At 43.1% G+C, this 285,354-nt stretch overlaps 4 protein-coding genes, 1 non-coding gene and 1 pseudogene across 10 annotated transcripts; 5 read left to right on the top strand and 1 right to left on the bottom strand.

The window, feature by feature from the left end:
• The first annotated feature begins 12,911 nt into the window (after nt 1-12,911).
• Nucleotides 12,912-13,543, top strand: LOC123950576 (actin-related protein 2/3 complex subunit 3-like). Its single transcript, XM_046018550.1, has one exon. It carries the CDS (start codon nt 12,963-12,965, stop codon nt 13,497-13,499), a length of 537 nt encoding a protein of 178 aa, XP_045874506.1. The 5' UTR covers nt 12,912-12,962; the 3' UTR covers nt 13,500-13,543.
• A 14,717-nt stretch (nt 13,544-28,260) lies between these two features.
• On the top strand, nt 28,261-43,660 carry CHRNA1 (cholinergic receptor nicotinic alpha 1 subunit). The gene is made up of 9 exons (XM_046018549.1): nt 28,261-28,318; nt 33,834-33,979; nt 34,080-34,124; nt 35,378-35,487; nt 37,771-37,966; nt 38,439-38,676; nt 41,599-41,822; nt 42,965-43,204; nt 43,529-43,660. The coding sequence occupies exons 1-9, from the start codon at nt 28,276-28,278 to the stop codon at nt 43,658-43,660; spliced, it is 1,374 nt and encodes a 457-aa protein (XP_045874505.1). The 5' UTR covers nt 28,261-28,275.
• A 23,977-nt stretch (nt 43,661-67,637) lies between these two features.
• Nucleotides 67,638-182,263, top strand: WIPF1 (WAS/WASL interacting protein family member 1). Of its 5 annotated transcripts, XM_046018547.1 has the most exons (9): nt 67,638-67,883; nt 100,361-100,395; nt 155,661-155,749; nt 160,284-160,413; nt 165,657-165,815; nt 168,617-169,387; nt 174,364-174,576; nt 175,309-175,422; nt 179,197-182,263. In XM_046018547.1, the coding sequence occupies exons 3-9, from the start codon at nt 155,699-155,701 to the stop codon at nt 179,250-179,252; spliced, it is 1,494 nt and encodes a 497-aa protein (XP_045874503.1). In that variant the 5' UTR covers nt 67,638-67,883; nt 100,361-100,395; nt 155,661-155,698; the 3' UTR covers nt 179,253-182,263. The 5 variants fall into 5 exon arrangements, with proteins under 5 accessions (XP_045874503.1, XP_045874499.1, XP_045874502.1 ...); XM_046018543.1 differs by lacking the exon at nt 100,361-100,395; XM_046018546.1 differs by lacking the exons at nt 67,638-67,883; nt 100,361-100,395 and adding an exon at nt 106,381-106,498.
• Nucleotides 182,264-189,710: 7,447 nt separating this feature from the next.
• LOC123951268 lies at nt 189,711-189,816 on the bottom strand. Its single transcript, XR_006820413.1, has one exon. It is a non-coding gene; the product is annotated as a U6 spliceosomal RNA (small nuclear RNA).
• Nucleotides 189,817-215,721: 25,905 nt separating this feature from the next.
• LOC123950425 lies at nt 215,722-216,574 on the top strand (annotated as a pseudogene).
• A 22,118-nt stretch (nt 216,575-238,692) lies between these two features.
• Nucleotides 238,693-280,635, top strand: GPR155 (G protein-coupled receptor 155). Of its 2 annotated transcripts, none has more exons than XM_046019189.1 (16): nt 238,693-238,907; nt 243,327-243,823; nt 251,700-252,099; nt 254,060-254,225; nt 255,317-255,472; nt 256,472-256,555; nt 257,333-257,450; nt 261,465-261,549; nt 261,638-261,728; nt 262,960-263,170; nt 265,205-265,309; nt 270,606-270,742; nt 272,181-272,276; nt 274,361-274,425; nt 275,906-276,043; nt 278,642-278,776. In XM_046019189.1, the coding sequence occupies exons 2-16, from the start codon at nt 243,358-243,360 to the stop codon at nt 278,685-278,687; spliced, it is 2,364 nt and encodes a 787-aa protein (XP_045875145.1). In that variant the 5' UTR covers nt 238,693-238,907; nt 243,327-243,357; the 3' UTR covers nt 278,688-278,776. The 2 variants fall into 2 exon arrangements, with proteins under 2 accessions (XP_045875145.1, XP_045875144.1); XM_046019188.1 differs by having other exon boundaries at nt 238,694-238,907; nt 278,695-280,635.
• The last annotated feature ends 4,719 nt before the right edge of the window (nt 280,636-285,354 follow it).

The following is a 285,354-nucleotide window of genomic DNA, read 5'->3' as shown; positions in this document are numbered from 1 at the left end:
ACAGAGCCCAGGTGTCACCTGCAAGCTCCTTCTTTGCCCCCCGCTGAGCTGTGCACCTGCCCTGACCAGGACTGCCACCAGTGGGCTCCACGGGACCAGGGGAGCCGGGGCGGCAGGTCAAGATCTCACTTGGCCTGACCAGCTGGGAGCGCTCACTTGAGCTCTGTGGCTGGGGCTCACCCCAGGAGTGAAGCAGAGAGGCTGCACTGTTGTTAAAAAGTACCAGTTTCAAGCAATGGAGCTAAGTACAAAGAAGAAAACAAACGAAGGCTTTTGTAAATCTCACCAACCAGAAATAAGTATCACAAACAGTCGGTCAGCATCATTCTACATAGTCTCCTGTACAGACATACAGATGGAAGGATGGATGGAGGGGTGGACAGGTAGACGTGCACAGATTTTTACGTATAATGTTAGGGAAAAAAATCCTACGGTATGTGTTATTTGAAAATAGAAATTTGTTCTCTTTACGAACGAATATTTGTGGCCTTCTTCCTCTAACTGCAAGGGTAGATATTCTCAATGCAGAAACCTAGAAATCACAGAAAATAAAGAAAAAAAAATCATCCGCTTCCCATCACCAGGTCACTATGAACATATCTGCAGATGTGTCCGTACCTATAATGTGATACTCGTTTGTGTGTAATTCTTCATCAAGAGAGGATAGCAAAAACACAAAAATACCAAAATAAGGCCTCTTGAAAGGGACCCTCCCATCCACCCAGGACTCAAAGAATAACCAAATCTCACACTTCCCAAGAAGGAGCCGAAATTAGGGACCAGCCCTCACTTGTCAAATGGTAGGTGGAGGATTTCGTTTCGTGGGAAGCAAAACCAAGCCAAGCCTGACCTTCACCGTGATAACTAGTATGGCTCAAACCACAGCAAGACCAAGGGCAGAAATTTTTGAGCAGTAACTGACCCTGTAACTAGAATTTTACCATCGGGGCAAGAAGCCGCATTAAGGCTCTCACAGCACAGACCTTGAAGCTCAAAGTGACCGTCTCCGAAGCAAGCCCGGGGACTGTCCCCCCAGGCCAGGGGTGACAGCCCCTTGTATGGTTCCTAAAATGCACAGGCGAAACACAAGTCGAGACAGAGCATCTCGTCTCCATAGCTACAAGGCCTTGAACCAAATGCTACAGCAAACCACTGGTAATGGAAACAATTGCTATGGTTCTGCCCAACTGCCCCTGGAGCACCAGCTTCATGTCCACGGCCAACATGCAGCCCAGGAGGCATCTGCTGCTGAGGTCCAGGCTCTTGTGAGAGCTGTTAACAGGAGAGCTGGGTCCAACGCTTTCCAGCTTCTTCCCTGTGCTACAGAGGCGTGGGGTCAGGACGCCTGCTGCTGATTCTCCCAGTGGCCAGTCCCTCACTCCCCACTCAGTCTAACCCTCCTGGTCACCCAGGAGCCTTTTGCAACCCCTACATGCGGAGCACGCACCCCTGCACGCCCTCCATACACCCCCTCACTAGTATCTATCTCTCAGATACCTATCCTTAGAACTGCCCCACGGCCCAGCCCTGGGCGATCTGATGACCAGCCCTGTTCACACGTACTGTTCTCAGGCAACACAACTGCGTTTCAATGGGGCCCTTCTGAAAGCAAGGTTGTCTTCCCCAAATGCAGCCCCCACAAGAGGCTGCATGTCTTGAGCCGGGTTTGTGGGGCGCTGTGTGGGGTGTACCGCCTATGGGGACCCTTGGATCATACCATGTGGGGGGCTATCTAGTCCCCCCATGCCTGAGACCACCTAAATTCCAAGGAGTTGGGGACAAGGATAAAAGAGAGGGGGCCCCACACTGTGGGGGTGCAGTCAGCTCCCTCTGTTTAGCCCAGCACAGCACCAGCTGGCGAGCACACCAGAGCTTTCTCTATCCCCCATGCCACCTCCTCCTCGCACCTAAAATGGGAGGAGAGAGGGGGAGGAAATGCTGCCTTTTCCTCTGTGCTGAATTTATCCTAACTGCAGACCGGCTGCAGAGCTAGGGAGAAGATAAACAGAGAAGTCTAGTTATAATCTTTCCAAATCTCCCAGTGTCCTCCAGCCCACTCCGTTTGCTTCCTACCTTGCTGGAGGAGGAACTCTGCTGGGCTTCCAGAGCTCCATCCTGCCTCTGAGACCGTCTCCTGGACTGGGGAGTTTCTCCTGCTCCTCCTGGGAGCTCCAGACCCCAGCTGAAGCTGTTTGACATGCTGGGCCTGAGAATCTTGACAGATGCTTAGCATTTTCTAACCAGTTCTCACCTTGGCCTTGGCCACCTAGTTAACTGCTAGTTCACCCTGACCCCCTCTAAGCTTTCTGCAGAGCAATGGCACGTATGATATTGCCTCACACCCCCTCTGAGGAGAAACATATAAATGTCAACAGTCTGGATATCCACCAAGTAGAATGTCAGGTTTGGACCAAAGCCAACGGGGTATAGGACAGGAGGGGAAACCTCTGAGGATAGGGACATCGTCTCCTTTCATCTTCATTAGAGCCCGTGGACAGTTAACTAAAAAACAAACAAACAAAAAAAAAAAACAAATAAAAAGCTGTCAGTAATTTCCCTTCTGGAAGCTGGAAGAATCTGCATCGAACTCAGGTGTGTGGCTGTGTATTACCCCCAGGCTTGAGTGAGGGGCCAGAGCTGTGAGGGGGCAGGACCGTGGAGCACTGTGGAGGGTAGGGGGTGGGAGGGGAGTCCTGGGCCTGCACGGGCTCAAAGGCAGCTGTTCCAGGCCCTGTGACCAGGTCCAGTCCCAGTGGTCCCTGGAGGGCCTGTGATGTCCCGCTGTCCCCGATGGAGGTGCCCAGTCCCCACAGGACTGGGCTTATGGTGTCGCCGGTGGGCCTGGCTGGGCAGAACCTCATGCCTCTGTCTTCTTCGGCTCACTCTGCAGACCTTCTCTAATCCTGAGCCACCCCATCGCCATTCAACACACCCGCTTTTGCTTAAATCAGCCAGAGTTGGTTTCTGCCGCTTACAGGTGAGAACTTGGGCTGATTCCCCAGGCCTCTGGGGCTCTATTTCCAGAGACTTCCATCCTACTTCTTTCCAAATGCTCTCTGCCTGCCCCAGGCCAGAGTAGACCCCTCCCACAAGACCAACCGAGCACAGCACATGGCAAAGGGGAAGGAGAAAAGCCTCCACATGGAACAGAATGAAAGTATGACGCTCCCACACGCAGAGAACTCGAACAGACAGAAGCCAGGCTCTGATTGTTAGTCCCCCAAGGCTGTGCGTTCCATGAACATGAGGGCTCTGTGTGAGTGCAGCCCCCTGGGGTCCCCAGGATCCCAGCTTCCTGGCAACATCCCAACGTGTCAGCATTCCAGGGGTCTGATTAGCTGTAGAACGTGCGAGTTCCTTGTTCCCAGGATTCATCTGAGTTAACTCTGCTGCTAATTGGGTTTGTATCTGGCAGTGGTGACATCGAAAAAAGGTTTTGTAGTCAATTATGTTCCCCTGGAACGCACAGGCAGGGGTTGCCCTGTCAGTGCTGAGGTGGTCTCTACCTTAACGAGCTGGCCCAGACAAAGGCACCAGAGGACATTATCGTCCCTGAGCACCTGTCTTCAGTGGCTGCTGTTGAACACGAAGTGGAAGGTCTATCTGGGCACCACATGAGCCGGCTTTACTGTACTTTCCAGTTGCCTCTTTCCCGTGGAACACAGCTGAATGCGATCAGGTGCATTCCAGCCACTTAAAAAAATCGTCCCTGAGGACGTGGAACACGCACATGCTCTTCCTACCGCCAAACGATGGAGGGTTTGGCTCAACTGCACCAAAGCCAGGAAACGGACACTTCCGGCCCCCACTACCTCCCAGAACACAGCCACGTGGCACACACCTGGAGGAAGAGAAATGGAATTCTTCCTGCAAGTTCTTTTTTTGGTCCAGAACAAATCATTCTTCCAATGTTCTAACATCCTGAGCGTGGGTGGAAGCGAAGCTTACTTATGTCTTGTGGGAAAGATGGTGTGTTTATAGAAGAATCCTCTAGTCGACTGGGGTGACTGTTGGAAGGGCCACTGGTCACTCAGAGAACACAGTGAGGCCTTGTGTTTTTTTGTTGTTGTTGTTTGTTTTCCTCCTCTTGCTTTGGGTCTTAGTGGGTCAATCTCTCAATTTTTATTTATTTATTTATTTATTTATTTATTTATTTTTGAATACTGGGGGTTTCCAGTCCCCTGCCTGGAAGAGCTGGAGGCACTTTCCTGTTCACAGAGAAATGGAAAAGCACGGAAAGTTCCACTTAATGGCTCAGAAACAGGCCACCAGGGCCTGGGAGTGGCCGAGGCGGAAGTGGGGTCTCTCTGAGACAGGGCCCTCTGGGCAGTAGGGGGTCCCTGGGGGGAGCGACCTTCTGAGGAGATGGATTCAGTTGTAGGCGGTGTCGAGAGTGGGCAAGGCGGCGGTCGGCCGGTGGTGAGGAGGGGCTCCACGGAGGGCGAGCAGCACCCTGGCCTGAGGTCAGCCTCCAAGAGCCCATGACAGGACTGCAAATGCCATACGGTGTGGCCAAACCACTCCTCTGTGGGAACTGGAACTGCACATTTCCTGCCTTTCATCTTGCCTGTCAGAGAGGAATCTGTCAGAAGCGGCAAACCACAGCCCTGTCACTGGGGCAAGGGGCAAGGCTGTGGCTCCGGGGCCGCGGGCGGGGGTGCGGGGGGCTGGGAGTGGGCTGGGCCGCCGAGCAGCCGGCCAGCGACAATGGAGAAGTGCCTGGGCGGCATGGCGGACCGGGCACCATCTGCCTGCGCCAGGCCAAGCCAGTCCTTCTGCTGGCCGGGGACAGAGCTGTTGCTCAGACAAGGTGCGCGGCCTGTGTGGGGACATATGCTGCCGTTGTCAGAGCCAGACGGCCAGTTCTGGGTTCTTTCTGGGTGATGCTGGGAGAGCTGCACTTCGGAATTTCATCACTAGCTGGGGGAGCGTTGGGCCCTCCCTTGGTCTCCTGCCAGAGTGGATTTTTGGAGAAGAGCCTGGCTTTGGAAGGGCCAATTCGGAGAGCACAAAGGCACGCCATGAACACGCCACGTGTAATATGGGGGTGAGGAAACTGAGCTTTAAAACTCAAACATGAGAATCCGTGCCTGCAAGCCAGTTGTCCTCACCTCCTTCTCCCAGGGGGTGGCCCAGAGAGCAGTAGTGCATGCACACGTCCCGTTCCCCTCCAGGGGGAAAAGTTACTTTATTTGAAGTGGGAGAAAATGCAGGACACGACAGACATGGGATGTCACAGGTCTTTGGAGAGCCAGCACTGCCTGGCTCTCTGAGCTTTCTCCTCAGTCTCCATTTGCTTGGTCCCTCCAGCCCCCTACCCTCACACAGCTTCAGCCCCCACACCACACCCAAATGCACCCACCCCCACCCCTAGGCAGCCAACTCTTTCTTTCAGCCTCTCCTTCTTAAAGGCATGGGTTATTTTCCCTGATACCAGGTCCCATGTTAGTCATTCACATCATATTCCCAGGAAACTCCCTGATGTGTCCCTTAGAATTAACCCAACTGGATTCCCTTGTTCTCGTTTTCTTAGCTTACTTCCTCTGAATCTTTCTTTGCCCTCCCTAAGCCATCTGGGAGGTGGCAGACGGTCTCTCTTCATGTCAGGGATGAATTTACATCTGCAAGGTATCAGGGCTCACACATACGGTACGAGAGAAGGCTCTGGTTTAGGGCAAAAGGGACACGTAAGTCCTGTGCAACTGGGAGGCCTCAGAGCCAGGACCCCACAAACGCGCTCTCAAGGTGACAGTTCTAACAAACGCACAGGAGCCTCCTAACCAACACACTAATTAGCTGCCAGAATAGAAACAGATACAGAACAAGCCTCCAAACTTGCCAGTTATTCTCTAGGGAACACACGCCAAAGACTGGTCTCTGGGAAATTTTCTTTTTAAGAGGCAGAGCTTGAGGGACTATCTGGGAAGGGTCAGATCCTTCAAACTGAACTCAGAATTCATTGAATTAGACCTAGAAGTGGCCTGGCTGGAACCAGGCTGTCACAATCAGCTCTCAAATTAGGGACCCCTTACAGTACATTTCTTCCCACTCAAGATGTATCCTGAAAGCTCTCGGGGCAGGAGTAAAGAAGAAAAGGCCAGGTATTGTGACAGCTGTTGTTTGTCTAGGACAAGGATGGGACTCCTCCCTATCATCCACAGACCCCTCCAGAGTGAGGGCGTCATGCTCAGAAAGGCCAGGAGGAGCGTGGAGCCGAGGGCGCGGGGGCAGCGGTACAAGCATGACTTCGAAGGTGGGAGGTCCCCGGACCCCACCTCATGCCCTCTGAGCTCAGGATCCCCAGCATCTTTCTTGAAGTGAAAAACAGGCAACACAAAGGTGAATTTCGCAAATCATTTTAAATGCTTCTGAAAACAATTTTGCAAACAAATAGAGAAAAGCAGTCTGTACAAAATTGGCACATTGTATGAGCCCATTAAGAAACAAAATTGGTTTTATTCCTCTGACATTTTGCACGGATTAGGAAGGGGGGATAAAGGCATTGCATCCCGATCAGTTAGGAGGCCAGGTGTCTGGAACTGTATGGAATTTCCACGTGCCCTCTGAAGAGTACTGTCTCCGATTCTGAGGGAGGACTTCACATGTGGGCTGTCTTCTTCACCCCGTAGTGACGTTTCTCAGAGCAGGGCTTCTCCAACCTGTCTCCTGGTGACACTCCAATGGCAGAGGAGGGTGAACACATCCCCAAGGGGCCGAGGAACTGCTCAAAGGCACGATGACAGCACCTATCACAGCTGAGCTCTTGTAGCTTAAGACACCGACGTGAATTTTGCATTTGTATTTATTTTCACAGAAAAATCCAGCTTTAAATTCTTCATTGGTTGGACCCAGTCCGCAGTCCTGGGAGAGGGCCACGTGAAGACAGACACTCAAATCCTGGACCTGTCCAAAGGCAGGAGCTCGCTCATGGCTAGGATTGGACCTGAGCAAGGCTGCATTGCTCGCAGTAGGCAGGCTGGGGAGGAGCAGGAGACCCAATGATGGGGTGCTGAAGCGTGGTCTTCATTAAAGGTAAAGGCTCAGGCGCTGGGAGGTGGGAGGTGCCATGGCCAGATCTCTGTACCTCAGAGAGCTCCTGCCCAGTGCAGTCTTTGCTGAGGGAGGAGGAAACTTCCTTAATGGCTCTGCCCACATTCAGCTGGTGTAGGTGTTTTAGGACCTCACCTAACAGGATAGGTCCCGTTCCCTCGAATTAGAGGTTTCCTTTTCCTTCTTCCCATAGTCCTTGGAGTTCCTGTCTAACCACAGAGGACATAGACAGGAGATGGGAGCAGTAGGCTTTGTCCTGCCTCAGCTGGTGGCCCGGTGGGGTCACGTCCCATCACCCTCCCAGGACGAATATTAACCTATTTTTTCCTCAGCATCACAAGCTGGCTTCTGGCTGGAATTCTGACTGCTAAACAGACACACTTCTTGGTTTACAAGTTGTTATTCTATCACTGTAAGTATTAGTCAACATTTGGGTTTTAGTCATAACATAACTAATGCATAATTTTGTTTGCTTCACAGCAAATTAAATAAAGAATTGGCAACGCATTAAATAAATGGTTAAATTAATTTTTTTTCTCCAAGTCCTCAAGTAAAATCGAAGTTCCAGACAGATGCACATATCTATCTGGGAGCTCCAGCTACCCCCCTGAAGTCCCTCCAATGTGCCCAGAATTGTGACAAATGAGGGAGAACCACTCACGCCTTAGGTCGGCACACAGAACGAACACATAGATGTTGGCAATTTAAACAGTACCGGTCATGGCCATGCAACAGGCTCATGTCCTTAAAATTAGTATGACAAATAAAACAGTGCTTGAATAGAAGTCAGTCTTGGCTAGCCAATCTTTAAAAGTCTAGCTAGCTAGCAATGAAGCTGACCGATGCTTTAATTTGTCCCAAGGCCTCTATAACAAAAAGATAAGGTAAGACTCCTGAAACGTTCAAGTGCATCCCAACTGTCTGTCACTGAACTACAGAATACTAAATAATTCCGTCCGTTGTGCAGGAACACACACGGCCCATGCTGCTCATGTCTAATTAGCTAAATGGTCCCAAAACCAAATTAAGAAGTACTTAAGAAGATGATGAAAATGAGTCTGGAAACAAGATAACCATCGGTCACTACACGTGGAGATTTAGCGTCCATATCATAAGCCTGCTTTCACTAAAGAAACCTGCTCCTTCATATCTTTATCAGTTTTTGAACTAGACCAGAAGATGCTTGGATTAGTGTCACAGGCAGGAGCCTCGTGGTGTATTTCACTGGTGTATCAGAAATTCTCTTTGATTTTTGCCATATTTTTACCCTGCAGGACTCAGAAGGTTTTACTCACTTTGGAAAAGACAAAGGACTGACCCCAAGATTACTAGCTCTTTGATAGTGGGCCACTTTTTAGACAAAGGGATGTCTGAGGCTTTGTTAGAATCGTGCCCCAATGATTAGAGGACAATTGGGGGAAGATGGGGGATCTGATTGAAAAACTCCAACGCTATTTTTGAACTCCTTATATTGTCTGCCTTACAATATTCTGAGAGGCATGGCAAACTTCTCTTTGGCAATTTTTATTTTGTTTTATAAAAGATTGATTTATTTGACAGAGAGAGTGCACAAGCAGGGGGAGGAGCAGAGGGAGGAGAGAGAGAGAGAGAGAATCTCAAGCAGATTCCCTGTTGAGTGTCAAGCCTGACACGGGGCTCCATCTCAAGACCCTGAGATCACAACTGGAACCAAAACCAAGATTCAGACACTTAATTCACTGTGCCACCCAGGCGTCCCTTCTTAGGCAATTTTTAAGGTGAAAGGATTATTGCTCCCCATTTTTCACTGTGTAATAAATATAGTCAAAATCCAGCAAAACACAAGATTTCAAAGGCTACATACAGTTACTGATCTGATCACATTTCTTGCACCAGGGCATTCATTCCACTGAAAAACAACAGAAAAATTCCATGGTGTAAAATGCACACAAATGCAAGGTGAAAAATAATGTTTAGGTAAACTTTTTTACCAATATGATCGTGGCTTTGAGGAAAATCATCAAAAAATGAAATTTAAAAATATAAAGCCATGTCTCTGCTGAGATAAACATTATAAAATACTGTAGTATTAGTGCATGTTTTTTCTGAAGTGAATTCTTTATTAGTTTTATTTTTGATAATTCCTGTCACTGTGTCAACAGCAGAACATTCTTGGTCCCAATTAAAACTAATTAAAAGTTATTTAGGGAACACAAGTGAATAACAATGTTTAACAGTTAGCACCTCTCAGAATAGAAACTCAAGCAGCTGACAAAATGGAAGCTGAAAAACATTCATGGTTTTGACTCTCCCAGATCACAGCAAAAACTGGTTTGCTTACATAACCGATGTAAACCCAGGATACTATGGGGTCTAGTCTTGGCACTGGTTCAGACCTGCAGAAAAATATAACTGAAAACAATTCAAATTTTTCTGTCTCTTGAGAAAATGCCAAAGGTAGGAGTGTGTTTTAAATATCCAGCAAACTCCTTAAAGATATTGTTTGCCCCTGTCTCTTGGTGTCTGGTTCTCCGACAGGCTCTCCCGCTTCTGTTTCCCCTTATGCTCCGGAGAGCCAGCCTGAGCCTTCTCTTCCACTCCCTCTTTTCTCTGCCTCTTTTCTTCATCTGTCATTCAGCCTGGCCTCCCAGGCTTCTTTAGTTTTCCTTCCAATTGTTATTATCCAGTAGCTGTGTGACAAAATTCAAAACACGCCCCTCATTCCAGGCAGGGCAGGGGTATACGTTAGAATCTGTATCCCACCCGTTGTTCTTGTGTCTCAGAACGAGAAGCCGGCTGCAGAAGAATTTTGCCACGGAAGCAGTCAAGAGGCTAGACCCCGGAACTTCAGGGGCCAAGGCCCTGCTTCAGTTCCCGCAAGCTTTGCTTTGTCTCACGGCCATAGCTCACGCTTGGCCGTGACTCTGCGGTGTCAGAATGTCCCAAGATGACGTGTGCTGCGAGAGGATTCTCAGATGTTTATTTCTTCTTATACTCTGTATGTTTATAAAATCTTTCACTTAAGCTTTCCTTTTGCTTTCTTAAGCTTTTCTTTTATTTATTTTTAAAGATTTTATTTATTCATTTGACAGAGAGACCACAAGCAAGATGAGCTGTAGGCAGAGGGAGAGGGAGAAGCAGGCTTTGCGCTGAGCAAGGAGCCCGATGTGGGCCTCGATCTGAGGACTCTGGAATCATGACCTGAGCCGAAGGCAGCTGCTTAACTGACTGAGCCTCCCACCTTCTCCCTTCCTTCCCTTCTCTTGTGGCCACCTCCGAGGGGCTTCTTGGAGCATACTTTGGACTATAAGTGTGCAGACGGAGCAACGTGATTAGAATCAGAAACAGCAGACTCTTGTTCTGGAAAGCTCCAATACTTATGAACTAAGTGGGCTTGGCCATCATGACAAGACACCCACTGGGTTGCTGTGCCAGGGAACTGGTACACACTGGGTTCTCCACAAATGGGATTTCCTTCCTATCATTAACCTCAAGGGAACCAAGGAGAGAGTAAAGGTGGATGAGGGCAAATCCATCCCTTCCACTGGAAAAAAGCAGCAGCAAGATGGGGGGGACCCATGGTGAGTGGGCCGCAGACCGGTAGGTCCTCAGAAGCATTTACGTAATCTGATGATCCAACACGAGTGGATGAAAGCATCAGCCCCGGGCGCCTGGGTGGCTCAGTCGGTTTGGTGTCTGCCTTTGGCTCAGGTCATGGTTCTGGGGTCCTGGGATTGAGCCCTGTGTTGGGGGCTCCCTGCTCATTGGGGAGCCTCCTTCTCCCACTCCCTCTGCCCTGCTCTCCCTGCTTGTGTGCTCTGCCTGTCAAATAAATAAATCTTAAAAAAAAAAAAAAAATCAGCCTGTGCGCGTGGCACTGAATTGGGCTGGGAAAAAAAAAAAGAATTAACATAAACTGATAATTTCAGACAGACTAAGATAATGACAGAAGCAGGCCTCTTGATGCGAACTGGATAAAATCTGGGAGCCTGAAGAAGTCTGGATTTTCAAATGCAGCTTTTTGGCTCTTGAGCTGTCCAGCACAGAGTTCCTTGGAAATGCAAATCCTGTAACATGGAAACACAGAGTTGGACTCTCTTAGCGGCTGAGAACTGACCCCTCTTTCTTGACACTCCTGAGGGGAGACCACTGTCTAGGGTCCCTGAGAATGTACCCAAGCAGCCTGCCTCCAGGGAAGGAGCCCGCCAGCCTGGTCTGCAGGGCATTTCCGGGTGATGGTCCCCACAGAGCCCAGGGACAGCAGGCAGGACTCCAGCCCAGGCAGTGGTCCCAGCCAGAGGGCCTCGGTTGCTCGGCGGCCACTTAAATAGCCTGCTGTTGCCACCTGCTGGCCACTGCAAGAACTGCTCAGCATTGGAAAAGGGAGGATTTGTTTGGCGGCTGGGTGGCCAGGTTCCTGAGAGCTGCACCAAAATATAGATATGCAGACTCAGTGTTTTCTCCAAAGATGACCTGGGGAGGATCTATTACCATTCCACTTATTAACCCACATAAGAAGGTGTACTTTTATAATAAGTGAGAGCCTCATCCATGCATGATTTAGTCGATGACAAACACGTTTATTGCTATAAACCAGGTACCCTGCAAGGTACTCAGGGTGACTGGAAGTCACACCTCACTCTACCCCCACATGACATTATCCAGGGCGACCTTCTACCCTAATCACTGAATTAGACTTTACATTTCGTCATTCACTCATGAGCCCCCACCAACTGAATGACTACTATAATGGCAGGTTCCGGGCCAGAAGCTGAGCATGCAGCGGTGAGCAGAAACAGGTACTGACTCCCCACTCATGCGTCTGCTGTCTAGAGGAGAGACAGACACGAATCAGATCATCACACAAATAAATGTAACAGTATGCAATAGGTATAATACAAAGTAACTGCGATAAAGGGTTAGTCTAAATGACTTCAATCCATTCTGGTATGGAAGTTTAGGCTATTTGATATGCTTTAAAATTATCTAAAATGTTTCATTCAGGATGCCTGGGTGCTCATTTGGGTGAGCATCTGCCTTCAACTCAGGTCATGATCCCGGGGTCCTGGAATCGAGTTCTACATCAGGTTCCTTGTTCAGCAGGGAGTCTGCTTCTCCTTCTCCCCCTGCCTGTTGTTCCCCCTGCTTGTGCTCTCTCTCTCTCTCACTCTCTCTCTCTCTCTCTGGCAAACAAAGAAATAAAATCTTAAAAATTATATTAAATCAAATACAATGTTTCATTCTTTGACCCAGCACGTCCACTTTCAGAGATTATCCCAAGGCAACAATCAGAAAATTGGATTTATTTATAAGGATGTTCCCTGTATGATGTTTACAAAAGTGAAAAAGTAAAAATAAAAAAGGCAACCATCCAAAGAGCCAATGAGAAGGGGTCGGTTAAACAAATTATGGTACCCTCAAAACCCAGAATATTCTGGAGCCATTAAAAATAAAAGGTAGAGGGGCTCCTGGGTGGCTCAGTTGGTTAAGCATCTGCCTTTGGCTCAGGTCATGATCTCAGGGTCCTGGGATTGAGCTGGTTCTCTGCTCAGCAAGAGCCTGCTTCTCCCTCTCCCTGCCACCCTCCCTACTTGTGCATGCTCTCTCTGTGTCAAATAAATAAAATCTTTAAAAAAATACCAAAACAATGTAGAGCCACACTATTTGACTAAGAACATGTTTATTATATACATTGTAAGTTATGAAAAGGTATGTATGGTAAACCCCAATTTTGAAAACATTTTTGTGGGTGTTTTCTTCGAGCTCCCTACTACATAATCAATTTATTTGATTGTTACTGTTGGAGCATTATGATCATAATGCAAATATGCTGTTATTTTCCCCATCCCCCCCATCCCACAAAAAGGGCATACAAGAGCTCCGCGCTCGAACCCCATCCTCCTCGTCTAGCTTGAAACCGGGGCGCCGTCAAGATGCCGGCTTACCACTCATCTCTCATGGATCCGGACACCAAACTCATTGGAAACATGGCACTGTTGCCTATCAGAAGTCAGTTCAAAGGACCTGCCCCTAGAGAGACAAAAGATACAGATATTGTGGATGAAGCCATCTATTACTTCAAGGCCAATGTCTTCTTCAAAAACTATGAGATTAAGAATGAAGCTGATAGAACCTTGATGTATATAACTCTCTACATTTCCGAGTGTCTAAAGAAACTCCAAAAGTGCAATTCCAAAAGCCAAGGTGAAAAAGAAATGTATACGCTGGGAATCACTAATTTTCCCATTCCTGGAGAGCCTGGTTTTCCACTTAATGCGATTTATGCCAAACCAGCAAACAAACAGGAAGATGAGGTGATGAGGGCCTACTTACAGCAGTTGAGACAAGAGACTGGACTGAGACTTTGTGAGAAAGTTTTTGACCCTCAGAATGATAAACCTAGCAAGTGGTGGACTTGCTTGGTGAAGAGACAGTTCATGAACAAGAGTCTTTCAGGACCTGGACAGTGAAAAGAGCCTTGGCAGACACTTTCCACAGCTGTGAGCAGCATTTTACAGCAAGATGTACCCAGTTCTTTGCCTTTATTTGATAAAATTTTATACAGAAGAGAGAAGAGAGCGAAGTGAAGAGAAGTGTCTTCACTTGAAGAGCTCTTTATCAAGAGTTTGGGTGGGGGAGGGAAGAATGGATTGTTGAAGAGTGATTTGAACTTTCTGTAGTATTAAGCTGGTGCTTAATAAAAATTAAGTAAGAATAAAGAAATTTCTAACCAAAAAAAAAAAAAGGGGGGGGCATACAACACAGATACTTCTGTTGGCTCTATTTCTTCCCACCTCGTTTGTTACTCTTTCAGTAAGGTCACTCTAACTGCTCCCCTCATAACCCTACTCTAGTCAAGTTTTGTATGTGTCAAGGTCACCAGAGGCCTCCATGTTGCTAAACCCAGAGGCGTTTCTGTCCTCCTGTCATGGGCTTCCCCAACAGCATTTAACAGAGCAGCCCTTCCCTCCTCCTTGTGTGAGTTCTTCCTCTGGCTTCCAGGACCCCACCCTCTGGGATCTCCTGCCTCATTGGTTCTGCTTTCTCAGGCTTTTCTGCCTTCCTCCTCTTCTTCCCAGCTTTTAAAAAAGATTTTATTTATTTATTTGAGAGACACAGAGAGAGCATAACTAGAGGGGAGGGGTCGAGGGAGAGGAAGAGCAGACTCCAGGTTGAGCAGGGAGCCCGATGCAGGGCTGAGATCATGACCCAGAACCCTGAGATCATGAGCCAAAGGCAGATGCTTAACTGACTGAGTCACCCAGGCACCCCTCTTCCTGTTTTTAATGTTAGTTCTTTTCTCTTCCCTGCCTATACTCACTGCTTTGACAGTATCCAGTCATGACTTTAAGCACCATCTGCCTTCGCCTAGACCTCTCCCCTAATCACCTGACTCATAAATCTGACTGCCTACTCAGGTTTCTCATAGACATTTCAAACTCAATGTGTCCCTAAAGCAACTTATGACCCTCCTCCCCATTTAACCTGCTCCAGCCACAGCCTTCCTAATTAATCCACTTGTTGGCGCCTAAATCCTTCCCAGTGCTCAAGCCAGAACCCTGCAAATCATCTGCAATCATCATCCTCTCTTTCTTTCGTATCCAGATCTAATCCTTTGGGAAATCCTTTTAGCCCCGGGTCAAAATATATTTCCCAAATCCAATGACTTCCCATCACCCTCCCTGCAACCACTGTGGTCCCGTCTGCCCCCACTCACCCCCTGGATTATGGCAGTAGGACCTTCCTTGTCTCCCCTATAGCCTCTTACCACCACAGCAGCCAGAGCGATCCTTTAATGATGTACGTCCGATCACGTCACTCCTGCTCACAACCCTGCAGAGGCTCCCAGTCTTGCACGAGCAGAAGTCTACAAGACACGCTGTGTTCTCTCTTTCCCGGCTGCTCTCCAACATCATCTCCTAGGCGTCTAAAGGGCTATTATCTACAAATTACAGCATCATGAAAGACGTGCAAATTATTAGCACTTTGGGGTGGGGGGACTGTCTTTATGTTCAAGCAACAAACAGTTTGTTCTTCAAGAGACAAATGTTCGCCTTCTCCGGCCTGGCTGGCCTCCTTGCAATGTCAGGAGTACACTGGTCCACTCCCCTTAGGGACTTCTGTTGCTGTTTGCTCTTGCTGGAGTGTTCAACCCACAGATATCTGAACCTCCTTCAAGTCTTTGCTCAAATGCCTCACCTTGTGCTTCCATGCTGCACCCCTCGCTAGCCATCCCGATGCCCCTCACCTTGCTCTACCTTTCTTTATTCCATTGCATTTTCACGGTAAGATATGAAACAATTTATGTGTAAATTATGTATATATATATACACACATATATCTGTAATTGTTTATTGTTTATTTTCTCTAACTTAGAATGCATTTTTCTTGAGGAACAGAAATCTCCATCTGTTTAATGATGTGTCTCAAATGCCTAGAACTGTGCTTGGTACATAGCAATGCCCACGGAAAAAAAAATTTAACTTTAAAAAAAATTTTTATGTATTTATTTGAGAGAGAGAGCACTAGCACAGGGGGGTACAGAAGGAGAGGGAGAAACGAACTCCCCGCTGAACAGGCAGCCCAATCTTAGGCTCCCAGGATCATGACCTGAGCCAAAGGCAGAAGCTTAACTGATTGAACCACGCAGGCACCCCAGCTTTTTTTTTTTTAAAGTAATCCCTATACCTGAAGTGGGGCTTGAACTCACAACCCTGAGATCTAGAGTCGCATACTCCACTGACTGAGCCAGCCAGGTGCCCCAGAACATATCTATAATAAATGAATTTCACGAAGTATATGTATATCAAAATCATCACATTGTATATTTAAAATATCTTATAATTTTATTTGTCAATTATATGTCAATAAAGGTGAAAAAAAGATTAATATTCTCCTGAAAGTAGCATTTCTTTAGCAGTAGTTAATTCATGAAAGCCTATAAATTAAATAAACTCTTGACTTTAAGTAACATAAAGTAAGGATTTGGGATAGTGAAAAACAAGTAGATAAATGAATGCAGGTAAAGGGTCCGAACAGATAAAAACTAACCTACTAACCAGGAAAATTTCTAGTTAGAAGGATAATGGATAAACATTGTTCTTGTTGTTCATTTGTTTTTAATTTTTCTACAATAAATTTGAATTACTTAAATTGACATTTTGGAAAAAAAATAAGTTTACTACTGAGGGTAACAAGTTTTAATTAATTATTTTTTAGTCTATAGTTTCCACTGTTCATCTATAGAAGAGAACTGGTAAGATGGTAGAAATGTGGGAAAGGCACCCATTTACATTATTGTGAAGATATTACGAAGCTCCTGCCCAGATAGCGGGAGAAGTTCTGTCTTGATTTGAGTTCCCCCAGAAGCAGAGCCTGTAAGGGGGTCTATCGGGAGGTACAAGGTGAACAAAGTGAGACAGAGAAGACAAGGAAGCCAATAAAGGGAGGGCTGTCCAGTCATTTCCACCACGGGCAGTGGGGAGTCCATCCCACAGATGAACTCTGAGTCAAGCACAGAGTGTGCCTCAGTTGCCCCATCTGATGGATGAGGAAACTGGGGTACCTGTCCACCTACCGCAATGGAGGGCTGTTTCTGGAGCCATTAATGCTCTTACATTTCTAGCTTGTCCCATGTATTCCTGCAGCCAGAAAAACAATCCCTTGGGCAGCTGTTGGCAGTAGGCAGAGTTTTCAGAGTAGAAGTGAAAGGCAAGAGGAGGAGTGCCTGGGTAGCTCAGAGGGTTAAAGCCTCTGCCTTTGGCTCAGGTCATGATCTCAGGGTTCTGGGATCAAGCCCCACATCGGGCTCTCTGCTCAGCAGGGAGCCTGCTTCCCCCTCGCTCTCTTCCTGCCTTTCTGCCTGCTTGTGATCTCTGTCTCTCTCTCTCTGTCAAATAAATAAATAAATCTTAAAAAAAAAAAAAAAAGACAAGAGGATATGGGGCAGGGGAGGGAGGGCCTTAAGAGGGTCTGCTATGGGTCCTTGATTAGACCCTGACTTTGCTCTGGGGAGGGGCTCCCTTGTCTGTTGTTCTCTGTGGCTCCTCGCAGGGCCCCTGCAGGTCTTGCTTGTGCATTCATGTCCATGACCACATCTGAAGTGGGCAGCCAGGATAGTGCCCTCTCTGGGAGCCTGTGTAGCTGTTGCAGCATGTTTGGGCACCCAAGGACTGTTTAAAGGTCTGAACAACACACTAATTTTTCTAGTCTGGATTCAAGAACTCTTTGGCAATATTATTCCTCCCAACACTTAGTGAGCTTCTAAATATTTGTCTTCAGTCATTTCCATGTGCCAGTATGCACACATAAGGTCCTTCATTAGACCTAACTCTCAAGCCAGATTTACTTCTTTGCATCCTAACCCCCATGCCTCTCTCCTTCAACTCAATGGCAACCATCTTGAAGCTATCTGGGAAAAACAAAGAAAAAAAAATCTTGAGTGTGAAGAAAGCATCCTTAAACTGCAATCGTAAAACTACCTGCTTAAAAATAAGTTGGTTTTTTTATTATTATTATTTGACAGAGAGAGAGATCACAAGTAGACAGAGAGGCAGGCAGAGAGAGAGAGAGAGAGGGAAGCAGGTTCGCTGCTGAGCAAAGAGCCTGATGCGGGACTTGATCCCAGGACCCTGAGATCATGACCTGAGCTGAAGGCAGCGGCTTAACCCACTGAGCCACCCAGGCGCCCTAAAAATAAGTTTTAATGGGCTTTTGTTGGTCAAAGGCTTTTTTCTATGTTATCCACTTATATTTTGGGTATCAAAGCAAAAGCCTCCAAATTTCTGGACTCATTCTATTCATTCTATTTCCTTTCATGTTTCCTCTTAAAGCAGCTGATTCTTGCCTGAGCTTGACTCTTATGCGACACACTAAGCAAAGCAAATAAGAACCAATGTGCACGATTTTTGGGTTTTCCAACTTCTTTTAGAACCATGGCTCAATAGACATTTTGCTCACCAAGTAACTGAGGACAACAGTTTTATTAAATAATTTGCTGTTACATAACATGGGTTTTCATCTTGTCAGCCTCTAATACCAATTTTCTTACCTTCCTCTACAGTGCTATATATTTTAGGGTTTATTCTTAGCCCCAGGACCCCAACGAAGGGAGTAAATTTTGTACTAATACAAATAACACTAGCCACTGTATTAAACAAACAAACAAAACAAGAATTTCAATGACTTAACCCAATGAAAGTTTTGTTTTCACTCACGAAATAGAGCTGGGTGGTGAACAGAGTACCAACACTTCCACCTAGCTTGCTAATAGTTCACCCTACACCTATGCTCTCCTACAGACTTGTCCCCTCCATCCCAGCCTGGGCAGTTTTCCCAGGCAGATGCAGTTCGCCTCCCACCGGGCACCAGGGTAGACCTTCTGGCACTGCACGTCCTGCCCCCGAGTTCTCCTGTGGACCTGCATCCTCCAATGCGCCTTTGGTCAAAGCCTATCTGAAGCAGGGTCACAAGGCTTGCAGTGTGCAAGCGGCCCTTGCAGGGGCCAGCACCACTGCATAGTGACTCCTGCCCTGGGCAGAGGGGAACATAACCACACACACCAGTCAGACTGTAGCCCCAGCAATGGGCTGGGAAACAACAGTTGGTCTGTTTGCAGACCTGGCCCACCCACAAAAGTGGCTCAAGGGCAACACAGGGAGAGTTCCTTGCATTTTGGGGCTACTACATCTCTGGCAAACACCTGGTCCGACTTGACTAATGCCCAAAATGGCCCCAGACTGGCCCACTAAAAACACAGGGACCAAACCCTATCCACAACAGTCAGAGAGTCATCACAGACAACTGGACTGAAGGCAAATGCAACTCAACCACATGGTAAGATGCACACAACACACATGGGAGAAACCCCTGAAGTGCCAGGTTCACTAGACGTTGTACTGCAGGGCACCACAGGACCTCTTTTTCATAAGGCCACTACTTTCAAGAGCAGGAGACACAGCTGACTTTCCAAACACAGAAACAGACACAGAAAGTTAGACAAAATGAGGAAACAGAGGAATATGTCCCAAATGAAAGAATAGGACAAAATCACAGCAAGAGAGCTAAAGCAAATGGAGACAAGTAATATTCCTGATCATTTATTTTTAAGATTTTATTTTTAAGTAGTCTCTACACCCAACATGGGGCTTGAACTTACAACCCTGAGATCAAGAGTTGCATGCTTTTCCAACTGATCCAGGCTGGTGCCCCAGAGAGATAATTTAAATTAATGATCATAAAGATACTTACTGGACTTGAGAAAAGAATGGAAGACCTCAGTGAGACCTTCAACAAAGAGACAGAAAACATAAAAAAGAACCAATCAGAGATCAATAACTCAATAACTGAAATTAAAAATACAGTAGAAAGGGCGCCTGGGTGGCTCAGTGGGTTAAGCCGCTGCCTTCGGCTCAGGTCATGATCTCAGGGTCCTGGGATCGAGTCCCGCATCGGGCTCTCTGCTTAGCAGGGAGCCTGCTTCCCTCTCTCTCTCTCTCTGCCTGCCTCTCTGTCTACTTGTGATCTCTCTCTGTCAAATAAATAAATAATCTTTAAAAAAAAATACACTAGAAAGAATAGCAGACTAGAGGAAGCAGAAGACCAGATCAATGACCTGGAGAACAGAGTAATAGAAAGCAATCAAGCTGAACAGGAGAGAGAAAAATGAATAATATTAATAAAAATAGATTAAGAGTACTCAGTGATATCATCAAACATAGTAACATTCACATTACAGGGATCCCAGAAAAAGAGAGAGAAAAGAGGGCAGAAAATTTATTTGAAGAAATAACAGTTGAAAACTTCTCAAATCTGGGGAAGAAAAAAGGAATCTAGAGACAGGAGACAACAAAATCAACCCAAGGAGATCCACACCAAAACAAATAAAAGTTAAAATGGCAAAAAGTACTAGTAAAGAGAGAATCTTAAAAGCAGTAAGAGAGGGGCACCTGGGTGGCCCCGTTGCTAAATGGCTGCTTTTGGCTCAGGTCATGATCTCATCATCTTGGGATTGAGCCCCACGTCAGGCTCCCTGCTCAACAGAGAGCCTACTTCTCCCTCTCCCTCTGCCTGCCACTCTGCCTACTTGTGCTCTCTCTGTCTCTCTGTCAAATAAATAAATAAGGGCACCTGGGTGGCTCAGTGGATTAAAGCCTCTGCCTTCGGCTCAGGTCGTGGTCCCAGGGTCCTGGGATCGAGCCCCGCATCGGGCTCTCTGCTCAGCGGGGAGCCTGCTTCCCTTCCTCTCTCTCTCTGCCTGCCTCTCTGCCTACTTGTGATCTGTGTCTGTCAAATAAATAAATAAAATCTTAGAAAAAATTCTTAAAAAAATAAAATATATATATTTTTTAAAAAGTAGTAAGAGAAAAGAAAACAGTCACATAAGGGAAAATCCAATAATGTTATCAGCTGATTTTTCAGTAGAAATTTTGCAGGTCAGAAGAGAGTAGCATGACAAACAAACAAACAAAACAAAACACCAAAAAACCCTGCAGCCAAGAATACTCTATCCAGCAAGGCTATCATTCAGGGTAGAGGTAGAGATAAAGAGTTTCCCAGGTAAACAAAAGTTAAAGGAATTCACAAGCACTAAATTAGCCTTACAAGAAATGTTAAAGAGGACTCTGTGAGTAGAAAGGAAAGACCATAAGCAGGAGTAGGAAAAGTAGGAAGCACAAAAGTATATCTATAAAATTAAGTATATCTATAAAAAATCAGTCAAGGGAATCACAAAATAAAAGAATGAAAAGTATGACACCATATATCTAAAATGGTGGGGAGAAAAATAAAAACTCAGTGCTTTTAGAATGGGTTCAAACTTAAACAACCATCAACTTAATATAGACTGCTATAGGCACAAGATGTTACAAATAAACCTGATGGTAGCCCAAATCAAAAACCAGTAATAGATATGCAAAAAATAGAAAGGAAACCAAGTATATCACTAATGAAAGCCAGCAAACTACGAGAGAAGAGAACAAGAGAAGAAAGGAGCAGAGAAGACCTATAAAAACAACCATAAAACAAGTAACACAATGGCAATAAGTACATACCTATCAATCATCACTTTAAATGTAAATGGACTAACTGCTCCAGTCAAAAAACATATAAATGGATTAAAAAAACAAGACGCATCTATATGGTGCCTACAAGAAACTCATTTCAAACCTAAAGATACATGCAGACTGCAAGTGAAGAAATGGGCTAAATGGGTGAAGGGTATTAAGGAGGGCACTTTTGTGTTGAGCCCTGGGTGTTGTATCTAAGTGATGAATCACTAAGTTCTACTCCTGAAACCAATGTTACACTATATGTCAACTAACTAGAATTTAAATAAAAATTTGGAAGAATGAATGAATGAATGAATACAAAGAAAGAAAAAAAAGTGAAGGAATGGAAAAAGCATTTATCATGCAAATAGAAGTGAAAAAGAAGCCAGGGTAGGAATACTTATATTGGACAAAATAGAGTTTAAAACAAAGACTGTAACAAGAGACAAAGAAGAACACTACATAGTCATAGTCATAAAATAAAATTGTTATACCCAATAAGGAGGTATAACAATTGTAAATATTTATGCACCAAACGTGGGAACACCCAAATACATAAAGCAGCTAAAAACAAACATACAGGAAGTAATTGACAGTAACGGAATAACAGTGCAGGACTTTACCACCCCACTTAAACCAATCATCCAGACAGAAAATCAATTAAAAAAACAGTAGCTTTGGGGGCGCCTGGGTGGCTCAGCGGGTTAAAGCCTCTGCCTTCGGCTCAGGTCATGATCCCGGGGTCCTGGGATCGAGCCCCGCATCGGGCTCTCTGCTTGGCTGGGAGCCTGCTTCCTCCTCTCTCTCTCTCTGCCTGCCTTTCTGCCTACTTGCCTACTTGTAATCTCTATCTGTCAAATAAATAAATCTTTAAAAAAAAAAAAAAAACCAGTAGCTTTGGACCAGGAGGATTTAACAGATATATTCAGAATATTCCATCATAAAACAGTGGGACACACATTCTTTTCAAGTGTACATGGAATATTCTCCAGAATAGATCATATCTTAGGTGACAAAACCAATACAAACAAGCTCAAAAAGATTGAAGTCATACCATACATTTTTCTGACCACAACACTATGAAACTAGAAATCAACCACAAGAAAAAATCTGCAAAGAACACAAATACACGGAGGTTAAATAACATGCTACCAAACAATGAATGGGTCAACCAAGAAATAAGAGGAAATCGAAAAATATGTGGAGACAAATAAAAATGAAAACACAACAGTCCAAAATCTTTGGGATACAATAAAAGCTGTTCTAAGAGGGAAGTTTGCAGCAATGCAAACCTATCTCAAGAAGCAAGAAAAATCTCAAATAAATAACTGAAACTTATACCTAAAGAAGATGGAGAAAGAAGAACAAACAAAACTCCAAACCAGTAGAAGGAAGGAAATTAGATTAGAGCAGAAATAAATGAAATAGAAACTAAAAAGAGAGAGAAAGAGAGAGAAGAGTGATAAAACCAGGAGCTGGTTCTTTAAAAAGATCAACAAAATTGATAAACCTGTAAACAGACTCATCAGGAAGGAAGAAAGGAAGCAAGCACGGAAGGAAGCAAGTCAGCCAGTCCACCCAAGTAAACAACATCAGAAATGAGAGAGGAGAAATAACAACTGACACCACAGAGATACAAAAGGGTTATAAGAAAATGTTATGAAAAATTATATAAAAAAATTGGCCAACCTAGAAGAAATGGATAAATTCCTAGAAACATATAACCTCCCAAAACTGATTCAGGAATAAACAGAAAATTTGAACAGACAGATTACTATCAATGAAATTGAATCAGTAATCAAAAAACTCCCAAGAAACAAAAGTTCAGGACCAGGTAGCTTCATTGGTGAATTCTACCAAACATGTATTTATTTATTTATTTATTTGGGTGGAGCGGTTTGGGGAAGAGGGAGAGGGAGACAGAGAATCTTAAGCAGGCTCACCCCAGTACAGAGCCTGAGGCAGGGCTTGATCTCACAACTCTGAGATCATGACCTGAGCCAAAATCAAGAGTTGGACGCTTAACCAACTGAGGCACTCAGGAACCCCTCTACCAAACACTTAAAGAATTTTATTCTTTTTTTTTCTAAGATTTTATTTATTTTTTTTGACAGAGAAATCACAAATAGGCAGAGAGGCAGGCAGAACGAGAGGAGGGAAGCAGGCTCCCTGCTGAGCAGAGAGCCTGATATGGGGCTCAATCCCAGGCCCTAAGATCATGACCTGAGCTGAAGGCAGAGGCTTAACCCACTGAGCCACCCACACACCCCAAGAATTTTATTCTTTAAAGAAAATTCGAGAATTCTACTCTTCTGAAACTATTTGAAAAAAATAGAAGAGAAAGGAAAGCGGCCAAAATCATTCCATGAGGCCCTGATACCAAAACCAGATAGACACCACAAAAAAAGAGAAATACAGGCCAATAACTCTGATGAACATAGATGTAAAAATCCTTGCAAAATATTAGCAAATTGAATCGAACAATACATTTAAAAAGTCATTCATCACCATCAGTTGGGATTTATTCTCAGTATACAAGGGTGGTTCAATATTTGTGAGTCAGTCAATGTGATACATCACATTGTGATACATTACATCAACAAGAGAAAGGAGAGGGGCACCTGACTGGCTCAGCTGATGTGACTCTTCATCTCAGGATTGTAAGTTCAAACGCTGTGTTGGGTATGGAGATCACTTAAAAATAAAATCTAAACAAACAAACAAAAAGACAAGAGAAAGGATTAAAACAATATGACCATTTCAACAGATGCAGAAAAAGCATTTGACAAAGTACAATATCCATTCTTGATAAAAATCCTTAACAAAGTAGATTTAGAAGGAACATACCTCAACATAATAAAGGCCATTTATGAAAAACCCACAGCTAACATCATACTTAATGGTGGAAAACTGAGAGCTTTTCCCCTGAGATCAGGAATAAGACTAGGATAACCACTCACCATTTTTTTTTTTTTTTTAAAGTAGGCTCCATGCCCAGCCTGGAGCCCAACATGGGACTTGAACTCACAACCCTGAGATCAAGGTGAGCTGAGACCAAGTTACCGAGCTGACATCAAGAATCAGATGCTTAGGGGCGCCTGGGTGGCTCAGTGGATTAAGCCGCTGCCTTCGGCTCGGGTCATGATCTCAGGGTCCTGGGATCGAGCCCCACATCGGGCTCTCTGCTCCGTGGGGAGCCTGCTTCCTCCTCTCTCTCTGCCTGCCTCTCTGCCTACTTGTGATCTCTCTCTGTCAAATAAATAAATAAAATCTTTAAAAAAAAAAAAAAAAAGAATCAGATGCTTAAATGCCTGAGCCACCCAGGTGCCCCCACTCTCACCACTTTTATTCAGCTTTGTACTGGAAGTCCTAGCCACAGCAATCAGACAAGAAAAAGAAGTAAAAGACATCCAAATTGGTAAGGAAGAGGTAAAATTTTCACTGTTTCCAGATGACATGCTATTATGTATAGAAAACCCTAAAGACTTCACCAAAAAACTACTAGAACTGATAAAGGAATTCAGTAAAGTCACAGGATACAAAGTCAATATACAGAGATCCACTGCACTTCCATATACTAATAATGAAGTAGAGAAAGACAAATTAAGAAAACAATCCCATTTATAATTGCATCAAAATAATAAAATATCTAGGAATTAATCAAGGAGCAAAAAGAGCTATACTCTGAAATCTATAAAACACTGATGAAAGAAAGTGAAGACAACACAAACAAATGGAAAGATATTCCATGCTCATGAATTGGAAGAACACATATTGTTAAAATGTCCATACTACCCAAAGCAATCTACAAATTAAATGCAATCCCTATCAAAATACTAACAGCATTGTTCACAGAAGATAACACTAAAATGTGTAGGAACCACAAAAGATCCTGAATACCGAAGGCGATCTTTAAAAAGAAGAACAAAACTGGAGGTATCACAATCCCAGGTACCAAGATATAATACAGAGCTATAGTAATCAAAACACTACTGTACTGGCACAAAAAGAGACACATAGAGCAATAGAACAGAATAGAGAGCACAGAAATACAACCATGATTATGTGGTCAATTAATCTTTGGCAAAGGAGGCAAGAATATGCAATGGGAAAAAGACAGTCTCTTCAACTGATGTTAGGAAAACTGGACAGCTACTTGCAAAAGAATGAAACTGGACCATTTTCTCACACCATACACAAAAATAAACTGAAAATGAATTAAAGGCCTAAATGTGAGGCCTGAAACCATAAAAATCCTAGAAGAGAGGATTTTGACATTGGCCATAGCAACATTTTTCTGGCTATGTCTCCCAAGGCAAGGGAAACAAAAGCAAAAATAAGCTATTGGGACTACATCAAAATAAAAAATTTCTGCACAGTAAGGAAACAATCAACAAAACTAAAAGATAACTCACTGAATGGGGGAAGATATTTGCAGATGACATGTGCAATAAAAAGTTACTATCCAGAATATATAAAGAACTTACACAACTCAACACCAAAAAAACAAGTAATCCAACCAAAAAAAATGGTCAGAAGACATGAACAGACATTTCTCCAAAGAAGATATGTAGATGTCCATCAGATACATGAAAAGATGCTCAACATCACTGGTCATCAGGAAAATGCAAATGAAAACCACAATGAGGGGGTGCCTGGGTGGCTCAGTCAGTTAAGCTTCTGCCTTTGGCTCAGGTCATGATCCCAGGGTCCTGGGATTGAGCCCTGCATAGGGCTCCTTGCTCGGAGGGGTGGGGGGAGCCTGCTTCTCCCTCTGCCTGGAGCTCCCCCTGCTTGTGTGTGTACACCTCTCTCTCTCTGGCAAATAAATAAAACATAAAGATGAAATGAAATAAAACAAATTAAAAAACAAAAAACAGAACCACAAAGATATCACCTCACACTGGTCAGAATGTCTAAACAACAGCAACAACATAGGAAACAAGTGTTGGAGAGGATGCGGAGAAAGGGGAACCCTCTTACACTGCTGGTGGGAATGCAAGCTGGTGCAGTCACTGTGGAAAACGGTATGGAGGTTCCTCAAAAAGTTGAAAATAGAACTACCCCATGGCCTAATAATACCACTCCTGGGTATTTACCCAAAGGATGCAAAAACACTAATTCACAAACATATATGCGCCCCTATGATTCTTGCAGGATTATTTACAATAACCAGATTATGGAAGCAGCCCAAATGTCAACTGGCTGATGAATGGATAAAAAAGAAATGGTATATACACACACAGAATATTAGTCACAAAAAAGAAGGATGTCTTGCCATTTACAACAACATGGATGAATCTAGAGGGTATAATGCTTAGTGAAATAAGTCAGTCAAAAAAAGAGAAATAACATACAATTTCACTTATATGTGGAATTAAGAAACAAAACAAATGAACAAAGGGGAGCAAGAAGAGACAGATCCCCAAAACCGGCTCTTACCTGTAGAGAACAGATGGTCACCTGAGGGGAGATGAGTGGGGGGATGGGTGAAAAGAGTACACTTACCACGAGCACAGAGTAAAGAGTTGTTGAATGACTATATTGTACACCTGAAACTAATTAACACTCTATTAATGATCCTGGATACTTTCTTTTTAAAAAAAAGATTTTATTTATTTTTGAGAGAGAGAGAACATAAGCAGGGGGAGCAAGGGCAGAGGCAGAGTGAGAAGCAGACTTCTCCCCTCTGAGCAGGGAGCCTGATGTGGAGCTCCATCCCAGGACCCTGAGATCATGACCTGAGTCAAAGACAGATGCTTAACCAACTGAGCCACCCAGATGCTCGATACTGGATACTTTAAAGTTTAAAAAAAAAAGAAGAAGAAGACTAGGAGGGCATGAACACACTCTGCTGAGAGGTTTGTGAGGCTCAAAATTTCTCCTCACATTTTATTTTCTAGAATTCAGTCACACGGCTCCATCAAGATTCAAGGAACCAGGTGGAAGGATGTATTTTCTCCTAGGCCATCAGAGTGCAATACTCCGGAAAGGAGAGAAACGAGTTTTTTAGTGGTCAGTGAGCTGATCTCCCACTTAAACAGAAAAAATATAAATAACGTCCATGTGCAGCTCTCTCGTACCTTCCGAGACTTTTCTCTAATGACCTATTTGGACTCACTAGAATGGGCAGAGTGGTTAGGATGCTGTCCTTGGACTTGACATGAGGGACTTTCCTCACCTGATTCAATTTGGTAAAAAGGAAGGAACAGGCAGGGTCTCTTTAAATAACTGCTTCCTTTCCGTTTTGGTACAAATACTCTTCAGACTGAGCAATTACTAACTGCTGGCTTTTAGGGTGGTGGTTGTTTATTAACAAAGAAATTATAAAGTTGAGCCACTCTTCCCTGAGCGAGAGTAGGCAGAGAATGGACGAAGAGAGGAGCCTGGAACAAGTGCTTACGCAGTGGGACACTTTGTCGCTAATTATGCTTCACTTGAATGACAGTACTTGGGAGGCAGGCTGTTAGCTCCTGCTAATGGCGCACCATGGGACAGGTATTGCCTAGCACAGAGACAGAGGCTGGAACGGCCGCTCCGGGGGCCAATAAAACCAGTTTTATGGAAGAAGCCATCTTTGTTAAAAACCAAACCCAACCAAACGTGGAATTCCCCGACAGTAGACGCAGCACCAACCCCAGTCGTCTCAAATTCATTCCGCACAAGAGCCCCATGTCCTCTCAGTCTAGAATGAACCAGAGCAAACGAACTGTCCTGTGTGTAGAAAGCGGACCTCTGTGATTCAGGGTGACCAGGGTCTTACACAAAGAGCTGACGATCTACTCAGACCCAGGGGCCCTGATCCAAATCAATCCACCTAGATGAGGGTCTGGTTTATACAAAAATGAGGGGGTTTCTCACCAGTTGAAAGAATTCATTCCCTACTCCACGTTGTCTTTTTATTATTAAACCTAACTCATGGTGCATTAAAACACAATGCGGTTCACACTCAACTTGCCAAGGGTGTATCAATGATGTAAAGTGAAGCACCCTGTAATACTGTGAGGCTCGGCGAGTCCTGGGCTCCAGGGCTCTGGGCAGCCCAGCTGTCCCTGCCACGAACAGGTGGTGTAAGACAATAGCTCGGCTGAGCCGACTCTCTTTCCAAAGCCTCTAGCAGCCAAGCTCCCAGCCAGAGACGGCTTGCAAGCAGCACGGCCACCCCTCGGACACCAGTCCACACCAGCGCCCACAGCCCATGGAGCCCCGGCCGCTCCTCCTGCTCCTCGGGCTCTGCTCAGGTAAGTGCCAGGACTGAGGGTCACTCCTGTGAGGCTGAAGCATTAGCCGTCCCCAGGGACCAGGGTCTTGCTTCCTCCTGGGAACACAGGATGGCAGGGCTTCATCAGCCTGAGGCTCTTGGGTCAGTTCTCACTCTGGTTGGCTTGATTAGGTTTGTGGATGATTTCTGGTTTGTGTTATTCAGTGAAAATGGGAGCTGCCTGGTCAGAGGCTACAAAGCAGACATGCAGGCCCCTCCTGCCATCAAGGCCAGGGGTCCCCTCACCCGTATGATCAGACTCAGCACCCCTGTGACCATCCGAGAGCAACTACAGGGACTTGGAGTGACATCTTACAATTACAATTTGGGTAATATTCCTTTTACTGCTCTGGCAGAATTCTGGTGATGAAGAGGCCTGACTGACAGCTGCATGTGCAGGAGAGAGAAACCTATTCGTAATTGTAACTAAGCTCTTTCCATAAGAGATTAAATATTTGGTCTTTTTTTTTTTTTTTAACTTTAGCAGTTATAAAAAAAAAAAAGTTCGTATGAACGCGCTTCTGCCCTACTCTTTTACTCTACGTAGGTTTGGGTTGGAATTGAAACTATAAAACCTTGCGCAGCCCTTGACCTGCATTCCCCTCCGGAATATGTCAGCACACAGCAGCTGAGACGCTAGCCTGGATCCCAGACTTCCGGTGGGGGGAAGTAGGGGATGTATGCTGATTGCTTCATATAAAAGTTTACTGGTGATATCATCTCACCTGAGAAATAAGACGGCTGACTGAGTGTGGTGTCTCTTCTCTAATACTGCTCTGACACACACAGACCTTCTGGGCAAAAAAGGTAAACAGCTTTATTGTTAAGGTTTTCTGAGAGCGGAGTTTGGGGAAATAGCCCAACCTCAGATAAATTACAGCCTGTGGGATTTGGACTTGATCCAATCAAAACTGGCCTGTGGTGGTGGTGGGGTGTGTGTGTGTGTACACATGTGTGTACGTGTGTGCACTCATGCGCCTGCAGATTCTACAATCAATGAAAATTCTTAAGTGATGAGCTTACACATGAAAATCCTTAAACGATCTCTCAGAACACCAAAGGCCTCAGGAAAACACATGTTTACCTATCTAGAAAGGTATGTGATGTATGTTTAGACCAAACCTAGAGTTTCCTGGTATCAATTCACATAGGGGCTCACAGAAATTTAGAGCGAGATCAGGCAGTCCCACAACTTCAATTTGTTATTACAGGGAATCCGAGGCTGAAAGACGTGAACTGACTCGCCTGGGGTCACTTAGTTTACGAATGTTGGAACGTGGCCAGTTGGAGACTGTCTATGACGTGCCTCATCAGAAAACCCAGCATGAAATTGCCAAAGGTAGCAAGAGGTACAGAGCCAGGTTGAGATAAGAATTAGCCAAAGTGGGGGCGCCTGGGTGGCTCAGCGGGTTAAGCCTCTGCCTTCAGCTCAGGTCATGATCTCAGGGTCCTGGGATCGAGCCCCCGCATGGGGCTCTTTGCTCAGCAGGGAGCCTACTTCCTCCTGTCTCTCTACCTGCCTCTCTGCCTACTTGTGATCTCTCTCTCTGTGTCAAATAAATAAATAAAAAATCTTAAAAAAAAAAAAAAGAATTAGCCAAAGTGACTGGTACCATTTCAGAGTTCCTTTTGCCCAATCCAGCAGGCTGTTCCTCAAAAAATGCAAATTGAACCAGTATGGTACAAAAAGAACACTTTGAAACTGTGGCCGGTTCAGTTCTTTTTTTTAAAGACTTTATTTATTTGACAGAGAGATCACAAGTAGGCAGAAAGGCAGGCAGAGAGAGAGGGGGAAGCAGGCTCCCCGCAGAACAGAGAGCTCAATGCGGGGCTTAATCCCAAGACCCTGAGATCATGACCTAAGCCAAAGGCAGAAGCTTAACCCACTGAGCCACCCAGGTGTCCCTGGTTCAGTTCTTTGTAGACAAAATTCTCATTCACATCAGGGACACTTTTTCATATGTTAGCTTACCACTTAATGATCTCTGTTCTACTTATTCAGCGTCTTTGATTTCGACCTCTTCCTCTCCTCCATCTCTGGAATCCTAAGTATTTCATGGCCATTTTTCTTATGGCATATTACTTTCCAGCTTGTTCCTAGCTATTTATGTAAATAACACATGTCTGTCTCCAAGAGGGCAGAAAGAGAGGATTCGTATCAGATTCACCTCTGAATATCCCAAAGTTCTTAAAGCAATGCTTTGCCCACAGTAAGTACTCAATAAATACTTGATGAGTGAATTAATGTTGCCACCATCTGAATAAAGATCACCCATCTGATCTTGCAGAAAAGAAAGACTTTGACATTATTTATTTGTATGTTTATCAATTTACACCCTGTCTTGAAGAAAGTATTTACTGTGATTCATTGACTCCATGAAGAACTGGTCTGATATCCAGACCACATTGGAACTGGGAACAGAATCACAGAAAGTCCTGTATGTTTTCTCTTACTTTACCCTGTTTTGGGGAGGAAAAAGGAAAACAACAAAAACACCACCACCACCACCAATCAACCCAATCTAAGACATGGAGACCTCCACAGAAATTCCTTAGAAATGTACTGCGGAAGGAACGGGGTCCCTTGTTATTTGTGAGACTGAGAGAGGAAGAAGGGAATGTCCTGGAATGTTGATGAGGCCCATCTCCCCAGTCTTCCCCTTCTCCCTAGTAGACCATAGAGTTGACCACATAGTTTTCCTGCTTTATAATGTGGACCATCTGCTCTATCTGATGCTTTCTAGTATGTTCTTCCTGTCAACAGGGAATAAACAGTCAATTAAAAATAAGCAGCCCAGGAAGGGCTAAAGGAATAGCTTCAAACTCAGTGGCCCAGGCACTCGGTGGCCCATGCCAGAGTCCTGCCCCACCCCCACCGTGGACCAGAGGGGCCCAAAATGGACAGGTACGGAGGACAGAGGATTGCCACGTCCCAGGGGCTCTATGGGGCGACAGCAAAAATTGGGTCTTTGAACAGCATGCAAACCTGAAGGGTGCTGAATGTAGGTGGCCGGTGGTTTAGGCGAGATATTATGTGTAAGCGCTGAATGGATTCTTCTGGGTTCAGAAAGTTTGGGAATCTAGAAATGAGGTAGGTGAGATCACAGGTTCCATAAACAGAGTCCAGGAAGGCCATAATGCACACATGTAGGCTATACTGAGAGCTTCAAAAATCCGAATGGAAATGATACATTTATCTTCAGGGAGGTGGTAAAGAGCACAGACCCCGGGGTCAGATTGCCTGCATTTCTAGCACCACTTCCAACTGGCTGGGAACCATGAACACATGTCTCAACTGCCCAAATGCCAGTTGTCTCCCTCATAAACCAGGGGTAGAGACTGATCTCATAGGATTATTATAAGGATTCAATAAGATAATAGAAACACAGGACCATCAGTGAAGCTCTACCAACAAAATACACATTTTGGGGACGATGAAAATGTTTTGAGTCAGTACATAACACTGGTTATTTCAAGATGATCCAAAGTTCTGGGTGTGAAATAGCGAGAGCAAGAACAGTACCTACCCCACTCGGTTATGAGGATTTAGAGTTAGTACATATAAAGCACATGGGAGAGTGTCTGCCATGTTAACAGTTGGATATGCTGATTTTATTAATCAATAAAAATAGAAAAAGTAGTTACTTTTTAGTTCATTATTTTGTTGACAAACTCTTTCAAACGGAAGGTTCAAGGAGAAAAATAATAAAGAAAAATAATAACCTGTCTTAGAGGCAATAGATCAACACTACTGGGGAAAAAGGGAAAGCATCTCATTCATTCCATTTTTAAAGTTGCCTTGGCCCAAGGAGAAGGTATGGTGGCCTCAGCAATGACCTGCGGAAAGGGGAGATCTGGTTACAGCTTCCTCTCCTAACTCCGAACAGGCAGTCCCCAGTCCACGTAAGGCTTAAGTTACAAAGGTCCTTCTTAAGGCACTTGTTGGAATTGGGAACGCTTTTTCTCACAGGAATAATGCAGCAGTGTAATTTCCAGGACAGCCCACGACACACTCATAGTATCCCGAGTTAGTGCAGGAGCAGAGTTCAAAATGGCGGGGCTGCCTCCAGGCTCTGCCTCAGCCGCAGGACCTTGGACAAGTCTTCCAGCCTCTCAGATCTCTTGTGAGAATGCCGGTCAGCCCACCTCATGCGAGGCTGGTGAGAGCCATGTGACACTGGACACAAAAGGGCTGTGGGGTCCAAGAGTAGTAGATACTATCGCTCAGCATCCTGAAGGAGAATGTAGTAAAGATTCCTAGGAGTCACTCACGCTCCAGATAGTAGCGTGACCAGATCCAGGTCAGAAAAGCCCATGATTTTTACTCTATGTAACTTAACAGGGATGCATACTCGCCAGCAGTGATTTTTTTTTATTTTAAATTACAGGAAAACACACTACATAGACTTCGTCCTGGTAAAATACTCATTACCAAAATTGCCGCATTTAAGTGTATGATTCAGTGGCATCAAGTACATTCACAATGTTACACAACATCCCTCCTATCCAGTTCCAGAACATCGGCCCGAAGAAAAGCCTATACCCATATGCCCATTAACAGTTACCCCCCCTCTCCCATCCCCGCTGTCCCCACTAGCCAGGAATCTGCTCTCTCCGCGGATTTACCCATTCTGAATATTTCGTGTAAGTGGAATCCTATGATATGTGCCCCTTTGTGTCTGATTTCTTTCACTTGGCACAATGTTTTCAGAGTTCGTCCACACTGTAGTGTAAACCAATCCTTCCTTCTTATGGATGAATAACATTCCCACCGCACAGCTACGCCCCAGTTTGCTCGTCCGTGTATCTGTTGATGGGCGTTCGGGATGTTTCCATCTTTTAGCTCTTATGTATAGGGCTTCCACAAACACTGGTGTACAAGGCTCTGTGTGGACGGTTCTTTGGGGGATGTGCCTAGGTGTGGGATCGCTAGGTCATACGGTCACTCCGCATGTAGCTCGTGTGCCAAACTGTCTCCCAGAGTGGCCGTATGTTTCACTTATCACCAGCAACAAATGAGGGCTCCATTACCTCACCGATAGTCACTGCTTTCCATTCTGTGAATTCCTGCCATCCTAGTGGGTAAGAATCGGCATCAATTTTTGGCATTCCTAGCATTTTGAGATCGGAGTCCGGCCAACCTGAGATCTCATGACCCTGGGATGAGACCCTGAAATATGGAGGCGGGCTTGTGTATGGATTTTTCCTCTTGTGTGTGTGCACCCAGCAAACCCAAGTCCAGCCAGCGGCTGTGCTCAGGAATGTCATCTGTTCAGGGTACGAGGGTCATGATAATCTGGCACGCCCCACTGGGAAGGGACCCCACCAGCAGCTGCCACTGGAAAGGAATGTAGGGCCGTAAAAGCTGCACTGGGAGCCTCCCACCAAGGGGGCCTGCGCGCCTTCCATTCACGGGTCACGCCTCAGTGATTCACATTAGTGTTGGGGGAAGGTGGGGGGCGGGATCTGACAGCGTGTGTCATTTGCTGTCCCAGCTGGCCTCGTCCTGGGCTCCGAACATGAGACCCGCCTGGTGGCCAAGCTCTTTGAAGATTACAACAGCGTGGTGCGGCCGGTAGAAGACCACCGCCAGGCTGTGGAGGTCACCGTGGGCCTACAGCTGATCCAGCTCATCAACGTGGTGAGGCGGCGGCTCGCGGGGCTCCCCACACCCCTCACCCTGGGCCCCTTCCCTTGGCCCCCCGCCTCCCCACTAAAGATGCGGTCTGACCTTTTTTCAGGACGAAGTAAATCAGATTGTGACAACCAACGTGCGACTGAAACAGGTATTCCACTGAATAAGTGCACCAATGTCGCTTGTCTTCACCCTGGAATTGAACCCGTGCCTTGGTGGGGGGGATCCATCTGGGTAACAGGGACGCATACCAACATGATGCAAGAAAATATTTCAGTGTCGTGGGACTAAAGATCATATTTGTCGCGCGCGCGTGTGTGTGTGTGTGCTTCACTAGGCTGCCGTAACAAAGCCACAGACAAATTTTGTTCTCTTACAGTTCTTGAGGCCAAAAGTCCAAATCCAGGTGTCGGCAGAACTGGTTCCTCCTGAGGGCTGTGAGGGGGACTCGGCTTCCAGGCCTTTCTTCTTGGCATATAACTGGCCAATGTCATGTCCCCATGGCATTCTTCTCGAACATGTTTCTGTCTTCAAATGTCCCCTTTTTTAAGGACATGACCCATGGGGGGTTAGAGCCTACCTCAATGAGCTTATTTTAGCCTAATTACCTCTAGAAAGACCCTATCTCCAAATAAAGTTCTAATCTGAGGTACTGGGGATTAGGACTTCCACCTACGAGTTTTGGGGGATACGTGGTTCAATTCATAACATTGTGTTATCCGAATGGGCTACATGGGACATGTATTACTTTCATAATGTAGGAAAAAACAACACTTTTAAAAGATGACGCTGGCTGCTGGAGGGGAATGTTCACGGCGGTCATTCTCCTTTCCTGGGGTGGGCAGGGCAGCAAGGCTGATGTGCTGCCACCCGGTGGTGGGACTTGGGGTACCTTTGTTTTCTCATCTGTAAAATGGGGTCAATAATCACTCTTCCCTCACAGGATTGTTATGAAGACTAAATCATGAATATATGTAACATGCTCAGAACAGTGCGTGCATGGAGGGGGGGTCAATTCTATAGAGTGTTCGCTGTTATCGTTTACTAAAGTGGAAGCTGAATCCTGAATCAAACTTTTCTTACTGGAGCACAATTTTGGTCAATATTCGAACTATCATACCATCAGGACTATTGATAACTTTATTTATTTATTTATGAAGATTTTATTTCTTGAGCTTAGAGAGAGCGAGAGCAGGGAGGAGGGGCAGAGCAAGAAGGAAGTCTCCAGCAGACTCTGTGCCGGCTCAGGGCTCGATCCCACGACCCCGAGATCATGACCTGAGCCGAGATCAAGAGCCAGCTGCATCACTGGCTGAGCCACCCAGACAGATGCCCCTTGATAACCTCAGATTTTTAAAACAATGTTTTTAGCTCCTCTTATTAGTGAAACGTCTTCATTTCTAGCAATGGGTGGATTACAATCTGAAATGGAATCCAGACGACTATGGCGGCGTGAAAAAAATCCACATTCCCTCGGAAAAGATCTGGCGCCCAGACCTCGTTCTCTATAACAAGTAAGCGGAACAGGCTGGGGCGGGGAACATTCTGGGGGCAGGGGGAGCCCAAGGGCCTCTCGGAAGGGCTGCCACTCTCAGTATGCCTCTCACCACTGTTCCCATTAAATAACCCTTAAAAACCAAGAGCCAAGTTGACATGCTAGGGGTGCCATATGGTGTCTCATGTTATGAATAGAAACAATTATCAGAGCCAAATTGAATCGGGGCTGTGGGGTGGGGGACATTTAATTCCTGAGCGCTCCTGAAGGGTGTGTGGCAACTATCCAAGGAACCCAAAATCATATAATTGAGTTCCTTGGACTCCTGTGTCCATCCTCCCGATAGGTCTGAACCTCCGGGGGTGGTTATCTGCCACATCCCCATGGCAGCCCGAGACATCGCCTGTTGCCCGTGGCCAGGAGGCTGGCGTCGCCCATCCACTGGGCTCTGTGACAGACTGCACATTGTGAAATTATAATGTGATGCGAGACACTCTGGTTTAATGACAGGTTCATTATCATACGCCCTTCATTTGTCAGGGAATGCTCATTTCAAAGAGCGTCCTTCCCAGGCAGGAGCATCCCTCAGTGGCCTGGAGGGCTTACAGGCTGGCGGTCTACAGCGAGGGGCTGGGCAAGAGGGCTGTGCCGTCTCGAGCATTGACCAAGGAGGTCGGCAAGGCCTTGTGAACGGAAATGACCCCCCTTACGGCCGACCCTCCCACGTTGATTTTCTACTACAGATTTCCCAATGATAACCTGAGATTCAGGCTTGAGCCCGATTAGCCAATTGTTTGTGTAACCATTTTGGACAAATACGCTGATAGAGCAGAGGGCCTGGTGTGTTAGAAAGTTTCTCTTTCAGTAAGAATCTAAGAGAAGCAATTAAAATCTTCGGGTCCTCTTGATAAGTGCGCTCGGGAGCACCTGCCGGGGAGAGAACCCTGTTTCACTTGCTTATGGAGACAGATCTGGGTGATCCTGTGGCCCTCTGCTCTTTGGGGCCCTTTTGGGAAGGTCCAGAACTACGCAGTCTTCTGGAGAGAGCCTCACCTTCACCCCAGGAGAAAGTCAGTGGGAAGAAAAATCTCTTGATTTATGAAGTGAGGCACCAATATAGGCCCTACGTCCCTGAAAGTCCCCTAGGACAGACCCCACCCACCTGTTCAACACCTATTCTAATGCCTTTGGCGGGGGCTCCACAACATGGGCTGTCAGGGGTCAAGTGGACTGCCCACTGAATAAGGTCTGCAGAAGTGGCTCGTTATTTTTTATTATCTACCACTGTGGATTATTTATTTTTTTAAAAGATTTTATTTATTTATTTGAGAGAGAGAGAGAGACAGACCTCACAAGCGGGACTAGGAGGGGCAGAGGGAGAAGGGCAGGGGGCGGTAGAGGGGTGAGACCCAAGGCTCCATCCCAGGACCTTGGGATCAGGACCTGAGCCGAAGGCAGATGCTCAACCAACTGAGCCACCCAGGCACCCCTCTACCATGGTGGATTTTTTTAGATGAGAAATTAGTGCCAACACTTGAAAATTGAACAATATCACATTAAACTTTGGAGTTCTAGTCTGTCTAGAAAAATCCCTTATTCAAAAGCATGGAAACTTTGGATTAAAAAATTCTAGATCTCCAGGTCCAGAGGAAGAATCCCAGTATCTGTCAGCATCAGGCCTTCCCTCACAAGGGGACTCCACAGCCGAGTAGCACCCTCCTTAGAGGAGAGAAGGCTCTCCCCCCACCCCTCACCCCTTCCTCACCTGCCTGGGCCTGGAGGCATCTGAGTTTGCGACTCTAACCCTACTGAGTTCTAGATATTTGTGCAAAAGAAAACAGAGCCCTTCTTTAACCTGTTTACCACAATAATGAGCCACTGAACATGCTTTTATTTAAAATTCCTGTTTTGTTTTTTTCCCCCCAGTTAACTTTCAAAGAACACTGGGGAAGGGATGGATGGAGATTAACATTACAAAAGCTACTGAGGACTGGGAAGAAAACATCTGGTATATAGTATCACCTGTTATTTCTTTAAAGCTCTAGATTCCTAGGTTCTTCCCCAGATATTCTGATTTAGTGCTTAGATGGTGCTCAGAAATCTGTATTTTTACACAAGCACCCCAGCGATTACCAGACAAATTTGGGAAATGTTGCCATGAATAAAAAGTGACACTGCCCGAATGAAAGCATCTATAATTAGCACCTAAATAATGAACAGCTGTCTTCCGCTAACATCCCCGGGCACACACGAAGGCTCATCCGTCACTTGGAGTCATGCTCCTCTTTGATTCCGCTTGCAGTGCAGACGGCGACTTTGCCATTGTCAAGTTCACCAAAGTGCTCCTGGACTACACTGGCCACATCACATGGACACCCCCGGCCATCTTCAAAAGCTACTGTGAGATCATCGTCACCCACTTTCCCTTTGACGAACAGAACTGCAGCATGAAGCTGGGCACCTGGACCTACGACGGCTCGGTGGTGGCCATCAACCCGGTAGGCGCCACCCTCGAGGGACGGGGCTGGACGCAGGAGGAGCGCCATCCAGGTGTCCAGCTCGGGCCCTCCAGAGGCCCAGGCTTTCAGCACCAGTTAGACCTTTGGGGACCATCGAATTCACCGGTTCTCAATTGAGAGCACATGAGAACCACCTGGGAGCTTACATAAATTGGCTTGGTCCCAGGAATGTTGGCTTAATCAGTCTGGGGTGGGCTATGGAACCCATATGTTGTCAAGTTCCCACGTGACTTGAAGGTGTGGTCAACACAGAGGACCCCAGTGAATCAACCCCGCCCCCCCTTATTTTATAGGAGAGGACTCTAGGACCCCACATCGAAAGTGACCTTCCTGGGTCCCAGTCCAGTCCCAACAGCCCTGGAATCTGTTGCTTTATTACAGCTGAGTGTGAAACCCACCTCTCCTCCACGGGGACACAGCCGGGATTCACAGTTTCCTTTCATCTTCTCAGGAAAGCGACCAACCAGACCTAAGCAACTTCATGGAAAGTGGAGAGTGGGTGATCAAGGAGTCCCGGGGCTGGAAGCACTGGGTGTTCTACGCCTGCTGCCCCTCCACCCCCTACCTGGACATCACCTACCACTTCGTCATGCAGCGCCTGCCCCTCTACTTCATCGTCAATGTCATCATTCCCTGCCTGCTCTTCTCCTTCTTAACTGGCCTGGTGTTCTACCTGCCCACAGACTCAGGTGGGTGCCACAGCCGTGGCTGCTGCTGCTGCCGCGGGCAGATCTCATGCTGCGATGTGGGGGGAAACCAGGAATAATCATGGGCCAGCAGACAAATACAGGCAGACACGCCCAAAGCATCATCCCTGGGAGGACGCATTTACGGAGTGGCTGTGTTCAGTGTGAGTGCCTGTGGCTAGAGCTCTCGGCTGGCGCAGACCACAGGGCAGGCAGAGTTTACATGACCCTGGAGTCGCACGTGCACAGCTCAGTCTGGTTAATGTGAATGACCACCAGTGCCTCCTTGACGAATACCTAGTGTGTGCCCAGGAATGTGCTGGGTAAGGCCTGGGTCACAGACACCTCTCATGTCATGTCCCCTAGGAAGCCACAGACTATATACTGATTAATCCAAGTCCCACGTCCTTTGCTCACTGCTTGCCACTTGAAAATAGCTTTGGCATTCCCGTTTTCCAGATGGCAGCACCTCTATACACAAGACCATGCTTCCCAAGTAGCAATTCTTTCTCACATACAGCCTGGACAGCTTCCTTACCTCCTACTGGGTAATCACACCTGTGACATAATTTCACCAAATACCAACCATCCGCAGAAAAAGGGAAAAGGGAGCACGAGTGCCTGCTTGAAGTCACTGCTCATCAACGATTTAGGACAGGCAAGTAGGGGAAAAGAAAGGTGGTACAGACAGTCCTCAAACTTATGACAGGTAACAATTGTATCAACAATTGTTGATACACACACACGTCTAAGTTCAACTTTCCAACAAGGAAAAAAAAAAGATTCATATGCACTCGCTCATTCCACATACTGAACAACTGTCACTCATCAAGGCCACAGTAGAGAATAAGGCAGAATGTGGCCCACAAGGGGCACACGGCTGGCTCAGTCGGGAAAGCATACAACTCCTGATCTCGGGTTTGTAAGTTCAAGCCCAACACTAAGTGCTGAGATTACTTAAAAAAAAAAAAAAAAAAAAAATCTTAAAAAAAAAATAGATTTGCCCCACAGGGTGCACGTTGTACTTATGACTGTGTCTTTTTTTTTTTTTAAGATTTTTATTTATTTATTTGACAGATGGAGATCACAGGTAGGCAGAGAAGCAGGCAGAGGGAGAGGAGGAAGCAAGGTCGCTGTCGAGCAGAGAGTCCGATGCAGGGCTCGGTCCCAGGACCCTGGGATCATGACCCGAGCTGAAGGCAGAGGCGTCAACCCACTGAGCCATCCAGGCACCCCTATGACTGTGTTTTTAAACAAATGATTACAAATACAATTTTTTTTCCAACTTTCTAATCAAATGAAGCTTCTTAAAGTGAAGAGAGAAAATGCCAGTCAGGACAATATGGAAATGAATCAGAGTTTCTGTAAGTGTGAAATGATTTGTGCTTGAAGAGCATTTAGAACCGTAAGAATGCTTGATAAATGTCAGCTCTTATTATCAATTGAAAAATTGATGTAACTTATCAGTAGCTCGTATTTATAATTCTGTCCTCTTTTCCACTTTTTAAAAAAAGATGTTATTAATTTATTTGACAGAGAGAGAGGGAACACAAGCGGGGGAATGGGAGAGGGAGAAGCAGGCTCCTCGTGGAGCAGGGAGCCCGATGCGGGACTCGATCCGAGGACCCTGGGATCATGACCTGAGCTGAAGGCAGATGCTTAACAACTGAGCCACCCAGGCGCCCCAAGTATTCTTTTTCACTTTTGAAGACTCTCCTCCCCACTAGGTAGACTTCTCCTAACTAGGTAGAATTGGCCGTTTCTTCTGTGCTTCCACTCTGTATCCCGTAGATACTCGCAGCATCTGGAAGCATCAGGTATGGGAGGAGAACAGAGCAACACAAGGGTTTCCCAAAACAAACAGCAAGACCTGGTCAAAGAAAGTCCCTTCCAAAGGCTGTCTAACTGCTTCTCAGGTGGTCTGTCCCACAAAAATATCCCAGTGCCATTCAGCCCCTCTCTCGCTTGCCATATCAAGACTTAACAGGGAATTATTCATCCTGAAATTATAGGGCTTGGTGAAAAGAGGTTGGGGCAAGGAAATCATTGGCCCCTTAATGTGAAAGATGGAAAAAGAAAAAAACAAAATTATTCTCTTACATGAATGGGAAAAAGTAGTTCCTTGGTTTTAAACTTTTCTTGGCTTTGGTCCTGCAGCTTCCTCCCATAACAAGGAAACTACACGTGTACTTCTGGGTTGCCCATCCATCTGCTGGGTAACAAGCAGGTCAGATTCAGTATTGGAAGGCTTATGATATTCTGCTACAGACAGAAAACTGCCACCCGGAGTCTAGCTTGTCACACAGCTGGGTGTACTTGGTTCCCTGAATTCCACCAAGCCACAGAATTCTGGGACGTGAGGTCAAGCACCCACTGGTTGCCTCAGCAGCCTGTCATGGAAATGCCTGCCACCTGCCATTGTCAGCAGATCTAAGGTGCATAAGGTCTCATAAGACCAAATTCTGCCCAAGAAATTTCCCTGGCAACATGAGGGTCCCATTGCTCTCAGCCTTGGGTTTTGTGGTGCATGAGTTGGCTAGTGCTGCCATAACAGAGTACCCCAGACTTGTCAAGAGGAATTTATTTCCACGTAGTTCTGGAGGTCAAGGTGTCAGTAGGTTTGGTTTCCTCTGAGGCCTCTCTCCTTGGCTTGCAGATGGCTACCTTCTCCCCCTGTCTTCCTCCTGGTCTTTCCTCTCTGTGGTGTCTCTATCCTAATCTCCTCTTCCCATCAGGACACCAGTCATACAGGATGAGGGCCCTCCCTAATCAACTAATTTTGACCTAATTACCTCTCTCAAGGCCTCATCTTCAAACACAGTCCCGGAGGTTCTGAGGCTTAGGGCTTCCATGTATAAAATGGAAGGGTACGGCAACTCGGCCCCTAACACATGCGCGGTTGAATTTCTTCTTCATCTTGTCCAGGAGAGAAGATGACTCTGAGCATCTCGGTCCTGCTATCCTTAACCGTGTTCCTCCTGGTCATCGTGGAGCTGATCCCCTCCACCTCCAGTGCTGTGCCCTTGATTGGGAAATACATGCTGTTCACCATGGTGTTCGTCATCGCGTCCATCATCATCACCGTCATTGTCATCAACACACACCACCGCTCCCCCAGCACCCACGTCATGCCCGACTGGGTACGCAAGGTGAGTGAGCGAGGCCCTGCAATCTCTTGCCCACGAGAACATCTCTCCTTCCAGGGGGCCAGTGGAATTCTGGCTCACACTTGTGGGGACTTAGGAACTGAAAGTCCTTTCAGATTTTGAGGGGATTTCTGGAAGGAACTTCCTTTAGCTTCTTTCTAGGAATAACTCATGTAGCCTCCCCAGACACAGAAGAAAAACAGAATTAATAAAGCCCACTCCAAATTCAAGCTTAAATAATCTCCGTGATTAGAGAAGGTAGATAAATCACTGTCTTTTTATTCAAAGGCAGTGAAATCTTGAGATTTCTGTTTGTATGTCTTCTAATCTCTGAACAGACTGCTGATTTTTTGCTGGGAAAAAAATCATCTGCTGAGAGTAGAATAAGGACTAGAGATGGGGGGGTGCTTGACAAGAAATTGTCAAAAAGTGAGTTTCACCAAGGAACTTGGTCTCAAATATTTACATTATTGAAATGTAAAATGTGTTAACATTTCCAATAAGTCAGTTTTTAAATAAAACTTCACAGAGACACTAGCGTCCAGGGTCTCTTCTGTAGCATGCAAAAGATTTGTCATGAATTGACAGAGACACTACTGCTTGTAATGTATTCTTTTGGGAAGACAGTCAGTCCCTGTATCTGTAAAGACTCACATGACTCCTGGCAACATCTACGTTGCATTTCTCCAGGAACAAGAAATGGAAGAAAACAGAGGAGCTGTTTTGGAGACTTATATGTTCTCTTAGCCAGAAAGACCTTTTCTTTAACCATATTATCCTGCTAACACATGGCTTTGAAAAAAGCCAGTACTTAGAGCTGGGCTGGAAGCTTAAGCATCATTGACTTCTCATTGAGTCCAATAGCTGCACACAGACTCCCTCCAGTGGCGAACTGCTCACATTACAGAGTCATCTCTCTTCACCTTAGTAATTTGACAGGCCACAGGATAGGCCTGAAGAAATCTTTGAGAAAATCTAGTAGAGTCCTTTGGTTTTAAGGACAAAGAGGTTTTAAGGACAAAGGAGTTATGGCCCAGAGAAGCCGAATGACTTGTGCCTAGACTTACATTGCTAATTCAAAGTCAGAGTTTGCTACTTGCCCTGTTCACAATAATTCTCATGCATGGATTTCTTCTTTATGTTAGGTTTTTATCGACACTATCCCAAATATCATGTTCTTCTCCACAATGAAAAGACCCTCTAGAGAAAAACAAGACAAAAAGATTTTTACAGAAGACATTGATATTTCTGACATTTCTGGGAAGCCAGGGCCTCCACCCATGGGTTTCCACTCTCCGCTGATCAAACACCCAGAGGTAAAAAGTGCCATCGAAGGAGTCAAATACATCGCAGAGACCATGAAGTCAGACCAGGAGTCCAATAACGTAAGTTCCGTGGCTTGTCCCACACCTCCAGGCTTAAAAGATCAAATACTTGAGCACGGATGAATGGGTTTGTCTTGATGGGTAGGCTGGCATTCACGAGGCAGCTGCTGACCCATGATGGGCCTTGGTGACCACCCCTAAGCCAGCTTCCTGAGCCATCCCACTGGGAATAATCTATTGGAAGGATAAAGATCACCATGCCAGCCAAGGGATGTCAAGGGCTTTGAAATCTACAGATGGAGTGGGCTACAGACCACACATAGCGTGAACACTGTGATTCTAATGACCACCTAAAGGAAATGCTCACACTTTTCTCTCTCCCAGGCGGCCGAGGAATGGAAGTATGTTGCAATGGTAATGGACCACATTCTCCTCGGAGTCTTCATGCTCGTCTGTATCGTTGGAACCCTGGCTGTGTTTGCAGGTCGGCTCATTGAATTAAATCAGCAAGGATGAGCTGAGCTGAGCACCAGACAGAGCAGAGAATGGTGGGGAAGACAGAAATATCCGTCTACTTTGATACAAGCTCATTTATCAGACCTCTAACCTTCTGTATTTATGATTAATGCTAATGATCTCTATTTATGTAAGGTGGTGGCCTCCAGTACCTTCACAGTGCTTCTCCTGCAATCCTGCTCTATCTTGCCTGGAGAGTGAACCCTTTTCAGTAAATGAAATGGGGTCACTAACAAGGTGTATTCGTTTCCAAAGGCATCTTGAAGAGTTTGGCCCAGAATAACAGATTTTCTAGTGCTTTGTTTTTTAAATTTTTTAAGCAAAGAATATACCCTTTGCTTAAAAGTCAGTTTTGTACATACAAGTAGGCCCATCTGCCAGTCCCCAAAAGATAAAGCATTTGATTCGGAGAGAAAAGGAAACTGTAGAAAGGCAACAGCTAAGTTCTAGAACAGCCACCAAAATGCAAACTGCATCAGAGCAGGTTTCTAGAGCTGGGAGGGGAGGGAGGGGCTTCCCCAAGTATGCTGCTCAAGGCTTGTGGAAGGAACACAGTCAGCTAGTTTCCTGAGCTATACCAAGCTTGAGGGCCAGGCACTGTGGGAATCATCTCACGGATGTGGTTTTATTCCTGACTTTCAAAATGTCCCTATTTTACAAGTGAGAAAGCTGAATTTGTGAAGCTTAAGTACACTGCCAAAGCTAGCAAGGAGAACTGAGCCAGTTCTGAAGCCAGACCTAATCTGGACTCAGAGCAGCTCAGGGCTGGGTCAGCTCATCTGCTCACTTGCTCTGCCGGCCTCTCCCCATCTGACTGAGGCCATCCTGTAACTCCGCTCTGGGTGTTGAGGCTCTCAACACCTTTGTCATCCACCTTTCTGCCCTTCCCAATTAAACCTCGGCCCTTCTCCCCAGTCCTCATCCAGTGCTGGTTGGGGTTTTCGTTCTATCGATGAAATCAGAAATGTATGCCCATATCACCACCATTTCTAAAATCCCAGACAAGTGAACAGGAGAGAAAATGATTTTTTTTCGTAGCCACTTTCCAGCCACAAGGAAATGCACTCCAGAAGCAGGAGCCCTGGGTCTGGGTGACCTCTCTGAACCCACATGGTTTCGAGCTACTTTCCATGGAATTCTCGAGCACCCACTCATGGCAGGACAGTGCCTTCATGTGAGAGTAAACTCAAGGGAAAACAGTTTGATGGTTCCTCAAGAAACTAAACACAGAACTATAATAGGATCCAATAATTCTACTCCCAGGTATAAACCCAAAAGTGAAAACAGAGATGTGAACAGACACGTGTATGCCAATGTCCACAGCAGCATGAATCACAGTCCTGAAAGGTGGAAACAGTTCAAGTGTCCATCAGCGGAAAAAGCAGTATATACGTACAGGGGAATATTATTCAGCCTTAAAGAGGAATGAAATTCTGATGTATGTTACAGTATGGATCAACCTCGGAAACATGCTTGATGAAATAAGCCAGACACAAAAAGACAAATCTTATGATTCCACTTAAATGAGGTACCTAGAAGAGGCACATTTATAGGGAGAGAAAGTAGAATAGAGATTGCCAGGGCTGAGGGGGAGAGGTGAGTTATTGCTCAGCGGGTAGAATTTCAGATTGGGAGGATGGGAAAGTTCTGGAATGGACAGTGGTGATGGTCGTACAACATTGTGGAATGTACTTAATGCCACTAGATTGTACACTTAAAAATGGTTGCGATCGTAAATTTTATGCTTATTTTACCACAATTAAAATAAAGAATGAAAACAATGGTCCAACTGTAACTGTCATGTTATATATATTTTTACCACAATTTGATGAACAACAACAACAAAAAATCTGCTGCTTGTCTACTCCGGCCTCATCTCCCAGGACTGACTATTGAAGGAACTGAAAAGTCACTTCCATTCTCCTCATTTTAAGGATGAGGAAAGGAGGCTTAGAGATATGAGGCTTAGAGATATGACCTCCCTCAGGTCACAGAGTGATTTGGTGACACAACAGATCTCACTCCGCCCTTGTGCTGTGTTCATCCCATCAAATAGCCCCACCGTCACCCCCTCCCCCGCAAAGCAAGGCCCTGGGGCACATTCCCTCCCTGCCAGCAGAGCCAGCCTGAGTGGACAGCACAGGGCTATCGGGTAGCTGCTGTCCCAGCAGTCCGCACCACATCAAAGGCTTTCATCTCTGGAGCCTCTTCTGTAGCTCGGCCTTGTCTCTAGAAGACTGCTGACACGGTGGGAGGGCAGGCAGGGGGTGCTGGGATCTGTGACCCAGGGGTGGTGTCTGCCGAGGGCCGTGCCCGCCTGGGCCGGCACAGCTCTGTGGAGGAGCATGCCTGCCTAGCGGGAGGACTTCCTGGGAAGGAGGAGGCATCCTGCAAGTGCGACACCGGCAGGTCCACGCTGATGGGGCTGCGTTCACAGACGGAAACCGGAAGCAGAAACGACTCAGAGCTCAGCCCTCTAAGTCTTCTTTTCCTGCCCTTGGTTGTCGGAACTGGGAGTTTTGTGTTTGTTTGTTTGTTTGTTTGTTTGTTTGCAACCAGAAATGATGTTAACATTTAAACAAATGAGTTGGGGTCCGCAGGGAGAGGTTCTGAGCTGCGTGTTGGCCCCAGCCACCAGGCCCACAGAGCTGTTGTATTCCTCCTGGGGGGGGGGTGTAGGGAGCCACGCAGAGCGGCGCAGGCAGTGGCCTCCTTGCCCACTGCCCAACTGATTCCACCCCACCCTAAGAACCGGGGCCTGGCTTCAAGCCTGAGTTCCCTGCTCCCGGCTCTCAAACCACCACGATCAAGGTCATCTCTCCCACAGCGGCCACTTGAGTTCTCGCTGCATGCCCGTTCTTGAGCCGCCCGTTGGCACTGGAGGTCTCTCCCTCCTCACCCTCCCTCCGCCTCTGCTCAAATCTCTCAAGCCCCACCCCTCAACCACGTCCCTTTCCCTACAGAGAGTCTCTGCAGCCTGGGTTTTCCGAGTAAGCCTCCTCGCTGCTGGCTAAGGGCTTTCCCAGTACCACCCATGTTCCAATCACTGCTGCCCAAGGTGATGTTCCTACAGCCCGAGTTCTTCCCTCCCAAACTGCCCCATGCTGCTACCCACCGCAGCCAGTGTTTACCAGTTACCCCAGCCACGGTCTCTTCGGCAACCCCCCCACCCCCGGGGCCAACTGCCAGGGACTTCCTTTCTTCCCCCTCCCCCTGCCTGGGTCTGTCCTGACTGCAGCCCCAGCCGGGTGTCAACGCTCTCCCTCACAGCTCTTCTCCCCTTTCCTGCTGCTGATTTACCCTCACCCCGCACAGCTGGGCGGCTCGGTCTTTCCCCGACTCCTGCCCTCATCCTCACTGTCGCTGTCACCACTGCGGCTGCTGGAGCCAGGCCGTCGTCCTCATCCTTGGGCTCCGTGTGGGCAGAGGAGGCAGGCAGGGATGGGGTGGGACCAGAGCCTGCTGCTGGGGGGGGGGGGGGCAGCTACAGACAGGGGCCCGAGCCTGTCCCCCGGAGAATCTCCGGCAAGTCAGCTACATGGGCCTCCACTGACAAGTGCAGTGGGCTCGTGGGCTCTGGTGGGTTGAGGTCAGCTTGGGTCTCGTGGAGTAGCCAGACCTTGTCTGCCTCTTCAAGGATAGCAGCCACGTGGAGTGGGCCATGGTCCTTGTCATTTTTTAATCCGCAACTGTAGTTTCCGGTCCTCCTCACTTTAACTTCTCTGAGCGGGTTCTGGGGCCGCTGTTGGGGATGTGTTTGGGCCCTGAGCTAGGTAGGGGTCAGGGGCTCCTTGGGGCAGCCAGTGGGGACTGGAGCCATGCCTGCAACAGCAACCCACTGTGTGCCACACACTTCTGCAGTGTGGACGCCTGTGTGGGTGGGCTGCCAGGTGCGGGGCTGTCTGGCCCAGCTCATTCAGCAGGTCTGGGTACCCGGTGCCAGCCGCAAAGCCAAGCAGCAGATCCAGAAAGGGATTGTGGTGATGAGTGACCTCAGAGTGTAGTGCCGGGCCCCATCTGCAGGGCTGTAGCCGAAGACAAGGGGTGCCCACAACAGCCCCGGCCCGCCTCTACCTGGCGATAGTCCTCCCAGGAGCACCGAGTCTGGACCCTGTGAGCCCAGGACACTGACACGCCATTCATGTTTATCCAAAGCCTTCCCAAGCCGGTGCCCTGGCCGTGACCGCCCCCCCACCACCACCGCAGCCCCTAAGTCTCCTTTTGCATCAGTGGCATCTGTGAAGAGGGGCCTAGAGAAGTGGGGAGGAGCCCTGTCTCAGTGTCCCAAGGCTGTGTAACCAAGTGTCACAAGCTGGGAGGCTTAAAACAACAGAAATTCCTTCTCTCTGGAGGCCCTCTGTGGACTGAACTGCATCCCCCCAAATTTGTACACTGAAGCCCTGACCCCACCCCCCTCGGTGATGGTATTTAAAGATGGGGCTTTGGGGAATTTAGGCTCAGATGAGGTTGTGAGAGTAAGAGCCTCACAATGGGAGTAGAGCTTCTGAAGGAGAAACACTTGCTCTCTCTCTGGCGCTCGCTGCCCTGTGAGGACCCAGAGGGAAGGTGGCGGGCCCCAAGTCAGGAGGAGGGCCCTCACCGAAGCCGGCCACACTGGCCTCCTGACCTCACATTTCCAGCTTCCAGGACTGAGGGAAAATACATTTCTGTCGGTCAAGCCACCCGCTCTGTGGTAACTGGTTATGGCAGCGTGAGCTAAGATGAGGCCCGAAGTCCAAAATGGCGGCGTTAATGGTCTGATTCCTTCTGGAGGCTCTGAGGGAGAACCAGTCCCAGGCCTCACCTGCAGCTTCTGCTGGCTGCGGGCCGCCCCTTCTAAAGGACCTTTTCTGTCCTTTAGAAAACACCGGCCATTGGATTTGGGGCCTACCCTAAATCCAGGATGATCCACAACTGCAAAGACCCTATTTCCAAACAGTGTCACGTTCACAGGTACCAGGGGTTAGGACGGAGACATACCTTTTGGGGCCACTAGTCCAACTCTAAGCACTAACCAGGAAGCAGGGCAGGATAGTGTGGCTGTGGGAAGATGGGAAATCCTTCCGGGAAACCCCAGAGGGAGTGGAGCGTGGAGACGACATGCCGAGCTAGACTCCTGCAGCCTCCCAAAATAGACTCAACACTTCACCCCTGCACCCTCAACCCACCACCACTGCCCTCCCCCAACCAGGAGAGAATCAAACAGCTGCTGAGCCAATGCACGGTGCCCTGTGTCCTGCGGGCCCTGCCTGGCGTTATTTCAAATGCCCGGGAGAGAGCGGAATCTTAACCTCCGGCCTCCTCCGCCCCAAAGCCTGAAGCTGGCAGCACCTGGAGGAGCTTTGCAAACAGTCAGGAAGCGCTGACAGGAGGCTCCACCAAAGCCCTTGAATGGATGGAGGATGGACGTGGCGAGGCCAACCCCCAGTCAGCCTGCCGGGCCTGGAGCCCAGGCGTCCCCCAGCCAGGGCAGGCGCGGGAGGAGAGCCTCCTTCCAAAGCCCATGGCGGCGGAGTCAGCAAGAGGCCCCACACCTCGTGGCCAGTGGTGAAGGCAGGACAATGCAGGCTTCAGTGACAAGCCTTTGCACTGGCACGAAGCTTTACAGCTCCTCTTTTCAGTCCTCACCGCACCCTGTGAGCAGGGATTGCAAACAAGCGCTCCTGTTGACACACGCGGCCGCTGAGGCTCAGAGAGGAAAGTGGCACCAGCGTCTCAGCAGATAAAAAGCAGAGCGGCCACCCGCAGTGTGGCATCCCAGACCGGAGTCTGGACCAGGAAGAGGCCCCACGTGGAAAGGAGGTGAGGTCTGCACCCAGTATCTCACGGAGTTAAGAGCATCCGCTGAGCCTCCCAGGCGCCCCTGCAGGATTCCATTTAATGAGAATCTTAGAACAGGCCGATCAAGACAGACAGAAAGGAGCACAGTAGCGATACCAGCGGTGGGGAGAGGGGTGAGCTATGCTTAAGGTTCAGTTTTTGTTAGGGGTAATGGCAAGTTCTGGAAACGGAGAATGGTGATGGCGGGGCGACCCTGCAGATATACTTAGTGCTGCTGAAATGTATACTGCAAGATGGTTAAAATGGTAAGGGTTGTGTATATTCTGCCACAATAGAAATTGTTTTGTTTTGTTTTTAAATCATAAACGGCCCCTTTTTGGTCCCCGGTGAGAACGGGCACTGACAGAGATACTAGCTGCCTCTGGGAGAAATACGAACCTTTCCCCACTAACATCCGGGGCTCCTCGGACCAAGCCCCAGCACATCGTCCTTCAGGAAGGGAGGACAGGCTAGAGTAGGGGAACCGTCCCATTTCAAATTTAAACCACTTTTGGGCAAGAGGCCCACCCAGCACCCAGGGAGCCTACAACCAAGGGAGGGTGCTGAGCGTGTGAGGAAGGGTCCCCCTGCTCTTTTCTGATCCTGGGGCCCCTCCTTACCAAATCTTTCCCCTCTCTCAGCCACTGAGGGCCCTCCTAAGGTAGATTGTGAGATTATAAACCTCTTGAATTATCTTTATTTTTTGAACATCAACTTGACAAAGTGCTTTTAAGCCTACAGTTTCATTCTCCTTTCTAGAGCCTTTTGCCAGATACCTCATTTCCCTTCCCTTCACGTGGACTAGGCTCTGTAGGGGACACAAAAATCAAGAAGGCCTGGTCCTGGGGCACCTGGGGCTCAGTGGGTCAAGTGGCCGCCTCCTGATGTCCACTCAGGTCATCTCAGGGTCGTGGGCTGGAGGTGGATCTCCACCCCAGGACCCAGAGATCATGATCTGAGCGCCAAAATCTAGAGTCCGCAGCTCAACCGACTGAGCCACCCAGGCACAACCCCAGGCTCCGATTACTATAAGTATCATGTGTGCTTATTCAAGCTATACACTTGGGATTCTGGCTATTTCATGGTCTACTCTTTGCAGCTCCTGGCAAAAGAAATCATACATCCCAAGTCTGAAGGCTGGACTCAGCCAACATCTCAGCTAGGCTTTGACCCTCAAGAGAACTTGAGATTTGGAAATGGCTGTTATCTCCGCTTTGTGGCCTCCGTATGAGGCCCTGAGGCATTTTTATACACAGAGCTTCTGATACAGGGAAACCCTGGGTTTATTTAGGGCTCTGGAGACCAGCCCCCCACCCCCTAGCCTGGTCTAAGGTAGATACCTTTTTTGTTTTTAGATTTTATTTATTTATTTGATAAAATGAGAGAGAGAGAGACAGATCACAAGCAGGGGCAACAGCAGGGGGAGCAGGAGAGGGACAAGCAGGTTCCCCGCTGAGCAGGGAGTCTGATGCGGGGCTCAATCCCAGGACCCTGAGATCATGGCCTGAGCCAAAGGCGGAGGCTTAACCCACTGAACCACCCAGGTGCCCCTGAGGTACCTGTTTATGATACATTTTAAATGTTGCCCTTTTTTCTACTAATCATATAATTTAGGAGAAATTCCTTTAGGAAAACAATGCACCACTGGTAATAATTCTATTGTACAGTGATCGGGTTTTTTTGGTTGGTGGGCCTCTTTGGGGGAGGGTGGTTAAATGGCACAATATACCGCTCTGTTATTTGAGGAGACAGGGACAAACCTAGAGAAATACCATTTTATTTAAATAACCTAGGCAGCAGCTCCCTCTTGTGGCAAAAGTAAGCATCACAGCCACTGAATTAAAACATGGAGAATCCTCCCTTAATACAAATAAAACTTCCTTAAATGAAGAGCTATTCCCAAATATTTTGAGTCTAAGAAAAGCATAGTGCTTAGTGGCTCATTTTAACCAGAACACCTCTGGCCACTAAGATTTCATTAATTCTTCAAACACTGACTGAGCACTTACTGGGTACCAGTTACTGGGACGCTAGGGTGATTGATCACACAGTTGGCTCACACGGGCTGGTGCACTGCGATGCCCCTTTCTCATAATGCTTCTTCTGGTCCCCGGTCAACTATGCCCTCTGGCTCCTCTGAACTACTCCCTGGTACCCTAAGGTTGGGTCTCCTCCTACCTCTCCCCACTGCTTCCTGTTACCAGGCAGCTTTTCTCCTCACCCCACTGGACCGAAACAGCTTTGAGGGCAGCAGCCACATCTGATCTGCTCAGTTTCCCCACAGCCCCTCATTCTGCATTTGTCCAGTTGGTACCAAATACATATTTGTTCAATTTAATCTAATTCAACCAAATCAGAAAGCAATAAACTCCACCGCTAAGTAAAATAACAGGTTCTAATGGAGGCCTATGTTTCAGCTGCTCTGTACACATAACTCTCACGAATGAAGATGTAGCCATTGTCTGGGTGCTGCCAAGATGCACGGTGAATTTTTCTAATCGTTTTTCTGTGGTATAAGGATGCAAAGGGAAAATAAGACTTATTTTTTCCTAGAGCCTGTGATATCAGCAAGGGTTTGCTCCACACCTGTGTGTCCGTCGGGACAGGATGCTGGACACCACAGGTGCTCCTTGTGGGCACCACGTCAGGTCCCCGAACGCCTTTTCTGGCCAAGCCACCTGGGGCAATGTTCTAAACCAGTGGATCCCAGACTTTGGGACATCACATAAAATATATTTTTAAATCTTTTTCAGGGACTAACAGGCGGTTGCCAATATCGTATTTTGCTAACTATGAATAGCTTTTTAAATCATCATTTATGATCTTCGTTTTATGGGGAAAAAAAAGACTTTTAACACCAAGAATTAAGGAAAGTCATGCTCTCAGAATAAAGAATTTCTTTTAAGATTTTTAAAGTAATTTCTTTACTTGTGTGGCTTGAACTCACAACCCAAGATCAAGCATTGCACACTCTGCTGACTGAGCCTGCCAGGCCAAGTATTATTTTTCTATTGACTACGTTTAACTCTGGATCTGGAGCACACAGTTGGGTCAAGGAACTGTAGAAAGTGGAGGGTACCTGGAGGCACACACTTGACACCCATCCTTTGCCCACCTTTTCCCCTCTTGGATTCAAGAGTTTCTTGTCATTTGCTAATTCTCTCGCTCAGGGTTGCCTCGTATGTGAGAATGACCAAGAAATTGCCTCCCGCGGGACAGGAGCTAGAATGGAAATCGCTGATGCCAAAGCCCCAGTGAGGGAAACGGTGGGTGTATGATGGCCATCAAGTGTGTGCCCTTCTGTCCACGCCCCACCTACTCTCCCCGTCCAAGTGTGCGGTCTGGTTGGCTGGCAGCAGGGGCGTTCGTAGGAGAGCCTTGGACAGGTGAAGGGATGGGTGGGAGAAGAGAGACCAAGGAACTGATCCCACTTCTGGGAGTGGCATTTCTCTCCTCTCCAGACCATAAGGTAAATAAACAGCACAGAGTAAGAGTCTGAAGCTGCTGCACGCTCTGCTTTCTCAACAGCCTTGCAGATCGCTCTTCTCCCCGACCGCCGCCAAACAGCTGAGCCAGCCGATTTCAGGAAGGGGCTGAGGCCGGCTTTATTTCCCTCTGACTCCGGGACTCAGATTAGAGGAGGAAAAGTGCTCAGGAGCTGCTGTCAGAGCCTAAGGGGATGCTTGTACGTGCGCGTGTGTGTGTGCATGTGTGTGTACAGGAGCTCAGCCCACCCTGAAGGCCTGTGGGCAGCAGCAGGAAAGAAACCCCTTGAGACGTGCCAAAGGACCTTAAATAGCTTGCACCCTCGGAGTGCTCCTTAAATCAGCCTCCACACACCACCCTTTCCCAGAGAGAGTCCCTCTGTGAGGGTGTCCCAGGAGCTGATGGCCGCAGGCTCCACCGGGACTGAGAGACGAGCCCTCCCAGGTCTCTGCCCCTGAAAGCAATACCAGCCTTTTTGCTCACATTTGTCCTGGCTCTGATGTGTCCAGGGAGAGCCCCACCACAAAGGGCAGGAATCCTTCTGACTCAGGACTAGGGTCTTGGAACAGCTCCCCCGCCACCCCTCCCCCCACCCCTCCTCCCCGCCCCGGTGGCCCACGGAAGCCCCTCCCCAGTGCCCACTCCTCAATGCTTTGCAAACATGGGTGGTCTAGTGTGTGGGTGGCTGTGGCTCATCCCCACGTCTTCTCACCACCCCGTCCCACACACCAGCAGAAAGAAAGCTCGTAAATCACCGCTGAGCTGAAAAAAAGAGAAGGTGAAGGAAAAGACCTGCGAGTGTGCTCTGAGCGCTGCAGGTGAAAGCTCCTGCGGAGCAGGTCAGGTTCCAGAGGGACCACACCCAAACCTCGTCTCAGTTACTACGCCCATCCTCCCACCTTCACGCACTGAAAATGCAACTCATCACCTCGACCATGAGCTTTCCCATCTCCTCTCCATCCTCTCCCGCCCCAGGGGTGGTTCTGTCCTTAATCTCTTAAGCAAACCTCCGGCCCCGAAATCTAAGGGGGTCCTCGTTTGTTCCTCAGTGGGACAGATCTCTTAGACCCCTTCCCCTCCAGTTTCCCCAGGCCGTCCATCCCTTCCACCACCTCCGTCCCCTTCATGCTGTCCTGTTCCCTTCTCCAAAGACCAGGCTCAAAATGGCGCCAGCGACTAGCGGGGAGACAAGCACGGGTGCAACAGTTTGTTTCCAGGAGGTGAGCCCTTCCTGGGGTCAGTTGTAACATTTTATCATCTAACTTCCTGTAATATTTTATCATCTAACTTCCAATGCTCTTAAACAAGGGTGGCCAGGTAAAATATAGTATTATCCACTTAATTGGAATTTCAGAGAAACAACAAACAATTTGGTATAAGTACATTCCATGCAATATTTCAGACAGGCTTTCTTGGCTAAAGCTGGCAACCCTATCTTAAGCAGATGTAACAATCAAAATGATAATCTCACTCACGGAGCACCTCACACGTGCCATTTAATTAGAGAGACCGCCTGTGCAGCTTTGTCTGGGACAGTGCGGGCACATTGGCGGTCCTGGTGGATTACTAACAGCACCCCCATTTATGCTCTCAAGTGTCTGACCTCACATACTTTTAATGCCTCTTCCACTTTAATTTCAATTCCCATGACAGCCTTATGCAAGATTTTATTATCTTCATTTTGCAGACAAAACAATTTTCAGGAGAAATAACAAAGTAGCCTAATATCATACAGGAAGCAAGGAAGTAGCAACACCAGGATTCTTGGGCAGGTCTGGCCAACTTGAAGCCCCTCTTGGCATAGACCTCTGAGCTGGTATAAACAGAGGTCCCCAACTGCCACAGGGGCTCACCCCCTTGATGAGTCCTGGTCCCTTCAGGACTCAGAATCAAAATTATGTACAAGCTTCTTTTCCAATCAATGGATTCTGCCCACACACCACTCAAATTCAGCTAAATGGATGAAAGATTTCCAGTGACCTCACAGAGAGAAAGAGTCTGGGAAGACTGTTCATACCTTAAAAGGACATGCTTCTCTGACCGGGTGATGGGGATTCAGGAGGGCACTTGCTGTGATGAGTAGTGGGTGTTGTATGCAAACGCTGAATCACTGAACTGTACACTTGAAACTGTTGCACTGTATGTTAACTGGAATTTAAATAAAATTTTCTTAAAAAGGACATGCTTCCTGTGGTGACCCCAGAGCTACCAAGAGGAACTGTGAAAGAATGTATTAGAGGCAACAGTGAGATGGGGAGAACACAGTCATCTCCCCTCCAGTCCAAACAGGCAGTCTGGCTGCCCAGGAAAGACAGAGGACGGGAAAAGGTTTCCCCTCTGGCCGTTATGCTCATAACCACAGTGGTCCTATGTATTCACACAGCAAACCTAGAACATGCCCTTATTATGTGGCAGGCAAAACCTAGACATTCCCTAAACTTGATGGCGAGCTAGACAGACGTGGCCCTACTCTCCCTGAGCTTAGGGTCTATTGGGGAATCAGGTGAGTCGCCTGGGGAGAGGGCAGGCCAGTTCACGCACCAGGCCCAGCCTGCCTTCGCTCCCTCCTTTGTGGATCCTGGCCTCCTCGGTACTGGAGTTCTAGCCTGGGGAGGTCCTACACTTGCTGGGTGGGCAGCAGGAGGCAGAGAGCTCCCGTGGGACAGGGACACACTTGAGCCTGAAGTGTGGGCTCTAACCAGTCCACGCCCACTGATCAACTCAAGTGTGTCTGGAGGACTAGGCTCAGCCTGGCCTTCTGCTGCACGTCTCACTCCATGCTTCAGCATCCCTGAGAGCTGGGCACAGTCATTTCACAATTTTAACACATAGGAAAACTGAGCACGGTCTGCCGCACAGGCAGACCGTGACCCTGCTCCAGGTGTGGGAGCTGGTATGTGAATCTGGAGGTCTGGCTCCCGCTGAACCTGGGCCCGGGAGGGAAGGCCCAAGGCTGCACGATCCTGGGGCTGGAGAGCAGAGACAGCAGACACTGACGGGCATCTACCACGGGCAGGAGCCATCCCAGGTTCCCAGCATACAGAGTCATTTAAGCCCCACCATGACCCCATGAGCTAGGGTTTCACAGATGACAAACTTGGGGAAGTTAGAAAACTTATCCAAGTGACACAATGAGCAAGTGGCAGATGGGTCAGTGCTTCTAGGTCAGCAATTCCTGACTCTGAACATGCGTATGAATCACCTGGGGAGTCTTGTTAAACTGTGAGCTCAGACTCAGTACGTCTGGGGCTGGGCCCCAAACTCTGCCGGGACCCCATGGGATGCCGACGCTGCTCACCCACGGGTCATGCTTTAAGTGACAAGGCCCTATGCTATGTTGCCTCTTGGTAATTCAGCTCTTTTATCCTCAACTAAGCATTTCCAAATGACTCTCTGTGTTAGCAGTATCATTTCAGCCCATTTTCATTGAGCTTATCCTGCACCAGAACCTGTATTAAGAGCTTTCCATGAAGTGAAGGAGGATGTGATCAGTGTCCTTACACTGATGTGTAAGGACATGAGGAAACTAAGGCCCAGAAAGTTTAAAGAACTTGCTCAGGGTCACAGATCTGGCCCCACGTGTTCCTGCAAGGTGTCTGCAAACAGAGAAGCGGAAGAAAGGCTAGCTCTTGTGGTCTGTGGACGACACCCAGTTGGAGAGCGCTCGGTGTTGTAAAGCAGGGCCTAGAATCCATCTGGTTCTCGTGACACAAAATCCAGCCCCTCTTCCTCATGCCCTTCCTTAACCTTGAGCAAACGATTCCAGTAAGAGCTGTCTTCCTTCGGAGCTGAAGGTGTCCTTAACCAAGCCAGCATCATCCCCAGGGATGGAACTAGCTTGCCTTGCTCAGCTGTCTCCCTCTTCAGAGTCCATTATGCTGGTTAGAATCCCTGGAGGCCTGGAGCATCAGGGGAGGTAGTCAGAGGCCTCCAAAGCTCCTGGGAAGGCCCTGCCATTGCTGCCCAGCGCGCATCTTCCCAGTTACCTACCACTAATCTGACCAGCAGCAGTGGGGCTACTCAAGCCCTAGACCTGATGTGAATTTTCAGTGGCTCCGTGCTTTTCCTGCCCCGACCCCTGGGTCCCCTCTTCCCCCCTCCTACTCTCCCCTCTCCCCTCCAGTATTCAGTTCCTCCCCTCTTTTTAAAGCACGCCCCCCTCCCCCACACACACTTCTTTTCTCAAACTGGCTTTCCAGAAAGGATCCTCTGACGTCTAAACTGATGCCAGATAAGGCTCCAACAATCTCATCAGTTGAGTCAGGGGTGGGGTGGAGGTGGGGGGATGGGGACAGAGGTCTCAGAGATCCCACAGATTCCTGCCCTTGGGAAGTTTACAGCTTCCTGGGGTAACAGATACAGGAGGAATTTCAGCAGAGAGAGGGAACTCCTCAGATGTAGGCACATCAAGGGCGCTGTGGGGGCCCGGAGGCATGAGAGGAGATACCATCACAGGTGAGTTCTGAAGACTGGGTCAAAGGCAGCCAGTGCAAAGGAATTCCAGGCAGAAGCAACGGCAATGAGCAGTTTGGCTATCTTACACTTCGGAGCATAGAATAGAAAGCAAGGAACAGCCACAAACGAGACGAGAGAACAGAATAAGGGTAATATGGAGGAAGTCCCTGAATGCCACATCAAGGAGCTTGGACTTGCTTCTCCAGCCAGTCGTTCTCAGATCCCACCCAAGGGTCCGGTTTGGAGGGCTGAGCGTGGACAGACAGCGGAGCTCCCACCCTGCGGTCCCCGCCACAGCCCGCACCCATGCCTCGGTCTGCTTCACATAGTCACTGCTCTGCACAACAGAGTGTGAAGAAAAAGTTCTGTTGCCAAAGACATGTGCGACCACTTCTGAGGGGACACTGTCTCAGGGGAAATAAGGATTTCAGGGAGGAGGAAGAGGAGGCACTTGGGGGTTTTGTCTAATCGGTAGATGCCCCGGAAACACCCTCTTTCCAGGACAGGAAGTGGCTGTTTCATTTTCCAGTTCGATTCTGTGATGAGTGAGAAAGCAGGAGCTGCTTCCTTCCTTCCTCGCTGGACCCCACAGGCCTCAACAGCCCCCACACCCATTCTCTCTAAGCCCAGCCTGCAGGGTCGTATCACTCCAGTGACCCCTTGATACAAGGCTGGTGATTACAGGAATTGGCAGGCCCCACAGTGCTGCTGCCCTTGCTGACAATATCTATCCATTCTCAAAACTTTTCTGGGCCTCCTGGTGTCCGCCATTGCTTACCTCATTGATCAACAGCACATTTAAGCCAGTCTTATCTTCCCCTGCTTCCAGAAGACCTGGCTGTTCCGGGCTCCACGCCTGGTCCGTCCCCACCGCCCCCCACCCCCCACCCCCAGTCACTTGGTCAGGTAATGATTACTCCACTTCTTTTAAGCTCACCACATAAACGAAGTCCCTCAGCCCCTAATTGTGGCTGCTGCTCAGCCAGACGCCCCCCCGCCCCCCGCCCAGTTCATGCCATCTGGCCGGTGCTGCCTTGGCCCCCAGGAAGGCAGCCTCGGTAAATCATCGCCCAACATTCCCCCCTCCCCGGGGGTGCTTATCAGGTAGCTACCTGGGATTCACTGAGCCAGCTGAAGCTTACTTTCTCCACAGGAATGCATCCGTCCAGACAGCAACAAACATTTTGAATGTGCACAGTATCACATAAAAATGTCTGAGGAGGCAACTCCCCCAATAGATTGAGATTGATTTACTTCCAGATTATAATTATGTATTACTGTAATAATCTGTTATGGACATTATTAAATATATATAAATACAAATTAAAGCAAATGGGTTAAACAGTATTTTTTAATGCTTTATTAATGTTACATTTTTGCTCTCACTAGAAAATGGAAATGGTCTAAGAGGACTAGAATTAAATATGCCTCTCTTAAAAAAATTAATAGACTTTAGTCTGGGAAGCAGTTTTAGGTTTACAGAAAAATTGAGCAAAGTACAAAGAGTTCCAATGAACCTGCTCGACACTTTCCTCTCCCCAACGGCCCTTGTTAATAACATCTCTATTAGTGTGCTGCATTTTCTATAAAATCATGAGTCACTGCTGATATATTGTTATTAACTAAAGTCCAGAGTTTACATTAGGGTTCTCTCCATGTTGCACATTCCACAGGCTTTCATAACGTAGAACATGGATCCAAAATTATAGTCTCATATAGAATAATTTCATTATCATGAAATTAAATTAAATTAAAAATCCCCTGGGCTCTACCTGTTCATCCCTCTCCCCTCCCCTCAACCCCTGGCAGCCATGATCTTTTGTCTGCTTGATTATTTTTTTAAACTTTGGTTAACCTTTGTGGAAAAAGTGGATTTGAGGGTCCAGTTCTACGTCCACACCTTGCTTTTGAAGTGCCTGGCCAGCACAGAGGAAGAGGAAGCCTCACAAAGGTCAGTGGCTACAGATGGGGACGGGCAGCCATGGTGCACGTAGGACATCAGAGTTAGTATTTCAGTCCCAATCACCTGTTACGTAAAGATCTTTATGAAATTTGGTTGGTAAATTTCTCTCCTCCTGCAGCCAATCCTTTACTCATACAAGCTTATCAGAAGCTCATACATTTTATAATTTTATTTATTTATTTTTTTTTTAAAGATTTTATTTATTTATTTGACAGAGAGAGATCACAAGTAGGCAGAGAGGCAGGCAGAGAGAAAGAGGGGGAAGCAGGCTCCCCACTGAGCAGAGAATCCAATGTGGGGCTCGATCCCAGGACCCTGAGATAATGACCTGAGCCAAAGGCAGAGGCTTTAACCCACTGAGCCATCCAGGCACCCCCATTTTATAATTTTAATAAAGGGCCCAGATGCCCCCCTTTCTTCTATAATACTTTGGAAGATTTTAAGCAGATTCAAAATTCCTCTCCAAGTTTTTAAGGTATGCAGATATGAGAGTTTTTATAGGTAGTAAGCTTGTTTGTTTTCTCTAAAACTAAACCACTGGATGACGGGATAATAGAAACTTTTCTAAATACCTGTCGGTTTTAGACAGGCTCAGTTGGTTAAATGTCCAATCTGATTTCGGCTCAGGTCACAATCTCAGGGTCTTGGCATTGAGCCCCATCTCAGGCTCCATGCTCAGTGCGGAGCCTGCTAGAGATTGTCTCCCTCTCCTTTTGCCCCTCCCCCTACTCTCTCTCTAATAAATGAATAATCTTTAAAAAATATATTTAAAAAACCCCAACACTCTTGGGCTATTTTAGTGAGCACCCCGTCACCTTTTAAAGAGCTGCCTTCCAGATCGTATTTTAACAGCATCTTCATAAAGCACTTTTTTTAAAAATAAAGAAATTACTCAAATAAATTTAGCCTTTCCTGCCCCCTTCCATTGTCCCTCACTTCAGCAGCCTGAAAACATGGAAACAACCATTCCCCGTTGCCCCGACTCCCCCAGGGCTCCCTGTGAATGCAGAGACAGGCCCACCCTGAAGGCTTTGGGTTCACCCCACTTCCTGGTTATGGCATGAAGGTGCCACTTCTCCAGCTGCACTGCCTTGTCTCACGGAAGTGAAATTCCTGGACCCGTATTACGGGAGGAGAATGATTGGAAAACCATTTGCCTTTGGAAGTACCTAAAGTCTCCATCAGTAACTGAGCTGGTACCTGACCAATAAAGCCAGGGTGTGAGCAGAACAAACGCCTTCCATGTCATTAAGTTCATTCCCTGAATAAATAAAACCTGCAGCCCACATGAGCTTCCTGAGACACTTACTCCGGGCCGCCTGCCGGCTCTGGATTTAAATCCTTGTACCTTCCTCCCTGGCCCAAATGAAAGGGCCACAAGGGTACCATAAACTAAAAAGTGAACCAAATTCCTCTGGAACTGTGCTCCCTGCCATCACCCCTCCCTGACTCCTATTCTGGAAACTCAGGATTAAGTAACTGCCCCCCCCCCTTTTTTACAATTTTATTTGTCAGAGAGAGAGAAAGAGAGCGCACAGCAGGGTGAGCGACAGGCAGAGGCAGAGGGAGAAGCAGGCCGATGCACGACTTGCTCCCAGGAGCCTGGATCATGACCTGAGCTGTAGGCAGCAGCTTAACTGACTGAGCCACCCAGGTGTCCCAAGCAACTGCCTTTCAGTTTCTCTTTTATGTGAAGAGATAGTGTCATGTTCAGAGGAAATAGCCCATTGGCGAAGAGCTGTGCCTGCCCATGCTGGATATTTTCCATTCACCCCTCCAGTCCTGGAGGGCTGACCTGCACGGGCAGAATGGTGGGTTTCCTTGTCCCAGGGCTCCTGACCGGGCTCAGATGATGGGAGGCACCAGCAGGAGAGGAGTAAAGTCAGGAATTTATTCCTCTAGTCTCACCCCTCTGGGTCACCGTGGCTTGGCACCTTGTTCTTCTGAAGGTCACAGCTCCTGCCAGGAGCTCTCTCCTGGAACTGAGGCATCCTTCTCTTGGTTCTCGTTAATATCCCCCCCACCCCAATTCAGGCTTACAAGTGGTAATGTCTCCCTGCTCTTCCACTCTTGGAGCATGGCACCATTCCTTGTTCCTCTTCCTAAACACCTCTGTAAATAATTCCTTTATTAGGCTTTCCTATATCATCTCATTTGAGAAGATACCTATTTCCTGATGGCAACTGCCAGCTATACTGGCCAAACCGCAGCTTTGGTGTAAATGCCATTCTTTGGTTCTTGATGTGATACTAAGTCAAAGATTAGAAAGGACGTGAGTAATGGTCACTGCTGCTAACAATAATGATAACCAGCTTTTCTTTCATGCGGAGAGTCTGACACCATGTGTATTACTCTACACAAGTTAATTCACTTTAACCTACAACCCCTTCATGAGAAGCCTGGTAGGTGAAGAAGATCCGAAGATGATCCCCGCGGCCGCTGCCTCATGATATTAACACCTGCTAACACCCTCGCACTAAGTGTGGACTGGATTTAGCGACTTGCTTCTAACGATTAGAACACGGCAGAGTGGCGGTACATCACCTCAACATCATAAAGGCCACATATGACAAACCCGAAGCTGACGTCATACTCAATTGTGAAAAGCTAAAAGCTTTTCCTCAAAGTTCAGGGGCAAGATAAGGATGCCCATCCTGGTCACTTTTATTCAACACAGTACTGAAAGTCCTAGTCACAGTCATCAGATGAGAAAGAGAAAAGGCATCCAGATTGCTAAGTAAGAAGTAAAACTGCCAGTATCTGCAAATGATATGACACTATATACAGAAAACCCTAAAGACTTCCCCAAAAACCAACCCCCCCAAATACCTCAACTATCAGAACTAATAAATGAATTCAGTAAAGTTGCAGGCTACAAACCAAGAGCGTATACAGAAACCAGTTGCATTTCTGTACACTAATAATGTGTTAGAACAAAGGGAAATTAAGAAAACAATCCTATTTACAGTTGCATCAGTAAGAATAAAATACTTAAGGATAAATTTAGCCAAGGAAATGAAAGACCTATACTATGAAAAATATAAGACACTGATCAAAAAAAAATTGAAGATGACACAAACAAATGGAAAGACATACTGTGTTCATGGATTGGAAGAATATTGTTAAAATGTCTATATTGCCCAAAGCAAACAAACTACAGATTCAATGCAATCCTTATCAAAACACCAATGGCATTTTTCATAGAACTAGCATAAATAATACTAAAATTTATATGGAGCCACAAATAATCCCAAATAGCCAAGGCAAACTGAGAAAGAAGAACAAAGCTGAGGTATCGAAATCCCAGATTTTATTTATTTGAGAGAAAGAACACACACGCACAGGTGGGGGGAGGGGGAGGAGGGAGAGGGGCAGGGCAAGCAGACTCTGCGCTGCACCCAGAGCCAGTCTGATCCCATGACCCTGAGATCGTGACCTGAGCTGAAAATAAGAGTTGGATGCTCAGCTGACTGAGCCCCCCAGGCACACCACAGTCTCATATTTTAAACTGTATTGCTAAGCTACAGGAATCACAACGGTATGGTACTAATCCAAAAACAGACACGTAGATCAACATAACAAAACAGAGAGCCCAGAAATAAACCCACGCTCATATGGCCAATTACTCTATAACAAAGGAGGCAAGGATATGCAATGGGGAAAAGACAGAATCATCAATAAATGGTTCTGGGAAAACTGGGCCCCTTTCTCAAGCCATACACAGAAATGAACTCAAAATGGATTAAAGAGCTAAATGAGGGACCTGAAACCATAAAGTTCCTAAAAGAAACCATGACAGTAAGCTCTTAGACATCAGCATTAGCAATATTTTCTTTGGATCTGTCTCTCCTGGCAAGGGCAACAACAGCAAAAATAACAAATGGAACTATATTAAACCAAAAAGCTTTTGCACAGCAAAGGAAACCATCAACAAAACAAAAAGGCCACCTACTGAATGGAAAAAGATATTTACAAATGATATATCTGATACAGGATATCTGATATGGGATTAGTATATGAATCACTTACAAAACTCAACACTAAAACAAACAATTCAACTAAAAAAATGGGCAGAGGACCTGAATAGACATTCTTCCAAAGAAGACATCCAGATGGCTAACAGACACATGAAAATTTGCTCCACATCACTAATCATCAGGGAAATGCACACCAGAACTACAATGAAGTATCACTTCACACACATAAGAATGGCTATTATCAAAAAGATAAGAAATAATAAGGGCTGACAAGCATGTGGAGAAAAGGGAACCCTTGTGTGCTATTGGTGAGAATATAAATTGGTACAACCACTGTGGAAAACAGTATGGAGGTTCCTCAAAAAATTAAAAGTAGAACTATGGGGGCTCCTGGCTGGCTCAGTCAATAGAGCATGTGACTGTTGATCTCAGGGTTGTAAGTTCAAACCCCATGTGGAGATTACTTAACAATAAAATCTTAATTAAAAACCGAGAATTGCAGTATGATCCAGCAATTCCATTTCTGGATATCTATCCAAAGAAAACAACAAAAAAAAGATATATGTATCCCTCTGGTCATTGTAGCATTATTAACAATAGCTAAGATATGGAAGCAACCTAAATATCTATGGAAAGATGAAAAAAGATGTGATACACACACACACACACACACACACACACACAGAGGAATAATATTCAGTCATAAAAAAGAATGGATCTTATTATTTGTGACAACATGGATTGACCTAGAAAGAATTATGCCAAGTAAAATAAGTCAAACAAAGAAAGACAAAACATAAAATTTCACTTAAATCCACATAAAATGTGGATTCTAGGAGCACCTGGGTGGCTTAGTGGGTTAAGCCTCTGCCTTTGGCTCAGGTCATGGTCTCAGGGTCCTGGGATGGAGCCCCACATTGGGCTCTATGCTCAGTGGGGAGCCTGCTTCGCCCTCTCTGCCTGCTTCTCTGCCTACTTGTGATCTCTCTCTGTCAAATAAATATCTTTTTAAAAATAAAATCTTTTTTAAAAATATGTGGATTCTAAAAAACAAAACAAACAAAACAAGCAGATTCATAAATGTAGAAAACAAACTGGTGGTTGCCAGCAGGTAGAGAGGTAGGAGGACAGACAAAATAGGTGAAGGGGATTGAGAAGTACACACTTTTCTAGTTTGAAAACAAGTGAAAGGGATGTAAAGTACAACCTAGGGAATGTAGTTGATAATACTGCGATAACTTCATATGGTGACAAATGATAACTATACTTATCATAATCATTTCGTAATGTGCATGTCAAATCACTATGTTACACACCTGAAGCTAATAAAATATTCTATCTAACTATATTTCAATTAAAAATAAAATAATGTGACACCTGCGTGGCTTGGGCAGTTAAGAGTCTACCTTCAGCTCACGTCATGATCTCAAGGCCTTGGGATCAATCCCTGTGTGGGGCTCGGTGCTCAGCACAGAGTCTGTTTGTCCCTCTCCTTCTCCTTCTAAACCTCCGTCACTTGCACTCTCTATCAAATAAATAAATAAATAAATAAATAAATAAAATCGTCAAAAAATAAAAATAAATAAGATAAAAAATAATTTGTAAATTTGCTGTTCCATACTAAGATTTCAATTTCATCAGATTCAACACTTTTTAAAGTTTTTTTGGAATAAATTATGGTACAAATAATCAAAATATTCAGCTTTTAAGAGCGGAGTCCTTTCAGGCCTGGAAACCAGTAAATCCATTAGATATGTACTGACCACCAGCTGGGTACAAGACTTTCTCCTCCCCATGCACACCCTAATTCTCAGTACCATCCCCTGGCCTATCATGGAGCTTTTGTTCCACATAGCATTTCATTTCCTCCCTGCATTAATTCAGAAGTGAGAACCCAAAACATTCAAGGTAATATAGAGCCTTTGACCAGATCTAACTGAACCTCAAAAATTCTCTACCAAAATAAAGATAATATTTTCTTCTTTTGATATTTGGCACCAAAGATGCTAAAGGCAAAAACTACTCAAACTATTCAAGCCATTCACACCAGCAGAAGCTCAGAGGCAGAATAAACACAGAGGTCAAGTCAAGAGATGGTATGCATAATGTTGGAGCAAGGGTGTCAGTGTCAAAATAATCTGGGTTCACAAGCTGAGTGATCTTCAGCAGGTCTGCTGAGCTCTCCAAGTCACAGTTCCCTCATCTGTAACGGGGGGGGCGGGGGGGTGGACACAGAGCTATTTCAGAAAGTTGCTGTGAGAATTAAATGAGATTCTAGGGGCGCCTGGGTGGCTCAGCGGGTTAAAGCCTCCGCCTTCGGCTCAGGTCATGATCCCAGGGTCCTGGGATCGAGCCTCGCATCTGGCTCTCTGCTCAGCAGGGAGCCTGCTCCGCCCCCCCCCCCCGCCCCGCCTACCTGTGATCTCTGTCAAATAAATAAAGTCTTTAAAACAAAACAAAAAAACTTTTTCAGCTTCAAATTATCTAAAATTTATGATTAAGTTGCAAAAACAGTAAAAAATGTTTCCAGATACTCTACTCATCTTCCCCAAATGTTACCATTTTATATAACGGCAGCCCACTTACTGAAACTGGAAAACTACCATTAATAAAATATTATCCAGGTTTTGACTTTATTGAGAGAAGTGTTGGGGTCTGAGGAGAGAGAGCCAGAGGCATTCTGTAGGACTGATCACTGACCTCATGGGTGATTTAAAACAGTGGACAAGTCGGCTTTCCATTTATTTTGGGCTTCCAATGATAAAGTGATGGGAGGGGGCATGTATATTACCTTTCTAATTTCCTTTTGTGTATACTAATGCTAAAACTTACATGGATTTTTGAAAGACATAAACTCGAGAGTTCTTTTCCCAGCAAGTATTTGATTCCCTAGAAGGTCGGAGGAACTCTGCTGAACTTTGGGGAATCAAAGATAGGATCCTGTTCTGCTTGTGTGACAATACGCTCCACATCTTTAGAGGGATTATCATATTTAATCTTTACAACAATCCTAGAGGATAAGAACTGCTGTTATGCCTGTCTGACTGAAGCAAAAAATAAGGCTCAGAGACCCACCCAGCAAGGAGACCAGGCAGCTCCTCAGCTTAACTTCCACACCACACTCTGATAAGTGCTACTGAAATGTTCTCAAGTCTGGAATAATATGTTGCTCTATGAAATCACTTGTCCTTCTTTTATATAAAACATAACACGGACATACTACCATAGAAATGGCTTAAAAAGAGCAACTATATAATAAACTTTAAAAAGGTGGGTACGTTTAGGAACAAAAGTTTGTCAATAGGAAGGGTTTACACCACACTTAACCTTTTTCCGGAAGTGCTGTTGTCCCTGTACCTCAGGATACAAATGTGCACATGGGAATGGTATAGGCAGAGACGGCTTCAAGCCATGCGTGAACAAGCTCCTGAGCCTAGAACATCAATACTCTAGCGCCCACATTCCCACCCTTTCTGCTTTTATTCAAAGGGATAGACAGCCTTGGGATTGCAGCATATGATTAAGTGGTTATTGCACTGATCATACCTTGTTGTTGTTTTCAAACGCACACGTTCTAGTATCTGTGTCGTCCTGGTGAGTGTTAACTTAGTCTTTAGGTCTTGGGGCTTTCAGAGCTGGTCCGAGCCTGGTAATAAGAGTTAGCTCTGGCAATGGAGTAGAACCTTCCCTTTCTCCAAATGTTTGCTGTGATCCTGCGGTATCTGAGGTCGTGGGAGGCTGACAGATCCATCCCCTCTAGAGGCAAAAACTCCTCAAAGAACCCCGCCCGTTTTGTGGGGCGGAATGGCATCTCCCCGCGGGGACGGCGGCCCTGCTGTCCCCACACAGTGGACGGGGAGACAGACGCACACGCACGTGGGCTTCTGGGGGTTCCACTCCATCTTGAAGTTCATTCTAAAAATGAATTTGAACTTTAAGGTGTCTCAAAGCTGGACCCCCTCTTTTGAGAACAGGGGCGAGAGCGATGGGGAAAGGCTTTCCCTCGGGTGAGGGCAGGAGGCGCCCCAGCGGCGGGAAGCGGCCGAAGATGCCGCGTCTGGGGAGGGGCCCTCGCGGGTACACACCGTCCAGATCCCGCTCGTCTGCGGACGCTCGTCCCGGACCCCACGGCCGCGTGCTTCGCCGCGCAGGGGAGGGCACGGAGGAACCCACGAGCCCCGGCCCCTCGCCACGCGGCTCTGGGGGCCCCAAGGTGGCGCGGCGCAGAGCCTCGCAGGCGGGCAGGCGGGGCGGGCGCGGCGCCCGGAGGAGAGGGCGAAGGGCCTGCAGCGGCCTCGCGGCGCGTCCACATGTGGCGGGGCCGCAGGGGCGGGGTGGGGGGGGGAAGGGGAGCCGAGGGGGAGGGTTTACATCTCCGCGAAGTTCCCGGATGGTCGCAGCCTCCCGGCGCTGAGCGCTTTTCCTGCCCGGCAGGCTCAACCCTACAGACCCGGGAGAAGTTTCCCAGAAAAAAATGCCCGGCGCGCCGCGGGGCCCTGGAGCCGCCCGGAGCCGCTGCGCGGTAAGGGACGCGCCGCCGCCGCCTCGGACCGACCGGGGCCCCGGGGGCTCGGGGCGGCGCCCGGGGAGACCCCCGCGGCTGCCGGGGACGCCGGGGAGGGCAGGGCTGGACGGTGGGTGGGGAGCGCCGCGCGGGAGCGGGCGGGGGCGCCCGGGGACGTCGGGGCTGCGTCGGCGGCGGGCGGTGGGCGCGGGCGCGCGGCCTCGGCAGGGGCAGAGTGGGGAGGAAGGGGCCGCGGACTGCTGGGCTCCCGGCGCGGGCGCCTCCCGCCTGGGCTCCGGCGACCCCGGGGCCGCCCGCGGGACCCGCTGCCGCCGTAGTTCCCCAGGCAGGGGCTGAGCGGGTATGCGCTGGAGCCGCATCTACGCCCCCCGGCTCGGGGGACCTTTGGGCATCCCCGGGCCAGTTCATGCCCAGGAGCCGCCTCGCCTTCTTCGCTGGAGGAATCGAACCTATCCCGCAACCAGGCTCCCGCCTGCAGACTGCGGCCGCTCTGTGGTCGGTGTAGACGCGCGCGTTAGTTGTGGTCACTGACCTTAGAGGCACTTCCAGCCCCTGTCAGCGCTCCCCCCCCAGCCCCGGGGCCTTTCCCGAACTTTCCGGGCAGCCTCACTTCAGCCTCATTCCCACTACCTTTTTCTACTAACACATTTTTCTTTCCAAAAAAGAACTGTTGAAGGAAGTTGCAAGCGTAAAAGAAACCAGCTGACCCAGTCGAGGCGATCCAAATCTTCAACGGGTGCTTAGTTAGACTTTCAACTCTTGGAGAGTAACAAAGGGTGTGTCTGTGTCTGCTAGTCTTCTGGTCCTGTGTTATCCCAGAGGAATATCCCCTCCTGGGCCCGGGCTCCTGGCCTTATCTCAGTTCTCCGGGAACCCTCTCTAGTTGTTAGCAGTGACTGGGTGAACGTAGTCCCTTTTTCTGAAAATTACGTGTCACTACTGTCCCCTGGATAGTTCCTGGACCCCACCCCCAGTCACTGGCCCTGTATGGCCCCAGACTCCAGGCAGTGCAGCCACGGAGCCCCGGGACACAGTCCCACCCTGGGTGGGTTTTCTTTTACCAGTTTCCCCAGGCAATTTCAAAACAGTACTGTAGCTTCACTTTGAGTCATTGGCATATTTTTCCTCCTCGAAAATGCCTTTTCTTGTAACAGATAAAATGACTATAGGGACTACTGCCTTCCAGTGTTTCGTATCTTTACCTGCCTGTCATCCCCATAAGGCTGTTTCTCAGGAACCAACCACTCCCCCGCCATCCTGCCCCTCCATCTGTAGGAGCCCATTACCTGTTATGGAAGTGCGCAGACAAGACTCTGCAGATGTTATTAAACATTTTAGTCCCATTGTCGTCTTGAGACCTACTCACCCCTGCCATCACTTTGGCTCCCTGGGAAGCACATGAACTCTTCTGGGTTTGTGGGGCACGTGGGTGGCAGACTCTTGGTATCGGATCAGGTCTTGATCTCACCATCCTGAGGTCCTGAGTTCGAGCCCTCTGTGGGGCTCCATACTGGGCATGGAGCCCATTAATTTATTTTATTTTATTATTTTTTAAAAAAGATTTTATTTATTTATTTGACAGAGATCACAAGTAGGCAGAGAGGCAGGCAGAGAGAAGGAAGCAGGCTCTCTGCTGAGCAGAGAGCCGGATGCGGGGCTCCATCCCAGGACCCTGGGATCATGACCTGAGCTGAAGGCAGAGGCTTTAACCCACTGAGCCACCCAGGTGCCCCATGGAGCCCATTTAAAAAAATAATAATAATTGTTTTCGATTTGTGTGATGTAGAGCAAAGGGATTTGTAAGCAAGGTAAGATCAAATTCTGGGACATTTACAATGAGATTACTTCGAACTAGAGAGATTCATGCCTTCTTCCATTTGTTCGTTCACTTCTTTTAAGACAATTAAGTCTAGTGGGCATTCAGCCACTTTCTTGTGTCATTAGGCATATCATAGAATTTGAGACTCACTTAGCTCACCCAAGAAATGGGGTTGACAACATTTACTTTTTTTTTTTTCTAGAATATGTTTTATTTTTTTTTCCATTTTATTTATTTTTTTCAAGATAACAGTATTCATTATTTTTGCACAACACCCAGTGCTCCATGCAAAATGTGCCCTCCCTATTACCCACCACCTGTTCCCCCAACCTCCCACCCCTGACCCTTCAAAACCCTCAGGTTGTTTTTCAGAGTCCATAGTCTCTTATGGTTCGCCTCCCCTTCCAAATTTTTTTTTTTTAATAAACATATAATGTATTTTTATCCCCAGGGGTACAGGTCTGTGAATCGCCAGGTTTACACACTTCACAGCACTCACGATAGCACATACCCTCCCCAATGTCCATAGCCCCCTCCCCCTCTCCCAATCCCACCTCCCCCCAGCAACCCCCAGTTTGTTTGGTGAGATTAAGAGTCACTTATGGTTTGTCTCCCTCCCAATCCCATCTTGTTTCATTTATTCTTCTCCTATCCCCCTAACCCCCCATGTTGCTTCTCCATGTCCTCATATCAGGGAGATCATATGATAGTTGTCTTTCTCCGATTGACTTATTTCACTAAGCATGATACGCTCTAGTTCCATCCACGTCGTGGCAAATGGCAAGATTTCATTTCTTTTGATGGCTGCATAGTATTCCATTGTGTATATATACCACATCTTCTTTATCCATTCATCTGTTGATGGACATCTAGGTTCTTTCCATAGTCTGGCTATTGTAGACATTGCTGCTATAAACATTCGGGTACACGTGCCCCTTCGGATCACTATGTTTATATCTTTAGGGTAAATACCCAGTAGTGCAATTGCTGGGTCATAGGGTAGTTCTATTTTCAACATTTTGAGGAACCTCCATGCTGTTTTCCAGAGTGGTTGCACCAGCTTGCATTCCCACCAACAGTGGAGGAGGGTTCCCCTTTCTCCGCATCCTCGCCAGCATCTGTCATTTCCTGACTTGTTAATTTTAGCCATTCTGACTGGTGTGAGGTGATATCTCATTGTGGTTTTGATTTGTATTTCCCTGATGCCGAGTGACGTGGAGCACTTTTTCATATGTCTGTTGGTCATCTGGATGTCTTCTTTGCAGAAATGTCTGTTCATGTCCTCTGCCCATTTCTTGATTGGATTGTTTGTTCTTTGGGTGACAACATTTACTTTTTGTGCATCACATGGTATGAGGATCAGGTGGTGTGATGGAGTTCAAAACAGCAAAAAGCAGAGCACAGGGCATCAGAGGGCTACCCAGACACCATGCAATGCGTAGCAATCAGATAAAAGACTGATAAAGAGCTGAAGGCCTGAGGGGGACGGTGGTGAATGAAGAGAAGTTGTTCTGCTCATATCTTTCAGATTGACTGTCTCAGGGGCGCTGGCCAGACTGAGCTTCCTTTTGTGGGAAGAATTTATTCCTGAGTCTGGATCACTGTCTGGTATTTCAAGGTGTTCCTAACTCTGGTTGTAATTTTAGAAAATAGATGGTTTCCGCAGAGTACACCAGGAGAACAAAACTAAAGAAAAGCACCTTTTATTTGTTGCTATACTGCATTTGTCTTTAAGTATCTCGTATTCAGGATTCTATCTCCCAAAGCCATGGTCTTCCTGAAACCTGTGCTTCAACGAGGTCCACCAAATTCCATTATGATTTCCATACAGAGGTCTCTGCCATTGTGGCCCAGCAGTCCACAATTAGGCCAAGTGTTGGAAGGTTGGTAGGCGTGGCCTTCAGAATAGCCAGGACCCACATCTGTGCTGCAGGTCTCCATTGGACTCCAGCCAGATACTCTTTTGGGCTGGAGGGTGCCTGCTAGGGGTCGCTGCCATGCCCTGTGCTGTGGCAGAGTGGGAGGCATTGCTGAGAAAGAGATGGGAGTTTGCCCCCTGAAAGCTTACCTCCTGGTAGAGGTGGGACAGGTTTCAAACAGTGGAATGCAAGGCAGAATGTGGCAAAGAAGCTAAAAAAGATATAGATCAAATGCAAGGAATTTAGAGGAGAGTCAGATTACTTCCAGCTGGAGGGAGTCAGTCCTTCACTCATTTGTCCATTTAACAAATATTTATGAGGTGTGTACTAAGGGCCAGTCATAGGAGGAGAAATAGGCCCGTTCTCCTGGTTCTTCCCTCACCGCCTCAGTGAGGAAACAGTTCCCGTTCCAGCTCCCTGTCCCAAATGAATACTTCCTCCCTCAGCCTCATTGTATCACCCAGCCCAATATTTGGGTGGTTCCTCACCCAAATTGAGATTACTGTCAGGTCAGAAGAATTCTGGCTCTTGGATACTTTGGAATAGTTAAAAACTCTGGTCACACCAAAGCCGCCATATACCTTCAGTTAGTTGAGTATTGCTGTTCTGTTTCTGTACACTTTGACTAATATTGAGGTATACCGGTCCTTAGCCACGGGCGAGACTAGAAGCTTGTAAAGCCTTGATTCTGCAAATCTGTGTGAGGCCCAGAAATCTGTTATTTGAGACCCCCCCCCCCCCAGGTAATACTGATGAGTTACCAGGTGCAGAGTCCCCTAAAGGTGAAAGCATGGGTCAGGGAGTTGGGCAGAACTTGTTTCCCATCCCATTTCTGTCTTTTGCAAGTTTTTTAACCTCTGTTTCTTGGCCTTTAAAATGAGAGAAACTACCTCTTCCTATAGGCTTGTTGTGAGAGTCTGATGACGTCATGGGTGTGGATGGCTTAGCGGATTACCTAAGACAGTGCTGCTGCTTGGTATTTGTGGGCCATTACTATTATCCTTAATCAGTGTTAGTATGTACCAAATACTGTTGGTTTTTGTCTTTTCAAATGGACACGCAAGAAGAGCCTGAATTTAGGAACAGCTTTTTTTTTTCTTAAATATTTTATTTATTTGATAGAGAGAAATCACAACTAGGCAGAGAGGCAGGCGGAGAGAGAGAAGGAAGCAGGCTCCCTGAGGAGCAGAGAGCCCAATGCGGGGCTTGATCCCAGGACCCCGGGATCTTGACCTGAGCCGAAGGCAGAGGCTTTAACCCACTGAGCCACCCAGGTGCCCCAGGAACAGCTTTTAATAGAAATTAGCACAGGATGATCCCTCAGTGGTCTGTCCTTGAGTGTTTCACTCCAGTCACCACGTATATCCTCTTAACAGCGGGAGAAGGAGGACTCTCAGAGAAGCAGCTCAGTATTTGGGGGCGACCAGCCTGTGATCTGCTTGCACAATTAGGCCTACTCTGCAGAGTGTATCAGGGCACATCAAGGGCAGAAAAGCAAAGACAAGACATACTATACCTTCCGCCATGGCCCCTTGGCACCAGTAAGTGGCACGTTGTGACAGTCATGGGGGCCGTCACCAATGTGGGGGTGGCCAGTGGATGAGACTGCCTGCCCAGGCCGGGCTGCTTTGGTCACAGGCATAGCACCTAAGCCCATTCGGTGGGGTTGCCCCTGCTTTTGTGTTTTTCTGTGGCACAGGATCAGGAAACTGGGAAGCATGCTCGGAGTTACAGTCTTCAGATCAGCATATACTTGCTTGAGAAGTCGAAAGTAGGTTTTGCTAATACTCAGTACAAGAGGAACTTAGCTAAAATAGATAGGAGACACAATTACCTATGATCTTCATTAGTTTAGAAACTTCAGGAAACATAGTTCATATTGTAAAAACATGTTGCTGTGGTGCTGTAGAACATTTTAGCATTACTTACTGTAGATATATTTTTTCTCTCCTAGTAAGCCATCTTTCCAGTATATCACAGTTTCTTCTTTTTAATTTTCTTTTACCTCTTAGTTTTATTAAGGGAATCAAATTCTTCAAAGCTTTCTATGATCTGGCTTTAAAAAAATCTCTCCTTCCTTTCTTCCCCTCTACCTTCTTTCCATTCTTCTTCCCTTTTCCACTTGCTTTCTTTAATGTTACCACTTACTATGTGTCATTTAACTGAATCATTTAGTAGCTACACAACCCTGTGAGGTAGGTTCTGCTTAGATATGTGGAACGGGAGGCTGAGAGAAGTTGGGTAACTTGCCCAAGGTCACACAGTTAGTGACAGAGTGTGTTTTCAGACCTGTGCCATTCTGATTCCTGCACTTTTGACCCTTAACTTCAACTTCACTGATTAGATACTACGTTGCATGTGCTGGCTTCCAGCTTCACCATCCTGTTCCATTCCCAGCTGTATGTTTTGCCTTGCCATTTCTTCTCCACACTGCCCCTTTTCTTCACCTAATGTTGAATCCCTCAACGTGGCCACAAATACTTGCTAAGAAGAAAAATAATTGACTTTGCGAATGGTTAATAAAAGGTGAAGAGACCCAATCCCCTACAAATTTCCCTAGTTTAGTAGCTTCAATAAACATGGCTCACATTGTGAAACATGCTTCCTAACAAGAGCCATGAGCTGATTCCTACCTCTTCTAATAAATTCCTGTAGCTGTTTGTTTGGGTCTCATCTGTGGCCGGGAATCCACTCTAACCTGCATTGCAGTCACACGTGTGTCTCTCTTTCCCCACTAGATTGTAAACTCTTTCAGGGCAATAACTCTTAAAAAAAAACCATTTTACATTCTTTTAGAAATAGCAGGTTCTTATTATAGTAGGTTTTCAATTGATGTTTATTGAATGGTGGTTTATTTCTGCTACTCTGCTTGGAAGATTTGAGATGAGAAGATTTTTCATAAAGGCAAAGTAGATCTTGATGTTTTATTGAAGACTATCTGGTTTCTGAAGATGATAAGAAACAAATTTCATCTTAAGAGTAGTCTTTCACCATAATTGGTATGTATCCTATGATGTTATTTTTTATTCATATGCATAATTAGCTTTAAATGATGTTTGTTTTTATGTCTTCTAAATTGAACAGTAAATAATCCAATAATAAAGGAATGGAATTTTGAATTCTTATAGGGAAGGTGGGAATTACTATAAAACCCAAGAAGTGGCATTTGCTGGTCTAATACCTGTATCTGTGTTTCTTCCACATCAGTGAAGGTTGGGATTTTCTCACCCACGGGTTTTCTATCTTTGTCTTTGTACTAAGAGGGGATACACAACCTGATAAAGAAGTTTAAGCAAAATTGCAGGATACCACCCTCCCTGTAAACTACCACAGATTTCTTTGTATTTGGGGAATAAATAGGTCTCTCAGATAAGAGGTGTCTGCAAGAGAAAGGAAATGGTGAATAAAATGGAAAATTTGGGCCATCTAGTTTCCTGGGCCAGTGGAATCCATTACAACTTAAAAGTTTATTTATTTTCTATTTTCTTACATATGCAATACATACTCCATTTAATATAGATCTCTATAAGCTTACATTATTTAAATATATATATTTTTTCTTTCATGAGCCATACTTGATTACTTCAAGTATGTGTAATATGTACACCTTACCTCATTATAACAGCTAAACACAGTTGGTTACGTTTCTCCTATTCATCTTCTACCTCCCACCCTCTACGTAAGTCTATTTAAGACTGTGTTACGTGGATATTGTTTGCATTTTCCTTGTTTTAACTTTTTGGTATTTCTTGGACATCTATATTCTTTTTTTAATATTTTATTTTTACATAATCTCTACACCCAATGTGGGGCTCAAACTCACAACCCTGAGATCAAGAATCGCACACTCTTCAGCCAAGCACCCCACTACCACTACATTCTTAACAGCTACATAGCATTCTGCTGTAGCAAGATATATGTAACATGACTGGTGCATTATTGGTTGTCCACAGTCTCCCATTAGAGTTTGTACTGCCGGTTCAGTGACCAGCTTCTCACCTGTTAGCTCTTGCTAATGATGCCCAAACAATTAATCCATTGAGTCAAGTCAAAACAACCATCATTCACTGACAGAATAAATATAGTCATTTAGTTGGCATACACAGACCAAATGGACAGTTGGTTGAATTTCTTGATTTTCAGCCACTCGTATATCCCCAGCCCATTTCTGAAACCTTCCATGCATTTTTCTGTAGACCAATGCAGGAGATTATGTCTGTTAACTGAAGCATTTAGGCCTGAGAAGGACCAAGAGAGAAATCTTGCCACATCTTAGAGTGATGCAGTGTTGAAATGTTGAACGTGTTACCAAGTCATATTTCAGGAAACCCTCCCATCCCCCGGCAGAATAGATTTTGAAAGTAGAGAACCTTCAGACTTTGGAGAAGATCTTAAGAAAACATGTACCGTAGCTATTTTTTGTCTGAAAATGTAAACAGTGAGATCAGTGTCTTAACCACAGTAGTCTTGTGTTATGGGGATGGATATTTAGATAATGGAGACAGTCAGATCAGCCGGAGATAGAAGAGGGTAAAATGGGCCCCTGTCATAAGCAGCACATGTACGTGCTGAGGGAGGGACTTTCAGGAAGGACCCTGGTGATGCATTTGAGAGAGAAAGGGATGGGGAGGGAGAATGAGAGAGGACTAAGCCTTATGCTTTCCCAGATCCCAGAAGGCAGGCTGAGGGACATTAAGAGAAGATTTCAGATGGTACTGAAATTTCTTTTTGGAGAGCCTTGAAAAAGGCAAAGTAGTTGAAGGCTTCTTAAAACCTTTGTAAAAAGTAGTATAACAATTTACTTTAAGCAGTGCTTATTCTTATGTACCAAAGCCAGAATTTACCATGCCTGGGTTAAGAAATAACCCAGCATTGGTTTAAAAATCAGGTTTTGTGAGTAAAACTTCACACTGTTCTTTTCCCTAGAGTTTTAACATTGTTAAAAAAAAAAAAAAAAAAACCTCACATTTTATTTGAGATAGATTCAGAAATTAGATTATTGTTAAAATTAAGGCAAATCTTGAGCGACACTTTATAGGATATTGGAGCCAGAATCTCATTAATTAAACATCTTTCTCCCTTTTCTCTTTTTTGATGAGGAGCTGGGAGAAGTAAAGGGAAAACATTCTCAGTTGGTTAAAGGACCATATGATGGTCATTATGGTATTACTTTAACCACAAAATTCTTTTCTGTATGGAAGTTCTGTATGTATCATCTCTACTTTGCTGTGGTAATACAATATGTCTCCTAGAGTTAAGAAGAACCGCCGGACCAAATGTTCAGTCTTTGTAATTCAGTCTTTGCTTCTTTGTTTTTGTCGAAAATGTGACTCTATCACTTTTTAATAATTAAATTGTAGTTTCCACTTTGTTCAGATTACAAGAGTATTATGTGGTTGCTATAAAGAAGACAAAAAAGGTAGAGGTATATAAAGAAAAAGTTAAATTTTCTCTTACTGCTTTCAAATTCCAACTCCTCAAGGTCATCTGTATTCTCAGTTCAGGATTGACCCTTCCTCAATTTTGCTTTTGCTTATGTAACTATATACAAATACAATTGCCCATTTTTTTTTTCTATTAAAAAGAGAAACATACACATTAGGCCATAAGATTTTTTGGAAATGTAGTTGACGTATAACATTGTGTAAGAGTTGGGATACAATGTGCTGATTTGATACAGTTGTGTCTTGTAACGTGATTACCGCCATAGCTGTAACACCTCCACCGTGTTACACTATCATTTCTCTTTTATGGCGAGAACACTTAAGATTTCAAGTATGGGGGCGCCTGGGTGGCTCAGTGGATTAAGCCGCTGCCTTCGGCTCAGGTCATGATCTCAGGGTCCTGGGATCGAGCCCCGCATCGGGCTCTCTGCTCTGCAGGGAGACTGCTTCCTCCTCTCTCTCTGCCTGCCTCTCTGCCTACTTGTGATCTCTCTCTCTGTCAAATAAATAAATAAAAATCTAAAAAAAAAAAAAAAAGATTTCAAGTATGTAATTTCAGTTATTATAATTCCACTATTGTTAACTGTAATCACAAAGCTATACATTAGAAGCCTAGAACTTACTCACCTGATTGTAAGTTTGTACCTTTGACCATCATCTCCCCATTTCTGCCACCCCCAGCTCCTGGTAACAAGCACTCTACTCTCTGTTACTACAAGTCTGGTTTTTTTAGATTCCACATATAAGCAAGATCACAATGACATTTGTCTTTCTTAGTCTGACTTATTTCATTTAGCGTAATATTCTCAAGGTCCATCCTTGTCACAAATGGTAGGACGTCCTTTTTCTTGGCTGAATAATAAATCCTCCATTGTGTATATACACCATTGTTATCCATTCACCTGCCAATGGACACGTAGCTTGTTTCTATAGCTTGGCAATTGTGCATAATGCTGCCGTGAACGTGGGGATGCAGCTATCTTGTTGAGATCCATAGATCTTTTTAACATAACAAAATATCATAGACATTCTCTCCAAATTAAAAAACCTATTTAAAAAAATTTAAAAATTAAAACTAACAAACTCATTTATATCATGGCCGCTTAATATTCCATAATTTAACCATTCAGGTTGTTTCAAGTTTTGTGCTACAGCAAGTTTTTCTCTAAACATCCATGTGCATTAATTTGAACATGCTAACATACAGAAGCTTTTATTTTTGTCTGTCAGAGTCCCCAAAGTGGTATTACTTTCCAAAAGTTGTAGTAAGTCACAGTTTCACGAACACTAGCTGAAAATATGTTTCCCCATATCCTTGCCAGCATAATTTATGTTAGAAGTATCAACTTTCTAATCTCTTTTTCCTGTTTTGTTTCAAATGATTTCATTAGGGAGCACTTGTCACTATCTTTTCTTTAAACAAAAAAAAACATTCATTTGAATTATTCATGTCTGGTCTTTTCCTTCATTTTCCAAAGTGGATAAGATTTGTCTTCTAGAGCTAGAGGAGAAAAACTTGAGCCTAGGCTCACTGAACTTAATCATTCTGTATTGAAATGAAATGAAACACTTGATTTCTCTTTATAATAAAGTAAATACAGATTTCTCAGTCCTAATTTTCTCCTTCTAAAAGTATATTATTTAAGAAATTGTCTTGGGAAATATAAATGTTTTACTAAAAATAGAGATTTCTAAAATACAGAGATGCAAAATGTTAAAGGCACTTTAAGCTTGCAAAGCTAACTGGGTTTCCCTCTTGAGTCCAGCAGTCTGAAGACAAAGGTTCTTTGAGAGCGTTAGTTATAAGTTCTACTGGATTACAGCAAGAGGAAAAAGTGAATCACAGCAGATAGGAATTTAAACCTGGAGCGTTGCTGAAAACCCCTTCCCTGTTGCTCCTGCTTGTTTTTCTGGGAGGTGGGACTAGATTCCACTTCTGTTCTTATAGTTGCTGAGTTCATTATAAAATTATTTGTATATAACTCCAGCAGTACATTGGTTAATCAGAAACATCTGTGCAACTGGCTTCGTTTATTTGAACAGAATAACTAAATCAATCAGCAGAATTTCTTGTATTCGGGTAGGTCGGGCCAACATTGTGTAGTCCAGAATAATAACAGTGCTTTGAGCTAACCTGACACAGATGGCAAAAAGATTGTGTCTGGGCAGCAGAAGTTGGAACTGAAAAGGAAGAAATTCTGTGAGTCCTTGATAGCTGCCTTAATTAAGTTTTACTCCGTTTTATAATGTTACTGTTTTAAAGGCTCAGATGCTTCAGAAAGGGATGTCCTGTGTACATACCCTCCAAGGACCAGAGTCTCCTGAATGAGGCTGAGTTGTCCAGATCAGAGTCCCCTGAAAGATGAATTTGTGTGTTCTGCCAGACTTCCATAGCTGCAACACGCCAAGGGCCTCACGCTGGGAAACGCCACAGACCAGAGAGGGAAGCTGACATGTCTGACTAGAGGGAGCTAAACTGGGCAGAGGACATGAGTTCCCAAGAGAGACTGAGGCTGGTGTCCTGATCTGATGTAGCCAGGGTAAGTTCCTCGGGGTGGTGTGTCCTAGTGCAGAGCCCCGAAGGTCCAAGGGAGCAGAGTGGGTTCATAGAACGCAGCCCTGTTCTTCTGGCTCTCAAGCTCAGTCTTACTGCAGACTTCAGGAGGTCTGATAAGAGCAGGGAATCTCTAGACCCTGAGTTTCCATGTGTGTGCCCCAGCCCTGAGGGACCCTGAACTCTCTGCCACTTAAAAGAACGAGTCATTCTCAAGGCCAGAAATCTACTGGCCCCAACTAGCCAGAATCCTAGGGTGGGATTGATTGGGTTCCTAGTGCATGGTTGGCCTTCTGTAGAGCTAACCTTGGTAGGCAGATGCATTAGGTTTTAGCCAGTGACTGGTGAATAGTGAGAGAGAATAGTGCCCCAGGGGATGTTGGCAGCTTTTTATCTTACGATATACCATAGCCTTAGCATTGGAATTTGCAAACATTCCCAAGTTCTTGGAGCCCCCCTCTGCTGACACCTGAGGTCACATGGCCCTCTGCCCTGCCTTCCCTTTCACACTGCCCCTGCATTTAGATGCCCTTCAATCTTCAGAGACAGTGTGACTTCTTGAAAGTTAAGTCACCTTCAGGGTAAGTCCGGATACCAATCAGCTCATTTATTTAATGCCTTTTGCATTGAGTCCTCTGCTAAAAGTAGAGTGGGAAAGTGGAGAGAGCACAAGTTGGGAGCTCCACACCTGAACTCCAGTTCTGGCTTGGCTGCCAGTAGTCATGTGACCTTGACAATAGTAAAACACTGTGTGAAAGGAGAGTGGAGAAATCTGTAGGAATGGGGAGCTCGCAGCTAGGAGGACATCTGAGATGCTTGTGACGGGACACACGGCGTCTCCAAATCGGGCACTGTCTAAACACTGCCGTTGTTAACACTTCAACCTATCAGAGATCTGATGACACTGAAATTTCATCTTGCCTGTTTTTGACTAAGTATTTGATAAGTAAATGAGAGAAATATATGTCCATCACATCTCTCCTTTAGCTAAAATAGGATATGTGTTAGGAGGAGTATAGAAAATCAAATTCTATTTCAGCAGAGTCATTGAGAGCTTTCTCCTTGAGTCTCATTGTACACTTACTGAAGAAAAAGCATGCACTATTCCCCTGAAGTTTTCTTTGTAGTGTTATTTGTGGAGATGGGGTTTGAGCTGGATGCTGTCCAGGTATGCCTAGCAGATCTTGTTTTATTTATAGTCACTGAAAATCACACTACCTCACTAGATGCATATACACATCCATTATACTGACCCTTATTCTCTATTAGCACACACATGGTCAAAACCCTGAAACCACCTGTCCTTGCCATCTGCTACGCACGAGTGCATGTACGTGCGCGCACACACACACACGTGCACATACATCATTTGCTCACTCCTTTTAAGGCACCCTTCAGATATAACCAGGAAGCACCAATTCCAAACTCAGTGGGAAAGTCCATTGCCGGAGTTTTCTGTGCATCAGCCCTCATGGCTTTTTAGAAGGCAGAGGCCATTGCCTACCAAAGGGCTTTTTGTGCAGTCTCACACAAAACACCATACGCGTGTGACTGTAAGTGTGTGCTTTGGAGGGCGGTGATGGTGTGATTCCTGGGAATGGTTAAAAATACCCACACGGGGCTTCACCTCCTGAGCTCTGCCATGATCATTGGTTGGCGGCTGTGACCGCTGCTGGTTGAGTCTCTTGTTTGTATTTCTTACTCGTGGTCAGAGGAACAACATGTTGCTCTTTTGGCTCAGAGGCAGACCATCTTGGATGTCTTCCAAGAAACTGTGTGCTGCTTTTGCTTCTTGAGATTGGAGCTAACGTTACAAGACCTCCAGTTATGCGTGGAGAGATTCTGGGCCAACAGGCTGGTCAATGGTGTCCCTGTGGGCTTTCTGCTTCACAGAGGTTACACAAACTTATCTACCTGGGAAGTGGAACCTTAGGGCTGGTGCCCAAGGGAGCCCAACCACCATTAGATATGGTCGTGACAAGGAGAAAATGCTTTCAAGTTCCAACCCAGATGCCCAAGAGAGGATGAAGCTCTGGTAGAAAGTTGCCTTGAGCGCTCTTCAGCTCTGGCCCCAGCACCACGGAGCGGGAGAGGAAAAAGGAGGAGGTTTCTGGTGGTGGAGGGAGTGCAGAGGTCAGCAATGACAGCAGGGAGAAGCCCCAGCAGGGGGACAGGGAGGCCGGCAATGAAGGGAGGGAGAGTCTTAACATCCTCTGCTCCCAGGAAGGCCCTGTGCTCTGAGGTTCCTGGGGCGGGGGCAGGGGAGGGGTGCTGGAAGTGCAGGGAAGCTTGTCCAGCTGACCTAAGCTGTGGTCTGCCCTTAGAACGCATCAGGAGACAGAAATAAGAGGATGCCACTCTTCTCATGCTTACAGAACTCAAGAATGAGTTATTCCTCCAGATTTCCAGTAGTCATTTTTGGACAAGCAATAATCCTAATAGCATCTAAGGTAGATATTGCTTCCTGGGTACCAGGTAATGTTCTAAATGCTCTAAATTAACTCCCTAAATCCATAGAATGACCCTATGAGGCAGGAAATATTATCTTCATTTTGCAGACGAGGAATTTGAGGTTAATACTTGTCCAAGTTCACACAGTTAACTTGGCAGAGTCAAGGTTCAGTCCCGGCCGTGTGGTTTCAGAGCCTGCTCCGAACCATGATGCCCCCACCTCCCCACCACCTCCTCAGTGAGGAGGACCTAATTGGAAAGGACCCAATTGTCCCCAGCTTTTTTCATGCAGATGACTAGCCACTAGTACAGTGTGCTGGGGAAATAACTCGGGCTTTCTGTTCCTCTGTTTTCCCTCATGCATCTGTGTTAGGGTGGCAAACCCACTGGGAAAGGACAGCCTCGGACAGTGCAGACCAGCCCGCTCTTTGGTGGTGTTTTGGGTCTAGCATGAGCTTCGCTCCGCATCATCCACTTGAACACCTGACACCCATCACAGACAAATGTTCTAAGTGATCCTCTAAGATTTTAGTATGTCTGATGAGGAAGAAAATCTTCCTAGAGGGTCATAAGCGCTGCCTGAGATTGGCCTCATTGACTAGTGTCACAGGATGGTCTCAAGAGTAAATGAATAACCCAAGTTATATTTAGCTGGTGGGTAAGGAGTTTAATGCTCAACTCTAAAACACAGAACCTCTTGTAGACTCTTGTCAGAGCTGAGAAGCAGAGTGAAAAGGAAGATTATTTTGCCCACCCTCCCATTTCACAGGTGAAGAAACAGAACCCCAGGGAAGTTAAGTGACTTTCCCAAGGCCAGTGCTCTTTGGCAGCAGAGGTGACACACGAACCCAGGTCTGCCAAGTGCCAGTCCCGCTCTTTTCCCTGCCCAAGAGTGCTTGACATAGTCCATAAATGATTTTCTTGTTAAACTGCAGGTGAAGCATAGAGTGTGGTCTGTTTACGGGGCAAGACTGAGGCCAGTATGGCCTTAAAAGATGTGAGGACCCCAGCTGGAAACCTCCTTCAGGTACAGACCCATGTGAGGAACAGGCAAGACAAAGTTTAGACACGGCTGGTCCTGTGGAGTTGCTGGAGCCAACCCTCTGCCTTCCAGACAGTCCTGGCCAGGAGAGCAGTGATCTGTCCCCAGCAACCTGGCAGGCTGCCGGTGTCCGGGGTCAGAACCACGGGGGCCCAACAGGCGTTTTTGCTGGCAAGGACAGCTGCAGGTCACCTTCATACCTGCTGAACGGTGGCCTGGGAATTTCCGTGGGCGAGTATGGAGAGGAAGCCGGCTCTGTGTCAGGAAGAGACAGAAGTCTAAGACCAGGAGGACATTCTGGTCTCTACTGCCTCAAAAATGGGCCCAGAGGGGGCTCTAAAATAACTTTCGAGGCTGATTTCAGCCCTGGCCTGGTGCAGTCCCACCACAGCAAGAGCATTTGGAGATAATTAAAACTAAAGATGGAACAGAAGCTTGAGGAGCATTCACTACAACCCCTGCAGGGCCTTGACCAGTAGTTCCCGAAAGCACCCTCTTGGTGGACTGCCAAGGAGCGAGGGGCGATTGATTCCTTCCCTCTGTTCGGGCAGTGCAGTTCTGTCAGCCCCCTTGAGGATTCCTCCGGCAATTCATCTGGCCATCTTTTCAAGCCCAGGAAAAGACAAAATTTAAAAAAGCTGCCCAGGGAAAAGAAGGCAAAACAAAGCCAAGTTCATTCCTAAGCTAGATCTGATCTGGAAGGTTTTTAGGGAGGTACACCACTCACCGACCCCACAGGGCCTTTCCAGCCTCAAATCTACAGGTCAGAGGGCATCAGGATCTCTTTGCTTATCTGGTATGGCCTAGCTAGAATTAAGCAAGCAACCAGAGGCAGAGCTAGGATTCAGAGTTAGACATTTCACTCCCATGTCTGTGGTCTCCCTTGTGCCTGATTAGAGTGACAGTTTGGGTGACATGTCTTGCTTTTGTGCTGTGCCAGAGTCAGCCAGCCTCCTGCGATGCCAGACCCCATGGGCTGCTCCTGTCCTGGTGCTGCTCCTTCCCCTCAAGCCTAGATCTTGCAGAAAGTAGTTTTCAGCTCTCCCTCTGAGTGGTCAAGGAGTATGGAGAGGGCTGCTGTGGGCAAGGGCCACACTGGCTGCAGAACAGGCCACTTTCTCCTGGGCTTACTAGCCCAGCTCCAGTGTAAACTGATACACTCTCAGGAGACCAGTAAGGGCCTGCTTGCTTGGAGGAACGAGGGGGCAGATTGTACTGTCACTAGTCCCATTGCCGAGTCAGCCAAGGGTGTTCCTCCTTTTGTCCCCCACCACCTCCACAAGGTATATCAGAAGGGGCCAAAGCAGAAGAACTGCAAATACACTTGGTTCAAATATAGAAGCCACAGGCAAGGAACCTTGGCCTGTATAGACTCTGGGGGCTGGAAGACAGAGCACAGTGGGCCCTTCTTCCCAGACTCAAAATATTTTTAAGAGATAAAATTGAAAAGGCAACAAGTGGTGTTGAGGTTAAAAAACAGCCCGAAGAAGCATGCTCCGAGGGGTAGCCCTGTCCCTCTGCTTGAATCACAGATGTGAAGGGGTCATGGCACCTGGGCAGTGTTTGGAAAGAATCTGTGAGTGGTGAGTACAGCATGTGAAGAAGCATTTTATAAACCAGTGTTTTGAAGCCTTTCTTGACCATGACTCACAGGAAGAAATATATTTTTGTATTGGGATCTAGAATGGATGGATGGATAGATAGATAATAGAAACAAAAGTTTTAGGAAACAACTCCCATTCTTACCAAATGCCGTACATTATATATTTTCTAAGAAGCTAGTTCAGCCCACTAAATTGACTTGACAGAGAATAGGCAATAACTTACAGTTTGAAAAAGACTGATGTGAACAGAAAGATGTCAGCCGTGTTGTCTCCTGGTAGCCCTGGCAGATTCTGCAGAAGGAGATCCTATAGCCAGGCTGCATGGTCGGGAAGAGGTTCTCCTCACTCTTCTAATCACGAGGAGCTGGTGGAGCGGTGAAGGCCGTGGAGGATCAAGGAAGGGAGGGGAGGCCGTGGCCGAGGGAGGGAGCGGGAGGCTGAGGTACAGGCTCTTCATGAGGAAACACTTGCGCGTCCATGATATGTCCTGGCCCGGAGAAGGCAGAACCTGCTCACGGTGCAGGGCTTCTCACAGTTGAGTGAACGTGTGAGGATTTCCATCCACTACGGTTGGTAGCAAAGTGGCACACGGGGATGCTGAGCCCCCTTCGTTCTGCACTGCCTACATGAGGGAGCCATGGCACAGGACTGGGTTCAGCATGACACCCCCAGTTCTGTGTCTCATTTGTATTAAGTAGTTGAGAAATGTTTATTGGAAGACCATGTTATCTAGTTAGTACTTGCAGCTAGACCAGTAAGAATCCTAAACACACATGGTGGTAATAAGAAAGCATTATTTGAAAGGCCCTTTAGCACCCTTGATTCATAATGTCCCATAAATGGGACAGGAAAGAGAAGAAAGGCCCAGGAGATCTTGGGTTCCATAGTGGAACTGCTAAACCCCATCGGAGTTTTCTGTCCTCCACACAGCAAGCCTTTAAGCAGTTGAGGTTTGTCTGGTTTGACTTTGAGGCAGGCCTTGGGACAAGGTGCTCTGGCTCTTCGCCTGGAAAGGAGAAGTCCAGATGGTGTGAGGCAGGCGGACCCCGGCTGATCACAGAGCACCAGAGGGAACATTTGGAGTTTCCACGGCCATGAATCTGCCCCTACACGTAGTTTACCCCCTTGGCTCAGCCAGTTCAAGACGATGTGACTTAGGCCTACATCACCCAAGTTTCTATAGACAGGAAGGGGCTTGGGGACCGGCCTGTGTTCTCGGTTCTGGACCCACCCCGTACTGATGGAGCGCTGAGCTGACAAGTGGTCTGGGGCCATGGAAGTGCTGGTGTGGGCCCTGTGCCAGGAGCCCCCCGAGCTGGCTTTCCTGTAAGTGTCCAGCCCCACGTTGGCCTTCAGTACCCGAGCCTGCGGTCTGGATCCCAACTGGCCCCTCTGCTGCCACACGAAATCAGCTACAGACCCTTCTTTCAAGAGGTGCCAGGAGAAGAGGGGGAGTCGGCAAGGGAGTGGGAATTTGAAGAGAAGACAGGCAAAGACATTATGTGATTTGACAAAGATTCGATAGATTGGCTTCCCTCCTAAAAGTGGACAAATAGAGCAAATATAACCTTAAGATGATTGCCGTCAATTTTATTTATTTATCTTTAAAGATTTCATTTATTTATTTATTTGAGAGAGAGAGAGCTGGGGAAGGAGCAGAGGGAGAGGGACAAGCAGACTCCACATTGACCCCGGAACCCGACACAGGGCTCGATCCCATGACTCTGAGAGCGTGACCTGAGCCGAAATCAAGAGTCAGACACTCAACCCAGTGAGCCACCCAGGCACCCAGATTGCTGTCAGTTTTAGACATGGGTTCAAGTTTCACATGGCCCAACCCCAGAGAAAGTAGTAGGAATGAGTGGGAACTAAGGATAATTTGCATTCTTCAGAATATCCCCTGGGATTCTGCCATAAAGAGCAGGTAGCTCTTTGACTCTGGGGCATGGATGTGGCCGTTGGGACCTTGAGTGTGTGAGGGACTTCACAGGATAGTGGGCCCACCTAGCAGACTCTAGGTTCTTAATACATCGCTCTTTACACTTCTTTAAGGTAAAGAACACTCATGGATAAGGCCCAGTCTAAATGCAAAGGAGCTTTCAGAATAAAAAGCAGGCAAGGAGCCCCAGGTTCTGGTTTCAGTTCTATCCTTGTCTCTGTGACCTTGGGCCTTGGTTTCCTCTTCCATCATTTGGGGGAGGTTGGAGATGCTCCCTCTGACCTCCTTCAGCTCAAACACCCTGTGGCTCTCTTCAGCCTGAGAAACATTTTCTGGCAGGAAAGAGAGGCTGCCCAAAGCTTCCTTCTCAGGCAGCCAGTGAGTACATTCTTTCCTGTGCCCACATATGGAAGCAATTTCTAGATTCTCCAAGGCACTTGTGCTGCTGAGCTCAACCGAAGCGGAGGAGCTCGGTGGTGGAAAGTGGAAAAAAGAAAAAAATCTGCCCCTGTTTTTGTACCACCCTGCGCTTCCCTATCTGCAACGGTCTGTGCGGTCTGCTTTCCCTTGCTGTCTCCAGGCTGTGCCAGGGGGCTTGGGGGAATGTCACCGATAAAATCCTGATAGAAACCAAACAAGTGCTGAGCTCATGGCTCCTCCCCCCGAGGCCAAAGGCCCCTGAGCTCATGGCTTTCTCCCCAGGAAGCTTTGCAGCTGGGGAGAAGCATGAATTCCTGAATTTTGTTCCTACATTTATTGTAATCTTTCTCTCTGGTCTCTTAAAATGCGGACTATTAATGGCTGCCTTCAAGGTCCTTTGTAAAGTTGAATTGGGTAACATTAGCCAAGTGCTTTGAAGGGGAAAATGTTTTATTAGTTCCTTCTCTGCCTAAGTGAACCCTTTACTAACTAATGTTCCTCTTCTGAACTCCTGGGGGTTTGGGGAGCAGTTGGGTAGTAACTCTTGTGAACTGGAGGCACTGGGGCATTTGACTCCTGAATTCAGGTCAGGAAAGTGACTTTTCCTAGAGCATGACCTTATTCACAAAGCCTCATCTGTGGTCCTTGTTTCCACCCTCTGGCTTTTCACTCCTGACCTTAATTCTTGGGGGAAGGAGATTACTGAAAAGGACATGTTTATAGAGAAATGCTTTTTGTTCCCCTTTCAGCTTGTCCCTAACTTCTCTACCGCCTAACCCCCGACTAACATGAACATTTAAAAATTAATTTGTAAAGCAGAGATTCTCTTGCTAGAAACGAGGTCTGACTGATTAGGGGAATCCATGGATGTAAACACCTTGCTAAAACCGTTGTGTCAGCGTTCTTGTAAAGATCCGCGGTATCCCTTCCACACACTTGCCAGGAACATCTCTCCAAATCAAGACAGTAGACTGAGGAATGCCTGAAGACCCTTAGCCGGGACCCCGTTTTCTTTTTGTTTCGTTGCTGGGTCTCCAGGGCAGAGGCTTCTGATGAAAGCAGCCCTCTCATTCCCTTAGAGAGCATGTTTAGGACTGGTTTGCCTCACGGGGGTTGCTGGCAGGGAGGGCTAGACATCAGACGTGACACAAAGATAGAAACACTTATCGGAACCTCGCAAATCTGCTCGCCCTATTTCAGGACACTCAGATTAGCTCTGCTTGGTCATGAATATGGTTGTAATTCCATACACAGATTCCCCCCGTGGGTTTCCTGCCTGATTGAAAGTGGCTCGACTCTGTCGAACCATACTCGAGAATGTTTCAGCCCTCTCGCTGCAGAACCGTGTGCTTGATTGTCCTCAGTGCTGGTCAAAGAACGTTTAACCGACCTGCCTCCTGTTGGCTAGATGCTCGCAGTCTGAAGCACCGGTCCAGGGGATGGGTTCCTGACGGCAGGCCTGTTCCTGCCACGGGTATGAACACGGTCAGCTCGGGGCCAGGTTGGGTGCTCTGCACCAGCCAGGGCGAAACAGTGCCCAGCTCTGCCGAGAAGATGAAGAAGGACCATTTGTGTCAACCCTCCGGCCCCACCCAGACGCCACGCTCCCCCTGACCAGGAGGGTAGAACCCACCCTTCCAGGGAAGTTACCCCCAAACCTCTGCAACTGTTCAATGTGAAAACCTCCCCTCTGGGAACATCCACGACCTGCCAAATTCCAGTTCATAATAATAGCAGGAGCAAATGTTTATGGAGCATTTACTAGGTACTTGGCTGTCATTCTATTATTCTTATTTTACCAACGAAGCAACGAAAGCACAAAAGGTTGGACATACAGAGCCAGGATTTGGGCCGAAGCAATCTGACTCTGGAGACCATTTAGAGTATATGTCTTCTTTTTAAAATTTTCTTTTTAAGATTATTATTTATTTGAGAGAGAAAGGGAGAGAGAGCAGAATGAGTGAGAACACGAGTGTGTGTGTTGGGGGGGAGGATAAAGGGGGAGGGAGAGGCAGGCTTTCTGATGCAGGGCTCCACCCAGGACCCCAGGATCATGACCTGAGCCGAAGGGAGACACTTAACTGACTGAGCCACCCAGGCGCCCCAGATCATACTTCTTTATACTGAAGAAAAATTACGCCCTTGTGGCTTCCACACGGTGGTTCATGTTCTAATCTCTGGAGCCACTGAATGGCCTAATTTTATTAACATAGGACAGACAGACCGACCTGTAATATATGAAGACCGTTATCACATCTCTCTTGGTTCTAAAGCACCACATAGGCTCTCAGGGAGCAATTCTAGCCTGGGCCACCCTCTTCCTCCCAGAAAAGCACAAAGACTGCTTTATAGTTTTCCATCCAAATCGAGACACTTGTGAGAGGCAAGGGAGCACTATTAACAATGGTGCTGAGACAACAGGCATCAATGGGGACTGTCCTGGGGAGACCAGGATGTGGTTCACCCTACCCCCGGGCCACGGCAGAGATGCCACGACTTGGAATGCCTTCTGAAGCCTGTCCGAGTGGATTATGGGAAAGTCGAGCTAACTGTACACAGAAATATCATCGATGAGAGACTAGGTTTCAGGAGTTTGCCGTTAGTCAGACTTCCTGCAGTGGAAAAGTGCTGGGTGTCAGGTTGAGTCCCATAACTGCGAATGTGACCTCTCCTCCCGAGTTCTCGGTTTTCATGGCTGTAAATCGAAGTTGGTCGTCTGGAAGTCCCTTCCGGTTCCTAGCCTCTGATCCTGTGTCAGCCTTCCTGATCCAAGCAATGGTCTCCATCCTTGCTTTAAAGCCACGAGTGTGGAAGACCAGGTTTTTCATCCCTTCTCTGTCAGTTTTGCAGCTCTTCTACCAGCATTATTTGCCAAACCCTAGAGATAGATTTTTTTAGAATGCCAGGAAGATCCCCTTATCTAGCCTACTATTGGGGTATCAGTGAAATCGTGCCATGTACTAAGAATCTTCTTTAAGTAATGCTTTTCTTTTGAGACAGCTCTGGATTCTGTCAGTACAAACACAGGAAACAGAAAATGGCCTCCATGAAAATTACAAGTTGACTTAGTGAAAAATTTCTTTTCTTTTTTTAAATTAATTTACCTTTTATGTTTCCTAAAACCTGTGTCTGTGAAATAATTTCAAAGTTTTTTCACATACTTTATCTCATTAAATCCTCAGAATGGCCATGTAAGATGGGTATTACCTTTGTCTTCAGACACTGAAACAGAAGCTCCAGGAGACGAGCAGCCTTGGCTGAGGGCCCTCCGCTAGTTAGCTGTGGGACTGCAGCTCCGACTCGTGTCTGCGGATTCTTATCCAAGTGTCTTTGTGCTGTACCAATAGTTTTCAGTTCGTTTGTGCTTTTTAAGCATAGGGCTCATTTTTCCCCCCCAAACAGAGCCAGAGCTTTTTTTCCACGCCCCACGTGGTGCTCTGTGAGGGGCCCTGCAAACCTCCCCTAGAACGTGGTCTGAACCACTGTGTACCCTTCCAAGGGGCTTCGCACTGCTTTGCCCATTTCAAGGATTCGGGATGCTCATAGGATTCAGCACAGTTTCCTTCTGCATGAGCATGTTGCTTTATAAACGTCATTGTCATTGTCATCCCTCGGTCAGACTATCACGGGTCTTGTGTCAGTTGCAGAAACATGGTCCTTGCTAGCTGCGTTGTCTCCCTCCTTCTCTGTTCTCCCCACTAACCTCTGAGACTCAGTTAGGACCTCTCCACCCTGTCTTCTCACCTTGCCCTGCTGTATCCCATCTGGACCAGTCCCATCTGGATCACTAACAGAATCCCGTGTCCTTTCTGGATGTTCCTTGGCTGTCTTTGCCCTTCATCATTCACACTAGTACCCAATGAAAACTTAAATGCTTACTAAAATCATGTGAACAGTCTCGACCTAGTGACTGATGAGCCCCCATCTTTTCCACAAAGCACAGTGCCCCTTCATTTCCTTGTGTCTGAGATAATTGGCTTCACCAGGATATCTCCCAGGTTCCTTCTTTTGCAAAATCCTATTGCTTTTATGCCAGACTTTTCTCTTCCCTAGAAGGCAAAAAGGGGTTGCTCAGCTCATTTTCACCACCTGTGTATCCTGTCCTCTAAGCCACAATCAAAGCACAGTCCAGTGCCTCCCCCAGAAGTTACCCCATGGGGGAGGAAAAGTTAGAGAACAAGATTTTCCATTCTCTGGGGGTGCTGGGTCCCAGCAAGCCGTGGGGCAGCATCTATTCGAAGAGCTCTCTTATCTAGGGAAGGAAAAAAAAAAAAAAGAATGGGAAGTATTTCCCAGTTTTTAGTTCTTGATTTTGTTCTGTCTCAGCAGTGTTTGAAAGGGGTTCATGGTCAGTCTCACCAGCTGACAGGACATTGACGTTTATGCTGCGAGTTCTTTTTCTCTCGCTTGGTGTCCGGAGTTCGGCAAACACGGGGAACTGATCCTTCTCTTTTTAAACATAAAACGTTCACACTGCCAGATTTCCTAAATCCCCTTCTTTAATCTCTATCATGTAAGAATTATTAATTAGGGATAGTTTTAGAATATGTGATACATTCCCAAAAAACACATTGACAGTTTTACCTACCAGAGATCACTCAGAAAATTCCAAGTAGTAGTGCAGTATAAACTGTTAGAAAATATTCCTAGCATTCTGTTTTTTTTTTTAATTTTTACAAGAGACATGCTTTGCTTAGGCCATAGTTCTTATATAATAATCCTTTTTCTTTCTGAAAGAGCAGCAGTTATTGAAAGTACCAATCCAAAATTCCACTGAACCATTATACATTTAGCAGTCTTTTTCCTCATTTCTGCAAATGTACGGGTTTTGGGGTTTTTTTTTGTTTTTTTTTTTAAATAATCTAGCCATATCCTGGATTATGTAATAGTGTGCATCAGCTGTCTCCATGGGGCATCAATATTTGTTGTGTGTGTGTGTAATTGATTAGATGCCTAGGCTAAAAGCACGACTGAGTAGCTGTTTATTTCTATTAATTCTATTAGCCTACTAGTCAAAAATTGGCCATTCTGTTCTTTGGGTGACTTTTCACACTGAACTTTGATACCTATTCCAGTGAAGCCAGGAGCCCCCAAAACATTCCAGTCCCCCCTAAACACAGCATCCCGCCTGTGCTCACCCACAGCTGTGAATCTGCACTACCAGTGAGTAAGAGGAAGTGGAACAGCAGGATGGGTTGGCCATGGGCTAGTTTCCACTCATGTGGTAATTTCACATTGCATCCTTGGTTGGACTCCTTAATGTCAATGTCAGACCAGGAATGCTTAAAAAAAAAAAAAAAAAAGTAGGAAAGTCTTGTCATTGGAAAATATCTTAAAACCAAAGAAAATGGCCGAGGAAAATTGTGATGTGCTCTAAATGGAGCTGGTGGTACGAGTTCCTCTATGTCCTTTAAATGCTATTGCTATTTTCTTGGGTCTGCCTGTTAGAAACTTCAGACTTGCCTCCACATGAAATGTATTTGTGAAATAAATCCTTATTCCCTTTTACTTATATATTTAATTTGTTATAGTTACATGCTTTTATGTAATAAACCACCCCCAAACATAGTGGCTTAGAATGATAAGCATTTTATTGCGTACAAGGCTGCAGTGTGGGCTGAGTTCAGCTGGGCAGCTTTTCTGCTGCTCTTGGCTGTGGTCAGACAGGGGCTGCATTCACAGGGCAGGTGAGCCGGGTCAGGGCTTGGCTGGAAAGCAGGGATGGCCAGGCTTCTCTTTTTCTCCATGCAGTATCAAAACCTCTCACTGTCTGGGTGGCGTCTTCCCACGTGGTCTCTTCGGCAGGGTCACTGAACTTTTTGTAGGGTAGTTAGGGTCACAGAAGTAGAAGCTTCCAGGCCGTCTTAAGGCTCAGGCCGAGAACTCGCAGGGTGTCACTTCTGTGGATTCTTTTTTTCTTTTTCTTTTTTTTTTTTTTTGATTAAAGCAAGTCACAGGCACATTCAAAGGGAGGAGACCATACACGTGTGAATACCAGGAAGCATGCTTCATTGGAGGCCACCAGCAGAATAGACTACACCAGTCATTCCTTAGTCAAATGATACTTATCAAGTCCCTGTTACGCACCAGGCAGTGAGAACACAATGGTGGACAAGCAAAGCATGTTGCTTGCCCTTACGGAGTTTATAGTCTGTGGGGAGCACAGGAAAGGAAGCATCAGAAAAATACCATGCAGAGTCCTGAGTGCTGGGATGGGAGGAGTGCTGGGAGCCTTAGGACCATGGCTCGAAGGATAGAGGAGTCATCCTGGAGATGGGTGAAGAGGGTTGCTGGTAAAAGCATAACATGCTCCCAGGCCAAGAAACAGGAGCAAACAAGGTTCTTCTATGGAACTGAAAGAAGTTCTGTGTGGCTGGAGAACAGTGTAGTTAGTAGAGGGCTGCATGCGTGTGTTTGGTAGGGAAGAGGAGGAGTCCCACGTAGGGTTTACGAAATAAAAGGTCTGGGAATTAAGCAGGAACCTCATTGCATATTGAAGTCCTGGTAAGCCATGTTAAGGCAATTAGACTCAGTCTCAGCCATGATGGGAAGAGGATTTTAAGCATATCTGCTTTGCAGAGAGATCACAGCTACAGCAGGCTGAGAATAGAGCTACATCAGGCTGAGGACCCCCAGGAAACTGTTTTGGGTCCAGGCAAGCGAGAATGGTGGGTAGGTAAGGGGATGGAGCTCATGCCCAATTCCAGAGATGCTGGAAGGAAGAACCTCCACATCTTGGTGATGGATTGGTTCTTGGAGTGAGTGAGAGGAAAGAGGCAAGGGTGAGCCTCAGGATTCTGGCTTGGGCAGCTGGTGATGGTCTCCTCCGCTCCAATAGGGAACCGTGGAAAAGGGGCAGGGTTGGATCCCACTGGGATGGGCAGGAAGTACCAACTGGAATGTACTAACTTGGATTCCTTTGGGTCTAGTCCACTGCAAACCTTTCTCAGACTAATATATTATGATATCCTCGGCGCTTCTTAATTTCTGCTCAACTTCCACGCCTCTCAGACATGCTTTGTTCCTTCTGATTTCTCCCCTGCCTCCCACGGACCTGGTCTGAGGCAGGAGTGTCCAGGGATGTCACCTTCTTGAATCTTTTACTTTGAGGGTGGCAGGTGGGAGACACTGGTGATGGAAAGTTACAGGATTTGGGGTTGGGGCTTGCAGAGAGCAATTCAGGTTATAGGGTTGAGAAGTGCCAAGGCAAGAGAGGATTTAAGAAGCAACTGAGAAAAGGAGAAGAGAGAAAGACTCAGGCCACTTATAAGAAAGTTAAGAAGTGACTAGCAGCATAATAAGGGCAAGGAAAATGAGTCATCTGAGGAGTAAAAAGGAAAAAAAAAAAAAGGCGAAGAGAGAGAGATGACTCCACAGGCTGTGATCTCTATCATGGAAGACTCTAGAATCTTTTTTTTTTTTAATGCCTCCTTTTTACATCTGCATTCCACAAGTTAAAAAAGTAAAGTAAGCCTTTTTTATGAAAGCCTCAGTGGACCTTCAGATAAACCTTATTGTTATATAAAAAAGGAAATGATCAGTTAATACACTAACGTAAACTGTAGTCCTTTGTGGAAGAAAAGGAACTCTAAGAAAAGGAAGGAACATACAGACTGTTAAAGTGGATTTTTTTTTTAAGATTTTATTTATTTATTCGACAGAGAGAGATCACAAGTAGGCAGAGAGGCAGGCAGAGAGAGAGAGAGAGGAGGAAGCAGGCTCCCCGCCAAAAAGAGTGCCCGATGCGGGGCTCCATCCCAGGACCCTGGGATCATGACCTGAGCCGAAGGCAGAGGCTTTAACTCTCTGAGCCACCCAGGCGCCCCTGTTAAAGTGAATTTTTAAAAATATTGTCTACTCCCCCCCCAAAATTGTCTATTCCCAAATGACAGAAATATCTATAGCCTAAGAGAACAGAGAGAGAGAGCATGTCTCTATGATCAATTTTTAATAAACATAAATGGTATAATAAATTATTCATGGGAGAAATGGTATAAAGCATTAAACAATGAAGAATACATAATTTAAATGATTAAAAACTGCCTCTGTCATGTTTGATGTATGAGAACTGTATCTGAATTCCCTCTTCAAGGGAACAGAGGATGATTTTTTGGTTTTTGTTTTTTTTAAGATTTTTTATTTATATATTTGACAGAGAGAGCACAAGTAGGCAGAGAGGCAGGCAGAGGGAGAGGGAGAAGCAGGCTTCCTGCTGAGCAGGGAGCCCGATGCAGGATTTGATCCCAGAACCCTGGGATCATAACCTGAGCCGAAGGCAGTCACTTAACTAACTGAGCCACCCAGGGGCCCGAGGATGATTTTTTAAAGGGAATTTTTCAAAATATATTTTTGTTTAAGATTTTATTTTTCACTTCTCCCTTTAATGGCTCATTCAACCACTATTATTTAAAGATTTATTTATTTATTTTAGAGAGAGGAAGCATGTGAGTGAGCACGGGGGAGGGGCAGGGGGCAAGGGAGAAAGAACCCCAAGCAGACTCCCCACTGAGTGTGGAGCTCGATGTAGGGCTCAGTCCCAAGACCCTTGAGATCATGACCTGAGCTGAAAACTAAAAGTCAGTTGCTTAACCGACTATGCCACCTAGGTGCCCATTAAAACAGATTTTGAAGGAGAAAATCATGGGTCTGCCAGGAGAGGTTGTTGAGCACAGAAATGCTGACTTCCATGATCCTGTATCTTGTGCTTCTCTGATAAATGCATGCATAGTGCCTTGCTGAGAAACGATATTCCATCAGGCCATCAATGGTGGAGGTACTGCCCATCTAGCAGGCTGAGACTAAGATTTCTCTTCAGGTATCCAGAGAAACTTGTTTCTATACAGTCTTAAACTCCTGGATTCCTGGGTGAGAAGTACTGCACATCCACGGCCTCTGGTAAACTCCTATTTCTGTCCCAAAATTAGGGTAACTGGATGGGTTACAACCAAAGAGGCACCTGCAAAGGCCCGCTTCCTTCTTGTTGGCCACCCCCCTATAGTTGTTGGGGGACACAGTCATCAGAAGCAGCATATTATAACATGCAGTGGCTAGGAGCCTAGGTGTTGGGGTCACATCTATGTAGGTATGAACCGACTTTCTACCATTCACTAGCTCTATCCCCTTTGTGCCTGAAACTCATTTACTGGTGAAATGTGTTCAGTGATACCCCGAAGAAGTGTTGAGCATTAAATAAGATGCAGTGGCTTATAATTCAGTGTTTGAAACATAGTAAATGCTCAGTAAATTTTCATTATCAACTGCAGAATTATATATCGAGTGCTTATTTTCCAGGCTCAGAGGAGTGCAAAATCAACCAGTAGGACCAGGGCAAAACTCCTAAACCTGGGAAATAGTCACTACCAATCTAAATCAAAGATCATAAGCTGTGGTCTAAGTGCTGATTCTGGAAAGTTAAGTCTATTTTTAAAAATTGAATTCAGATACCTTAAGGCAAGGGCATGTGTGCTCCGGTAACCCCAGTTCCCAGTATTTCCATTGGCTTGTACCAGCCTGCTTTTCCTTCTCTGCCTGCTCTGTTTGGAGTTTCTCACCTCAAACTGAATAGTTAGTTCTACAAAGTTGAATTGTTTCCCCCTAAGTTTCCCAGCTCCTTAAATGTTTTAATTTACCTGGAGCATCTGATTGCTATGTAACCTTAGTGAAGATGGGGGAAAAAAATCTCTTTTTTTTTATACCACTGTATAATTTTCATAAGATTAAGGGCCAAACATGTCAACAGATCTTCTACCTGCTGTTTATTTTTTTGTTATTCCAAATTAATATTTACCTAACACCTGTGTAGGCATTGTATTGCCCTGGGACTATGACCTCTCCCAATTCAGAACCTGGTTATCTACAGATAGAGTTGCAGCCATTTATGGTTGACAGTCTATAAACACACATGCTTGTCAACAATTGTTCAAGTTCAAAATATTGGTGTACCAGACAGTGGGAAACTGAAGACTCACTGTAGGTGTTTGCAAACATGGCTACAAATACATTGACACTTCTTCAAGTGAGAGATGAGTCTATGTCCTTTTTCTTTGAATCTGTGGGAGTAGGGGGTTGTGACTAATCTGACCAAGAGACTATGACAGAAGTGGCCCCATGTGACTTCCAAGGCTAGGTCCTAAAAGGCCATACCTCTAACTCATTCACTGCTAACATTTGCTTTTGGAGGCTTGAGCCACCAAGTAAGAAGTCCACCTAGATGCTGGAGAGGTCACACGTAAGTGCTCTGGTTAACCGTCTTGGCTGAGCCATTCCTTTAGCCTTCCCAGCCTTGTATCAGACATAAATGAAGAAACCATCTTGGAAGCAGATTCTCCAGGCCCAGTGTTTCAGCCACTAGCTCATCAATGATCCCAGCTAAGACCACAGGTGTTATAGAACAGAAAAGGGTTGTCTCCATCATGACATTTCTGAAGTCTTGACCTATGAAATCATGAGGATAATGAAATAGTTGCTTTATGCTGTTAAGTTTTGGAGTCATCTGTTACACAGCAATGCATCATATTGTGCTCACCCAACAAGGTCACCTGGCTTTATATCTTGGGTAGTTACCATATAACACTTCATGGTGCTTGTAAGATCTTGATTGTAAGAACCACCTGGTTCCCATCAGAATGTGCCACATTACTGCTAGTTTTTTTTCCATGCAAGAAAAACATGGGAGAGCTAGCTAATCAGTGAACAGATATTTATTGACTCAGGGGAAAGGTGACAAACCAACCTCTTCTGTGATTTTATAGTTTGCTCGGAAGAGTGTATTCCCGTTGTTTTTCATTTAGCAGTAACTTAGTGTCACCACCTCTAAAGTGGGAATAACAGCTTCCCTCAATGATGATGAATTAGACAACACATTAAAAAGCACTTAGTTTTCTTTTTTTTAAGATTTCACTATTGGTACACATAAACACTTAATAATTAGGTTAATGGGTAACACTAATAGTTTGTGCCAGTAAGGACATTTACAAAGCAATCTGAGCAAATACAGGAAGATTGGATTATAAGGCCTGAGGTAACTAGTACTTTAGAAGCAATTGAACTATAACAGTAGTCTTCTTTGTACTTCCATCTAGAATCAGTTCAGTGGTCTTCTAATGAACAGATAGTTCAGTCTGAATTTTGAAAATTAAGGTGTGGCCATTCACAAGGCAGGTCCCTTCTAATAGGCTGTGTGGAGTAATCTTTATTTTTTCCAATTGCTACCTTTTCAGTCCAGCCAGCAACATAGAAAGCCAGCTCCCTCTGGTCAAAAGTAGCAAATCCACAGCACACGTAACCCCAATTAATTAATTAGTTAGGTCGTCTCTTACACATTAGCTCAGCAAGGTTTGAGGTTCTTCCAAGCTCTGTGGCTCTCACACACAAGTTCCCATGGCCCCGCACCGACTTGGGCATTTCTCACTGACCCATCGTTCTGGAGAGAGCCCATGGGCATGTTGAACCTGAACAGAAGTCCCCCGCACAGGTGTGACCGAAGATAGATTGGGTGTTTTCTATTTGTGAAACTTTCTCTCCTGTTTGGATACTGGTCTCTCTGTTAAAAAAATATTGTCAGGAGGTATACCGTTTATGTTCAATCCTAAAAAGAAAATGAAAAAGCTAAAGAGAGTCCATTCTTTTTGAGAAGAGTGATCAGGGTGGTGTTACAATTCAGTGGAAGTAGAAGGGGCAGGAAATAGTTCCATATACAGGAGATCAGGAAGGAGGAACAATAGGAATTTTATATACAGTTTTAGCCTTAAGATCTATAAATTACGAGACTAGTTAACTTAGAGTCTGAATTAGAATTTTTTTTATTTTGAAGCTCTTCTTTATGCATACACAGAGTGAATTTTTTTTTTAAAGATTTTATTTATTTATTTGACAGAGAGAGACGCAGCAAGAGAAGGAACACAAGCAGGGTGAGTGGGAGAGGGAGAAGCAGGCTTCCCATAGAGGCAGGGAGCCTGATGCGAGGCTTGATCCCAGGGCCGTGGCAGCCGCCTAATGACTGCGCCCCCCGGGTCCCCCCAGAGTGAACACTTTATAAAGCTGGTCAGCTGGACTGTGGATCTGAGATGGAGGGACTTCTCTGCTTTTTCTCGTTGGGAGGCAGTAATCTCTCATTCATTCAGTAAATACCTACAAGGTGCCGCCCCCCCCCCCCACCCCGCCCACCGCCCAGAAGAAGATAAGCCATTGAAAGGAGTATGTAGTAGGCAAACAGGTAACCGTGGAACGAGGGGGCTTGGCTCTACCTGGGAGGGTCTGGAAGGAAGAGGCTGGGACCCAACGCCAAGACCGGCATCACAGGAGACAGTGCCATTAGTATCAATCTTCACCGCAGAGATGGCCTGAGAAGGGGAGTGTAATTTCTTTATTTTACTACATATTGTTCCATACTTTTTGAAAAGAGATGATGAAGCCAACTGGTGGAGACCCTGTCAGGTGTGGGTTTGGTTGTCGGGGTATCACAATAATGCTGCCAAACTCTGCGCCAATAATGCCCCAAACTTCCCGTCTCCTTGAGAGAGATACACGGAACTCTCACAGGTGCTGGACAACCACAAAAGGGTTTTGTTCAAAAAAAAAAAAAAATCTGCCTCAAATCTTGGCTTTGTCCACCTGGCAGAAGGAGAACATGGGGGAGGGACTGCACAGAAGGAATGGTGTCTATAACTGAGCCTTCAAGTCGCTGCCACAGCAGCCGCTCTGCCCTACCGTTGTGGGAACTGGAGGAGCCGTGTGGAGATAGACTTCTCTGGCACAGGGCCATGGGGGGAAATCAGGGTCCCCAGTGGTGGTGAAGGTCGAAATGACATCTGTTTGGAATTACTTTTTTTTTTTTTTTTAAAGATTTGATTTATTTTTTGACAGAGACAGATCACAAGTAGGCAGAGAGGCAGGCAGAGGGAGAAGGGGAAGCAGGCTCCCTGCTGAGCAGAGAGTCCAATGCAGGGCTTGGTCCTGAGAACTCTGAGACCATGACCTGAGCTGAAGGCAGAGGCTTTAACCCACTGAGCCACCCAGGTGCCCCTGGAATTACTCTTGATCACTGTTGCCTTGTTTGACCTTCAGATGAAGTTGCGGGGGGGGCTTCATTTATGGCCCCTGGCTTGTGTGAAAACTCCGTGTTTATAAAGACTGGAATCACACCCACTGGGACATGCTGGGGACAACCACAGATTCATGTCCCTCCTCTCCGGATTCCCCAGCTTGGGGGAGAGGGGTGGGTTGCATTCCTGCAGAACGGTGGATAAAAGAAAGGGTTGTCACTGTATAAATTATTTTCTAGGTGTTTCTCCTTCAAGAGTAAAGAGTTGGCTTTAGGTAAGTAAAATACGCTGCTGTACAATTGCACAAATGAGAAATGTAATCCCCAGAGGTGTCAGTCCACAGTTTGCATAGTTTGGTTGAGAGTTCCTGGAGTTAGTTAGTTTCTTTCTTTCTTTCTAACAATTTGGATACCATCAGGCAATTTATCATTGATGACAATGCAGGGCGGTGGTGGTGTTTATTTGCTTTGCTTGTTTGTTTTCATGTTTCGGTAACCTTAAATCCTTGTCTTTAATCAAGAGAGGTGAACTTTTTTAAAGCTGAATATATATTTAGTTGTACATTAACGGCACACTACTTGTCACAACTTCTCTCCCCCTTACAGAATGCTCCTTGCTTAGGAAGGCTTCATACCTATAAAGTCCAGTTACTAAGAATTTCAGCATGCTTTGATGAATATTACAGTTATGGTGGTAATTTTTCAATAAAAAGGGAAATTCAGTTTGCCTTTAAAAAGTCAGCTCATTGTAATATACCATTTACTCCTATTTTGCCAATAATTCCATTAGTGTTATTAATGATCCACACTGCCCCAAGATTAAAATGCAGTTTATATAAGATGTTAAGGAAACATATTTCGATAAACGCCCTTGTGTTATCAAATACAGAGAGATTTGAATGTTTTTGCACATAAATGTGTCTTGGAAGTTAATCGGTGAATACTATGTTGCTTTTAGTACTGTAAGTCTATCATTAGGAGATATGCAAGAGTAATTTAGTAAATGGCATCTTATTTTATATTAGGTACTTCCCAGAGTGCGAGCTTTATTTCTAGAAGTTGCTCCAAGGCAAAGAAAAGAGTAGATACCGAAATACAGAATGTAGTGTTACCTGTTTCGAATGACTGTAGGTAAAGTAATTACTAAAATCTTGGGAGATGTTTATCTTTTGAAAGTTTGCTTCCTTTACAGAATCATGCATTCAGCCTGTCTGCAGGCACTTCAGAATCCAAATCATAATCCAGAAAATATGTGATAAACACACGTGGTTGAATTTGATGTTACTCAGCTGGGTGTTATCAACACCCTAATTGTAACCTGAATAAATCTCAAGACTCCGCTTGGTCCAGATTTTGCTGGAGTCTCATTCAAAGAAAATATCAGAAAGTCAGAAAGCCTTGAAGAATGATATATCTCTTTAATGAAGTTTTTCTAAAAGGCATGACTTAAAGGTTCTATACTTAACGCCTCATAAACAGCTTCTCCAACATTCCGTGTGGACATCTGTTCCTTTGCCTGCACTCATGGCTGCTCTGAAACCTCTTTGTCTCTCTCATCCATGTAGTTTTTCACTGGCCATGAAACTTGACTCATTTTTTTAAAATATGGAGACAAAATTCACATTCTGTTTTCCTTATTTTTGATCAGACACAAATACATCCAGCTCTTTCAGATTTAGAAGCATGAACACTACATCATGAGTCCAGGCTCAAAGTAATTATAGAGATTTTCCGTTCTGCTTCCTGTGTAGACCGTGCCTCTCTAGGATGATGGGATGACCTGTAGCTCTACTACCCCGAATCCTGAATTTTATTTCCTGCCTAGCAGCACTCTCAGAAATAAAACTCATTGCTTGACTCCAACTGCATTCCTTATGAGAAATTCTACTAGAATGTTCTAATAGTAAAATTTCCACTTACCAATAGTAATAGTAGCCACCATTTATGTACTGCCCTGGCTAAGCTCTTTGCATGTAGCTTCACATTCCACACGCATTAAATTATCCCCATGATACAGATGAGAAAACTGAGATCCAACAGCATAATTCACTGCAGCTAGTAAGTAATGGATCTTCGATTTGAACCCAGGTGATTTGATTCCAGCATCCCTTCATGTCATGAGTGACATGAGGTGATTTACCAATTCTGCCCTATTGTGTGTGCTCTTAACTGTAGAAGGGAGGGATGCCTCAGAATAGGAAGATTGTGCAAATAGGCAATTAACTGGGTGTTCTTTTGGTCCCATGTTATGTGTGTATGTGTGTGTGTGTGTGTGTGTGTGTCTGGAAAACACAGATCCTGATCAGAGCCACAAATCTGTTTAGTACCCATTCATGATCTCTTCCAACACCTTTGGTATGCTTCTGAATTGTTTGTTCTACCTTGTATTCTTCTAGTTTCTATTCAGCCTGAAAGAAAGGAGCAATGAATATGTGAGAGTATCTTGGTTCTCTCTACTACCTCTGGAGTTCTGTATCTATGAGTCTTCTTAAAACTCATCCTGGGTGAATAGCAAGGCTTTCTATGTGTCCCTGGCTCGTCTTTTTATGAACAAGCGAATTTGCCAGATCCTTTCAGTGTTTGATCAACAACAAAGATGAGTGAGGGGTTATTTGAAATTCAACTGCATGATGTTGCAAAGGGCCAGTTTCGTTGTTGGCACCAGGCCCTGTGTGCCAAAGAAGAATCACTATGCTAGGAAGGGCTTTGGGTTTGAAGACAGCTGGCCAGGGGTCTTGATCATTCTGGCTGAGATTACATTACAGTGGCATAAACAAATATACCAAAGTCAATGCATCAGCGAGAGAACTTTCTTGACCTTTCATCTTCCTTCAGCAGCTCCAGTGGCTCAGAAACGTGAGGCATGTTGTCTCTTTGTGTGATTGCGAATGAGGAAAACCTTTAGCATGACATAATGTTCCCCAAGCCCCCCGGAGTCAGTGTAGAAACAATTGCTCTGGGGTATGGCTGGACTGTTTGACCTACATTCTGAAGCACTGACTGCCAAGGGCGTGCCTCACCGCAGTTCCTCCCTGAACAACACACATGTGGTATGCATGGGTTTGAGTTTCTCTCGGAGACAGAATAACAAGGACACAGTTTTGGGGGATACTGGAAATGACACTGGACGTGCAGTCATAAGCTTTGGGTTCAAATCCCAGTTCTATCATTTATTTACTTGTTTGAACAAATCCTCACAACTCTTGGAAATGTCTCTCCTTCTGTGTTATGAAAACAATTAAAAATAATATTTAACTTATAAAATGTTTCTGAACTAAATTAAAAAGTGTATGTCTTGTTAAACAAGACATAGAAGAATAAGAGATATAAATCAAAAAAGAGTTATTGTTCAATGGGGGAAAATCGGTGAAAATAGTTAAATGATGTCTGTGGTCCAAACAAAAATTAATTGATGGCTCTACTTCCTCCATTCCCAGAACAACATCAACTATAAGGTGTGCCATCAAATTAATGACAGGAAAGGAGAGGGAAAAAAAGACATGATACTAAATGTACACCCCGATTCCCGGAATGTTAAAATATGAAGGAGGAAACCACAGTCAACACAAACATGCATTTTGGGATTAAGGAAATGTAAACTTTCACTCAGTTGGCATTTTGGTGTTTTCTTGCTGGTAGAGGCTAAGACTAATGTTCTGAAAGCGATTTAAAAAAAAAGATTTTTACAAATACATGGGGTGGAACTAATGAAAACTGAAGGCAAAAAGTGTTTTTCAGGTCCATAGATTTATCTTCTTTCATTTACTTGTCAAGACAGAGAAAAACAGTCATGGACAATTGGAAAGGTATGAGACATGATGAGCCCTGCGCATCTTGTAATGCCAGGAAGTAAAGAAGGGCTCAAAAACAGAATTCAAAAAAATATTAATAGGAGTGTGTCGGAGGAGCACAGGAACCGAGGGAAAGAGCTCAGGAGTCGAAGGCATGACACTTCCAACAACAACATAAATCGAGTAGTGTTGAATTGTAACCCAAAGTATGCACCAAATAGCTCTGAGGCCATGCTGATCAGTAAATGACTAAGTTAATAAGTGGGGACAAGGGACAAATCTTTTATGCAGAAGAACTCCAAATAATTTCTATAGATAACTCCACCCTCGAGATTTTCCTTCCAGAGTACACAGTGAGGAAGGAGGAGAAACCTAACGAATAACCTGTAACTCCAGTCTTATCGTGAGAAAAACATCAGAGAAATCCCAGTTGTGGGGCATTGTACAAAAAAAAACCACTACTCCTCAAAACTGTCAAGGTCATCAAAAATAAAAATCTAAGAAACTGTCTTAACCAAGAGGAGCCTAAGGAGACATGATGAGTAAATGTAGCGTGATGCCTGGATGGGATCCTGGAACGGAAAAGGGACATAGAGGAAAATACTGAGACATCTAAATAAACTGTGGACTCAGTTAATAACACTGTATCAACATTGGTTTGTTAATTGTTACTTACATATCACACTAAATATGAGATTTTAATAGTTGGGAAGACTGGGTGCAGGTGGGTGGGAACTCTGCTCTCTTCTGGATTTTTCTGTAAATCCATACCTTTTTAAAAAACAAAGTCTTTTAACATTTTTTAAGTGCCAAAACAAATGGAAAAAAAATTTCACAGGCCAGGTAAGGGATTTTAAAGGAAAATTATAAAGCATTTTGTTAAGACCGTTAAAAATTCCACATGGAACGTGGCTTAAGTAGGACATACGTCACCACGTAGTTGAAACCTAGAACTGACAGTTTAACCCAAACCTTCTTAAATGCATTCAGATGGAGTCATTATTATTTCTTGTCTTTGTAGTATTTTGTTTTTTAGAGATAACAAAATTTTACCAGTATTCCTATTTTAAAGCGAATGTCATGCTTCTAGCCATCTTGACTCAACAGGCTAGTCTAACTGGACGGCTCCGTCAGAAAGCCAACCGTCAGCTGTCAGGCTGGTGAAACAGTTCTGTGTGTTTTCATAGCCAGAAATGCAGTCATGTGCTGAGACTTCAGAGCTCCACTGTGGTCCAGAGTCCTGATCTCAGGACTCCTTTCCTTACTCGGTGTTCTCACGCAGAAAACTTCATGGGGGAATGATAGGGTAGTATTTTCAAGACTTGGAACAGTGGGGTTGTCTACAATTACCTTTCCAAAAAACAAAAACAACCAAAAAAATCCCTTTAAAAGCACTTTTAAGAAAAGAATTAGGCTAGGGTAGCCAAATAGAAACAACTTTGGGGTTTTTGCCCTGAGTCAGGTTGTACAAATTGTGGAATATTCCCGTCCATCCAGGACATGGTTTTACTCCCACACACCACTTCCTACAGCCACAAATTCCATATGTGTGGACCTCCAGAGAGCTAGCGGAATGGCGAAAGGAAAGAGGAAGACACTGACCACAGGAACAAGAAAGCTAGGAACAGCACCCTGCCTCAGCTCTTCTCATCTGCCTGCTGCGGCGGGCACAGAGGGACGCACACGGGCACTCCCCTGGAGCTCCTGCCAAGCCAGCACCAAGTCCCCCCACTGCCAGGACTTGCTCGCATGCCTCCACGAACCCACCAGCATCCCGCAGGGAAACCAAAACCTGGCATATTTTGGAGACCATCGTGGCAGGGGAGCAAGGGGATGGTAAGAATGTCTACCAGTTACATAGCCCGGGAGTCAGAGCGTACAGTGGCTTTGTTTGCTGAACCAAGAACGAGGGCACACCGTCTGACGGCAGGACTGAATAGACTGGAGGTGAACTTGAGCCTGGCCGGGGAAATCCACAGTGAGCGGCTCTGGTCACTGCAGGATCTAGAAATGTGAGCTAAGCCCTGGGTGTGCTTCTCTGTGATGGTGCCCTCCAGAGAAGAGCCTGGGGACCTCCTGGGCGCAGCGCCATGACCCAAGCCCGTCTCTCCTGGCAGTCCTGAGAGTGGCAGTGCCAGGGCCTGTCCAGGTGACAGCAGAACACCCAGGGCTGTGCTGGGAGCAACCCGCCCCTTTTCTGCTGCTGCCCCAGCCCCACGATGGGGGACCTTGGGGCTCCAGAGGCCCTGTCTCTCCCTTAGCCCCACCCCTGCGGGCTTCCTGGTGCTAGGAATCCGGACATTCTTCCTGCCTTTCTCCCAGGTCATCACCTCTTTACCTGTGTCCCGGGGATGCCTACAACAAGCCAGGGGACCCCTTCCGGGTGACAAAGATTCCTTTAGAAGCAGGGTTCCCCCTGTGTGAAGCAAGTAACGAGCCGATCCTATCACATGCTCTGACGGCTTAGAGAGGTGGTCAGAGACAGAGCAGTGAGGAAGTGTAATGTCACATGCGACGTTTACAGGAAACCTGCTAGAAGATTGCAGGGGAACTTGAGAACTTGTCGTTTCGGCGGATGAAAACACAGGTCAGTGCTTTCTTTTCCCTTCTGAAAAATCCTTCAGAGCCGCTCTAAAATACCTAACTGGTTCTCTTTCCTGAAGCTGTCTCTCTCTCTAATGTGAAGAAACTGCCTCTGGCTTTGGATGCCAGAGCCGGGGCATCGCTGGGAACCGTACTTCGTTAGAGGAACAAACACTGGGCCATTATTGTGAAAATGAAATTCTCAGAATCTGTTGCTTCCCTCTTTGCCTTTTGAAAAACAAACCTTCCGATGTTCATGAACTTACTTATTCCATGGAATTCAGCTAAGCCTCCTCTCATGTTTACCTATTAGCCCAAATCTGAAACAGGGCAAATCAGCTTGTGGTCGCGGGCATTCAAAGGGCAGTAGAAAACACTGAAATATTGCGTGTGAAAACACGCTGCAAGCTGGACGCAAATGCTTGTTGTTTTTACATACTTTTCCTCTGGTAAAACGAATCTTTTGGCTTGTATTTCCTCTTAAAGTAATTTCTCGTGTTTTTATAAATTCTTAGTTCCCTTTTGTATTTTTTCTCCCTTCTTCCTTCCCTTTTTCTCCCTTCCCTTCTTCTACTAACATAAAGCAGGAGTAGAGAAAAGGGGTCGGGGGCAGCTTGAATGTGAGATGAGGAAGTCCCCCGCCTGCACCCTGGTGTAGGCCAACCACTGTGGGGGCCCCCGGGCTTCAGCAGTGCAGGGCTTGTAGATGCCATGTGCTGGGGCCCTCACTGGAGCCTTGGCTCTTTGGCCTGTGTTTCCTGTGTGAAGGGAGATTGGAAGAGTCTAGAGCAGAACCAGAGGGATGGTTACAGTGTTGGAAATTAGAGCCCAGAAACAGCTAAATAAATGCTCCAAGGTTACTCATCCTCTGGCCAGCGAGGGACAGTCTGATAAAGAACTTCAAGTCAGTAAAAGGCTTTTCACACAACGGCCTGCTACTTTCAGACGTGTATGGAAAAAGGAGAAGGTCTCAGATCTGAGTTTGGTGGGGGAGGAGGGGTGGGGGGTAGGAAGGAAGCGCAGTACATTCTTGGACCATTATCGAGCACTGGGACAGGTAGCCAGAGAGGTGGTTGAGTGTCTTTCTGGATGTTTTTGAAAACACACTCGATTTCTTCTGTGGCCGTGTTTCCGTGTTGATCTAGGTGGCGAGGAGAGTAATGAGAGATGAAGACTGGGGGCTTCTCCTTCCTTCTCGCTTTGGCCACCCAGCATTCTCCAAGGTGTCTGCACTGAGCAAATGACAAAGGGGTCAGGGGCCAGTGGGCTCATGTGTTGTTTATATCCCAGCAATGCAAAATAACCAGGGCAGCGATGAAAGAGAAGAATCATTGTTGATTAGATCCTCAGATGGCTGCATTTTTTCCATTTTTTACAACTATGTTGTGCAAGAAGATGGAGGGGAAGCTGACAGAGTAAGGATGGCTTCCAAGTTGGAAATCTCAGCCCAAGTGGTTTCAGAAGCCCTGCACTGGGCCTGAGAGAGGCAGCAGCATCTCCATCAGGGGTAGCGGTGGCGGAGAAGTTGGCCCCTCTTCGTGTTTGGAGCCCTTGGCACAGATCACTGCATGGAGTAACACACACACACACACACACACACAGAGCAGGGCACAGGGCACCAGGCGCGCCCCTGACACCAGGAAGAGGCTCCCAACTTCATGGTGGCTGGCCATCCCTAGAAGGAGCTCTTCTTTTGGTTTTGTTTTGCTTTTTTAGTAGGTCATAGAACTTTGTTGTTCAGGGAGTTTTGTAATCTGCTGCACATCGTAGAGAAGGGCTTTTTATTCTGTTAGAATACTTTCCAGATGGACCCAATGTCTCTTTATTAATGCAGCTTTCCAAAAGCTGTTTCCATTTATTCTGGGGGCATCTGCTCTCTCTCTAGCCATTTCTCACCCCCTTCTCCAGCTTTCCGCTTTCACTGTGGTCCTTTGTGTTTGAGATACAAGAGAAGGTTTACAAAGTGTCCTTATCTTGTGATGCCTCTGGGCCCTAAACCTGGAAGTATATTCTGGAAAACAAAGGATGTGGGATGGCACAGGGTGGTCGATCATGATGGATGGTGGAGGGCACCTCAAATATTAATGTAGCTTGTGCTTTTTAGACAGGAATCACTGCCAAGTTGCAGTGAGCTCAGTTTGAAGGTCAAGAGCAGAAAGAGATAAGCAGTCACCTTTTCTCTGGAGAGAACATTGTGAATTTTAGGGGGAAGGGGGACTATGGGGGCATGTTACTGAACTCTCTAAGTAAGAGGAAGGAGGCTGACTTTGCAAAGTCCTCTTCCTGGACCCTGACCTAAAGGCGGGCCTCCTGTCCCCAGAATCCCAGAATCCCAGGCAACACTTCAGAGCGACATCCACAGATCATGGGGTTGTCTGGGCTTCAGAAGGACGCAGTGGGGGAGATATACAAAACATGCATTCTGGTAGGGAAAAAAAATAAAACATGAAGCTTTGATGAGTGCAGCTTTTGCAGTTGGATTCATCACTGGTCATCTTCTTGGGCTGTCATCACCAAGTCTGGGGGCCCAGCTCTCTAGGCTTCTCAGACAGATGTTTCTGGACCCGTGGAATGTCTTAACAGTTGTCATCACCATCCTAACAGGAAATACTGGGAACCACAGGTTGTCATTTTTTAAATTGCGTTAAAATAGACATAACATAAAATCTGCCATCTTAACCTCTGAGTGTGTAGGTAGTTCAGTAGATGGGAGCTCTGTACCCATGAGATAACTCCTCCCACCCCTGCCCCTGGAAACCACCATTCTCTCTCTGTTCCTGAGTTCGTCTACTCTAAGTTCCTCAGATAAGTGGAGTCATACAGTATCTGTCTTCTTGTGACTGCTTTATTTCACTTAGCCTCGTGCCCTCAAGGTTCTCCCATGTTGTAGCAGGTGTCGGAATTTCCTTCCTTTTGGAGATGAATATTCTATTACATGGCTAAACCACATTTTCTTTATCCATTCATCTGTAGATGGTCTTTGGGTTGCTTCCATCTCTGGCTGTTGTGAATCATGCTGCTGTGAGTTAGATCTGCAGATATCCCTTTGAGACCCTGCTTTCAGTTTTTTTGTATGCATCCCCAAAGGATATGGGGGGACCAGATGGTAATTCTGTTTTAAATTTTCTGATGAACTGCCATCCCATTTTCCCTAGCATCTACACCATTTTACAGTCCCACCAACAGTGCACGAAGGTTCTATTTTCTCTCCACCCTCGCCAGTACTTGTTACTTTCTGGTTTGTTTGTTTCTTCATAGCAGCCATCCTAGTGGGTGTAAGATGTTACCTCATAGTTTTGATTTGTATTTCCCTAACAGTGAGTGATGGTGAGCATCTTTTTAGATGCTTGTTGACCATTTGTATATCTTCTTTGGAGAAATGTTTGTTCCGGTCCCTTGTCCATTTTCTTAATGAGGTTATTTGGATCTTATTGTTGAGTTGTAGGAGTTCTTTATATATTATAGCTATCAGAGAACCATAGATTTTTAAAGTATTGTATGTGCGGGTTCTAAGGTCCACATCATCTGCTATGAGCCAGTTGCCTCCTGGCATGTACCACCTTGGAAAAGACCATGAGTTTCAGTAATATGATTTTTTTTTCAACAATAGGGTTTTTATCTTGACTCTGAAATACTTCATGAAATCTCAGTCATTTTCACTTGACAAGAAGTTCAGTTTTTAAGAGCTGACAAGGGTGAAGGCAAGGAAGAGAAAGGGAAGAGAAGAAATAGCATGAGGTAGTGCTGCTTATTCCTTCCAAGATTTGTACTTTTTAGCTACACAATCTTCAGGAAAAAGTCTCCTCAATTCTGATGACTAAAACCAGACTTCATATGGGAATACACACACTGTCTGAGGATCATCCAGTAACCATGTCTTCCCCTGCAACCCTCCTTCCAAACCCACAGACTGGACGATACCTCAGATTAGAAGTTCATTACCATTTTCCTTCATGAATGCGTCAAACAAAATGTTTTCTTTTTCTTCTGAGTACTGAGGACCCAGAGAGGACTTGGGCCATTGTGCTGGAAAAGGAGCAAGAGCAGTAAGACTACTCTTCTGTTTGTTTAGATGAGAGATTTTCTGGAAGGAAATGCTAGGGAAGATGTGAGGGACACAGCCTGGCATAGTGCTGTGTGGTTCTTTGCCTGGAGCTGCTGTCTTCTAAATAAAACCTCATTAATGCTCACGTGTACTCGGACACTTCCCAGGAAGCGATTGCCCTGTGTGTTTGATGGAACTTTCACTCTGCCCCGCCCCGCCGCCTTTTTTCTTAAAAGATATTTATTTATTTATTTATTTGAGAGAGAGTGTGAACATGAGTGTAGGGGGGAAGAGCGTGGGGGGAGGAAGGGAGGAGGAGACAATCTCAAGCATATTCCACCTAAGTGCAGAGTGGCGGGGGAGTGGTGGGGGTGCTCGATCTCCTGACCCCAAGGTCATGACCTGAGCCGAAACCAAGAGTCAGTCACTCAACGGACTGGGCTACCCAGGCACCCCTCATTCTGCCCTTTCAATTTCCTTCCATTTTCTACATCAGTTAGAAGGTTGGTGCCGTTTCCCCCAAAAAAGCCTCTTAGGGTCTCCTTTCTCCACCCAAAAGGCATTTAGACAAGAAAATGACAAGAGTGGTGGTGTTTATTTGTTCGTTTACAAAAGGACAGAGAAGGCTTTTCCTCAAAAATAGTAAACTGGGAAAAGATGAGCCCTTGAACGAAACCTTATATGGGACACACTTGAGGAGGCTTCCTGACTTCCGTGGCTTTGCCAGTTCCACTCGGAGGAATTCCTCCGTCACTAACACTGTAATTTCTCAATACTAATTAGAAGTTACTGCTTTGACAGTAACTAGCTCGATGCTTACCAGAGTCTGGTCTGTTTTGATACTTGCTGGTATGAATTAGACTTCCTTTCTACTCTTGTTTGTGTCTGGATTTTAATAATATGTCATGTTTTAAGCTCTCCCATTGTATTTTGTAATCCTAGTGTGGCTTAAAAACAAAGAGGTTGGTTTTCTTTTGTAGTAGGATTCATGTTTGTACACACATGTGCATGAACACATACAAATATATATATATTTTTTAATAGGGTCAAAATTCTTTAGGGCATATATTTTCTCAACTTCAAGTCATTCATTAGATGATATCCCGGAACCTACAATTCTCTGGACTATGCAGTTAACTCTAGGCTAGGAGATTCTGTGTGTGTTATACCTATAGTTTCATTTGGGCGGTTTGCTAATGAAATGCTACTCTTTCAGTACATCACTGATTTATTTCATGGGGATTTCTGTGATTCCCAGGCCACCTGTAAAAAGATTTGGTCTTCCTCAAAGGCTTTTAAGAGCTGTAGCAGGATCCTGCTGAATCCTAAACACTGGGCATGGGAGCGGCATAGGGCCACTCAGTCCCTTACCCGCTTGCTGTACAGAGGGCCACGCGGGGCACTGTTCAAGGAGGGGAATTGTGTTCAAGTCCGCCTTCTCACTGCGATGTGGCTCCTTAGGAAAGTCCAGTTCCAGAAGTCATTTCACTTAATGAATATTCTCAATGAACTGTTACCAGGGCTTCACCTAAAACCTCTTCCAAAACCAACGTGTGTTCACGCCTTCTCCCTGCATTTCCTCTCCCTTCTGCTCTTCCCTCTTCTGCCAGTCCTCACCCCATCGCCCTGTGAGAGGTCAGGGCCGCCGCTCACCTGCATGGACGGTAGGCTGCCGTCTTCAGCCCCATCTTTCAGCTTTTTGGTCTCTTCCCCTGAGCAGTCAAAACAGGGACAAATCAATGAACACAGCTCCCAGAATAAAAATGTTGAAGAGGTTTTTATACGGGAATAATAACGTGGGGATAAAAAATGAATGTTTTTCCAAGATAAACCCTGACAAATCAGGAAGAGTCGATAATCTACTTTTTAGAAACTTTTTTTAAGGATTCCTAAGGAGGTAGCAGTAGGGGAAAAAGAACTGAAAAGGCCAGAGGATAATTTGCTCTGAAAGGTAAAAATGCTGAGTTATTCAAAAACTTTTTTTTTTCTCCTAATTTGGTGCCAGGAACATCTGGCCTTGGGAAGAGTTTAGGAAAAGAGGCTTTCAGATTCTGTTGTCATTTAAAGAGGTAGGTAAGTGTTTTTCTATATAGAAGGGAACTTCCAGAGTCTAGTCTCTCCTTTTTAGATTTGGAAACTGAGGTTCAGAAAGGTTAAGAGGTGATTTGTCTTTGTCAAAATAGCTAATTAGCGAGTGTAGTGAGCATAGACCAAGGCTCCTGACCCAGCACAGGTCATCAGCTGCAATGAGGAGAGACCCAAGGACTGGGAATCTGGATGTAGGAGTCCCTCTGAGCAGCACCTGCAGGGGCCAGACTCATGCTAAGAGAGAGATGATCAAGGAACAAAGGGGTTTATGAAGTCCCCGAACTCCAGCTAAGTGACCTTTGTGTAATTCCTGGAAAACAGCACAGGAATACAGATAGTATACAGGTAAGTGTCATGTAGGTATTATAGCACAGGTAGTACTGGGGAGAATGCTTTTGCACAGTGAACTGTGATAATCCCTAAAGAGCAAAAATCCAAAAAGGGAGACTTCCCAACAGTTGCCCGGGATGGGCCGGGAAGAGGGTCCCTGAACTGTGTGGACATGAATAGGGATTGAGGGGGGCTGTCTGTTGTGAAGTATGGATGAAAACCAGGGCTTATCGTGGCCCCAATTAAGGAGCCCTCAAGAGGCTTACGCATCCTTAGCCCTGATCCCAAGATCCGCACACCACCTTCTGCACACTGAGTCAGCTTCCTGAGTACCATTACTTCAGAAGAGGATATTCTGGGGAGGAGACATGGCCACTGGAAAGAAATGATATTATTTCTGAATTCTAGTGTGCCCAGCAGTCTCTTGTGAATTTGGAATGTGGGTCTGTCCTTTTGAGTCTGATCCCTCTGGCTCCCAGCTAGAAGGGAGGTTTTAGGACTTCTTTGACCAAGTCTCTGTGCTCAGAGTGTGGTGATCTCCCTCTCCCCTGTAATGCCACTCTTCAGGGTCGTTCCCGGGCCAAGAGCAGCCTCTCCTCTGTGTCACTCCTACTTCTTTGTCGCTCCTCCTAAAGGAGTGCTCCATAACCATAAAAAGAAGAAAATGGTATATACTGTGTGGGTTCTGTTGGACATTATGAGGTCCTTTTTGGATACTGGTGGTTTTATGGTGTTTGCGGGAGGTTTTTTTGGCCCTTTTTTGTGGGGAGGGCGTTTTCCCTGAATTCAGAAATATTATTGAGCACCTTCCCTGTGGATCTTTCATCCCAGTTGGGGATGTGGGCAATAACAATACACTGAATAAAACAGTATGTAATGTGGTAGACTATGAGGTTAGAAAGAACTGAGTTCTGTGGGAAAAGAAGTACAGTAGGGTGGGGGGAGCAGGAACGCAGTGTGCGTGTGGATCTCGGTGGCGGTCAGGGTGGCCGTCATGGCGAAGGTGGTCCTCGAGGGAAGACTTGGCCGAGGTGAGAGAATTGGCCTTGCAGATGGATACCTGAGGCAGGAACATGCCTGGCGTATTCAAGGAATAACAGGAGCTAGTGTGACGAGGACAGAGTGAGGAGGAGACAAGGGGAAGGTGAGACTCCAGAAGGCCCTGTAGCCTTTATAGGGCGGAGCTTTGGGAGGACTTCAGCAGAGGAGAGGCGATGAGCTGGCTTTACGCCCGGGCTCCTGTGTTGAGGACAAACTGTAGGAGAGGAAGAGTAGAAGGTGAGACCAGATGGGAGGCTGTTGCCGTCCCGCTGTGAGAGACGATGGCGCCTTGCACCGGGGTGGCAGCACAGGCTGTGGTGAGCAGTAATTAGAGGCTGGTTATTTAGGAGGTCGAACCACCAGAGAACTATGGATTGAACAATAATAAGCATTAGAGGGAAGCCAAGGAAGACTCCAAAGAAGCAAAGGAAGAACGGAAGTGGCAGAGTTTCATTTGGGATTTGTTGGGTCTGAGCTGTCTGGTAGACAGATGTCACGTGGAGCTGTTCAGTGGGCAGCTGGATACACATGTCTAAACGTAGGAGTTAGCCTCCTTGAAGAATTCGTCTTTCTTAATGGTCTTAATGGTTTCATAGTACTCCTGAATGCATCTGTAGCTTCTGAAACTCCTACTGAAAATGCAGAATGGGACTCGGCCCAAGGGCTTATTTCTTGATTGATTTCTGGGACTGAAATCAGAGAATGTTCGCATGCGTACACAAGAGTGGAAGGGTCAGGTTTTTTGTTTTAGGCCTTGCCTTTCACTGCTTAAGCCCCAGTGATCTCATAATTATTTTAAAGGAAAAAAGTTAGCAAAGTGGGCAAAAGCGAAGTTAATTTTTTTCAAATGCTCAATATCTAAACAAACCAAGTTTTTCTTTGCATATATGTCAAGGCAGTTGGAGAAAGCATTGTGGTTGTTTTCATCTTTAAATGTTTATGTGAATATTATCTTGATAATTGGAATTGCATTTATTGTAGTTGAGAGAGATATTAGCTAGTTAGCCTGGGTGGCTCAGTCGGTTAGGTGTCTGACTTCAGCTCGGGTCATGATCTCAGGGTTCTGGGATCAAGCCCTGCATTGGGCTCTCTGCTCAGTGGGGAGACTGCTTCCCCCTCTACTTCTACCCCACCCCTGGCTTGTGCACTTACTCTCTGTCCAAGAGCCTCCAAGACCTCACCTCAGGGCTCAGGAAGGAGAGTTAAACTCTGTCCCCCTAGTATAGGCCACATGGAGTGCTGAAGGGTGACAGGGTCAGCTCCCACACCAGTAACCAACCACGGGGACTCTGAGGAGGACCAGCTCCCAGTTCAGCTGGGATGATATCCAGTTTGTTTGTACTGGTACAGCCACGCTGGTTACTAAACTCCTGAGAAGCTTCAATACCAGTTGGTGAAGCATCACCGACCTCAGGCACCGAGTGCACTCCCGGACCCCTAAGACCTATGTCCTAATTCAACAACTAAGGTTTCTAGCACAGCATGGGGTGCCCCAGGACTGGGACACATTGTTCCAATTGGTTAATGACTGTGTCTTTTTTTTTTTTTTTAAGATTTTATTTATCTGAGAGAGAGAGAATGAGAGAGAGAGAGAGCACAAGAAGGGGAGTGTCAGAGAGAGAAGCAGACTCCCCGCTGAGCAGAGCCTGATGCAGGACTTGATTCCAGGACTCCAGGATCATGACCTGAGCCGAAGGCAGTAATGACTGTGTCTTAATGGTTATTAGATATTTTGACTATAACCCCTGTCCCACCCCCAATAAAATGGTACACTAAAGGCATTTCATTGAGTGGGCGATGCCAAATTTCATTTGGGGTCCAAGAGGGCAAAATTTAAGCCTATCCTTGTGTCCCATGGTCACTGCATCTCTGATATGGGCCTGTTAATAGCATCCAGGCTATTTTTCACTATCTAGAAGGAAAGTCCCTAAGTGGTTATGGATGGAAAGGTAACAATAAGCAGAGGTCAAGAAAGTAGCCCTGGAAACATCATTTTGATTCATATTTTCAGAGGGTCCCAGTTTAAGAAGATTGAATTTTGCAGGAATACAGTATCTCCCTCTACTTGCTTTCTACTCCGGTCCCACCTATCATTAGAAAAATGGTTATCACTTCAAAACATGGCTTGTTTGTTCCCCTAGGATCAGTGGGTGACCACCTGCCCAGAGGAGGTGAAAGGTTCATTATAAGCCAAGCTCCACTAATCCTGATTTATTAGTGCCAAACACTTGCCTTTTTGCAGCTGTGGGAATGGTTTTTAAAAGTCAATTTATTTCCCAGCTGGACTAACAGTACCTCATGGTTTAAAAACAAACAAACAAAAATGGAATCTTTTGTAAACACAGTAAATTCCCACACATGTTGGATTCCAGGGGTGTGTGAGGAATCCTTGTGCCCATCTATAGAGCCTCAAACTGATTTTTACATAGTACAAGACAGCCTGCATCCTCTAACACGGGAGTTTTTAACTTAAGTCCATGAGTTGCATGGGGAAAAATAGAACATCTTTATTTCCTCCAGTCTCTAACCAAAATTTGCATTTCTTTCTTTTGTGAATGTCACCCACAAACTGCAATAGTATTAGCAGCACTTGAGGCATCCTCACCGATAAAAGTCACCGAGACTTTATGTCATTAGGTGGTGGGCCGCTTCTAAGATAGCTCCCAGTGATCCCCATCCCCTGAAATTCACACTCGTATTTAAATCCCTCCCTTTAAATGTGGGCTAGTTTTAGTGATTCATTTATAGTGAACAAGATGCACCAGAGAGGACAAGGTGTCCCTTCTGAATTTAGTTATAAAAAAACTGCTGTCCATCTTGGGGGCTTTCTGGCACTCTCTCATTTACACTGAAGGAAGCAAAGTATGAGGTGCTGAGCTGCCATATAGACCCACATGGCAAGGACCTGGTTATTGGCCTTTGACCAATAGCCAGCAAGGCACCTTGTCTTGCCAACACATAAGTAAGCCTAGAAGCAGATTCTCTCCTAGTTGAACCTTCAGATGAGAACACAGCCCCAGCTGCCACCTTAATTGCAGTCTTGTGATAGACCTTGAACCAGATTCTCAGCTAAACTATGCCCAGATTTCTGACCCATGGAAACTGTGATATAATATGTCTATTGGTTGAAACTACTTAGTTCTGGGATAATTTGTTGCATAAGAATAGATAACTTACACTAGGACTAGTAACTCATCCTAGAGATCTAATATACAGTATGGTGAATATAGACAACAAGAATGTATCGTAATTAGCAAACTTTCTAAGAGACTATAACTTAATTATGACATCTACTAAAAAGAAAGGGTGATTATGTAATGTGATAAAAGTACTGATTATTGCTATAATGGTAATCATATTATAATCTATAAATTAGCATATTGTACACCTTAAATTTACACAGTTCTATGTCAAAAAGTGTTCAATTCAAAAAGAAGAAATAACATATACAGTTTAATTTCAGATATCTCCAAATATTGTTTAGCCTTATTATTGCTTCAAAATTATAGTAGTTATTAGACTGGCCACTAGATCTTACTGTTTAATTCATAAACAAGCTCATATATTAATTTATAATAAATCTCTTTTAGCCATATTAATGCCATGCATCCCGATCTAGCAGTTCTTACCTCTTGAAGTCATCAGACTTTTCAAATAGTTCATAACTGAAAATTAACCAGTTAACAAGAAATACAACACCTCTCCGGAGGACCCCATGCTAGGCGTTATAGTTGTTTCTGCCTTGTGATGTCGAGAGTCAAAAGCTCAAAACCCAAAATTATCAGCTCTATAACCTCTGGAAAATTTAAGTGAAGATAATAACGTCCTTATAGGCAGGGTTGATATTGAAAATATCTAACAGCTGGTGGGCACAAGTGTAACCAGTCAGAATAACAGCCAGCCCGAAAAGCCATCCAGTGACCATCGGTCTGCTTGTAGGAGCATAGGGGTTCAATGAGTGCGTGCGACCACCATGTGTCAGGCCCATCTGCCTCGCGGCCTTGCGCTCTCACTGCCTGTGATGCTGTCCTCCCCACTCTGCCCATTAGACTGCTTTCAGGCACAGGCACAACTCATGCGTCCACTACTCCATGAAGTCCTCCATGTCCATGGCTCTACGGCTGCCACCATACCTTGTGCGCCCCCTCCCCACCCAGTCACGTGCATTAGGATTTGTTCACACGCCTTCCTGCCCACTTCCCCCCAGAATGAATCCCTCATCTCTCTTCTTGGTTCTCTTCCCCCTGCTACCCCAGCACCTGGCCCAGTGCTCAGCCACAGTATATTCTCAGTGAATGGATGGGAGGAAAACAACACAGAGTATTTTAATGGATCCAGGTAGAGAATATCTGTTCTAGATTGGAGCAGGGATCTTAAGAATAGAATGGTACTCACATGGGACTTTTTGCCTTTGTCTATAAAACAGTTTATTCTTACCTATGTCTTGAAGATAAAGCAGAATTTAGAACACTAATGGTTTCTTTTCCAAATATGTTCTTTTTTTTTTTTAAGATTTTATTTATTTATTTGACAGAGAGAGACACAAGTAGGCAGAGAGAGAGGGAAGCAGGCTCCCTGCTGAGCAGAGAGCCCGATGCGGGACTCGATCCCAGGACCCCGAGATCATGACCTGAGCTGAAGACAGCGGCTTAACGCACCGAGCCACCCAGGCGCCCCTCCAAATATGTTCTTAAAATATTTTTCCCTGTATTTTTTTTCACTCTGATAACAGTGGTTTGTTGCTTCCATCAGGTTTTCAACCCATTCTAAAGAAGTGACTAATGGCTCAAGACAACTAGTTCTAGTTCAGAATCGAATTCATTACCCGGGTCACTTAACCTCTCTGAGGTTTGGTTACCTTACTTATAAACTGAAACAGTTTGCTCAGTAATCTCTAAAGTACTTTCCATTTCTAAAATTCTGAGGTATTTTAAGGCTTCAAGGGCTTGAAGTTTGGGACTGTTGATCATAGGCTTGTTTTGCTCGTTTGTAAGTGGCCCATCTGAAATTTTACGGAGGAACACACAGTTTAAATACAGGCTCTGTTCTGACCCACTGAAGAAACCAAAATAAGGTAAAGATTTTCTTTTTTAAATTTATGATGTATTTATTTAAGAGAGAGAGAAAGAGAGCGTGAGCAGGAGGGATGAGAAGGAGAGAGAGAGAGAGAGAGAGAGAGAGACTCAAACAGACTCCACACTGAACACGGAGCTCGATGCAGGGCTCCGTCTCACGACCCTGAGATCATGACCTGAGCCAAAACCAAGAGTCAGGACTAAACTAAACGACTGAACCACCCAGATGCCCCAATAAAGATTTTCTAAAACTAGAGGTGCCTGGGTGGCTCAGTCATTTAAGCATCTGCCTTCAGCTCAGGTCATGATCCCGGGGTGCTGGGATCAAGCCCCATGTTGGGCTCCCTGCTGAACAGGGAGCCTACTTCTCCCTCTCCTGCTGTCCCTGCTTGTGCTCTCTCTCTGTCAAATCAATGAATAAAATCTTAAAAAAATAAAATAAAATAAAAAAGATTTTCTAAAGCTATAATATCCAGTGTTGGTGAGAGTATGGTGAAAGAGCATTCTTTCTTGATGCCAGAGGGATTGTAAGCCTTCCCTGTAGCCCATTTGCACTGTGTATCAAGTGAGTTTAAATTGTTCAAACTCTGATCCAGTACTTCTTTTTCTATAATTTTTGTATTGCATAATCCTAGTTGAACATAAGGATATTGATATTAGCACATTTATAAAAGCAAAGTGAGGGATAACTACATGACCTGCAATAGGAGAATATTCAATACATTTTAGTGTAGGAAATCATGCAGTCATTAAAAACCATGTTTTCAAAGAGTATTTTGTGGCACAAAAGGAGCACCAAAACTGGATTCAAAACTACATACATTATATTCCTCATTTAAAAACATTTTATATGTATCAAGACTAGAAGGAACTATTCCAAAAAGTTAACAATATATATTTCTACCTAGTAGGGTTATAAATAATTTATTGCCTTTAGACTTGAGTTCGCCATTTCCCAAAGTAAACTGGTACTATTGTAACACTGTCATAAAAGAATCATTGAAAACATATTTAAAGCCTGTCAGATGCAAAGCAGGTGCTGGTGCTGTAGGTTTGGAAGGATGCCAAGATGCGGCACCCGGTGTCTGTGATGCCATCTTGGGAGCGCAATAGACGTAAATAACCCTGTGTGGCGGGAATAAGGATCCATGCCGTGAACAAGTTGCCAACACAGAAATACGGTGGAATGGAGGAAGAGGCCAAGGTTCATGTTTCTGAGATGCCTGCAGGCTTGGCGAAGCTCCGTAGTACCACCTGTGGGCAGGTAACTGGTCAGAGCTGTTTCCAGCCAGCGCAAACTCGACTTGCTGCCATCCCCTTAGGCTGACTTAGACGTGGAATCCTAGGAAGGAAGACCTTCGAGAAAGCCATCTTTACCGTGTCTGTCATTATTTGGGTAATTTTTAAAATGTGATTTTTAGGCATTATTTTAACAATGAGCTGAGGATACAATCAATATATTGTTATACAAGAATAGGATACAATGTGTACAAAGATAGTACAAAATATATATCAGGCATAAGGTCACGGAAGTATGACCTTCCAGTATAAATACTGACATGGTGCTCTGTGCAGGCCCAGTCTTTCTCTACGAAGTATAAGCTTCCTGAGAGCTGGAGAAGGGCTTACTCTTTCGCTTCCAAAGCTCGTACTAGTACCTGGCACAGAGCAAGCATTACATAGAAATGAATACATAATTCATTTCTTGAATTAATAAATACATACTTAAGTTACTAAGATTCATAATGAGTAGAGCCAAGAAAAACGCTAATTGTGAGACAGCAGGGGAGCAAGAAACAGACCCCCCATTGGGCCTCCTTAATAGGGAGTCTTTACTGTAAGGATGGGCAGTAAAGAACATAGGAAACCCAGGATTACCTCACAGGGAGTCGCACGCTAGTTAGAAGCCTGGGCTCTGGAGCCAAGCCATTGGAGTTCCAATTGTGTCTCTGCCACTTACGAGCTGTGTACCTTTGGTCAAGTTACTTAACTTCTCTGTGCTTCGGTGCTGCCATCATCATCATCATCATCATCATCATCATCATCATTATCTTCATTATCATCATCTACTTAATAGAGTTATTGTGAAAATCGAATGAATTAATACTTGTAAAAGTGCCTTAAACGATCCTTAGCATGTAGTAAGTGCGTAATAAATGTTAGCTATTCTTGCTGTTACGGTTAGCATTGCTACTGTTAGAACACTGAACGCTGCAGTGCAGTTTAGGTACCTGGCAAGCCATGATGTGCCCTCGGGCCCAGGAGATGGATCATCGCCTCTCTTATGTACACCAATTAAATGCCCAGCTCTTCCTGTCTCCTCTCATGTCTCTGTGTGCCTGACTGACTGTCTGGCCCCATGATTCTCAGTTCATATGTCTGAAACGAGGAGGAGCCCGACTGATTTGTCTGAGCCGAGTCTGGTGTGCACGGCCAGCCCAGTGTGCTCTCCAGCAGGAACGCTAGCCTCTCTCGGGCCAGGGGCCTGCCCTTGTCCAGTCGGCCTTGGCTGGGATGGGCTCAGCTGCAGCTGATCTCAGAAGGGAAATGTAGGCACAAAGGAGGCTCTTGTGATCATGGAATTTAAAATTATTCTTCAAAGAAGACTCAGAGACTAAAGAAAGGGTAAAAAAGCAAAATAAAAACAAAAGCAGTGTAACCCTTTTGGAGAGACAAGATGATAACTTTTGGCATTTTCCTCCTGGCATACTGATTCGTTTTCGAAGGGCTATTCGTTACCGTTCAGAGCCACAGAGGACACCATGTGACTAAGCGCTGTGAAAATGAGATGAAACCTCAGAGGCCTTCACGGAACCTCTGCCTTTCTAGGCCGTGACCTCTCCCCCTCCGCAGCACCTCATGTGACAGCTTGTCTGCTTCGTGGTATCTTATCCAAGCCTTTCTGTGCCGTGGACCAGCCCACCTAAGGTGGTGTATAAACGCCACGTATAAATGCTGATGGGCCTTCTGATTATTTTCTGTAGCTGAGTGATCCCTGTGAGAAAGACCTTATGGAGGACATTGCTGTCACCTGGTGCATGTTCTCAGAGACCAGATTTCTTTCACGGGTCACTGCCACGGATCTGCATCTCTTCATGTCTGCCTGTGTCCCCAGGGTGATGAGAACAGCAACCTTTCCCTTTCTGGAGCAGTAATAATAGCTAACGTTTATTGTGCTGTTACTAGGTGCTAAGGATCATTCTAGGCATTTTTACTTTCACTTTAAGACCCACCCTAGCACTTGAGTTGAGTCATGTCTGGTAGAAATGGCTGTTTGCTCCAATGCCTCTGTGTGAAGCACAGGAAACAGGTAGATGAACCCTTGGGTGGTGGGGAGGGTCAGTGCTCACAGACTGCATAAGATCCTTGTCCTTACTGGGCCATCTCTTGTTTCTAGATGCCTATGATTTGGTATTTCTTTGGGCCAGAAAATAATACTGGAAACATGGAACAGAATGCATCTATCCCTTGTTACCCAATGTGTTATTTCCAGAGCAGCCCAAAAGGTTATGTTGGGTTTTATGAGCTGCAGAGGACTGCTAACGGGGGCATCACCTAAAAAGACAAATGGCAAAAATGGAGGACTTGGAGCTGCCTTCTGAGCAGGGACAAAATTTCTCTTTCCTGTGCCCAGCCTGAATATGATGGCCAACACTTGAAGAAGGAAAAGCATCATTTAAAATATTGTAATTGTCACCACATGTGATCTGGGTACTAATGTTTTGAACTAAAAAATCTCAGGGCCCAGTTGAAGGTCAACAATACGCACTTCTGATATTAAAGACCAGCACCCTTTCCTGTCTTTCCCCTCGCAAAAATGAAAATAAAATAAAATAGGTAGATGTTCTGCTGGGAGGTGGATTTCCTCGAGTGATCAAAAACCAAAGGAGTTTGGGGCTTCCTAACCCAGTTAGCAATAAAGACATCCAAATAGCCACACAAAACAGGAATGAAAAAATAATTTAAGACTTCTGCTGACACATCTAGTGATTTTCTCAACTAAAGTTTTTTGAAAATAAAATAAGGATTTTTTTTTTAAGATCTAGGGAACAATCATCACCTATTCTCTTAGAAAAGCAGCTGCTTTTATAGAAAACTCCAAATGGTTTTCAAAACCAAATACAATGTGATCTTTGGTGATGATGTGTCCACTTAACTTGGAGAATATTTTTCAGTGCTCAGAAGTTGCAAATTCAGTATTGGTCATTTTGAAGATTGTAGATGAATTTCAGCCCAAGATGAACATAGGAAACAACTGTTTTTCAATGCCCTTCTCCTCTCTTAGTTCTGTAAAGACAATATTGTGGAAAGAAGAGCCATGGAAAGACTTCAGTGATGGAGAGACCATGTGTTAGAGGTTCAGAATTAGCTTCTGATCTACCAGTGGCTTCGGGAAGGGACATTAGACTTGCCATTCCAGCCAAGATCCAGGGGCCCCTCTGTCTCATGGAGAGAGCAGTGCGAAGTCCTTTTATATACACATCATTCTGTGTCTGCAGCGTTGTGGGTGGGTATCTTCTGTAATTCCATCCTGACCCCAGGATGGATAACCCTGCCCTTTCTTCCCCTTTGGCACAAAACCAAATCACTAGATAATCACCAGCCTTCAGTTTTCCGGCATGTGTGTGTAGCTATGGCCAAGGTAAACTGGTCTCTTGGGTTTATTTTGAGTTGAAATTAGCTGAGCTGTTTGTTTCCTCTGAGCCATATACAGATGCTTTTTGAACTATCTTTGTGTTTGAGGGATTTTTTTTTTCATGGTATCAGCACACCACTTCCTCCAAGTCATTACTTTGAAATAGTTTCGCAGAGGGAAATATTCCTGCTGGCCACCAGCCTAAGCAAACAAAGCAATGATTGTGGGGATGGCAGCAAAACTTTACTAGCATGTTTCATGTTTGTGCATGACTTCATGAAGTGACTTCTCATCTGCTAAGTTCGGCAGAGGGTGGGCTGGCATTTGAGCTTACTAGTAGGAAACTGTGCTTTGTCTGTATCAGCCACTGGCTCCCCCGTCTGAATGATTCTCAATGTTTAGGCTAAAAGAATGTCCTCAGATGACCCTTTGCCTGCTCTCTCTTTCTGAGAATTCCATGGAACCCTTCTGAATGTGGATTTCTACTTAATCTTGGACACTTCCAGATTCTCTCGTTCTGACAAATTTTGCGAAAATGCAAGTTTGTGTAAAGCCATTCTTCCTTTTATTAGACTTCAAATATTTTTATTAATGAATGACCTCTGAATGTTGATATACAAACATATACAGTGCTTACACTAACAAGTTTTATTAATATTATTCCCTTTTTCATAAATTCATACATTTCTTTTATCATGAAGGTAGTAATATGCTACAGTATCTCAAAAGTAAATCCTAAACCTTTAAGTACTTTTGTATTTATGTTAAAGAAAATGTAAGTAGAGAATTAAAATACATAGCCTTACTAAGTTTACAGTGATTTTTATATTCCTAGGTTTATTGCTTTAAAAAACTGGTTTGACTTATTAAAATGCTGATTTTATTTTAAAAGTATACTTGCTTTGGGGGGAGTAGGAGAAGGAGTGACACTTAAGGAAAATAACCTCTGAGTTGACCTAGTCTTTCATGGATTTTTTTTTTTTTTAAGATTTATTTATTTGAGGGGCACCTGGGTGGCTCAGTCATTAGGCATCTGCCTTCGGCTCAGGTCATGATCCCAGCGTGCTGGGATCAGGCCCTGCATAGGGCTCCCTGCTCAGCGGGAAGCCTGTTTCTCCCTCTTCCTCTCTTCCTGCTGTGTTCTCTCTCTTGCTGTCTCTCTCTCTCTGTCAAATGAACAAATAAATGAAAGACTTATTTATTTGAAAGAGAGCATGTGAGGGCAAGCGGGGGTGGGAGCGGAATTGGGGGAAAGGGCAGAGGGAGAGAGAATCCTCAAGCAGACTTCCCACTGAGCTCAGAGCCCCACGGGCTTGATCTCAAGACCCATAAGATCATGACCTGAACTGAAATCAAAAGTCAGATGCTTAACCTACTGAGCCATCTGGGCACCCCCCCTTTTTTCATGGACTTTATTTTTGTAAAAGACCAAATCCTAACAACACGGTAATGAGGACCAGTCACTTCCCTGAGTGAATATAGTGTACACCGTCTTTGAGCATTCTAGAATAGAGTCATATTATAATTTAAAAAAAAAAATTTTAAAAAGCTGCATGTTAATTTTTCACTTTGTTTCAAGATTTTAAGTTATCTCGACATTCGAACCTACAACCCTGAGATCAAGAATTGTGCATTCCACCAACTGAGCCAGCCAGGCGCCCCTTAAAGGTGGCATTTTAGAAAGTGGTGATAACACATGTCACAGATGGTAATCTCCAGTGCATCCAGGGTACCATGTGTGTTGCTCTTGTTCTCCATTGCTTAAACTTTTCTAGGTTGCTTCTGTCTCTAAAGATTTTGAGATACTTCATTTTTTTGTATCTGCCAGCATTTTTAGAGACTCTCATCTATATTTTCAAGATATGAGGTGGGGAGAAAGCAGAAGACAAAGAACTTATCTCTACATTTGTGCAGTCAGAGATTGAAGAGAATTCAGCAGACACCACTAGTGGAGAGTTTTATAAACGTGCCCCCAGCAGAGCATTTTGTACCAGGTAGTCTTGGATGAATAGGAAGTTCTAAGTACAGAAACCTTTGTTTTTTGTGTATGTGTGGGTTTTTGTTTTTTTTTTAAGATTTTATTTATGTGAGAGAGAGAATGAGAGAGAGGGAGAGAGCATTAGAGGGGGAATGGTCAGAGGGAGAAGCAGACTCCCCGCTGAGCAGGGAGCCCAATGCAGGACTGGATGCTGGGACTCCAGGACCATGACCTGAGCTGAAGGCAGTCGCCCAACCAACTGAGCCACCCAAGCACCCAAGAAGCCTTTGTATTTTGGAAAATGAACTTTCCCGTTGGTCATCTTCATACTGGTTTTCCATGAACTCCCTGCCAATGAGTGTTGGATACTCAGAGTGTTTTCTGTGTGGTATTCCATTTTGCTGAATCCTTGACTCTTGGCAAAACCACCTTGCACATCCGAGTGCCATCATCTTGTGGTGACTGATCTTGGGCATAATGATAGCAATCGTGGTTTTATTTTCTCACTTGCTTGGAGAAATCAGATCTTGCCTCAAAGCCTGTTTTCTCTTGGTTCATTACATGCTACCTCTGAAAACATTCACAGACAATTAGTGTTCTCTTTGCTCCTTAACCACTAGAATAAAGCAGCCATGAAAATAAGCTCTTCCTTCCTTTCCCTGGTTGAGGGAGACCACCTCAAAGGGCTTTGGGGCATTTTCTTAGTGCCCTGAAGAAAAGTCCTGCCCTCTGCAGTGAAGGATTTTGAGATCAGTGGCCTCCCAGATGGATGGCAGTGAGCCAATGGATTGGCAACAAGCCTCTCCAGGTGAATAAAAACAAATCAGTGAGCATAAAATATATTTACTAATTTCCAGTTCTCCTTAACTTTTAGGAGAAACTGTTTTAGGAAGTTTCTGGGGCATTTTTTCTGAATTTATGTTCATTGAATCTGGTGATATTTGGAATTGTACAAAATGCACAGGTACTCGTGAGTGTGAATGGGACCAGTACAGATCGAGTGGACCAATGGCAGCCTTTTGAAATTGTTCTAAGTAGATTTGAAAATGAGTTGTACAATGATATAAAATAGACTCTGAAATTACTAGTATTCAATTCTTCTCAGTTGTCAAACTGCAAATTCTTCATTCTCATATTGCATTGAATTAACCTTCTATAAACAAAAAGAACCACTTTACCAGCTATTTCCTCCTTTACCAAGTAGCACTAACAGAGGACAAGATTAGCTCACTTAGTAATAGTAACGGTAGCTGACACTGTTGAATGTTTCATATGCTCTAGGCACGTTTACCCCAGAGTGGCTGCCTTTCTACTTAGACGCATCAACCATCTTGAGTGCAGGAGAGGGAACTCTAGGAAGTGAGGAAGAGCCCTTGACTTGGGAAGACCCAGTGGAAAGGAGGCCAGAGGAGGTCATGTCAGCCCAGATCCTCAGGTGAATCATCAAATAGAGAATGAGAGTTGCTTTGAATGACCCATGCTCAGAAGTGATTTTTATCACCAAGTTTTTAATCATTAAAAAAAAAAATTCTAAATTAGATTTTATTTCTTCCCAAATATTTGCTAAATAGCTAGTGAAGACAGTGGAGATAACGGAAGCTTGGAGACTCATTGGATCAGCCCATGTTACTCCTTAGTTCCTGGGAACTTTAGTCTTGTGAAAGGTGGGATGAGGTGAGTCAGGGTCATGATGACTGTTTTCCGTCAGACTTCAGAGGTTCACACATGCACGTGGGTAATAACAATCAGGGCATTTCTACTTCTGTGTTTGAGATGGGAAGAACTGTGGTAAGATGGGCCCAGACGTTCTGCGCCCTCCTTCTGCCATGGGATGGAGACCTTTCTTAAAGTGGTAAAATTCTCACAAGCTGTGCAAAATTAGCGACAGTTGCCTGCTCAGAGAATTCTTTTGTAAGTGTGTATGGGCCAGGCCCTCCTTGATTTATGAAATTTGCTTTATCAATGTCCAGAAATAATCACTGCTTATACATTCAGTCCCCCAATGATCAGGACTTTTTATTTTGTCTATGAAAAGTCTTGGAGATTTGAGTAATCTTTAGGTTCAGAAGTGGAAGAAATAAAGAAGAGACTAAAACATTGTGATCAAAAAGAACCCAGATAATAGTCAATCAGTGTAGAAAGGTATACTAATAACGGAGAGGACAATAAATACATGAAACACTGCCAGCCTCACTGATAATGAAAGAAATGAAAATCAACATTTTCATCTATCAGATTGGCAAAGATTTTGAAAAGTGATAATAATAGCACATGTTGAAAAGAAATGAAGTGGGTACTAATGAGAGAAGAAATCCCACCACTTTGAGGAAACAGTTTAACAATATGTATGAAGATTGTTAGAAGAGTAAACTTCATACCTTCCATTCTAGTAATTGTACTCTAATACATGTGTCCTGAGGAAATAATCTGAAATGACCACAAATCTTTAGACACAAGTTCATTAACATGACATGATTTGTAATAATGAAATTGGAGGCAGTTTAAATGTTTAACAATGAAAAATAGTTACATGGGTCACAGGCCACACATAAAATAAAACATTCAACTATTAAAACTGCATTTGGAGAAGATTTAATAATATGAGGGAATGTTAAAAAAAAAAAAGGAAATAAATCTACATATACACTGTATGATCCCATTTTAGATACCTACACAGTGAAGAAGGAAAGACTGGATGGAAATTCCAAAATGTTAACTTGTTTTCTCTGAGTACTAATGGGTCATTTAAAAAACTATTTATATGTTCTAAACACTTCCATGTATGACTTTTTAATAAGGAAAAAGATATATTGAAGTGAAAGAAGGAAACGATAAACAGTAGGAGAACCTTAAGGATGTTATCCCCAGACCATGGGGCTCTGCTATAGTCTCTCCCTCCAGCCCAGTGTATTCTGTATCTCAATACAAAGCCCACCAACTCAATGTCATTTGGGTTAACAACTTCTCTTTCTTTCAAAACAACCCAATTTCCTCCTTCTGTGTGGGTGACATCATCTTATCCTGGGGAAGGGAATTATGGCCTTGGGACGGGAGCCGCTCAGGGTCCTGAGTGGGGTCACGGGAAATCCCAGGGCCACCTAGGGGAAGGGAGTAGAAGCTGAGGCTGGAGCACCCCCAGAGTAATGATCCCCCTCCTTCCCCACCTCCACCTCTGAGTCCTTTCCTTTGAAGACTTGGGACTGAACATACAGTTTAGTCACATTATGAATTAAATAGACTCTTATGGGCTGACCCGGCAGCATACCATCAAGTATGTTTGTATGGAAGTGGTTCTCCAATTGGAATGCCCCCCCCCCCGGCTCCGCCCCCTGCCCCACAAAGACTTTGGAGCACTGCTCATTTACACTGGAGTCAGCCTGAACTAGCCCTTCTTCCCTTGGTGATCTTTGTGAGGCTGCCGTTTGCGATGAGCTGGGCCAAAATGAACACCCACGCTGCGCAATACAGAGCCTAAATTTGCTTTCCTTCCATTGTATCAACTCAGATACTAGTGTAAATTCCACGAGGTAGAGAGCTTTGTTTGTCTTTGTTGAATGACAGCTGTGCATAGGAGCCCAAACGTGGCCCTGCTCCCTAGTTAGCCACAGAGTCAGACACACACAGCGTAAGCCGATAAAAAGATCACAGAAAATATTTTTACTTCTGGAAAGCAAGACACTGCTTTGTGTTTTTCTTTTTGGCTGTAACAGACTGGCTGAGAGGTTGAGTGGGGCCAGGTAGAGGGTAGGCAAGGCAGCAATGACAGAGGGTCAAGTCGGAGAAGCTCATCTGGAGGAGGATAGCTGTGGAGGGGCAGTGCTCAGGGTGGCAGGGGCTGTGTGCCCAGGTGGAGGTTATGCTGTCAGCTTATTCTTGACCTTAGCCACGGTCCCCAGACAACTATATATTTGCCTCATCTAGGACACAGCTGCCTTCCAAAAGCCAAGAGTAACACCCGGCCTACGCTGTTTAACTGTTTAGTTTTATTCTTGTTTTTTTATTTTTTTATTTTTTAAGATTTTATTTATTCATTTGAGAGAGAGAGAGTGAGAGAGAGCATGAGAGCTGAGAAGGTCAGAGGGAGAAGCAGACTCCCCATGACCCAATGCGGTACTCTAAGATCATGACCTGAGCTGAAGGCAGTCGCTTAACCAACTGAGTCACCCAGGTGCCCTGTTTTTTAATTTTTTTTAATGGTGGTCGCGGTGAGGAGGGGAGAGGCCATTGAGTTTTGTTTGTTGTTATTGTTGTTGTTTCACTCTTTCCATTTATCTTCCTGAGTGTCCTACAAACATAAACCACGTGTGGTTTTTATACCTCAAATCTTTGTGGTTTGGTATTCCCAAACCAGTCAGTATTTATTTATTTTATTTTATTATTAAAGAATAATTGACTTGCATTATTGTGTTAGTTTCAGGTGCACAAGTCAATATTTTAATGTAGTCATGGAGTTGCTTTTTATGTAAGCCACTCACTCATCATACTGTCAGAATGGTTCTGAAACAGAATAAAATTGTCCAAGGCTGAATTAAGCAGCTTCCAAGAAGCAGGGGAAGGAGTCATTTAGTCAGCAGTGAGCAAAGAGGACAAAACCAAAACCCAAATACACACACACACATACACACCCTTGTGTTTGTGACCTTTCCTGGGATCCTATTGGCCCTACACCCATATTTGGAGTTGAGGAAACTACAGACATGTACTTGGTCCAGTAGGAATCACTTGCCGTTGTCTTTCCTGTGTCCTGGTAGGGTAGCTATCCCAAAAGACAACCTGGAAATGTTTTTCCAACAGTCTGTTTTCCCAGGCATTTGGAGAATCCAGAGCCGCCAAATGAGAGGCAGAAAGTTCTTGGAGTAGCGAGTCCTCTGGGAATTTTGGGTCATGGAAGTAGAATAAATTGTTTCTGCCAAGCTGCTGAGAGAAGCAGGGTCTGCTAAGAAACAGGAGAAAGAAGCACCACGAATCTGTGACCTGTTTGGAAAGAAAGTACAAGATTCCCTCTCAGGATTGTAGGTGAGCAGCTGTGGTCCCCAGAGCTCTGTTCTCCCCTTCCCCGGCTAGATGAGCAGAGCCATTCTGTAAGCACAGAAGCAATGGCTCTCAGCCTTGTCTGACCCTGTACCCACTCTTTTCTGGTGTGCACTTCACAAACTTCAATGAAACTCCATCAGTGAAATAATCTGACTTTATAAATAATTTCCCCCAAAATTGATGTAATCTTTATCTGTAATAAAAAAAAATACGGGGTGCCTGGGTGGCTCAGTGGGTTAAGCTTCTGCCTTTGGCCCAGGTCATGGTGTCAGGGTCCCAGGATCAAGCCCTGCCTCAGGCTCTCTGCTCAGCAGGGAACCTGCTTCTCCTTCTCCCTCTGCCTGCCTCTCTGACTACTTGTGCTCTCTCTCTCTCTGTGTCAAATAAAAAAATTAAAAAAGAAAAAAAAAAAAGAAATAGGGCACTTGAGTGGCTCCATTGGTTAAGCGTCCAACTCTTGATTTTGGCTCAGATCATGATCTCAGGGTCATGGGATTGAGTTCAGGCTCCCCTCCCCTCCAAGAAAAAGAGAGAGAAACAAAAGGAACGTAATTTATTATAAAATAACTTCAATTTGTAAGTGATCAGCTTACAACTCATTAGCAAACAGAATGAAGTAATTGGCTGAGTAGTTGCTTCTCCACCTGTAACCACTGTGGTGGAATGTCTTTGGGCAAATGATCTTCCAGAAATGGGAGAGCAACTGTTAGTAAAAATCTTAGCAAAACATAGTATTTCATTTATATGACAGTTGCATTACTGGAAAATTTAGGGGCTCATACAACAGTGCAATAATTACTTTGAGTTCATACTTAAAATGGAGCCAAGGTCTAATATCAGATAACTACCAATGGTTTTTTTCCTACATCAATCTCTAACCGGACCTTTGAACATCACGTGGGACGGTTTTTTACTGAGTGAGCCAGCTTGGTACACTGCAGATCGTCTAGCATCTCCGGTCTCCGGGTCTGAATGCTAGGAGGGCCCCCAACTGTTGTGACACCCACAAATGCCCCCATTTCCTGTCCACATGCAGAGTGGTTGGGCCTGCCTCTTCCAGGTAGCAGCTGCACCAGGCAGGCCTGGCTTCCGTGAAGTCAGGGGTCCCAGGGGAAGTCTTGGGTCACTGAGCCCTTCCTGCGGCATTCAGGTGGGTGATGTCAGGCCCAAAGGTGCAGAGCTGTATAGCCTCTTGTTTCCTGAGTACTCCATGGAAGGACTCTCCTGTCCCCATAGTTTCTATCCTCCAGTGAGAGACACCAGGTAACTGTATAGAGAAGTCTGAATGAGGAACAATATCGCTGCTGTCCCCACCCCAGAAATAATTGTAAACCCCCCCATCCTGGGCTTTGTACCTAATGATTAGCAACAGAAAGGAACACACAGCTATCCCTATGCCAGCATTTTCTCCCTATGTGTGTGCACAAATGGATACATGTGAAAATGGGGCTTTCCACCAGTTTTCCCCTTGAGCTGAAAGAAACTTCTTTCTGTTTTTCACATGGGTTTTCCCCTGAGGGCAACTTGTATTGGATGTTGGTGACCAACTGGGAAATTTCTCCATTTTACTTAAATTATCGAAGACAGGACAGTGCTTTCAAAGAAACATGAAAGGTCTTTCCACACATAATCAGCATTTGTCCCTCGAAGACATAAGTTAGTGACGTTCTGACATCAGCATTTGTTGTTTGTTGTTTGCAGACTGTCTGTGTGGAGAAACAGGGCTCTCCACTGTGTGCTCAGAAACCAGCGTACTGGACAGCCAGTCCTCGGGGATGAAACACAGACTGATTGTGAAGTTGTGAACCTATTATGGGACTGTCCTTCCCAGGGGTCTCCTTCTTCCCACTCTGGATGTGGCCTTCTTTTCTCTTTCCAAGCGAGTTGCCTTATCATTTCCTAACTTAAGCAAGACCCTGTCACATACCCGACGCTGGCAACGAACCCTGCTTGAGAAGGAGTTGTTACGTGTGTTGGCAGGTCCCCACGCTGTCACTCTGAACAACTGTCAGGAGAAGCAAGACCTTCCCGGGTCCTGTTGGGGGAAGAAATCCAGCATGTACCTCCTTCACTTTAGCATCCCCCCCACCCCCAGAGCCAAGTGTGTGGCAGCCTACTCCCAACCTCAGGTTAAAGGAAGGATGAAACTCAACTTGGAGTTAGAAGCTTTTAAAATCCATTTACACCCATTTCTCAAGCCCAGGTCATAACGTCAGACACTGGTCTAAAGTAGCTGGGGGACAGAGTGAATAAGGCAAACTATGCCCTCGTGGGGCTCCTCCCATAAAGCATGCGCAGATGAAGCTCCTCCCGTAGACCATGTACGGACAGTGTGGAATGCGAGTGAGTGCGAGGAGCGAGCCACTAAACCAGGAGAAAGATGTCCTCACAAACACGCCAGGACAAAGGGAGGGGCAAGGGGTGAGGAGAAGCGGTGCAGGAAGAAGATCAGAGGGAGACTGTACGATCCCACTGGACCTTGCTAGTCCCAGGAGAGCCTGCACTAGCCTTCACTTGACTTAAATCAGTCGCTTTAACATTTTAGGTTTAGTCACATTCAACACTCACTTCTGGTACCAACTTCTATGTCACAAGGATGTTTGTATTGCCAATGATAGAAAACCTGATTATACTAGCTCAAACAGAATAGAGAATTTGTTTGTTAGTGTAAATTAAAAGTCCAGAAATAGGGCTAGCCTCAGGTTTAGATGGATTCAGCCAACAAGGCCTGTAGCTGGTTTTTCTCCATCACCACCCCTCCCCACCGATTCCCTACTTTGTTGGTTTCAGTTTCTCGAAGGATGAATGTGGCCATTTCAGCACCCATATTCTTACAGATCCCATGCCAGCCCATCTGGCAGAAATGTCCTTGCCGCAGGCCACAAGTTCCCTTGGTTCCAATGAGTTCACAGGCCATCGCTCAAAAAGTCTATGGGGCCCCATGAATGCAAGGCTCTGATTAGCCGGCCCTGGATCACATGCTCTTTCTGTACTGGCAGTGAGAACAAGATCCTCTGACCCACAGGTCTGAGAGTAAGGGAGAAATGGGTCTCCAAACTGCAAATAACCACAGAAAGATGTCTGCTTCTGACTCAGTATGTCACATTTAACAAGAGGCCAGAGCTTATCCAAAATGGCTGTCCAAAAATGACCCCATACTTGGGCTGGAAGATGATGCCTTTTTCTCCTATAAGTCTGCCGAATTAATGCTGAGCTGCCAAAAGAAATGGAAATACATTGCCAGTTTTTCCCCCAAGTAAGATTATACCAACTTATACTAACAGGACATTGAATAGTACAAAGTTGTTTTCAATTTCTCTGTGTTGCTGAGATGATGATGATGATGATGATGATTGATGAAGAGAGAGAGAGAGAGAGGGAGCGTGCAAGCAAAGGGGCAGAGGCAGAGAGAGAATTCCAAGCAGACTCCCCACCCAGCATGTAGCTGGACACAGGTCTCAATCCCACGACCCCAAGACCATGACCTGAGCCCATATCAGGAGTCCACTGCCCAACTCATTGAGCCACCCAGGCACCCCTTTCTGAGATTATTTTTAAATGAACAAACCTCTGTGTAACTGTACTGATTATTTTGGGGGGAAGAGGGAAATTACTTTGTTTCTGCTCCTCCAAATCACATAATTCCCATATTTTAACATTTTGAAAGTAGATTTCCTCTTACAGTAAATGCATATATTTCCTCTGGCATGGTTTCTCTTTCCCCCTAAAAAGCTATAAGGGAGACATTTTTGCTACTGAGGAAGGTGTGTTAGAACTGAGGAAACCTGGGGCGCCTGGGTGGCTCGGTGGGTTAAAGCCTCTGCCTTCAGCTCAGGTCATGATCCCAGGGTCCTGGGATCGAGCCCCGCATCGGGCTCTCTGCTTGGCTGGGAGCCTGCTTCCTCCTCTCTCTCTCTCTGCCTGCCTCTCTGCCTACTTGTAATCTCTTATCTGTCAAATAAATAAATCTTAAAAAAAAAAAAACTGAGGAAACCCTATTCTAAAATATCTTTCTAATACCAGGGCAAAAACAAGGCTCTTAAAGGTGGTTATGGACACAACTTGGAAAACTGGAATTATAAGCAAATAAATCTTTTCATATTTTATACATGTTGATTCAGTCTACATTGGTGGGGTCACCACAGGAGGGTTGTAGGCTGTGATCTTTTACCACTTTTTCCAGATTGGTGAGAACTGTGCTGTTGTTTTATAATCTGTCTACTCTTGGTTTTGTATTTCTGTACATTAATATGGAGGATTTTTTCCCTGATTGGTCCAAGAGCTTACTGATTATTTTTTTACTCTACCATTAAGCTCAGATTGGTCTGCCAAGTCCCCTGTGGGCTAACAGGCTTCGCTGCTGATCTGTGCCATCCTTCCTCTGGAGAAGTTCCCTTTAACTTAAACTTTCTCTAGAGGAGGGTTCAAGTCTAGCCTTGGCATTTCTTACTCACTTTTTGAAAGGAAACAATCTTGCCAAAACCAAGAATCAGAAGCTTAACTGACTGAGCCACCTAGGCACCCCAAGAGGAAATAGTCTTAAGGTTTTGTTTTTTTTTTCCCCTAAGATTTTATTTATTTATTTGACACAGAGAGAGACAGCTAGAGAAGGAACACAAGCAGGGGAGAGGGAGAGAGAAGCAGGCTCCCTGCTGAGCAGGAAGCCTGACTCGGGGGCTCCATCCCAGGACTCTGGGATCATGACCTGAGCCGAAGGCAGACGCTTAACCAACTGAGCCACCCAGGCGCCCCCAGTCTTAAGGTCTAAAGGGGATGTTATGTTATGGAAGAATTTTTAGGAGATATGATTTTCTTTTTCTTTCAACATATTTATTGAGCACCTACTGAGTGTCAGAGGCAGTTCTAGATGCTGAAACGACAGAAGGAAAGAAGGTCCCCATCCTCACGGAGCTTGAATTCTAGCGGGGACACACAGTATACAAACCATTAAACTTGTGAAAAGATTGTTGAGTGGTGACATGTGCTGTGCATAAAAGAGAACAGGCACAGAGATGGAGCACGGAGAGGGGCCTTTTTGCTGACAGCTGAAGAATGAGAAGGAACTAGGAAATGAGTGTACTGGGGGGAGGGCTTACAAGTGTAAGGCCCTGAGATGCAAATGAACTGGATGCATTTAAAGAACAGAAAGGGCTGGAAGGTAAATTAGCAAGAAGGGACGTTACTTGAGATGAGGTCAGAGGGCTAGGGCGGGGCCAGATATTGTGGGTTCTTGTGGGCTTCCGGCAGAGTTTGGACTTTTTAAGTGGAACAAGAAACCACTGGAGGGTTTTAAGCAGGGAGGAATGTTACCTGATTTATGTTCTATGGTGGCTAATAGACACCTCATAAATGTGTCCAAAGTTGGCTGTATTTGTACGTTCTCATCAAAGACAAAAACAGAACCAAACTCTAGACCACTGCTCCCTTGTGTGTCTTGGGGGCTCCAGCCTTCTAAGTGATTCTCCCTCCTAACTGAGCCATCCCTAATGGAGCGGGCCGACGTGAACTGCACGTGTACGGCATGGTGAGGGTGTTTTTGTGTGTGTGCGTGTATTTGCCGAGTCTTACTCAGAGAACTTCAAAACAACTCTGGAAATACAGAGAGAAATCATCCTATTGCCCATGTTCCCTTCTTAGAACTAACTAGTTAGACTTCTCAAAGGTTCGCTTCGGGCATTCGCTTGGTAGTTGATCAAGTTTCTTATTTCCCTGGGGTTAGTGGAGGGGGAGGGAGATGCTAGCAGCAGGCCTCCACTTCTGTCCAGTGCCCCCCGCCTGCGCGTCAGATGGCAGGACTCTCCCTTCCTAATCCTTCAGTGCTCTGCTTCCGGGAATGTTGCCGTGGCCCCACATCATAAAACTCTACTCATTCAGTTAGATTCATAACTCAAAGAATTTAGAGCCTGGAAGAGTCATAGACATCAACTGTCTCAGTACTCCTCAGTAGGAGTACCATCAGTATTTGGGGCGAGACTATCCAAAGCATCATGGGAAATTCCACATTCCTGGTTCTACCCCTACAGAGTCCCCCATCCAACCCACCACTTCTAACCCCCAACTACAAATGAGTCCACACATTTCCAGCCGCTGCCCGAATTGAGAACCCCTGGTCCACCCAGTCCTGAGGGAAGGGAATATGAGGCAATGTGTGGGCTCTCTGTTCCATTTCCTTCTGAATCCAGCACAATCAGGACCCAGAGTTCTAATTTTAGAGTCAAGTTAATTTCTAAAATGTGCCTCTGTTTTTCATTCTTTTGGTTGATACTTTTTTGTCCTTAGTTTTTCTTCTGAGTTACATGTCATGTGTTGCAAATAAAAGTCTAAATCTTTCAGATGGCTCAAGAAAAAAAAGGATGTGTTTTCAAAATATTTGTACATAACTCAAGGTTTTGTACATGTAGTCCATTGCCTCTTCCCTTCTTAGAGTCCTTTAATAATGAGAAATCTGCCTTTCCCCGTTCTGCACTTATATCTCTGTGCTTTTGTCATGCATCTTCTAGGAGAGTTATTGTTATCCTGTTAAGTATGGAGGACAGAAACAAAACATTCTGACACAGAAAGCTCTAGATCTTTGTGTGACTTGAGTTGTGTATCATTTATCCTGACTTGGGCACCAAAATCACATCTCAAAACTCATTTGCCTTCATACACTTGACCAGCTCTCCTCACCTGCATCTGTGACTTTCTCTCTACATACTTGAATGCTCTGTAGAGGAGGAAGAATCATTACCCTATTTATTGGTGTAGCTGAGAGCTTTTGTCCTTGGTAACTCTTTTCCTTAATACTAAATATTATAGTCAATAGTATTAGTCAGTTAGCATTGTCAATATCAAGAGTGATAACTTTCAAGCAGCATTTTCCTGAAGGACTCTCGGGCTCTGTGAACTATTATTTCTGCACAGGTATCTAGAATAACTTTGGCCTACCAACTGGATGGACATCCTGATTTCCTCTTGTCACTGTACCAAACAGATACATTACACCTTGTGGAAAAGAGTAACATTTAATTTTTTAAATTAAGGGGTTTTTCCTTGCTTGCTTCTAAAGTAAAGCCAATCTAGTTTCTTTTTCTGCAGTAGAGGAGGAAGGAACAAACAACAAATTAATCAGACAGGAAGCGAATAACCACAGAAAGACGTCTGCCTCTGACTCAGTATGTCACATTTAACAAGAGGCCAGAGCTTGTCCAAAATGGCTGTCCAAAACCGACCCCACACTTGGGTTGGAAGATGATGCCTTTTTCAGGGACAGTTTTCTCTCTGGGCTCACATCTTGCTGGTTTGTCTTCTGTGTCCCCGATCATGCCTTCCTACGGTGTCCTTTAACGGTAAGAAAAGTTCTATTCAGACTAAATATGTTTCCTTTATCAGCTAGAGGGAAGAACAAAATGGCTTTTAATGGGCCAGAGTATGTTGAGATAGTTTGATTTTTTTCAGCAGAAGACCGTGTAACCTATTCCTGTTGCAGAGAATGCTAGTTTCAACACTGTGGTGATCGTGGGCAATTCATAACTTGTGTTTTGTACCAAAAAGTAAGCAAGATTTTCAGTAGAATTTTTCTTGACCCCGAGACAAGTTTGGATCCACAGGCTTTTTTTTTCCACTTAAAATGGGGGTTTATGTCTGTAAGTACAGCCTTTCAGTGTGTTATCCACACACTGCTTTTGAACTGTCCCTTTGGCAAGGAGCAGTAAGTACTTTAAAGCAAAGGGAGTCATCAGAAACTTCAAAGGAAAGTACCGGGGAACTAAGGTGTTGCCTTTCTGTTGCTATACATATGTCACTTAAGTTCAAATCCCAAATTAAACCATTTCTAGGCAGAGTATTTTAGGAAGAAGACAGTCTGTCTTTAAAATCTTTCTAGTCAACCCCCTCACAGTGCAGTGCATATTTTGCTCATCAAATTCTGTAGCACTTGTTATAAGTGTTTACAGCTCATATGACTAACATTTTGCCACAAAATATTGTAACTTCAAATTTTGAAGCAATGTACCCAGAGACCTACAGATTAGGATTATGGAAAGTTTTTCATATCAAAAAAAAATTTTTTTTTTTTTGCCTCTGGGGCATGTATGAAGAAGTGACTTGACATATTCCTTTTTCCCCCATGGAGAAATATAAAATACAGCTTTAAAATATTAAGAGAGCACACACAAATTTATTCAATAAGTATAAGTTCTTTTAAATAATCCAATGGTGTAAGTTGCATATACACTAGAAAATGGAGAAGTGGTAAAATGGAAAAAAGGCTTCAAGTAGATTCTGAGAAGCAAAAGTAAAACAGCTTGGTAGAAAGATAGACAGCTGAGTGAAAAGGCAAGAGAAAGACTAAGACAGGATAGCGTGGGGCGCCTGGGTGGCTCAGTGGGTTAAGCCTCTGCCTTCAGCTCAGGTCATGATCCCAGGGTCCTGAGATAGAGCCCCACATCGGGCACTCTGTTCGGCGAGGAGCCTGCTTCTCCCTCTCTCTCTGCCTACCTCTCTGCCTACTTGTGATCTTTCTCTCTCTGTGTTAAATAAATAAATAAAATCCTTAAAAAAAAAAAAAAGGCTAACGAGAGAGGAAGGTGAGAGGCTGGGAAAGGCAGAAGGTCAGCCCGTGTGAAAGTCATGTCCATCCTCGTCATTGGAATTGTGGGTCTTAAGTATCACCCATAACTTCCTAAAGTTGTGTTCCTTCTGAACTGGAACTTCATCTAGTCAAAACTCTTCCTTTTGTAGTCTAAAGAGGTTTAAATGATTTATCTAGAATCACAGTCAGGTTTTCACTATTCTTTTGAAAAGTTCAGACACAAGTTAATTGTTCATAGCTCCTGAATTACTCTAATATTTAAACTTTTAAGGAATATATGGATGCTAGATTAACTGCAATATTTAGAGAACTCCTCAGGATAAAAATGATTCCCTGGGGTCCAGCAGCAATTTCCACCCTGCTCACTGATGAAATTAGATTCTAGATCTGGCCCATGGGCTAGAAGTTGCCCAACCTGGGCTAAAAAAGAGGAAGTGAGTTCCCTAATTTCTGGACCTTTCAAGTTTTCTGCCCTTTTGAAGTCTGATTCACATTTCATGAACATGTCATTTACTTTGTAAGTTTCTGGCTGTTTAAACTGTGGAACATTTCTGCTTTATGGTTGGACTCAATTTTGTTTATCCAAATTGCTGCACATTTACGTCTTGTTGAAAAGGGCATTTCCCTTGAAATACCATAAATACCTCTGTATTTTGCAACCCTTACTCCTGAAAATTAAAACGGAAAAAGAATACTAGAATAAGGAATGCCTTAATTAGTATGCTTTAAAGTGCACTTTATACGCATCTCCATTCTCCATTCATTTGTAATATGGAGGTTTGCATGGGTGTGAACATGTGGGCCAGGGTTTAAATCAACTTATAGTTTCTTTCTCATAACTAAATAGCAAGGGAAGACAAAAACATTTATTGAGGACTTGCTACGTGTTGGGCTCTTTACTTATACTTTTTTTTTTTTTAAAGATTTTATTTATTTATTTGACAGACAGAGGTCACAAGTAGGCAGAGAGGCAGGCAGAGAGGGGGGAAGCAGGCTCCCTGCTGAGCAGAGAGCCCGATGTGGGGCTCCATCCCAGGACCTTGAGATCATGACCTGAGCCGAAGGCAGAGGCTTAAACCCACTGAGCCACCCAGGCGCCCCTACTTATACTTATTTTTAAAAATGGCTAATACTTATTAAGATTTGCCTCATTTAACTCTTGAATAACCCTATTGAGTAGGTACCATTATCCCCATTTTATTGTGGGAACTGGACTTAGGCTATGTAATTTGCCCAAAGCCACTTAACAACTAAGTATAAAGATGTTTTCGATATTTTCAAGATCTTGTTTCGTAAATGCAGTGGAGAGGCAACTAGATGTCCTCTTCCAGTCCCAAGACTCTGGGATTACAAATACTTTGTTTTAAATGTCACAGGAACATTAAGTATCTTTAAAGCAAATAACCTCAGGGAAGACATTTTCCTTCCTAAGTCCTTTGGCCTTTTCAGAAGTAAATTTGGTCGTACTTTTGCCTCTATTACAAGACTACACTTTCAATGATAAAATGAATAAAATATATATTGTGTGTATTTATATATGTTAGGAGCATGGACACGGGGGTAAGATCTTAATCCTCTGGTAAAAAGAAATGTGCTGAGAATTTAAGAAAACTCTGGCTCTAAGGTTTGATCCCCTTTAAGAGAATACTTATAAGAGATGGAAAGTAGTGGGAGGAAACGCTATACTTTTTAGTTCTGTGGATAAAGTAGAGAAGGAAGGGCTCCTTTACTTTTGCTGCAGCTAAACAATGACAGGTGGGGGGGGCATTCAATTTACCTTCATTGTCTCACTTTTGAAAGGATTTGGATGTGTATAAATTTACATTAACTTCTTTTAATAAAGATTTTATTTATTCATTTGAGAGACAGCGCGTGCCAGCAGGGGGAGAAGCAGAGGGAGAGGATCTCCAGGAGACTCCCTGCTGAGTCCAGAGCCCAACTCCAGGGGCTCGAGGGGCTTGTGGGGCTCAGTCTCAGATTCCTGAGATCAGGACCTGAGCCAAAATCAAGCATCAGATGCTCAACTGAGCCCCCAGGTGCCCCTAATAATTTGCATTACTTTTAAATTAAATGTGTGACCGCGGATTAAAAGAAAATCATTTTATTTCACACCCTTTAATTTCCCAACAGTTACTCTTACAGTAAAATTGTGCATGTGCGTGCTACCCATTGTAATGACATTGCAGATGTTTCAACATGTCTTCTCCGAAAAATGCCTTTCCCCCTCCCTCTGCCCCAAATTAACCGTTTATTGAAAAGAACTCTAAAAGGGGTGTTTCTGAAATAACCACGGGCGCTGTAAATACAGCAAGACACAAATCCTTACCACTGAGAAGACAGCCTAGGACGAGGACTCACTTCAGTTATTGTCTTAAGTGACGATCAAAAAAAGAGCAAGTACATTTTGAGAAATGAGGGGTTCTGTGGACAGAAAGTGTGTGTTCCAGCCCTGGTTGAGAATTAAGTGACCAGTAACCCTGGGTGAGGTTGCTGCTTTGCTTACAAAGGAAAGCTTGTTTCTCTTCTCTACCTTTTGCTTCCTCTTGGGCTGAGAGCATTCTTCTGTTTTTCCTCTTCTTGCTGATTGCCTCCTTGCCTGCAGCCCTCTGAGCCTGGGCCAGAGGAGAGGAAGAGTAGCAGTAACAGCGGCAGACTTCATGCAGAGGTATTAAGGTTTCTAAGATGGCCAAATGTGACAGGCTGGGGGTGGGGTAGGGGGTGGGGCACAGAGATGTCGCACTGTGACTTGTATCATAAAATAGAAACTACAGGCAAGTGCAGCTGTGAAAAGATTGTGCTGAAGAAACAGGATGGCTGTGGTTTGCTGTGAGCATCAATTTTCCTGTTGAGCATTTTTACAGGAAGTTGAAGAACAAAGCCAACTTCATCTTAAGTAGTTCTAATGGTTTTCAGATCTTAAAGACATCCAACTAACTTTGCATCATGCAGGAGTCTCGAAAGAGTAGAATCTGTCAGAATTAGGAGTGGGAATCCCAAAACTACGGGCCTTTTTTTTTTTAAATTCAGGATTTTAGTAGCAATTTGAGTTTGCTAAATGATTTTATTTTTACAGTGTAACTTGGAGTGGATTCATTGCCTTTATAATGAATGCTTCTGCAGTAATTTTTTTACAGTTGTAATAACTCAGTATTAATTAACCTTTTCTTATTAAAACAGCACTGAGTTTTATATATTATATATTATATATAAGTTATAGTTATATATATTATAAATATATATTATATTATAAATTTCCTTCAATTATATATATTATATAGTTATATATATTATATATTATTATTATACATTATATATATATTATAAATTTCCTTCTGTTACTATTTATTGGTCAAACAAATGTGTATGTGTGTGTATATGTATGGAAGGGGTAGGTGTGTGTGTGTGTTTATAAGCTAGAAGGATATACCTGAAAATGTCAAGGATATCTCTAAATTATTTCTATTATTATTAACCCCAACCCCTTTTCACCTAAAATTTAATTATTACTGAATGCATCTTTCAGTGGCTAAATACAACCATCATGTTTTATTTTCATCTTTGTGCTGTCAGCCTTTAAAATACAACAGCCAGCTATTTTACCAGCAAATTGGGTTTCTCTGGGAATGGCTGAAGAATTGCAATTCAGGACAAGCAAGCTCTGGCAAAATCAGAGGCAAACCCAGAGATCAAAGGAGAAGAAGGTTACTTTACAGAGAAAAAGGAGTAAGTTAGGACAGCTTTGAATGAAAGCCCATTGGAGGAAAGTCATGTACATGGAGTTCATGTAGTGAGTTTCCCATTAGCTGAATTGTGATGGTTTCTCATGGCTGGACTATTGCTGGGCAAGGCGAAAAATCTGCCTTCCTCCTTCCACGGTAGTAAAGTAGGCTTCTTCCTATTAAAAAATGCAAGGTACACTTCTTCCTGTTGGGGGTCTACAATTGAGAACAAGTTAGTAGGATCTCACAGCTCCCTTTTCTGGACTCCTGACTTCATTTTAAATGAGGTTTCTATTATTTAATTCCACATTTCCCCCTTTTGATCAAGATCTTTCCTTAAAAGTATCACTAATCAAGAGTTGGCTCATCCAGGGGCACCTGGGTGGCTTAATCAGTTGGGCATCTGCCTTTAACTTGGGTCATGATCCTGGAGTTCTGGGATCGAGCCCACATCAGGTTCCCTACTCAGCAGGGAGTCTGCTTCTCCTTCTCCCTCTGCTCCTCCCCCTGCTTGTGCTGTCTCTCTTGATCTCTCTGTTAAATAAAGAAATAAAATCAAAAAAGAGAGAGAAAGACTTGGCTCATCCATAGCTCTCACTGCTAGGAAGGACCTTTACTGGGTGTCCTTTCCCATATCAGAGGGTAAGCTCATCGCAGTTGGAAACCATTTAAGGCCCCATTTGAGTAACAAGGGAGGTTAAGAGGGAGAACCCACAGGCATTTCCCATCTAAAGTCTGTATCTCATCAAGGTTGTGCACACTGGAGATCATCTTGAAGCATTAGGTTAGCATCACCTTATTCGGAATTGTTTCTACAAAGTCTGGACAGGCAACAGATACACAACTTTAAAATAATTATACAAAACATAATTAAAAGCAACGTGACAAGTTCAAATTGTATGATGGTTCTGAACTGTGATCTTGGGCCTGAAGGTAGCCAACCGAACAAATCAAAGGAATGTGGAGAATTAGATGAAACTTGTTGTAGCCAACATGCCTGTTCCCTAATTTTGTGCCATTGGGTTTCTACTTCCCCAGAGGAGCTTATCCCTGTGTTTACTATGACACAGATGCCTCATGGCTCAGCAAGTAGGTAACTGAGGCCTCTGTGATTATCCCTAACTACTTTAGCCCATGAGTTATGTGATCATTGTTGGGCTGCTCCTGCTTTGACTATGGAATCGGCCAACTCTCCTAATGTTAGGAAGAGATGTCTAATCATGTGTGCATTAGGCTGAAGGGTGAAGGCTCTCTCTACAGAGGCAAACCTGAGCCATATGCACCTCCCAGAAGTTCATTTTATGAACATATTATGAACATTTATGAACATTTAATGCAGCCTTGAAGATTTAACTGAGGTGGACCATGGTAAGCTGCTGTTTTGTTATGAGGAGAAAATAGAGTGGTGAGTACAGCAAGAGAACGCCATCCTTTCATCCTCTAAGCTGTCAGGACAGTGAGTTGCCCAAGTGTAGGGGCCATTACCAAAGCCTCCACATACAGAAGAGAAGCCAAGAGCCACACACAGGGCTGCCTCAGAGTATGAGCATTTATGGATCCATTTGTCTGTGTGGAGGCCTTAGCATCATTCAGCTCAGACTCAAATAGCATGTTACCACATATGGAAAGTCTTCCTAAACATACAGATATGACAGCCAGCTTACAACAGTCTCACTTATACTGGCTGTGCACAATGTCTTTTATATATAAATATATTCAAGAGAGCTCATTTCTCCAACCAAAGTTTGGGTTAAATTGAGTCAGGGAACAAGGATGTATGGATATAGTATTCTAGCCTTCTGAAAGAGTCCTGAGGAACAGTTTAGGCATGCAGTAGCATATGGGATTCCAGCAAAACTACTAATAGGATAAGCTGAGGGGTCACTGTTTTCCTGGATGGATCAAGGTTTCTGGTGACAACAATCAGAGGCATTTCCTCCTTTTGTAATAGATTGGGAAATGTGGATAAGAGCATTATCCATCCAAGGAGGAAAGGGAGAAAATATAGTAAGAAGTAACAGGGAGAAAAGGATATGTAGGCATGGAGCAGTGATCTTGGGAAAGCTGTCTCCATTTAGATGCCACTTGCTTCCAGACCCCCAAAATCTTTACTTTCAGGCCATCCGTTGGTATGCACATCCGGTCAGGATTTGGTGCCTTCCTCAGATGTGACATGTGAATCTAGAAGTCTGTTCCTGGAAGTTTGATGGCACGGAGGTTGGTTAACAGTACCAAGAGGGACCCTTCCAATGAGGTTGAAGACACCTTTTGGAGGTATCTTTTCCAACACATGAAATCTCTGGGTTGCAAGTATCATATTTAAGGTCTTCATCTCCCAGGAGCTGTGAAAATATTGCTCTGTTAGAGCATGGTCCTTTTTAAGAGAAGCAACGAGGCCTTTACAATATTGGAGTATATTTCCTTCCATCAGCTGTCAAAAGAGGTGGGAACCAGATGCATCAGGCACCCTGTGACATTTCCAAAGGATGAGAATTTCTGAGTTCCAAAGGATTGGATCTGAGATTTAGAAGAACTAATGATGGGGTTCCTGGGTGGCTCAATCATTAAGCATCAGGGTCCTGGGATCAAGCCCCGTATCGGGCTCCCTGCTCCATAGGAAAACTGTTTCTTCCTCTCCCACTACCCCCTGATTGTTTTCCCTCTCTCTCTGTCTGTGTCAAATAAATAAATAAACTCTTCAAAAAAAAAGAAAAAAAGAACTAATGATAATGCTTTTGGCCAGGTTATTTGAAAGGTCTGTACAAATTTTATCAATTGAGTCTTTCTTTTTCCTTTTTTTTTTTTAATAGATTTTATTTATTTGACACAAAGAGAGATCACAAGTAGGCAGAGAGGCAGGCAGAGAGAGAGGTGGAAGCAGGCTCCCCACCAAGCAGAGAGCCCGATGCGGGGCTCGATCTCAGGACCCTGAGACCATGACCCGGGCCGAAGGCAGAGGCTTAACCCACTGAGCCACCCAGGCGCCCCTTTCTCTTTCCTTTTTAAAGATTTATTTATTTTGAGAGAGAGAATGCATGTCCATGCATGCACTCAGAGGGGGAGGGGCAGTGGGAGAAAGAGGTGACTTGTTCATCCCACTTCCCATCCTACAGTGGATATATTCTCTCTGCTTGAGAAACTCTCAAGCAGCCACCCTGCTGAGCTCAGAGCCAGACATGGGGCTTGATCTCACAACCCTGAGATCATGACCTGAGCCAAAACCAAGAGTCAGATGCCTAACCGAATGAGCCAGCCAGACATCTCACCAGCTGAGTCTTAATAATGCTGTTTGTGCATTGGACTAGCCCTAGAGATTGAAGGAAGCTCAGTGAAAGGGCTACAGCATCAGCCCCACAGCACAGACCTGTTGAAGTACTTGATCTGTGAGTGAGCTTCACTGTGAAGCTCAAAATGGGGTCCTCAGGTAGGAGTAATCTTTTCTAATAGGATTTTAGCCACAAAAGCAGCAGTAACCCATCTAAAGGGAAAGTTTCCAGTCCAGTGAGAAAACATACAAACCATGACTAAAAAATATTTTTATCAATAAGATGGGGGGAGGTGAGGAAAACCTATTTGCCAAACCTCTGATGGTCCATTGGGTAATTTAAAATACCTGGGAGCCGTGCAGATGTGTCTCCCAATACGGTATCTTAGACAGGTAGGACAAACAAGGTGGGCACTTTTGCAGCCTTAGGAATATTTCCCAACCAGAGTTATTTCATAAAGTCTCTCATTTCATCAGTACTCCAAAGATTTCATGCATGTACAGCAGTTAGTAATGGTAAGTTTAGAGCCTTTGGCAGGACTGTATTGTTACTTGGTTCAAGCCAGAATTCTCTCTGTTTTATTGAACCAACAATTATTAGATTTCCAATATTTTTTTTTCCTCTCTGTGGCCAACTGTTGTCTCTTGTCAGTTCTTCAAGAATTTCTTTTGGAGGAACATCCTTTTCGACCATGACTGAGGTTTGGTCAGTGGTTCCTTTAAGAGGAGAGTTTTTACAGAAACATCAGCAAGGTGGTTTCCTTTGGCCTCCAGGAAGTCAAGTGTCGAAAACCCAGGGACTTTAACTCTAGCTAGAGTGGCTGGTAAAAGTATGGCCATCTAATAAATTTTGGACAGAAGAGCCATTTGAAATTTTCTTCTGTTAGAGGTAAGACATCCAACTCTTTCCATAACATCACTGAATTGGCTGCCCCAAAAGCATACTATCAGTGTAGATGTCTGTGGTTGTGCCTTCGGCCAAAGTTCAAGACCGAGTAGGAGTCTATAATTGAGACTGTTGGACTAAAGGTGAAGGAACTCTTTTAAAAAGAGTTGTAATTGTGTGCCCAGCATATTTACCACTTTCAGATTTTGAATAAGACCGATCAGTAAACCATGAAAGATCTGCGTTGATTTTAGTTTTCTGTAAATTATTGGAGGGAGTCAAAATGTACCATGTTTGCATCAAGCAGTTGTGAGAGGCCTCATCAGTGAAGGGGGAGAGAAGAATGGCTTGGCTAAGGATGTTGCAGCAAGAAAGCATTGCAGGATGGACAGTTAGTGGGGCATTTCCCAGGAGGTGAAGTGACTGGCTGAAAGGCATTTAATGTGATGAGAATTCCAGAAGGCCTCTACTGCAAGGGACACAGAGATGATGGGGGGGCGGGGGGGGGGGCATGATGGCTTCTTCAGTGGCTCAACCAAAAAAGCAGTGGCAGGAATGGCTCTGAGACAAGAGGGTTATCCTTGTGTTTCAGGTTCTGGTTGTTGGCTATAATAATGCCCCATGGCTTGATAACAGTTTCCGTATTTTGTGGTGAGTGCTCCAAGGGCATTCTCTTCCCTCTCACAAAAAAGAAAAAGGGAGCCTGTTAATTGGGATACCCAAGGGAGCTTTATTAAGCTTTTCTTTAAGGCCCCCAAGTCTGTGTCATCTTGATCTTCCCAAATAATAGGGTCACGTTTGTTGTTTTTCAGTAAAATATGTAGGGGTTGGGCCAGAAGAGAGAAATTTGGAATCCAGTTTTGACACTAGGCAGCTAGCCCAAGAAAATCTCGTAATTGGTGCTTCGTTTTAGATTTTGGGAAGTTTAGGATACCACTCAGCCTATCTGAATCTAAATATAGCCCTTTTCCAAACTCAGGTGCCCTAAATATGGACCCCAAGTCTGAGCAAACTGCGATTTTTTCCCTGGAAACTTTATGTCCCTTGAAGGCTAAAAGTTTTAACAGGTGGCTGCTCAGTGAAGAGGCTTGGGGAAAGGAGCAGAGAAGAAACCCATCTACACATAGTATCAAGGCAGAGCCTCCAGAAAACTTTATGTCATCTACGTCAGATGAAAGAATACTTTTAAGGTTTTCAAGAAGAAGGACTCTCTGTAAAACCCTGGGACGTTACTGTGCAGGTGTATTGTTTTCCTTCCCAAGAGAAGGCGGACAGGTATTGGCAGGCCTTATCGACAGATGTACCAAAGGTAGCGCTTTATTAATTGATGACAGTGAAAATTTGGCTTTCAGTGGGAATGGAGGTCAGTGAAATATGAGGATCAGGAACAAGGGGGTGGCAAGGGATAATGTTATTGCTAATGGCTCGGAGGTTTTGGACAAGCCTCCACCCTCAACAGCTGGGTTTTCTCACGGGTAAAATGAGAGTGTTACAGGGACCAGAGCAGGGCATAATGAGGTACTGAGCCTTGGAATCTTCTGTTATGAGTTTAGTACCTTGAAGGATTCCTTTATTTATGAGGTATTAATTCTGGGGAGAGGTCTTGAGGGATCTATTTGAATCTTGATCTAGCCTGAAGAAGCCAAGGGTATGTGAGAAATACATACATAAAAATGACTTAAGAACATTTTATCTAAAGGAAAACATAAATGAATCTAAATAAAAATAAGATACAGAATAGAAAGTAAGAGGACAAGAGAATATTTGGACCCTTAGATCTGTCCAGTTGTATTATTTCTGTTAACATCCCCCCACACACACACCCACCAAATAAAATACTCTTCTATTGATTCCAATTTTTTGCAAAGAAAAAAAAAAGTTCACCTTTTCACATTCATTTTAGGTAAGATAGTATTTAAGGGTGACCACTGGTGAGATGTAGATAGCAAAATGCTTTATATTTTGGAATAGTGTCACATGTTTTCACTGGACAGCATTGGAAATCTTTCCCCTCCCCATACCATTCTGTAATGTAGGCCTCACACGGTATGCTCCAGAATGATTTTAAGTTGGCTATGATTATGAGACTAAGAAACCATTTACTTGAATGACTAGCCAGTTCTCTTGATCTTTATCCCTTTACATTGAGAGATAATCACGTGTTCTTGAATGAACACACTGAAGAGAAAAACCTAAGTTTCCTGGGGCAAGTCTGGACTCAACTGTGAGCTGTTGTTGAGCCTTTAGCTGGCCATGCCACTGGGGAGAGTATATCCACTATAGGATGGGAAGTGGGATGGACAAGTCACTCTTTGTCACAAGGTGTCCATCATAACTAACATTACATCTTTAGCAAATGACTCTCGGCCACAAGATGCCCTGGTTGGTCTAGGGTCATTGTGTGATGTTCTCTAATAAAAGCATTCAACCATGATGTTGACCTATAACATTACAGTAAAACCAACAAAGTCAACCATTTCTTTCACAGAACTGGTTGACTTTGTTGGTTTTACTATAATGTTATAGGTCAACATCATGGTTGAATGCTTTTAATATATATACTCTGTGTGTGTGTGTGTGTGTGTGTGTGTGTGTGTGTGTGTGTGTGTGTAGGCAACAAAGAAGAACCAATTAATGAATTCTTAAAGCCCTTAAAGCAAAATATTCTGCTCTGTTCTCTTAACCCATAGCGCCATTTCTCTTATAAAGCATTTATTGGTAGATTCCTACCCTCACCTCAGTGGTTTTTACAACTAAAATATAATGATTTTTGAATGATTCATTCACTTATTAAATAAAACTTTGGCAGTCAATCACCGACTCCAGGGTCCAGGTTAATTTTTAATTTCTTAAGTGTATAACAACCAGAGATATCTTGGGTGAGGAATCAGTTGATAGATATTCTATTTGAAAGTCATTATCTTGGGGCACCTGGGTGGCTCAGTCAGTTAAGCATCTAACTTTTGATCTCAGCTCATGTTTTGATCTTTGGGTCATGTGTCCCAAAAAAGCCATTGTCTAATAGTGTCTACCATGGATAATAGATGGACATGTATTCATGTCCCTCTGTGTTTATTAGTTTGCTAGGGCTGCTGTAACAACAATAACAACAAAAACACAGACTGAGTGGCTCAAACAGCAGGATTTTATTATCTCACTATCCTGGAGGCTCGAAGTCCAAGATCAAGGCATTGGCAGTTTGGTTTCCCTCAAGGCCTCTCTGCTAGGCTTGCTGATAGCCACCTTCTCCCTGCGTTCTCACATGGCCTTTTCTCGGTGCTCACACATCCCTTGTATCTCTTTCTCTTCTTATAAGAACTCTAGTCATATTGGATTAGGGCTGACCCTAATGGTCTCATTCCAACTTAATCACCTCTTTAAAGGCCCCAACTTTGAATATAGTCACTTTCTGAGGTACTGGGGTTAGGGTAGGGCTTCGATGCATGAATTCGGGAGGGACACAGTTCAACCCGTAACACTGTGTGTGAAAACAAAAAAGTCTTTTCCAACCCTGTAGTTTTCTTTGGGCTTATAAAATTCAACACGCAATGTGAACATTTTAGAAAAGTCTGGCTTTGTCCCTATGATGAAAGCTATTTAAACAGGGAAATGATTCTTTAAAAGAAATTAATTCTCAAAACTATATATTCTTTTTTTTTTTTTTTAAGATTTTACTTACTTGACAGACAGAGATCACAAGTAGACAGAGAGGCAGGCAGAGGTGGGGCAGGGAGGGAAGCAGGCTCCCCGCTGAGCAGTGAGCCCAATGTGGGGCTCGATCCCAGGACCCTGGGATCATGACTCGAGCTGAAAGCAGAGGCTTTGACCCACTGAGCTACCCAGGTGCCCCAAAAGTGTATATGCTTAAAAGTTCAGTCCCCAGGGTGGGGATAGGGAGGAGGGGAAAAATCAGGGATTCTTCAACTTTCGGGAACCTAACTGGGGGGAAAGCAGCATGTGTTGTTCTCAAAAAATTCACAGCTGATTCTGATGTAAGAGATAACACATTTTGGGAACCCGTGCCTTAGTATTTCCCCTGTTCTGGAGCCCCTCCTGGCCCCAGGACAAGGCTGTCTTTCCTTTCGTGTTCTTCCCAAAGCAAGAACCAAACACAAGGCCAAGTCTTCAGGCTGCCTCCATCCCAGTTTGCACAGCTCTATTCACAGGGGACTCTGGGGAAAGCCAGGGCCTTGGCTCGGTGCCCAGTCAGTCCCTCCTTTGCCAAGTGCCCCAGCAGCGCTCACACCAGCAGACCCATGCTTACCTTCAAGACAGATCTAGACCTATCTGTTGGTCGTTGACCCATCTGGGGGCTTGCTGTGTACCATTCCATTCATCCTCCCACAACTCTGTTCCACAGGGCGCAAAGAAGGTAGTCTCTTATCCCAGGTGGGTAGATATCACGGCAAAGAGTCAAAATCACATGTGCCTGACCCTGGTCTCACGTCCTCACAGGGATTCTAGCCTTTTTCATCCATAGACCACACTAGTGTTTGATAAACCCCGAAGAACACCTTCTTGACTGTTACTAAAGGCATATAACAGGGGCGCCTGGGTGGCTTAGTGGGTTATGCCTCTGTCTTCGGCTCAGGTCATGATCTTGGGGTCCTGAGATCCAGCCCTGCTTTGGGCTCTCTGCTCAGCGGGGAGCCTGCCTCCTCCTCTCTCTCTCTCTGCCTGCCTCTCTGCCTACTTGTGATCTCTCTCTTTCCTCTCTGTCAAATAAATAAAATAAAATATTTAAAAAAATTAAGGCATAAAACAAAATACAGAGGATACAAAGGAAACTAGTTATACTGAAGTGTGTACAACAAGATCTAGCAACAGATCCAAACATTGCTGTAATTTCGAAAGAGATCTGCGGCAATTGTAACATGATGTGGAAATATGATGTGAAAAACTGTTCGTGAAAAAGTTCTAGGTACTGTGGTTTTCAGCCTACATTTATAATTGAAGGAAGTGCTAGATTTTAGTTAAAGCTTAGGGGAACTAAATAGGTCCTCTTTTTTTTTTTTTTTTCATTCAAGTTCACAACCCTTGAATTCTGTCCACAGACCCCACAGGTGTAAGGATCCAGGTTAGGAATGCTGGGTCCATTAGGATCTATGCCACTGTGCAGTCCTTCGGGAACGTCCTTTTCTGGTTCTGATGTGGCCTGTTAACTCCATGAGAGGAGGGAACACTGACTGTCCCAAGGCTTTGGGTTCTGCTTCGCTGGTGAAGTCAGACTGCCAGGACAGCCGGTCCCAGGACTTGGGCTAGCAAGCCCTTCTGACCTAGGGCTCATTCTTCGTCCAAACCTCACAATGCACAAGGGCTGACTCTGGGAGCTGTTCCAGTGGCCGGCACATGGCTTGCTTGTGCAAGACCTGGCTCTTTCACTCTGCACATATTTAGTGAGAACCCTACTTTGGACCAGGTATTAGGGAGAGCTGGTAGAGTTCCGTCTGGTGGGGAGACAGCCAGGAAGGAGCCTAGCATGGGGGACATGAACTGGTCTTCTTTGACCCATGGGGTAAGGTGGCAAGATTGGAGTCTGGGGTTTCTCAAAAGCTTCCCTCCAGGCTCCCCGCTGGACAAGCCCAGATAAGCAGGAAGGGACAGAGAGACCCCTGAAGCCAGCGCCTTCGAGCCTTCAGGTGGGAGTAGTTTGCCTGGAGAAAGGAGGTGAGACGGGGGGGCTGGGGAAGTGGCAGCCACAGCGGAGAGGAGAGAGTGGTGAGGGTGCTCAGCCATAGATCCTCCTCCCGTGCTTGCGCTGGGGCCGCTGGGCCAGGGAGGGGTGGGGGGAAGGCAGAGCCTCTGTGGTCCACAGGCTTATTTATAAGTCAGTGCACAGACAGAACCGTAACAGCCACAGCAGAAAATTATATAACTAGATTAAAGAGGCCTGACAGGTGGCAGTCCCCTGAAAGTCTCCCTGTACCCCAGTGTGGCCCCTGAGCTGTATCAGACAGGAGTTCAACCCCATCTTTGCAAGCGGGGACTGACTCATGAGAACCGGGCCTCTAAGAGGTCCCTGGTGGTCGACCAGAGCCCACTCCTTCCTCGCTCGGTGTTAGGATAATGGGATGGCAGGTTAGCTGGTGAAGCGGGGAGTTCGACTCAGTGCATAAGAGGGTTGAGGGTGGTTTCATCATCAGGCACATGGATGATCTGTTCCACGGAGCGCACCCCTGGGGCCCTTGAGGCGCCCCTGGCCACCCCTTCCCTTGGTAAGCTGCCTTCTCCAGCTCCGTTAGAACCACGGCTCCGGCGGCAGCCTCTTTCTGGGTCCGTTGCGCCTGAATCCGGCTTCCGATGCCCGTCTCCTCCAGGTCCTAGGATGCGTGCCACAGTGAGGCCTCGGGTGCCTTCTGCCCCAGGACAGGCTTTATAGCACAGGCCCGTCCTCAGCACTGGTCACACTGCCCATGTGGCCCCGCAGGTGACGAGCTGGTGTCATGCCGGAAAGGCCCATTTGAGGAACACGTTTTAAAAGAAGCTTCGTCTGAGACAGTCTTTCAGGGAAAAACGGATCGAGCTGTAGCACTACTTCGCTCTTTACTGCTCAAAAAGGCTTCTCGAAAAAGGCCAGGGATTCAGAGGACTTGTGAATGAATTAGGGTCTTTCTGTGAGTTGCTCAGTTTCTCCGAGTCCCGGTGTCCCCTGTGAAAATGGGTGGAATCACGCTCGTCTGCGGCGTCCCTGTTGGACTTAGAGACCCTGGAGGTGCCCGCGATCGAAGTGATCATAGGCGACAGCAGCTGTGCTGGGCGGTGATTCTGAAATTCATTTTCTTGGCAGTCCACTTGGAATGCCCGAACTGTCTTAATTCCCATCTTCCAGCAGCTTTGACAAGTCCAGACATGTCCTTTTAGATTTGGTGTTCCCTTTCTGTTAACAGAAAGCAAGCCATCTAACGATACTTTAATAGAAAGTATTGTTTCACAGTGTAAGTTTTCCCACATTAACTTTTCATGGTTGAACTGAATTTTTTAAAATTCTAATTGTTTTCTTCCATTAAAAAAACGTGGAGAACAAGAGAAAGATAATCCTGGTGGCTCAGTGGTTAAGTATCTGCCTTCAGCTCAGGTCATGATCCTGGGATCCTGGGATCGAGCCCCATATCAGGCTCCTTGCTCTGGGGGGAGCCTGCTTCTCCCCTGCCTGCCACTCCCCCTGCTTGTGTTCCTGCACACTCCCCATCTAGGTCAAATAAATAAAATCTTTTTTAAAAAAAATTCTGCGTTTGAAATTCAGGACACATGTTCCGTGTGGTTCATGGAGTGTCCCAGCTGGGGAGTGTCTCGGGCTGCCCGCTGGCTTAAGACTCAGATTCTACAACAGGCAGCTCAAATTTTGGTGCCCACGAATCACCTCATGATCTTGTTAAAGTGCTGAAACAAATTCGGTGGGTAGAAAGAGGGGCTGAGATTTGACCTTTCTAAGAGCTCGGGGTGACGCCTCTGCTGCTGACCCAGAACCACACTTGAGGAGCAGGGACTGGGTGGGAGGAGCCCAGATTACTTGGGGGTGAGAGCACCTGGCCCTAAGCTGGTCCTGGGACCCAGGGATGGAGCCCTGAAAACGGAGCGGGAAGGAGGATTCATGACTGGTGGAAGAGCTTCCTCGTCCAGTAGGTTCTTCAGCCCCTGATGTTTGCCAGGCTGTCCCCTTCCCACTGCCACGGGCCGGGTTTTCCCTGCACTCTCCCAGCCCGCCACCATCTGGCTTCCCCTTGTTCCCAGAGCTGTCACACTATTCAGAAAGCCTTTCTAATGAAGTGTATTTCTAGTAAACAGCTTGGGACTCTGAGGTCCGGACTTTGTCTCTTTTTTCCCCTCTTTTAAAAAACTTTGATCCTATAAGGAAATGCCCAGTAGCACAAAGATGGCATCTGACCCCCTTGCCATCTTACCTGCCTGCCTTACCTTATTCCTGCCTTCTTTCCCTGGAGGACTGTGAGACCTTTGAGGGCAAGGCCAGAAAGATCTTCGTCTTTGCGTGCCGAGTCCCAGGCGAATGCCAGACATTTGCAAGAAGAAAACCACCTCCCAGCTTACGCAGGCTCTGGGTGTTGTTTCCCAGACCTGCTCTGGTGGGTAATGGAATTGAGCAGTGTGAGGCACCAATTTTGCTTCCAATATCCCTGCTAGGGTCCTTCCAGAAGAGTCACATCTTAGCAATGTTGTAAAGATGATTACACCCCTTGGGGGCGCCTGGGTGGCTCAGTCAGTTAAGCATTGGACTCTTGGTTTTGACTCATGGTTATGATTTCCAGGTCTGAGATCGAGCCCGGTGATGGGCTCTGCACTCAGCACGGAGCCTGCTTGAGATTCTCTTCCTCTGCCCCACCCAACCCCCTCTCTCTCAAAAAAAAATTTAAAACACGAAGTAGACCTTTGTGAATAGCTGTCCCTTTGGTGGGAAGGAGGGAAGGAAGATTAGAACAAAGTACTACTGAAAAGTCTAATCCATGACCAAGTTTTGTTTGTGTTTGCATTGTTTTTACAGAGTGACCAGCAAGACTGTTGAACGTGTAGCTGTCCAAGATGCCCGTCCCTCCCCCTCCGGCGCCCCCGCCCCCGCCAACATTTGCTCTGGTGAGTGGCCCCTCGCCGTCCACGAATGTGCACAAAGCAGGCCAGATGAAGTCGAACCTGGTGCCCATGCATTTGTTTTGCATGTATTTGCATTCTGGCATGAAAACCGTGGGACAGGTTTTCCTGCTGCAAGTAAGCCAGCCCCTGAGACCCCGGGGGCCGGTTGTCTGAGGTCTCCGGCAGTGCAGAGGACATGTGTAGGGTGTGCGTTCATGGGGTTTCCTCTGTCAGGTCCATCAGAGAAACATCCTGTCCCTTCCCAGTACTGGGGTTCTGCCTGGCATGCTCTGTTGCCGTTCAATGGACTTGACTTCTACGCTATAACTTCCGGACAGAACAGTCCAGAAACCCTGGTCTATGTATGAAATGCAATCTTTCACACTTTTGCAAACTCACTCTCTTTTTCTCTGACTTTCCCTCTTCCCTCCTTCCCTTCTTCCCACTCTTCTTTTTGGCAAATACCATCCACCACTCCCTCTTTCCCACTTCCCCCACACTCAGCCTTCTTTAAATCTGTCCTTGCAGGGGCACCTGGGTGGTGCAGTCAGGTAAGTTTCCAACTCTTGGTTTCAGCTCAGGTTGTGATCTCAGGGTCATGAGATTGAGCCCCAGATAGGGCTCGTGCTCAGTGTGGAGTCTGCTTGAGATTCTCTCCCTCTCCCTCTGCCACTCCTGCTCATTCTCTCTCTCTCTCTCAAATAAATAAATCTTTAAATCTGTCCTTACATTTAGATATCTACTTTCCAAAGGAATTTCTTCACTGGGCTGCTCCTGGTCTCTCGATAGACCTATACCCAGAAATTAGTGCACCTTCTTACAGGAAGTCAGCAGCCCTCCCCGTGGTGGCACAGAAAATGCTCCCAGATGCACTCCCTTGCCCCATTACCTCCCTCAGCATGGGAAGGCTTCACTGCTGATGGGTCCTTTTCACTTGGGGAAACTGAGGCTCAGGGACGAAAAGTCTCTTGCTCAGGCTTCCACAGGACACATTTATGTAGCCCATCTGAGGTCGGAACCCAGTTAGAAGAACAAACAATTAACCAGCTGTTGCTACCCAGTGTGGCCCTCCAGCTGCTGCTTAGCGGTCCCAAGGAGACAGGTACAGAAAGAATAAACATTAAGAAACAGCAATTTGACAGCAGTGTTATGTCTGTTGTTTCTAAGATTGTATTTCGTGGTTCTCCTTTTTAAGTAATTCATTATTCTTTTAAAAAAATATTTACTTATGGGGCGCCTGGGTGGCTCAGTGGGTTAAAGCCTCTGCCTTCGGCTCGGGTCATGATCCCAGGGTCCTGGGATCGAGCCCCGCATTGGGCTCTCTGCTTGGCGGGGAGCCTGCTTCCTCCTCTCTCTCTCTCTCTCTGCCTGCCTCTCTCCCTACTTGTGATCTCTATCTGTCAAATAAATAAATAAATAAAATCTTTTAAAAAAAAAATTTACTTATGTATTTTGAGAGAGAGAGAGAGAGCGAGAGTGTGCACGTTTGAGCAGGAAGGGGGAGGGGCAGAGGGAGAGGAAGTGAGGGAATCTTCAGCAAACTCCTTGCCCAGCTGGGAGCCTGACATGGGCCTCGATCTCACAACCCTAAGATCATAACCTGAGCTGAAATCAAGAGTCAGATGCTAAGTGACTGAGTCACCCAGGTGCCCCCTAATTCATTTTTCTAATAATTAATTGTCATTTTACAAAAGTATCAGTCCAAGGTGAACTGGGGGAAAAAATTTTTTTTAACTGATCTTTCACTCAGATAAGTTTGAAAAATCCCGATCCAGGGGCATCTGGGTGGATCAGTCGGTTAAGCATCTGCCTTCAGCTCAAGTCACGATCTCAGGGTCCTGGGATTAAACCTCACATCAGGCTCCCTGCTCAATGGGGAGTCTGCTTCTCTCTCTCCCACTGCCCCTCCCCCACTCATACTCTCACTCTCTCTCAAATAAATGAAATCTAAAAAAAAAAAAAAAAGAAGCTAACATAGCAGGATTTATTTATCTACATTTCCCCAAAAGTGTGGTTTTATACCACTAGCTAGGTAGTATGTGGATTTTTTTTTAAATTTTAATGCTCATGTACTTATTTTAATATGTTCTAAAATGTATAACTATTACATTAAGGGTTTGATAGTGAGTTAATTTAAAAGAAAATATTCACTGAAAAATTGTATAAATAATATAGTGAACTGACTTAATGAAAAATATTAAATAAATAGTAATATATTTAGCTGAGAAGACATTCAGGTGGTACTGCACTGACTGAAATTTATCCCATCAACTCATTCCTATGCTTTATTTATTTTTTCATTTCTATCCATTTTTATGTGACCTAACGCAAGATCCTAGAGAAGTAGGATAGAGAGACGGGCAAAGGGAAAGGTGGCTGAGTGGCCGTCGCAGGGCACTGTCTGGTGGGACAGCTCAGTGAAGGGCTCCAGACTGCCCACCGGAGAGGAATTAGCACCCAAGGAGGTCAGGCATCAAAATACATTTGGAGGCATCACAGGAGGCCGGTGAAAATTGCTGCCCTTCATCCTTAAAATGAAGACAGTAGGCAATCTTAAAATTCACTCCTGAACGTCCAAGATGTGTCATCAAGTTGAAAAACTAAGTTTCAGAGCAATAGAAGATGACTCCACTAGCACACGGGAACTGTGCATATAAGAGCCGTTCTGGAACAATCGGCTGCTGATATTAATAGGCTCGCTCAGGGCAGTGTCGCAGGCGGGTGGGGAAGGGGCATTTTGTTACTTTTCTTAACTGAGGTATAGTTGACATTTAGGGTGGTGGAAGTTTAAGTCCTACAACATGTTGATTTGCTGCATTTTTATATTTAATGTAATTACCACCTGAGCTTAGCTAACACCTCTTTCACATCACGCAATTATCATTCCTTTTTCCTGGTGAGAACATCGAAGACCCAGTCTCTTAGCAGCTTTGAAGTTTGTAATACAATATTGTTGACTCTCATCACCATGCTGTACTCGTCCAGGACTTGCTCATCTTCTGGTTGTGAGTTTGTACCTTTAACAGCCACTCCCCGGTGTGGGCAAGGGGCATGTTAGATCCCATGTTTCCCTTTCTGTCAAGTTACCGGGGAGGCTCTGGAATAACACAGCCAGGGTTTGGATCCTAGCGTCCTCCTCTGTCTCGGTGACCGGGGCAAATGATTTTACCTCCCGGTGCCTCTACTCTCTTGTCTCTAGAATGGAAATAATGACTCACAGGGCTGATGAGGACTAAATGAATAAATACACGTAAACGAAGTAAAAACAGTGCCTGGCCCATAGTAAACGCTATATAAAATGTTAACTGCTGTTATTATGAGCAAGTAATACCTTATAATTATTCCAGGACCCTTTCACCTTAACACAGAGCTTCTGTGTACCCTGCTTCAGGGTTTTTCTTAGCTTTCCCTCTGCCTCTAGCTCTGGTAATAAATCGCTGGGTGAGCTAGCGAGCTAAAGGGCCCCAGCTTTACCTCCTGCGCCCCCCCACCGGCTCCTCTGGAATCAGATCCTTCCAGAAGGGCCGGGACCAGCCTGGAAGGCCTCTGAGGTCTGCTGGAAGGACCACTGGGTTTGGGGAAGCCAGCTCTGCCTAGGGCCAGGCCAGACCAAGCCAGTTGCCTGGTGTGACAGACTCAGGCACATGCCTACTACTTCCGAGTCCTGTGCTCTAGGCTCTCAGTGTCCCCGCTCCCTAAAATAATCCTGAGGAAGCGACATCCCAGTTTCATAGTACAGATCTTTCCCAGGCATTCCAGAAAAGTGAGAAAATACCTAAGCGTTTTAAAGCAGCACCTTTGTCCACTCTGCAATCTCTGTGAGCTAAGCTTTCGAAGGAATTAAATGTGAGAAACACCTTAGGCAACGGCATGCGGGAACTTCAGGGGCTTATGGACGCGTTCTAGATCTTGAGTGTGGTGATGGTCTCATGACTGTATCCTTTTCAAAACCTGTAAAACTATACACTAAAGTAGTGACTTGACTATATGGAAATTACACCTCAGATCTGCCCTAACTTAAAAAGAAAAAAATCATTGTCAACGTAAACAGAGGGAATTACTTTCTAAAACTTGGGTGAATTTAAAACACATGCAACTGACCCTTTTTTGCTAGAGACAATTTTCCCCTTGCTCCAGGTCAGCTCTAAAAGATAGGAGAGAGAAGCTGTTCTTCAGGACACATTCTGGAGTGTGAAGCCTTGTAGTATCTAGCAGAATCTCAAAATTCCCTTCTCGTTTCGAGCCATCCAGCCCTGGCTCTGTTGGTGACTACCAGATTGTGGTCTGAATTTTTAGAGACTTTTATCAGGGACTGACTCTTCCTGCATTAAAAATGAATGTAATTTATTGTTGCATCTGTTCCCAAATGTCTGGGTCTTAAAAAGAATGACATCGGATCTAAAACTTGTGGAGAATTTACAACCATTGCCAAGAACCTCAGTAACAAGCTTGCAGTACTCTAGCTGTCCCCTCTGAGTGTTGTAGTATATGATTTCAATTCAAGAGATGACTATAAGTCTGCATGGTTTCCTTTCAGGCCAATACGGAAAAGCCTACCTTGAATAAGTCAGAACAGGCTGGGAGAAATGCTCTTCTCTCTGACATCAGCAAAGGGAAGAAACTGAAGAAGACCGTCACCAATGACAGGAGTGCGCCGATATTGGACAGTAAGTGAAAAAAGCTGTTTTCCATGGAGATAAGTGATTTATGGCCTAACAATCAGCCCTACCCTTCCAAAAAGTGTTTTGTTTTGGGGTAGTTTTTTTTTTTTTTTTTTTTTTGGTTAACAACAGCTGCTAAGCTAGCAAAATAAGGGACTGTATCACTCATTGTGGCCACAGCTCCGGCTTGGGTTCCCTCTAATGCTGCAGGAAGCCAGTATAATAATTCTTTGTCCAAGACACACACAGCAGCGATTCTCTGAATTATTCACCACACTTTCTGGAAGTTAACCCGTTACTCTTTGCACCACAGATCAAAAGGCTGCATGAAATATGGAAAAAGCCCCAGCCTTGGAATCAACAGGTGTAGGTTCGAGTTCTGTCACATCCATTGCTTAACCATCTCCACACCTTATTGTCTTCAGGTGTAAAATGGAGATAATGGCTGTTCTGCTGCCCTCACAGTTTGCTGTGAGCAGCAGACGAGACAATGCAGAAGTGTTCTGTGGGCTGGGATGTGTCATTCACGTGTAAGTTATGATTTTCAGGAGCTGGGAGAGAGAGAGGAAATGAGATCACAACTTTGCTTATCTACCCATCGTAAGTCTGAGGAACTTTCTAGAACAAGCCAGGGGCTGTAGAAACAAGCAGGTACCCACAACACAGAACTCCTGTTAACATTTACCACAGAATGAAAACGTATCCATGACTTGAATCTACTGGTAGTTAATAACTAGGCCTTGAAACTGTCTCCTCACATTCCTAGACCCTTCCACTGCTGGCTGCCCATATCCTACACCCAGATCCCACTTGGACTCAACAGAAACTAGACTGACTTTCCAAAAATCACCACAGGGACCTTTGTAGATGGTGACCAGTGGATGCAGGATTTTAACCACGTCGAGGAGTAGAAGTGTTTAGGAAGAATTTCTAGGAAAAGCACCTATAGTGAACAGAGAAGAAAGAAGGCTCAGAGTTCAGTGAGAACATTAGTATGGGAGGAAAATGGAAAAGAGGAAGACCAAGACAAAGGCTTTTGCACATCGCTCTGCGTGTCAGGTTGTGTGTTGCAGGGGAGAGAGTACACCATTCTCCAGAAGAAACTATGGGGACTTTTAACCTTGACTGGACACAGTTACCTCTTAGTCAAAATGTCCACGAGGGGCGCTGGGTGGCTCAGTCGTTAGGCATCTGCCTTGGGTTCAGGTCATTGTTCCAGGGTCCTGGGATGGAGCCCCGCATTGGGCCCCCTGCTCAGGGAGGAGCCTGCTTCCCCTCCTCCTCTCCTCCTGCTTGTGTTCCCTCTCTTGCTCTTTCTCTCGTCAAAATTTTTTTTAAAAAAGCTTATGAAACTGATCGGGTTATTTTATAATCCCTTAATCCTCCTGATTGGTGTCACAAAATTCTCCCTGAGGGGAGCCCAGCATCACTTACTTCTGGGGAGCCTTGGTCCAAAGCTGTCTGAGTCCCGGTGCAAGGTATGGGGCCAGAGGCGCTCCACACACTGCTGACGTCGGGGACACAGCTCAGTCGTTCTTTCCCCCAGGAGGAGCAGCCAGGGACTTGAGAGAGGTAGATGTGAATTCCCCACTGATACTAAGGACACTGGACAGTCGGTGGCCTATTCCTGAATCCACTATTAGAAACTCACTGTATTCTTCAAGGTCCCCTTCTCCTGCCATTAAATGGAAAGAAATGTTAGCCCTTCTCCCTTCCAGCAGTTCAGTGATGTTTATGAAAGCGCTTTGCTTCATGGACACAAGATGCAACCCAGCTCATGCCCTGTTGTCCGTGCACTTAGTGGACACAGGCACCGTGGTCATGGGCTCTGTAAGTGGCACGGTCCACCCACAGTTTTATATTTGTTTGCAGTTGAAGCCTCCTGGGTTCTATGTCAAAATGTTGACCCTGGTTATGCAGGATAAAGCTCTTATTTCAGCCTTGTCCTGCAGTGTGATTCCTAAGGAAGTGATCAGGAGCCAGTGAGCGATCATCAACTACTTTAGCTTTTCTCTCTGAAAGATGCTCCAAAGGTCCGGGTTAAGAACACTGATGAATGATGTCTGATAGTGCATCAGTCTCTTTGAATGTCCGCCGCCATGTAATGGTATCCTATTTAAATGCCGCATTCCAAAATGTATCATTAATTAATGAGTAATAATTGAGTGTCAAGAGCATATTATTATTATCGGTAATAATTAAAATTAGTAAAAAAAATTGTAATTTCATAACAGGAGCCATTTTGCGTATACTTCTGGAAATTGTTATTGTAATTTGATTTGTTAGATGAGGTAATCCTTGTCAGTTCATGATCAGGTTATTTCTTCTATCAGCAGATCTCCCAAAGGTATCTCAGAAAGCTCCACCCCTAAAAAAAATGCAGAGCTAACACAGGCTTAGGATCAGTCTAATTGAGAAGAAAAGAAAACACAAATGAATAAAAGTAGGACTCAGCATAGATTAGTGAGAGATTTAACGCAGGTTTTTTCAAAATTAAGGATGCTGGGATGCATTTATATGCTAAAGCATGTTAAAATCTTAAAGAAATTAATTTTTTACAAAAAGCATAAATTTACCAAAATTCACTCATGAGGCTTCAACAAGCAAGGCGAAGTTGAACACCTTTTCTAGCTTTCTCTCTAAAAAGCTTTAGAGCCAGATGACTATCAGTGAATTCTTCCAGATTTTTTTTAAAAATTTTTTTTTCTTTTTTTTTTTTTTTTTTACAGAGAGAGAGAGAGAGAGAGAGAGAGATTACAAGTAGGCAGAGCAGCAGCCAGAGAGGGGAGGAAGCAGGCTCCCTGCCAAGCAGAGAGCCCGGTACGGGGCTCGATCCCAGGACCCTGAGATCATGACCTGAGCTGAAGGCAGAGGCTTAACCCACTGAGCCACCCAGGCACCCCGAATTCTTCCAGATTTTCAGAAACAGCTTATTCAAAGGCTATACAGATCATTCCCAAACATAGGAAGAGAGGAAAAGCTATCTGATCGATATAATGGGATTCACATGGTCCTAACCTCAAACTTGACCAAGGCGGCACAAACACAAAAAGAAAGCTATCTATCAGTGTCCCACGGTACTTGTGGCAATGTCTGGAGGCATTTTTAGTTGTCACAACTTAGAAAAGGTGGGGTTCCTACTGACATCTAGTGGGTGAAGGCCAGGCATGCTGGAAACATTCTACAGAGAACAAGACAGCCACCCACAAACAAAGAACTATCTGCCCTAAAGTGCCAGTAGTTCCCGGGTTAAAGGCGTGCTCATTAAAAGCAAACTATGGTTGCCTGTAGCAATATTAATAATTTATATCATATGGAAGTTCAGTCATCAAAGTAATTACTTTTATAAACTAGAACAAAGATAAGATACAAAAGGAAGCAAAACCTTTATTATTTGGAGACCATATGTCTAGTAGAAAATCCAAGATAATAATTTTTAAATAAATTTTCATTTAGAAAATATTAGCAGAATGGTTTATTAGATGTCAAATGAAATTTTCTTTCTTTTAAGGATTTTGTTTTATTTATTTGACAGAGTGGGAGAGATCACAAGTAGGCAGAACAACAGGCAGAGAGAGAGGGGGAAGCAGGCTCCCTGCTGAGCAGAGAGCCAGTTGCAGGGCTCCATCCCAGGACCCTGGGATCATGACCTGAGCTGAAGGCAGAGGCTTAACCCACTGAGCCACCCAGGTGCCCTGAAATTTTCTGATGCCAATGATAACCAATTACAAAAGGGGACAAACATCCCTTTCACAGTTTCAACAAACAAAAATGTATCAAAGTAACCTTAGCAAGAAGCGTACGTGACCCATATCAGGAAAAATTATAGAACTTGACTGAAAGTACCAGAAGACATGGGAGAGTATATCATGTTTCCATATAGTCTAAATATCATAAAAGTGTCAGTCCTCCCTTATTGATTTGTAGATTTCATACTGCCTGTCAAAGACTCTAGAAGGTTTTCCAGGGGTAAAACTTTAAACAATGTTAAACCTCATAAATACAAACATGCATACATACATCATAAATTGTATGAGACACTTCTTTAAAAAGGGTAATAGTCATGGCTCTCATATAGATATAAAACAAACATATGTCAGATATTTTATTTAAGTCATTAACTACTGAGGGAAGTAGTATAATGTTAACCAGTGCCAAGGAGAGTTCAAAGTACCACACACATCAGAGCTGAAACGAATTTACAGATAGGTAAACCTGTGTGAAGTCAGTTGCATGCCGCTGAACACAACTATTTTACATTTCTATGGACAATTACTCTCAGGTTTCTGCAACTTACAGAGTTGTAAAATATGTCATAGACAAGGGAAATAACCGGAAAGGCTAGACGGGATACTTAGTAATCTTTGTTTTACTTTCTTTCTTTTCTTTTTTTTCTTTCTTTACATTGTTGTCTATTTACCCATTTCAGAATCCTCCACAGGCTTGGGGAAGTAAATACAAAATAAAGCAAAATCTTTGTACCATCTTCAACTGCAGGGAGTTTTTAAAAATGTTTAATCCTACTGTTGGGCTTTATGCTATTAGAAAATTGAAATCAAACCATAAGATCATCAAATAAATAGATGGTCAAAAGAACCACAATATATTCATGCCCTAAAACACAAAGTGGTCCCTTAAACTCATGTTTTCAAAGAGTATTTGATGATATGGGAACGCTAACAATAAAGTGTTAAGTGAAAAGAACAGGCTAAAAGCTGTTTAGTGAATTTGGTCTTAATCTTAAGAAAAAATATATAAAATGAAAAAGTACTCGCAGGAAAAAATACACCAAAGTCGTGTATAAATTTCCAAAATTACGGGATATTTTATTTTCTTCCCTTTATTTTTACGATTCTCCTTTTTAACCACCTTTTATTATATCTCCCCCTCCTTTGGGGCTTGCTTTCTTTGAAGATCCTTTTATTTGCCAAATCTTAGGATACAGGTAATAACTCATACAGCAGCTAGCCAAGCAGGGAGCATCGGGGCAAGGCATCATCTATCACTAATTCTCCTGCTGTGGGGCCTGGGACCGCCCCGGAGTGAAAAGCAAAACCCCTCCTTTTCTGACCAGGGGTAGGGTGAATTGTTAAAATACTGCTTTTTCATGAAATCCCAGGAGTCCCGCACAGGCCCAGTTGGAGCCAGCTCCCTGTTTGACCCGCATTGTTTATTGTGTACTTGGGCTCAGGCTGTACTCTGGTGCTGTTTTCATACACAGTGAAGAGAGTGTTTCCTTCCTTCTGCAGAACCTAAAGGAGCTGGTGCTGGTGGTGGTGGCGGCGGCGGTGGTGGCTTCGGCGGCGGCGGCGGCGGCGGCAGTTTTGGAGGGGGTGCCCCACCTGGCTTGGGAGGACTCTTCCAGGCTGGGATGCCGAAGCTGAGATCGACAGCCAACAGGGATGGTGGTAAGGAGAGTTTCTTTGTCTCTTAGCAACAAGGTGAGGCCGAGTTCCATGGTTTGGAGGCTTGGCATCCCCTCTAAGGCACTGTGCCCTTTAAAACATTTTAGATCGCTTGAAATGGTAACACTGTTTTATAAGAAAGACTCTATTTAGCATTTTTTTTCCCCTTAAATCAAAATCAGACCACTCCATGGAGCTGTTAAATATTTGCCCTGTGTCCTCGGGGTAACTTGTACTCTTTTGTACTTTTCTAAAGGGTGAGCTAGAGTGGGAAGGAAAAGGAGGAGCAAATGGAACTGGCCACCGCTGGAAGGTCTGTCTGGTGACCTGGCATATTTACCTTTTCTTTGTGAGGCAGCCTGACCCAGCTGTCTAGTATGGAAAATACCTGTGAGCCACTTTCCAAAACACCGTGGAGCATGTTATACGGAATATAATTACATGTCTCACTAAATCTAGAAAGGTGTTTTGCATGACAGACATCTGGCATTTGAGGGCCAGTGATTCTAAATATTGTCTGTACAGACACATGGAAACGAGTCCTATGGGATTGTCTTGAACCTAATGGCAGAGAGAAAAATGGAACCTCGTTATGCCCAAATAATATTATATACAAAGTATATGAGGCTCAATAAGTTTTACCATAAAACTTTTGGTATTAATGTTTGTTGTGTTAGAAGACTTTTATTTCTAATTGTGCGATCATTTCGTATGTCTCCTGGGAAACTGAAATTCTCACGATCATATAAAGACAACCACTGAATCCTCACGGTTAGCTGACTATTGAGTGTTGGATGGTCAAAATGTAGAAAGATACTTAATATGAGAGGTTCTGTCTTGCCAGACCTGCATTCACATTTAAATTTACTTACTTAAAACCCACCAGAAGGACGGAGGCAGCTGACAAATGCATTCAGTGCTTTAACAACAGGTGAAGAAATTAAGGCAAAAGACAACTGGAAATAAACTCATAATGCGAAGAAGGAATTATGTTCGTGCACAAAATGGTGTACCAGATGTACACATCAGCCGAGTGTACCGTCCACATAGTGAACACTGTCCCTGTGATGTACACATGGCTAATAACACAGCTTCAATCCGATACAATTTATCACAGGTTGGTGACCTAGAAATATACCACACAGTCAAGGGAAACACAGCTTTCTTCTAGTACTGAAGTTGAAATAAATTCTCTCTAGAGTTCATGTTACTCCACTGTATGAATCCATCCAAATGTCTCTCATTGTGCCTTGGGTGAAATCTGAAGTCCTCTGGGGGCGCCTGGGGTGGCTCAGTCCATTAAGTGTCTGCCTTTGGCTCAAGTCATGATCCCAGAGTCCTGGCTCCTGTCTCAGCTGGAAGACTGCTTCTCCCTCTTTCTTTACTCCTTCCTCTGCCCCCCATGTTCTCTCTCTCTCACTCTCTCTTTCTCTCAAATAAATAAATAAATAAATAGTCTTAAAAAAAAAAGTCTGAAGTCCTCCGCTTTATAAGGGTCCTTATGACCTGGCCCTTGCTGGCCACTCGGGGTCCGCTTGCTAGCTTCTCCATGCTCACCGTGCCAGGCACACAGGCCTCGGTTTTTCAACTTGAAGCTCATTCCCACTCCAGGGCCTTTGCACCTGCTGGCCCTCTGCCTAAAGCACCTTCTTCCCTATCTTTCTATGGCTGGCCTCAGCTCAAATGTCGTATCTTCAGAAAAGCCATCCCCAGCCAGCCACCGCATCTATCTGGTCTCTCCATCTCAACCTATTTCAGTTTCTTTTTAGTACTTACAACTATCTGCAAATGTTTATATGTTTGCCGGTTTATATTATTTATCTCTCCCACAGGAGTGTAAACCACAGGAGAGCAGGATTTTTTTCTTATTTTGTATATTCTTCTGCAGTTAGCATCTAGAATAATGGCTGGTGTATAGCTGGTACTCAAGTAATATTTGGTACATTAATTAACTCACGGTTGAAGTGGGAGAAGTTTCCAGGGTCACCATCTTTTGAGAATTACCTTAGGTTCCAAGAGATTCTGGGGTGGTGGTTCCTTCTGTTGAACAAAGCAGTTTAATATTAATTAATTACGTAATAGGGTTGTTCTGTCCTGCCCATGTTGACATGGAAAGTGACACAGTGAGGAAAAGAACTTGTGTAGTTTGCCTGCCTCTTTGCAGATCAAGACCAACCACCGGTGTCACGTCTTTCAATCAAACTCTCACCATTTCTTTTTCCTTTGTTAGTTCTTTCTTATTTCAGTTAACGATTCTTCCATGACATTTTTCCACCTTCTCTTGGGAAATTTATTCAAAGGGACTGGGTTAGCCCTCTTCAACGGAGATTTACCTGAGATAACTAATTTTCCACCTAACATGGCTATGTTATTTTTTCGAACCTGAGAGATACAGCAGGAGGACAGGGAAGTTTGATAGGGAGAAAGAAAATCATGAGCAGAAATCCCACGTGCCAACACCGTCCTGTCCTTTTCTTCTCATGATGAATGGGGAGCTCTCCCGAACCACTGACAACTTAATCCTGGTTCTTGTCCACACCTAATGCCAAGAGGGCTCTCCGGCATCTTTTCGCCAGCTGACAGGTTGTAGGACCTGGAACTAGCAGGTGCACAGGGATCTGTGACCTGTTCTTTTGTCCCCCAGAAGGACCACCAGAAGCTGATTTATATAAACAATAGCTATATACTTTAGGGCATCTAGGAAAGGACTTCCATCCAGTAGCTGAGAATACACTCCAGTTCTCTGTTGCCTTTGAGAGGGGGTCCTAATTTTCTAACTGGGTTTTTTTTTTCCTGTTCTTCAGATTCTGGAGGAAGCCGACCCCCGATTTTGCCACCAGGAGGAAGAGCCACATCTGCTAAGCCTTTCTCACCCCCAAGTGGCCCAGGGAGGTTTCCTGTGCCTTCTCCCGGCCACAGAAGTGGTCCCCCAGAGCCTCAGAGGAGTCGAATGCCTCCCCCGAGGCCCGACGTGGGCTCAAAGCCTGATAGCATTCCCCCTCCGGTTCCCAACACACCAAGACCCATTCAATCAAGTCTGCACAACCGGGGCTCCCTACCAGTGCCTGGGGCTCCCAGGCAGCCCAGTCCTGGGCCCACCCCTCCCCCCTTCCCTGGAAACCGAGGTGCTGCTTTTGGAGGAGGCTCCGTCCGCCAGACACCCTCCAGCTCCTCCTCGCCCTTCTCCAACAGGCCTCCCCTGCCCCCGACCCCCAGCAGGGCCTTGGAGGACAAACCGCCCCCTCCGCCTCCTCCAGTGGGCAACAGGCCCTCCATCCACAGGGAAGCAGTCCCACCGCCTCCCCCTCAGAACAGCAAGCCCCCCGTGCCTTCTACCCCGAGGCCTTCCTCCTCCTCACAGGCCCCACCTCCACCGCCGCCACCAAGCAGGCCCGGCCCTCCTCCCCTGCCTCCAGGTTCCAGTGGCACTGATGAAACCCCAAGACTCCCACAGAGGAATTTGTCCCTTACTCCATCTACAACCCCCTTACCTTCACCAGGACGATCAGGCCCTCTTCCTCCCCCGCCCAGTGAGAGACCCCCTCCTCCGGTGAGGGACCCACCGGGCAGATCAGGTATGTCACACCGGGGTGGAACACGTCTTCCTACAGCCCAGCCTGTTCCCGTGTCACTGATCATCGTATAAGCAAAGGGAGTCTGACAGAAGCTTAAGTAAACTCTCAGACTGCTCTGATCTCTTAAGTGACACTTACCGTGGCTGACTTCACCCTGACCTCATGTGAGCCTCTGAGGAAAGTGGGATTACAATTTCTGTCTGCATTTTAGAGATGAAGAGACTAACTTTTTTTTTTAAGATTTTATTTATTTGAGACAGAGGGAGAGAGATTATGAATAAGTGGGGCGGGGAAGAGCAGAGCGAGAGGGAGAAGCAGACTCCCCTCTGAACAAGGAGCCCAACTGTGGGACTCGATCCTAGGACCCTGGAATCACAACCTGAGCCGAAGGCAGACGCTTAACCTACTGAGCCACCCAGACACCCTGACCAATTTATAAAGGCAAATGACCACCAGCTAGTTCTTTCACCTCCAATTCTGAAATGTGCTCACCATGCTACTGCCCTGACTTCCCTAAAGTGAATATCAGCTGTCTTCATTGGAGAACTAAATTTGCGTCTCCTGTAAGAGCATCCATTATTCCAACAAGAAGGGTAGCTGTCTGAAAGCTAATGAACTTTTCTTGTACTGCTCTCTCCATCTGTCAAGCTTTGAGGCCGTGTCTCTAATCATTAAAAACAAGTGTTAGAGCCCATTGCTGTTTGTTAGCACCTTTGGCATATAAATCCCTTGGAGAATCAGATAAAGGTAGAGGCCTTGGGGGCAGCTGGGTGGCTCAGTGGGTTAAGCATCTGCCTTTCAGCTCAGGTCATGATCTCAGGGTCCTGGGATTGAGCCCCGCCTCGGGCTCCCTGCTCAGCAGGAAGCCTGCCTTTTCTTCTCCCACTCCCCCTGCTGTGTTCCCTCTCTCTCATTATGTCTCTGTCAAATAAATAAATAAAATGTTCAAAAAAATTAAAAAAAAAAAAAAAGGTAGAGGCCTTTTGTTCATGAAAATGCTCGTAAGCACAACTCAAAATCTGCGTGCTATTTCATGGATTGAAGGCCCTGCTACCTCTCGTCTGTGCCCCACCCCCCGGGCTGAGAAAGCTGGATCTAAGGGAAGAACTTTGAGACTTTATGAAATGAAATGAAGTGAGAATTCCCTAAAACTTGTACTCTCTCCTAATTATAATAAGTGCTTTTTATTTCACAGTGGTTATTGATGGGTATAGTAGAACCATCTATGTTCTTAATTTAACTTTATTATTATTTAAAAATAATAATAAAATAAAAATAAAAATAATAAAAAAAATAAGATGCCTGGAAATGGGGTGTCTTTTTCTTTAGGAGAAGCTAACCTTTTGCCCTGTGACCACAAGAACCTAATAAACACAACTCTTTTTTTTTTTTTTTAAGATTTTATTTATTTATTTGACAGAGAAAGGGAACACAAGCAGGGAGAGGGGCAGAGGGAGAAGCAGGCTCCCCACTGAGCAAGGAGCCCAATGCAGGGCTTGATTCCAGGACCCTGAGATCATAACCTGAGCTGAAGGCAGATGCTTAACCAACTGAGCCACCCAGGCGCCCCTAAACACCACTCTTTAAATCAGTAGTCCTCAAATGGAGTAGTCACTCAAAGGTGACCATGGGCTAGAATCACCTGGAGAGCTTTAAAAACTGTCCTGGGTCCCTTCCCCAGGGTTTCAGGTTTCATTGTTCTGGGTTACAGACTGGGCATCAAGATATCTGGAGGCTCCCCAGTGATTATAATGTGCTGCAGAGTTTGAGAAGCACTACTTCAAACTGCTCTGCCTCAGACAGTAGGCAATAAATACAAAAAGCTAGTACCAGTCGCTTCAATCCAATCCCTACACATCACGGCATCTCATTAAGTAGTCTTCAGAGAACAAATGAGAACAGATAGTCAGGTGAATGAAATGCAGTATGTTCTAATTATCCAACAGCTAGTGGTATTCCCCCAAAGTGACTAAGGAGCTGTTGGCATGGTTCTACCAAATGGACAAGTCAACAGACTAAATCTTTCCCAAAATAGGACAGGCTGTGACATATAGTTGTAATGTTATTTCTTTCGATTATATATGTCTGTTTATTATGGAAAATACAGAAAATTTTAAAGGAAACAAAAATGATCTATAATCCTACCACCACCACCCAGAAGTAATCATAACATTTTTTATTATCCTTTCAGCCTTTTTAAAATGTATGTTTTGAGAGGGATGCCTGACTGGCTCAGTCGGTAGTGTATGCAATTCCTGATCTTGGGGTCATGAGGTCATGCCCCACTTGGGCATAGAGCTCACTTTAAAAAAAAAAAAAAGAAAAAAGAAAACGTGTGTGTTTATATATACATATATATATAAACATATTTATGTTTACAAAATCAGTATCGCAGTATACAGACTCTTTGGTTATTTGCTTTTTATTTATCAATCTCATTAACATCTTCTGATAGGATTATAAACTATCTTGTACAGCCTGACTTCTAATGGCTGCATAATATGAGATCCTACACATTTACCTTTATTCATTCAAACCATCTCTAGATTTTTACTGTTGCAGATAATGCAGGAATATAGTCTTGTGGCTAAATATTTTTGCACATTTCTATGTATTTCCTTTAGCTAATTCCTCGAAATAGAATATTTGGGTGAGCAGGTATGCATAGTAATCTATAAATTTCATAGGTATTTCCAAACTGACCTCTAAAAAATTCCTACCAACTTTCATTCCCACAGGATCTTATGAGAGGTCATCACGGGCCATCTGTATTTTGAGAGGAGGCCTGGCTTTATTGTTAGGAGTGTGGGCTTTAGAATTTGACATATTTGGAGTCTTGACAAAACCTGACTTGAGGTTTTTAACCCTTCCAACACCAGCAGCCTCTTCTGTGTCCCTTCACCTCTCAGGGTTGCTGTAAGAATTAAGCGATACCAGGGGGTATAGTGGTTATCTTAATTCCTATCATGTAACAGCATTCAGTAAATGATGGTTTGTTGCTATTATTACAAGAAGTTGAAATCTGAGGGTGCATGGGTGGCTCAGTCAGTTCAGCATCTGTTTCTTGCTTGCGGCTTAGGTCATGTTCTCAGGCTTCTAAGATCGAGCCCTGCGTTGGGCTTCCTGCTCAGTGGAGGAACGTGCTTGAGATTCTCCCTCTCCCTTTCCCCTCAGAGAGTTCTGCAAACTCTCTGTCTCAAAAGAAAAAAAAAAGGTGTAATCTGCTTTCTTATCTATTATGCTTGCCTAGGTTGGAGCAGGGGTCCTGGATGGTTCGAGAGTTAGGAGCATGAACATTTACTTGAAGAGAGAGAGAGAGAAAGAGAGAGCAAATCGATCAGACCCCATAATACTGGAAGTCTAGTTTGCATTTAGTGACCCTGTGCGCTGGTAGTACCAGTGAAATTAACCCACAGCATGTGAGATACTTTCCCCCCAGTAAATCAGCTCCTCCCGACTGGGAGCCCAGCAACGGCAAACAGATGGGGCAATAAATAAACCCTACCAGGAGAAGCACTGAAGACTCCTTGAGAGACCAACCAACCAGGGCCGGACATGCCTCTCACCTCCGGTCAGCTGTCTGGGCCAAGACTTCCAGGCAGGGATACATGCAATGGGTGGGTTGTTCAGTTTAAGGTCCTTCAGGTGGATTCTGAATCTGTAGTTAATAAAAGACATTTATATTTATAGTACCATAAGATGTTGTATTTACATAAAATGTCAGCATCTTGCAAGAGAAGCACACTGCTGAAGACCAGGAATAATTACTAAGGCCATTTTGATTTACATGGGAAGATTCAAGTTTTTGTTTTTTTTAAATTTACTCATAATCCAAATAGCCTCTGAATTTGGAAGATGGGACAAGGAAGACAGGCTTCTTTTGTATTATCAAATAGAATTTCCTTTTTTTTTTGGAACTTAAAAATTTCTGATTATACAATACCATTGCAGTTGTTAAAAATGGTTTCAGAGACTTAAATAGTACTTTTTATTTGCTTTTTAGCTACTTATTCCTGGCAAGAGTGATGTGAGATGACTCTCTGGTACTCTTTTGTATATAGAGAGTTTCGTTCCATGTGGTAACCAGCTTGTTCGGGGTCAGGATCAGAGTACACAGCCGTGCACACTGACTAATCCACCTCCCCAAAGAGGAAGAACCAAGAAGGAACTCCTGCCAATCTCAGCATGATTGATAGTTGGTTTTCTGATGCTGCTTCTGCCTAGAAACAGATCGCATGCATCACAGAAGCAATACCACCGTGCATTTAAAGAGCCTAGTCCGGGGCGCCTGGGTGGCTCAGTGGGTTAAGCCTCTGCCTTCAGCTTGGGTCATGATCTCAGGGTCCTGGGATCGAGCCCCGTATCGGGCTCTCTGCTTGGCAGGGAGCCTGCTTCCTCCCCTCTCTGGCTGCTGCTCTGCCTACTTGTAATCTCTCTCTCTCTCTCTCTCTCTCAATCTGTAAAAAAAAAAAAAAGAAAAAAAAAATTAAAAAAAAAAAAATAAAGAGCCTAGTCCCTTTGAAGACCTAAAATAACTTCATAACTAGCTTCTTTTTTTTTCAATTCTTTTTTTAAATGGCATTTATTTCCTAAGTATCATATCACAGTAATTCAGTAGCTAATTAAGAGGATTATACAATGTTTTTTAAAGGATATAGTTGTCAGTATAAACAGATTATCACCTGTTCTCAACCTAACCATATCATCTCTAATCTCAGTACAACCCAAAGCCAAGACAGCCATTTAGCTATCGATATCAACATGTGTACGTATGTGCAGTTCTGTGTTTATCTGTACTTATTCCTTGCTTGGCTGAATCTCCTAGAAAGTTTCCACTATTTCTCCATAAGCTCTAGTTATAGGGCATACATCCAGCAGGTGCTCAATAACTGCACATTGGCAGTGACATGATCATAGTAATGTAGGATGTAAGATACTGCCCTAAATGTTATCCTTTTTTTTTTTTTTTATCCTAGGCCCTCTCCCACCACCCCCTCCAATAAGCAGAAATGGCAGCACATCTCGGGCCCTGCCTGCCACCCCCCAGTTGCCTTCCAGAAGTGGAGTAGATAGTCCCAGGAGTGGACCCAGGCCTCCTCTTCCTCCTGACAGGCCTGGCGCCGGGGCACCTCCTCCTCCTCCACCATCAACATCGATTAGGAATGGCTTCCAAGACTCTTCAGGAGAAGGTGAGGTGGGGTCCGTCCTCTGGGGAAGGGACCTTGGGAATATTTTCAAGCTACAGGGCACCCACTAAATAGTAAATTTGTGTGCGTTGTGTGTTTGTATTAACATTTCTTGTTTCTATGACCCTCACACACTGCACTGTTCTGATCTAAGTATCTATCCATTAGAGACCACCATGATTTCAAATTCAAAGTAGTAATCCTTCCTCCTCCACTTTTCAAAAAGGCTAATTGTTTTCCTCTTTCACTGTTGGGAGTCTCATTTTAGTTAACTTTCTGGAAGATTCCAGAGCCCTTAAAAAAATGTCATTTTTGTCATTTATCTTCTTATTACCTACCTTACCTGCCTTTCTCAACAGTTTGCTGGGGCAAGAGGCCTGATGATCTACAGGTATTAAGCGGCTTTCCTCTGCCTTTTTTTATGAGAGGGTCCAGTTATTCCTGGGCCCGCTGGTGGGAAGAAAGGTATCTCAGACTTTAGCCCCCAGGTCCTAAGAGGGACCGGCTGGGTCCTAATCACGCTTGTTCAAGTCACTTAGATCTGTCTTTGCTTTGATTCACAGACCAGCGTATTTCACTGATGCGCTGATCAGTGACATTTTTCGCATTTCTGGGTTTTCTCTAAACTTCTAGGCATAAAACTAGAAGTGCTCTCTGCAGCTCTCTGTGTCCTTTCATTATGTAAGTCTTCGTAGCAGATTATTACTGACGATGTTGTTTGTTTCTCTCCCTCAGATGAGTGGGAAAGCAGATTCTACTTCCATCCCATTTCTGACTTGCCACCTCCAGAGCCATATGTACCAACAGCCAAAAGTTATCCCAGTAAACTGGCAAGAAGTGAATCCCGGAGTGAGTATTTCTGCAAGGGCTTCAGGTGGCTTCATTCTACTATAGCCTGGATTATATACGAGAGAGGGTTATATAGGAAATCCAGGCCTCCTGCCTGGAGTGGGACAGAGAACTTCATATGGAGCCATCTAAATTCTGGTAAACTGTCCTTCCACAAGTGATGAGGAAAATGGGATACCCAGAATGCTTATGAGAAACGATTACTTTAACATGTCACCACAAGCTCAATGTAACTTTGGTTTGCTAATAGGTTAAATTGTATTGCTTTGCTTGTTTGGACAGACTTCCCCATTTTGGCATTCCTAAGATAGGACAAATGTCTTCTACTTGTTTTGAGACTAGTCATATGTCTTAATAATGATAACAAAAACTCACTGCAACTGTCTTGATATTTTAGATACATTATGATCAGGGGCACCTGGCTGGGTCAGTCAGTGGAACAGGCGACTCTGGATCTCAGAGTTGTGAGTTTGAGCCCCACCTAGAGTGTAGACATTACTTAAAAAAATAAAATATTAAAATAATAAAGTCATAAATATATTATGATTATAGATATTAGAACATTACATCAAAATTTTAAATATACCCATAATCTCTCCATATAATCGCCATAAAATCACCACATAACATATTTTCATTTTACCAGGTTCTCTGTTCATTTTTAATCTATATAATTCTTACTGATTTATCATTATTAAGTATAGAGTGCACTTTCTTGGTGGTGGGGTTTACATAACTTTGCTTAGTAAAATACCTTCCCATTTTATCACATGATTTTTATTTTATAGTATCCCATCAAGTCGACATACAGTGATTTAGTTTACCATTATTGGACATTTAGATTTTTTCTGGGTTTTGCTAAAATATATAATGCAACAATAAAGAAGTGAATCACTTTTCCTCTTTGAAACAAAAATGGGAACAAGAAGAGGAAATAGAGAAACTGAAATTTCATGACAATAAGTGGTTAGAACAAAGAAAAAATTGGCATAAAACACACATAGATCACTGAGGAGGCTCAGACTTGTAACAGCTTTCAATTTAGAACCAAACTCCCAAATCAGAAATGGGGGGGGGGGGATTTGCACATTTTGGGTAACTGTCCCTACCCTTGTCCTCACTCCTGAGGCAGAGTTCCGTACACCTACTCAAGAGTCTCCTGACTCTGTAGCGCCCAGTTCTTCAATCCTTTGTGGCTGGATGTTTCCCAGCCATAGAGTATAGAATCATAGCCGCTTCAGTTAAGGCTGGTGAGAAGCAAAATTAGTGGCTTCAGGGAGATGTGACAGGTGACAGTCTTAGGCCAAAGAGACAGAGATACGGGATTGTACTCTGTATCACAGCACAGGACAACACAGGAGTTTCTGTTGGGCTGTGAAGACCAGGTCACACTGTGCTCTGTGCCACTCCTGAAGAATTCAGAACATTAGAAGATGTTTTAAGAAAAATTTCCACAAACAAACGCCAGAAGGAAACAGAGTATTGCTGCTTGAAAGGAAAAGGGAAAAGTTTAATTTCTAGAGAAACTCATTTATGTAAAATACTCCATTCCTAGATGATGGCTGATTTAAAAAAAAAAAAAAGGTATAACTATAATAAGGTTATACAAGAGTGAAAAGTAAGTCTTCACATGGGACAGATAGCTTCGAGGGTGTGTGTGTGTGTGTGTGTGTGTGTGTATGATGAAGAGGGGCTCTGTCTCTTCCTTTTTGGGCACTAACAAATGAAATCACTCTAAGGACTTGTTCATATGGACTCTAAATATTTTTCCTGGTTTCTTATAAGCATTCTTAATCTATTGTAAGTACTCTTTGTATATTTAAATCAGTAACAGAACCATCCCCCCTCCTCTAGGTTTTTAACTTCATAGTTGAACAGATTCCCTTCCCCACCCTGCTGTCTAAAGGCAACTCGAGGACAGAAACTGTCCTCTCACTACTCCATCTTCCTCAGGTGGCCCCAACCTGAAATATGGTGGGCATTTAAATATATTTCTGAAACTAATGAATTAATGTCCACTGTACCCAAAAATGTTTTTGTAGACTTGCTTTAAATATTTCTAGCGCTGTGTGTTTAATAGATCATCTCTGTAACAAAACTAAAGTACTGTCGAGTGGTTTTGCTCTGCTCCTGTAGCTGCCTGGGCCTCTGGGTGGGGCGCCCGCTTGGCGGGGCCCCCAGGCAGCCCCAAGCCCTGCTGTCTCACTGCAGCTCTGCACAGGGCAGCCTGCATGGTGCCGACCGCTGACAGTATGTCAGCCATGGTCAAGGCCCCACCACACATGACTGGTTTCTATCCAGATGCACCTCTCCTTAGGTGTAGGACCAAGGAAAGACATGGTTGGGGTGGCAAGAGGAAGAGGCAAGGTAACAAGCTGACAGTGTCTTCCTCTAACTCCTCCCCTTGCTCAGAGCTTTTGTTCTGTCTGGGAAATCCCTGTTGAGATGCCTCCTGAAGAATCGGTCAGTGCCAGCCCACTTCTGAGTCCCCCCACAGCAGCAGCCTCAGTGGACCCACTCATCTGACATGTGTCTCTGCTAGATCTGCTCACAGTGTCTGAGCACCCGGCTTCATGCCTAAAACCTGTTAGAGCCTCAGAAAAAAAATTATGTGGGACAAATGAATTTAAAAAACTGTAAATGAATTTAAATGCAGTACTCATACCTATGAATATGCGTAGTTTTTAAAAAGAATACTATCAACAGAGCAGAGAGACAACTCACGAAATGGAATAAAATATTTGCAAGTCATATATTTGATCAAAAAGTTATATCCAGAATATATAAAGAATTCCTGTGATTCAACAACAAAAACCCAATTTTTAAAATGGGTTGATTACTTGCATAAACGTTTCTCTGAGGAAGATATCCATATTGCCAAAAAAGCACATGAAAAGATGCTCGCTATCACTAATCATTAAGGGAATGCACATAGAACTACAGTGAAATACAGTGTCACAGCCATTAGGATGGTTACTCTCAAAAAAGCATTGTTGAGATAGTAGAAGATACCTAAATGTCCAACAAAAAGGAATTGATTAGATAAATATAGCATACTTATGTAATAGAATATAATGTGTATTTATAATTTTATGTATCAACAGTAACGGCTCTGAAAAATGTTCAGACCGACAATATATGATCCTATTTGGGGAAGAAAAAAGGGAGCTGTTTATATATAGAAGATAAATGGAAAGTATTTACATCATGTTATTGGTTATCTCTGGGTGGTACAGGCATTGGTGAGTTTCTGTTTTGTTTTAGTTCATCCATATATTTTTTAAGAATTTATTTATTTATTTGACAGAGATAACAAGTAGGCAGAGAGGCAGGCAGAGAGAGAGGGAGGGAAGCAGGCTCCCCACTGAGCAGAGAGCCCTATGCGGGGCTCGATCCTAGGACCCTGGGATCATGACCGGAGCCGAAGGCAGAGGCTTTAACCCACTAAACCACCCAGGCGCCCCCATCCATATTTTCTAAATCTGTAATAAACACGTACTATGTGGTAAGAAGAAAACTAATTTTTTTTTTAAGTCTCTTAACTCTGGGTAAGTACTTGGAAACCAGTGGTGGGTCATCCATCTCTAGAAATGTTCAGTCAGATCCTTCCTCGCTTCCCTTCATTTCTTACTTCTCACCCACGAGTGCCTGTTCTTCACAGCCTTGGTCATAGAGGGTGACATAGTAGGTACTTCTGTGACCATCCTTTTGTTTGTACAGTGAGGTCATAAGCTTTCTAACCAAAATTTATATCTTGTCTATTTTTTCATCAAGGTGGATCCAACCGAAGAGAAAGGGGTGCCCCACCACTTCCTCCCATCCCAAGGTGATCTTTGCCTGCTCTTCTCCAACCGAGCCCGAGAGCTCCTTCTGTTGTTGTTCTCCAAGAGTGCAAACCCTCCTCCCCTTGTCTTCACTTGTCCCATTCATACTGGCAGTAGGGAAAGGGAGGGTGATGTGGGAATATGTGTGCGGGGGTGGGAATGCAGTAAAGAAATGCACCTAGCTTTTTACACTGTGTATATTCTCAAAGCTCTTGCTTGCTTCAGCTACAGCCTGCCAGTGCTGGCTGCTTAGGGGTCAGGAGGCTTTTGTGGCAAGGTGGCAGACATGCGTTGTGTCCTAGCTTTCAACCAACAAGTTCAAACATTCAGTGCTCATTTGCTACAGACTCTAACATTAAAGTCCCTGAGAGCTATTTGCTTCCATGACTTTTTTGCATGCTTGGCTTTCTGTCTGATTCCAGGAACCACAGACCACCTAAGCAAGTTGGGGCACTCAGGGCTCACATAAAATTTTTCAGTTACAGGATATCCAATCTTTGGCAGTCTGAGATAAGCTCTAGGACAGAGCTGTCCAACAGAAATACAATGTGAGCCACATATAACGGTGTTTGAATTTCTAGTAGCTACCTTAAAAAAGGAAAATAGGTGAAATTAATTTTAACATATTTTATTTAACCCTAATACCCAAATTATTACCATTTCAACCTGTAATCAGTATAACAATTATTAATGAGCTATTTCACATTCTATTTTGGTACCAAGTCTCAAAATCCCATGTGTATCCTACATTGATTGAGAGCACATTCCCCATTCAGACTAGTCTCATCTCAAGGGCTCGACAGCCCTGTGTGGCCAGTGGCTACCATGTTCGGGCAGCACGGGTCTAGAAGATGCGGACTAGTGTAAAACCTCTTGTTTCAAAAACAAAAAAGGCAAGATGAATTTTAGCAATTCAAAAAGTAACTAAAAATCAAGTCAGGACCAAACACCTTGTTCAGTAGATAGCTTGACCTTTGATTTTGTTCCCCTATTTCCCGTCTTTCCTTGATGTGTATATCTAGGTGGTGCTTCACAGTACCAGGGTCAGAAATGGATCTAACAGGGTTTACAGTCACGTGGAATAAAGCCATTAGAACGAAACTGAAAGCCAACCGAGGCTTAGGGACTCAGAGCCCGTTGCCTTGAGCTAACTGTCCATTGGACCCCTGCCTTGCCTTCATCTCCTCTGCTGCCCAGCATGCATCTCTGAGCAGGGGAGGCTTGCAGGCTCTGTAGCTGTGGGGGAAAGTCAGGAAAAGGTAGCCAATTGGAAATGTGGAAGAAGAAAGCAGGTTTGAGTTGATGCGCAAAACTCTAAACGTCTAAATCTGATGTTTAAGGGGGTTGAGAGAGATTCCTACTACAAATTGAAGAGATTTTGTCTTGACTCCATTGGGAGAATCCCTTGCCTTGGATCTATGCAAATCAAGCTCCGTGAAAGGACCATAGGAATGAGCCAAGCTTGCCCTTTTTTTGTATGATTTTGTTTACAAAACTTTACTGGGACTTATAAATCTAGCTATAGATTTGGGGGGAAATTTTTCCATTTTATATGGTTTTATATGGTTGATTATGTTTAAAATTACCATTACTTATTTTTTAAAAGCACACAGCCACATATGTATATGTATATGTATACTTAAATTTTGTGTCATGGTTTCAGTGTACTGTTCATGTATTACCAGGAGATGCTAACAAGAAATCAATCCAAAGAAAAATTTGAAAGAAGCATTCCTATTTATAGAATAAATAATTGTTTCATTTATATAAAAGCAAAAGAACTTAGAGTTCTAATAAATGGGATATCTAATAAATTATGAAGTTGCCCATTTGGATATATTGTATTTTTATAACTTTCCTTGCCAAAGTCCTGGGCTTAGTATGTTAGAGAACTTGGTTTTTCCCCCTCTCCTCTACTATTCAGCTGTCTTTCATATAGTTATTTGGGGCCCTTTGCCCAAAAGAATCAAGAAATATAAAGGTATAACAAACTTGGCTAAGTATTTTCCAAAAAGAATTTTTCAGGTAGTATAGCAGCATCATTTTATTTGGGATTCTTTGAGCAGATATGAACAGTTTTTACAAATCCCTATGATAAAGCCTAATGAGCCACCTCACAAAAGATGCAATCTGGCCTTCCTAGCAAATAATGGCAGAGAAGTCTCATCCAGGGAATTTTGGATCTGAATTTTGTGAGGGCTAGTAAGCATGGCCAGTTTCTTTGTACATCCCAGCTTAATAGGTATCATCCTAAAGTCTGAAACAGTCATAGCTCGAAGTTGCTGTTCATCCAGGAGAGAGAAGTTATAGGATGTATTTAAGTCAGTGTTTCATTAATACACCTATACCCTTTCTTTGAAAGTTGGCAACCTAATTGCATCCAAAACTGAATAATTTCTATGCTAAAATCTTCAACTATGGCAAATCACAAAAATGAATATTTTCTTCCTGAAATCAGGGCTTACATTTGGGGTTGTTTTTTTTTTTTTTTCATAATATTTCCAGATAAATGTATTCAAGATGCAATACAGTATTTTAACATTCACATATCATTTTATATTGAAATGTGTTACAGTATTAAAATTCAGTGTTCCATATTTATTTCACTATGCATTTTATTTAGTAGAAACCGAGAGAAATGTTTAATCCAATGGTGCCTTACTTTGCGATTTGAAAGAAATCGACATTTTATGTCTAAGCAGCAGATTATTTGCATATTTGTAAAAACTTTGGCCTTTATATTTTAACTTGTAATACCAATTTTGTTATTTTAGTAGCAGAAATGGGATGGTGGTTAAAGCGCCCAACATTTTTTGGCACAAAATTAATTTTTCCCTGTTTGTAGTCAGGAACAGTAAAAGAAAACAAATGTTTTTCATACCACTGCATTATGTAAACATGCACATTTTGGAATCTATATCATCAGGACAGTTTAAATGGTGGGGTAGAGACTACCCTAGACATCTGTGTCTTTGTAAGTTAGCCAGACAATAAATAAAAGCAGAGTGATAAGAGTGTCAACTGGTGGTTTTTATTTAAGTATTGTCTAGTAAATGCAAATGAAAAGGCAAGTGTCTGTTTTCTGTTTTCTTTTTTTTTTTTTTTAAGATTTTATTTATTTATTTGACAGAGAGAGAGATCACAAGTAGGCAGAGAGGCAGGCAGAGAGAGAGGAAGCAGGCTCCCCACTGAGCAGAGAGTCCGATGCGGGACTCGATCCCAGGACTCCGAGACCATGACCTGAGCTGAAGGCAGCGGCCTAACCCACTGAGCCACCCAGGCGCCCCTGTTTTCTGTTTTCTACTCTGGTAAAGAAAGACAAGCTCAGAGCAAAGAAAAAGAGGAGAAGGTGGCAGCAGTCCATAGTGAGGTTCCTCACACCCACTTTCTAGTCCCTTATTTGTTTTTCCTGAGAACCTGCATCCTAGTCAGAGTCTGCTGTCTGTTTTCTTCAGGCAGATGCTTCTGCTCTAAGGTAAAGATGAATGGTGGGAACGATGGGCAAGAAAACTTCCAGGATGAGCACTGACACTGATAAATACAGGAAAGGCCAATGGGAATTTAGGAGGCCTGACAATTTTTTAAATGATCTGCTGTGCATGCTGGAATGTGTACGTATCTCTTTTTTTTTTAAGATTTTATTTATTTATTTGACAGACACAGATCACAAGTAGGCAGAGAGGCAGGCAGAGAGAGAAACAGGCTCCCCACTGAGCAGAGAGCCCGATGCGGGGCTCGATCCCAGGACCCAGGACCCTGGGATCATGACCTGGGCTGAAGGCAGAGGCTTTAACCCACTGAGCCACCGAAACGCCCCTGTGTACATATCTTAATACAGCATAATGGTTAAGAGATTAGGAAGACCTGCCCCCAACTCTTACCAAGTTGCAAACTCCTCTGAGCTTCAGCTTTCTTATCTGCAAGGTAAGTAACTATCTCACAACATTAACAAATGCATTAAATAAGATAATGCAACAAATGACCAACAGACACGTGAAAATTGTTCAACATCACTCGGCATCAGGGAAACAAATCAAAACCACAGTGAGATACCACCTCACCCCCATCAGAATGGCTAAAATTAACCAGTCAGGAAATGACAGGTGTCGGGGAGGATGTGGAGAAAGAGGAGCCCTCCTACACTGTTGGTGGGAATGCAAGCTGGTGCAGCTACTCTGAAACAGTATGGAGGTTCCTCATAAAGTTGAAAATAGAGCTACCCTACAACCCAGCAATAGCACTACTGGGTATTTACCCTAAAGATACAAATGTGATCTGAAGGGGCACCTGCACCCCAATGTTTATAAGCAGCAATGTCCACAACAGGAAAACTATGGAAAAAGCCCAGATGTCCATCGACAGATGAATGGATAAAGAAGATGTGGTACACAGATACAATGGAATACTACCCAGCAATCCAAAAAAAAAAAAAAAAAAAAAAAAAATCTTGCCATTTGCAATGATGTGGTTGGAACTAGAGCGTATTACACTAAGCAAAATAAGTCAATCAGAGAAAGACGATTATCATATGAATTCACTCATATGTGGATCATAGGGGAAGGGAGGGAAAAATAAAACAAGATGAAATCAGAGAGGAAGACAAACCAGAAGAGGCTCTTAATCACAGCAAACAAACTGAGGGTGGCTGGAGAGCGGGGAGAGGGACAGGGTAACTGGGTGATGGGCATTAAGGAGGGCACATGAGGTAATGAGGACTGGGTATTACATAAGGCTGATGCATCACTGACCTCTGCCTCTGAAACTAGTAATACGTTATGTGTTCATTAACTGAATTTAAGTTTTTAAAAAATGAGATCATGCACTCAGTACTTAGCCTGACTTACTGTAGCACTCAATAAGTGATAGCCAATCTGAGTAAAAGCAGGAAACATATTTACCTAATGATCCCAGATTAACTGGCGCCAAACTGACTGGAAGGGAATTTCCTAGTGTACTTGTAGAGGAACGAAGCAACAGCAGCAGGCTCTCCGTACCAGAAATGCAAAGCAAGCTCCACACGAAGGTCACCCCACATGATGTCAGTCCCTTATACCTCGTATACCTGGAAAATATACCTCGTATACCTCATATACCTTATACCTCGTAGGCCTGGAAAATGAAAATTCGTGCTGCTTTAGTCGTCAGAGAATTATTAGATTCCATTTGAAATCACAAAAAGTAAGACCTGGAAAGAACCACCTAGTTAGCGGCACCTAGGGCCGCTAACAATGATTTCTTTGGCACAATGGCGCAAATCGGAGCAAACTGGGCTGTGTGGTCACCCCACTGGCAGGTCACCTAGACCCACGTCCTGGTCTGACGGATAAGACCGCAAGTCACAGAGCACCGACAAACAAGCAGCATGCTGGTCACCTCACCACACTCCCTTCTTGACAATCCTTTCCACCTCTAGCACAAGTCTCGGCTTCCTTTGTCTTTCCCATCTGGTGGAAAGAAAAGGCCAAATGACACGTCCCAGAGTCAGAGGACAAGCCCAAGACACACAAACCTGGATCTGAATCCTAGCTCTGCCACTTGCTCCCTGTAAGGCCACGGACAAGGTGTTTTAAGCTCTCTGGGCTTGAGTCACCTCAACTACAAAATGGTTTCAAAGCTTAAATAGAATATCAGGCAAAATAACAGGCATAGGCCAGGTACTCAGTGAAAGTTCCTTCCATTCTATTTCCTAATCCCCTCACCATCAAACCCAGGCCATATGCAGGAAGGAATTTTCAGTGCATTCAGAAGCTTTTGGTACAATTGAATTACGACAGTCTTAGTAATAAAAATTGCTTTCAAAACTGGCCTCATTTGTTCAAACTGGAGTCATTTGTCTCATTCATCCATTCAATAAATTTTTATTGAGCAGTTACCACACTACACCTCACCACAATCAAACCAGTGTCCCCCCACACAACCACCTTTGTCAAACAGTCTCTGGGTGGCAGTTAAGGACGCAGCCCCCTGCTCCCACCAGGCACAGGTGCCCAAGTGACAGAGAGCTTTCTATTAAAAAGGGAAAGGGAATATGTTATAATCCACCCCCGACTTGAGGAGTTATTTGGTTTGTTTTTATTCTTTTATCTCAATGGGTGAATTAAATTGCTTTTTTTCCCTAGGGGCTCTTGGGTGGCTCAGTCGCTAAGCATCTGCCTTCTGCTCAGGTCATGATCATGATCAGGGTCCTGGGATCGAGCCCCACATCAGGCTCTTGGCTCAGCAGAGAGTCTGCTTCTCTCTCTCTCTCTCCCTCTCTCATAAATAAAAAATCTTTAAAAATTTTTTAAACCTACATGAGAACTGGGGGCAGGGGAGTATTTAGAAAAAGTTTTGATGGCCAATAAATAATGTCTTTTTGTTTTTTAATGTGTAAAATAAACTCAAGGATTCCCCGTTTCCTAACATCCCAATTCTTTTTTATTTTATAAATATTTTTATTTATTTGACAGAGAGAAATCACAACTAGGCAGAGAGGCAAGCAGAGAGAGAGGAGGAAGCAGGCTCCCCGCGGAGCAGAGAGCCCGATGCGGGGCTCGATCCCAGGACCCTGAGATCACGACCCGAGCCGAAGGCAGAGGCTCCAACCCACTGAGCCACCCAGGTGCCCCCTAACATCCCAATTCTAACTGAAGGCTCCCTGGGACACATGATTTAGAGAGGCCCCTTCTCTCTGTCTTCCTCACAGCCTCACTTCCCTGCACTCTGAGCCCTTGGTCCTCTGTGTCCGTCTCTAGAGCTACGGTCAGCCACAGGTTTTCCCCACTACCCGAAAGTAGAGCACGCCTATGAAAACTTTCCTAAGCCGAAATGGCCTAAAGCAAGCCAGTAACTTATCTGGAAAAATATTAAGCATTCTCAGACCCCAAAAATAACCTCTCTTAGGCTTTTCCGGTACCTGAGGACACTTCTTGCAAATGGCTGCACAAAATAAATGGCAATGAAACACAGATGCTCTCAGACACAGCTGAAAGCTCCAGTGGCTTGCTGCTGAGATGCGGAGTGTGGTTCCAGGAGAAGGAGCTTGGCCGGGCTACTCTCACTGTTTTGGGGTGTGCACTGCTTCTACAATGGATGGCAGCAAAACAAAGACAGACTGCTATTTTCACATTTTGCCTTTTTTTTCCTAAAAGCAACATCTTCAGATTTCTTTTGGTTAACAAAAACAGGTACTAATGTGGGGCGCCTGGGTGGCTCAGTGGGTTAAATCCTCTGCCTTCGGCTCAGGTCATGATCCCTGGGTCCTGGGATCGAGCCCCGCATCGGGCTCTCTGCTCCACGGGGAGCCTGCTTCCTCCTCTCTCTCTACCTGCCTCTCTGCCTAGTTGTGATCTCTCTCTCTGTCAAATAAATAAAATATTAAAAAAAAAACCAGGTACTAATGTAGTTCTTTCGTAAAAGTGAAGTGACCTAATGCAAATTTCTGGAAATCGGGATGCCTGTGTATGTTTCTCTTACTGGTAAGTGTTTGGAAATGCCCCATCCATCAACATTCTCTCACAAATTCCTTAGTCTTAAAATTCTACTCCTAATATTCCAGAGCCACATTTACAGGTAACCAATGGAGTTCAAGCTTTGGGACCTCCACTTACGAGGATCCCTTCCAATAAGTACTCATTTTTACATCAAAGTTTATGTCATTTATGATTTTATATTAGCATCCTTAATGGAGCACCTAAATTGTCTAAAGCTTCAGGCCCCACATAATCTGTCCTTGTAGGGCGCCTGGATGGCTCAGATAGTTAAGCATCTGCCTTTGGCTCAGGTCATGATCCCAGGGTCCTGGGAAGGAGTCACACAGCCCCACCTCGGACTCGCTGCTCAGTGGGGAGTCTGCTTCTCTCTCTGCCCCTCCCCACCTCCGCTCATGCATGCGTGCTCTCTCTCTCTCTCTCTCTCTCTCTCATGCAAAAATATATAAATAAATGTTTTTTAAGAAAAATAAAACCGGCCCTTGTATTATTGCCCTTCCCAGCTTCTGATACAGAAACCAACCACAGTAGGTATCTTAAAAACTTTCTTAAGCCACCAGCTTTCCGTAAGAGTGACAGGAGAATCCCAGACCAATATAAGACAGCAGAAGTGTTTGCTCTTTTGTACTCCCAGAGTGGCCTACAGACAGTTCTAAAATCATTCAGTTCAGTCACTACACTGCCCACATTGTGTTAGCATCAGTTAAAGGCCCCACAGTGTGACCTACCCAGATAACATGTCTGACCCCTGAGGGGCCTGGGAAACAAGTCTGGTTGTTATTAGACATCAAGCTCAAATTTAGCTTAAATCTTGACCAGGAAGATTCCTGCCAGAACACCTGGCATATCCATCAACATAAATGTGTTTTAGTCATGAGAAACTCCCACCCTTTTCCTGTTTTCTGTCTACAAGCAATTGAGTAAGTTAAAGGTCACCTGTCAAAATATAATCTATTTAAGACAGGTACCTGAAACAAACAGCAGTAGACGACCAGGAAACGCTAATGCTTTACAGAGCTATTGTATTCCCAAGGTTCATTTTTACATTTATTCATTCAAGTAATCAAAAAACACTGAATAACTACGATTTATTGGCCATTGTAAATACGAAAATACATTTTATACAATAGGAAGTACTAGTCCTAGAACCAAGGGTCTGGGTTCTAGATCTAATAAGAACTTCAGCCAGTAGGCGCAACCCTGCTCTGCCACTGGTTTCAGAATGCTCCTCACCACCAACACAGACTGGTTGGCTGTGTATATGAAATGAAAATTCTCCGTTGGTGCTTCCTGCTTAGACAGATTACTTTTAGGGCAAAGGCATGGATAGGTCCCAAATGGGACTACCAGAGAAAAATGGAAAAACATATCTAATATAGTAGAGCAAACACAAGGCCTACCACCTAATTTACCTATCTAGATGAGAACATAATTATTGTTTCCATTTTTCATGTAACTGCCACCAAGTCTTAATCATCTACTATGTACTACAAATTACGCTAAGGTCTTTTGCAAATATTATTGCCTATGTCGTTGTTAATCTTCGTGACTTTACATGTGAAGAAATCAAGACCTGAATGGATTAGAAATTTGCCTCAAGCCACTTGCCTTGAATGAATCCAGAATTCAAACTTGAGATCGAGTAAATAAATTTGAATGGGAAGTCATAATATTGTCAACTTTCCATTTGCCAGTTTAAAAAAATATTGACATTTCATAAAAACAAGGACATTTTAATAAGCCAAAACAAGGGGAGAGCTAATCTTAGAGTAAAAGATAGTAGACTCAATTGAATAAACATAGCTTCATGGAAAATTTAGTACACTGCCTTTATTTTCCTCACTGGGCTATGGACTGACTCTAGTCCCAGACCCAGTATTCACCAGCAGGGGCAAACTGCCTCTTATAAGTGATCTAATATTCTTCAGTTTCTTGGTTCTTTACACCTGGTGGGGTGGTCATAACCACTATTTGGACATTTTTTAAAGGATCTATGTGTATTTTTCAGCTCATCCTATCAGACAGTTGCTCCCTTTTCAGGTGATCATAGTGGATGGAGCCACTAAAGTTCAGACATCATTTCACTAAACACGGATTTCTGGAAGTCCCAAACTGCAAGGTGAAGAGTTAATCTGCTTCCCAGTGTATCTCCCTTCCTTTCTACTATTATGTGTGGAGTATTTCTTCCTTCGTATTGTGAATTTTTAGTATTGAATTTTTTACTCTTGAAATTGGTAGAGTCATGTGGTTCTTTTAAATTCCAAATCATAGAATTTGCTTTCCTACAAGGACCAGAAGCAAACTTTGTGTTCTCTGCCTCAGTCATACAACCCAGCACTCATTAATCAGGGAAATAAAGTTAGAGCGAAACAAGTCATGTTCAAAAAAAGTGAAAACATGGCTCTAGAACTTCAAAGCATTTTCATAGACAGTCTTTCAAGTGTACCCCACAGTAGTCCCACGAAGGAGAGAGAAACTGATCTCCTGTGTTGCAAATGGGGGGCTGAGACACAGAGGGAGAGAGTGACCCCAAGGTCACAGACTGCTGGCCCGTGAAGGGGCCAAGACTATACTCCAGACTATTTCAGTGACAATCTATTGAGCACCTTCTCAGGAATGAGGAAGCCTGGGGAGAGTCCAGCTGAAGATATGAAGGTCAGTACCACCTAATTCCCACATTGCAGGGAGCTCACAGTCCTTTGGGGATGGAGGCAAGTACAGAAATAACGTTAGAACTAGGCAGAATACCTGTCCTGCTCAAAAGCCTCAAGTTGTGCATGACAAGGACCCAGAGAAGGTACCACTCCTGTGGATGGATGGAGCCGTACCACCTCACACTCAAGTGTGTTTTCCTTCCTCATCTTCTGAGTTAGATTTGCAGTGTTCCCCAAAATGAAAGTTCTGGACCATTGAGGCACTTAAGGAGTGCTTATTAAATCCAGATTCCTGGGTTCCACCTCAGACCTTCCCAAATAAAAATCTCTCAGAACCCAGGAATTTTTTTTTCAACAGGAAACACTGTGTGTGTCATCCTTGCACAGGGACCATGCCAGTCTTCTCTGTGTCACTCAAATTTCAGGACATGTACTGCTGAACCAAGCTTGAAAATTTGTATTTTTAACAAGCTTCAAGGCCACTCTGAGGCACATTCCAGATTCAGAATCTCTGTTCTAAGGTTTCACTCCTGCATTTGGGCCTTTGAAAGAATAAAGTCATACACACACACACACATATATATATAATTTACATATATAAAATAATATGAAGATAAAATCATAAGATGGCATCTACTTTTTGTCATACTAAATACTCCACTTACACTACCCCATGTGTACGATTCATCAGAATGCTATTTGTCTCTAAAATACTTAAAAAAAAAATTAGCTAGCTAGGGATGCCTGGGTGTCTCAGTCAGTTAAGCGTCTGCCTTTGGCTCAGGTCATGATCCCAGGACCTTGGGATCGAGCCCCATGTCAGGCCCTCTGCTCAGCGGGGAGCCTGCTGCTCCCCCTGCTTGTATGTGCACGCACTTGCTCCCACTCTCACTCGCTCTCAGTCAAATAAATAAATAAATAAATGTGGGGGAAAAAGTTAGCTAGCTAGCTAATCTATTTCAAAACTCAGTGATACATTTCCCTCCTAAGAGCTGCCTTATCTCCTAAGCCAAAGAAAAACTGTGTTAACAACAGCACTGCATAGTCCTGGCCAGTGAGCACTGGCACTCCTTTTACTAAATGTATGTTCTACTGTGTTTTCTTGAATTAAATATGCTTGCAATGTGTGGCCTCTTTCTATGCAACTTTTTGGTTCATAATTTTGATCCAGAGTGCTGTCAAAAGATGACAGCCCAGGTTAATCCCATCAAGATACACAAAAGAGCACCATGTTGGATGCTAAATTTTTTCAAGGTGCTCAGGGTGACTTTAGGGAAATGGTTGTAATACAGAAGGAAGATCAGCAAGGATTCTGGGTGATGGAAATCTTTTGACATTATAAAAGGTATCATAAACATCTCTTCTATCAGGGAGGATGAACTAACAATTATGACTGCTGATGGGAGGACACTATGGCCTGTGACCTCAGGAGACTGAAAGAGAAGATAAAAGCCACTTAAGAGGAACCCCTGGACTCAGGGACGTGACCAAAACAGCCTGTTCACTTAAACTCCCCTGGAGCACGTACCCCTGAAAAGTGGAGGGGGCATGCCTACACTGATGCTGGGCTTTGCAGCCTCCAACACGCCAGTGTTTCCCTGTAGCCAAGGGAAATAGTCACAACGTGCTAGAATAGTGGCTTCAGACCTCCGAGAATCACTGGGAGGGCTCACTGAGACAGGGTCGTGTGCCCCACTGCCAGGGATTCTGTTTCAGCAAGCTTAAGGGAGGGCCTGAGAACCTGCATTTCTAACAGGCTTCTATGTGTTGCTTTACCATGCTGGTTCTCAGACCACACACTTTAACTGGCCCTGATCACTATCTGTAATAATGGAACACATTCCTCTGCATTAAACTAATACGTATATGTAGCATCAAACCTAAATACTGCGTCTATTACATGCATCATGGCTTAGGAAACTTAACTAAGTAGGAAGTCAGTTGGCATGGCACTGTGCTACCTGAAACATAATTATGTCTTGTGATTTCCCAATACTCTTTCTTTGACCATTAATCACATCTACTAATCTTTTGTTGTTATTGCCATTATTGCCTTGCCCACAATAACATGGGGGTGGAATCCAAATGTTAATAAGTGTTAATTATGGAGTTTCAAAAATCAAAACAGCAAAAATCACGAAAAAATAATTCATGAAAGCTGACAAGCCTTCACCCTTAATCATCATCTCAAGGTTAAATAATGAGCAGAATTCTTTCAGTTGAAATACTTATGTTGCATCTTGATGTTTGACTATCATATAAATATAACTGCTATTAGGCTCTATTTTTCATTGCAGATGAAATTGATGCATCTTTGTGTGGAGTCTGACATAGTAAAATTGTTACTCTCTAGGTAGGATATTCATAAAAATGTAATTATCGTAATCAGAACGTTCGTCTTTAAGCTCATGAGAGGGGATTGCCAGATTTGTGATTGGCAGTTTTCAATCACCTCACATATAATAAATAAATAAATTTCTTAAAGCAGCCTTGGGAATCGCTAATGTCTTACGGAAGGAGACTATTCTGATCAAATAACAAAGGGTATTGGGAGACAGTGATGGGAACTCAAGTTGGCCTGGCTTTGGGCAGGACTGGATGGAACTTTTAACAGATTTCATTTGAAATCTGTTAATTTAAATCTGTGTAATTTACCTGGGGGCAGGTCTGTCTGTTCCTGTCCTCCACCTAGTGTTTCCAGCTGTCTGTTGCCACTTCACTAGCCAAGGTTTGTTCCTGGGTCAGGGCAAGCAGAGGGAAGAGAAGCAAGCATGGAAAGAGGGAGAAAAGTTCTTCTTTGACTGGTCATCTCTTAGGGTATGAGCAGCTTTCAGTTTCACAGTCTCAGGGCCTCAGCAACCCATCATGCCCTATGCTGGGGACCTCTCACCTGAAGAAGTTTCTTCTTCAGCTGAAACTCCTTCAGCTTCCCTTCCCAACTCTTGCTGCCTGCTGCATAAGCCTAAGAGCTCCTCTAGGTGGCCCTATTGGACAGGAGCTAAGTTTCTTTCCCCTTTCCTCGCCTCTTCTCTCTCCCTCTCCCTCCTCCTTTACCCCTTCCCTCTTCCTCTCCTCTCTTTCCAATGCCTCCTCCTCTCCTCCCAGTGCCTCCTCCACTCCTCTCCCTACCCTCTTTTCTCCCACCCTCTCCCTGCCCATCCCCCAGTGCTGGCCCACTCAGTCACAAGTCTACTCCAAGCAGCAGATGTGTGTAAACTCTCTGAATTAAGAATTTTCAGTTAGAAGGTAACTTTGGCGTGAGAGAGGCTTTTAGACTACCCTCCAGAAAAACTCTCTTCACCTATCTTCCCACCCAATCCTCAACCCCCTTATATTTTGTTATGGGGAACGACTGTTGCCCACGCTTGTGAAGAGTCCTGCACCCTGAGGCCACTTACTAACACTGTTCACTCCCTGGGAAAGCTTAGCCTGGCCCCCCTTCTTCCTCTGGCACTGGTCCTCCCCTCAGCTGTGTATCTTTCCTGCTCAGAACTTCCGCTTGGGGTTTGGGGACTAGCTGCCCTTGGTGCCACACTAAGCCCTAGCCTTCAGCTCCATGTCTTCTAGTAACAAAGGAGAGATTTGGGTCTCTAGCTGCTACCTTTCATTTTGTGTCCCAATTTGTTCAATCTGGGTGGGGAAGATGGAAAGCCCCTCTTTCCACCTTGAATGTAGGCAAAGGATTTGAGTCATGTAATCACTTTTTGGATAATCCCTTTGAAGATCTCTATCCTTTTATGGCTCCTTTCTTTTGCTTGTCATATATTTTATCTTGATGGCTCAGTGAGAACTTCTTATTTAACACCTTGAAATGTGTCATATGGGAAATAACTAGCTAAAAGCTTTTAGAGTTTTCTTGAGGAATAATTGATTTTACAACTATTCGGGGACATATATATAGCCCCAAAATGAAAATCTTTCAGATAAAACTTTAATATACTTCAGAAAGGAGGAGCCTGGGAGGCTCAGTTGGTTAAGTGTCTGACATCCGATGTCTGACTCTTGATTTCAGCTCAGGTCATGATCTCAGGGTCATGAGATGGAGCCCCATGTTGGGCTCCATGTTGTGTGGAGCCTGCTTAAGCTTCTCTCTCTCCCTTTTCCTCTGCCCTTCCCCACTGCTCACTCGTACACATGCATGCTCTCTCTCTTAAAAAAAAAAAAAAATAAATTTTTTAAAATAAAAATAAATACTTCAGAAAGAAAAGTGATTTTCAGGGAGACTCAAATTTTTTCTTGACTTTGCCAAAGACGAGCCATATGACCTTGGAAAAGTTGCTCCATCTCTCTAAACGTAATTATTTTCACTGATGAAATAGAGTCTGGCCTAAAAGTCTCTCAGGTCCTTTTCTAACTCTTACCATGAATCTGTGAGGCCTTGAAAGGAAGTGGGAGAGCCTTTCTGTTGCTAAGTAGGCAACACTGCTGATATGGCACAGAGGTTCACACACAGGCTCCCATGGTTTTCATGATTACGCCCATCCTCCATTTGCTCAGGCACAAACACAGAGGGCAGATATCTTTACACCAAGAGATAGCTGGGTGCATAAAATTTAATCCTTGCCCCAAGAAACTTCTTGGGAGTAGCTAGACTGTTCACAAATATTGTTAAACAATATCTGATGCTTTATTTACCCAAGAAACATTTATTGAGCACCTACCATCGTATGCATGTAACGCTGTGGGACGGTGCTTGGGGTGCATGGGTGCAGTTTCCTCCCAGAGCACCTCCTTGACATGTACGGGATGTACCTATGCAGAAACCATGATCAGAATGGGTTGAAAGTATGGCTTTGGGGCTATATGTCTCCATATGGGGCTATGCCCACAGACCCAAATCTGCCCTCAAAGCCTAGGTCCTGTGCTTCCAAAGACAAAAACAAAAGATGTTTCTATTAGGAAAATGGTGGTGCTGCTGCTCTTCTCCATCTCTGGCTTTTCGAAGGCATGATAATCAGTCAGGATTCACTCTGTTTACAGTTTGACTACTTCATAGAAAAATGTGTCTATAAAACACCTGCTAGTTGTAAAAAGGCTTGGGTAAGGCCCAGGGAGCCAGATAAATAAATGTTATTTATTCAGCTGTTCAAGCCATCACCAATCTCCTTACACCCAAGGATTGTCTGTCTTCTCCTAAATTTTATTTCTAATATTCTTGCTACAAAGTCAGGTTAAAAAAAAAAAAATCAGGAAAATCAAAGCCCTACCTCCCTGAAAAACTATCAAGTACAGACATTCTTTGTGGCACTTGAGGCATGCTTTGACACCCCGAACTAGAAAACATGGTCGCAAATGCTTTTATCTGGTGTAGCAAACATAGTAGATCCAAGTAAACGTTATTTGTCGATGCAGTTCAGCAAACGTCTCCTAAGCATTTTATGCATTAAGTACATAAAAGACACTAGAGATTCTAGCATGTTCTCCAAGCCACATTGTCAGTGAGTCCATCACCTGGTCTCCACCTGCAGACAGCACCCCAGTGGACTCTGAAGTTGCTCTTTGCTGTTAATCTCTGAGACTGAACCCTAACCCTGACTTCTTTCTTTCAGTGATTTTCCAAGCTATGTTCACCTGTTCAAATGCATCACCTTATGCATTTTTAAAGGCTTTGATCTTTATTCCAGTAATAAACATTTAACTCACTCAGAATTAGTGATCAGGCAGCTTTCCACAGAGAGGTAGGCTCCTACTTGACTCATTTTAGTCTAATTTTAGTATGGACTGAGTTGGAATCCCTTCTCGGCAGGATCCCTAAAAAGAGGATATTTCCACTGAAGACACATGGGAATTTTGCTTATTGGCAAAGGAGAAGGGACACCACCTAAAGAGGTATCCAAAACAATAAGACATGTGGGAAAAGCTCCAAGTGGGCAGAGAAGTTAGAAGGGGTTGTGCCATACTGAAAGCGACGATATCTTTCTAATCAAACACCAGAGCAGGTAACCTGACAGGTGGTCTGAAAACAGAACAGATTACTTGAAATCTGGGATGTCTGATCACCATCTTCACAGTGAGTGAAGCCAGCAGCTGTTCAGAGTGAAAGTCATTAACAATGCATCTCTGTACATTGAGGGATCCAGAGGAGTAGTTGAGAAGCCGACTGATGTCATCCATTTATAAGTCAGAGCTTCCTCACACAAAACAAAGAGCGTTTGTTTCGGGAGGGTTTCCTGGAACCACTTGCTGTCAGCACCTCGTCTGCAAGCACAAAGGTGTAATCTACTTAACCAAAAAAACAATGAAGCTTTGCTTCCAAACAACACAGTCTGGGAATGCAAAATACAAGAAGTAGGGGCAAGCACAGGACAGACTGTCAGCTGCCCTTTACTTGTTCGGTTTTATGACTGCTTCCTCAACAGAATTCAAACCTCATACTATTGTTTTTAATTAAATCCTCATCACTCTGCCTTCTCATCTGGTGCATTCAATTTGAAACTTGGGAATTGCTTTGTTGCAAAGGAGGAGATTCAGAAATTCCAATTCTCCTACTTATTAAGAGTGTCATGTTCAGGGGCGCCTGGGTGGCTCAGTGGATTAAGCCGCTGCCTTCGATTCAGGTCATGATCTCAGGGTCCTGGGATCGAGCCCCGCTTTGGGCTCTCTGCTCCGCAGGGAGCCTGCTTCCTCCTCTCTCTCTGCCTGCCTCTCTGCCTACTTGTGATCTCTCTCTCTGTCAAATAAATAAATAAATAATCTTTAAAAAAAAAAAAAAAGAATGTCATGTTCAGGGTAATATAATAGGAGGAAAGCTTCCCTTTGTTGCCAACACTCGAAGTTAACTCTTGGTCACATACTTGGAGAATAATCCTTGGAAAATAGTCTAACTCCAATTCCTATCACCAATATAGAATTTTCCAGGCTTCCATCTATACTTTTAAGCTGTTGTGTGCTTTTTCAACTTAATCCTAGCAAAAGCTGATTTTCCTTAAAACATGACATCATGAGTTTATTTTAACCATTCAATGTTTTGAGCTATCTGTATCATCATTTTAGTTCTAGGTTTATAGTTCTTTCTTCTCTCTACAACAAGACTTTAAATGGAAAACAGAAACATAGAAGATTCATTTGAATATAACTGGTTTATCAGTTGTTTATGGCTGCAAATGATCAATAAAAATGGGTTAAATTTACAGCCTCACAAGGTAAGTTGAGAGGTGTGGCATTTGCTATTGGTTGGCTAGTTCAGTGGCTCAATGACTCGTGGAAGACCTGGATTCTTCCCACATTTCCATCCTACCATCCTAGGTGCACTGGTGTCAATCCTCAAATTTGGCTAACACTCAGCATACAGAAGTACAGGAAACAGAGGAACTCATTAAATACCACCACATGGGAGCAGTCAGTAAAATCCAGAAGTGATCGAAGGAAATTTAAACCTGACTGGATATTTGATGATATTAAGGAATTTTTGTCAATATTTCTAGGAGTGATAAAGGTATTGTAGTTATATTTTTTAAAAGAGTCCGTATCTTCTAGAGACACATGCTGACAGACTTACAGCAGAAACGATATGATATCTGAGATTTACCTCAAATGCCTGAAAATAATCCAGGTGGGAGAAGGGAGTGAGGTGGGGGAATGACAGGCTATGAGTAATAATAACTGGGAAGCTGGGTGATGTGTAAATATGGACTCATTATACAAATCTGTTTTCTGTTTTTTAATAGCAATTTTTTAAAAGACTTATTTATTTCTTTGAGAGAGACAGAGAGTACAAGCAGGGGAAGAGGCAGAAGGAGAGGGAGAAGCAGACTACCTGCTGAGCTGGGAGCTTGAAGTACGGCTTGATCCCAGGACCTGAAGATCAAGACCTGAGCCAAAGGCAGATGTTTAACCATCTGAGTCACTCAAGTGCCCCCTAGCAATTTTTATGTATTTCATTTAAAAAAATAAATGAGAAAAGAGTAAAAAGAAGGAAAAAGGAGGGCTCGGGTAAACAATTCTCCTAACTTAGTCAACCATCTGGACCACTGAACCTCTACTGGACTTTCACAGTCCAGGGCAGGAACTGACTGATGGTGACATGCACCTAGGTCTACTGGGAATGGACCATCTGCCTCTTCAGAGTGGCCTTGCCAAGGATGTCTCAGAGCATGCTCACAACGGCAATCTGGAATTAAGTACTCCCACTATCTGCATTATTATTTTCAGAAAGTGGAGAAAAGCCTTCCTGACTATTCTAAACTAAGTACTCCCCCCAAAAGCAATGTCTTCCCATTGAAATAGTGTTACCACTTCATAGAGTGTTCATTCTAACCCATGTGGTCCTAAACAAAATATTTTTAGACAAAAAGAAAATTCTAGTGATGTGTCATTGACATTAAAGTTGGTGTCTGAAGCCTTACAGTTGTATACTCATGTTCAGTAAAGACTCTGTTCATTTTGAGAAGGTATCAATCTAATGCCCTTAGAACCAAGAAACCTACTTTTCAAGCTTCACTTGCTTGCTGTAAATGACAGCAAAACCAAATATCAAATCTCTTAACAGCTATAAGCTAATTTTGCTTCAACAGGACTTCGTTATCTCAACCCTCCAAAAAAAAAAAAAATGCAAAACACACCCCCACACATGCACATACACACTAAACAGCACAGGCTAGTATTCAAACTTCCTTAAAAAAAAAAATGAGTGTTGAAGACTCGTCCAAACTCCAGATTGCCCATAAAAGATCCATAAGCATGGCTCCCTATAAGGCATCTAAATGATATAAGACAAAACTGTAATCTGATATATTTAGCTATTTTCCTGGCTATATCTAAGCAGCTCCTAGACTTCTCCTTGAGTCATATTGAAACCAGCTCCAAACAAAACAAAAACAAAAACAAAAACACGCAAAAGACCAAAAAACTAGTTTGGCTTTCGCTTCAACCAGGATGAAACAGTGACCAGAGGTAGAGAAAAGTTGGGATGGGATTTGCCCAGCAAGACCCATAAGGTGCTGAAGGAAATACGGTTTCTTTTCGGTATCTTTCTGCCTCCACGATCTTCTTGCTTTCTGGCTCTGTCCCTCTTCACTCCCTACCTAGGTTGTACTATGCTCATGTCCCTCTGGCTTCCCTGAGCATTTCTCCATTCTGCCCTCTCTCTAAATTTTCAGTGCTCCCAAATTCAATTATAAATTCCCAAATCAAGCTTTCAATTAAACAACAGGTAATAAAACATAACCAGAATGGTAGATTGTTCCATCCCCACCCTCCCCAAGCCATCTTCCATCAAAATTTGAATTCCCATACTCTCCATGTGCTGATCTAATCTAGCAACTAGGAAAGACATCCTCAGTTACCAGTTCACAGTCCAAGGGGTCTATCATCCTCATATTTTGTCTCATCAGAAGGCTCAGAGGGTACATCTTAGAGAGGAAGGTATTAAAATGCCTTCAATAGCAGAAACTAAGGAGGTGACACAGAAAGGAGAAAAGATTTCAGGCATGCCTGATCATCCTAATTTACTTGAATGTAATAAAAACTCCCAATTAAAGGTGTAGCCTAGTAAAAGTGTTTTGGAATGAGGGTGATACCAATTACTCAAACAAGGTACTGGTAGGTTTTGTTCTTCTTCCTTGATGAAAATTTTGTCATGGCAAAAAAAAAAAAATTCAAGCTTTACAATGCAATGACAAGGTTCATTTAATCTGGACAGTTCCACAACAGTTTTTTTCCTTCTGGATAGCCAAGGTGACTCATGAATTTCCCTGTCCTCTTTTTATGCCCCGAGATAATATGGTGATATTTTAACCTATTGGACTTTCAGACAGAAATATATCTTAGAATGGTAGCCTTCAAATCTGACTGATCATCAGGGGACTTTATTTTTTTTTTATTTGTTTTGTTGTTGTTGTTGTTTGTGGCGGGGACTTTTCTTTAATATAAGTTTTCATCTCCCCTTGCCCTATTGAATCAGATCCTTGGCCAGGGTGGGAGAAGGTAAGGCACTGGGGTAGGAATGTTTTCATCCTGTGCATATAATTCTAATGATGAGTCAGGTTCAGACACTACCATTGAGAGCACCGAGGTACCCGCCAGTACCTCCTAAGTCATAACACTTACCTGCTCGGAACCATGGAGGAGTGGAGGAAAGCCTCTGTGAGCCCTGCCCTGCTTCCCACCTACCTGGCAAAGTGCATCACTTCCCTAATCTCAGAGCCCTATAATCTGGGTCACCTAACTTAAGATATTCATACTTCCTGTAAGCAATTCCTCCTACAGACAAAAAGAAAACACACTTATGAACACCCTATGTATCAAGCTCTCAGATAGCTACTTCCATTTACCAATGACAATGCCCTTTTAAGGCTGACATCAGGATCATCTTGTCATTGAAGAAGCAGGCTGAGACTATGAGTAATTTTGCCAGGTTCTCCGTGATTAGTCACAGAGGGCAGATTAGGAACCCCGTGCTATTGGGAAGGATGGATTATGGGCATTGTCACTTGTGCCCTGTTCTTATTTCTGGAGAGGCTTATTTGATAGAAAGAAAAGTGACATTCCCCTTCTTGCCCTCTTTGGAAGGACACGTAGCTTTTTTGTTCTGAGACTCAGAATGGTCTTGTGCTCAGGTGTAAGAGCTTTAAGAATGTCTGTTTCAAAAGCTATCCTAGAAAAGTCCCCGACCAAGACTTTGAGAGTTCTCGGTTCTTTAAGAAAAGAAACTAAAATTATCCTCAAAAGGGAGAAGATGGAAGGCAGTGTTTCCCAGGGAAGACAGCCCCCCACCCTGAGAAGATGGCTTCCCCAGAGGCTGGAGGGAGGTGTGGACATTTATCGCACCCAAGTGAATAGAGCAATCCAAAGTGTGCCAGGGCACCACAGCAAAGAATGTGCCACCCTCCACCAAACTAAGGCAGTTGTCCCATCTTAAAACCTGGCTCATGGAGAACCCCAGAAAGAGCAAAGGAACTAACATTCACGTTATGCCTGTAGCATACCAGAAAAGTTTACCCTGGGGGGCTGGGGAGTCCCGAGAGTCTTCACAAGGCATTGAACCCACAGCAGCTCTACCGTCTAGGAGCACAGGCGTCTCCTCTTCTTCCTCATACCTCACAGCTGGTACCGAGATGCGCAGAACGCTGTACTCATGTATGGAGTCCCTGGAGGGTAACGCTTGGAGATCATTGCTCTCTGCCCACAGACTGTGGTCATATGCTCAGATTCATGGCCTACAACGCACCTGGCTCTTTATCAAAATAAAAACCAAACAGAATGAGTGAAAGAAACCAGACAGGAGAGGGCAGAAATGGTATGTTCCATTTATGCAAAGTTCAGAAACAGACTAAACTCACCCATAATGATAGTAGTTAGTACAACAGTTACCTTTGGCCAGGTACTGACTGCGGGTGGGCACAAGGGAGCCTTCTAGAGGGCTAGAAACTTTCTGTATCGTGCCCTGGATGGTGATTACACAGGTGTGTACATATGTGAAAATTCATTGAGCTGTACACCTAAGATATGTCTACTTCACTGTTATGTAAATATTACCTCTGCAAAATAAATAAATAATACAAGCAAAGAAGCCACCAGACACAGACACTAAACAATAACCTACAAAGTTCTGCTAGCTCCAGCTTCCCTATTACTGGGGTCACTTAGTCCCCTCTTACTGACTCAAAATTAGTCTGGCTCCCTATGCTATAAATGTACACAGAATTTAAAGAGCCAGAGAAAAGCATTCAGCCCAATGGTGCTCACCCAGGGGGAAGCTGCTGCACTGTGTATAGATGCTGATTTGACAGAGCCAGACAGACCAGGTTCAAATCCCAGCTCTGCCACTTACTTAAATTTGCTATTCCTCAGTTTCCTGATCTGTATAATAGGCTTTAAAATGAAGATTAAACAAGAGTAAGCCACATAAAAGCACTCAGTAAATACTCCATATTATTATATGCCAGGCCTACAGTAAGCACTTTACCAATATTATCTTCCTTTAATCCTTGCAGGAACCCTATCTGATAGATGGTATTGTCTCCCATTTTACAAGTGTAGACACTGAAGCTCACAGAAGCTAAACTTGACTAGGTTACACAGTTGGCAATGAGCAAATCAGGGTTTGAATCTGTATCTGTCTTTTCTTTTTCTATTAAGAATTTTCCCTATGGCCCCCTGGGTCCTCCCAACCCCTGTGCTCCATCTGCTCCCTCCTGGATTTCCCTAGGGCTAACCCATCATGAATCTCCCTTTCTACCACTACTTGCTGCTGAGACTAGACTATATAGCCCACTCTTCAGGGAACTTTCTAGTCTTTTGAATTATGTCTGAGCCCAAGGACAGAATAATCAACCTACATAACAGGCAATGATTGGATCAAGATGGTGAACTGAGCTCATAAGACCATGTTCTCTTCCTCTCCAATTTCCTTACAATGACGGGGGGAATGTCTTGTTGTTGTTTTTTTAAGATTTTATTTATTTATTTGAGAGAGAAAGAGAGAATGAGAGGAGAGAGGTCAGTGGGAGAAATAGACTCTCCGGCGAACAGAGAACCCGATGTGGGACACGATCCCAGACTCCAGGATCGTGACCTGAGCAGAAGTCAGTTGCTTAACCAACTGAGCCACCCAGGAGCCCCAGGGGGAAATGTTTTTAAAGAAGAAATCCACACAGCTCTAGTCAACAAGGATACTATTATCAGAAAATATTTGAAATATCTGGAAGATAGAAGTTAAATGAAATCAACATTGCCAAGCATGAAGCAAAATCACGTCCCCAAACTGGCTGCAGATTACAAACCAAATAAATGATTAAAATGGGAATGGGAAGCCAAGAGAAAATCCAGAGAGATTCTGCACTCAGAGGGACAGTTACAATAGTAAAGGGAAATGCTCTGTATCAACCATGAGGATAATTTAACTAGAGAAATGTATCCAGAACAAAGGGCCAATTGCCTTCTTATGTCCCAAAACTGAGGCAAAAGGAAAACATCAGTACTGTTTGGAAAACATCAGTAGTAGGAGACAGAAAGGCAGGAGGAAGTGTTGGGTGGTGACAAGGTAACTCTGCAAGGAAGGAAATGTACCCAGCCAGCCACCAGAGTAAAACCTTCCTTACTACAGCATCATGGCAGGGAAATACCACAAATGTGTGGTGTATTGGGTTTCTATTGCTGTCATAACAAATTTCCACAAGCTTAGTAGTTTAAAACAACATAAATTCATTATTTTTATAGTTCTGTACAACAGAAATCCCAGGCTAAAATCAAGGTGTTAGCATTCCTTTTGGGAGATGAGGGGAGAATTTATTTTTTGCACTTTCCAGCACATTTCTTAACTCATGCCCTCTTCTCTACCCTCAAAGACAGCAGTGCAGCATCCCTCTGACTCTTCTTCCATAGTCACAGGTCCCTCTGATCACCTCTTTGACAGCTTCTCTACTTTAAGGAATCACACATTTGGACCCACCTCCATAATCCAAGATAATTATCTTCTATCAAATTATTTAACTTAATCACATCTGCAAAATTGCTTTTGCCATGTAAGTGAACATGTTCACAGGTTTCAGGGATTAGGCCATGGGCGTATTTGGGGCCATTTTTCTGCCACCCACATGTGGTTACTGGACACCTGGCAGATAACCCTGCTTTCTGGCTTGGCAATGGGAGTACTGGTTATTCCACCAGGAACGTGTCTGTAGTAGGATACCCACAAAGGCTGGAAGCTATGACCTAACCAGACTGTTCTAGCAAAGTATCCTTGGCTGTGGCTCCTCTGGTTCCTAGTTCTTCATTTTTCCAAGCCTGATGTTCGACCTTCCTAGTTCTTCATTTTTCCAAGCCTGATGTTCAACCCTCAGATCAATTCTGCAAGCTACTCAAGAGCCAGACAATAAAGGATCTTGCTGCATAAATTATCCAGAGCTACTTTCTGTAACTTATAATCAAGAATTCTGACTGATACAGACTCTTAAATACAGAGAACAAACTAGTGGTTGCCAGGCGGGAGGTCAGTGGGGGATGAGTGAAATAGATGAAGGGGATTAAGAGGTACAAACTTCTAGTTGTGAAATAAATAAGTAATGAAGATGAAAAGTACAGCATAGAAAATATAGTCAGTAATACTGTAATAACGTTGCATGATGATTATACTTACTGTGTGTGGTAAGCATTGAGTAATGTATGGGATTGTTGAATCACTATGTTGTATACCTGAAATTAATATAATATTGTATATTAATTATACTTCAATTAAAAAAAAGATAAGCTAAAGCAACATGTTCTTTTCTGAAGCTAGAATTTGCTTTATGATAATACATTTCTAGAGACCTACACGAAATTTGGAAGGAACAAATTCAAAGTAGTTATTAAAAAACTTTCTGGGGATGCCTGAGTGGCTCCATTGGTTAAGCATCTGACTCTTGGTTGTGGCTCAGGTCATGATCTCTGGGTCGTGAGATGGGCCTCCATGTAGGGCTCTGAGCTGGGTGTGGAGCCTACTTAAGATTCTCTCTCTCCCTCTCCCTCTGCCCCTTCTCACCCTGCTCGCTCTCTCAAAAAACAAACAAAAAACAAATTTCTGAATGTTTCTTATAAATATAACACAAATATTATTTATTCATAACACTATATAATGACTTCTAGATTTGTAGATTTATTTTTTAAGGATTTTATTTATTTGAGAGAGAGGGAGGAGCACAAGTGGAGGGAGGGGGAGAGGGAGAGGGACAAGCAGACTCCCCTCTCAGCCTGACGTGGGCTCCATCCCAGGATCCTGAGATCATGACCTGAGTCAAAGTTAGACACTTAACCACCTGAGGCACCCAGGTGCCCCTAGATTTGTAAATTTAAAATGATGTAATTCAATAAAGGTATTCATGTTAAAATCATTAGACACAGAGAATAAACTGGTGGTGGCCAGAGGGAAGGTGGGTAGGGAAATCGGTGAAATAGATAAAGGGAATTAAGAGGTACAAAATTCCAGTCATGATATAAACAAATCACATAAATAAAAAGTACAGCATAGGGAATATAGCCAATAATACTGTAATAATGTTGTACAGTAATGGTTGGTGACTACACTTATCGTGATGAGCACTGAGTAATATATAGAATTGCCAAATCACTATGTTATACACCTGAAACGAATATAATACTGTATGTCAATTACACTTTAATAATAAAAATAAAGTAAAATAAAAATTTGTAATCTAAAAAAAAGAATCTAGAAAAAAGAATTCTTACTGATAAAAAATATTCTACCTGCCTGTTCTACACCCATTTATCTTTAAGAAAATACTTCCTGGGGACAGTCCCTACATACCTATGTAGAATTTATATCAGATCTTACATTCAGAGGAAAGGCCTGTCAGCACACTCACACAAAAGCAGATAAAATCTCAGTCTCTTATGAATAATAATTGACCTAGGTCTTCATTTGTAAAAGAAAGGATAACACAGAATCACCAGACATGAAGGAAAACCAACATCGTGCCAGTCAAATAGACAAAAAAAAAAAAACAAAACAAAACCAAAAAACCAAACAGACCTGACCAGAAAGAAAACAAGATCAGAAAAAAATTTCACCTTAAGAAAATGGGGGTGGTGGTTCATTTGTTATATTCAGGAATATGTGGGAATATTTTGCCTACATACTGAAAGAGCATCCAGAGAGTTAAGAGTTACTGGGAAGTAAAATTCCAGTATTAAACTGCATTCACCACTGAATCTCAGCACTTAAAATAATACCTGGACAGTAGGAATTCAACTCCCTAAAATCTTTATAGAATGATCAATGGAACCTGTACACAACACTTACCACAGTAACCATCTGCAAGTAGATAAGTCCACAGCATCTAGTACATTCCCAATGTTGGACAACCACCTCAACTGTCTAGCTCCAGAACTTTTTTGCCACCCCAGATGGAAACCTCCATTAACCAGTCATTCCCTGTTTCCCTTTCCCCAACCTGGCAAATACTAACCTACCTTCTGACCCTATAGATGTGCTTATTCTGGCTATCTCATATAAATGGAATCCTTTTGAGTCTGGCTTCTTTCACTTAGCATGTTCTCAAAGTTCAGTCATGTTGTAGCCTGTATCAATACGTCATTCTTTTTCATAGCTCAGTACTATTTCATTGAATGGGGATACTACATTTTGTTTATCTGTTTGTCTTCTGGTGGATACTGGGTTGTGACACTTACACACACTATTTTCTTCCACTGCCCTCATTGTCTCCCTCCCCAGCCATCTCTATCTCAGCTGGTACCATAACACTTACCCAGTTGTTTAGGCCCCAAACCTAGGAATCATCCTTGATCTTCTCCTTCCCTTGGCCGCACCCCTGTAACATCCAAGCCATCAGCAAGTCCCGTTCTAGCATCCACATGCACCCGGATTTTGGTCACATTCACCACTTCTCCAGCTACCACCTAACCCAAGCTACTGTCCCTCTGATCACAACTAAATGTCTTTTTGCTTCCTTTACCTCCCCCATTTACTTCCCCACAATAATCAAAATTACCTTTTATAAGTATGAATAAGATCATGCCACATCAGTGCTGAAGACCCTCTGTGGCGTCCCATCAAAATGTAATGAAATCTAAATGTCTTACTATAAGCAGCAAGGCCAGCATGATCTAATCCCTACCTACCTCTCTAAGCATCAATACTACATTCTCCAGCCATGCTGGCCTATCTCTGAGTCTCTCCCACACCAACTACTTTCCTGACCCAAGGCCTTCACAGTCCCTGAGCTTCTACCTAGGACATACCTTCCCCTCAAATTTTGCTTGGCTTCCTCCTTCTCCTCATGAAAGTCACCTCTGTGGATAGGCCTCCTCTGACTCTCCCATGTGAACTAGAGCCCTCACCCTTAGTCTCTCTCTGATCCCTTATCTTCCTGGGTTTTTCCTTCATGCAACTTAGAACCCTATAAAATTATATTATTTTTCTGTTTATTATCTGTCTCTCTCCCCCCAAGAATGTAAGCTCCAAGAAAGTAGGTATTTTGCCTTCAGCCAAATCCCAAGGGCCTAGAGCAGTACCTAAAATATATGAGGCATTCAGTAAATACTTGTTGCTTGAATAATGAATGCATTGCATTATATACACACATAGAAAGAGGACTCTGTGCTCAATAAACAGAATATCCATTCTTTTCAAACATCCTTGAACACTTACATGCATAGGCCATGAAGTGCTCTTCAACCATGTTAGTGAGAGCATAAATTAGTGTAAGTTTTCTGGTGCATAATTTGATAATGTCTATCCAATTGTAAAATGCAAGCATCCTCTGAACCTGTACCATATATTGGCAACCCTGTGATAAATCAAATGATCCTCTATTTCTGGACTCTATTTGGTTCCATGTATCCATTGTCTATTGATCATTTTCAAGGATGATATGGATGTTCACATGGATCTGAGGAAAGTTTCCTTTCCACAATATTGGGTTTTTCTATTGTTCTATGTCTTAGAACTGATTACTCTAAATAGCGATATAGTAAAGTTTTAATACTATGGTAATATAGAAAATACTTTTGGTTGTGGCAGGAAGATTTTCACCATCTTCGGAAGAATATTCTGAGACATTGTCCTCCTGGACCTTGATGTGTGTCTGGAGGGGGGATGTAAGATATTTTTAATCAAAGGAACAGCCACTTTGCCTTTTTATACAGCTATCAAATATTCTTCTCCCCTCCCAAAGTTCCTGAAGCCCATTGAAATGATACATGTTCATGTTGCAAATTACTGAAAAGGCCACATATTCTGAATAGCCCTCAGGTATTAGAAATGAAATATCTTATAAAACCAACTACTATTGGTTTGAGAAATTGTCACTTTGGTCCATGGTGCTGAAACAACTGGATATCCATGTGGAAATATAAAGGAAACCAAACTTTGTTACATGGAGCATTCTAGCACAGTCGACTTTTCTTTTTCCACTATGCAAACAGGAAGAGCAGAGAGCCAAGGATCTTCTTCTGATTTGATAGAATAATTATGACAACGTTCATACCACTTGGGAACATAAGCATTGACTAGAACATTAGCACCAGGGCAACAAATAAGACCATCTTAACAAGTCTTAACAAGTAAGACAGAATTACAAGTGTCATTAAAATTCATGTTCACATAACACGGCAACAATTTCTAAAATGTCTAGCATCTACAAGACTCCTTTGTTCAAATGATAATTCCAACAATAGATTTGTATTAGAGAGGACAGAATGGGCTCTAGCAGTTGTGAATATTTGTGCAAGACTCATACTACATAGGAAACAAGACTGATGTCCTTGTGAGAGTTCACATTTAACACCACATCTCACTGGATCCTTTGACCAAGTTTTAACATGAGGAAGGTCATCTCTCCCTTTGCTGCAGCAGAAAGGAAACATCTTTTCATCTCTTGTTAGAGTTTTTAAAAAATTTGTGAAGTTCTGTATTTCCAGAGCCAGGCTCTGAAATTTCATTAGTTACTGGCATTAAAAGCAAAACGCAGGGGCGCCTGGGTGGCTCAGTGGGTTAAAGCCTCTGCCTTCAGCTCGGGTCATGATCCTAGGGTCCTGGGATCGAGCCCCACATCAGGCTCCATGCTCGGCAGGGAGCCTGCTTCCCTCTCTCTCTCTGCCTGCCTCTCTGCCTGCTCGTCATCTCTGTCTGTCAAATACATAAATTAAAAAAAAAAAAAAAAAGCAAAACGCAGACCTGTGGGATTTAGTTTCACTATGGAAAAATGGGTTGTTAGGATTTGACTTGATACCAGTGAAACAGGAACTATTTCTCCACCACATCACAAAAGAACAAGAGTCAAACTGATACCAGACTTCTCTTCAGCAACCCAGGTACTAAAACACAACATTTATTTTTTTATTTTTTAAAGATTTTATTTATTTATTTGGCAGACAGTGATCACAAGTAGGCAGAGAAGCAAGCAGAGGGGAGGAAGCAGGCTCTCTGCTTGGCAGAGAGCCTGATATGGGGCTTGATCCCAGGACCCTGGGATCATGACCTGAGCCGAAGGCAGAGGCTTAACCCACTGAGCCACCCAGACACCCCCACAACTTTTATTTTTAACATCATTATAAACTAGAATATTGTACCTAGCCAAACAGAATTACATGTGAAGATGGAAAAAAGACATTTTCAGACATTTGGAACATTTCCCTGTTATGTGCTCGTTTTTGGAAAACTGCTTGAAAATATTCTGCAGCAAAACAAGGAGAAAAGAAAGGGGAAGATCAGTGACCCAGGAAACAGAGAAATAAAACCAAAGAGCAAGAAAGGGAAGTTCCAATGTAACTTGCTGGGGAGCAAGATGAAAGCAGTCACTGGGATGCCTGGGTGGCTTAGTGGGTTAAACATCTGCCTTGGGCTCAGGTCATGATCCCAGGGTCCTGGAATTGAATCCCACATCATGTGAGCTCCTTGTTCAGCAGGGAGCCTGCTTCTCCCTCAGCCCTCTACCCACTGCTTGTACGCTCACTCATGCTCTCACTCTTTCTGGCAAATAAATAAATAAAATCTTAAAAAAAAAAGATGAAAGCACAATCAGAAGATATTGGAGGAGAATGTGATGCCCATGCCCATGAGAGAGGCCATCAAGGAAAAAATGGTGTGTGGAGGATAGGAATGATCATAAGTGATAGGGTAACTAATATCATAAAGGCAAATGATACAATAGAATAAAAAAGGCAAGTAGAAATACCAGAGAAAAAAGTCATACAATTCAAAAAGGAAATCAAAGTACAGCCTGACCTTTGGTTCCAAAGTAAACAGAGACCTGCCCTTTGGGATGAAAATTTAGTGTTGGGGTATATACCCAACAAATAAAGTAATGTAAATTACAGAAGGCCTTCAAAGCTAGGCTCAGAGATTTAAGCCCATGGTCTGGTGAGCACAGACAGCCATAATTAGTTCTTAAGGAAAAGAACGAAGAGTTAAAGGCAGCATTTTAGTAATGTTAGCCTGGCAGTAGGCAAGGCAGGAAACTGAAGGATAAGTCTGTTGCAATTTTCCAGACATGAAGTGAAGGAATAAACAGACAATAGAGAAGGAAAAAAGAACAGAAAGGCATCTGAGGGTGGGGATGGTCTGTGAACTGGAAAAACGGTGATAGCTTTTCATCAGTACTGCTGTTTCATTACTACACACACACACACACACACACACACTTTTCCTCCTTTTCTATTTCTCTTCCTATCTCCAAGTTAATATTAGGCTCCTTGATGGTGGAGATTAAAGCCTGTGTTTGTTTTCTTGACACCAGCACTGGGTCCTACAACAACGGTCCCTCAGCTGCTGCCTGTGATGGTGACTGTGGCTGGTGGTGGTGCTATGATGCCAATGTTTCAATACCTTAAGCAAAGGGACATTGGAGATAAGAGTGACTTCGGGTATAAAATAATGATGATGGAATTAAGAAGCTTTGGTGGGATGTCAGCTGAATGAAAATATGAATGTCAACTGATGAAAATACTTTTTGAAAATATTGCTGCTACTTCTTAATGAAATGCCTTCATTTCCCCGCTTCTTTAGCATCTTTTACTTAATTCCATCTATACTTATGCAAAATTAAAACCAAACAGTATTGGGTGATCTGATTACTATCAAAGAAACTCATTTCCGAATTCTTCTTTCAAAGCCTTTTTTGATTGAAAACAAAGAGACTTTTTTTAAGAAAGCAAGGCTATTTAAACAAACTCAGTCCTGAGAGTTCAGGCCTTCTACATCTTGTTTTGTCTTGTTTCTCAAAATTAAAAAAAAAAAAAAAAAGTTATTTTCAAAGAAAGCACTAGGTGGCACTTGTGATGTATTCAATAGATACCTCAGATTCTTTTTGGAAACCGGTTGGTGGGGGGGGAAAGGCAATAAATATTAAAAAGGAAAAATCTTCATTATAATAATGAAGATCAGTATCTTGTGATTGTGTTTACTATGTTACTATGTATGAGTAATATCTTTATGCAGTGTTTGCATTTAAAATCTAGGCTGTACTTCCCTATAAAAACTATAAGAGGGGAACCAACATTTCTATAACATGTGAAAACTTCACATCACTAAAATAATAAATAAAAAAGTAATGATTGATTTGCAGAAAGATTTGACTACATGTTCTTTTTTCAAAATTTTTATTTTTTTATAAACATATAATGTATTTTTATCCCCAGGGGTACAGGTCTGTGAATCGACGGGTTTACACACTTCACAGCACTCACCATAGCACATACCCTCCCCAATGTCCATAACCCAACCCCCCATATATTCTTTTAAATAGCCAATTCCTCTATTCTATTTAAAACATTTCAATTTTGGGGGTGCTTGGCTGGCTCAGTTGGTAGACCATGTAATTCTTTTTTTTTTTTAAGAGACTCTATTTATTTATTTATTTAAGATTTTATTCATTTACTTGACAGAAAGAGACAGTGAGAGAGGGAACGCAAGCAGGGGGAGTGGGAAAGGGAGAAGCAGGCTCCCCGCTGAGCAAGGAGTGCAATTAGGGACTCGATCCCAGGCCCCCCCCATCATGACCAGAAACAAAGGCAGAATGACTGAGCCACCCAGATGCCCCTATTTTTTTTTTAAGATTTTTATTTATGTATTTGAGAGAGAGAGAGTGCACAAGCAGGAGGGAGGAGCAAAGGAAAGAGGATAAGCAGACTCCCTGCAGAGCAGGGAGCCCAATATGGGCTGTCCCAAGACCCCAGGATCATGACCTGAGCTGAAGGCAGCCACTTAACCAACTGAGACACCCAAGTGCCCTGACCATGTAATTCTTGACCTTGGGGTCATGAGTTGAAGACCCACATTGGGTCTAGACCTTAATTTAAAAAAAAACTTTTTTTTAAACCTAAACATTTCAACTTGTAAAAAAAAAAAAAACCAACCTATTTTATAAAATAAAGGTTTCCAAAGCCCAATATTGTGTAAAGCAAAATAAATTATTAATTTTTAAAAAGACACTACAGCTTAAATTATTTTTGAGTAGTATTAACAAAAGAAAAAAGAAATGGAAAGCAGATGTCTCAGCATATTTTTTCCTTTATCTTTACAGTGATAATGTAATGACTTTGAGCAAGTGTATTCTGTTTTCTGGCATTTGGTTAGGCAGTCCTATTTGGCAAGTTGCTTAATTATCTCATGACCCCACTTTACTATGGAGAGATTGCAAGCTCTTTTAACTGAAATGCAGGTTGAGAAGGCATTATTTCAAGTAGAAAATATTATCACCAAATACCATGGCAACCGTAGCCTGTAGACCCTGTCATATTATTGCATCTTTCCTCTACCTATTGTCTGGGCGTTCACAGTAACCATTTCATGGATTAGATTCACTCATGGCTCCATCTCACTTTTCTACCCTTATTCTCCTTTGTCTCATTTTCACTTATTTTGAATGTATTTTTTTCTTGCTTTACCTTTGTAGGATAATTAACACAATAAAGTCCTTTTGGAACAAGATGGTTATAAATAAGTTAATAAAAATGCTAATATGCTGTCTTTTTAATCACACTAATTTGTAGGGCTGGGAAGAAACTGACATTTTGAAGGTAGTATCTCATGTAGTAGTAAACTCAGCATGTCAGAACTCAGAGCTAAATATGCAAAATTGCACCAGTACTGAAAAAATCTCAGTATCTCAGCATAACAATTGATTTCTTTTGGTTGGTAATGATAGAAATGGTTTCTGGCTAACTTAAGCGAAAAGGGACTTTAACAGAGTGTTAGCTAGGAACTCACAGGATAGATGGGAGGTTGGAGGGACAGTGTTGAACACAAGACAAGAATGAGGACAGCTCTTGAAGTCCAGGCAACAAGAACAATTTCCAGATCTTTTCAGGGTGCTGCTGTTCCAATACATGCACTCCCTTTACTTCCCATCCCTGTGTACCTCTACTCAAGATTAAAAGTTCCAAAAGTCCAGGGGAACCTGGGTGGCTCAGCTGGTAAAGCATCTGCCTTCAACTCAGGTCATGATCCCAGGATCCTGGGATTGAACCCTGTGGCCAGCTCCCTGCTCAATGGGAAGTCTGCTTCTCCCTTTCCTTCTGCTCCTCCCCCTGCTCCTGCTCTTGCTCTCTCTGACTGTCTCTCTCTCAAATAAATAAAATCTTAGGAAAAAAAAAAAAAGTTCCAAGAGTCCAGATTGCTTAATGTGCTCTGGGCATTCACAGATTTCTAGTGCTAAAATCAAAGGAAACTTACTATGGAGTAAAACCATATCTTGAAAAGTTATGAAAATATAAAGAAATACAAACTTGAAAAAATAAAACATCTCAAGAATCTAGCTGTCTTCCCTTTTGTCTGTCACATGTGGCTCTTTGGTTGCAATGAGATGAGGAATATTAATTTTCGTTCCTACCAAAACTGCCAAGAGAGGGAGAGAAAAAATTCCCCAATAGGAAACTGGGCTATTCCTGGTAAGGGAGGTGATTGCTGGTTACCAAAAAGCAACCTGTGTGCACTAAACTACAAGAGTAGACTATTAGTTTCTGTATTATACTATAAAGCCCTGAGGAATAGCGTCCCTCCCAAATTCACGTCCATGTAGAACCTCAGAATGTGACCTTATTTGGAAACAGGATCACTGCAGATGTAAGTAGTTGAGAATCAAGATGCACTCTTCCTGGATTAGAGCGGTCCCTAAATCCAGTGAGAATGTCCATATATGAGGCAGAAGAAGACACACCTTCTCTGTGGGAGAAGAAACGGATGTGAAGATGGAAGCAGAGACTGGAGTGCTGGATCTACAAGTTACTGAATGTCAAGGATTAAGCAACCACCAGAAGCTAGAAGACAGGCATGGATGGTTTCTCCTTCAGAGCTTCCAGAAGGAATCAACTCTGCCAACACTTTGATTTTGGACTTCTGGCCTCCCAAATAGTGAAAGAATACATTTCTGTTGTTTTAAAACATTCAGTTTGTGGTAATTTATTAAGGCAGCCCTGGGAAACTCACATAACCCCTAAGAACAGTTTCTTTGTACAAAACCCTAAGTGGTAATACCATGAAAGAAGGTGGTTAGTTAGTAAATGCATTTTTATGGGAATGAATAAAAGTTCTTCTTTGCTATTTCAAAAGGAAATAAATCTATGGATGGTTTTGTTTATTTATTCCACAAAGAGCTACTGAATACTTCTTCTGCACTGGGCATTGCTCTAGGGGCTAGAAATACAGTGGTGGCCAAATTAGGTAAACTCAACAGAGCCTGCATTTAGAGGGGAAACAGTTAAACAAGTAAACAAGACATAGTCTGTTGAGTTAGAAGCTATGAAGAAGGCGAAATTAGATGATGTGATCCAAAGTGACATACAGGAGCAAGAGGCAGTATAGACTGGGTAGTCAGGCAAAGGAGCAGAGAACTAGGAGCAGAAGTATGAGAAACCAGACGTTTGTGACCTGGGAGGGAGGGAAACTATTCCAGGCAGAGGACCTGAGAGAAATGGGAGCTGAGTGATCACTGCCAAGTGAGAGGGGTTGGATGGGGATATTTAGGCAGAGGCAGATCACAACTTTTATTCTGAGATATGTCATGCAGGCCGAAGAGTTTAAGCAGAAGAATAACATCACTTGATTTCAACATTTAAAGTCAGTGTATTCACTATGTGGGCCAGAAGGAGCAAGAGCCACTTGGGAGACTATAGCATTAGGCTGGATGGAGGTAGGCAGAGCTTGGATTAGGGTATTATTGTGGGGTGCAAAGAAGTGGATTAATTCTGGTTATGAGGTAGTATGACAGGACTAGTAAGCATTACTTAAGTGCCTTGTGGTCCAGCATTGCTTGAAATTCTGTAAGGGGTACAAAAAAATATTATATTACCAAGACTCTCATATCCAGGAGTATTACATTTGATTGGGTGGATAAGACATATACATATATTTATAAAACACATGTAGACCAAAATGCACTATAGTGTGACAGAAACAATACATATAGGAAAGAAGGCTCCAGAGTGGGTAGAGGTAACATGGAAAACTTCAAACACTTAAGATGGGCCTTCAAAGATATGTTAAGATTGAAGAAGAGCGTTCCAGGTTGGATAAAGCATGAACAAATTAAAAAAAAAAAAAAAGCAGAGGTTGAATTGCAGTGTTTGCAGTGGGTGAAAAAAATCTGATTGGATTAGAGAATTTGTATACAGTGCATAATGCCAATTAAATTAGATCAGTAAAGTGAGGATAGATGATAAAGGGCTTCGAAATTCAGGAGTTTAGATTTAATCTTCTAGGCCAGGGGTCAGCAAACTTTTCCTGAAAGGGCCAAATAATAAATATTTCAGGTTCTGCAGGTCATATGGTCTCTGTTAAAACTACTCAACTCTTCCACAGTAGTCTGAAAGCAGCCATAGATAATATTTTTTAAATAACTGTGGCTGTATTTCAACAAGCTTTATTTCTAAAAACAGGTGGCAGACCAGATTTTGGTACTTGGATTACAGGAGTAGAGCAATAAAATAAAAATGGTGTTTTACACATTTTTTAAGTAATCATGTGCAAGAGCAGGGAGCATTTCTTTGTCACTTAGCATCCATTTCCCCCATCCTCCTTCCTCATAGTTTCCATACTTTCAGTTAAATGTTATCTTCTCTCACATGTTTAGGGAGAAGCCAGTTAAACTTCTAGCTCTAGGAATGGTCTCAGATTGGTTTAAATTGATCAGGTCATCCCATTCCCCATTCCGCAAGGGTCAGTTCATGGAACCCACACCTAAGCCACATAGTGCATGCCATTTCTGGGGCATGGAGGGTGTAACATGCAATGTATCTTTTATAGTAACGGAGTTTCTAGAAAAGCAGCCTTCTCACTTCTCTGAAAGAACCAAGAAAAGGTCACCCTTCCTTTCTGGGCAGGGTGGTATAGAGACATAATACTGGGATTTCTGGATTTGATTTGTTTGGGGTTTTTTGTTTTGCTTGGTTTTTTTAAGAAAAACCAAGTTTGGTTTTTTTGCTAACAAAACTGAAGGCAGAACAGAGAAAGGTAAAGAAACCAGGTCTTTGATGACATGGTTGGACTCCTACCTAGTCTTTTTAGTTTTATTAGACAATACATCACTTTCATTGCTTAAATCTGTCTTGAACTTTCTGTTGCTTGAGATTAAAAGTAGGAATGCCTGGGTAGCTCAGTAGGTTAAGCATCTGACTCTTGGTCTCAGCTCTGGTCTTGATCTCAGGGTCAGGAATGCAAGCCCCATGCTGTGCTCCACACTCAGCCTGGAGCCTTACTAAAAAAAAAAAAAAAAAAAAGCATTCCACTGTCACAGAAGAAGAATATGGGTGGGGAGATACTGAAAGGAGTTAGATTAGATGGAAGATTAAGCATGAAGTGGTAAGATACAAGGTGGCAGTGAGAAGAAGGTCATTGAAAAAAGAGAATTAATATGAGAGGCTAGCTCATTTGCTCACATTTAAGTCCAGATCCACCCAATGCTCTACCACCACTGCTGCCAGGACTGGATTGCACCCCAAAAGCCTCCCACCCCCCACGCCCACCCTCCCATTTACAACTCTGCCACCACAGACACAAACAAGTATAGCAACATAGAGGAATTTGCAGAGGGATCCAAGATCAATGCAGGCAAAAGTCAGGAGGATGATGGGTTTTGGAATTGAAAGAACACAAACTGGATAGCAAATTGATAGACCCCAAAAGGGCCAAAGCTTTAAAAGGAAAAGAACCCCGAAAAAGGGTTTTGTGGGTGGATTTTGAGCCCAACTACTTCTGAAGAACAAATTAAAGAATATTTTGGAGCCTTTTCAGGAGATTGAAAATACTGAACTTCCCATGATACAAAAAAAAAAAAAAAAAAAAAAAGAAAGAAAGAAAGAAAAAGGAAAGAAGAGGATTTTGTTTCATCACTAAACAGATGAAGAGCCAGTAAAGAAACTGTTAGAGTGCAGATTATCACCAAATTGGTTCTGGGAAGTGAGAAACCAAGTTGCACAACCCAAAGAGGTATATAGGCAGCAAAAGCAACAACAAAAAGGAGGAAGAGGTGCCACAGCTGGTGGACCAGATGGTAGTAGGGGTTGTGGATGAAATCAGGACCAAAACTGGAACCAAAGATTTAATAACTATTGTGATCAAGGATATGGAAATTACAATAGTGCCGATAGTGCGGATCAAAGCTATAGGGACTATCACGGCTATGATTATAATGGGTATAACTATGGGAACTATGGATGTGGACAGGGATATGCAGACCACAGGGGCCAACAGAGCACTTATGGCAAGGCCTCTCGAGGGGTTGGCAGTCACCAAAATAAGTGCCAGCCATAGGAGGATGTTGGTGAAAACAGTGGGAACTTTACTGTAGGCTATGTGTCACCCTGACCACATCTATGTCTGGGAGTCACATGTTGCAGGCAGAGCGGAAGGCATACACCAGAAAATGCTGTCCTATGGAGGAAACTGCTAAAGTAACCCATCTCGCAGGATGACACTGAAGATTGGTCTTCTGTTGATCTAAGATGATTATTTTGTAAAAGACTTTCTAGTGTACAAGACACAATTGTGTCCAACTATATATGGCCACCAATTAGTCTTCTCTGTATTTACTTTGTCTTCTGCTATGTGATGACTTGATGTAGATCTGTTTACAAATTTCATTTGTACAAACATAGTATTTATTTGTATAACATGACTTCATGTTAAACATCAAATAAATGCTTCCTTATGTGGAAAAAAATATGTGAGGCTAATCTATACTGATTTGACCAGAATTCCCACACAGAAAAAAAAGGAAAAAAATTAAGGAATACAGGAAGTGAGGAGTTTGAGCCCACTCACAAGAAAAGACATGTAAAACATAAGGTTAAAATCTAAAAATTGTTAAAAAAAAAAAAAAAGTTAAAGAGACATTTATTTGAATCCTCAGCCTAACCCTAGTCCCAACAGATGATATCATCCTAAAAACAGAAGATGTAAAGCAACAAGTATTTAAAACCTACAAAGTGCTCAACACAAAAGGTACAATCAGGGTCCAAAAAACAGTGTGTAAAACTATAAATATTGTGAAAAGAAAAAAAATCTATAAAAATAGGATAAATCAATGGGAAATTTTGGGTTGTATCTTGGAATGAAAGAGTGTCAGATTAAGAACCAAAGGCAAGAAGGGTAGGGTGACTGAATGACAGATTGGGAAACTCTCATTAGAAAGGATAGGACTGATCAAGCCATTCCACTTATTCACACTGTCATACCTTTCATACATACTAGGGTGCATTCTGTCAAGAGAACATGTAGTCCATTGACATATAACTCCTGTAAGGCCCAGTAGAGTAAACAAGGCAAACCAATGAGAACCACTAGAAGAAAGAGGCTCAGCAACAATCCACACAGAATCACTGAGTCTTCATATTTCAGTAATGAAAAGGTAAATAAAACACTTCTGGGTTTCCAGTACACCTTGTAAGAGGCTGAAAGTTGGGGCACCTGGGTGGCTCAGTTGGTTAAGTATCTGCCTTAGGCAAAGGTTATGCTCTCAGGGTCCTGGGTCAAGTCCCACATCTGGCTCCCTACTCATCAAGGAGCTTGCTTCTCTCTCTCCCTCTGCCTCTCCCCCCTGCCCACCCATGCTCTCTCTTTCTCAAATAAATAAAATCCTAAAAAACAAACAAACAAACAAAAAAAAAACAGAAGCTGAAAGTTGTTACTCCAAGTTAACAACAATTTTTTTAAAAAAATGAACAAACTGAAAAATCAACAACTCTTAGACCCAAAAGAAAACTGAGGTCACAGGGCAAAATGTTGCTCCCCAAATTGGAGAGACCAACAGCGAATACAGAGAATCACAACTTACTGGAGTAACAAACTCTGTGGAAACCAGTAGCAGGATAGGGAAACCTGAACTATAATTAATGAATTGCTGGGCACTCAATGTAGATAACTCTGAGAGTTAAAAACTCAAGGGGAACCCAGTCATTGGAGGCTCCCACACATTTCTTAGATTTAACTCCTGGATCTCTATCACATTCTCACAGTGAATATCAGAGAAAAATCAATATCCCTCCTTCTCTACCATGTTGTTGACAGAGGAAGGGAAAAAGGAACCACATGGAAATATACCAGAGCATTCTGTTATTAGCAAGGTCTGTCTTTAGAAGGTACTATTAAATCATAGCCTCACCTGCTGTGGTTTTATCAGAGCCTAACTCACTAGACTGGGGGAGGGGAAAGACCCACCTCCAGCCCCCTCTAACCATCCTGTTTCACTTAAGGCTATGGAGGGAGGAGGGCTGAGAAGGACATTTGAGGCTCACAGTCCAAAGGCACAGGGATACTAAAAGACTAAAAGAGACCAGATCATAGGATTATAAAACACTTTCCTTCCCCTTCACCTGATCATCATATTACTAAAGGTCTATAGATATTTATAGCAGTGCCTTTTACCTTGTACATCATGTCCAGCTACCAAGAAAAAAATCACAAGGTACACTAAAAAGCAAAAAACATAAGTGAAAGAGACAGAGAGAGCCTCAGAACCAGGCTCAGATACAGAAGGGATATTGGAATTATCAGATCAGGAATTTAAAATAGCTATCATTAATATGCTAAGGGCTCTGATAAGTAGACAGCATGCAAGAACAGATGGGCAATATAAGCAGAGAGATGGAAATTCCAGGAAAGCACCAAAAAGAAATGCTAGAGATAAAAAACACTGTAACAAAAATGAATAATGCCTTTGTTGGACTTATTAGTAGACTGGCCACAGCTGAAAAGAGAATCTCTGAGTTTAAAGATATTTCAATAGAAACCTCCAAAACTGAAAAGCAAAGAAAAAAAAGACTGAAAAAGAAAAAAGAACAAAATACCCAAGAACTGGGCACAAAAGATGTAACATATGCATAATGGGAACACTAGAAGAAATGAACAGAAGAAATATTTGAAACTATAATGACTAAGAACTTGCCCCAAACTAATGTCAGACACCAATTCACAGATCCAGGATGCTCAGAGATTACCAAAAAGGATAAATTCCTCCCAAAAAACTACACCTAGTTATATCATTTTCAAACTACAGAAAATCCTGAAAGAAGCCAGAGGATAAGAATATGTTACCCACAGAGGAGCAAAGATGAGAATGATATCTGACTTCTCAGAAACCACGCATGTAAGAAGACAATGGAGTGAAATGTTTAAAGCGTTGATGGAAAAACCCACCAACTTAAGAAAGGCTTCTACCGCTATATGTTTTCCTCTCAGGACTGCCTTTGCTGTGTCCCACAGATTTTGAACCGTTGTGTTTTCATTATCATTTGTTTCCATGAATTTTTTCAATTCTTCTTTAATTTCCTGGTTGACCCATTCATTCTTTAGAAGGATGCTGTTTAGTCTCCATGTATTTGGGTTCTTTCCAAATTTCCTCTTGTGATTGAGTTCTAGCTTCAGAGCATTGTGGTCTGAAAATATGGAGGGAATGATCCCAAACTTTTGATACCGGTTGAGATCTGATTTAGGACCCAGGATGTGATCTATTCTGGAGAATGTTCCATGTGCACTAGAGAAGAATGTGTATTCTCTTACTTTGGGATGAAATGTTCTGACTATATCTGTGATTTCCATCTGGTCCAGTGTGTCATTTAAGGCCTTTATTTCCTTGTTGATCTTTTGCTTGGATGATCTGTCCATTTCAGTGAGAGGAGTGTTAAAGTCCCCTACTATTATTGTGTTATTATTGGTGTGTTTCTTTGATTTTGTTATTAATTGGTTTATATAGTTGGCTGCTCCCACATTAGGGGCATAGATATTTAAAATTGTTAGATCTTCCTGTTGGACAGACCCTTTGAGTATGATATAGTATCCTTCCTCATCTCTTGTAATCTTTGGCTTAAAATCTAATTGATCTAAGGATTGCCACCCCAGCTTTCTTCTGATGCCCATTAGCATGGTAAATTGTTTTCCACCCCCTCACTTTAAATCTGGAGGTGTCTTCACGTCTAAAATGAGTTTCTTGTAGGCAACATATAGATGGGTTTTGTTTTTTTATCCATTCTGATACCTTGTGTCTTTTGATTGGGGCATTTAGCCCATTAACATTCAGGGTAACTATTGAAAGATATGAATTTAGTGCCATTGTATTGCCTGTAAGGTGACTGTTACTGTATATTGTCTCTGTTCCTTTCTGATCTACTACTTTTAGGCTCTCTCTTTGTTTAGAGGACCCCTTTCAATATTTCCTGTAGAGCTGGTTCGGTGTTTGCAAATTGTTTCAGTTTTTGTTTGTCCTGGAAGCTTTTTATCTCTCCTTCTATTTTCAATGATAGCCTAGCTGGATATATTATTCTTGGCTGCATGTTTTTCTCATTTAGTGCTCTGAATATACCATACCAGCTCTTTCTGGCCTGCCAGGTCTCTGTGGATAAGTCTGCTGCCAATCTAATATTTTTACCATTGCATGTTATAGACTTCTTTTCCCAGGCTGCTTTCAGGATTTTCTCTTTGTCACTAAGACTTGTCAATTTTACTATTAGGTGACGGGGTGTGGACCTATTCTTGTTGATTTTGAGGTGGGTTCTCTGCACCTCCTGGATTTTGATGCTTGTTCCCTTTGCCATATTATGGAAATTCTCTCCAATAATTCTCTCCAATAGACCTTCTGCTCCCCTCTCTCTTTCTTCTTCTTCTGGAATCCCAATTATTCTAATGTTGTTTCGTCTTATGGTGTCACTTATCTCTCGAATTCTCCCACCGTGGTCCAGTAGCTGTTTGTCCCTCTTTTGCTCAGCTTCTTTATTCTCTGTCATTTCGTCTTCTATATCACTAATTCTTTCTTCTGCCTCATTTATCCTAGCAGTGAGAGCCTCCATTTTTTATTGCACCTCATTAATAACTTTTTTTATTTCAACTTGGTTAGATTTTAGTTCTTTTGTTTCTCCAGAAGGGGCTTTATATCTCCAGAGAGGGTTTCTCTAATATCTTCCATGCCTTTTTCGAGCCCGGCTAGAATCTTCAGAATCGTCATTCTGAACTCTAGATCTGACATATTATCAATGTCTATATTGATTAGGTCCCTAGCCTTCAGTATTGCCTCTTGTTCTTTTTTTTGTGGTGAATTTTTCTGCCTTGTCATTTTGTCCAGGTAAGAGTATATGAAGGAACAAGTAAAATACTAAAAGGGTGGCAAAGACCCCAGAAAAATGTGCTTTAACCAAATCAGAAGAGACCCCAAATTGTGGGGGGGAGAAAGGGGATAAAAACAGGTTCAGAAAAAAAAAAAAAAGAAAACAAATAAAGAAAAAATATAAAAAAGAAAGAAAGAAAGAAATATATATATATATATATATATATATATATATATATATATATTAGATAAACTAGTTAAAAACGTTAAAAAAGAAAAGGGTAAAAGTTTTTAAAAATTTAGCAGAGAAGAAAAAAAAATTGAAAAAAAATTTTAATTAACTGCAAGACTAAAGAACCATGGGGAGGAAGCCATGAGTTTTGTGCTTTGCTTTCTCCTCCTCTGGAATTCTGCTGTTGTCCTTGGTATTGAACCTGCTTTCCTTGGTAGGTGAACTTCGTCCTGGCTGGATTTTTTGTTGATCTTCTGGGGGAGGGCCTGTTGTAGTGACTCTCAAGTGTCTTTGCCCAAGGCAGAATTGCACAGCCCTTATGGGGGGGCGGAATAAGTAATCCGCTTGGGTTCACTTTCGGGAGCTTTTGTTCCCTGAATGCTTTCCGTAGTTTTCCGGAGGACGGGAATGAAATTGGTGGCCTCCCAGTCTCCAGCCTGGAGGAGCAGAGAGCCTGAGGCCCCACTCCTCAGTGCACCCCCAGAGAACAGCGCCCAATTACTCCTGTATCCCCGGCCTCCGGCCGCGCTCCAAGCTCACCCAGCCTGCAACCGGTTCAAGGTAACCCCGAGCTGAGAGCTCAGTCCTCGGCTCTGTCTCTGTAGCCAGCTTCCCTGTTCTAATACCTGTGAGCTCTGTGACACTCCGACACCCCCGATCCTTCTGTGACCTTGCGGGACCTGGGGCCACGCTGACCCCACGTGGACTTCACCTCAGTTTAGCCTCTGGAGCAATGTCCCTCAGTGGAACAGACTTTTTTTTTTTTTTTTTTTTTTAGTTTCTGTCTTTTTATTTATTTTTTATTTTTTATTTATTTCTTATTTTTTTTTATAAACATATAATGTATTTTTATCCCCAGGGGTACAGGTCTGTGAATCACCAGGTTTACACACTTCACAGAACTCACCATAGCACATACCCTCCCCAATGTCCATAACCCCCCTCCCCCTCTACCAACCCTCCCACCCCCAGCAACCCTCAGTTTGTTTTGTGAAATTAAGAGTCACTTATGGTTTGTCTCCCTCCCAATCCCATCTCATTTCATTTATTCTTCTCCTACTCCCCCAACCCCCCATGTTGCATCTCCACGTCCTCATATCAGGGAGATCATATGATAGTTGTCTTTTTCTGGTTGACTTATTTCACTAAGCATGATACCCTCTAGTTCCATCCACATTGTCGCAAATGGCAAGATTTCATTTCTTTTGATGCCTGCATAGTATTCCATTGTGTATATATACCACATCTTCTTTATGCATTCATCTGTTGATGGACATCTAGGTTCTTTCCATAGTTTAACTATTGTAGACATTGCTGCTATAAACATTCGGCCGCACGTGCCCCTTCGGATCACTACGTTTGTATCTTTAGGGTAAATACCCAGTAGTACAATTGCTGGGTCATAGGGTAGTTCTATTTTCAAAATTTTGAGGAACCTCCATGCTATTTTCCAGAGTGGTTGCACCAGCTTGCAATCCCACCAACAGTGTAGGAGGGTTCCCCTTTCTCCGCATCCTCGCCAGCATCTGTCATTTCCTGACTTGTTAATTTTAGCCATTCTGACTGGTGTGAGGTGATATCCCATTGTGGTTTTGATTTGTATTTCCCTGATGCCGAGTGACGTGGAGCACTTTTTCATGTGTCTGTTGGCCATCTGGATGTCTTCTTTGCAGAAATGTCTGTTCATGTCCTCTGCCCATTTCTTGATTGGATTGTTTTTTCTTTGGGTGTTGAGTTTGCTAAGTTCCTTATAGATTTTGGACACTAGCCCTTTATCTGATATGTCATTTGCAAATATCTTCTCCCATTCTGTCAGTTGTCTTTTGGTTTTGTTAACTGTTTCCTTTGCTGTGCAAAAGCTTTTGATCTTGATGAAGTCCCAATAGTTCATTTTGCCCTTGCTTCCCTTGCCTTTGCCGATGTTCCTAGGAAGATGTTGCTGCGGCTGAGGTCGAAGAGGTTGCTGCCTGCATTCTCCTCAAGGATTTTGATGGATTCTGTCTCACATTGAGGTCTTTCATCCATTTTGAGTCTATTTTCATGTGTGGTGTAAGGAAGTGGTCCAATTTCATTTTTCTGCATGTGGCTGTCCAATTTTCCCAGCACCATTTATTGAAGAGGCTGTCTTTTTTTCCATTGGACATTCTTTCCTGCTTTGTCAAAGAATTAGTTGACCATAGAGTTGAGGGTCTGTTTCTGAGCTCTCTATTCTGTTCCATTGATCTATGTGTCTGTTTTTGTGCCAGTACCATGCTGTCTTGATGATGACAGCTTTGTAATAGAGCTTGAAGTCCGGAATTGTGATGCCACCAACTTTGGCTTTCTTTTTCAATATTCCTTTGGCTATTCAAGGTCTTTTCTGGTTCCATATAAATTTTAGGATTATTTGAGTGGAACAGACTTTTAAAAGTCCTGATTTTGTGCTCTGTTGCTCTGCCGCTTGCCGGGAGCCGGCCCCTCCCCCTGCGGTCTATCTTCCCGTCGTTTTAGATCCACTTCTCCGCCAGTCCTACCTTTCAGAAAGTGGTTGATTTTCTGTTTCTAGAATTGCTGTTCTCCTTCTCTTTGATCTCCCGTTGGATTTGTAGGTGTTTGCAATGTTTAGATAAGCTATCTAGCTGATCTCTAGCTACCTGATGTAGTCTCAGCCTGCTACTTCTCCACCATCTTGACCAAAACCCACCAACTTAAAATTTGTGGCCTACAAAATTATCCTTCAAAAATGAAGAAATAAAGACTTTCTCAAACAAACAAAAATTTAAGGAATTCATTGCCAGTAGAACTGCCTTGCAAGAAAATTTAAAAGAGGTTCTTTAGAGAGAAGGAAAATAATATATGTCAGACAGTTGTATCTATATAAAGAAAGGAAGAGCACTGGAGAAGTAAGTGAAGGAAAAATAAAATTTTTTATCTTTCTTCTCACTGTTGTAACAGATAATAGTTTGTGGCACTGGGGTAGCTCAGTCGGTTAAGTGTCTGCCTTTGGCTCAGGTCATGATCCCAAGGTCCTGGGATTGAGCCCCGCATCACACTCCCTGCTCAGTGAGGAGTCTGCTTCTCCCTCTGCCTTTCCCCACTGCTCATGTGTTCTCTCTCTCTCAAAAATAAATAAAATCTTAATAACAACAACACTGGATTCAACATATATGCTTATATAGTATATATGTATACTTCTACGTAAGTAAAATGAATGGCAAGAAAGATACAAGGGACAGGAGGAAGAAATTAGTATTATTTTGTTATGATAAAGTATATACACTTTATATAAAGTATGCCCATGAAGAGGTATAGTATTAGTTGAAAGTAGACTTGGATTAGTTGTAAATGTACACTGCAAATTCTAAGGCAAACACTGAAAAAGAAAGCAAAATAGAAGTATAACTGATGTGCTAAGAAATGAGTGAAAATGGAATAAAAAACCAGTCAGTTAAAGCCACAAAAGGCAGAAAAGGGGCAACAAATAGAAAATAGTAACAAATGTGGTAGCTATTAATCCAACGATAACAATAATCACTTTGAATGTCAACAGTCTGAATGCACCAATTAAAAGACAGAGATTGTCAGAGTGGATAAAAAAACATGACCCAGGAGGGGCATGATGGCAGCAAAATGGCAGTATAAAAACTTCTAGCACTCATTTCCTCCTAAAAGCATCAATCTGGACAGTTGCTCATGTATTAAAATACCTTCACAAGAGCTGAGGATTCCAGGTGATAGAATACAGAATCTGGGTGAAGCACAGAAGTATGAAAAGATGTACTGAGGATGACAGAAAATAGATTTACATTGTTTCCATCACCCATCCTCTAAGCCTGGACAGCCTAGGCCAAGAGACAGACCCTCCCCATAGCAAAAGGCAAGTAAAGTGACTACACAATTTCACCGAGGCCCAACCCCAGCAAATCTCTGCAGCCTTAGGTAGTTCTCTATAGGCTCCCACAAACCCAAGTCCCCAGATTACTCCAATGCCTTTAGGCTCCCATGGCCCCAGGGGACTCCCTTGGCTCCACAAGGGATTCTACAAACCCAAGCCTCTAGCTCATCTGGGTGCTATCCAGCTCCAGTGGCCCCAAAAGCCTTCCATGGCCCTAGATTCCTGGAAGGATCCTAATAACCCAGACTCTTGGCACATCCTAGTACCAGCCACTGTCCATGGCTCTGGGTGGTTCCTGTGGCCCCTGGCTCCCCAATAGTTCCCGTGAACCCAGGCTCTGGGTGGGCACCCACAAACCCAGGCCCTTTATTGGGCCCAGTACCAGGATGAGTACCACAAACCAAGGCTTTCAGCCCACCCCAGCTCCTGTGGCCCCAGGCCCCTTGCCAACCCCAGTGTCATGCTGGCTCCTGGGGATCTAGACTCTAGACAGCCTGCCACAGACCCAGGCTCCTAGCCTACCCTATCACCAGTCCAGGCTCCAGGGTCCTAGTCTTAAAGTTGGCTCCAAAGACCCAGGCTCATGGTCTGTATCAGCAGCAGTCTGGACCTGCAAAACCAAACTCCAGGCTGGTCATCAAGGCCTCAGGTGACAAAATGACTCCTGCAACCCTAGTACCAGGCTGGCTCTATGAAACCAGGTTCCTGCTCCATTCCAGTTCTAGCCCCTGCAGACTCAGATGACAGGCCCACCCCAGTGATCCCTGGTAAGTGGCTGGCCCCTATGGGCATAAAAAGTGACCAGTAATGTGAACAGAAATAATCTCTCTAAATAAAACAATAGGTTATTTTGTGGGTTTAAGATTTTATTATTCGTCAGAAAGAGAGAATGCAGCAGGGGAGTGGCAGGCAGAGGGAAGAGCAGTCTCCCTGCTGAGCAAGGAGGCCAATGCAAGATTCGATCCCGGGACTCTGGGATCATGACCTGAGCTGAAGGCAGACACTTAACCAACTGAGCCACCCAAGGATCATCCCACAATAGGTTATTTTATGTATACTTTCTGTGTCTGTGTATATATCCCTCTCTCTCTTTCTTTCTCTCTCTTTCTCTCTCTAGGTTTCTCATAAACAAACCCCTGTTGAACACTGATTGTATACAGGGCACTGAGCTAAATGCTAGCAACCAAAAATCGGGGCTCATAGTCTAGTGGGAAAGACATACATTGGGGTAATTATGCTCTTACAGATGGTATTAATTCAGTTTGTGGATAATCTGTAGGTTAGTGTTCCTATGAAAAAATGTATGGTAGACTGAATAATGACCTTCCTAAAATGTCCATTCTCTATTCCCAGAACCTGTGAACATGTTATCTTACATGACCAAAGGAACCTGGAAAAAAGTCCACAAAGCAAATGTGTGATTAAGAAGGATGTTGAGATGGGGAGGTTATTCTGGATTACCCAGGTGGATCCAATCTATTCATATGAATCCTTAAGAGTGAAGAAACTTCCCAAATTATGGTCAGGAGAATGTGACTATGGTATGGAAGAATGGTCAGGGAGATGCAACATTGCTGATTTTGAAGTGGAGAAAGGGGGTCACAAGTTAAGGAATGTGGGCAGCCTCTAGAAGCTGGAAAGGCAAGGACAGATTCTTCCCTAGAGCCTCCAGAAGAAACTGGCCCCGCTGACACCTTGACTTTAGCCTAAGGAGCAGGATTTTGGACTTCAGATTTCTGGAACTGTAAGATAATAAGTCTGTATCATTTTAAACCACAAAGTGCATGGTGATTTGTTACAGCAACAAGAGAAAATATAACATGCATAACATGCATATTGTCCCTGATGGTGTCGGACTCCAAAAGCCCACCAAGGTGAATTTCCTTGCAAGAAGAATAGCCATCTAGGGAGCCTCGGTGAATGCTTCTCTCCCAAAGCTGGGGAATTTCTGAGGAGGCAAAAGGTTCACTCACACTAAGGCTCACCTGGGTCATGGGCACATCCTGACTTCTGGCAGAGGATGGGGAGAGCTATTGAGGGTGTCCCAATGGTATGATCGTGCCACTACTAAGTGATCTGGTCTGTAGGCCCAGGACAGGACTCAAACTCTAAGTGACTACATCACATATGGGGGCTTACAGAGAAACTGTAACTCAAGGGTTGGTCAGGGTGAGGCTTATCAGCAGAGAGGAAACACTAGGAGTGGTCATAGCTAACCTGGGTCTGTGAAGAAAGTGGAAATGAACTCCAGGCATACGATTCTTAAAGTTAAGCTAACTGGCTTCTATAGGGACTTTGGTGACAGATGAGATCTATGTGGCCTACAAGCTCCCCAGGCACAACCCCTGCTTCTGAGTAGAATGTGAACACATGGTGACTTCACAGCAAGGCACAGATGAGAGCCCACAGGCAGTGATTTTAGGAGAGAAGGGTATTTGGGGGGATCCCAGATGGCAAGGCCTCAATTTTGGGGGCTACCCAGGCAGACAGAATTGGAAAGTGGCAGAAATGAAAGAATGTCAGGCTGTGCCTTTCCACGGAGAAGGCAGAGCTGGGGAAGAGTCTACAAAGTAGTGAGAAAGGAAAGAGTCATCTGCTTAGCCAGCCAAGGCAACTGAACCTATCCTGTGGGTTCTCCCTCCCATGCATAGACCCCTCCTATCCTGGGCAAGGTTACAGTGCCAGCAGTAACACTCCTCAGAGATGGTAGGGAGAGCTGCTACTGGTGAGACGTGGAATCATCCCTCAGACCCACCCAACTATCTGATTGACTTGGCGGGGGGAAAATAGGTTCTTATACAGGGTGCTGGTATATATATATCCATGGTAGCCTAACACCAAGGTCACACCTTCAAAAACAGAGTACAGTTGACCCTTGAACAACATGGGCTTCAGGGGTGCCAACCACTCACACAGTTGAAAATCTGTGCATAACTTTTGACTCCCTTAAAAGTTAACTACTAGTAGCCTACTGCTGACTGGAAGCCTTACTGATAATATAAACAGTCAATAATGCACATTTTGCATATTACATGTATTATAAACAGTATTCTTATAATAAAGTAAGCTAGAGAAAAGAAAATGTTAATACATTTACAGTACTGTACTGTATTTACCCAAAAAATCCACATGTAAGTGGACCCCCATAGTTGAAATCCATGCTGCTCAAGGGTCAGCTGTACTTTATATCGACAGAAATGCCTCCTTTGCTGGAATGATTGCCAATTAAACCCTTTGAGAATACAGAATATATCCAAAATGTTTGGATTTGCAAGTGCAAGTAATAGTCTCCAACAGGTAGCTGTTGGAAAGTTATGGTTGGAAGTTTATTCTCACCAGCTTGAAACAGTATTAAGGATCCAACATTTTGATTACATAGAGTAGAGTGTACAAGTAAGCCAAATCAATCATGGGTGGGCATGGCTGGGTATCTGATGCAATCCTGCAAAATACAGTAGGTAACAGACATTCACGGAGGACTACAGGAGTTGGAGCCCAAATTCCAACAACCTGTTCTGAAGTTGAGCCAAGGGCCTGAGGAAGAAGGTGAGTATGGGAGGCCAGAGCAGGGTTCAGATGTGGAACACCTTCTAGGAATTTAATCAAAAGATTACTTTCTTCTAGATAGTTGTTTTTTTAACAGAGCTGACAGGGAGCTATAAAGTGACTTTTGCTCAAGGGCATCCTAAAAGCCATGCCAGACGTTTGACAAACAGATGATAAGTATATCCCAGCTAGACATCTGACAAACATGTGATAAGCATATACACAGCATGATTAGCAGCCATTAGTTCACACATCCTGCATTTGCCTACTCTTCCCAAGACTTAAGGCCTCATCTCTTCTGTATCTCTAGGAGAAATAAACATTGACTCTAAGATCACTTATATTTCCATGAGCTGATACTGCTCAGCTATCTACAGATTTTTATCCCTTTGTACATTCCTATTTCACTTTATTCTCCCTTGAGGGTTTTTTTTTTATCTAGATCCTACAGCAGGAGCTACAGAAGTATTCTTCTCCGTAATGGGCAGGAACTTTCTACACCTTGAATCTAGAGTGGGGCTTTAATAATATACGAGGATTTAGAAAAATGGTACAAAGGGTGCGCCTGGGTAGCTCAGTGGGTTAAGCATCTGACTTTGGCTCAGGTCATGAGCACAGCGTCTGCCTAGTATTGGCCCTGCATTTAGCGTGGGCCCTGCCTCCTTCCCCCCACCAACCTCCCCACATAGGTTTCCGCAAGACCCTCCTGACCCACATCTGGTTTTGCCCTCAGTGGGAAGTCTGCTTCTCCCTCTCCCTCTGCCCCTTCCCCCACTTGTGGGTATGCACATGTGCTCTCTCTCTCTCTCTCTCTGTCAAATAAATAATTAAAATCTTAAAAAAAAAAAAAAGAAAAATGGTACAAAGAATAACAACTTTAAAAGACTTTTAGAAGAAAATGTAGATGAATATCATTACGACCTTGCTGCAAGGGATGATTTTTTTAAATAAGACATGCAAACTATAAAGGAAAAGATTAGTAAAAACCCATATTTTAGAAAATAACATCTCTGCACAAAGATAAAGAAATTATGATTGTTTCTCCAAAACTGAAGCTTCCAGAGACTATGAAATGACTGCACTGGAATTGCTACATTACCCACACCACAGTAAATGTACTGGCTTCAATACTGAGCATGCCATGAAATCATTCATTTTCACCACCAGCTTTCTGACCGGGATTTGATAATGGCACTATGGTAAAGAAATGGTGTGTATAAACAGGACCCAAAGACAATAATCAGTTTTACTTTGTTTTGCTTTCCTCTACAAAGGACAAAAATGACCCTGCAATTGCACTACTGGGTATTTACCCCAAAGATACAGATGTAGTGAAAGAAGAGCCATCTGTACCTCAATGTTTATAGCAGCAATGGCCACGGTCGCCAAACTGTGGAAAGAACCAAGATGCCCTTCAACAGACAAATGGATAAGGAAGATGTGGTCCATATACATGATGGAGTATTATGCCTCCATCAGAAAGGATGAATACCCAACTTTTGTAGCAACATGGACAGGACTGGAAGAGATTATGCTGAGCGAAATAAGTCAAGCAGAGAGAGTCAAGTAAATAAGTGGTTTCACTTATTTGTGGAGCATAACAAAGAACATGGAGGACATGGGGAGATGGAGAGGAGAAGAGAGTTGAGGGAAATTGGAAGGGGAGATGAACCATGAGAGACTATGGACTCTGAAAAACAACCTGAGGGTTTTGAAGGGGCGGGAGGTGGGAGGTTGGGGAACCAGGTGGTGGGTAATAGGGAGGGCACGTATTGCATGGAGCACTGGGTGTGGTACAAAAACAATGAATACTGTTACGCTGAAAAGAAATTTTTAAAAAGTGGAAAAAAAAAAAAAGACTGAGGCTTTCAAGAGGAAATGAGGACCAGCTCTTGCCAGATGGGAGGAAGCTTCTAAAGGCTAGTCCTCCTCCCTTTGTCCTTTTATAGACTATTACCTGTAGCATAATCTCTGCACCAGCTGTCTCCTTCCCAACAGCTTTCCTATTGGCTGTCCAATCTCAGTGGGACAGAAACAAAAGTTCTCTTATTTCTCTTTCCAGGAGTGAAAGAGATAAATTTCTCTTCCTCTGGTTATTTGTAATTACTTCCACTAATATGCTACATTTTTTGGAATGTCTAGCTACTCCCATGAAGGCTCTTTCTTCTTCAACCTCCCCACAGGTTAGACACCCTATAACAGAGGCCATCTTCCTTTCCTGCTTACCACCTTCTGGAGTTAGCACAGGAATTTTAGACATATTGTACTCTAATTTTTGACACAGATGGTTGGATAAGCAAGATTACAGTGGTCAAAAAGAGGTATTCAGGGGCATGATTCTTCACTGGTATCACTACTTGTTGTTTGAAGATTTCTAAAAACTGTTTCAATTGCCCTCAGGGATAATCTTTTGCCTCTAAAATAAACAGTTCCATTCACTTTGGCAAATGTTGGGCTTGAACTCTTAATATTAGTTCTTGGTTTACAAAGACTATTATGTTTAAAGAAAAAAAAACAGTCCTTGACTAGCTACTGAGGCAACATATGAAATGAAATTTCTAAGAACCTTCTAGGAATTTTATCAAATTTTAACATTATTATAAACATCTTTTTTCTAAAATATTTGAGGATAATAAACACAGGTAAGTGGGTTTGAGTTAGGCCATTAAAACAAAGAAGCCAGGATTGAGGATATAGTTAATCATGCTGTTAGCTATAGAAGCCTGAATAGCAAGTAATTACTGCACTAAGAAGCTTACTTTTACCAACTTTATTCTCCAAGAACAACCATCCCCAAATTTGGTTCCTAAATAAGTTTTGGAATTCTGGGGACATTTAAATACTTGTGGAATTAACTACTGGGACGCTATTTATCATATTTACTCTATATCACAACCAAAGATGATACTCCCATGACTGATCGTGTTTCAGCCACTGTCAGTCACAAAAATGATCTGGTTCCTCTGCTGCCACACAGACTTGCGTTCTGATCCTTCTTTTTGTCAGTTGTTTTGGTTGGTAGTTGAAAGAAGTACAATAAGAGCAGGTGTTTCCTTTCTAAGTGATTCTCTAACTACAGAAACTTTACACGCTTGCTTATCTGGCATTCCAAGAGTTAGCAGGTCAACAAATATGTATCAAGTGTCTACTGCATGCCAAGCACTGTTCCAGGCACTGAGGATACTACGGAAATCAGTACAGATAGAGCACCCGCCCATTCAAAAAGAGAACTCCTGACATACATACTCTACTGGAAGAATGCTTCTGTGGTCTGTGCTTACTTGTTTGCTGAGGATGTGTTAGACTTCTTTTGAGCTAGCTATTTACTCAGAAGTTCTACCCGTGTATTAACTAGAGTCAGCCAAAGAACTTCTTACTCCAAAGTCAAAGTTAAATCTGAAGTTCTCTCCACTTCCTCTTTATAGAACTTTACAACATTGACTAGTTTTATAGTTTTTCATCTTAGAGATTACTTAAATTACAAAGTGCTTACACATTTATGAGTTTTTCTTTAATAATAGCCTATAAAATAAATTTTGTCTGTGAGCACATTTTTAAGTGCGCAAACTAGCAGTAAAACCAGGAGTATGGTTTTGTTTTGTTTTTTAAAGATTTTATTTATTTATTTGATAGACAGAGATCACAAGTAGGCAGAGAGGCAGGCAGAGAGAGAGGAAGAAAGATGCTCCCCACTGAGCAGAGAGCCTGATGTGGGGCTCGATCCCAGGACCCTGGGATCATGACCTGAGCCGAAGGCAGAGGCTTTAACCCACTGAGCCACCCAGGCACCCCGGAGTATGGTTTTTTTTTTTGTCTTTCATTTTCATGTTTCTGATCTTTAACCCCTTTCAAAAAAAATGTGGTCAAAACAAAACCATAAATATCTAGAAGCTAAGTCCTGAAATAAATTAGATGGGCCCCCAAGGCCATCATGCTTCTACTGTATGATTTTTGTGCCGTATCTTACCCAAGTCATTTAACTTTCAGTTTCATAATCTAATAACTCTGGTTTCATTGTTTTTCTACTTAACTTCTTAAGAGCTTGCCCAGATAAAAGCTTCTGCCTATTTAGCCACATTTGAGCCTTACCAAAGGTCAATAATATCAATAACAAGGGGAGATCTTTAGATTCCACTTTCCTTCACTGCGTTGTAAAAATATACATATTAATTTTTGCATTTACCAGTTTATTATAAAAGGATATGATAAAGGATACAGATGAACATCCAGATGGAAGAGATGCAGAGGACAAGGTATGTGGGAAGAGGTGCCAAGCTGCTATGCCCTCTCTGGGAATGCCACTCTTTGAGCCTCTCCATGTGTTCACCAACCTGGAAGCATCAACTCGCTGCCTTATAATAAAGAAGCTCTATAAGAATATTTTAATAGCAGATTGACAGAGGAGTAGTAATCATTTATTTACAAAAACACAAACACACATCCATATATATATATTTTTTATATTTATATTAAAAGGTAATTTTTAGGGCTTTATCTTCAGGGACTAGAAATGCAATTATTTAATTATAGCATTTAAAGTAACAAAAAAAACCACCCCACAATTTGGGAGAATATTTATTTATTTATTTAGTTTTAAAGATTATATTTCTTTATTTATTTGACACATAGAAAGGGATAATGAGAGAGAGGAAGAGAGCACAAGCAGGGGGAGTGGCATGCAGGCAGAGGGAGAGGGAGAAGCAGCCCAACGTGGGGCTCAATCCCAGCACCCTGGGATCATGACCTGAGCCAAAGGCAGACACTTAACCGAATGAGCCACCCAGTCACCCTAGGAGAATATTTAAGTAAGGCTATAAACCTGGGCCAAGTGAAAAGCTGGAAAAAATAAGAAATCCAGCTACTCTAAAAGAGCTATCCCATAGTTGCTTATATCAAATAGATCCCACTGAACAAAAGTATGTTTCAACATCCTGATAGCTAGTAGGCAATTATGCTTTAATCAATCATTCAAAAGCCATTTACAGAACAACTAAGGATACAAAGATCAACCTTGTAAAGAATTAGCCTTAGCCTTGTATAAATTCATACATTGCATGGTATTGATGCTCTTAAATTGTTCTATTTTATAGGTGGAGTTTGTATATCTACCTAGTTTAATAAATAGTAGTGACTTTTAAATTTGTTTTAGAAAAATACTTGCTATTAGGCATTATTCACCATTTCCACATAACCAAATATATACTTTATGACTTATTTTAAGCTTTTTCTAGATAAAAATTAATGTACTTTTTTGGGGTAGAAATTTTGGGAGCTATTCTTCAAAGGAAAAAATCATGTGTATTTTTACTACTCAGGGATATTTACTATTGGCATTTCCTTCTAGAATTTTTTTCTATGCATTTATTTCAAGTAACAGAAAACCCAATTCAAACTTGTTTAAACAATAAAGAAAACCGATTGGCTCACGTGAATGAGAAGTCCATAGGCTTCAGGCCAGTCATGGCTTCAGATGATGCTTGATTTTATAACTCAGTATGTCATCACGGACCTGTTTACTTTCTTCTCTCTGCTCTGCTTCCGTGGTGCCTGCGTCATTCTAAGACGGGCTCCTCTCATGACCCCAAGATGGCTGCCAGCATCTTCTCCTGTCCAGCAAGCAAGAGAACATCAGCATTCTCAGCAAAAGTCCTAAGAGTCATGCTTCAAACTGCTTTAGAGCCAATGCCCGCCCTGACTGAATCAGTGGGGCCAAAGGGAGGGAATGTACTTATTGGCCAGCCAACGTTAGTTACATCACCTCTGAAGGCAGAGTGAAGTCAACTTCTCTGGAATATGTATCCCTAAGGAGAAACTGGTGCTGTTGGAAACATGATGGTGAGTTTTAAAGAAACCATTTTTAAAGAAATATTAGATATGTGTCTTCCTCTTTGCTGATCTTTGATTAGACTCTCTGGATGGCCCAGAGTGCTACTTTTTCAAGGAAAATCATTCTTAGAATAGGGAATACTTGATAGGTATTAAAAGTTATATAGATCTAGGTGTATGGTTAAAAATGTTAATTACATGTTATTAAGTTTAAAAGGTTAGGGATGCCTGGGTGGCTCAGTCAGTTAAGCATCTGCCTTTGGCTCAGGTCATGATCCTGGGGTCCTGGGATTGAGTCCCACGTCTGGCTCCTTGCTCAGTGAGGAGCCTGCTTCTTCCTTCTGCCGGCTGCTCCCCCCGCTTGTGCTCTTCCTCTGACAATTATATAAATAAAATCTTTTAAAAAATTAAAATTTAAAATGTTATTAAAACTGTATATATAAAAAATCATATGTATTATATGATCTTATTTTTCTTAATCTACATATGCATGGAAAAAAGATACATACATAGTAGAATGTTAACCGAAGTTGTCTGTAGGTGTTGTGATTTTTCACTTTCTTCATTCCTTTTTCTTTATAATTTTTTTAAAAGATTATTTATTTATTCGACAGAGAGAGATTACAAACAGGCAGAGAGGCAGGCAGAGAGAGGAAGGGAATCAGGCTCCCCGCTAAGCAGAGAGCCCGATGCGAGGCTCGGTCCCAGGACCCTGGGAGCTGAAGGCAGAGGCTTTAACCCACAGAGCCAAAGGCAGAGGCTTTAACCCAACTGAGCCACCCAGGTGCCCCTTCATTCCTTTTTCTATTACCTGAATACTTTATAATTATTTATTACTTTAATAATCAGAAAAAAAAACCCCAAACATTAGAACTACTTAAATTGGAAAAAAAGTACAGTTCACCAGGAATCGACATCATATCCCACTGCCTCAAGCATGTACCCCACATGACCCTTGCCATTATACAAACCACTTGGTTTATTCCTCCTGTCAATCTTTACCAGCTGGAGTTGAGGAAAATGAAGGTATCAATGTGTATGAAGGTCCAGGTCCTGTTCATTTACAAGTGGAAATTAAGATTAATATATAGTTTTTCTCCATTAGTTTGAATAACTTTTAGTTTTCTTCCCTTTTTTCAGTTAATAATATAAATAGATCAGCATTTCACAGACTGATTAGCAGATATGATAGTGAAATTAATTGGTTTTCTTAAGGCAGTCACCAGTAATTACCTAAGAATGACTTTTTTTTTTTTTTAAGATTTCATTTATTTATTTGTCAGAGAGAGAGAGCGCACAGGCAGACAGAGTGGCAGAGGGAGAAGCAGGCTCCCTGCGGAGCAAGGAGCCCAATGCGGGACTCGATCCCAGGACACTAGGATTAAGACCTGAGCCGAAGGCAGCTGCTCAAGCAACTGAGCCACCCAGGCGTCCCTAAGAATGACTTTTTAATGAGGTCTTTCATCTCTGTATACACTTTGTTCCTACAATTTTGCCCCAGAACCTGCTCTTCTCAGGAAACTTATCCACTCCATACAGATATCTGCAACCTCATCTTTAGCTGTATTCTTTCTCTCTCTTGAGCTTCTGTTTTCTTTCTAAGTGTCTACCAGAAATCTCTATTTACACATGCTGATACCTTCAGGAGCAGTTAATCCACAGGAGAATGAGCATTTATATTCCCAATCTCTTACACCAATTAATTGGGTGTTCTTAGATCAACTCCTGAATCTCCAGGACCACACATGGAGAGGACGATGAAAACTCCTTCAAGAAATGAGGTTGAGGGGGTCCTGGGTGGCTCAGATGGTTAAGCTTCTGCCTTTGGCTCAGATCATGATCCTGGGGTCCTAAGATTGAGCCCCACATCAGGCTCCCTGCTCAGCAGGGAGTCTGGTTCTCCCTCTCCCTCTGCCCTTATTCCCTGCTCTTCTCTCTCTCTCTCTCTCTCTCAGATGGATGAATAAAATCTTTAAAAAAAGAAAGAGACTGAATTAGATAATTTCTCAAGATTTTAGATTCTAGACCTAAAATCAAACTCATTATTTTCTTGTAACTGCTTCTCTCATTTGAAATATTTCTTCCTTTCATCTTCAATTAATAGAATGATAGAAAATAATCGGACTATAGATCTAGGAAGGCTGTTAGTGGCTGTCTAGTTCAATTCCCTCTCCTTACTGTAATGGAGTAAGGACTTTAGTTCATTACCTCCTTCTTCTTCTTTGGCCCTATCAGTAATCCAGTCCCATCAGCTCTTCTTTTATAATGTCTCTCAGGCCGTTTCCACTTTTTTCATTATCATCACTCCAAAGTACATATGTCTTCATTTCCTAGTGTCTAGGCTCTTCCCAAAGTCATCTGCTTTTCTTGCCTCCAGTCTCTTTTTCAACTTATCCTGGGAAAGCTTCCAGATTACATATCCAAAAACAATGTAATCATTATGACACATTCCCGTCAAAACATATTTAATGGTTTTACTGCGGTCAGAGGATAAGGCAAGGCCCAAACTCTAAGTCTAACCTAAAGAACCTCCTAAGAGGCTGACCTTAACTTACCTTTCCAGGTATATCTTCACATATTCTCCTAAACGTCAAAACTCAGAATTTCTTTAATTGAACAAATCTTCATACTTTCTAAACAGAAATCTTTTTAGCCTTGAGATAATACACTCAGAAGAATAAAAAAAAAAAGTAGCCAGTTTCAAGGGGGAAAAAAAGAAGGCAGTTGAGAGTGAAGATGGAGAACACAGGTGAAGTGAGAACAGGAATAGAATGCATGACTTTTCTACAATTTGTCTCTGCTCATTTTTCTCCCGCTTTTTAGAGCCTTTAACCTTAGCTTACTGTGATTTTTCAAAGTATACATTTTTGTATCTTTGCACAAAAACTAAGATGATAGAAACACACCTGAAGTTGTCAGACCAAAAAAAAAAAAAGGAAAGAAAAAAATAGTTGGATGCAAGGCAAAGTAGGCAAAATAGAGGCTTTACAAAGGACAGATGCCTGTGGAGATATTAAGTGGAATTATATCACAAATACCTTGAATTTGACATAATTTTGATTCCAAGAGATTAATACAAATAGTTTCTTCGGGTTCCAAAATGGAGCTCTAAATTTGGGACCTCTTCATTTCAAGCTCAGAAGTATTCCACCAATATAACAAATTTCTTTTCTGTATACTGAGAGGATAAACATCTAGTTTCCCCCACAACAGAAACACAAGCAGTCAGGGACTAGGCGCTTATTCTATCCAAATCAGGCACAGTGCCCAGGCTTTACATAGACATTTTAGTCCCTGATTTAGGAAGGTCAAGGCCACACTCCCTTGGGAAAGAGGGAAAGCGGGATTCTGGCCCAGAACTGATGTTTGAACTCTGCGCTATCAAACGACTAGTCAAACCCACATATGACTTAGCGGATCACAAGAGGTTGGGCGTTAAGCAGCAAAACGAGAGGGTTCCGCATCTGAATTTAGGGCGAGGAAAATGAGACTGGAAATGTCCCCACAGCAGCCGCCATTTTGCGAGAGCTGGGCCGCCGGAAGTCAAGCCGCCGGAGTCTCGCGGCTGAGCGGCTCGGAGTCGGCAGCCTAGAGGCGGAGCCGGGGACCCGGTGTTCCCCCACTTCTCCACGAGGGCGGGTCCTGAGGGCGGGAGGGGGACCGCGCGGCTCGAACCCTCGCGGTGGGGGCGGAGTCTGAGGCGGAGCCGAGGACGAGCGCCCGGAGATTCGAGGCAGGGGGCGGGGTCTGAGGGCGGGACAAGGGGCCACGAAGCTTTGAGGTTCCCGGGGCGGGGCAGCTTGAAGACTAGAGGCTGGGGGCGGGGCCCAAAGGAGAGGCAGGGCGGGTGGGGCGGGGCCGCGCGGCCGGCGCGGGGAGGAGCTGACCTGACCACCGCACTCCCGCACCTCACTTTCTCGGAACGTGACAAGAGCTGCTGTAGTCGGCCTCCAGCGGCCCACAGCTCTCGGTGAAGAGGGCTGGGGTGGGAGATGACGGTGATTTCCTCCCTGCTTGGCCCAACACGAGCATCGACTCCTCTCTCGCGGCCCTGGGGCTGCAGACGTAGCAGGTGAGATGGGGCCCCGGGGCGCGGACCTGCCCCGCCCTGGCTCGGCCTTGGGTACCCTTGGTGCCCCCATCCCCGCCTCTCAGGTCTGGGCAGGTGGGCAGTGCCCCTCCCTTGGCACCCCGGCGTGCAGTCCACTGCCTGCGCCTGCCCCGCTTTTAGGACTTTCGGAGCCACCCAGAAAGACTTAATGTAGGGGAAAGGACCACTTGTCCCCTCCAGTGACAGAACAGCCATACCCCAGTTTGAGGAGCGCCTCATTGCTCGTATGTCCACGCTGACATTCTCGGATTCTTCCTTTTATCCTGAGGGGTTGGCCTCAGTGTCTGCCCTCCTGGGAGCTTCTGCATGGGTACCTGGAGCGCTACACCAAATTTTCTTCCTTACCCCTTTTTGGAGCATGTCGGATACCATGACGTTGTGATTCCCATGCCCTGGGGAAGCTGAGACCAAGTTTTAAATCCCAGGCACAGACCCCAGTCTGCCTTTTCACTTCCACTGCTGTCTGCCTGGGCATTGGGTGGCAGCTGGTCTCTGGGCAGTCTGGTTAAGGACTTTCCACATCCTTATCATAGAGGGCCAAAGTCTGTCCCTGCTGACAAGGGAAGAGGCAGTGTTCAGCACTCCCCACCCTAGGTCTCTAGGGAGGACATTTGGTCCTCTGCAAGTAGGTGGGAGTGGGCGGATGGTGTGACTGTTGATGTTGAAGTGCTTTAATAGTAGTATACTCTGTTATGCTTTTCCCACAGGATAATGGATAATGGATGTTTCAAACCATTCTCTTTGAAATAAATCAGCACCCTCTTCCCCATTTTCACTTAACAATGGCAGTTGTTTACAGTTTCAGTGGTTCCTTGCAGTTATCTCAACCAACTATCAGTGGCTACAAGGGGGTTGTATATAGCATTTCTCCACTCCTCACCCCAGTGAGTGTGGCCAGGGAGCAGTCTTTTACTGCGACAGGTCAACTTGTTTGTTCTTTTAGCAACCCTTGTTTTTAATGAGATGGAAGGACTGGATGTAATTTTTTTTAAATTTCCGTTGCTGTCGTCCTGTTCATTTTCAAAGAATGCTTTAAAAAGTGTATACTTTTCCTGTTGAGGGGGTGGGGGGAGGTGAGGGGGTATAAGAAACCTTTGTAAGTGCTTTTTTGGTTGTTTTAACCTTTCCTCTATTAGCAAGTATTGCTTTTATGATGTTGAGGAACGTTAAAAGAATCTTCCTGAGAAGGGGCAGATTACTTTTCAAAGTTTTTCTTTTAATTTTTGACTAACAAGATTAATCCTGGTCAGTGCTACAACTATTTGACCATCACGTTGATGAAAATGAAGATCTCTCCCTTCCCTGCTACAAACAACTTAAGGTCAAACTGAATTCATTTGAACTCCACTTAGTTGTTTGGTATGAAATAAAAGCTAGAAACCTATGACCCATCCCATCTGTTTTAGTTGGAGAAATCTTTAATACCAAGTTTGAAGAATGGGCATAAGACAATGAATTATGTTTCATCTGTTGCCATTCTCATTATGGCCACATTTTTTATAGCAGTTGCTACCATTTCTTTTTTTTTTTTTTTTTTTAAAGATTTTATTTATTTATTTGACAGATAGAGATCACAAGTAGGGAGAGAGGCAGGCAGAGAGAGAGAGGAGGAAGCAGGCTCCCTGCCAAGCAGAGAGCCCGATGCGGGGCGCGATCCCAGGACTCTGGGATCATGACCTGAGCGAAAGGCAGAGGCTTTAACCCACTGAGCCACCCAGGCGCCCCAGTTGCTACCATTTCTTGAAGACCTACTCTGTGAAAAGCTGTGCATGAAGTCTCGTATCCTCACAATATCCCTTTAAGAAGGTTTTCACTCTCATTTTACAGTTGAAGAAGCTAAGGTTCAGAGAGGATATTTAACTTGCCCAAAGAGTTGATAAGTTATAAGGTCTATTTGGCTCTTTTCAGTGAATAACCTCTATTTTAGTTAAAACTGTTGGTTAAAAAATCATTGTAATACATTGATATGTGAGTGTAGTACAAATAAAGGGTAGTGAGCAGTATGAATTACTGACATTCCAGGGAAACAAATATAGGGAACTTTAAAGAAATAAGACTGGAGTTTATCTCCTTATTCTTTAACATTGCCTCTTCAAGTCCACACCTGTTAGGGGCTCCAAATGTTTAATACCTTTTATCAGCTCCTTACTTCAACTAATGGTACCTGTCCCAACCATTAGCTTTCCCAGGATATAATTTGATGCTTATTTGGTAAACTTCAAGTATGTGATTATTATAGGTTTTGTGCATATTAACCACTCCTATCTAATCCTGGTAGAAAAATACTTGTCCTGATCCAGATTAAATGTACGGTTTTTAAATGGTTCAGTTTATATGAGGGTAGCCCAGAGAAAATTATCATATCCACACCCCGTGTATCAGTTGGCTGCTGATCTCAGGTCTGCTATCTGAGTCTTTTTTTATGTCATGTGGGTATTTGAAACCTTACCCCTTGGCATTGTAAATTTCAGGAATCATGGGCGCTTTTACTTTCTACCTTATATAAGGCCACTTTAGATGATCAACCCTGAATAATCACTTAGAAATTGGCGATTGTCACATATTAATTTCAAATTACTAATTAAAGCCGATTAGTTGCGAAGTTGCCCAAACCTCATATTCATTGTGTCCCTGGCAGCAAGAAGGGAGTCTGATAAGTATTGTAATGTTAGCATAAAGTATTTTCTTGCTTTAGCATTTTCTGAACATCTTTAGAACATTTCACAACACAATTTGTGTTCTTTACCATTTTATGTACAGCTTTAGGACATTTTAGAACACATTTTGTGATCTTGGGTCTGTTGCTATAGTGTAAAATTTAAAATACTTTATCATTCAGGAAAAAAAGGTTTCTGTCCATGAACTAAATAGTTCCTAAAAGAGAACACTGATCCACTAAAAGTTTAATATCACTAAAAGTGAAAAGTTTAATATTTTAGTCATTCATTTAATATTTTAGTCATTCATCATTATTATATATATATGTATCATATATACACATAATTATATAATTAATTATATATAATAACTGTGTATTGTATTAGTGCCTCCTGTGTGCCAGGCACCATGCTGGGTGTTGGGGGTATAACAGTGAGCAAAAACATGCAGAGTCCCTACTTCAGTGGCACTTAAAGTCTAGTGAAAGAGATAGACATAAACCAAATAGTCATTCTAATGCATGGTATAATTATAAACTGAGAAAAGTAGCCTACAGGTAAGGAACATGATTCTACTTGATAAAGACCTAGCTATGGGGTTAGTGAAGACTTATGTGGTGAAGAAACTCCTGAACTATATAATTTAGAGGGGGGAACACGTGTTATTATACAGACAGTGGCAAGTAAAGAAGAAAACATTTTACACTGAACTGCATGTACAAAGCCCCTGTGACACAGAGACTATGGAGCATTCAAGAAGGCAAATATATGAGGCCACTTTAAATGGAGCTAAGGGTAGCCTGGTGGGATGCCATCATCTTTTCTTTCATTCTCTTTTATGGGCTACCAAAAGTTGTATTTAACTTTTGTTAAGTGATTACTTTGTGCCAGATGTGATTATAAGAACTTAATCTCAAGTCCCCATGAGGTAGGTACTATCATTGACATTTCACAGATGAGGAAAGTTACTGGATAAAGTTACTATGTGATATTCTACTATACTCTTCTTCCTGTCCTCTACTCGGGTATGACCATAGGCTAGACAGGATGTCCTATCTAGTATGTAGCCTCGAGCACTGAAATTTTCAGAGAATTTGGACGCAGGTGGACATTCAGGAGAGGCTCTGTGGGCCCCAGGCTCTTACCCGCTAGGTGGAGCTCAAGTGTGAATCATGGGGGAAAGTGGGGTATCACTGCAACTGTCATATTTATAATCTTATTTTATTCATGTCTGATATTCATGTCTGATATTTTATTATTTTATTCATGTCTGATATTCATGTCTGATATTGAAAATAGGACAGCAACATAAATATTTTGAGCTGACCCACCTTTGAGAGTAAAGAGGTTATTGTTGGGGCGCCTGGGTGGCTCAGTGGGTTAAAGCCTCTGCCTTCGTCTCAGGTCGTGATCTGGGATCAAGCCCCGCATCGGGCTCTCTGCTCAGCAGGGAGCCTGCTTCCTTCTCTCTCTTTGCCTACTTATGATCTCTCTCTCTGTGTCAAGTGAATAAATAAAATCTTAAAAAAAAAAAAAAGAGGTTATTGTTAGCAAAAACTCTCACCCTTTTTTTTTTTCATTGTATTTTTCTCTAGTGGTTGTTGAAGAAAGTATATATGTTTATTTGGTCATTTGATAAGTCTAGGTTTGCTAGTATATGCTTTCAACTAGAATTATTCTCATTATTGATTGTTGCACTGAATCTTTCTTCCTTTCTTTCCAGAGATCTGGTTGGAGTTGGAGGGTGAAAGAAAATGGATTCGTTTTCTGATTTACCTGCGGAGAATCTAACCGTTGTAGTCAATATGAGCAAGACTTTGTCCTCAACAGTAGTGCATAGATTTAATTCCACTAATGACCCACCTTCAATGTCAATAACAAAGCTTTTTCCAGCCTTACTAGAATGTTTTGGCATAGTCCTTTGTGGCTACATAGCAGGAAGAGCTAATGTCATAACATCAACACAGGCCAAAGGACTGGGAAATTTTGTCTCCAGATTTGCACTTCCAGCTTTATTATTCAAAAATATGGTTGTACTTAATTTTTCCAATGTGGATTGGTCTTTCCTATACAGTATCTTGATTGCCAAAGCTTCTGTATTTTTCATTGTATGTGTATTAACCTTATTGGTTGCCAGTCCTGACAGTCGATTTAGCAAAGCTGGATTATTCCCTATTTTTGCCACACAAAGTAATGACTTTGCTTTGGGATATCCTATAGGTAAGTTATTTTTTATTTTTCAAGTTTTTAAAAAATTCGAGTGTTTTAGGAAATAGCAAAATTTAGTCCTTTAATTTATTTAGTCATTTGTTAGTGGTAGATACTACTTTTATCTAAAAAATATCTCTTGGGGCACCTGGTTGGCTCAGTTTTTAGAGCATGTGGCTCTTGACCTTGGGGCCCATGAATTTGAGCCCTACATTGGGGGTAGAGTTTACTTAAAAAAAAGGAAAATCACAAAACCTCATCCAAATCTCTGTACTCTGTACCAACCCACAATGCCTACCCCTAAAAGGGAATAAGTCTTAAAAAAAAAATAAAATTTAAAAAATCTCTCATATTTTTTCTTAAATATTTCTTACTTTAGGATGAATTCTCTTTTTTCCTCAACTTCGGAGTTTGAAGCTCCTTCAAATGTTGACCTAAGATAAATAGTCATGCCTAAATAAACTTTATAAATCATCTTTCTAATATATTCTTTTTCTTCTCACCAATCACATGAAAGCAGCTCAGGCTCCAAAAGGGATCAGTTTCTGATTTAAATTACATAAGAAAGATAGACATATGTCTGCATAAAAGTAGTTATTAAATGTTAGTAGTGGAAATTTATGAGTGACTTCTTTTCCCTCCCTCATTTTCCTTACCATTTGGTATATATATGGTTTTACATTAAATTTTGTTGTTGAGTTCTTTTCCCTCCCTCATTTTCCTTACCATTTGGTATATATATGGTTTTACATTAAATTTTGTTGTTGAGCTTGTTATTCAAAAAGTCAGTGTACTTCAGTTTAAGTTAATTTCTTGTATAAGAACGAAAATGGTGAGCACTTTTACCTTTTCAGCATTTCCTTCTTAACCTTTCCAGCTCTTTAGGCAGGCTAATTTTATGTTTCTATGTGTGTTTTCCTGATAAAACATACCAATCTGGGAAATCGAGATATCTTGAACATATTCTTTTTTCCAGAACACCCTAAGTACTAACTACTTAGTAGCTACTTTTTATATATATTTTTTAAATTACAGTTTATGTTATGCTTTGACCATGTGTCGTGATGTGAGGACCTGAATATTAACGGATGTAGTCATACATTCATTCACGCCTTACAGGGACTGTTACATACCCATGATTGTGCTAGCTGCTGGGACTACAACAAAGTCCTCATACATATTAAACTTACATTTTAATGTGAAAATAAAATTAAAATTAAAATAATATCAGGTAATGACAAAGACCATAAAAATAAAGTAGTATAAAGCGCTGGGAATGAGGAGGTTCTATTTGATATAGGAGGTCAATAAAAGCCTCTCTGATGGTATATCTTCTGAGCAGAGACTGAAAGAAATTTATCGAAGTGGACAACTGAAAACTACCATTAACTTTCAGATTCCTTATTCAGTAGTTTTAAAACTCTCCCCCCCACCCAAACCGTTAATTATTTCACCTCTGGCACCAGAAAGATTCTGCTAGGTATGCTTTAACTTTTTCCCTTCCTTTGACCCTCCTCCATCTTGCTTACTGAGCTAAATCTGAGAAATTAAATAACTCTTGAGTAAAGCAGGTTTATGAGCGAGGAAATTCCGGGCTCCTAGATGACTAAATAGTCATCTAAATAGTAGCTATAAAGGTGTTCCTTTAAGGTTATTGAATTTTAAAATTAGGATAAACCAAGCATTTATTTTATTTTTAAAGATCTTATTTATTTATTTGACAGAGCGAGACACAGCAAGAGCAGGAACACAGCAGGGGGAGTGAAAGAGGGAGAGGGAGAAGCAGGCTTCCCTGCAGAGCAGGGAGCCCAATGCGGGGGTCGATCCCAGGACCCTGAGATCATGACCTGAGCCACAGGCAGACACTTAACAAATGAGCCAACCAGGTGCTCCTAAACCAAGGATTTAAATAAAGACTTTGGAAATAAAACACTTTGGAAATAAAATAAAAGTCCATCTCCTCAGGAGCGTTAAATAATATAAACTTGAGGTATTTGTGGCATAAAGACCTTATAAATAAATGGCTCAGTATCATAGTGTTAAGTAACAAATATTACATTATCTTAATTTAGGCATAAACTATATATAGTTTCATGTTCTCATAGGCTAGTAAATCCACAACTAAACAGAACTAACATTTGTAACTTTATATTTTCTTATATACTTACCTGAGGTAGGGCAGATATTTTTAATCCTCATTTTTAAATAAGGAGACTGGCTTAGAGAGATTTCATTGTCTCTCCCAGGTCACACAGCTAATGTGACTGAGATCCAAACCTTAGGTCTTTTGGTTCTAAATCCTTGGCATTCTCTTATGCCACACAGTTATGTAACATATCCATTTAATCTTTAGAACACCTAACTAGCCTGTAACCCATTAATATCAGAGAGAATCAAAGATTTTCTTTGTCTTTATATTACTGTATTTTTTTAAAGATTTTATTTATTTATTTGACGGAGATCACAAGTAGACAGGGAGGCAGGCAGAGAGAGAGGAGGAAACAGGTTCCCCACTGAGGAGAGAGCCTAATGCGGGGCTTGATCCCAGCACCTTGGGATCATGACCTCAGCTGAAGGAAGAAGCTTTAACCCACTGAGCCACCTAGGCGCCCCTCTTTATATTATTCTAAAGGTATTCCATGAAATGAGTGGCAATGGAAAAGACCAATTAGATGAGCATTTTCATGTTAAGGCAGAATCTCCAAATCAAAAATGTAGTCAGCTATCTTCATCACTGTTTTCCTTATTTCCCACATTAGATCATTGAGTTTGGTAATAATCATGTTCCCAGCAGTATGCTAGTCCAATTTCCCTGATGATTATCCTGGTAAAATTTGAGTTGTCATTTTTTGGTTTTAAACTACAAATAATGGGGGCATCTGGGTGGCTCAGTTGTTGAGCATCTGCTTTCGGCTCAGGTCATGATCCTGGGGTCCTGGGATTGAACCCCACATCCGGCTGCCTGCTCGGCAGGAAGCCTGCTTCTCCCTCTCTCACTCCCCCTGCCTGTGTTCTCTCTCTCTCGCTGTGTCTCCTTCTGTCAAATAAATAAAATCTTTCGAAGAAAGAAACTCTTTCTTTAAAAAATTAAAGTAAAAAAAAAATACAAATAACGTAAGAGCTGTTATTACAGTAGGTTGTAGACAATAACCTTACCAGAAATCGAGAGTATACACAAAAGTGCTTTATCATGTATCCACAGATTGGAAGTGGTGGTACAGAGCTGTAGGGCTGTGTATCTGCTCTGAGGAGCTGATTTATTATTGCTGCCCTTACCCATCTGCCTTCTGGGCATTCTCGGGATGAACAGAGAAGACTGTATCTCTGGAGAGAAGACACTTTCTTTCTGTTTGTTGTGTGATGTCTCCCAGGAATTTCCACTCTCTTGTTAACAGATAAACATCATATCTTAATGAGAAATGTCCTTTTTAAGACTGCTTTTTTTCCACAGTATCAGTCCAATTTACAGGTGACTCAGGAGAAGGCGCAGGAGAAGATAAGCAAATGAATAAAGAGAAAGGACATTCATGTTTCCTTTTTCTCTATTTTATGCCAACTATAAGCCTATGAAATTATATTCAAATGATTTATCTATATTCAAGTGACAGAAGGCTACAGTGCATTTAACAGACTAATAGAGAAGCTCGCTATTTTTTAGAACAATTCTTTTCAAAGGTACTTTAAGAATTATGAGTTCGAGAAGAAACCAAGAATCTACCAAGGTGAAATGTTGATTTCAGCAAAACAGAATCATTCCCTACCTCTGTCATTAAAAGATACTAATAAGGCATAGTTAAGTCCTATAATTTATTCTTCAAACAATGCTGATAGCATAAGTACCCCAACTAATCATAATTATGCTCTAGTGCTTGAGCTGTAAACAGAAAGGAAATGAAGCATTTAACTATATGCCATTAAATAATAGAATGATCTTGTCTGGGTCTTTGTGTTGTTTGCTAGGGATTGAAGCCCGGCAGGAATCAAAATAGGAGCCCCAGTGGGTGGCTAATTTTGTCTTTCAGTTCCTCATAGTAGGATTCTCTCCTCCCCCCAAGAGCTTTATTTGTAAGCGTTAATTAATTAGAACTTAATGGTTGACATAATCATTATAAATCTAATTTGTTGGTATAGGTCACTGCTTTCATATATGTCAATTTAAAAAGCCATCTTTTGATTGGTAATAGAAGCAATGCCAATTCACAGATAAATATGTAACTTTAATTATGCAAACGAATGGCAGAAGTGGACTGAAATTTCCATGTTGAGCCCTGTTCTTCTTGTGATTTGACAAATATTTATTTATTCCCAATTTTTGCTCTCTCTTTAGATTGTGCCTTTTTTACCTTCATATACCTGTTCAGCTGACTCAAAATGTGCTGCTAGTAACCTGCTTTATAAATATTCAGCGTGTGAAAAAAGAAAAAAAATGGGTATAAAAAGAAACAGGTCTAAAAGAGAACAATTAGATATTAATCACTGTGTGTTACAAAATACATTTTTACTTTGAAAACTTTGACATTCATTGATGTGCTAATTGCATTCAGCAAGTATTTACAGATTTGCTCAGCCCTGTGCTGGGACCTGAGGGCTCTGAAGTGATGCCATTCAAGGAAGTCAGAATGGGATGAAGGGGCACTAATAGGAACAAAAGAAGCCAGAGCCGTCCAGAGGAGAGGAGGTCCAGGACAGAGACTGAAGACCAGGGGGAAGCATTGGTACCTGAGACAGGCCTTAAACTGTAGGCAAGATTTAGGTAAGGAAAGAGAGACTTCAAGAAGTTGGGGAATGATGATCAGCATGTTGACTCGTTCTTGTGGGAGGTAAGAACTGTGGGAAAATCATTATGTTTTGAAAGTTAAGATTTAGAGGATATTGTCAGCAGTGAATAAAATGGATCAAGGGAGTGGTCGAGAAAAACCAAAAGGATATAAATTGGTAAACACGCTAATCCAATTTTGAGATTTTTGACTAGCGGCTCAAGAGGAGAAAATGGAAAAGATCCAGCAAAGAAGAATGGACTTAGTGGTTGGACGTAGTGGTTGGTTAGCTGTAGATAATAAAAAACTGCTGCTCAAATTTGCATTGAGCTTTTAAAACAATCTAAGGTCCGTTATCAGATGGTGATGGAGTGCAGAGAGAGTAAATTTCTGGAGAAAAGCATTAACCTAAGGGGCTTTGTCTGCTGAAGGTTGTCAGAGGAAACACCTTACGCATTTTATTTTGGCCACTTGGGAAAATTCCTGAACTCAGATCAAAAACATAAGGCTTTTCCAAAGTGTACTCTCTATTTTAAAACTCGAGATTTTCTCTTAGAAATGGAATATCTGTTCAGAAGGAGTAGACGGGTCTAGAAATAGTTATCAAAAGTGATGCCTTTTTTTTTTTAACTTAAAAGTTGAAACTTTATGAAACATGAAAGAAAACCACTAAGAGATACAGAACTTGTATATCTAGGTTGGAAATGGGAAGAATTTGTGAAATTTTATGTAATCGAATATGTTTTGTTTAGCCTCTGCTTCATTTCAGGGGTATTACAGACCCCTGTATGTGCTTAGCTGAAAAAAAGGGAATGGAATCCTACACAAAAGTAGGTTTTAGCTAATGAGAACCAGGTAGACTTCTAAAGGTTATATAATCTAGTTACATAACTGTACCGGACATGTGCATGACATTAACTGAACTTATGTATCCTGAGTAAGTAAACAAATATATTTTCCTACCTGTGTAACTTTATCTTAATGTAAATTGAGAAATCTAATCTTTTACCTTTTCTCACATGATTGCCTCTATCATAGCCAGTGATTGTAGCTGTTCTTTTTTGTTACTGTTGTTAATCTATCTTTCTCAGCCTCCAATTATCTATGAATCATCCTTTATACATATTAGCTTGAATTTTGGAACTCATTGCCAAAAATGTGCCTGGAGACCAGGTTGCTTACTCCAAGGGTCTAAGTTGCTCTGATCAACCCAAGACCGAGCCACCGACTGTCAATCCACCAACAAACAGCGAGAAGTCTAGTCCAACCCACCTAGCCTCTTGCAGGGAGACTCATTTTATGCACTGGTTAGGTTCTAAAGTTATCATGTTGCGTCACATCCTTGAAAAATCCCTTAAATCACCCACAAAATATAAAATACACACTTTGTGTACATTGTTCCATTTCTCGTAAGTCTAACACAGCCAGATTTTTTTCTCTAGCATTGTTTTTCCTCAATGAACAAGTGATGTATTTAGTTTGTGTTTGGGAACATGCCTTGTGGGGGAAAAAAGAGAGCATAGTTGAATTTGTGTTCGTTAAATGTGTACTCACATGACTCTACTGTATTCCCCTCCTGAACGTTCCTTAGATTCACCTTTTCATTCCTAATTCTTCGGCATCTTCACTGGGTCTTCCTGAAAGCATTCATTCCTTTTCATTCCTCTCAAATGGAGGCTGCTTATTGTCTCTTCACCTGCAACCTACATGCAGGCAGAGCTGGCATCCTCATAGAGGCCTCGTACCTCTGCTAGGCCATTATTCTCTGCTCTTCCATAGGAACTGCTTCTTTGGGTTTCATATGGCCCACCTAGTCTGTTCATCCTCATTGCTGTCATCTGGTGACCTCATTCTGATCATTCCTCTTCCTTTAGTGAGTACTTTAATATCTGGCTCATTGTCTTCTCGACTACCAAGTCTTGCCATTATCTTTTTAAAAAAAGATTGTATTCATTTATTTGACACAGAGAGGGAGAGAGTATAAGCAGGGGGAGTGGCAGGCAGAGGGAGAGGGAGAAGAGGCTCCCACTAAGCAGGGAGCCTGACATGGGGCTTGATCCCACGACCCTGGGATCATGACCTGAGCCAAAGGCAGATGCTTAACTGACTAAGCCACCCAAGTGCCCCTGCCATTATCTGGTTTGACGTTAGCTTCCATGTGTACTACCCATTAAATCCTCTCCCTTCTCAGTCCCTGACTTCTCCAACTCCAGTGATGTTTCCTCTATTCCCTTTCAGCCACCAACTCCCATGGCACATCCTGGACCTAGGCACCTGGGACATATTAAGAGCAGTAGCTCAACTATCTGACTTACTCTGAACTCCTGACCTTCCAACTACTCATCATTTTTGGACTTCGGAGGGACCTCCAGTGTCTGACTCCTTCCATTTTGTCTGAGAGCCACCTGCCATCTTTGCTTCTTTTCCAGGATAGCTTGGACTCTCTCGCTTCAGTGTCCATTATTTCTTTCATTGTCTCCTACTCTCTCTCCCACCCTCTGTAGTCTGGCTTCGGTTCCCCACTCCAGTTGAAACCTCTCTCAAAGGAATCAAATCACCTTGTTGCTATTACTACTTAAATGTTTAATTCCTTACTAGATTTGTGTTTGGAATTTTTTTTAAGGAGTCTACAATTCTGCCCTTTTTTTGAGACTAGTCTTAGCCTCTACATAGTAAAAATTAGTGGGTCTCATGAACAGTAATTTTGTTAAAAATTTTATTTATTTGAGAGAGAGGGAGAGAGGGGAGGGAGGAGGAGCAGAGGGAGAAGCAGACTCCCCACAGAGCAGAGATCCTACCATGGGGCTCAATCCCCTAGGACCCTGAGATCATGACCTGAGCCAGAGTCAGATGCTTAACTGACTGAGCCACCCAGGCACCCCTCACTAACAATTTTTTAAAGTTGATCATCATTTCATAGGCTAAATATCATTTAATATAGTGTGCTCTTCTTCCTTGTAAGCTTTATTACTAAAATTTACTTTTCCAAAGTAGGCTAATGAAGTCATTGTGCACTACTTATTTTAATTTACAGTATGTTATGATTAAGCATGGAAAACATTATGGACATAATTTATTAATGCATTTCTGTGGCAATAATTTTTAAAGCAATTTTCATTTGTGTTTTGCAGTTGAAGCTTTGTATCAAACCACATACCCAGAATATCTCCAGTACATTTACTTGGTGGCACCAATATCTCTTATGATGCTGAACCCTATAGGATTTATCTTCTGTGAAATCCAGAAGTGGAAAGACACTCAAAATGCTTCTCAAAACAAAGTGAAAATTGTGGGACTTGGACTTCTGCGTGTATTACAGAACCCAATAGTATTTATGGTTTTCATTGGCATTGCCTTCAATTTTATTCTTGATCAAAAGGTGCCCATATATATGGAAAATTTTCTTGATGGACTTGCAAATTCTTTCTCGGGAGCAGCTCTATTTTATCTTGGTCTTACAATGGTGGGGAAAATAAAGAAACTGAAGAAGTCAGCATTTGTTGTACTAATTCTTCTCATCACAGCTAAACTGTAAGTTCCATTTCTTTAACTTGGGGACTGTACTTTGTGAAAGCCTTATTTAGCCAGTTCCTGAGATGTTTTTGCAACTGTTTTCTCCCCTAAATAATCTGATAGTAATACTCCCTTCTGAGTAGCTGTCATTTAAAGGAAAATGTGTGTTGGTATATTGTGGAAAGTTACTGCCTTATTCTGTGTAGGCTATTCTTTCCAGTTTACTGCCAGAAGATAAAGACTATTGGTTTCCCTTTAACTTTTTTATAATCTTACCTAATATCTCCTAATGTCCCAGTTTGATCATATTTTTAAAGGAAATTTTACAAGATTTCTGAGTTTTCCAATCTTTTAAAGCCCTATTGGTCATGATGAAAACAATAATTTTGAGTGTAAGCTTGTTTTCATGAGTTTGGGGAAAATATTCTATAATTCTGTGGGTGGTTGAACTTTCTAAATAGGGAAGTCCATACAAATGATTATTCTCAACTATCTGATCCTAGCTTATCAAATAAAGTTTGTATCAGTTCCTTAGTTAACAGTTCTTCAGCTTACTTAGTTCATTAGCCACGGAGTTGTACTTCATGGTGAAGGGGACATAATTTTACTGTGACACTACCCCAAGGCACTTTGGGCATACTTAACTGTTGAAATTAGCCTTGTGAAATTAGCCTGTTAAATTCACGAAAGCAGTGCAATATAAGATAGGGTCTATATTTTCCCAAAATAATAAAAATGAATATAACTTTTGAAAATTATTTATGGTGTGGCATTATGTTCCTTGGAAACTCTTAATTTTTTTAACAAAGTATTAATTAGTATTGCCGCAGTCATAAATACAGTTCTAATGTTTGTTTGGGTTTTTTTTAAGATTTTATTTATTTATTTGACAGACAGAGATCACAAGTAGGCAGAGAGGCAGGCAGAGAGAAAGGGAGGAAGCAGGTGCCCTGCTGAGCAGAGAGCCCGATGTGGGACTCAATCCTAGGACCCGAGATCACGACCAGAGCCAAAAACAAGGGCTTAACCCACTGAGCCACCCAGGCACCCCTGGTCCTAATGTTAATAGTATTGTCAACTTCAACTTACAAGTAATATTTAAGTATTCTCATTGTAAAAATCTTTTTTCCTAAAAAAACAAACTTTTTTTCTGGGTCTTTGATCCCTATTAGATATTTTTATCTATTTTTTAAATTAAAAAGTACATGTAAGAGCAGTTTTGTGTTCTGTACTAGAGTATAGGTGCTACCATGACAATGATATAAATCCTGGCCTCATTCTTTTTAGAGGACAGCGTCATTAGCTCGGCTTCCTTGTATGCTCTTTCCGTGGAATCCTAAAGGATTTGCTTAATAACTGACTCTCCAGCAGGTTTGGATTTCACTATTTTTCTGCTGTACCTCAGCTGTTTCAGTTCCCTCTGCCCAACCCTTTTGTCTTCACAGCGATGAAGAGGTAATTGTACGATGCCTATTTTTCTATTGGCTTTCAGAATCTAAATGAGCTGCACTGTTATCAACAGGTGAACCATTTAAACCCCAAATCATAATAAAGACCAGGGGTTCTTTCCAAAGAGAAGTTTAGTAATTTTCTTGAAAAAAGTTTGCTTAGATTATCAATCTTTTTTTTTTCTTTTAACATTTCAGTTTTCTGGTAGAGGAAACAAGAAACAGCAGCTACAGTTACAACTTTTAAAAATTTTTGGAGAGAAAATTATTTGTGGAACCAAAGCTGAGGGTTTTTTTCCTCCTAATGCCTGATGTTGAAAACATTTTTTAGAATACTTTTACACCTAAGTGTCTCCAAGTTGAATTCTTGATTCTTTCACAAGTAGGCATGTAGAGAATATGTGCATGCAAATAGATAGACCTTTGGGGCAGGAGAAGAATAACCTAATGCCAAGTTCACTAGAACATCGCCTCCTTGGGGACCAGTGTACTTTGATATCGAGTGAATGACACATTTCTTGTTTTTTCAGCCTGGTGCTCCCACTTCTGTGCAGAGAAATGGTGGAACTCTTGGACAAGGGCGACAGTGTAGTGAACCATACAAGTTTATCAAATTATGCATTTTTGTATGGTGTCTTTCCTGTAGCACCAGGAGTGGCTATCTTTGCAACACAGTTCAACATGGAAGTAGAGATTGTACGTATATGCTACCTTCTAAATTTAATTGTACAGTTAGCAGAAAAGTGAATTTTTAAAACAGAGAGATCAGCCTTCTTTTATGAGAATTTGATATGTGAAAGCTATTTCATTGTAAATAAGGAGGCATCAGGTAACTTCAGGTAATAGAGTTACTTAATCTGGGGTCTTTTCTCAGCCATAACTTTTTTCATTAGTCTTTTTTAGTTTTAAATATTTTATTGTTGTACTTCTGCTGAAGCCTAAAGGTTATTTGTAGTATGGTAACTTTTGAAATTTGGGTAAAAAAATATGTTTCATTCACTGTTAATTCACCAGATGTAAAACACCACATAATCATTGCAGTAAATAGCTAAAATCAATTAACACCGAATTATTAACAGAGTCTAAGCAAATTGCACGTGTTATCTATAGCACTAAATGTTTTTAAAATATAACCTGAAGGAACTAAACTGTTTAACAAAGGTTAGTTCCATTATTCAATCTGTAAAATGTTTACCTGGTAATTTTTTTAAAATTGATTTTATTGCCCTATATTTTATGAAATAGTGTGGAAAGAAACTGGTCATCAGTTTAATTAAATCATTAATATGGTTTACATTCTAGAACCCAGAAGATAATCATCAGCTTGGGATGTCTAGTTCTGGTTATGTGTGAATATTAATTGAACATACAGTGGAAGAGGAGCCAAAGGAACTTAACTGTGTTTTTGTTTAAAGACTCTCAGAAAGGGGGAATATAGTATTTGAGAACATGCTGGAATTTATGATGTCTTTTTTTTTTTAATTTAAATTCTTTTTTTTTTAATTTCTTTTCAGTGTAACAGAATTCATTGTTTATGCACCACACCCAGTGCTCCACGCAATACGTGCCCTCCGTAATACCCACCACCTGGCTCCCCCAACTTTCCAACCCCCACCCCTTCAAAACCCTCAGATTGTTTTTCAGAGTCCATAGTCTCTCATGTTATGATGTCCTTTTACTGACTCTTGCTTTTATTTTAGAAACCTTGGTGTGCTCTATTTAAAATGTAGGATCATTGTTTTATTGAGACAATGACCTTTCTCTCAATTTGATTTCATTTTTTGCAGATAACCTCAGGGATGGTAATAAGCACATTTGTGTCTGCGCCAATCATGTACGTTTCTGCCTGGTTACTAACCTTTCCTACTATGGACCCTAAGCCATTGGCATATGCCATCCAGAATGTTAGTTTTGATATAAGTATTATCAGCCTTATCTCCTTGGTAAGTACATTTCACTGTAAATATGAATGAAAACCACAGAATGAGTGTGAAAATAGCTTGGTAACAGAAAGTTAGGGATTTAAAAATCTGTTTTAAAAAATCTCTTATGCAATAGAGAAAACTAAAACCTGCCTGTAAAATGTGATATCAGCCTTCTGAGTTGTGTCTTTCCTTTTGAGAGTTAGAGTCGTATAGAGATTTAGTCAGACCTGCACTGGCTTTTGGCCCTATCACCGACTAGGCGTATATCTCAGCCTTTCTAAGCCGCAGTTTTCTCAGTTTTCTCTCTATTTCTCAGGAAATAGAGATACTAATTTTACCTATTTCCATGGGTTCTTTTAAGGATTACATATGACAATACATGTGAAAAGCATCTGCAAATGGCAGATTGCTCTACGAATACTATTAGTATTAGCTAATTGTAGAATCATGGGGTTGGAAGGGATTGTCTAACCACCATTTAATGACAACGAAGCTTTCTGGATAAATCTAGTTCAAATTAAATACTAAAACATTTAACAACTGGAGGTGTAGCTCAAGTTGCTTATGGAATTCAAGCAGCATTCTGGCTGGGGAAAAAAACAACTTTTATTGTTGAAGGAAGGAGGTAGCGGGGCACCTGGGTGGCTCAGTGGGTTAAAGCCTCTGCCTTCGGTTCAGGTCATGATTGCAGGGTCCTGAGATGGAGCCCTGCATTGGGCTCTCTGCTCAGCAGGGAGCCTGCTTCCTCCTCCTCTCTCTGCTGCCTCTCTGCGTACTTGTGATCTCTCTCTCTGTCAAATAAATAAATAAAATCTTTAAAAATTTTTTTTTACTTTGGGTATGGTAATTTACCTTAATATTCTTTGGGGAACTAGGCAGATTAAAGTAAATAAAATATTGGAATTTCTTTCTGAACCAAGATAAAGAGAGTGTTCTAGAGAAGCCAATCAATGAGTTATTTGATAAGTAGTTGAAAGGTTAAGAAACCTGAATAACTTTGAACCTTTTGTCTTTAAGATCTGGTCTCTGGCTATTCTTCTTTTGAGTAAGAAATACAAACAGCTCCCACATATGCTTACAACTAATTTACTCATCGCACAGGTTAGTAGACATACAGATACTTAGAACTATCCCTTTTTCACTGATTATTCTACTATAAAGAAGAAAATTATTTGGCTGGGTTTTTCCAGTTATAAAGTCGAAAGTACTTTTTACCAATTGCAATTAATTACAACTTGATCACAATTAATTTATCCCTAACTTATATACCACAATATGTCTTGAACTGTATAAAGTTGAGGCTAATAATGGCATTTGGTGATAATTTTGCTCTTTGAATAGAAATAATCATTAAAAATTGAACTCTCGGGGCGCCTGGGTGGCTCAGTGGGTTAAAGCCTCTGCCTTCAGCTCAGGTCGTGGTCCCAGGGTCCTGGGATCGAGCCCCGCATCGGGCTCTCTGCTTGGCAGGGAGCCTGCTTCCTCCTCTCTCTCTGCCTGCCTCTCTGCCTAGTTGTGATTTCTCTCTGTCAAAGAAATAAAAATTAAAAAAAAAAAAATTGAACTCTCTCATGATCTTATTCTTCTAGTCAAGTCTTTGCATGACTCAAATTATAATGCAAAGACGTTTAACATTTTTTATGTAAATGATTACTAAATATAAGGTTAGTATTTAGAATGTTTGTTTCAATTGGTTATGTACACTGTTAAAGACCATAAGAAGGGTTTTAAATCATAAAACTTGAAGTTTTAGAACAACTAGCATGATAATTATTCAGCAATCCTTTAAAATGAATAATTATAATAAATTTGCTGTGAATAAAACATTTGTCTGACTCACATGACTATGACTGACTTGGTTCATAATTTTTTCTGCAGTCTATTGTCTGTGCTGGAATGATGATATGGAATTTCGTTAAAGAAAAAAATTTTGTTGGACAGATTCTGGTGTTTGTTTTATTGTACAGCTCCCTGTATAGCACCTACCTGTGGACAGGTAAGATGGATCGTGAATGGAAATTTAGGTCTTCCATCAGGAGAAGCTATTTGAAGTCTAGTAATCCAGGATTAATGTATTGTCTCAGGCCATTACTCTCACTAGCATAGGCAGTGTGTGAAGCCAAGTTCTGTTTCCATGGTATAGAGAAATAAGACCTCATTTCTGCTTTGGATGCTGGGGGTTTCCAGTCACATGGTCTTTTTCCTCGGGATCTTTTGCTCTTGGCCACGGTCAGCAGAGCTCCCTTTTGGAAGCAGCAAGAGATCAGGTACTAGAGGCAAGTGGAGAAAGGAGGAAGAGAATGTTAGAGAAGTGTGAGGCCCGTGGGGTATGTCCCAGAGCTCACTATCAGAGTTCAATTGAACTGAGTGAAAAATCTGGTCTTGCCTTCAGCAGATAGCTTAACTTTTGCAGTCTCAGTTTCCTCATCTGTGACATTGGGTTTTTGCACCTTACAGAGTTATTTGAAAACTAAATGAGATATGGGTATTTATGCCTGGTATGTGGTAGGCAGCCAACAACAAGAACTATATTATTAAACAGCAGGGAAAGTGGCTATAGGAGAACAAGAAAAGTAAGGAATAAAAGGGTATGGAAATACGAGAGTACACAGTAAGAGAGACTATTTCTCATTTCAACTGGCTCCAAAAAAAATAGTCAAACACCTTAGCATATTGCCATTTTGAAGTATAGTGTTTAATTTGGATGCGTACATTCTGGTATGTTTGCAAAACATTCTGGGTGGCTGCTTTGTATCCATACCACAAACGTGAACCGATACAATGGCACAGAAAAGGAAATTGTAGCATGGTAGGGCTGGCTGGAGCCACTGTGAGGAGGCAGGTGTCAGGAAGTGGCTTCGAGGGACAAGCCTTTGATTTCATGCCTTCGAGATCAAAAGCAGGGCTCATCTAAGTCAATAGACTTTTGAAGTGAAGCAACAATGTGGTGAGGAGTTCTGGAATGAAAACTTCAGTGCAAACAGAAGAAGGTGTGTGGTTTTGAAAAGCAAACAGCTGTAACCAAACCACCGTGAGCTCGCTCCTTGGCGACTCCCAGGTTGAAGCTAAACCAGGTGAGTTGTTACACAAAGGAAACTATTTGCAGCAAATGAGGAGATTGTGGGGAATAACTTCCAAAGCTATGGCTCCCCGCGCAAGGGTGACTGGGTTCCTTTTGTCTAGGGTTAGGGTGAATATTTAGGGAGGGCAGTCTTGTCATCATATGTGTCAAGGTGGGCATCAGGTCGCACGTGCACCATAAGGAGAGGTGCACTGTATCGTATGTTATGTAAATGAGGCTTGTGCTCCTCCTTCTGTGGAGGTATTATTGCTAGAAGGAGGTTAAAGGTAATTGTTGGTCATCCCAGAGGTCCCTTGTGGTCCACCTGCACAGGTGCAAGGCGAGGGTTTTGCTCAACCTGGTCTGGGTGGCCTCCACCACCTGTTGCCTCCTCCGTTGCTTGAGGGCTCGGTTCAGTTTGCATCACGTGATGTTATGCCCATGGGGTCCTTTGCCTGAGTTAAGCTGGAAAGAAGAACTCAAGGAAAAACATGGGGCAGATGTGTGTTTGTACAAGCAGATAAGCAATAAAGGCCAGGTCTTGGGATCTAGCTGGTGACGTATGTTGTGTAACGTAAGCGTTTTCAGGAGATGTCAAGTAAAAGAGCCTAAAGACTTTTATTGCCAAATACAGTTGGGCAACTTGATCTCTAATACTTAGATTTCTTAAGGCTAAGTTTACCACGTGAATAGGAGAGCAGCAAATAGATCATTGTATCAGAAATCCCCAAGTGTCTGTGAAATCCTCTTTAACATGCCAAAATCTATCTAGAGACCTTGTTCTGAATTCCTGGATCCCAGTGAAGGTGCTCTTCAACCGTGAGATTATTAGGCTAGAACAGAATTTTAGACCTCAAGTATCATTTTAAATCATCCTGTTCAGCCATTTTCAGTTTCACCCATTTGCCTACCATCTTCATAACTTTTGCTGTATCTGCATGTCACTTGTCTTTTTTTAAATTTTTCCCTAAAAATTTACTCACTTTTTTACTTAAATAAATTGAACCTTATGGTAATAAAATCCCAGGTTTCCTGTGCTAGTTTTTCACATACGTGTTAAAATAAACACAAAACTAGTCCAAAAATTTCATATAGTCTCTTATGCTTTGGAAACAGTGGTATAGTGTAAGTCCTTTATTTTTCAAATGAGTTCAGTGAGGCCCAAAATGTTTAACCTCTTCAGGTAGGAACTCTCACAGCTTCTGCCAGCAACCTGGGAGAGATCCAGGACCAGCCTGGGCCTATTTGTAGACCAGTCTTTGCATAAAGCAAGAATGATGACCTTTGGGACTTTGAAGAATGCCCTCACTGCCATAATAGCACACTGTTGGGTACCTTGTTGAAAACCTAGAGCTATAGAAGGCACAAATGTATTTAGGAAGGAGCAGTGGCATTAGAGTACCTCCTGAACTTGCGGGTTCTCTGTAAAGAAAAACAATTTGCAAAAGCCTCACTGTTCATTTGTATTATTCTAGCACAGTGTTACTTAATCTGTATGGTCTTGGGTCTGGATATGAATTCCTTATATACAGCGAATAAACAACTTTAAAACCAAAGCAGATTCACAGATGAGAATCCCAGTTACAAACTCGGTAATTCTAATTGGCAACATTCATGACATGACAAAGGATCTTGTTTTGCTAATCTGAATCACAAGTTGAAATGTAAAATGGAACTCATTCCAGGGCTCCTGGGTGGCTCAGTGTGTTAAGCCGCTGCCTTCCACTCAGGTCATGATCTCAAGGTCCTGAGATCAAGCCCCGTATCAGGCTCTCTGCTCGGCGGGGAGCCTGCTTCTCTCTCTCTCTCTCTGCCTGCCTCTCTGCCTACTTGTGATCTCTCGCTCTCTCTGTGTGTCAAATAAATAAATAAAATCTTTAAAAAAAAAAAAAAAGGAACTCATTCCTCTGGTTAGGATTTTTTTTTTTAATATTTTATTTTTTTTAGCGTGGTTTGCCTTTACTTTCATGTGTGGGCTTATGACCTGGTTCATCTCAGTGCGTTTCTCTCTTCAGAAAGAATACCATAGAACCTTCACTGGGACCATGTGTTGTGATACTTGGCCTTCACTTGGCTCAAACTTACCGTTTAACCAGATGCTGGCTCTGAGATTATGAGACAGTGCTATGGTTACAAAATAGGCATCTTAGATGATTATCATTGAAAATATACCAAAGAGACTTAAAATTTCTCACAGAAATGTCTAAATCCTACAGATATGTCTTAAGAACCCTAGGGGTCCATGGACGAGTTTTAGAAACACCGATAGAGTTTGTAGTCCTGCTCTGCCCTCTACTGGCTATGTGGCTTGGGCAAACTCTTGTGTCCGTATCTATAAAATGAAGGTGTTCGTTTCAAACAATGATCCCTTCCAACTCTGAAGCTCTAAGATTCTACAACTACATAGGATTTATGGAAAAGGATGTTACTTGTATAAATGATTGGATTTAAGATGAAAGGAATGCTCAAGAGTTTTAAAACATTTATTTTTGTATTAAGTTCACATTATATTTGTATTAAGTTCTATCATTTAGACTTGGGGCATTTTCCAAAAACTAAACCAGGGTAAGAATTGCCTATGCTTTCTTAGCAACGGCAGAGTGAGGGTGTTTTTATTTTTAGACTTGCTCTGTATCCAGTTAAAATTTTTTTTAACAAATATTTAGATTCCAAACACCAGTCAAAAGAATAAACTGATTTGAGCTTTTGAAAACTTCCTCATACATAAAACAAGAAGATTTGAGTAAAGAAATAATACAGGAAGGAAAACACGAATGATTAGGAGACAAACATGCTTCAAAATATTGGGGCCAGTATTTATTTAGAAAGAGTGAATTCTAGGGTCTAAACCCCCGACTTCCATCGAAATAAGCTCGGTTAAAGTTCTGTGAGGTCTGATCAACATCGAGAGTAACCATCTACCTTTCAATTTCTGTTTCTTGATCTTAGGCCTTCTGGCAATTTCTTTGTTTCTTTTGAAAAAGAGAGAGAGTGTACAAATTCCTGTTGGAATCATCATAATATCTGGCTGGGGGTAAGTTGATAGTTTCCTGTTTACCTATATGTTTCGATATACACAGTTACAATTCATTGTCTCGTTCTCTCTCTAAACCTTATTCCAGAATTCCTGCTCTCCTTGTTGGTGTTCTTCTGATAACTGGAAAACATAATGGAGATAGCATTGACTCAGCCTTCTTCTATGGAAAGGAGCAGGTAAGAAGAGGTTATTGACAGTTCTTTTCTTGTGAACATCTCTTTTTCGCTTGTTCCTGTGTTTTGTTATACTTACATTAAAAGTTATTTTGAAAATCTATTCCAGTTTATTGTATATGCCACTAGTGATCCTATATCACTTTAAGTCTCACTTCGAACTGTGGTGAAGATTTTATAGGTCTACATCCATTTTTAGCGGAGGATTTCCAAATGCTTGAAACTTATTGGGTCATCTTAAACCCACTTATGAATTATGTTTCCTCTACTGGAGGAAAGAGTGATTAATTTAAAGCTAATAAGTCAGCAGTAGTAGGGGCGCCTGGGTGGCTCAGTGGGTTAAAGCCTCTGCCTTTGGCTCGGGTCATGATCCCAGGGTCTTGGAATTGAGCCCGGCATCAGGCTCTCTGCTCAGCAGGAGACCAGCCTCCCCCTCTCTCTCTGCCTGCCTCTCTGCCTACTTGTTGATCTCTGTCTGTCAAATAAATAAATAAAATCTTAAAAAAAAAAAAAGTCAGCAGTAGTAATAAAAGCCATGTTCTTGACTTTCAATCCTATTATAAATATAAATTTCAGAACAGTAAGTACCTGGGGAAAAATGTTTTTGAAAAGCCATAGTGTATCTGCTGATCAAAATTCTCTTGGGCTAGCCCCAAGGATGTGTGTTTTTAAAAAAAACAAAACAAAACAACAACAACAAAAAACCTTGAGAATATTTTGATTTCTTGTCCTCTTTTTTGTTTCATAATTTTGAATTTTATTGGGTTGTTGTGGGAATAAACAAGATCACACGTATAAAAGACTTTGACCAGTGCTGGCATATGTTAATATGCAATTAGTATTAGTCAGAATTATGTATGTTTAGTATTATTACCATAACAGTGTCTCCAGTTGAAGTATGCTTGAATGACATATTAAAGCAAGCAAAAACTGCAATAAAAAAGGTCTGTAAGCAGTCACTTAGCTTACTTACAGAGGAAACCAGTGATATTGATGGAGAGTGAAAGAAGCCACTAGAGATCTTATTTTCTCTTCAAGTAAATCCTAATTTCTCTTCAAGTAACTTGCTCCCTTTCATATTCTAACTCCTTTTTGAGAACCACTATTCCAGAGCATTTATAACTGTGGGGAGATTGCCTTTCCCACCAAACAAAAGTTCCCTTAAGTTGCGCTACTAAGGTGATCAAGCTGCGATTGTGCAGAGTGGCCTAATGTCTCTTTGCAATGCTGGCAGATGGTCATCACAGCAGTCACCCTGTTCTGCAGCATCGTGATAGCTGGCATATCACTCATGTGTATGAATCGCACCACCCAAGCAGGACGCTATGAAGGGTTCGACCAGTCTCGGAACCACAAAGCAGCAGAGCCTAGGAACGCTGCCTTTGAGGAGAGTCCAGGGCCAGCAAACGAACCAGAACCTTTTACAAGTTCTATCCCAGAAACAGGTATGATCCCGACATAAAAAGACACTCTTACGTGCCTGTATAGCCTGTATCCTAAGTGTTTTGCTTCAGGGAACTTTCTTGATCTCAGGGTCATGAGATCAAGTCCCATGTCAGGCTCTGTGCGTGCCCTGTATGTATGTCATTGAACTGGGCTGGCTTTATGTCTGTTTTCTGAACAATTTCAGATTAGCTGACTTAAGCCTTCAAACTTCTGAAGATAGGAGGGCTGGCCTAGACGATCTCTGTATTTTCTTTTCTATTATTCTGTGGTTCTATTTTAACCTTGAGATGGCATCATTATCTTAAATATAGAAAGACACTTCTAATAGCTTATTATAGATGGTGGTTTTTATACTTTGAAATCTTTTCTGCTAAGAACACTGCTGAAGAATTAAATCATGTTATCAATGAAAATTTCAACCTAGGCATTATTCCTTTTTCTAGCGTATTAAATTTTAATACACTTTGTCACTGAAGTTGTTATTTTATTAGAATCCATGTTAGAAAAAAAAAAAAAGAATCCATGTCTCATATATGTGTTTAAAGGACACTGCATGAGGTTCCTGGGTGGCTCAGTCGGTTAAGCGTCTGCCTTCGGCTCAGGTCATGATCCCAGGGTCCTGGGATCAGGCTCCCTGCTCAGCAGGAAGTCTGCTTCTCCCTCTCCCACTCCCCCTGCTTGTATTCACTCTCTCACTGTGTGTCTCTCTCTGTCAAGTAAATAAATAAAATCCTCAATAAATAAATAAATGGATACTGCATGCGTCCTCTGACTATGTGGAGGAGAAACTATAGCTCTATAAAACAGATGTCTCAAGGCAACTTCCATAAACCAATTGGCCTGTAAAGCAGCAAGGGATTTTCAGCAGTGTATGTCTGAGAAGACAAAAGAATAAGATTGTTTTGACTGCATTTTCTAGACTAGTAGGAAACACGTTCTTGAAAGAAGCGAGTCTTGAGCTGAACATAAAGGAGGAGAAGATTTCAAAGAATTAACGAGAGTGGGAATTGCGCGTGTGCCTAACTAGTCTGCAAACCCAAACAGGCATGGGGTTTGTGGAGGACACTAAAGAATTGTCTGGGAATTGGAGCGCCTGGATGGCTCAGTGGGCTAAAACCTCTGCCTTCCGCTCAGGTCATGATCTCAGGGTCCTGGGATCAAGCCCTGCATGGGCTCTCTGTTCAGCAGGGAACCTGCTCTCTTCCTCTCTCTCTCTCTGCCTGCCTCTCTGACTACATGTGATCTCTGTCTGTCAAATAAATAAATAAAATCTTAAAAAAAAAAAAAAAAAAGAATTGTCCCAGAAGAAGGGAAAGGCCTTGTTAGATAGTGGGGGTGGTTGGATGGGGGAAAAGGGGCCACATCCTCAGGAGCGTTCAAATTCAGGCCAAGGAGTTTCAATTAACTACAGTAAACAATGGAGGACTAGGGCATGTTTTTAAGGAGTGATGAAGTAAAAGCTATAGTTGAAGAAAGTGTTCAAATTCTTAGTTGTCAAAGCACAGTGGTAACTAATAAAAACAGCTGGATAAAAACACTCTTACTTGGACGCCTGGGTGGCTCAGTGGGTTAAGCCGCTGCCTTCAGCTCAGGTCACGATCTCAGGGTCCTGGGATCGAGTCCCACATCGGGCTCTCTGCTCAGCAGGGAGCCTGCTTCCTCCTCTCTCTCTGCCTGCCTCTCTGCCTGCTTGTGATCTTTCTCTGTCAAATAAATAAATAAAATCTTAAAAAAAAACAACAACACTCTTCCTTGTCATGCAATGAGGAGACAATATATAAAGGAGCCAGTCCTTTGCCTGCCATTCTTTAAATGTTAATCTCCAAATAAGCACATGTAAATTCTTCTTGATAGATACCATGTGAACACGGTTCCATTGTGGCTGCATGGGAAATGTGTGTGTGTGTGTGTCTGTGTGTGTGTGTCTGTGTGTGTGTATGAGTGGGTACGTTTGGTTTGGTTTGGCATCTCTTGAAGTTACCCATTTCTGTTGTGGTTGGGCCTTATTCTCCTATGCTATTTTATCTGCCTAGGTTGCTGCTCCTGCTCCGTGGGAAATGGTGGATCACACTGCCCGTCTGTCGAGCCGGTAGCAAACACAAGTACCAGTGGGCTTGTGACTCCTTCATTTGAGAAAAGTAAGTGCTATGAGGATGGGCCTAAGGAACACAAGAGTCCTCTCCTTATACCTTAAAAGATTTCAGCTTAGGATTTCATAGATGCTACACTGCTTATGTAATCTCAAATAAGATGGGGAGAAGTGCTGATAGGATAATAATTGTGCATGGATAGAGTACTCATTTAAAGAATTAAAGTTCGGGGGGGGGGGGCGCCTGGGTGGCTCAGTGGATTAAGCCGCTGCCTTCGGCTCAGGTCATGATCTCAGGGTCCTGGGATCGAGCCCTGCATCGGGCTCTCTGCTCTGCAGGGAGACTGCTTCCTCCTCTCACTCTGCCTGCCTCTCTGCCTACTTGTGATCTCTCTCTCTGTCAAATAAATAAATAAAATCTTTAAAAAAAAAAAAAAGAATTAAAGTTCGGGGAACCTGCGTGGTCCAGTTGGTTAAGCATCCAACTCTTGATCTCAGCTGGGTCTTTGTTTCGGGGTTGTGAGTTCAGACCCCACGTTGGACTCCACGGTAGGCATGGAGCCTACTTAAAAAAAATAATAATCATAAAGTTCTTATAATATAGTAATTGGTAGTATTATATACACAGTTTCCAATAAATTTAACCCATGTGATGATTCCAAGAAGTTTGCCGCATGTGCCATTTCCTTTTTTTTTCTGGACTTTTTATTTTAACAGCTGAGACTTTCCCCCCACTGATTTCCTTTGGGGCCAAGACCAATTAGTGCTTAATTATCTTTTGAATCTATATACTTTCAATATACCCTTTCTTATAAAATAAGAAAAATCTTTGAAACTAATAACCTTTGACATACAGAGTAAAAGACTGAATTACATTTGTGGTCTGAATTTCAGGTTGCTTATTTGAGCTAAAGTTGGTGTGTAACTTTATATTAGTATAAGGTGTACAACACAGTAGTTCAGTATTTGTATATATTACACAGTGATCACCACAATATGTCTTATTACCACCTCTTCACTCTTTTCACCCTGCCCTCACCCCCTTCCCTCTGATAACCAGCAGTCTGTTTCAACTTTGCCTTAGTTCTTGGTTGTCGCTAGACCCTTTGCAATTATCTAGCCTGATTTATTCTTTTTTTTTTTTTAAAGATTTTATTTATTTATTTATTTTACAGACAGAGATCACAAGTAGGCAGAGAGGCAGACAGAGAGAGAGGAGGAAGCAGGCAGAGCAGAGAGCCCGATGTGGGGCTTGATCCCAGGACTCTGGGATCATGACCTAAGCCGAAGGCAGAGGCTTTAACCCACTGAACTACCCAGGCGCCCCTAGCCTGTTTTATTCTTGATAGTTGCAGTTGGTGAGGGTGTGCTTTGGACCTGTGCAAAGGGAGGGACCTAGACTCAGGCTGATTGGAAGCCAGGTCCTCAGACAGCAGCTGTTAAAGTATGCAAATATATACAATCCTGTGGGACCACAATCCTAGACACTGCTGATCTCTAGACCAGGAGATCTGCAGGTATCCCGTGGGTGACAGATGCCAAGAATCAGGGCTTCAGTCAAGTATTAAAGATCCTTTCTGGGAGATACCAGTGAGTTGTGGCAAGGCCAAGTTTGGGGAGAGGTGTGCATACGTGCACTGCCTACGTCCTCTGAGAGTGCTTCTGCAGCCTTTAGATGTGTGGCTTTAACCTGAAGTTCGTCCCTCAGGTGAAAGCTTCTGGACAAACAAATGGGTCTTTTCCATGTGCAGTCTGGGGCTGTATTTCAGTTTGCTGTCTGTGTATTGCCCAGGATATAGTATCCTATCCAGCACGATCTTTCCAGTTGTTACCCATGGACCCTGGATGCACAGGCCTCTCCAGCCACCAGAGCCAGGCAGTCGAGTGGCCTCTGTGTGGACTGAGTTCACTCACCAGCTTTAGCCAGGCCGTGGGAGAGTGTTGGGTGTGGGACATGCCTGTGCCAGGAAAGAGCATCCGGGGTGGGGCACATCTGCAATTTTAGCAGAGCTGGAGAAGAGCATTCTGGGAGGGACATGCCTTGATTTTAGCCATGTTATGTTTGCCCGCACCTGCCTTCCTAGCAAGGTAGAGGAAGAGTGCAAAAATTGGCACTCTCCAGCAGCTCTAGCCACAAGGAAAATTCCCTGAATCTTTAAGATTAGCAGTTGAATCTCCTTCACATATAATCCTGTCACCTCTCAAACTGCTGCCTTTGTGCTGCTTGCCCAGATGGGTGAGTCCATGCATGAGCCCCTCAAAAGGAGTATCTCAGATCTCCATAGCCCTTGGACCCCCTGGACATAAGCCCCATGTTTGGGGCCTCATCTGTCTAGTGCAGGTCCCAAGGGTTGTTGTGCCTGAGCTGGAGAGTTCTAAACCTGTGAATCCTTCCCTATTGTGAGTTGCTGCACCCCTGGTGAGCTTTTTGTAAGACTGCATTTCTGCCTTTCCTGCCTGGCTTGATGTGACCCTTTTCCTCTTGTTGTGGAAAAAGCAATTCAGCTAGTCTTCAGTTCTTTTTAGGTAGGAGTTATTCCATAGAGAGTGCTGTGTCTGTGGGAGATGAGTTCAGGGTCTTCCTCTGCCACCATCGTGGACCATCCCCACGCATGCACAACGGAATTCAAATTACTGAAAACAACTGAACACACTTAGGTGAAATTGCAGTGCAGGTTCATTGATGATGCTTGTTTATAATGACGTTAGAAAGGAAAACGCCCCAAAGCCATCTTCATGACGAAACATATGTCAATTGTATTGTTGCCAAAGGCATTTCACTTTTATATAAGAAATGTGAGGATTATAAATAACGATGTATGCAAATCACTTAGCAGAGTGTGTGGAATACATAGTAAATGCTCATGAAACAGAGTTGCAGTAGTAGTGGTTGTTATGAGCCAAGCAGGGTTTATATTTGGCTGCTCTCTGCTGGCTAGCAATGAATCTTTTTTTTTTTTTTAAGATTTTATTTTATTTGACAGAGAGAGAGAGAGAGAGATCACAAGAAGGCAGAGAGGCAGCAGAGAGAGGGGGGAAGCATGCTCCCTGCTGAGCAGAGAGCCTGATGCAGGGCTCGATCCCAGAACCCTGGGATCATGACTTGAGCCAAAGGCAGAGGCTTAACCCACTGAGCCACCCAGGCAGCCCGCTAGCAATGAATCTTAATAGTGGATCTCACACTTCTATAGAAGGAAGTGAAAATGTATCAGACATTGAGCCTTCACTGACTTTCTGTTAGGAAACCCCATTTGGCATTCAGTTAAACTGTCTTTCAGTTTTTTTATGCCACTTGCTTAAACTAATGTTTCTTTACTTTACATCATAATCCCCAAGGCTTTCCTCCTTGTTTTCTCCCTACACAATACACCTAATAATAAAGTCTGTCAATGAATTCAATGTGTAATTTAACATTTTTTAGTCTCTGAAAATTATGTTATGTTCCCCTTATCTGTCATTTTCTTCATGAATAATGCTGATTCCTGAGAACTCTTTTATATGGGAGCATCTTACATTTTCTGATCCTATTTGCAAAAGTTATACAGAAAGAAAGCCATCATATATGGACTTCATCTACTCATATAATTTAGTATCATTCCTTAAGCCTGAAATAAAGAAAGGTTGAAGGAAATCAAACTATGAACAAGTGATAATTTTTAGAGTTTAGCAGTATAACTAATTCCTCATCCCCCCAAACACTGGCATAGCACAAAGGCAAAATCAATGTGCAATGTGTAAGAAAGGTAAATGAAAGATAATAAAATTTATTTTTATCCATTTTTATAATATCTGTACTCAGTATTTTAGGACCAGGCTTATTATACATACTGAGATAGAATTTTTCTACACCAAGATATACACAAATAATTATTATTAAAGTAGACTCATTCTAGAGAGATAGTTTGGCAGACTGCTTTCGTTTTACATAGCAACACTGTGCACTTCCCTGTGCTGTTAGCTGAAATGTTGGGCCATATTTAATAACTGTGTATGTCCTTTTCTGGAAACAGGCTCGAGGAAATACAAATTTTCATGATTGCCTTGAGGGTTAAGAGCTATAAAATTGTGCTTTCATCTTTGACTTTTAAAAATCAGACTATATGTTCGATTAGACATCCATTTTGTAAAAAATGTTTTCCCCTGCTTTTGAGGCCATGGCCATATTGGAGCTGAGGCAGGAGAGAACAGGTTTCTTGGGAAAGGTCCCTCCCCTCTAGTCTAGGTGAAAGAAGGGTCATACCTATGATTTGGACTTGCTTCTGCATGTCAGCGGGACGCTGTTTAACAGTTCTGATTTCTTAAAGTTCTTTTCTAAGGCAGGTTTTAAACTCTTTAATGAAAGGCAAGGGAGAATAGTATATTTGTGTTACATTTAATGAAACTAGGATATCCATGACCAATATGTAAATTTGTTACTGATGAATCATGAGCTATTAATTTAGCTTTAAAAAAAGAAATCAAGGGGCGCCTGGGTGGCTCAGTGGGTTAAAGCCTCTGCCTTCGGCTCAGGTCATGTTCCCAGAGTCCTGGGATCGAGCCCCACATCAGGCTCTCTGCTCAGCAGGGAGCCTGCTTCCCTTCCTCTCTTCTCTGCCTGCCTCCGTGCTTACTTGTGATCTCCGTTTGTCAAATAAATAGATAAAATCTAAAAAAAAAAAAAAAAGAAAAAAGAAATCAAGATATATATATATATTTATAATATATAGCTAATGGCTATAGTAACAGCTAATGGCATGAAGGAAGCATCCAGTGTTGCTAAGTTAAAAAAAAGCAAGCGGGCTGCCAAACTGTACCTTTGTTTGATCCTACTTTAATAAAAAGTACTTGTGTGTTCTTGGTGTAGAAAAATTCTGTAAGTCAAGGGGACGCGTAGGTGGCTCAGTCAGTTGAGCATCTGTTTTCAGCTCAGGTCATGATCCCAGGAGCCTGGGATCGAGTCCCACATCAAGTTCGCTGCTCAGGAGAAGGAGAGTCTGCTTCTCCCTCTCTCTCTTGTTGCTGCTGCTCTATCAGATAAATAAATAAAATCTTTAAGAAAAAAGAAAAGAAAAATTCTCTAAGTAGATACAGTAAACCTGGTCTTAAAATATATATACATTACACTGTTGACTAGTGTAGAAGGGAACTGTGGCATCCTCCTTGTATTTTTCCAGATGCAAACACTTGACAAGTAGAACTCTCCTGAGACCACATGAAAGAGCCTCCCTCAGATTCCTTCTAAAATAATATACTGATTCTGAGCTGAATGTGCATATGTGCTGGTTTGCTTCGAAAGCCATTATGAATTTAAAATGCATTCAAATAAAAAGCTCTGATTACAAATTGTTGTACTTACTGTCTTATAGATGATCATTGTGTGAGTCGCTGTAACTCCCAGAGCTGCATGTTAGTCCAGGAAGAAGAGCAGTATCTACAGAGCGGAGATCAGCAACTGACTCGACACGTGTTGCTGTGTTTACTTCTCATTATTGGCCTGTTTGCTGTAAATGTTTCTTCTGATTTTTGTTTGGGGGCCATTTCTTTAAATGCTTGGCAAAGATTTTATTCAGGCATCTGGGGGAAACTTAGTTGCTGCTTCTGGGAGGGGTGGGTGGCAACCAGGCAGTCTGAATCCCGACCTTGAGCTGTTTTGGGGAGCAAGAGAGGTGAAGAATTCACAGCACTTTGTAGCCTAAATGCCCCAATAGCCTATTTGGTTTAGTCTCTGAACCTGTAATTTGGTAAGACCAGGTATCTCCATGCTGTGTATAGGCTGCTTATTCTAACATATCCCTTGCAAGACCGACCTCAGTGGATAAATGCCGACATGGTTTCGCAGGAGACATTCATCAGATAAATAAGACTTTAAACAGAATTTTTCATTATGAGAATAACACAACCACCTCATACCATGGATAGTTATAAGATTACTGCCTTCTATTTTTAATACACTTTTCCTGGTTCTAATTGTCATACAGATTTATACCCTGTTTTGTCACCTGTGTCAACCATTTTCATGTTGCTACATAGTTGTTCTTAACTGTTACTGGAAATGGCTCCTCAATAAACCATAGAGGAGATACATTATAATTTACTCAACCACTTTCTTAGGGATTGTTATCCCAGTTCTTCAAAATGCTTAAAGAGACATCTCCATGTAATATTTCTGTATGATAGACTCTCAAAGTTGGGAAACCTAGACCAAAGAGTACAAATATTTGGATGCATTCTCTCAAATTGTTTTCCGAGGGAGTAGTATAGATTTGTCAAAGTACTCTCACCAGCACTGAATGTTAAAAATTTTTAAATTTTATCATTTTGTAAGTGAAATGCAGCATTTTTTCAATGCATTTCTCTGATTCCTAGGGGTTTTTAGAATGTTTTATGTCCTCTTTTGTGCATTATCAGTTATTATTATTATAGAATTCTTTAAGATGGTTCAAGTGTAACTGCCTAGAGATGGGAGGTGGACCATATAACGTATGAAGAAACCTTTCTTCATGGGGATGCTGGATACATAGAAAGTGATCAGCCAGCACCATTTTAACTGCTGTTTAAGAACAAAAAATAAAAAGTAAGAAATGCTGCCAAGAACTGCTGCTTAGCGATGTGATTGTTTTCATTGTGTAGAACTAATTTTAAAATCAGTCCTGTCTTGGGCTAGTCGGCAGACCTGATGTGTTATGTAAGCTTCTGTATTATAGCGCATGTCTTCTTGCTTCAAGTCTGATCAAATTAGGTGCTGTTTGAATGACATCTGTCAAGAGGAGAGGTTGAAACCTCTTGTTCAAAAGACAAAGCCTCTATATTCTCTCGGTGTTTTTCCTTTTAGTCTTTTTCTGCCTAATTATTAAGCAGATAAGTTATTGTACTGTGTTCTGGATGGGGAGAAATGATCAGCTAGCTTCATTTTAAAATACTATTTTCTCCTTCCTTTACAGAATCTTTCCAGTTGTTTATGGTGGCTATTCAACCAAGAACCTGGAAGGCTCTATGTTGAGTTACAGTTTTTCTGTGCTGTGTTTAACTTTGGCCAGGTATTTATTTCCTGAGAACTTTGAGAGCTTTTTTGTTTTGTTTTGTTTTCCTGGATGGGCTGTTTAGGGGGTAGTGGTGCGGATGTTGTTGTTTTCTTTTAAATCAAAAGGGTTTAGTTGGTTTGCCAGCTGCTGGTATGCGTGGCAGCTGACAGCTGTTGCCGGTCTCCATATTGGTTCATGTCATCAGAATGCGCACGGAGTGTTTCAATCAGAAACACCAAATCGTTTTTTGCTTTGGTTTTAAAATAAAGAATGATAATTTAAGCAGGGACAAGATGTTCCAGCTTCTTTTTAAACTTTATGACTGTCTTAATAAGTCACTTTGGGAAAAAGACTTACCTTCCCTGAGCCTTTAGTTTAGTCACTTAAATTGATGAACGTCATTTCATTTACATTTCGATGTTTCTCGGACAATAGGTACTTAAATCTTTTTTAGAAAATCTTGTGGTGGTTAAATAAATTTTGACCAGGGATAGTTAGTTACTGTTCCTTGAGGACCTACTACTATATGCCAACAATTAAGCATTATACATTAGTCATCTTACTTAAACATAAAGAATACCTACAAAGTAGACATTATCATTCCCAGTTTACAAATTAGAAACTAAAGTTCCATGGAGAACTAATATAATAAATGCTATTGTTTTTCTGTCACTATTAAAATGGATATTTAAGGATAAGTGGTATTTTGTGTATTGGGAAGATATTTTTATGTGTAAAGTTCAAAATGTGATTGTTTTCAATCCCTCACCTTTTAATTAGTGAACCTTAGTCCCCAGACTAAGTATCAGGTTGAAAAAAATACTGTGTTTGAAATCACTGGTTTTAATAACCGACTAATTCAGTTAACATTTATCAGTAAACACTCCTGCATATTTTATCCTAACATTAATTTCTTGAAATATTTCTGGTTTGTTTAGCCATTATTGTGGGAGCAAAAGGACTCTGTCCAGATAGATAAGTGACCTGTTCAGTTTATTACAGATAGATTCAAGTATCCTCGGCTACTTGATGCCTACCTCACTTTGTGACTCTGTGTGAGATCTGATTTTGTGCCCAAGACCTATAAAATACTAGGTTGAAAACTCATAGTTTCACTCAGAGTTTTGTATTCAGCAAAGCCAATCCAGGCTGAGTCACCCCAACACTGGGACTGAGAGGGCTTCACAAAGAAGCTAATGCCAGGAATGTTGCATTTGAAATGATCCCCCCTCAGCTAACGGCCCAGGTGTTTCAAAGGAGAGAGAGAGAGACCCTCCCCACACCACCAGCACCACCACATCCCATCTAGGTGTTACAGTAAGATCATTCCTTTTTGGTTGTTTACAGTTTGGGGGTAAAGAAAGGTAGATCCTTTGTGCAATGTAGTACATTCTCCATCCCACCTCCCACCAGCCGGCACTTAGATCCTTATCCCTCTGCGCCTGACAAATGGCAGTTCCCAACCTCTTACCTCCCAAGCAGGCACAACTGTCCAGATCTGTGGCTGACTTCTGGTGCCAGTTTGCTTCATCACTCCCAAAGCCTTCAAAGCCTTTCTGTAAGCACCTAGCCAACTTCATTTCACGTAAAGTAAAATAAAGTTCACATAAACTTTACATTTCACATAAAGTTTACATAAAGTTTGCATTTCACATAAAGTTCAGTTACTTCCTTAGAACCAAATACTATATAATTCTATAATTTCTAAAGTGTTAATAGAGAAATAGTAAATACCTAAGCCCAATAGGAGATAATTTATTTTCTTTTTTTTTTTAAAAAGAGGAAAAAAAGACATAAAGCTCTGAAATGTTTTCATTTTTCTTCAGTAAGCTAGGATGCAGATGTGGTCGCTCAGGACTGGTTTAAACCAGTGCTCCAGTGTAATTAGTAGGATAGATGACTAGAAAGAGGCAGCCAAGTCATACCTGCCTCCAGGCATTAAACTTTATAGAGGGCCTTCCTTTTGTGTTCCATTTAAACTATTGCTGTAATCACTATGGGTTTGCTTCCCTCGGCACTAAATATGGTGGTTTCCATAACTTCCCAGTCCTTAACATTCTAGTGTTGAATTCATAACTGTAACTTTTCCTCTTCCGTAGGGATTTATTTCCTTTGGCATCTTCGGACTGGACAAACATTTAATCATTCTGCCTTTCAAAAGAAGGTAAATTTAGTTTTGAAATAAATCTGTATCTGTAAAGGTAATGACACAAGGCCATTCTATTAAGATACTGATATTTTTTAAACCTTCAGTAACTGCTAGGAGACTACAGAAAGGGTAAATTGTTAAAACACTGAAGAAAGGTTATATGTTGATTCACATATCTTTTGTTAATAACTGTGGAGAAAATATTGGGAGAACTCTTATTAATCCAACATTGTCATTTGCATTTTAACAAGAAATGATGGATACAAACTTCTACCTATGCCATTAACTACATAAAGTAAAGTGAAACTTAGAAGTGTATTTAGAGGGGCACCTGGGTGGCTCAGTGGGTTAAAGCCTCTGCCTTCAGCTCAGGTCATGATCCCAGGGTCCTGGGATCGAGTCTCGAATCGGGCTCTCTGCTCAGCGGGGAGTCTGCTTTCTCCTCTCTCTCTGCTTACTTGTGATCTCTGTCAAATAAATAAATAAAATCTTTAAAAAAAAAAGAAGTGTATTTAGGAATGGAAATTATAGATGTTGTGCCCCCAAAGATCTTTATTTGACAATATAGATTCTCCTCTGATATTAGGATTTCTCTTTCTATCAAACTGACAATTTATAGAAAACTCAAATTCTCTTCTTACTAAATTTTTTTAATTGCTTAATGAAGAGTTTCTTTGGATTCAGATTGGAAATTTCTTTATAATAATAATGATAGTGTGAATACAATAATGAAGTGGGAATTCTCCAACTTCGGAGTGGCAGGAACGGGGGGGAGGCACAAGACTTTGTATATCCTCATTTATTTTCAAAGTCAAAATTAGCAGAAATTAGAAGTACTAGTGGATTTTATCCAACCACCTATATAAAGAATGCCCAATAGATGGTCACTCTTCTTTCTTCTCCTTCTTCTTTTTTGTCATCATTGATATCATTACATTATTAAGATGTCGCTACTAGGGTCATAATCATTTTCATTAGAGAAGAAAAACATAATAGAAAAGTCACTGAACTTAGTTATCAGCTTCATAATGTTGACTGGGTGAAAAAGTCAACAGATCAATTGTCCAACATTACAGAAACAGAATTGTGCTGTATTCCAGATCCCAGTATTTGTCTCCGTGGTACTGAAATTGGAAAATGATTAAATAAAATACTTGATCTCTGTAAATTATTTTTGCAGCTTAAAACAGTAGAATGTAGAATAAGAAAAGAACTTCATTTATTGGCAGAAACTGAAATGGATCAATTATGTCAGGAGGGTTTATAAAATGTTCAAGTCTCAAGTCTCCCACCCTGCCTCACATCACCCCCACCCCACCTGCTTGGACCAGGAAACCAAGTGCAGGTTATGTCTTTGTTTCAGAGACTAACCATATCTGCATGTTGAAGGTGATATCTTTGGAAGAGCCATGTTAATGGAGTGATAAGCAAGAAGGGGTTTCCTCTCAGTGTTTTCCTTTCCTTAAAAGTGGCCTCCATAAATTTTGGTTTTTAGACTTGAATTCCTATGGAATAATAAAGAAACAGCAGAAAACAAGGGTTCTCCTGTTCCTGAGGAAATAAAAATGACCTGTCAACAATTTATCCATTATCACCGTGACCTCTGTATCCGAAACATTGTCAAGGAAAGAAGGTAAGTACAAATTCCAGATAATTATATTTTTGATTATTAATTTTGGGTTGTAACAGGCTAAGTAATGTGGTTGTAACTAACTACATGGTTATTTTCAATAGCACATTTACGTGTAAAAGTTAAAATAGCTATGGGTCAGTTTATAATTTGAGAAAGAGCATTTATAAGATTTTTACACTTTCTAAGTGTTATATAACTACTGATTTCCATATAAAATGTGAAAACTAATTGAGAATGAACCAAGATGTAGTCAAATATTAACATTCACTTCATACTGGCCATTAGTGTCTCTCACAAAACTATGAGATACACTGGATTTAGATGTGGCTTTCTATTCTCCATCTCCTAGTGGTACGTTATTTCATATTATTAATGACATTGTCAAGAAAATGAAATGAAATTTGTCTTTTAATTAATTCTGCTGCTTATTTTTCCCTTCAAGTCCTAATCTTCAGTCTATGACATCATATTTATTCTTCTAATCCTTAAGGTATGGAGCATGCAGCAGGAAATGAATGTTATAGTGCCATGATTTTTGGTTGTTAAAAAAGAAAAAAAAATTACATAAAGAGCCAAGTACTTTTATGACTGTAACTGTGTGTTTGAAGATTTATGCAAATTACCATTCAGATGCTATATTTACACATATTATGACAGTATATTTTATTATAAATATATAATTTTTATTTTTATAAATAAATAAACAATATTTTATTACGAATATATAATTTTTGCCAGTATAATTTTATTATTATGCCAGTATATTATTATAAACAAAAGGTAGCCTGGTATAGCTAGTGGAAAGGGGACTCACTGGTCGGACACTGATCCCAGAGGCCAGCTCCTGAGTCTGCCACTTACTAGCTCTGTGAATTGGGCCAGTTCGATTCTCTAAACCTTTGTGTTCCTCTTTTCTAAAGTTAGATAACACATCTTTGAATTGGATAGCAAGATGTTATATGATGGTCCTGTCCTCGCTCAGTTTCTGGAAATGGTCAACTATGAAGAAAAGTTAGTTTCTTACCCTTAAAGACCCATGAAGAGAATGATTTCAAAGTTCCATCTGTGGATACTTCCAACGATTTACAATGATTTTTTTTAAATGAGGAAAGGGCACTCCACTTAAGAGAGGGCCACCGTGACAGCCTACTGTCGGAAGCATGGCTTTTGCTTCCGGATGAAGAGGCTCTAGCTGGTGGCCCTGTCCCTCTGTGTTCTGTACAGCGGCACATTCGCTGCCGCTCTCTGTGGTTCCATGTGCTGCGATTGGAGCTGCCTGGTCGGTCATCAGGAAGCAATTATTATTCAGTTGGTGTCTGGGGTTATAAGGTGTTGGGCCATAAGTTAAAAATCAATAAGCAGGGAGAAGGATCAGACAGAGGTTGTAAGAGCCAGGCTTTTGTTCAAAGTGATATTTGTCGTTGAAAAGCAGAAATGACAATGTTACTAAGCAAAATACTGATGTTAAAATATTTTATGTCCTTGAGAAGCTCTTTCACATCTATTAATCTCTTTTCTAATTTTTATATGAAATGCTATATTCATTGGTGGTTAACTGGTCTAAAATGTTTGTCACCTATTTCTCGTTTCATCTTGATTTTCATCCGCTGTTACATGTTGTCAAGCACCGCAGGTTTTACAGCTTGACTAATGCTTGTGGACAGACTCATGTTGTCTCTTACCTATTTGTATGAAAACCTACAGAATTCCTTTAATTGGTTCTTTTACATTTTCCTCCCCCCCCTTGTTTATTTTTTCATATGTGAGGTACCCCTTATTTGCATTAGGAAGACAGATTTTAAATAATCAAGAAACAGATTCATGATCAAAGTACATTTTCAAGACCCAACATTTGTAGCAAGATAGATCACACTTCCTTACTTCCTAATGCATATTCTTTTTTTAAAAAAGATTTTATTATATATTTGAGAGAGAGAGAGAGATCACAAGCAAGCAGAGAGGCAGGCAGAGAGAGAGGGGGAAGCAGGCTCTCCGCTGAGCAGAGAGACCAATGCGGGGCTTGAGCCCAGGAGTCCGGGATCGTGACCTGAGCCAAAGGCAGAGGCTTAACCCACTGAGCCACCCAGGCGCCCCCCTAATGCATATTCTTGACAAATGTTATCAGTAAGGTTGTCTTGCAGCAGAAGGCAAGAAGAAAGACTACTTGTGGGCAGTGTGATAAACAGAAAATAATGATATTTGATTTGAGTAGTTTAGTTAAAATGCCACTTCTTAGGAGCTTACAAAAAATATTATTTAATGTTCCTGAGACAATTAAGTGACCTCTTATACCTAAGAGTATAACTTATGAAATGAACAATATCCAGCTCTCTACAGAATGGATCTGATTGTAAAAGGCCAGGTACTATAAAAAGAATGCTTCTTTGTAGATGCATTTACATTGTCATTTTTTTTTCACATGTTTCTGTTTTCACAAGCATTATTGGCATTTTTTTTTTTTTTCTGGTGGATCTTTCTAGGGTCAGGTGAGTTAATAAACCCTTTATATTTAGAATAGTTTCATTCCTGCCACACTTTTAACTATCATGCTGTGTTTCCCTGTCTCCTGTTTTTCCTTGCTTGTCCTCTATCACGCAGTGCTGATACCGGGTTTACAGAACATATGGGTGAAACATTCCTTTGACATACAGGTGTGGTGCAAAGACGTCTGCTGGGACCTTCTGTGGCTGTGACCTGGTGAACTGGCTCATTGAAGTTGGCCTTGCCTCTGACCGTGGTGAAGCTGTGATATATGGAGATAGACTGGTGCAAGGGGGAGTCATCCAACATATTACCAACGAGTATGAATTTCGGGATGAGTACTTGTTTTATAGATTTCTTCAAAAAAGTCCTGAACAGAGTCCTCCTACTATTAATGCAAACACGCCCCCACAGGAAAGATATAAAGAGATTGAGCATTCATCCCCATCTCCCAGGACCTGAGTTATGAAGGAGACAATCCTGGGCCATATTCTAGCCCCAGATCTGTTTCTTATTAGCTGTGTGACCTTGGGCAAATCACAACCTCTCTGAATCTCAGTTGCCTCATCTGTAAAATTTGGTGAGATGGGTTCCTACTCCATGCGAACATTTTTGTGATTTCATGTGTATGGAAAACTCACAGGAAACTGACTTAGGAAAAAGAGAAAACCAAGTCAAAATTTAAAGCTCTGATAGTAAGTATAATAAATATTATAAACCAGTTCTGTCAGCGTTTTAAAAACATTGCTCCCTGCATCTGTTTGCTATAATTTCAAAGTCGACATCCAATGTACTTGTGCTCTAAATCGCCAAATTTGGCAGGTGTACTGCTGGCAGGAAATAGACCTTAAATTATGACAACTTTGCACTTACTGATAGCATCTCCTGAAAAAGAATTTTCATGATTCTGATAAAAGGCCTCCTTATTCTGTTTTTCCTATTTTCTTGACAAATAGCACTCATTAAAGCTAGAAGCAGTATTTTCTTAAGTTCATTTTTTTCTTGCTTTTGTATCCGAAGTACGAATCTGTGCCACATGAGGCAAATAAGAACCACCATAAATATTATCTTCAAAATCTATCAACAGAAGTGTAATCTTTAACTTTTGTACTAAAGATAATTTCACCAGTTCTGTTTAAATTTTATCAAGAAAATTATTTTCATATATCAATTCTGGTGTTTGCACAAAGCATTACAGTGCAGAAGGATAACCCTATCAATATACTCCCTGTAGTTAAAAACAAAAAAAACTATATAGTTCAAGTCAAGATTTAAAAACATCCTTTTACATCTAGAATTTAGTCTTTTTAAAGTATCCATGTATAAAAATCTATAAACTTGAAAATTATTCAGTGTTGCCCTCAGATAAGCTTTATCTCCAGTAAATTAAAATGAGATCTAATCACGCGACCTTTGAACCTCTGCTTAATTATTAGGTGTTAGTGGTGGTTTAACTTATTTAAAACATGTTTCAAGTATTTATTTTTCTCATACTTTTAATGTCTCATGTAAAAGCCATTTAGAAAATAATTTATAGATTTAAATCATTGTCCTTCTAATGCAACAAATATGTAATTTAAAAAAAAACCTGCATGGAAGCCTGGTGTATTTAATGAGTAAATTACACTTTATTGTGTAGTATTAACCTGTACCAATTTTATGTTATAATTAGGGGATGGGGATGTTTTTTTCAGCAGAACTATGTTGCTGCAAGACCTTTTTTTTTTTTTTAATATGACCATATTATAAGTCTCAGAATGCTCAGGAGTAAGCATAAAGTTTCACTGTTACACAAGGAAACTTTTGTACTGACAGCAGTATGGATATTAATTCACATGCATGCAGGCAACTCAAACTGGAGAATTTGTTTTGTGAACAAGGCATACTACACATGTTCTATTATGTGCATGAAGGGAATAAGCAGCATCTTTTTCCATGGGAAACACTAAGAGAAAACTCTGGATCTGAATGATCTGAGGTTACAGATAAAGGCTTTTTAAGGGATATTTTTAGGATTATGGATATGCTAATTTTATTAAATAAAAATATTTGTAACTTATACTCTCACTGACAAAGCAAGTTTCTCAATAAAATACCTATTTTAACTTGTATTGCCAACATCTTTTCTTTGAGTAATCTGAAAAATGCAGAAGCCATCACAAAGGTCTTTTCTATAAATTTTCAATGTTTTTAAGATTTTATTTTTTGAGAGAGAGACAGAAAGAGCACGAGCAGGGGGAGGGGCAGAGGGACAAGGAGACTCCCCACTGAGAGTGAAGCCCTTCATAGGGCTTGACATGGGGCTCGATCCCAGGACCCTAAGACCATGACCTGAGTCAAAGTCAGATGCCTAACTGACCGAGCCACTCAGGTGCCCCTCAGTGTTTTCTTAAATGGGTCTCCTGAAATTGTTCCGTTCTTTGTGACCCTATGCATGGGGATCCATATGCACAGGGCTTTGCCCAATAGTGCACTCAGTAAGCACTTTTTATTAATGAATTAATATGACAGAGTCCTTTTCACATTTCATAATATTTAATATACAGGATCACAGCTGAGAAAATTACCTGATAGAATTTTATTAAAATCTACCCCTTTTAGGTGCCTGGCTGGCCCAGTTGGTAGACCATGCAACTCTTGATCTCAGGGTCATGAGTTCAAGCCCTGTGTTGCGTATAGAGACAACTTTAAAAAAAAAATTACCCCTTTTAGGCTAATATTCAATATGGTAAGTTCATTTCTTTGTTCTGATTAATTCCATGACTACCTTTTGTTTAAACTTCAATAGTGTTAGGGGCGCCTGGGTGGCTCAGTGGGTTAAAGCCTCTACCTTCGGCTCAGGTCATGATCTCAGGGTCCTGGGATGGAGCCCTGCATTGGGCTCTCTGCTCGGCAAGGGGCCTGCTTCCTTCCCCCCCCCGCCCCGCCTACTTGTGATCTCTGTCTGTCAAATAAATAAAATCTTAAAAAAAAAAAAAAAAAACTTCAATAGTTTTAGAATAAGGTAGAGTGTGAGTGTGCTTGGTATTTTAAGAATGATGATTAATGACATTAAGTTTGTAAGAGCAAGAAAAATGTAAAACTATTACTTTACATGTTTGCTATGCAGAATATAGCTCTTAGTTTTTGCCCCTTCAATTCTCATATGATGTAAAATAGTAAATGACTTTAGACCACTGGTCATAGGTAGTCAAGGGATGTCTGGTAGTTGGAAACACAGTTCAGGATCAGAAATGTTATCACCATTCTTCAGGAAAAGGTGAGATGATAAATTTCTATGATTGGGGGGCGTCTGGGTGGCTCAGTGGGTTAAAGCCTCTGCCTTTGGCTCAGGTCGTGATCCCAGGGTCCTGGGATCAAGCCCCTCATTGGGCTCTCTGCTCAGCAGGGAGGCTGCTTCCCTTCCTCTCTCTCTGCCTGCCTCTCTGCCTACCTGTGATCTCTGTCTGTCAAATAAATGAATAAAATCTTTAAAAAAAAAACTTTAAAAAATTAAAAAAAATTTCTGTGATTGGTATGAGAAAACCCTGAAGTAATTAATTTAAAAGAGAAAACATTCACTCTGTTGAATCGATTTTTGGAAAATTTTACAATTAGAAACTAAATTTCCAAAATTTTGGGCTGCATAATTATTTCTAGGACAAAATTTTTGGTTGATCAACAAAACTAAAAGACAATCTACTGAATAGGAGAAGATATTTGCAAAGACATAACTGAAAAAGGGTTAGTATCCAAAATATATAAAGAACTTATACAACTTGACACCAAAAAACCAAATAATCCAATTAAAAAATTGGACACAAGACACAGACATTGCTCCAAAGAAGACATATAGATGGTCAATAGACACATGAAAAGATGCTCGACTTCACTCACCATCAGGGAAATGCAAATCAAAACCACAGTAAGATGTCAGCTCACACCTGTCAGAATGGCTAAAACCAAAAAACACAAGAAACAAGTGTTGGCAAGGATGGGGAGGAAAAGAAACCCTCATGCATTGTTTGTGGGAATGCAAACTGGTGTAGCCAGTTTGAGGAAAACAGTATGGAGGTCCTTCAAAAAATTAAAAATAGAAAAAGAAATTAAAAATGGAACTACCATTTGGTCCAGGAATTGTACTGAGTATTTACCTAAAAAATACAAAAACACAAATTTGAAAGGATATATGCATTCCTATGTTTAATACAGCATTATTTGCAATAGCTAGCCAAATATCCAACAATAGATGAATGGATAAAGATGTGGCATATGTGTGTGTGTGTGTGTGTGTGTGTGCATGTGCACACACACACACATATATATAAAAAATTCACAAATATATAAAAAATCATCCATAAAAAATTCACAAATATATAAAAAATTCATCCATAAGAATGAAATCTCGCCATTTGCAACAGCATGGATGGATCTAGAGAATATGATGCTAAGCGAAATAAGTCAGTCAGAGAAAGACAAATACCATATGATTTCACTCATATGTGAAATTTAAGAAACAAAACAAAGGGAAAAAAAAGAAACCAATAGACAAACTGTTAACTATAAAGAACAAACAGATTGGGGCAGAGGGAGTGATGGGTGAAACAGGTGAAAGGTATATTAAAAGTACATTTATCTTGATAAGCACTGAGTAATAGAAATGTTCAATCCCTGTGTTATATACCTGAAACTAATACAAAACTGTATGTTAATTATACTGGAATTGAAATAAAAATAAAATTTTTCGTTGAAGATTAATATATAAATTGCTATTTTCACCAAAGATCTAACTACCTTTTTCTAAAGTACTCAATTTATTAAATTATTCCTTGGGTTTATTACATCACGGTAAATATAAAGCCTCTCATTTAAGGGTTAACCAAAAAGAAAAAAGCCAAAAGCTTAATTTCAGCTACTATATTTTTTACTTAAGAAATACATGAAATTTAAGAAAACCTTAAATTTTCCAAACTATACCACAAGGCATTAATTACCCACACAATTACCAAAACCCAAATACCATATCAGGTTTAGAGAGTGAAAGTCTCCCAAATGGTTTCTTAATTAATTCACACATCCTTGTAATAATCCTTGTATTTAGGGAGTTATTATTCTCATTTTGAATATGGAAAAAGACAACAAGTTGACCTGTGACTTTACAAAGGTTACCAAGTAGACAGATTATCTAAGTAATTTGCTTAGCTTTACAGAGGACTGTAAAAGTTACTTCCATCAGCACTCAAATGCTCATTTAACAAATATTTACTGAGCATCTAGCTTGTGCCAGCACCATGTTGAATACTGAGCACACAACTGTGGGAACAAAGATGGTTCCGAGCCTCATAAAGCTTCTATATGACTGTGAAAGACAGGTGTTAGACACATAATTACACTTGTGATCGGGATCACATGTGGCTCTGAGAGTGTGTAGCAACAGACCCTGTGGTATGGGGAAGACTTTCCTGAGGAACTCATGTTTCAGCCAAATTCTAAGGGCTGAAAGGAACTACTGACATAAAAGAGGAGCACATGAAATTAATGGTGCAAGCAGAGGTTTACAGCCATTGTGAAAGAACTAGGCACATTCAAGGATTTGGAAGAGCAGCATAGGAGGAGCTTTTTAGAAAGGGGAATGCAAATTGATGCAGGTGCTGTAGAAAACAGTATGGAATTTCCTTTGAAAAGTTAAAAATAGAATTACCGTATGATCCAGTAATTCAACAACTGGGTATTTACCCAAAGAAAACAAAAACAATTTAAAAAGATATATGCACCCCTCTGCTTATTGCAGCATTATTTACAATAGCCAAAATATGGAAGCAACCCAAGTGTCCATACATAGATGAATGGGTAAAGAAGTTGCAATATGTATACATACAACGGAATATTATTCAGCCATAAAGAATGAAATCTTGCCATTTGCACCAACATGGATGGACAGAAGGTAAAATGCTAAGTGAAATAAGCCAGTGAGAGAAAAACAAATACCATATTATTTCACTCGTATGTAGAATTTAAGAAACAAAACAGATGAACACCAAAAAGAAGAAACAAACAGACTTAAGTACAGAGAACTGGTGGTTGCCAGGAGGGAGGTGGATTGGGGGGATGGGTGAAATTGATGAAGGAGATTACAAAAAAAAGAAAAAAACACTGGCAAAACTGTAATAAGATATAGATGTGGAAGATCAGCAGGATCTTGTTGATAGTTGTTAAGGATTGGGACTTATTTCAATGATTCTTTAAAAGAGTTTTAGACTCAACAATAAGAAAAGGAACAACCTGATTTTAAAAATGAGCAAAAGATCTGAACAGATATGTCACCAAAGAAGATAGATGGCAAATAACCATATAAAAAGATGCACTCTGCTTCGTATGTCATAAGCAAATTAAAACAATGAGATACTACTACACACCTATGTGATGGCCCAAATCCAGAACACTGACAATACCCAATGACAAGGATGTGAAGGAAGAGAAACTCTCATTCATTGCTGGTGGATGCAAAATCGTAGTCACTCTGGAAGATAGTGTGGCAGATTCTTACAAAACTAAACATACTCTTAGCATACCATCTAGCACTCATGTTGCTGGCTATTTACCCAAATAAACTGAAAACTTATGTCTACACAAAAACTGGCACACAGATGTTTATAGCAGCTTTATTCATAATTGCCAAAACATGGAAGCAACTAAGACGTCTTCCTTTTTTTTTTTTTTTAAGATTTTATTTATTTATTTGATAGACAGAGATCACAAGTAGGCAGAGAGGCAGGCAGAGAGAGAGGGGAAGCAGGCTCTCCGCTGAGCAGAGAGCCCAATGTGGGACTTGATCCCAGGACCCTAGGATC

The sequence above is a fragment of the Meles meles genome, chromosome 9, assembly GCF_922984935.1.
Source record: "Meles meles chromosome 9, mMelMel3.1 paternal haplotype, whole genome shotgun sequence".
In the NCBI taxonomy this organism is placed as follows: Eukaryota; Metazoa; Chordata; class Mammalia; order Carnivora; family Mustelidae; genus Meles; species Meles meles.
Note: the sequence above shows the minus strand (reverse complement) of the source record. Positions and strands in the feature narration are given on the sequence as shown.

Bases quoted from the DNA above. Each gene is read 5' to 3' on its own strand.
- CHRNA1 (XM_046018549.1), top strand. From the start codon at position 28,276: ATGGAGCCCCGGCCGCTCCTCCTGCTCCTCGGGCTCTGCTCAG. The intron at 35,488-37,770 runs GTAAGCGGAACA...TTCCGCTTGCAG, and splicing joins GACCTCGTTCTCTATAACAA to TGCAGACGGCGACTTTGCCA. The intron at 41,823-42,964 runs GTGAGTGAGCGA...TCTTTATGTTAG, and splicing joins TGCCCGACTGGGTACGCAAG to GTTTTTATCGACACTATCCC.
- LOC123950576 (XM_046018550.1), top strand. From the start codon at position 12,963: ATGCCGGCTTACCACTCATCTCTCATGGATCCGGACACCAAACTCATT.
- WIPF1 (XM_046018543.1), top strand. From the start codon at position 155,699: ATGCCCGTCCCTCCCCCTCCGGCGCCCCCGCCCCCGCCAACATTTGCT. The intron at 160,414-165,656 runs GTAAGTGAAAAA...TTCCTTCTGCAG, and splicing joins GAGTGCGCCGATATTGGACA to AACCTAAAGGAGCTGGTGCT. The intron at 175,423-179,196 runs GTGAGTATTTCT...TTTTTCATCAAG, and splicing joins GGCAAGAAGTGAATCCCGGA to GTGGATCCAACCGAAGAGAA.
- GPR155 (XM_046019188.1), top strand. From the start codon at position 243,358: ATGGATTCGTTTTCTGATTTACCTGCGGAGAATCTAACCGTTGTAGTC. The intron at 257,451-261,464 runs GTAAGATGGATC...TCTTGATCTTAG, and splicing joins TAGCACCTACCTGTGGACAG to GCCTTCTGGCAATTTCTTTG. The intron at 265,310-270,605 runs GTAAGTGCTATG...ACTGTCTTATAG, and splicing joins GACTCCTTCATTTGAGAAAA to ATGATCATTGTGTGAGTCGC.